Source organism: Lethenteron reissneri, chromosome 30, assembly GCF_015708825.2.
Source record: "Lethenteron reissneri isolate LAM-NWPU_2019-01 chromosome 30, ASM1570882v1, whole genome shotgun sequence".
NCBI lineage: Eukaryota > Metazoa > Chordata > Hyperoartia > Petromyzontiformes > Petromyzontidae > Lethenteron > Lethenteron reissneri.
Genome location: NC_083808.1, coordinates 1,844,875 through 2,115,079, shown reverse-complemented (window position 1 = coordinate 2,115,079; position 270,205 = coordinate 1,844,875). Strand labels below are relative to the sequence as shown.

General features: G+C 49.8%; 7 protein-coding genes across 16 annotated transcripts; 3 read left to right on the top strand and 4 right to left on the bottom strand.

Moving 5' to 3' along the window:
- Positions 1-54,467: 54,467 nt before the first annotated feature.
- Positions 54,468-67,371, bottom strand: LOC133349384 (POC1 centriolar protein homolog A-like). Of its 4 annotated transcripts, none has more exons than XR_009755940.1 (12): positions 66,448-67,371; positions 64,459-65,513; positions 64,032-64,211; positions 63,428-63,535; positions 62,433-62,548; positions 61,754-61,887; positions 60,953-61,021; positions 59,297-59,449; positions 58,803-58,889; positions 58,261-58,475; positions 57,192-57,344; positions 54,468-56,005 (listed from the first exon to the last, which is right to left on the bottom strand). XR_009755940.1 is itself a non-coding variant. In XM_061562768.1 (12 exons), exons 2-12 carry the CDS (start codon positions 64,647-64,649, stop codon positions 55,913-55,915), a joined length of 1,488 nt encoding a protein of 495 aa, XP_061418752.1. In that variant the 5' UTR covers positions 64,650-65,513; positions 66,448-67,371; the 3' UTR covers positions 54,468-55,912. The 4 variants fall into 4 exon arrangements, 3 of the variants coding, with proteins under 3 accessions (XP_061418752.1, XP_061418753.1, XP_061418754.1); XM_061562768.1 differs by having other exon boundaries at positions 58,272-58,475; XM_061562769.1 differs by having other exon boundaries at positions 58,326-58,475; positions 66,448-67,367.
- Positions 67,372-74,401: 7,030 nt separating this feature from the next.
- On the bottom strand, positions 74,402-168,795 carry LOC133349383 (plasma membrane calcium-transporting ATPase 2-like). 6 transcript variants are annotated; one of them, XM_061562764.1, is made up of 24 exons: positions 149,329-149,400; positions 134,943-135,155; positions 130,062-130,873; positions 127,881-128,078; positions 126,569-126,829; positions 123,692-123,817; positions 118,649-118,783; positions 117,854-117,916; positions 115,477-115,515; positions 112,012-112,185; positions 110,488-110,702; positions 104,091-104,213; positions 103,563-103,682; positions 102,661-102,902; positions 101,095-101,329; positions 100,384-100,563; positions 97,615-97,702; positions 96,639-96,745; positions 93,381-93,572; positions 92,454-92,667; positions 89,949-90,160; positions 88,889-88,996; positions 87,962-88,150; positions 74,402-81,300 (listed from the first exon to the last, which is right to left on the bottom strand). In XM_061562764.1, exons 3-24 carry the CDS (start codon positions 130,252-130,254, stop codon positions 81,103-81,105), a joined length of 3,612 nt encoding a protein of 1,203 aa, XP_061418748.1. In that variant the 5' UTR covers positions 130,255-130,873; positions 134,943-135,155; positions 149,329-149,400; the 3' UTR covers positions 74,402-81,102. The 6 variants fall into 6 exon arrangements, with proteins under 6 accessions (XP_061418748.1, XP_061418749.1, XP_061418747.1 ...); XM_061562765.1 differs by lacking the exon at positions 134,943-135,155 and adding an exon at positions 146,132-146,269 and having other exon boundaries at positions 149,329-149,384; XM_061562767.1 differs by lacking the exon at positions 134,943-135,155 and adding an exon at positions 85,877-86,012 and having other exon boundaries at positions 81,094-81,300; positions 149,329-149,456.
- Positions 168,796-184,265: 15,470 nt separating this feature from the next.
- LOC133349579 (lumican-like) lies at positions 184,266-193,557 on the top strand. The gene is made up of 3 exons (XM_061563148.1): positions 184,266-184,595; positions 188,120-189,076; positions 193,148-193,557. The coding sequence occupies exons 2-3, from the start codon at positions 188,125-188,127 to the stop codon at positions 193,297-193,299; spliced, it is 1,104 nt and encodes a 367-aa protein (XP_061419132.1). The 5' UTR covers positions 184,266-184,595; positions 188,120-188,124; the 3' UTR covers positions 193,300-193,557.
- Positions 193,558-198,102: 4,545 nt separating this feature from the next.
- On the top strand, positions 198,103-204,220 carry LOC133349382 (keratocan-like). Its single transcript, XM_061562760.1, has 3 exons — positions 198,103-198,310; positions 200,077-201,033; positions 203,518-204,220. The coding sequence occupies exons 2-3, from the start codon at positions 200,097-200,099 to the stop codon at positions 203,664-203,666; spliced, it is 1,086 nt and encodes a 361-aa protein (XP_061418744.1). The 5' UTR covers positions 198,103-198,310; positions 200,077-200,096; the 3' UTR covers positions 203,667-204,220.
- A 6,565-nt stretch (positions 204,221-210,785) lies between these two features.
- LOC133349381 (troponin C, slow skeletal and cardiac muscles-like) lies at positions 210,786-221,572 on the bottom strand. The gene is made up of 6 exons (XM_061562759.1): positions 221,426-221,572; positions 216,969-216,999; positions 215,484-215,630; positions 213,735-213,849; positions 212,590-212,726; positions 210,786-211,639 (listed from the first exon to the last, which is right to left on the bottom strand). Exons 1-6 carry the CDS (start codon positions 221,450-221,452, stop codon positions 211,608-211,610), a joined length of 489 nt encoding a protein of 162 aa, XP_061418743.1. The 5' UTR covers positions 221,453-221,572; the 3' UTR covers positions 210,786-211,607.
- Positions 221,573-239,690: 18,118 nt separating this feature from the next.
- Positions 239,691-250,111, bottom strand: LOC133349380 (glycosyltransferase 8 domain-containing protein 2-like). Of its 2 annotated transcripts, none has more exons than XM_061562757.1 (9): positions 248,519-250,111; positions 246,971-247,072; positions 245,428-245,614; positions 244,748-244,865; positions 244,027-244,111; positions 242,671-242,789; positions 241,756-241,922; positions 240,769-240,881; positions 239,691-240,032 (listed from the first exon to the last, which is right to left on the bottom strand). In XM_061562757.1, exons 1-9 carry the CDS (start codon positions 248,535-248,537, stop codon positions 239,851-239,853), a joined length of 1,092 nt encoding a protein of 363 aa, XP_061418741.1. In that variant the 5' UTR covers positions 248,538-250,111; the 3' UTR covers positions 239,691-239,850. The 2 variants fall into 2 exon arrangements, with proteins under 2 accessions (XP_061418741.1, XP_061418742.1); XM_061562758.1 differs by having other exon boundaries at positions 245,428-245,611.
- Positions 250,112-250,831: 720 nt separating this feature from the next.
- On the top strand, positions 250,832-268,233 carry RPAP3 (RNA polymerase II associated protein 3). Its single transcript, XM_061562756.1, has 12 exons — positions 250,832-251,045; positions 253,610-253,768; positions 254,060-254,197; positions 255,863-255,990; positions 257,430-257,551; positions 258,663-258,733; positions 259,109-259,288; positions 261,679-262,001; positions 262,834-263,020; positions 263,331-263,428; positions 265,170-265,270; positions 267,840-268,233. Exons 1-12 carry the CDS (start codon positions 250,878-250,880, stop codon positions 267,926-267,928), a joined length of 1,764 nt encoding a protein of 587 aa, XP_061418740.1. The 5' UTR covers positions 250,832-250,877; the 3' UTR covers positions 267,929-268,233.
- The last annotated feature ends 1,972 nt before the right edge of the window (positions 268,234-270,205 follow it).

Sequence of the window (270,205 nt, the reverse complement as noted above, 5' to 3'; positions counted from 1 at the left end):
TCTTTTTTTTGTAACGCTGGGCTTGCGAAGTGTAATTATGACAGGCGAAGAAGACGCAATGCGAATGGCTGCAAGGCGGGAGGACTAGACGGAGGTCGAAGGGGGAGCTGAGCGCATGTGGCCGAACGAGATTCGAGGAGGGTGGATGTGACGAGAGGAGAGGAACCGAGTCCGGAACTCGTGGAGATAGCAAATCCGAGCAGCTGCACGACATGTAAGAAAAAAAACGACCTTTGTCTTAATTACTTTGATTTATTTATCCAGAAAAGTCACGCTGAGTCGCGGGTCTATTTTGTTCGGAGGTTCGTGCATTGGGTTGTTATTTAAAGATGTTTTCAGCCAATGAATAATGAGTTTTATTTTACATCTTGGAGGAAACCGGAGCACCCGGAGAAAACCAATGCGAGAGAGGGGGGGGGGGCAATACTCTATCCCCGTACAGATGGAAATAGATGGCCATCAGTCCACTTCATGTACTGCCTTCTCCTGGCGAGCCAGGGTATGTGGAACTTCCTCGCCGCCCGCGGGAAATTAGTTTCACAACATTTGCCTGGTGACCCACCAACCCTGACTGCTGCCTTCACAGCGCTGGGCTACAGGCAGCCACGTGCAGCGTAGCCACCACCACCACCACCGCCACCTCCACCACCACCTCCACGACCACCGCAACCACCACCACCACCGTCGCCACCACCACCACCACCTCCACCCCACCACCGCTGCCACCACCGCAATTACCACCGCCACCACCGCGACCACCACCAAAATCGCCACCACCACCGCTGCCACCACCACCAACACCACCGCCAACACCGCAACCACCGCCACCACCACAATCGCCACCACCACCACCGCCAACACCGCAACCACCACCGCAACTGCCACCACCACCACCACCGCCACCACCACCACCGCCACCGCCACCACCCGGCTACGAAGAATAAGAGGACGACATAAAGCACAGACGTTGATGTGCAGCCAGGCTGCGACATCGAAAGACGCTGGCTTCTTTGTGTTAAAAGTCAACGCCCGTATACGTGCATGCGCGTGTGTGTGTGCGTGTGCACGTGTGCTTGTGTGTGTGTGTGTGTGACTCAATCGACGTCACAGTGGCGGACAGGGATGATCCAGCGAGGGCAAATGTCATCGTGAGGGAGCTTTTGTCTCGGAGTCAGGGGCGAGATGCGGGAGACATTTTCAACAGACGCAGCCACAAAAGGAAATAAAGGTTACTGCTGACGGAGTCCGGGGCAGCGGTGATATCCATTCGCGTTTGATATCGTTGGTTTGTTTTGTTTCCATCACTTGTTTTGTCTTTCGACGTGACGTTGAAAGAATGCACTGGAAGGTTGGGGAATTGCGTTGAGGAGGCAGCAGGAGGGGAAAACGCGAACGCGAGAGGTTTTAACGACATCATTGAAACTGCTGAGCAAAGGACGCGGCCTTGGGCAGGACGCGTCCCATGGAAGGACGACGGCCGAGTAATAAATAAAAAAAGAACGATGGAGAGTGAGAGCCAAGGGGGTGGAACGCGTCATCCCAGATTCCATCCTCGGTGAGAGATGGAACGATGAAACCACTTCGTGTGTGCGCTAAACGATCACATTGCAGGATTATAGGCAGATACCGGCGGCTTGGGGAGGCTTTCATCCAGCAGCGAATTGACCATGTGATGATATCATTGTGCTGATGATCACGGGCCGTGTGAACTCACGAGGACTGGGGGAGAGAATCACCGCCCGAGTGAGGGACCGCGATCATCCCGGCCGGGGATTTGAAATTGACCCCTTCAAGTCGCACGCCGCGTGCTCGACTCAATGTGCCAAGCAGCCAGACGAGTTAATTATATATATGTGTGTATATTAAAACCAAAACTATTTATAACATCGCGGAGGCACATGGTACGCGCAAGTGCGCGCCCGACTAAAACAGAAGTGATATCACGAAGCAAAAGTGGAAGAACAAAAAGAATGCGATGAGGTACGCAGAGTGAAACAGTCTTGAAAAAAAGGGGAAGTTAGGGGGGAGGGAGGCGAGGGGAGGGAGGCGAGGGAGGGAGGGTGTTCGTCTCTCTGTGCTGTGGCGACGCTCAGGGTCTGGCTGGCCCAGCGCACACTTCTCAGGAACACCGCCGCCATGTATCGTGCAAGGAGAACGCCTTCACGAATGTTGGGGACTCGTCACGCAGCCTCTTGGCACCGTGAACGTGGCAACGGACCCACGAAACAGCAATGTACGGCGATTGAACAGCAAGCACTTGTGTACATATCTCATCAGCATCATCATCATCTTCATCATCATCTATTCTCAATCTCTTCTCCTATGGCCTGAGTTTGTTTTCACCATATCCACTCACTCTTGAACTACAACTCCTCAGCCAACTCAACGTCGTAAATTAGCCACGTGCAGCACTCTGGAGAGTGGGGGTGGGGGGGGATTTAACAAAAATGTTTTTACACCACCACATGAATCAAACCGCGGCGGCCCTTTCTCTGCCCGACAAAAATGCTTCGCCTGACATGATGCACACCCCATCCAAACCCCCCAATTGCCTCTGCCGTTGAACGTTGACGCGAGGTCACGCGGTTGGCGTTCGCTCGCGTCAAGTCCACGAGTCGTCTACCCCCGCCGCTTCAAATCTCACGGGGACGACGCGTGTGGAGCGCGGTGGAGTAGTGGGAGAGCTCTGGGCTCGGAGCCACCCTGAGCGAGTCCAGGATGGCTCGGAGCCACCCTGAGCCACCCTGAGCGAGTCCAGGATGGCTTGGAGCCACCCTGAGCCACCCTGAGCGAGTCTAGGATGGCTCGGAGCCACCCGGAGCCACCCTGAGCGAGTCCAGGATGGCTTGGAGCCACCCTGAGCCACCCTGAGCGAGTCCAGGAATGCTCAGAGCCACCCTGAGCTATCCTGAGCGAGTCCAGGATGACTCGGAGCCACCCTGAGCCATCCTGAGCTATCCTGAGCGAGTCCAGGATGACTCGGAGCCACCCTGAGCCACCCTGAGCCATCCTGAGCGAGTTCAGGATGGCTCGGAGCCACCCTGAGCCACCCTGAGCCATCCTGAGCGAGTCCAGGATGGCTCGGAGCCACCCTGAGCCACCCTGAGCGAGTCCAGGATGACTCGGAGCCACCCTGAGCCACCCTGAGCGAGTCCAGGATGGCTTGGAGCCACCCTGAGCCACCCTGAGCGAGTCCAGGAATGCTCAGAGCCACCCTGAGCTATCCTGAGCGAGTCCAGGATGACTCGGAGCCACCCTGAGCCATCCTGAGCTATCCTGAGCGAGTCCAGGATGACTCGGAGCCACCCTGAGCCATCCTGAGCGAGTCCAGGATGGCTCGGAGCCACCCTGAGCCACCCTGAGCGAGTCCAGTAATGCTCGGAGCCACCCTGAGCCATCCTGAGCGAGTCCAGGATGGCTCGGAGCCACCCTGAGCCACCCTGAGCGAGTCTAGGATGACTCGGAGCCACCCTGAGCAATCCTGAGCGAGTCCAGGATGGCTCGGAGCCACCCTGAGCTATCCTGAGCGAGTCCAGGATGACTCGGAGTCACCCTGAGCCATCCTGAGCGAGTCCAGGATGACTCGGAGCCACCCTGAGCCATCCTGAGCGAGCCCGCTCTGTGCCGATGGTCTCTCGCGCGTTGCTGCGTGAGCGCGTCACTCGAAGGGCGAAACTGCGAGCGGATTTGTCCGGTCAGGGTCACATTAATTGTGGTCATAAACCGTGTGTCGTTACGACTCTCAGCGTGAAGCCACTTTGTGGGATTTACAACGGGCCGAAAAAGGGGGCATAAAATCTCATTTCACTCGCTGCCGTGAAGGTCTCGCGAAATTACAACCGCAAGGGTTTTTTTTTACTTTCATTGCACCTTGTCCCGTTGGCAAAGAGACCAAAATGCGGTTGGTAAATGTAGGAAGGGAGCAAGATAAAGGCGCAGCCCTGCAATGTCACACTCACGCCACTGCTGGCGGAAGGGCTTCCAATATAGGGGGGTCTCAAGAGTCCCTCCCGCCGGTATTTGGCCTACTTTTCCACGCTGGCTTGACGCTTTGGACAGAGGTGGGAATTCCAACACTTTGCCTCACCACGCTGGGACCTGCCGATTGGCTAACCCATGTGTACTGCTCGACGGACAGAGGCGAGGGAGCTTTTGGAGAGTTGGTCCACCCATCGTTGCAACCGCCACGCCAGAAGATCCGAGTCGGAACGGCGACGTTTGCGTTGCAAGTCCAGTGCGTCCCTGGTGCTTAGTATTCGCCCGTAAAGGAAATCTAATCGCCATCTAATTGTTTTTAATTTGGTCTGACAAAAAAGGCGCTTTGGCTGCATCTGAGAGTCGAATAATAAATAAAATAAAATAAAAATTCCCAGAGCATTATTTCGTCACGGCCTCCACAACCAAGAAGCTTCTGCTGCTGCTGCTGCCAAGAAAAGTTATAAAATGCTTGTTCAGGGGCCAAAGATGCAGTCGATTTCTCAGCGCCCAGGCCAGTTCCAACAAAGATCCCAGATCTCGCTCCTAGGAGCGCCTCGGGTCGTTCACACGATTCCGAGCAGACAAATGGGGCATCGTCGCAATGACACATCTTGCCGGGGGCTCAAGCCGGGTTATATTTAATGATTCGCCTTTGGCATCTTACAAAGGGTTAAACAAAAATTAAAAATACTTTTCACGTGAACGCCAAAAACAATAATAATAGTTGGCGTTCTATGTGATCTCATGCACACACTCCACACACCACTCCACACCACATACCCCACACACACTACACAGACACCGCACCTCCGATTAGCACGGTCGGCTACGTACGGTGCGAAAGAAGTTCAACATACGTACACCACAGACACACGAACCACACACACCACACAACATACGCGATGGCGTAAGAGGGTGGATCTGGTTCGGGGGAAAACATGGTCTTTTTTTAGGCCTTATTCCTGTCTCTCTGTAAATTCCGGTAATTTCCAGACGAGATGCACGTGCAGGGCTGCAGCAGCCTCCAGGAAACGAGTGGAGGCAGGCGAAGCGACACGCCGAGCAATGTTCAACAACAGCAACAATAACACCCCCTCCCCCCCCACACACTGAAACGGGGTATTTTTGGAGGGCGCGTGCCTTGGACCCCTCCAGAACGCCTCGCCACCTCTCTCGTTTTGGGTCGATTGATTCTGTCCATCGCCATAAGTGGGGCAACGCGGTGGCCAAATGTTAACTCCCTCGCCTGGTGTACAGGAGGTCGTGGGTTCGATCCCCACCCTGACGCCTGCTGCTGTATATTTGGAGTTTGCATGTTTCTCTCTCCGCGGTCGCGTGGATTTTCTCCGGGTCCTCCGGGTTTCTCGCGACATTTAGAATCAACACGCGTTTAGAGTATGTGGCTGCTATAAATTTCACGTGTTAAGCCACTTCGTTGAGCTATCGTTTATGGCCTGGTCGCTCCTGAAAAAGAGCCGTATAGCTCAGTGGACCTTACCTGGTAAAATAAAAAGTTTGGTATAGTGTGCATAAACATTTAATTGACTACGTTTTTTTGGTGTGGCCAATTTACTGGGGTCTTTAAAGAAACAATGGGTCCACCCATGACATTGTGTGTCGCGCAAGTGGGAAATTCCCGGCAAGCCATACCCAGCGCGATGCGGCTCGTGACACCGGTAAAGTCACCGAGCTTGCCCATAAACATTCCATCCCGCAGGACGATGTGGTAACTCATTAAGTTACGCCATTCCCGCCCCCACCCCCGCTATCTATTGTCATGGTATCCATTTAGTCGAAGCATGGAACCGACAATCGGTTAACGAGTTGATAATTATCAAACAATTTGGTGATGATGCTGCTGCTGTTGCTGCGTTGGCAGCGGTGCACAAACAACAAAAATCAACAACAACAACAACAACAACACATTCGTATGTATGTATGATGATCTTCTTTCGCACCGTACGTAGCCAGTCCTGCTAATCGATAATGCTTGCCCGCACGCGTCCTCCGTGCGTCGCATCCGAGTCCCGCTGTGTTCACTCCCCGGGGTAAAATTCCGCGCGCAATTTTGTTTTTTGGCGCACGACTTTACGCGCCACGTTGTGACCTCGTGTCGCACCACGCGTGGGACTTGTAGTCGCTGCAGTAGCCGCAGTAGCAGCAGCAGCAGGGAGTAAGCAAAGTTATTTCAGAAACTCTCAAATATTGCAACGTTTTCCCGAGAGGACTTGTCCGCTTTCACATTTTTATTTTTCTAGGATTTACAAAAACACGTTGCGTGCCAGACGCCGCCAATCGAGGTAACAATTGAAGAGGCGTTTCAACCGCCCATGAAACCGAATCCCAAGGTGTTCGTGGCCTCTACAACCACCCCCCCTCCACTATCCATGCCTCCTACGGGGGTTGGGTAGTCGGAGGAGCTGCTGCTGCGAGGCGAATCCCACCAGCAGGATCCAGGCCCATTGCCGAGGAGCCGCGATGTGTTTTAGCCACTGTGCAACGTGTCCACGAATACCCTACGGCGCGTGCATCGACGCGCACGGAAAATGTTACAGCATGTATGTTGAATCTTCTTGGTTCTTTCGGTAAAGTCACGTAGAATGGAAATAATAAAATAATAAAAATAAACATTAAATAATTATCACGACGTTTCGGCCACAACGCAAGCAGCCGTCCTCAGGTGGAGAGCAGGTCTGTCGAGAAGACAGAGTCTGATTGAAGTCTTAAATCGAAATGTATGTTGAACTTCTTTCGCACCACCGTACGTAGCCAACCGAGCTAATCGGAGGGTGCTGGGGAAGGACAACAATGACACCCAATGCATTTTTTTCTTGTCGTGACTATTAATAATGCGACTCACGCGCGCACATCGTGATGCAGGGGACACTCTAAAGCTGGCGCCACGTGGTGGCGAGATGTTAACAACTTCGCCTGGTGTGCAGGAGGTCGTGGCTTCGATCCCGATCCTCATGCCTGTTGTATATTTGCAGTTTGCGTATCTCTCTCCCTGTGGTCGCGTGGAGTTTTCTCCGGGTCCTCTGGGTTTCCCCTCCACATGTTTTAACATAGCTTTAGAGTGCATTTCCACATGACAAGCCACTTCATTGAAATATCATTTGTGGCCAGGTCGCTTCTGAAAAAGAGCGAAATAGCTCAGTGGGCCTTACCTGGTAAAATAAAAATGTTAGTTTAGTTTCGTAATACTCGGAAAAAGGTAATTATACCCCATTTTTTACTGAAAATGTCTTCCTTGTTTCTGAGAAGCAGAGAAATCTGGGCTCAATTAAATGCCAAGAAAAACATGTCAGAGAAACCACGGGGAGTGGGGGGGGGGCTGATATTTAAACAGGAATGTCGTACCGGCTATTTCTGTGAGTCACATGTGCTTACCATCTAAACGTGCGTTTTCAGTGGCAAACATTTTATTTTAAAGTCTTTCCTCTTTGAACCTTCAGGTGGTATTTATTGTTCTCTCGGAATCATGTTACCATCCTATCCGTGGCTATTACGAAACACGTCTTATTTCAGGCCGTGCTCACAAGCAGAGTTGGAATGTTGATGATTTTGGGACAATTTTAACTCGTGAATTATGAGAAAGTGGATAATCGACGAATTAAATGGGACCACAATTTGTAAAGGGCACAACACGAGTGTGGAGAGCACATGCTCGGAATTACATAAAGAGAAACCCGTGGATTATAGAACGCGTGCAAGATAGAGACGTCATATTGACTACAATAGAAGGTTTTTTTTTGGTTAGATTGCGAAAATATGTAAATGTTTGCGCATGCTTAATGTACGTTGACTCATCAATCCCCCCCCCCCCCCACTATGCGCAAGAGCGCACAAGCGTGTTCACCACATCTACGCCTCTCTATAAGGAACGAAACAGGTGGACTTCTCCACAAATCTGGCTGTCGCCTGATGAAGCTAGTTGTAATTACTGGCGAAACGTCGTACTCAGATTGTAAACGTTGTGGCTTGGCTCTGCAACACACCGGCGTGCTGTACTCGTGACGAATTGGCCACGTTCTGTTTACGTGACAACCTTTAATTGTTGGCTGTGTCGGGTGGTGGCGGGGTTTAACGACACATTTATATATTTACGCGATCTAACCCAAACAAAAACCTCTGTCATGGATGATATTGGTCGCGAAAGACGACGTGTTAAACTGATCATATTGACTGTTAATAAAGTGGGCTTCGGCAGGACACGTTGTCTGTTGAACTTCTTTCACACCGTACTCGTTCAAATCGAAGGGATGGCGGCCAGTGGTGGTGAGCAAAAGAAGTAACCTGCCCGATAAGATATCCAGGTTGGAGATGGAGTAATGCAATTAGTTTTTTTTTATTTCAGAAGCTAAAAGGAAAGTTGCGTGGAGGAAGCCCTCCTGACAAACCGTCCATCTGTCGTGAGGGTTGCGTGACCACTGGCGTTAGCTCTGGCCGTCGAGCTTTGTGTGCGTTCACGGTTCCTTTATTTCACGCCCACGCCGCCGCGTGTGGCCCTGCAAGAGGAGGGCTTGAGCTGGGCGGAGATGAGCTCAGTGGAGCGCAAAACAGATCTCTGGGCGAGAGCTGTGGGGGCGTGGAGCTGGGTGAGTAGTGGGGGGCACCTCGTTATCTCGGCAAACTCCGCTCACCTTGCCACATCAAATCCAACCACAAAAGGGCGGGGGATGGGGGGCACGCGTCACTTGCACCTCCGGCTCATCCGCTCGCTTCCCGGCTCATCTGCGTGGCGCGCGCCCGTTGTTGTGTCCATCTCTAATTTCCATATCAGGAACCTCGCTCGAGTGCGCGGCCCCGCGAGGGTTTTCGCTGCCGTGCCGAGCGCCTCTCCGATTCATTTTCTGATCGCGTCGCGCGTTTGTTCGGCACGATGTCCTCCCGCATTCGGCGAGGAATGGATTTCTTGCAAGAAGCTCCCAGCGCGTGGAGCGAAACGTCGGACACGGCGCCGATCAGTGTCGCGGTGATAAACCCCGGACGTAACTCGGTTGGGGTGGATCGGTGGCAAAGTGGTCAGCGAATTGCATTGCGATGACCTTACTCGTCTGAGTGTGACTCCTGTTGACACGGCTGACGTGAGTGGCGAATGATTTATCAACTGGTTCTAGGCATCCGCCTTCACCAACGCGCGCTGACCGCACCTTGGTTAAGAACAGTCAAATAACCCTTGCTGCCAATGGGGGCGGGCGGGGTCAGGTGTATTCCACCAGCAGTGTTTTGATAAAGGGCGTCTGCACGTTACGTTGCGTAACTCGGTCGCGAATGTTATCGCAGCGGGCTGGTGAAATCAACGCCGGCGAATGTTGCTCTGACGAGGCTCACGTTTGGGCAATGACGTTCTTGAGTTGGGAGTGGCTGAGAGTCGCCCCCGTCGCGTGCGGGGGGGTGTCTCTGGGTCCTCCGGTTACTCTCCCACGCAAAAAAAAGCCAAGCCCTCGTGAATTGAATTGACCAAAGAAATCTGATTGCACAGGGACCCTTTTCAGAAAGTAACTTGAGATTCAGTGAGGCTTATCTGTGGAAATTACGGGCATTTTTTTGTGTTAGAATGGGGAATTTTTATTTTTTACTGCTGCGATTTTCAGAAAATGCTCGACAATTATATTATTCACGAATTGCTTTGCACATTTGATCGCGATTCCTCGCTGTGAGGATGGAAGAGTAGGCCAAATAACCATCTAGAGGGGCTCTCGGGAGCTCCCTCTAGTGGAGGCCCGTGCGCCAGCAGCGACGTGAGTGGGAAATTGCAGGGCTGCGCCTTTAGCGTCTACCGTGGCGATTGGAGAAGTGGATGTATTTGGAGGCACGTGTTGTCTGAAATCAATTCGAGTGCTGCTTGTCAATGGCAGTACAACAAGTAGGTGGTTGGCCTGTCTGTTCCCCGCGGAGATGGAGCCCTAAAATAATCTCGTGCGCTGGCCCGAGGACTTTTGTTTGCACGAATTGGCGAGCACCTTCATCCAGCAGTGGATTGATTGTGGCTGATGACGACGACGATGATGAACATGACAAACCAGGTCACCCATCCAAAATTGGTCATGTTTGTGTGGCTCCGTTGGGGTTTGTTTAACTCGTTTGTTAAAATAAATAAATGCTGCTGATGATTTATTCTTAGCATAACCGGAATAGTCAGCATTCCACTGAACGCGTTCACCATTCTTATTTGTCTACGTGAATATTAAACGAGGGGGAAACAGGCTCGGGGCGATTGTGTTCTAAGACACAATTAGGAGCCGTACAAAAAAATCAAGGACAGTATTTCGCAAACACGGGAGAGTAAAATAGCCTTTTCGAGAGCTAATTTTAAACCGCGGTTGCCAAATCTGGGACCTCCCAGAATATTCATTGTTGTTACCCTCGTGTTGAGAATGGTGGCAATGTTTGTGGTGACCTTTAGCAGCGTTCGCTTATCAGGGGGTGTGAACAGTCGCGGAATCTGGTAAACACAGTCCGAGTCGCGACTGTGATGAGCCCACTAACCTACACAGCGCGGTGAAGCAAGGGGTAGCTCCGTACGTCGTCACAGTAAGTTGAAATAGGTCAGATATTACGCGTGTCAACAGCACCTGAGGTGGAAAAAAGCGAATGACATGTGTTTAAAAACATAAAACTGATCATCTACTCGTTTGAAAAGGTTATCACAAATTGCCTCTTGTTTTATGGGCAATGCGTGCGTTGCGGTGCAGCCCTTTCGCCAGTCAGCTGCGGGGTGAGGGCCGCCCCACGGCGTACGGGTCGTGGGGGGGAGGGGGTTGTTCGATGCTCTATAACCCACACACGACGCTCGGTGCGGGGACTGGTGAATGCGCGGCAGCGGAGACGTGGGAGCATAGAAGTGCAGAACAACAGCAGATGTGCTGCACCGTGCACTGCGGCCCACGACGTAGCACCACGGTCGACAGAGGATACTCCAAACAACCTGATTGCGAGGCAATTGCGTCTATTCTTTCACACAGCGAAATATAAAAGCGTGTATTTTTTGACACATTACATCAGCCACACGACATTTCTGGGAATGCATAATTTCAGCAGCGTTGGTTGAACACAACGTCTCATCAGAGGAATCAGGCTCGCTCGAATCAATACTGGTGAACTGCCAGATAGGTATAGGCAAGGACCCCCTTTGTTAGAGATATGGGTCCCGGTTCGATGCAAACTATATAATACAAACACAACGTAATCAAGAGCATCATTGTGTGCATCATAATTTACAAAATAATTCAGCAGAACACGCCTCTTTTCCCCATATCTGTGCTGCCACATTGAAATAAATAATGTTTTACACATCCCATCAGTCACCACAGCCTTCTATATTTCTTTTTTGTCAAGGGACAGATTTGTGAAACTATTTTATTTTAAACTATTTTTGTATTTTACCAGGTAAGGCCCACTGAGCTATCTAGCTCTTTTTTCAAAAGCGTCCTGGCCACAAATTATATCTCAACGAAGTGGCTTATCATGTGAAAATGTATAGAAGCCAAATAATCTAAACCCATGATTCTAAATGTGGAGGGGAAAACCCGGAAGACGCGGTGAAAAATCCATGTGACCACGAGGAGTACACGCAAACTATAAATATACAGCAGGCATCAGTCGGAGTCAAACCAAGACCACCCGCGTACCCGGCGAGGTAGTTAACATCGTGACGAGGGACTCGTATTGCCTGCTTATTCACATTTTCAATGATATTCTCCACAACGGTACGAATAATTATTTGTTCTGTGTATTATCGGTTAATAACAAGCTGACAATACATGGCAGTGACCGATTGTAGCACTTTCCAGACTCAGCACAGCTTAGCATCTGAAATGTGGTGACATTGTGTTCATTCCGAGTGATTATGTCACGGGCCACGCTGGCCATTAAAGTAGTCAGAGTAGTAACAAAAGTAATATGACATGGATTGGGCTGACCAGCCATCGACGGTCCCAGACATACCAGTCAGACAAACCGGGCAGCAAAGATGGAGCAGTCATCATCCACTCAGACGACCAGCTATCACGAATACCATGAATTTGCGATGCACGCTTCTATCTATATTTAATATTATTAAATTTCGATTTAAAGCTTTCGTGACTGCAGGGATTCATATTCTTGGTTCTTTCGGTAAAGTCACGTGGAAAGGAAATATTAAATAATAAAAATAAAACATGTTTTATTTTTTTTTATTTTAATATTATTGTTTGTCGATGTCAACACTCATAAGTACGACAAAATATATTCACAAACGCCACGGTGGCGAGATGTTCACTACCTCGCCTGGTATACAGGAGGTTGTGGGTTCGGTTCTAACCCTAACGCCTGCTCTATATTTGGAGTTTGCGTGTTCTCCGCTTGATCGCGTGGATTTTTTCCAGGCCCTCCTGTTTTTCCCACCACATTGAGAAATAGAAGTTTAGATCATTTGGCTGTTATAAATGTCCACGTACTAAGCCACTTCGTTGAGCTATCATTTGTGACCAGGTCGCTTCTGAAAAAGAGTTTCTAGCTCAGTGGGCCTTACCTGGTTTAAAACTAAATAAATAATTGCGTTTAGTTTTAGAATGCTGATTTTAAAAACAAAAATGCCTGCGTACAATTGCGCAGAGTGCGGTGATTATTTTTTACCGCACTGCCCACGGCCATCGTTGGCTGCGTTGGACTGAGCAGACAGCGGAACGCCGTCGCTGCGGTCAGCAGCAGGAGGAGGAGACCAGACAGCGAGGAGACCAGACAAAGGGTTTTACGCAGCTCCGCGCGTTCGCAGGCGGTGAGTGTGCAAGATGCCGGAGAAACTCCGAGTCGTGGGCCGCCTCCAGACGAGGCAGCGCGATATTTTTTCTTTCGCAGCTCTGCGGCTTTGCCGTCCGTTTGTTCTCCTGACGTCAGCCCGCCACCCGCCACCAGCAACCCGCCAACGTTGGCGAGACATTCGCCGGGTTCGGAGGCGCAACAGAACGTGCCGGGGTTGAAGGTCCGCGCAAATATGGCGAAATGCAGAAGCATGTTAAGCCATGAGCTTGTTTGCCCGTCCTAGGACTGAAGCTGTAATATTTGCGAAAAAAATTGAGTAGAGTATAATGATTTAAAGCTTTCGTGACTGCAGGGATTCATCTTCTTGGTTCTTTCGGTAAAGTCACGTAGTACTAAGTAGTACTAATCGCATATCTGCATTTCCCATAAATATGCTAAATTCCCCTTGATATGCAAATTATTTTGTCAAGGCGCTCTCCCCCCCCCCTCCAACCCAGCTTAAATAGACGCTCCAAGCCTGGGGTTGTCATTCAGACTCTGTCCTCTCGACAAACCTGTTCTTCACCTGAGGACGGCTGCTTGCGTTGTGGCCGAAACGTCGTGAGAATTATTTTATTATGTTTAATTTTTATTATTTTATTATTTCCATTCTACGTGACTTTACCGAAAGAACCAAGAAGACAGAGTATAATGGTATCTCGTGTTCATTTTATGGCAGTGAATCTTGCGCAAAAGTACGTCATCAAACACTTCACTGCAGTTCACGGTAGCACTGTTTTAATGGCAGTGAATCTGCCACAAAACGAAGTCATAAAACCCCTCGCTTCATGTCACTGTAGCACTGTATATAACTGACCTTCAATTTGTTCAAATTCACTGCTCTGATACTTTATTCTCTTCTGCTTTCGGTCGCTGGGGTTGGGTTGAAGTAAATTGGAATTCGATACAATATCTGGAAAATCACCGAGAAATTTATATTTTACCGTAATGTATAAGCATAAATGAAACTTACATTTTGTCTCAAGTGCTGAAGAAATAAAGACACTAAATACACTTTTTTGCTGCGTATAATTATTTATTAGATTAACTTTTTTATTTGTCTCTATCTCTAGATTTTACATCTGGCAGAATGCCTACGGGCACGTGTGTGTCTGTCTGTGTGCCTTCCCGGCCTTCATAGGTTCTCGGTAACAGCACTTTCCCCATATCTCCATTGAGGCTATACGGGCGGGGGGGGGTCTTTGTCGTTGCCGTTTCAACACGAGGCATATGCCAAAGGTGATCAATTTCTGCTGAGCAACGAGCAATACGGGGAATGCAATTGGCACGGTCATTTAGAAAACAATCCTCAAAGCGGTTCGTTAATGAGTTACTCGCACCAGCAATCCACAGCACTCTAAATTAGACACACGTGGACCTTTCGTCGATGCGCCAATCGTGGGTTTTCCCGCAGGTGCTCCGATAAGAGACGCACGGGCGCACCTGGTGCATAATTTCAGCTCTGGCACCGCGGGTGCGGAAACGGGCGCCAGGTTTTTCGTTTCTGCGTGCTCAGGCGAATGCCACACTTACACACACGTGGCGTGGACACGGATTCCCCTCTTCCTACAGGGGTGATCCGATTCGCACGGTTGGTTACGTACGGCGCGAACGAAGTTCAACGTGCACACATAGATGCCCGGACAAAATAATCGGGAGAAATTATGCAGAAAAATAAGATATTGTTTCAAAGCCCCTAATTGCCGACCACCGATCTCAAGCTCACTCATTCAAAATGTCAACGCACTCCCCTGTAATGTGTGGAGATGTCGCTTTCTCAATATTCACTCAGCTGTTGAGAAGCTGTTTGTTGTCCCTTCCCCCGCACTCTCCGATGAGCACGGTTGGCTACGTACGGTGCGAACGAAGTTCAACATGCTTACAGAAGAGAGCAATAGGGTATAAAAGAGCGGGTTATCTATTGATTAATCATCCTGTACGCTGAGAGATGCAAATTGAACGTTATTACAATTTATCATTTGTGATAGAGACATCTAAAAAAAAATTCTGCCAAAATGTATTCATTAAATTGCCCAAACATCCCAATCCAGGACCCTAAAACACACAAACACACACATTTGAAACCAATAAATGGTTTCCCAGACATATTAAGGATACTTGTAATTTTTTAAAACTCGTCTGATGTGTTGTTGGTCCACCCTGAGATTTCTGGAGACCCAGTGGCAGAAGTCCACGTGGGGGCCCCTTTCTTCATTAATTAAAAATGAAGCCGGGCCCATTGCTGGGCCCTCTCTCGTGTGAAGCCCAGAGAAAGTTTCCCTCTTTGCCCTCCCCCACAACCCCTCAGTAACACATTTCTCCGGGTATCACACCGTTATCAGCAAAAGAAGACATGGGAGTCTGAGTGGGGGTTTTCCCAAAATCCCCCTCTCATGAGACAACGAATTCAAACGTGGCACAAGGTGCGGTTACAGATCTTGGCGATTGTCAAACTTGTCTCGAAGCCAGTCGGTATCAGGACCCAAATGTTCGTTTCCGTCATCTGCTGCTCACGAAACACTGGGGCGGCACTGCCAATGAAGCGATGACTGCTGAGAATCAGACCTTGAAGATCATGCAACGTGATTGTTGAAGGGGCGGCTCGCTTGTTTGCCAGTGTTGTGGTTCTCGCCGGCGGTGGCGGCTGGGTCTGTAATGGGCCGTTGGAGGCGGTGTGCAGACTGAAAATACACTTTAACAAAATGTATATGCAGTACTTTCAAATGAATACAAATATGTGGATACGTTGTTTTTTACATTTTAAAAGAGCAACCAGTTGCATTCTGAAGCCGGGCATATTTAAGTATACAAGTTGATATTCTCATATATGCAAACCCATTTGCAAATACATGCGAGATGAAACGCAGGCCAGAACGTACGTAAGAAGATTGTGCGCAAATTGCTTTACATCATAAACACGACGCGTGTTTACGATTCACCACCGCTGCCTTCCCATAGAAATCTTCCAATTTGCCAAGATTGAGGTCTGCGATTCAGTTGACGTGACCCCAGAACACACGCATCAAAACACGCGGTTCGATGCATCATGTATCGTTTAGTGGCGAACTAACCCATGATCTGATGCATCTCACGACGCTACAGTGGTGGTTGATTCTTAGCCTTGCACCCGTTTGGTTCTCGATCATAAAAAAAACTAATGTATAATGTCAATAAACACAGATGTTTGATGACACGAAGTAGTTGTAGTTACGTGCCCGTGTCTAATTTGTGTTTTTATCATTATTATTTACCTTCTAAAACAATCTGGCCATGTCCCGCACCCCCAGAAAGGGCATCTGGCACCCACAGAGGCGGTGCAGCGTGCACCCTGAGGCTAAGAACCACTGCTCTCAAGGACCCTGCTGTACTCACCCTCTGCAATGTTGACGACTTCGTCTGTAGTTTTGCTGCTGATGCTGCTGCTTCTGCCGTGTTCACGCACCACGGATCTCCAGCAAACTGGCTAAACGGGATCATCCGTGAAACGAATCAAAATAAACGAAACTTAAACTGATGCAACCTCATGCTGGTGATTGCTTGGCTGAGCAAGGGGCGCCCTCTGTTGTAAAAAACAGAAGCACGTGCGATCTGGACATATACGGCGATCCATTTATAGATACCCCGCTGTTAAGCGTTTCAGCATGGCATCCTGCACACACAAAACGTTGTCCTAATTTCTTACAGCTTTTCGTCCGCTTTCATTTTCGTTCTAAACCGAACTTGTGTTGCAAAACTTTCGATGCAATTCGTAAAAAATGTTTTGGTCCTACGGTATTCAATCATCTGTTGGGAAGAAAATAAGAGAGTCATTAGAAATCAGTGGGGTGTCTATAAATGAATCGCCACGCACTATTAACATATGTTCCACTGCTTCTTTCCAGGTAAAACATTAAATACGTTTTTTTTAATTAATAACCGCCGATTGGACTTCCACACCGATGTTATCCTGGAATTATGTTTTTAAGCGAGCAAACTTTGGTCCGGTTTTGACATTTCTTGGTCTCATCAGCAGTCGCACATTATTAATTATTAAACAAATACTACTTTCGTGACAACATCCTAATTCTACAAATGAACTTTTTTTTAAACAAACTTCCTTTCTTCACTCAACAGAGTCCCATTATGAAGGAGGCCTGCTTCCTGATGAGACCAAGAAGGTTGAACCCAGTCCCAGAGTCTGCTTGCTTAAACAATGCTGTTTGTAAAGCATTTGAGGGCCAATAATCTGGTGAAGCAAGACTCATCGTATTGTTATGGGGAGAGGCACACGGCCAATATTGTTCATAATAAAGGTTTTTTTAAATATATGATTCAATTAACCCCCCTCTGATCTTCCTCGATTTCAGACCGGAAACAGGAGAACTTCTTCACAATTCTGACAAATCTCCCGATGAAGCCGGTTGTTCTAATCACCAGCGAAACGTCGTGCTCACAATTGCCAATGTTGTTTACTCTCTAACACACCGGTGTGCTGAAGTAGTAACTAATTGGCACGTTTTGTTTCCGTGACAAATCTTACTAATTGGCTGTGTCGAGTGGTGGCGGGTTAATGCAATATTTATATTCGTGATCTCAACCCAACAAAAAAACCTTATTGTGGAAATCTATTTTATTTTTACCCACAATGCTCGATACGAAGACTGCATTAATGTTAACGGCCGGTGGCCACAGTGGTCGAGACTAACGATGCGGAGTGACAGCAGCTAAAGAAGCGAACACTCCCACTGCAGTGCGCCCACTGCCACTGTTATTGCTGCCACCGCTGCAGCGCGTCCACTGCAGTGATGCAGCAATGGCAGTGGCTCGTGGTCAGGTCCCAGTTGGATTTACCGCCGTGCATCATTCATCCGGATAGATAGACCGTGCATGATGACAACAATACGTGAGCTACTCTTACATCGTGGCCATATCGATGTGGTGATTACAGGTTACCTTCTTAGATTTTTTTTTCGGTAAAAACCAAAGAGTATGCATCCTTGTAGTCACGAAAACTTCAAATCTAGAAGAAGGACGCTTGTGTTGCGCCCGAAACGTCGTGATTTAATTTATTTTTATTTTTTACCTACGTGACTTTACCGAAAAACCCAAAGAGTATGAATCCTTGCAGTCACGAAAACTTCAAATCTAGAATTACCTTCTTAGAGTTGAAGTTTATTTTATCCGTTACGTGGATGATGGTCCGGTTTCGTCAGTTGCCCTGCTATTTTACACGGGAGATCCGTGGTGCAGTGCGTGCGCACAGCAGCAGCAACAACAACATCAACATTGCAGTGAACGAGTACAGGGGTGCTGAAGGAATATTGCACAACTAGATTTAATTTGAAAGAAGAAGAAAAAAACACTCAAAACAAACATCGCCATGCATGGTTGAAGGAGTCACGGCAACACACACACAAACAGAGCGGAGATGGATGAACAACTAATTCCGTGTGCCACGACGCTCAGGGGTAGCACATCCTTGGAAACGTTCTAAAGTATCTCCATCACGGGATCCGCTCGCTCACACCCCCACCACTGCTCGCTTTTATGTCACAAAGCACACACATCACCTGCACCCCCGTTATCCCACCCACCCACCCTGGTCGAGGCGAGAGGGGATGAGTCACTGGCCAGGAATGCAGCCGCTTGTTTAGCGTCGGGGCTCTGAACACACGAGGGCCCTCGGGCCCAAAGCAACAAAAACAACTCTGAACGCGTTGAGCAAACTCGGAGGGCTTTAGCGGCTCGGCGCGGTGACGTCACCGGGTCACGGTTGGCAGACGGAGGACAAAGAGAGATCTGTGGGCCATGCTCACGCCCGGGCATCAGAGTCCGTGACGAAATGAGCTGGTGATAGGCGCTGGATTGACCGTTAATCGATGGGTTTGCTTGTTCAGTACGTGTGCTGTTGCTACTGCTGCTGCTGTTGCATGCGTGCACGCGATGAACGAGACGCAGTGAGTGTGATGATGCGTGTGTGAGTGAGTGTGGACGCAGCGGCCAGAGCCGGTCCTGGGCCTCCCCTAGGTCGACTCGGCCTCAAACGCGTACCTGGTGCGGTGTGTCATCACCAGCACTTGGCAGATAAATGCGGCCGGGCGTGGTGCTGGCCACCAACCCCCACGCGTGCCGCGCCGGCCTTCGTAAACGCTACTCGCTTACAACATTTGCCCCAAAAGTCTGTCAAGGCTACATGGGTGACCTTTGTGCGTGAGCGTGTGCTTTTGTTTGATTTTGTAGTTGTGCATTGAAAATACAAAAACCTCAACACGTGTGTCAGTAATACTGCGCGTGTGTGGCCACATTAAGAAATAAATATATATGTAGCCGGTGACGTTTCGGGCAATGCACCTTCTTTATAGCGCGCAGTGCATCATATCTCCATAGCAGGTAACACGCACCTGCAGTAAACGCTCGCGTGCCTTTACAGCCCAGTATGAGTCATTCGTCTTTCACTTGAGTAATTTGTGTTGCTGCTGCTGCTGCTATCGTAACGACAGCGGTCTCTGTTTGTTGACATCTCTCGGTGTGGCCGTGCGTCTACGCGTGCGAGTGAGCGCGCTGCTCAACTAGCACCGAGGGAGTCGAGGTGGCATCACTAACCGCGCTCTTTAAAAATTTTTTTTTAAAACGTTGACACCCACTTAATGAATCGATGACTCATCCGAGGTTCTCAGACAACGCCTTCTAACATACTGCACGCGGTCTTCGAAGTTGTGATAATTTATCATTGGACCTTTTTGTTGTTGTTGTTGCCAGTATCAAAGTATGAAAATAACGACAGGTTTTACCATTTCTGGCAATAAAGCAGGAGATGTTAAGATATTGAAACACCAAATACGTACTTGTGGTGAGCATGCAGTTTTGAATGCCACGATAGTGCATTGTCTTTGTTCTGACACTGGTGAGACGAGACCATGAAGAAGGCTCTCTCTGGTGTCCTCCATTCGGGTTCAAAGACAATGCATCAGATATTATCAGAGCGTGATTCTGTTTGCATGTTCACCACACGTGCTGTGTGTGGTGAATGCAGTAACTTGATTCTCTGCTAAATGTTTCTATTTGGTGTTTGAACATCTTAACACAACTCCTGTTTTAAATCTTGACTTGAAGCTTTCGTGACTGCAGGAATTCATATTCATTGGGTCTTTCGGTAAAGTCACGTAGATAGGTTCAAATTTTTTTTTATAAGAAACAAAAACTACGAAGTTTCGATCGCAACACAAGTGGTCATCTTCAGGCGGTCGTCTTTTCATGCAGATGACCTCTTGTGTTTAGTGATCTAAACGTCGTAGTTTTTTATATTCTTGATTCTTTCAGGTAAAGTCACGTAGAAGGGAAATAATAAAATAATAAAAATATAAAACAATAAAAATTCTCACGACGTTTCGACTGCAACACAAGCAATCATCATCCGGTGTGAAATCCACAGCAGTCGAAACGTCGTGAGAATTTTTATTGTTTTATATTTTTATTATTTTCTTATTTCCCTTCTACGTGACTTTACCGAAAGAACCAAGAATATTAATCCCTGCAGTCACGAAAGCTTTAAATCGAAATTTAGTCGTAGTTTTTGTTTTTCGTAATTTTCTTTGAACCTATCTACGTGACTTTACCGAAAGACCCAACGAATATGACCTCCTGTTTTATTACCAGAAAGGCTAAAACACCCATTCGAGTATTTCATACATTCCCGTCCCTTGCCAAGTGTCGACTGCTGGGTGAAGGCCGTCGCAATGCACACGGGGCCCGTGGGACTTTGTGGACCGTTCTCCAACACGCACGCTGGCTCCTGCGTGTTGGTGAGAGCGGGGGGGGGGGGGGCGCATGGCCGCTGACGCGTCGTGCAGTGCGAATGTGATTTGTAACTTCTATCCAGTGTTAATGTGTGCATCTGTCTTGCGGGGCGGTGTCGTTGTCTTGGTGTGCTCTGTGATTGTTGTTTTGTTGTTGTTGTCGTTTTGCGGCCTCGCCCAAGCTTGCATTGAGTGTTGACAAATGGACAATATTTGATGCACTTGTGCAATTTGCACTTCTATACTTTATACATTGTTATTTAAGTTTAGTGACTTGCTTGCCTACTGTCGTCTCTATGTTGCACTCATGTCGGTTTGTTGTCGCTGCAACTCGCTGACCAGCCCCAACTGGACTTCTGCGGGAAAAAATTGCTTCATAGCTCATCGGATTTCTCCCGGATAAATAAGGATTCTGATTCAATTCGATGTCACTGCCTTGCATTTGTTCTCTCGTGCACGTGGTCCTCTCTCGGCTGCAACTCCGAGGGGGCATCTCGCCACGCTTCTTCAGTTCGAGTTACAATTGTCTCTGCCCATGTCACCGTTTCTGGTCCACTTCTCAGGTGTTATTATTAAATTCCCAAACACCGAGTTTGTACTTGGCACCATGAAGACTTTCATCTTGGCGTTGGTCCTGTCTAAATTGCAGTTCACATCCCTGAACAAGGCTATGGGGCGCTCGGATCTGTGATTAAATGTTTTACGCGTGCATGGGGAGCGGTGGTGCAGCGGTTAGCGCGCTGCGCTATGAACCCGGCGACCCGAGTTCGATTGCCGCTCACGCCCAACACCAGTGACGATTGTCTGATCCGGTTCTGAGCCTCCACTAGGTCGATTCAGCCTCAAAATTAGTACCTGTTTGGTGTGTAAAACGTCATCACTAGGGAGACAAAGGCGGCCGGGCGTGGTGTTGGCCTCTTGTGCCCTATCAGCCTTCGAAATACACTTGCCCCGAAAGTCTGTTAAAGCTATACGGGGGATCTTTGTCCTTGTGTAAGTGAGCGAGCAGGGGCAAGTTTTTTCTCCCGAACATTGATTGTATGAGGTCGACAGCCCAACATCTGGCAGTGTGCCCTCTGGGTGCAGCACCTATAACGTGTGGGCTGACCTCACCACCACCACCTCACCACCACCACCTCACCACCACCACCTCACCACCACCACCTCACCACCACCACCTCACCACCACCACCTCACCACCACCACCTCACCACCACCACCTCACCACCACCACAGCAACAGCAGCATCCTGGGATTAGCGGCGTGAACAGCTCCGCGTGGCTGACTTCACGCCATCATCATCACCACCATGATGATGATGCCCCCGCTACCGCCACCCACGGCGGTTGCCTTTCCGTCATCCTCGCCGCACCGGATCGGGCACCACGCCCCCTCGTTCATTCCTCGTGGTCGCGACCGCACCGCGCACCGCTCCCGGGGGGCCGGGGGGGGGGTCGAGTTACAACCGTGGGGTCGCCCCCCCGCGTCTTCCTCGCAGCTCCCTCCGTCTTTAATCTTTGGAAGTGCGCGGAATGGGGAGGACTTCCCCTTTGTTTTTCGGCTCAATTCCCCGTGACTGACGTCCTTCGATTACCTTCGCTTCCTTTCCAATCGGCGTGTACGTAACGTCCGTCGAACTTCTTTCGCACCCTACGCAGCCAACCGTGCTAATCGGAGGTGCGGGAGGAAGTCGACAAACTAAACACAAACAGCAGTACTGTAAATGTGTTTTGTTATAAAAAAAAGTATTCCGTCTTTTTCCAATGATTATTCCAATTGCGCTCATCGGCGTTTTCCATTCGAAGTGTCTGAAGCTAGCAGTGCACCTCCCTGTGCCAGAGAAGGGCTCTTGGAAGACAATCTTCTCACGGGTGTACAGCGCTTCTGATGACATTTCAATCGGCTTCATTATCCAACTCGGGCCACACCCCAGACAGTAGACGCAATTGAGTTTGTTTTTCTCACGTCAATCAAACCAAATTGTGGCACCCCCCAAAATGAACTCGTGCGCGCACCTCGTAAAGCCACAAATTCACTCGCAGTAAGTGCGACGGCGTGATACGTGCAGCGATTCCGATATTTGGAGGATTGAGGCTCTCCCACACACAAAAAAGCCCAGGCCTTTGTGTGCCGTGTCAGTATGCGCCGTACAGTACGGTACTTGCATGGGCCCGTGATTGAAAGCGTCTCTGTAGTGCACGCGCACCACTGAGCACTCCTTGAGAAGTGAGAGAGGCGTGAAGGGGCCAAGGGCTCATAACGCGTGCACACGCGAGTGAATCAATCCTCTAAATCCTCGTTCACAGCGCAAGCCCGGTGACTCAGAGGTCAGGGCACTGATCCGACACTGCTGACAGCCCAGGTTCAAATCCAGGTTTCAGCCTCCTGTAATTAAATGAAATTTTCACGTCTAGTGAGCTGATAATCTCAGCGTGTTTAGTCCATGTCTGTACGTTGAACTTCTATCGCACCGTACGAAGCAAACCGTGCTAATCGTGGGTGTGGGGGGAAGGATAACAAACTAAACACAGGAAGTGGTTCTACAGAAATTCGTTTTCAATTTAGCTCCAGTGGCTTTCTAATATCGGAAGGAAGAGGCGTTCAAAGACGGCCATGGGTTCAAAGCAACTATTTTACTTGTTGGTACAACATGGCCAAACCCAAGTGAATTATACAAATAACTGTATTTTAGCATGTTATGAAATAATACACTCGTTATTTGCCATGAATGGCATCACTAAATATTTACCACCACCCTTGGTGCGAAAAATCTCCTCTGGTCCATGGATTTGGTCACCAAATGACTGCACAAAAAATATAAACCATCACGTTACATTTGTTTTTGCACTTAATTTGGATGCAATTCCAGCTCTTGAGCATTATAAATGTCGAATTGACTGTCACACGATGAACACGACTCGCAGTGGCCGAGTGGGCGGGAAAGTGCTGCCCCCTATTGTGCAGGTCAGAGGTCACTCAGGGATTTCAGAGTCAGCTCTGCGATATCCGCTTTCTCCAACACGATGGCAGGCACTGCTCTGTGAGAGATCGGAATGTATCCTTCGTCTCACAACACGCTACTAATAGCAACTCGAATCATAGTGGGGATGGGAAAAAGACGTCAACACATTTTTTAACAAAATCTTCAATCACCATCCATAACGTGTTTGCATTCAAGAAAATGAAAATATACATCTTGCCCCGAAGGGCGTCTCCCGCATACTTAGGCACATATTTTTCAGTTGCTGACCTGCCCCGAGCTAGTGCCCGCCCGCGTGTGCGAGAGCGTGTTTAGTGTTTATCGTTGCCAAGTGAGAGACATCTGTTCGGATAATTAGGGAGCCCGCGCCATTTCTCTGATGATGCCTCGAGCCCAGTACACGTGTTCATCACAAACGAGCAGAACGCAATCAACGGACGATGCCCGTCCGTTGGCATTTCCAGAAAAGGGCCTCTAACCATCTCCGGCCCCTTTACTCGACAGCCGGGCTGCAAACAATCAATGGACGGATGTGAAATTCCTCGGCAAAAACGGATAAAAAAATATATATTTTCAGAAATTTACGCCCAAAAGGAAAGGTAGTTTTTTTGGGTTCTGTTTAACGTCTGCACCTGTTAAAGCAAAGCCGCGGCTCGACACCTCTCTTGGGATAAACAAAAACAAAATTCATAGGTTGGTTTAAATGTATGTATTCATCACGTGTACCTGCCGTGGTGGCATTGTGGAATGGTGAGCACATTGGACTCTGGACTTGCGATCCAGAGGTTGCTGGTTCAATCTCCCGGTGTCTGCAAGTTTCCTAACTGCCCACCCTAACCCTCGCTTCTGTCCACCCACTGGTATGGATATATATAGCACAAAAACACACCTGCAATGTATAAACTGGTATTGGCCAAACGTCTCAATGCTGAACAAAACAAGATCATAATCTTGATTTAGGCTTGAGGAATCCGGTAAGCTATTAAGCTTTTTTCACAGATGTCAACAGTGACCTACAAATTACTCAATTGGGATAACACAACGGCAGCATTGCCCCCTACTGCGGACATTTGGCAACACCAAGTATTGAGACTCAGCGAGTTAAATAACCGTAAATACATTTTATTTTTTACGTGAACGTGTGCTTTTAGAACAAACACTGCTAACTCTTCAGACGGACCAAATCGCCTACAGCGCATTCCATCACCACCAGACCAGGTGCCGTGATATACAGCCGGGCTGTCAATCACACGGAACAAAGACAAAAATCGCTGTTGGGGCAAATATAGTTAGCAAGCACCTATTAAGGCCTGGGTGGTGTGGTCATGTGCCATGCCTGGCCACAATATGTCTCCCGAATGGTGAAATTTACACAACACCATGTACTCATTTAAGGCTGAGCCGACCTCGGGGAGTCCCAGGGCCAATTCAGATATCACCCTCCACTTGACACCCATGGCAGACGAAAGGTAAAAAGTTGCCACGTTCGTAGCGGACTGCGCTAACCACTGCACCACCGCTCCCCATTACCACACACACACACCTGCCAACAAAGACGTGTGGTGGTGTTGCCCAGGGAGTTTTGGATTTGATGCAAGAGACCGAAGGGCTAGACAAATGTATATATAATCATTATACGATGCAGTGTTAGCAGAACAGTTTCGCTGAGTCTCAACGCTCATTCTCAAGAGGGTCCTGCTCCACTGAAATGTTTAGCGAGCACGCAACGCCGTCTTTGAGAGCGCGGTGGTCGAGATGCCGCCGTTCATTTCGGCGGTGGCGTCAATTCCTGCACAGAGACAGCTATTGTTTTTAAACGGCGGGGCGCTTGTGATGATAGCGTGCAAATAAACATCGTGTTGTCAAGCCATAAAACACACATTTTCAAAGTTTACTTATGTTAGGAATGCGATGCTGCCATGGTCCAATGGTTAGAAGGCCGCATTTGCTGAGGTCACCGGTGCCTCTGTCCGCCCAGCGGTATAAATGGCGACACGACGGTGAATTGACAGGTCGCGAGTGATGGGGTGAAAGGTGGATGCGTCTCCACCTCTTCCAAGACGTCTGCTCAGTGTGGAAGAGTAGGCCAAACACCCTCTAGAGAAACTCTATCGAGCTCCATCGACTGTGGGCTCCATCCACTAGCAGTGGCACAAGCATCCTCATCGTGATGTCTGGCCAATTCCACGAATTAGTATTTAGCAGTGATTATGGGATTTGCACTCGCTGGTTGAAGCTCACGTTTTAAATGTCCAATGTTAACCTATTAGGAAAGGATCCTTCAAGCACAGACCAAATCGATTCGCTCGACACTTTAGAGACCTCATTCTATCGAGTCCGCCTTGCTGCTTGCATTGTCGAGCTCGTGTGAATTTACGCTCGGACGTGAATTCCTGCGCAGCAAAAGACGGTTATTTCATGGGGCACTTGCGGTGATAGCCTGTAAACAAAGCATGCGGCTTTATTGCGCTATTCGGCCGTAAAACAAGCACACGCACACGAAAAAAAAGCATTCCGAAACATCACTTATTCCAGGGATAAAAGGACCGTACAAACAGGATGGGCGGTATGGCACGCCTCGCGCGCGCTTACGGGACGGGCCAGGTGCTCGTTCGGGAAATCTGCGGCACGGGACAACAAGACCCCCCCCCCACGCCTCCCCTGTATGCACATGGCCTTGTATTTATATTTGACTGCCTGTCAAACGTGATTCATGTCTTGGTTTTGAAACGCACGCACACCTTGGGTCGATTACAGACCTAAATGAAAGCGAGCGTATGTTATGCTCTTTCTCTCTTTCTCTCGTGCACGGCAACACTCGCACGCAGTGTCTTCATTTGTTCGACGCATTCTTAGTGAGTTAGTTAGTTGGTTAGTTAGTTCGTTCGTTAGTTAGTTAGTCAAGTTTTTGAGCCAGCTGGCCTGGATTGGGCAATAACTTTGACCACTTTTCACCCAGACAACTGCAGAGCACAGACTAAGTGTTTCTAAACCAACGTTAATACGAACAATAACATATTTAAGAATCACAGTGAAAAAACAAACAACATATATGCTATTTCAGAGACAAATAACAAATACAAAATGTTTAAAGCTTAAAATATAAATAGTTGCAGTACCCAAACAGGCACGTTTTCCCACCGAGGTCCGAAAGTGATGATGGGTCAGCTGTGTCGATCCGTTAATTTACAACGTGTGGTCACGATAACTATCGTACAGATGACCCACGAGAAATTAGACTTCAGTGTGAAGTTTCGTTGCTATTAGTTTGTTAACCCGAGAGAAAACCACAAAAAACGCAATATATGCGTCGATTACATTGCCTTGAAAGGAAAACGTATATAATGGGTGATAATCGCGCATTGGCTCGCTTATGCATGGTTGTTTATTCCTGGTTATTTTCTCACTGCGACACTCTTGATTTAAAAGCCAATACATTTCCAATTTAAAAGCCATTTAATTGTGACCCACCATTGCAAGACGACGCACAAACACGAGGAAGACTTGCACATCTGGAAAGTTTGAAGGCAAATGTTTGTGGAGTTTTTTTTATTTATTTTTGGTTGAGCACGGTCGATGACAACAAGGCTCTAAGCCAGAGGTGGCGGAGCTGATGAAGCCGGCTCATCGGGAGAGACAGTCTCCTCTATTATGCATCGTGGTCACCCACCCATCCGAGCACTATCCAGGCTCAGTTGGTTAATTGGTCATAGGCCCACACCGTCAACACACTTCATGAATCTGCATAGAATTGCGTCACGACCAGGGCGAATGTTCTCACTCGATATTTTCTGGAACGCTGCTACTCTGTCTGGCTTGGGAATCGAGATTTTATCGTAGCGTAAGGCACTACCGATAGAGTACAGGTTATGCCTACATCAATAATATTCCTTTACGATCGTACCCTACATTCCTGCGATCCTGTGCACAAGTATCATGAGGATAAAGAATAAAGGCGAGATGGATGTGGCGTGCTAAAATCATTCACGGAACAGTTCAAGTTGAAAATGAAGCCCTGTTCTTGCCACTGATTTGCGGCGTTAGTGGCAGCACGTGGTCGGAATGGTGGCGAGAGAACACGAGGGGGCATTCCGCACAGATTGGCCGAAATTTACTGGAATCGATTATTGCCGTGGAGACGAAGGGCCGTAATGACAGGGGGTGTCGCTGTTCAGAACAGGAGCTAAATTCCTGGGTAGAGCGGCCGGAAAGTTTGGGGCACATTCATGGACGCCAGACCGAAGAAATACATCCGAAGGCAAAGCAGCCGCTTTTAGAGAACCTCACACTCGTGTTTATTTGGCTTGGATTACGACATTTCTGTGGTGGCAGAGTGTTTTCTTTGTTGCGTCCTGTTTTAAAATACTCAAACGGTGTTGCTGTGGGAAAGAAAAAAAACCCAACAAAAATCTGGCAACTGTTTCTGTTCAATGTCATAGGCGTATATATTTTTGGTTTAATAAAAAACACGTTGAAAATATATTTACTGTATTCCAATGACATTTTTTTGGTCATGAATTATCATCAGCAACAACAACAGCAGCAGCTTAAGGCATCGCTGGGCCGCTGCCATTTCTTAAGGTCTTGCGACGGAACAATCCCAACAGCTCCCACACACGAGCTGGCTTCATCATGCCCACTGCCTTGACTGTCACTCCAGCATAATATGACTTTGAGACCCCCCCCCCCACCACCTACACATTCCACAAGTAGTGACTAATCCCATACCTGCATTTTCCATACATATGCTAAATTCCTCTGTTGATATGTAAATTCCTTTGTCAAGGCGCTCTCCTCCTCTAACCCCTGCTCAGATATACGCTGCCAAGCCTGGTGGTGTTCATTAGGACGCTGTCTTTCCGACAGCCCTGTTCTTCACCTGAGGACGGCTGCTTGCGTTGTGGCCGAAACGTTGTGAGAATTGTATTTTATTGTTTTATTTTTATTGTTTTATTAAGAAGATGTCACTCCACCGTCAAGTCTAAACCACTGGACAGCGGTGTCCACCCCAAAACCCATTTGGTTCACAGTCGCTGCACTAGAAGCGGCTTGTGCAGGACACGTTCACTCATCCGCGTGTTCTTCTTTGTGTCACGGCGTCATTTGCTCCGTTCCCCTTGTCATTGATTAAAGCCCCCTGCGACATCGATGCATATTCACAACTGGGAAGGGGCGGGAAGTGTAATTGGTGTTAGTCCTCTGGTCTAACAGTGTTTGAGTTGGGCTCTAAAGAAAGCTGTCGCTGGTGTGGACCAATCAGTTTCAAAGACAACGCATCATCATTTCCTACCAGAGCATGTTTTTTTTGTTTGCACGTTCACCACAAGTATGTGTGGTTAATGCAGACATCCTTGCAAAAGGTTTCAGTTTGGTGTTTAAACATCTTAACACAACTCCTGTTTTATTGCCAGAAAGGGTAAAACCTATTCTTATATTATATTTTGATACTGGCAAGGCAGGTCCCATGATGAGAATATTTGTTTGAACATTGCACTGCCGTACTTCTCGTGGCTGCAGGGCTCACGTGAACTAGCTACATACAACGTCTACGCGTCCAAGACAATCGCGCAACGATCCATTGCCGACATCACGAGCATGAGAATCAACTTTAATACAATTTCATCGATGAATTGTTACACCGCTAATGTTGATGAGCCTTTTTTTCCTCTCTCCAAAATACGCACATTGAGTATATGATAAATAAGGGTTAAAGGATACGCTGCACGTGTGTCATATATGTAATTAGCATGAGCGTCTGGGTTATCAATGAAGTAGCATGGGGCTCCTGGCAGCGAATCACACGAGGAGGAGGAAGAGGGGGGGGCACTCACTCGTTCCGGGTTCCTGTCTCGCGCACGAGCGAACACAACAACAACAACAACAAAATCCGACACCCACAGTGGAGCGATCGGATAAAACATTCAAAACCAAATCAAATTTTCGGTCATGAAAAATGTCAGAATCTGTATTTAAACTTGAGGAATCCGATGAGCTATGAAGCTGTTTTTCCACAGACGTCCAGTATGGGCGAGTCAGCAAGTTAGGGAAAAGTTAAAGCCAAACGGTGAAGGCGCAGCCCTGCAAGTGCTTGCTTACGCCACTGCAGGCGCCAGGGCCTCCACTAGAGGTCGCTCCAGCGAGCCCCTCGAGAGAGTAATTTGCCTCCTCTTGCAGGCTGGCGAGATGTTTTGGAAGAGGAGGGCGTGCCCACACTTGACCCCACCACACGTGAGCTGCCAAGCAACTAGCTGTGGTTGTACCCATCTATGTAGCACCGCTGGGTGGGCAGAGGCGGTAAAATTCAAGACCCGGACTGGCCATAGGGCAGCAGTCCATGGGGTAAATGCCCCGGTGAGGCGGTCCATTCCAAGGGCCGCCGGTATGTGTGGGGAAATTGCAACGTGATTAGTGTAATTTTTTTAAATATTCATTTATGCTATTTACACTCATTAAGTCCCATATTCGGGCCAATGAGATAGCACGGAAAAATGACGCTAATACGACACATCACAAATCTAGCTAGTAAACTATTTGTCGCAAAACCCACACAAAAATAATCACGGACAAAAAGGCGGCGAAAATACGAAAAGGTGGGAGATCAAAAATTAATGGAGATAAAATAAATAAATAAATGGTTGCCCATATCTCGAATTTGTGCCGGTGTGTTTAGAAATGCCTGGCTCGATTGTTAGACCCAGCCCGCCATTGGACTTGCCCCATTGTTTTAACTGCCACGCCAGGAAATCGAATCGAGCCGGACGGCCTCTGGATTGCAAGTCCAGTGTTGATAACCGTTACGCCCCCGTGGCGGCGTTCACAATAATCCGTGGGCAGGCTAAAAAAATTAACCCGTAAAAACAAAGTTTTTCACTCTAAATCCTTTATATGCGTGGCGGCTAGATTCCTCTCGTCCTCTGGCTTGAGATGGCTGCCACCTATGGGTCAGATGATTGTCTGCCAGCATTAAGCAATTGGTAATTAAATATTTGTAAAAAAATTCCCTAAACAGTGTAAAATTTTGGAAAAACATTTTCACGAAAATGAATTGTCACGCACAACGAGTCTGTGTGGAAAATGTCAGCTCGATTGGATCACTGGGAAGTGAGTTAAAAAACGACCGCAAGATTTGCACGGTCGTAAGCAAGCAAGCGAACTTAATATAAAGGATTTTAAAAGATTATCCACCCGATAGGAAGCCTGCCCCTTGAGACAACGTCATGTGTGGACCAAAGGCTTCAAAGAGACCCAAACTCCGGCCGCAAATTTTTGACGTGCGGGCACAATCTTTGACTAGCTGCACTTCTTAGAAGTCAGGACATGTCACGTTTGTCAAGTTTGTGAAGCTAAGCTGTGTGGGAAAATTCCGTGCTCTACAATGTTTGTGAGCATTTGATGGGGATACAAAAAACGAACTAATATCCCACTGAGAACATGATTAATACATAAATAAGCAGAGCGGGTTGTGAAAAACTGACTATAATGCAAAGCACGTCGGCCTCATTAACGTGTTTATATAATTTTAGATTTAATTATTTTTAAAGGCCTCCAAATTTGCTTCTAAATCGACCACGAGACGGCTGTTAACTGCCCACGTGTCGACCTTGGCTCATTCAGGCAAGAATTGAACATCACATTGCCAATTAGGGCCAGTCACCATTATTACAGTAATTTAAATTCTTCCGTGCAAAAAAAGTGTTGCTAAATGATTTGCCTCACTAACAATTAATACTTTTTTTTCATTAGGGTCCTGGGATGTTTGGGCAATTCCACAAATGAGCATTTGGCTTCGGTGTGAGCCAAACCTAGAAAACCCGGAGGAAAACCCCAGCACCGCGCCACTGCATACGAGGGAGGGAGGGGCAGAGGTGGGACAAAGTCATTGTTATGCAAGTCCAAGTCGAGTCTGAAGTCATCAAACTCATGACTCGAGTCTGACTCGAGTCCAAGTCACATGACTCGAGTCCACACCTCAGAGGTGGGACAAAGTCATTGTTATGCAAGTCCAAGTCGAGTCTGAAGTCATCAAATTCATGACTCGAGTCTGACTCGAGTCCAAGTCACATGACTCGAGTCCACACCTCAGAGGTGGGACAAAGTCATTGTTATGCAAGTCCAAGTCGAGTCTGAAGTCATCAAATTCATGACTCGAGTCTGACTCGAGTCCAAGTCACATGACTCGAGTCCACACCTCAGAGGTGGGACAAAGTCATTGTTATGCAAGTCCAAGTCGAGTCTGAAGTCATCAAATTCATGACTCGAGTCTGACTCGAGTCCAAGTCACATGACTCGAGTCCACACCTCAGAGGTGGGACAAAGTCATTGTTATGCAAGTCCAAGTCGAGTCTGAAGTCATCAAATTCATGACTCGAGTCTGACTCGAGTCCAAGTCACATGACTCGAGTCCACACCTCAGAGGTGGGACAAAGTCATTGTTATGCAAGTCCAAGTCGAGTCTGAAGTCATCAAATTCATGACTCGAGTCTGACTCGAGTCCAAGTCACATGACTCGAGTCCACACCTCAGAGGTGGGACAAAGTCATTGTTATGCAAGTCCAAGTCGAGTCTGAAGTCATCAAATTCATGACTCGAGTCTGACTCGAGTCCAAGTCACATGACTCGAGTCCACACCTCAGAGGTGGGACAAAGTCATTGTTATGCAAGTCCAAGTCGAGTCTGAAGTCATCAAATTCATGACTCGAGTCTGACTCGAGTCCAAGTCACATGACTCGAGTCCACACCTCAGAGGTGGGACAAAGTCATTGTTATGCAAGTCCAAGTCGAGTCTGAAGTTATCAAATTCATGACTCGAGTCTGACTCGAGTCCAAGTCACATGACTCGAGTCCACACCTCAGAGGTGGGACAAAGTCATTGTTATGCAAGTCCAAGTCGAGTCTGAAGTCATCAAATTCATGACTCGAGTCTGACTCGAGTCCAAGTCACATGACTCGAGTCCAAGTCACATGACTCGAGTCCAAGTCACATGACTCGAGTCCACACCTCTGGGGAGGGGGGTGGGTGACGATCGATCCGGCCATCTCCTGGCCACACCTCGCAGCCCCCACGCCGACAACACCTGGCAAGCCCTGGTGGTGGGGAGCCACCAATCCAAGTACCATGCAGGCCACAAACATATTCCTGCGGAGGGAGCTGGTAGGAACGTTGGGTTGCTCGGTCAATGGCCAGGGTCAACGGCGGCGTGGTGTATTCCGCAATTATATCCGACTGTGAGGGCGGGCACAAGCAGGCGTGAGTAGGTTAAACGTTGATAAGGGCACCACGGGGTGACCAGCCCCTCCCCACCAGCGCCATCCCTCCCACCCCCCACCCTCCCCACCCAGCCCTTCCCCACCCTCCCCACCCTGCCCCACCCTCCCCCACCCAGCCCCTCCCAACCCAGCCCCTCCCTGCACGACGGACGGACAGACAGAATAATCCCGTGTGGGCTGGTGGAACCGGTGGGTTCCTACCAGTAACAAACTCTGCTTCGCTTTGAGTCTCGGGCGCACGTTCAGATGGCTTGGTGGTAGGCGCCTCGGTACATCTCGGCGAGTCCCGAGTTGCGAATGCAGCACGTGGTTAAGTAAAACAAAAAAACACCGAATCGCATTTTGAAGGCCTCCGGTCTGCGGGTTTCTTTTTATTACGCGAGACGAAGGAAAGCTTTCATCTTCCCATGTCGTGAGAGGAAATGAGTATTCATAAGCAACAAACAAAGGGATGACATCGCCCGCCAGGCATTTCAACCTGACTCAATGCCCGGTCAGATTACCCTCACGGAGTTCTCAGAGGGAAGAAACATACCGAATATCTTAAGTCGTTTAAACCGCCGAAATGAAAGTCATACATTCTTTAGCGTTTCATTTTGATTACTCGTTTGTTATCAAGTCTTTGCAAGTCTTTTCAGTGCCATGTCATTTATTCGAATGTTTGACATGGATAATCCCTTGAGGTGGAGCATCCCAGTTAGCAAGGGTGTTCAGGGTGTAGCGTGTGTGTGTGTGTGATTACGCACGTGTCGTCAAGACTAGCGGTGGCATTTCTCTCAATCCGATGGGCGGACGCAACTTACGCTCGCAATTGAATCAAGAATCGATTCTGTTTTTTTTCCGGTTTTCACTGTGGTGAATACAACGGCCTCGAGTGGCTGTAGGAATAACACGAATCAATCTACACACTCAAAATCAAAAAGCGACGATTCTTGACACGGGCGATTTGACCTTTCGCGATAGATGCTCGTCGGACGCTCGTTTGATCGCTACGCGCCGAGTAGAAGAGAGAGAAGTCGAGGCGATAACACAGACACATTTAGTTTGTTTCTGGTGTCGACCGATCAGTTTCAAAGACAATACATATATCACCGGAGCATGTTTTTGTTTGCATGGTCACCACAACGAGTACCGTGTGTGGTTAATGCAGACATCATTCTGTTTGGTGGTTGAACATTCTAACACCTGTTTTCAGTGGCGGCTCCTGCAAAATCTCTCAGGGGGGGCAAATGTCTGGATGATTGATAAGGATAAGGTCCACCCATGCAAAGGATAAATTAACAGCTTAAGCATGTAAAGGCAACTTCACTTCTTTAATATTAATGAAAAATAAAGTGACTCTTACAATACATCTTGTTTGTTTCTATACTCACTATTAATACAATCCACTCATGTTTCTTTTATTAAAGATTCCACTAGGTGGCGACAAATAATTTTGTTGGATGAAACGTGCTTACGTATGATGACGTAAGCACGTTAGTGCGAGCCCTCCCGGAAGCCATAGAGAATGCATTGCAGCGCCCCCGTTCGAAAAAAAACATCTTTGAATGTAAGTCTATGGGACCACTCGGGGCGATTCTCAGGCGGAGGGAAATCGCCCAAAAAGAGGCGGTAATCCACAGAACGTAGCATGACGCTGATTGGACTATATCCAGAGGCACAGTGACGGCTAGCGTGACTCTGTGGTTGAATGACATTGGTGGTGCGTCGCCCAATCGCCCTAATGAAGAAACCGCCCCTGCCTGTTTTATTGCCAGAGAGGGTAACCCCTATTCTTTTACATTTAGTTTGTTTGTTTGCACAATATCAGGCTTGACAGAATGAAGCCAGGGCTCTCGCGCCCTCTGCGCAAGTGCTTGATTTGTGGCTGTCCAGAGTTCCCGAGTCGCCTTGACAGCACAAACCACTCTCGTTTGTCAATCACCGCCGTCAACGCCATCATCGCAAAGCCTCTCCCCGTCCACGATGACAACGCTGACCTGTGAGGCAGAGATTACCGCTGCTCGCATTAAAAACTTCCCTCCGTTTTGGAAACGGATTTTGACGTCGCCAATGAGTGACGACCCCCTTTGATGACGCTCGGGCGATTCCCCCTTTGTTCCCGGTTCCTATTAAAATTTCGGCTCCAGGGGCGATGTGGTCCCCCCCCCCCCCCCGCCACCTTGAGCAGGCTTAGAAGTGGCTTACGGAGCTGAGACGAAGGCCGCCTTGGCAGAGCCGCGCGTCCCCCCCCCCCACCCCCCCGCTTGCTGCTCGCCGAATCGGAGGACGAAAATCCACGATGGGGCAGCAGCGATGCCACCGCGTGGCGAGACGGGGGCCTCGCACGGGGCGACCGCCTCTCTCACTCCGGCTGGGAGGGACCCCACAGGGGATGGGATGGCGAGAGACAGAGAGACGCGGCTTTTAGGAATAAGGGAGGGTCAGACGGACGAATTGGCCACGTGTGTGTGTGTGCGGGAGAGGTGGATTGGGTTGCGATGTGGGAGCGGCAGTGTCGCGGTCAGCGCGCTGTGCTACGAAACCCGATTCCCGCTCACGGCCAACGCCGGTGACGATTATCTGAACCGGTGCTGGGCCTCACCTAGGTCGACTCAGCCTCAAATGAGTACCTGGCGCGGTGTGCAAACATCGCCATAGAGGAGACAAAGGCGGCCGGACGTGGTGTTGGCCTCCCACCCCTATTGTGTGCCGCGCCGGCCTTTATAGGTGCTCGCTAACAGCACTTGACCCCAAAGTATGTTAAGGCTACACGGGGGATCTTTCCCTTGTAACCAATACAAGGCTGTCGAACGGATGAGAATGAATTCTTGAAAACAAACCTTCCAGTCACCACCAGCACGCAAGGTGGAGTCTCACTCTCTGTGCTAATGGCCGTTTTACGAGTCGAGCAGATCAAACATTTACCGGGCTCTCTTTGGGGCGAGGTGGTCATCGATTGACGCTTTGAAGTCGCGTCGCACCACGAAATCGAGGCCGAGTGTCGGGAGCTCATTCCGCGTCTACGACCTTCGCGGGCGATGAGCGAATGCCCCCCCACCCCCCTCCCCGTGCGGGGGAATTAGAAAGGGGATTGAGATCTCTGCCATCTCCCCCCCCACCACCACCCCCTTGCGGCCTTTGCCGTCGCTTATTCTTTCACCGCTGATCCGCACCCTGAACACAATCCCTCTAAGCCCCCCCCCCCCTCCTGTGCTACTGCTGTGTCGGCGAAATGACTTGTGATGTAGTGGTAACAGAAAGCACATTCTGGGGCCCCGTGTCCCTGGGCGCGGGGAGGGTTGCGTGGATATATTAATGCAGTGAAATCATTTATTTATCCAGAACAAGAAAAAAAACCTCACTGCGTCTCTCGGATCCTTTCTTTCGAGAGAGTCCTGAATATAACTAAATGTGGGGAAAAGCAAAGCTAAAGGCTGAGGGACCCTATCAGTTCAAAGGGCAACACGGATTATTGCAAAAAAATATGGGTGCATAAAAAACCCAGCTCGAGTAAAAACTCTCCCAACATCACGAGGCGGTTGACTAAACATCCAATAAATCTCTCATCTCAACTGCATCGTACTTCCATCATCTCACTATATTTCTGCGTCTTTTGGCTCCGTCTCTCTCGCCTCGCTGCATCTCGCTCGTCTACATCTCTCTCTTTCCTCACCACATCCCTCTCTCTCTCTCTCTCACCGTGCCTACATCTCTTCTAGGATTTATGAAGTGAAAAAGAAGGGGGCCATGAATCGTTTCTGCCTCGGGCCTCCGAGAGGCCAGCACCGGCAGGGTTGCTCACCTTGACTGCGCAGTCCTCGTCACCATCACCGGCCATTGCGCTGGCGAAACGAAGCAACAGTTCAAAGGTCACCCTGGGGTCAATCGCTCGGCCCGGCAATCATAGCTAAAGTGTCACGCCGTCAAATCACGCTCAAGTTTCACAATCACACTAAAGTGTCACACAGCCACAATCACGCCAAAGTGTCACAATTACGCGCGTGTTTCCCGCACATCAAGACGACAAAGCCATGAACCATGGCGGTGCAGGTCACCTTGCAAGCCGGCATGTGGCATCACAACACGCGCGTGCGTATGTATATATATACATACGTACATACTAATATGTTGAACTTTTTTTGCACCGTACGTAGCCAACTGCGCTAATCGTATGTGCGGGGGGAAGGACAATAAGCTAAACACAAAAAATCATTTCTAAAGAAATTCACTTTCATTTACAGATTTAAAAGTGCATAACTCCAGTGGCTTCCGATACCGTACACACACGCTGGAGCTGCACCTAAAGTCTCTATTTGTTCAAAGTAAATTTTAAGTGCAGATGCTTATTATAAGCGAGTCGATTGGGCACTGCACATGTGTATTTACCGTAGTAATCCGCATCTAATCTAATTTATATTTACATAGAAGAGCACCTTCACTCAAGGCACTTGGCATAGCTCACACAACGACGCCAGAATGTCGTGATGGAGTTGGCAGGGACAGCGCGACAAGGGTTGAGGAATGAGTGATAGCAGCGATAAAGGGGTACTTGGGATCACGAAAGGGCTACTGGGGAGGGAGTGGAATGAGTGGAGGGGCGAGGGGAGGGAAGAGGATGGGCAATGGAGAAGAGGCGATGCTTTAAGAGAGGAATTGAAGGAGGTTACAGATCGGAACTGCTCAATGTACAGGGGTAGTGTTGGGTCTATTGACAGGACTCTTTGGTTTTTCCGGTAAAGTCACGTAAAAAATAAATGTGAAAAACAACTAAATTAAATCACAGTGATTTTGGCTGTAACGGTTCCACCTGAAGACGGAAGCTTGTGTTGCCTCCGAAAAGTCGTGATTTAATTTAGTTTTTTTTTACCTACGTGACTTTACCGAAAAAAACAGTATGAATCCTTGCAGTCACGAAAACTTCAAATCTCGAATCTATTAACAGTGTTTATTAATGGGTAGTGTTTAGTCTATGGGCAGTGTTTAGTCTATGGGCAGTGTTTCGTCTGTGGGCAGTGGTTAGTCTATGGGCAGTGTTTCGTCTATGGGCAGTGTTTCGTCTATGGACAGTGTTTTGTCTGTGGGCAGTGTTTAGTCTATGGGCAGTGTTTAGTCTATGGCCAGTGTTTAGTCTATGGGCAGTGTTTAGTCTATAGGCAGTGTTTAGTCTATAGGCAGTGTTTAGTCTGTGAGCAGTGTTGAGTCTTTGGGCAGTGTTTAGTCTCTGGGCAGTGTTAGTCTATGGACAGTGTTTAGCAGAGGTGGGACAAAGTCATTGTTATGCAAGTCCAAGTCGAGTCTGAAGTTATCAAATTCATGACTCGAGTCTGACTCGAGTCCAAGTCACATGACTCGAGTCCACACCTCAGAGGTGGGACAAAGTCATTGTTATGCAAGTCCAAGTCGAGTCTGAAGTCATCAAATTCATGACTCGAGTCTGACTCGAGTCCAAGTCACATGACTCGAGTCCACACCTCTGGTGTTTAGTCTATAGGCAGTGTTTAGTCTATGGGCAGTGTTTATGTCTATGGGCAGTGTTTAGTCTATGGGAAGTGTTGAGGGTATGGGCAGTGTTTAGTCTGTGGGCAGTGTTGAGTCTATGGACAGTGTTTAGTCTATAGGCAGTGTTGAGTCTATGGGCAGTGTTTAGTCTATGGGCAGTGTTTAGTCTCTGGGCAGTGTTAGTCTATGGGCAGTGTTTAGTCTATAAGCAGTGTTTAGTCTATGGGCAGTGTTTAGTCTATGGGCAGTGTTTAGTCCGTGGGCAGTGTTGAGTCTATGGGAAGTGTTGAGTCTATGGGCAGTGTTAGTCTATGGGAAGTGCTGCGTAATGTACAGAGGCAGTTTATAGCAGCGGAGAGGTGCAAGTAGGGAGAAGGACAAAACACGAGATTGGGCACGGGGAGAAGGGGGGACACAGAGAGAGAGAGAGAAGACTGGTGAAGGAATAGGACGAGAGGAGGGGACGTGGATGGAGATGAGAGAGACGAAATGAGGTGGGGGCATGGCCATCGATGTTGATGTTTGTTTGTCGGGCTCTCGATGCACGAGTAGATTTGCACATCACAACCTTTCTCAGATGTGTATGATTTAATGTTTATACGATTCTTAGAGTTGCATGACTTTCTATTTGTAGTGTTTTATATGTCCGTATCAAACAAACGATGAGCGTCAGAGCCTTCCCATGATGTGCGGGTCATGGGGGTTGAGGTTGGTGAAGCTGACGAGGGTAGACGTTGGAGTATGGTACAGACCAAAAGTGGATTTTGCTGCACTGCCCTCTGTTGGCAACGTAGCAGCAGCAGCAATAGCACCTGCTTCATGCAGTGCAGGTGAGTGAGTGGGTGGGCGAGTGAATGAATAAGTTAATGATTGACCGAGTTGCTGAATGAATGAGTGTGACTTGAGGAAATGAGTGGAAAATTAGTGAGTGGGTGAGTGAGTTAGTGAGATTTTGAGTGAGTGAGTGACTGAGGGAGTGACTGGGATAATGAGTGAGTAAGAGTCTGACTTCGTGGGTGAGTGGGTACGTGAGTGAGTGGTTGAGCAAGTGGATGACATAGCCCAAGCAGCAGCAGCAGCAGCCTATAACACAGGGGTCGGGAACCTTTTTGACTGGGAGAGCCATAAAAGTCAAATATTTCTTAATATATTTCATTGACAGCCATATAGTATTTTTAACGTATAATGAATTAAATATGTCTTACTTTTAATGCGACTTCTGGTCACGGTACCCGTGACCCGAGAAATTTTATAACACCTTGCTTTGTACACTCGGTGCTCGTCCATACAAGCGCTGTCCAGGCTCAAAGCTGCTTAGCTTTCGAGATCTGACGAAATCGCATGCATTGAAGGTGATTTGGTAAGAGGCACTGCTGTAATATACATTCCATGTTGTACGTGTTTCTGTCATAAGGCAGTGCACATGATGAGGCTCTATATGCGACACTTCATGTTCGAAGGTAGTGTTCATCATGGTCAGATTCGCCAGGTTTTGTTGATTTGTGTCATCTAAACGGTAAATATTTTTCCCGGACAGAGAGATCCGGCTCAACTCACGCTTCTTCGCATCGACATCACCCAGTGACTCTTGGCCAAATCTCTACAGCCCTCGTGCATTAACATAAATAATATATACACAGACCATCTTATGTACAACGTGTGGGTATGTGCGCTTGTGCGTGGCTGTGAACAGAGATCAACAGAGCCATGGGGGCTCGCTGAAGCTCGTAAGCCGAGGGGTTTGTAGCCGTCACGGCGCACTGACGATCAGCTCCGGGCCACAGCCGCCAGGCGAAGTTAGCGGAGTGCTCGACGCGGCTCAGCGCGCCTCCACCACAGTGCAGGCGTTGATCTCCTATAGCGATGAAGGCATTGGGGAATGCGTTTTTTTTAGATGACGCGGATGCGATTTGGATGCAACGCGATCGAGCGAAACGGAACTACGTCGCAGCGCGAGTAGGAATAAGCGGTTGTACGGCTGCCTCAGCGTAGCGTCATCGCACGAGGCATTGGGATGCTGCTGGATGCTTCTAGATGCTACCCCACGCGCCTCGGTTTTCGTCCGGCCTGCGTACGCGTCTCGCATTGTTATCGCCGACTGTGCTTTACCCTACATTATATAATGTGTATGATAACGCGGTTGTTCTTCAGGAACGCAACTACTTCGGCGTGATAAGAGAACAGACTGTACCGACGTATATGTTGAACTTCTTTCGCACCGTACGTAGCCAACCGCGCTAATTGGAGTTGCGCGGGGGGTGGGGGGGGAGGTCAACAAACGAACACACGAAGAGCAGCGGACGCCCTCTCGCTGAGCCCCGGGCCTGAGATCAACTTCGGTCTCGCGGCGTGGCCGGGTCGTAGCTTGTCCGTAGGGTTGATCGTGGCCTGGGGCCGACGAGGAATCAGCCACTTCGAAACCGATTTACCGGCTGGCGTTATTCAAACACAGCATGTACGGCACAAGCTCACGAAGCCGGACTCGCGGAGAGAGAGCGAGTGAGCGAGCGAGAGAGAGAGATCACAAAGTGAGCTCTGGCAAAGCACGTGGCAGACTGGTGCCACCATTGAACCGGTGATTTTGAGAATGTCCGCCCACGATGGTGGTGGCGGCAAGATTATTTTAGTAACAAAAATAATGAAAACACGTATTTAATCGACAAAAAAATGCATTTCAGCCGACCACAAATCACATTTTCGCCAGCCGTCTGTGTTCTTACCGGTTTAGTTCGAGGGTGGTTGTTGATCGGCACTTTGGCTGGAGCTACAGAGGTCACCTCAGGTCGCGTTGGCCAGGGGTTCTCAAACTCCATTCTTTTACACTGTCCTCAATGTCCACAGCTTTATGTCCACCAATAATTCAGAAGTTTGTGTGGTGGCACATGCTCGCGATCCAGCACTTCGGAGGCAAGGATTGGTGGATCGTGGAGAGATTTGTGAGCTTCCAAAACCGGTGGACTTTGAAGTTGCTCAGAGCTGGCCAGATATCCTAGGAGGTGGGAATTCAGCAAGTGGGTTAGCGGACCTGTATGTGTGGGCATTTGAATGTTATCCTCTACTGTGTGTGGTGGGGTTTCTCCAGGCACATCAGTAATCTCTCACATGTGAACCACTCATTCATATGAATGCCCAAACATCCCAATGTGGAAGGACTCTCATGCAAGAGAGTCTTGAGACTCCATGCGGACGTCTTGACCAGTTCCTTCTTAAAATGGTTTCACACGTGGGAGTAATTTGGTAGAAAAGTCACACTATGAGAGGTTGACAGGAGACATTCTGTCGCACAGACGGGTTCTCGATCCCGCTTGCTGCACTGCCACCTCCAATCCACCTCTCAAACCCAGTGGGTTTCGGGGCGTTTGACATATCAACGTGAACCACCAACCCTCGCCTCAAAAGCGCCGGTATGCAGGAGCGTACCGTACACCCACCGCTCATGAGTTTGAGAAGCCATGGCAGGACACACGAACGCGCCGTCACATCACGGACATGGCAATGAGGAGTGGCACTGCTGATGGGGTAGAGGAGCGGGTGGGGGGGGGGGGGTAGTGGGGTGGGGGCGAGGGAAGGGGGTCGATGGCCTCGATGAGTTCATCAGAAGCGCATCCAGGTAGGTGGAGGAGGTGTGTGGGGGGATCAAGGTTATTCGATTGCCCTTATATGTCTTCGATAATTTCCGTTTGATTTTTTTTCACGAATGTGGAACTGATTGCCACGTTGGACGCAGCGCGTGTGCGATTCAGTCGTGGGTGCTTCGTATGAAGTTTGTTGTACTTCCTCCGCACCTCCGATTAGCACGGTTGGCTACGTACGGTGCGAAAGAAGTCAAACATACGTACATCCAAGACGGAAAGAAAACGAAATAATTTGGCAAACTTGTGTCATTACGACATTACTCTTGGTAGAGGAAAACTATAGACACATTTTTTTTTATTAACCAGGTAAGGCCCAGTGAGCTGTATTGCTTTTTGTTTTCCCAGAAGCAACCTGACCACAAGTGACAGCTCAACGAAGTGGTTTCTCGTCTGGGCATTTATAGCAGACAAATCATCTAAACGCGTGACGTTGATTCTAAATGTGGAGAGAGACACGCAAACTCCACATATACAGCAGGCGTCAGGGTCGGGATTGATCCCAATACCTCCTATATACCAGGCGAGCGAGTTAACATCTCCTAGCCACCGTGGCGCCAAGCAATTTGCCCCCTCTGGAGAGTTTCCCCGGGTGCGTAGTTGGCTCCGGGTACGCACCGCCTCGTTACTCCGCTCATCTCCGCCGCAGCCGGCATCCAGCGAGGAGGAGGAGGCGCCTCCCACGTAGACTCCGCCGTAGTTCCTTCGCGCGATAGATCAATACATAGATAGATAACCATCACGCCGCCGAGTGCGTCTCCAGGCCGAATCGTCGTGAAGGAATGAGGTCTCATTCAACGTTGCGGTGTATTTTTGTTGTTGTCGCCAAAGCCATCGAAGATGCGCTGTGCCTCATGGCCCCCAATGGCAACTTTCGCGAAACGGCCGAACCCATCACCTCGGCCGTTTAATCTGCGCCGTTGTTGGTGACAAAAAATCAGATGTCGAGAGACGCTGGCCAACACGGGTATTGGGCTGCCTCGTTCCTTCTTTTGGTTTTCACCAGATAAATAGCAAAAGACATTCGCCATTTGTCTACTTTTCCCCCCTTTTCATCTGTATGTGTATCTGTCTCTCTCTGCCTGTATCCATATGTCTGTTCACAGGATCACCAAAAGGTGCTTGAAGGTCCAGGTGACGTTGCCAGCTGAGACCCCACTGCCCTTTCTGAGACCTCCTCCGACCTGAGGCCTAGGACAAATTTCCCTCCCCTGTGGCTCTGTCTATCCAAATCCCATCTGTCCATCCGTCAATCCACCTGCCTCTCCGTCTGTCTGCCTCTTCTATTTATCCAGCAGATGAAGCCTATAGATGTGTCCGCCTGATTTTGCGCGAAGAAACAATGCCTTCCCTACCTTCTCGTTTCTTCTCGCTGCTCTTCCGGTAGGGAGGTGCAGAGGTGGGATGACTGGGTGGGAGGTCTGGCGGAGGGTGTGTTGGGGTCAAGGGTTCACGGGTCACAGGGGTCACGGGGATTGCAAGGGACAAGAAGAAGTGGGCAGCTCAGAGGGGAGCAACTTCAGGGAAACTCACGTGGCTACGACTACTGGGACACGGTACCGGCAATTCTCGACCGTCACAGGGGCAGCAGCAGAGGCTACGTTTGGAGGAAAGTGTGAACTCGTTACCTTCCTTTCTCCTCGTCACAGATGGTCACATCCGTTCTGGGAGGTCGTGGCGAATGGAAAGTACACAGTTAAAACGAGTAACAGTTCTCAGAATTGAATGTCTAAGAATGTTCGTATATTAAAATCGAGATCAATGTAAATTCATATCATTCACATCGCCGAGCGGTTGAATTGCCCCGAGTTTACACCATTGGAACCTCCTTTGCCAGTAGCAAAATATGATAATTGTTTTTTTTTTACCCTTTTATCTGGCAACAAAACTGACACCCTTTTTTTTACAAGGAGCCATGTTTGCATTGACCACAATACCTGCGGTCGGAATGCAAACAAAAAACACAACTCTGATAATGTATGCACCTTCCTTCAAGGAAAAACACAACTCTGATAATGTATGCACCTTCCGGTGTGTTATATACACCTTCCTTCAAGGAAGGTGCATATATTCAAGGAAGGTGCATACATTATCAGAGTTGTGTTGTTTCTGTGGTCAATGCAAACATGGCTCCTTGTAAAAAAAAAGGGTGTCAGTTTTGTTGCCAGATAGAAGGGAAAAAACAATTATTTCCCCGAGTTGTTTGCTCGTTTAAATAATCTGTGGAATAATCTTGATTTTAAGCTTTCGTGAATGCAGGAATCCATACTCTTTGATTATTTCGGTAAAGTCACGTAGGTAGAAAAATATAAAATATATATACTAAAAATAATAATACCGAAAGAACCAAATAGCAATCTGTGGATTATTAATTGTGTTCGAGTGTAAATGTTAATGGACGTGTTATTTATGTCCAACTTTAACCCCGCCATGCATCGTGTCCACTGTGATGGACTGCTATGATTTATATTTATGCTACGAAACAATATATACATTTAAAAATGACAGTCTTAAATATTCAAGGGCACCAAACTGACGGGTAGAAATACAGTGGAAAGATAAATATTTTTTCTCGCGATGATGTCGACTTCATCTCGGTGCTGTTATTAACACGGCCTGTGTTTGTGTTTTTACCTTCCTCGCACGGCACTTACTTGGCATCGCTGTCCCAGCTGTGCAGTCGGGAATCAAGACAGACGAGACGGTCATAGGTGCCTCGACATGAACGCTTTTCAACTTAATCATCATTAAGCTGTCTCATCATTGCCAACATCAGCCTTGATCTACCCACTGCCAGATGACAGCCTCCCCATGCCATCGTCCTTCGTTGCGGCCTCGTCTCATCGCTCTATCATTCTCTCGGGCGTCTTCCCTCCTTTAGCTGTCACTCCATCCTTAGTCTTGACCACCGACCATCATCCCTTCTAGCAAAGATGTTCTGTTTAAACTTTTTATTTTTACCAAGATAAGGCCCACTGAGCTATATAGTTCAATCTTGATTTGAAGCTTTCGTGACTGCAGGAATCTAAATAGTTATTTTTCAGAAGCGACCTGGCCACAAATGATAGCTCAACGAAGTGGCTTAACAATTGGAAATGTATAGCAGCCAAATACTCTAAACGCGCGTTCATTCTAATTGTGGAGGGAGAAAAGCGGAGGACCCAGAGAAACATCCACGCGACCACGGGGAGAGAGAGAGAGACACGAAAACTCCAAAAATACAGGCGTCAGGGTCGGGACGGAACCCACGACCTCCTGCATACCAGGCGAGGTAGTTAACATCTCGCCATCGTGACGTGCCCTTGTCCATCACATCGGCTATTGATTATAATCAAACCCCGTTTCGCCATTGACAGTTCCCCGAGGACGTTTTATTCCAAGTTGTTCTGAAAGAAAGCGGCATCATCATCTTCGTGAAAATCGAGCGCGGGTTTTAGTATTCGCCGACATGCACAATTTGTAATTCCAATTTCAATTTACGTCACGGCCGGATTAAGGAACCGAATCTAACGGCCGAATTGCTCACAGAGACGGCGGGGTAAGAGCGCGTGCATTTATATGGCCTTTGAGCAGTGCGGAGCCCTCTGCAAAGTAAATGTATCATTTAGTCGTGCAAAGCAGCTACTTACCCCTCTCTGGCAACCGCAATTGGTGCATCTGGAGAACAAAACAGAGCGGGAAGAGAGACACACGCAGAAGTTCCCTATAATAACACGCAATAATGGGGGGGGGGGGGGGGGGTTCAAAGGGAGTGGGGGAGGAGTGGGGGAGGGGCACGTATTTCCAAACCCGACGAATAGTTCTCTCACGTGGAGTGGCATTCCACGAGCCCTCTTGACCCTGTCCACACGACACCTGGATGCATCCGACGGCTAATTGCGTTTTTTTCCCGTTGCGACAAACAAGGAGGACGAGACTCAGGCCGTGAGGCTTCAAGCCGCGAGCTTGGGGGGGTGGGGTCATGGGTCAGCTGCGATGGTCGGGAGTTGGAGCGTGCGGGGCCGGGAGAGCCGAGAGGTGCCGCTGCGTGGCCACGTGTCCGAAGAGCACGGTTGGCTGCGTACGGTGCAAAAGAAGTGAAACGTACGTGTGTCTGATAAACCCCAGCACTGGTAATAAAGTAAATGTATTTATTTTAATGTCACGTTGCAAATATGTCTCTAGATTGCAGGGTGTGCTGGAAGGTGCACCCACGAGTGCGTGGATAAAAACAAGGTCACTTGAAGAGATCTCAGAAGTAGTTCTATGACAAACGTTTCCACGGGTTGTTCTCTCGAACACAGGCTGATGCACATAATCGCTTGACGCGACGTTGAAAGCACAATTAACATTCGAAAAACAGTAAAATCAAACGTTAAAACGACGGGGGTGGTGGGGCAGGGGGGCGCAGGGGGGGGGGGGGCTGACATTGGCGAGCATCAAACTGCTTAGTGACAACGACGCTCGGGAAAATAAAAAAAACACAATCCGACGGGATGGTAGCGTGCAATGTTATTACGTTGTCTATTTTGCAATGAGAAAATTTCAGGCAATTTCGACTTCCATTCATAGCAGTCACTCTCCCAATCAGAGAGGCGCAATGGCTCAAGCACGCGCCGACTCACTCACGCTCGCTCGTTCGCTGGCTCGCTTCCCTCTCACTCCGTCCATCGTTCTCCACTCAGGGCTTTTAAAACAACCGCTGTGCTGCATGAGGACCCAGCAGAGTCATTAAAGAAAGAAAATTCCCTGCCCAGGTGTGGCCTAAAGAGAGAGAATCGTAAGGAGGCCGCCGTACCCTGTTGCATTGACATTTACGCAATTTGTCACGCACTTGGCGCGGTAAAATATTAGAATTATTCGAGCGCCATGGAGAGGTTCTCGGTGTAGTTGCGGTGTGGGAAATAAGCCGGCGGTTCCCAACCTGTGGTCCGTGCACCACCGGTGCTACGCAAGGCCATGATGGGAAGTGGTTACCCAGCTTTAGCAGATAACCATGATTTCTATTGCGAGTCACCAAAATATTGTTTTTAGCCCATTTGCACGCGGCAATTTTAGATTCGTCAATAAAAAAACGAGTAAAATGTTTTCTGGAATTGTATCAAAAAATGTTCAGTGCTTGTAGAATCGTTTCAGCTTTCTTGGTAACACGATGGGTCTGCACATGTTTTGTTCAGGGCTGACATCGGTGCGTGGTTTCCAGAGAGGTTGGAAACTCCTGGACCAGACGATGGTCGTCGTGTTTGGTGCCACAGTGGACATTGGTTCAACTTGCAGTGAGAAAACCTTTGGGGATTTTTTGTTTATGCAGCCAATAATAGCAAATAACGTGAGGACTTTTTTTGGTGGTTAAATCTGTGGGTGTAATTTACAGTTAATTACCTTTTAAAAGACACACAACTCAGCGGTGGTCAGGCATGTCTGAGGATCGAGCGGTTTGCCTGGCTGGGATATTGAGGTCACATCTGGGTTCAGCCACCCGTGATTGAACTGGGATCTCAGGTGTAGTGAGTTCATTGTCTCAACCCAGACGGTTAGTGTACAAAAAAAAGATACCATGCCATTAAACATGATTCGGAGAAATTCCAACTCTTAGAATTTAAAATCATTGTTCGACGAACATTTCTCTGCAGCAGGGCACGCGTGAAAGCGCAGGAATCTCGGAAGGAGTTCTGCAATATCCACTTCCACAGGATGTTGTCTCATACACTTGGTGACGTGCTACTCTGTAAGAGTTCTACATGGACAGTTTGACTCATGACACGATGGCGACATCACAATTGAAACAAAATTGGGAAGACCACAGACCACAAACGAAATCTAAAGAGAACCACAACCAAGTTTTAAAAAAACTTTTTCAAAGAGAAGGGAAATAATAAAAATGAAACAATAAAATTCTCACGACGTTTCGATTGCAACACAATCAATCATCATCTGGTGTGAAAACCACAGCAATAACATTTGTGGTTTTCACACCTGGTAATGATTGCTTGTGTTGCAATCGAACGTTGTTTTGTTTTATTTTTATTATTTTATTATTTCCCTTCTACGTGACGTTACCACAAGAAACAAGAATATGAATCCCTGCAGTGACGAAAGTTTTAAATGGAAAATTTTCAAAGAGCTTCAATTTTAAATGAAAACCCAGTCACAATTGTCGATGTGGTCGCGAAAGCAATGCTGAGACACTTACCAACATCTCTAAATGACAGCTACGCCCATCTATTATCTCATTAAACAACACGACAAATCGGCTTGCTTTTGGAGGTAATTGGGCACAGAATATAACTGGGTCTTTCACTGCTTCAGAATTCAGCACGAAACTGCCTTCTTGATTGAAAAATAAAATTGGCCGAGGGCAGAGGGGATTAGTGGCGGAACTGAAACGGAGCCAATGGGAATCCGAAGATGTTTGATGGACGGAGGAAGCGGTGTGACATTTACCGAAAAAGAAGAAGCTTTAATCTACGAACGCCTGAGTCTCAAGACTCTCCTTCAGGAGGTTCCTGCGACAACATTGGCATGTTTGGCCAAGACGTTTTTTTTTAAATGAACATTTCACGCACGGGTGAAAAGCGTCAGTTTCCGAATAAAAATAAACGTATGTACGAGTTTAACACTCAAAGGTCCACGGTATTATACATTATTATACAGACGGCCTGGAACCCACTTGCTGTACTGAATCCATTAGCTGTGCTGTCATCTTTCTTCTCCTGCCCATACGGTTTGGAGACTTGGAGCACAAGATGATCTCTGTGATCGGCCAATCTCACTGCCACGTTGCTCTACCCTTAATCCGTGCCCTCTCTCTGATTAAAGATTCGCCTTCAACAAAGACTAAATGTAGCATTCTGTAATAAGCTTTACGGCAAAGCAGCATCAATAAAATGAATTAAACATCGATTTTTTTAATAAATAAAAAATAGATCGTTTTAACTTGGCAACCGCTTCGCATTTTACCAATATAGTAGTTTGTATATTTCTTTATACAATGTGTAAACAAACTGTTTTAAACATTGATAACTGTTAACTTACAACGCTTTCGCAGTTTCCAGAACCCTCAAGGAAGAATGTGGTCAAATATCCAAGCGTCTTAATGCACTAGGCCCGGTCTCGGCAACAAAACATTGCAAGAAGAGGCATTTCTTTTCGAATTCGGTACAAAACTGCGACATTTCAAGAGCTACAACACACGTGAATACGAGACAGTCTGGTCCGTAATGGAAAGTATAGAAAGATATATCCATAAACGTAACGTAGCAGCCCTCAAAGAGCCGCATTCGGCTCCGGAGCAACGGGTTGCCAACCCTTTGCACGTCGGCCCCTTTTGGGTAAAGAGTCAAGTGACGCCGTGAGTCTTTTCAAGATAAATAAAGCACTCACAGGAGCCTGACAGTGACAGCATCTGTAGCCTCCCCAAACAAAACAACGAACACGCAACAACAACAGCCATTAGCCACTAAGTGGCGGTGACGTCACCACGACGCTTGTGCCAGGCTATGTGCACCTTGAGGCCACGTTAAGTGTCGAACGCCCGCTGGCAGGAGGTCACGGGGCAGACCCAGATTCCACAGGTCGACTGACTGAGACGACTGGCTGTTGCACCACCTGGGCCCCCTACTGTGCCAACTTGCTGTACTTTAGCCACTCGGCGCTCCGCTCGTTGTTGTGAGCGTCGCTCCTCTGCCCTCCGTTGTTGTTGAAGGGTGACTGCCTCCAACTGCCCAGTAGCGTCCTTCACGAGCCTCCTCCACAGAGGCCGATCTTGACACCGCTGGTACCAGTCATCGGCAAGTCCACTCAGATCCACGTCCTCCTGTACCACATGACTCCATCTCTTCTCTAGCCCGTGCCGCGCCCGTTTAGCCCCCTAGATCCGGCCGAACAAAAGCTGATTAGTCATGCGGTGGTTGGGCATGCGGGCTACATGGCCCAGCCAACGCAGCCTTGCCTGCCGGAGGCGCTCACCGATGGGGCTTTGTCCAGATATTTCAAGGATTTGTGAGCTCCTCACACAATCCAGCCTGGTTAAACCCAGGATGGATCGTAGGCAGGCCAGCCTATATATTTCTAACCGGCGAAGATGCTCCATTAGGGGGGTCCACGTTTCGCAAGCGTAGAGAAGGGAGGGAATGACTGTGGCCGAGAAGACTTGAAGCTTCGTGCGGAGCGACAGACCAGGTAGCTTCCACACAGCGTTACGCAACCGATGAAAAGATAATGCCGCTTGACTGATTCGGAGTGAGACCTCTGTTGTTAAACCGGAGCCGGTCATGAGCACATTGCCCAGGTATGGAAAACTCTCCACTCTCTCCACAACTGCCCTATCACAAAATACCCAGGCAGGTGCTTCGTTTTGGTGGGGCTGATGGTAAGGCCCCACCTCTTAGTGGCAACCTCCAGGTTCAGCAGCAGCATCTCCAACTCCTCCTCTGAGTGAGCAGCAATTACCAGAACATCGGCATACATAACATGGTTGAGCAAGAGGGAGCCATCCCTTGACCGCACCCGGGCATCGATCAGCCTCCCATTGTATTTGTACCAGATGCAAATTCCTCAGATACAGCTATTGAAGGCTTCACGAACTACATGGTCGAAATATATGTTAAATAATGTGGAGCCAGAGGACATCCCTGTCGCACCCCAAGGTGTACAGGGAATGGCTCCGACTCCCGGCCACGTAGTTTTACCCGGGCCCGCTCACCATCATGAAGGTCCTTAATGATTGTGAGCAGATGGTCAGGAACTCTGAAAGCATGAAGAACAACCCATAGTCCAGGCCTACTGATGGTATCATAGGCCTTGACCAGGTCAATAAAGCAGAGATGTAGGTCTTGTTGGAATTCCCTACACCTCTGCTGTAGCAGATGGACAGAAAATATGGCATCTGTGCAGGACCGCCCTTTCCTGAAACCGAACACGCATACATACACACACACACACATTCGGGCAAAATGATATCACTCACCCAGATTAACTGTAGAATTACTGCTGTAATGAGCCAAGAAGGTCTGTTTGTGTGTCCCGCACGTAACGTCACTCCACATACCACACCTCCCATCATTAATATTCATGACCGGGTGGATTTTTACACTCAGGCAGAAGGTTGAGCGGAAATATTTTTTCCCGCAAATTCGCTTTAAGTTTGACGTTTCTTTATTGAAAGTGAATATAATCAATAATTCTACGCAGCAAATAAGTGGATTTGGTGTCTTTATTTCTTCAGCACTTATTATTAAAAGTGTAACTAATGATTCGTTTATTACAAGAAAAATCGAATTACTCCTAAAAATGATACAAGCGCTGCTTTTGATGAAAGCGAAGTTGTCCCGCCCCCTGGTTTTGTATTTATCTTTTTCGTTTTGCGTACCAGAACAGAATAAAAATAAATCATATATCCGTCAATTTACACCGAATGTGATATAGAGAAAATTTTTATATTAAATAAATTCAATACAATCTTAACATTTTAGTATTTTAATGACATTTATTTTTTTAAGAACCCATCACATGACGGGCAATTACGCTAGTTGAGAATAATAATAATGATGATACAGTTTAACACGTAGGCTTTCGCGACCAATATCATCCATAATATAGTGTTTTGGGGTTCGATCGTGTAAATATAAATGTGTCATCAGGCGATGAAGCTAGTTGTAATTACTAGCGAAACGTCGTACTCAGATTGTGAATGTTGTGGATTTGCTCCCCAACACACCGGCGTGCTGTACTAGCAACGAATTGGCACGTTCTGTTAACGTGACAACCTTGACTAATTGGCTGTGTTGTGTGGTGGCGGGTTTAACGACACATTTATAAATAATTACGCGATCTAACCCCCCCCCCCCCCCCAAAAAAACCTCTCTATTATGCACAATAATAACAACAACGACAACAACAATGCAGCAGCAGCAGCAGCAACATCTGCGGTGCTCACCGGGCCCGCGCGCCGGGTTGACGGCCGCTGTGGATGTCCCGCACCCCATCGCGAGCAGCAGGAGCAGCAGGAGCAGCAGGAGGAGCAGCAGGAGGTGCAGGAGGAGCAGCAGGAGGAGGTGTCACGCGTCTCTCTCCGCGGGTGATGGAGAGAGGCGCGAGGCGGAGTGCGGCTCTTGCCCCCGAGTGCAGCGGCTCGCTCCGCAAAACGCGCCAGAGGGGGCCGGAGGGAGGGAGGGAGGGCGGGCAAGTCACGATGCCACCAAAAGACAACAACCACCACCACCACCACGGGCACCACCAACGGTGGTGGTTGGTGGTTGTTGTATTTTGGTAATGGTGATTGTGGTGGTGGCAGTGGCGGTGGTATTTGTAATTCGTTGGCATAGTACGGGACACAAGTGGTGCATCTGCTAGTCATCTCAGTCCGTTCAACACGGAGGCTTTCGCGAACAATATCATCCATAACATGGATTTCTTTCTTTGGGTTAGATCGCGTAAAAATAAATGTGTCATTAAACCCGCCACCAAACGATACAACCAACTAGTAAGGTTTGTCACGTAAACAGAACATGCCAATTCGTTACTAGTACAGCACACTGGTGTGTTGGACAGCAAATCCGCAATGTTTCCTCAAAGCTATCCCTCTATTTAAGGAACGAAACAGGAGGATTTCTCCACAAAACTGGCTGTCGCCTGATGAAGCTGGTTGTAATTACTGGCGAAACGTCGTACTCAGACTTTAAATGTTGTGGATTTGCTCTCCAACACACCGGTGTGCTGTGCTCGTAACGAATTGGCACGTTCTGTTTACGTGACAAACCTTACTAGTTGGCTGTGTCGGGTGGTGGCGGTTTTAACGACACACTTATATTTACGCGATCTAACTAAAAAAAACCTGTATTATGGCATTTCATTCAGTCAACTCATGGCACCTGCTGAGTCTGTCTGGTGACCTCCTGCCAGCAGCAAGCCTTCCGACACTTCACCTGGCCTTGAAGTGCACTTAGCCTGGCACAAGCGCCGTGGTGACGTCACCGCCACTTGGTGGCGAATGGCGACTTTTGTTTTTGGTGGTGGTGGTAGTAGTGGTGTTGATGGGAGCGATGTCAAAAACATTCTCACCTCGCATGTGGGGCATTGCCACGTGCCCAGGTAGGCACATGCGGTCGGACGTGCGATACCATTGTGTATGCTGTGTGTGTACTGTATTGTGTACTGTGTGTACGGTGTGTGTCCTGTATGTATGTACTGTGTGTGGGTACTGTGTGCGTACTGTGTGCGCGCTCCTCGGTACGCAGATGTCTCGTCCGGTTTCGCTTCGTGCGTCTTTTTTTGGAACGCATCTACTACCGCGTAAAGCGAGGGGCATCTGTATATTGTTTACGTGATACCCTTCAGTCCCCATGACGACACACAATGTGCAATATGCAGGATTATGTTGTACTTGAAAACGCCATTTTTCCAGAGGCACAATCCTACCCAATTATTTATTGAGAGTGGTGAGGACGACAATCGGCAACCGTTTAAACCTCCACGACCTCCTGACAACAGCCTCAACATCCACCGCACCTCGGCGCGACCACGCTTGCAACCCTTGGAAGGGCCAATTCTCAGCCGAGGACAAAAGCATGGGTCGTCGAGATTCGCGCGACCCTGGAGCACGGGCAGAGGGATCCCCAAAACTCAACCCTACCAATCAATCGGCCGCAGTCGAGCAAACTTCATGTGCCCATCCGCCCACTCAAGCTCCCCTCTGCCCACGCCAGCCTATTTATAGGCGAGTGGATGAGGTTGGCGGTTTCTTCCATTGTGTTGGACTATAACACCTTTGCGATGGAGAGACAAAAAAACCAACAGATGGTAATGGCAGGGTGTTGCTTCCGACGGTTGAGTCACTGGCACGTATAAAGTTGTTTTGTTCCATACTCCTTCGCCTTCATGCTGATCGAGGCAATCGAGAATTGCACTAGATTTTACGTTTAAAAAAAAAACAAATATTCTAAATTTGACCTTTTAATCCAAAATGTGTTATACTACTATACTGACCACGTTTTTAAATTAGCCAAAATGTTCAATTATGCTTGTGATATAAACTACATATATGCGTTTTGCCAGCATTAAATGCATTTTAAATTAAGGTATCTTCGGTAATTTTGCTGTTGAAATCTGTTTTTTTCCTAATTTGCATACTTTTTTTGCAAAAGCTATCAAAACATGTGGTCCTAATTCCAACAAACTAAGTTCAAGTTGCATTGTATTATAAAAATGTACACATTTTGTCACTTATATTTTCACCCAAAACGTAACTGGCTAACCTCTACAGCTTTTGTACAAACACAAGACCCAAATTATTCTTAGTCGAATGTTTGAATTCACACTTGACATACGCAATTTATATGTGATAGGAAACTACTTATTGAATAAATTGTAAATATATTCACATTAACGTTCAAGCAAAGACCGCATGCTAACCAATGTTTTCATAGTGCGCCCAATGTGGCTTCAGGAACTTTGACTAAATATGCAACTGACACTGGATATGAACGGTTCCGCTTATGAATTACACTCGGGACACTCAAGCAAGATTGAGATGAAACTCAGTCGCAAACCTGAAAACCCTAAATCCAAACAAAAGCATCGCAAATTGACAGGTTAAAGTTACGACAAATATTTTATTTATCAAAGATACTTTAGACAAATCTTCTAAATGCCACGAGGTGAAACGCATTAGCACAGCAAAATAAGAAAATCTTTACAAAAGACAAGGGTAAAACACGTTTTTTTAAAAGAAATAACTCCCAAAAGATTATTGTAAAATGTACACAGCACAAATATCATCTGTGCACACAAACCATTACGTTGCAAATATTTTGACAAATATATACAACTGATCATTGGTGAGCTTAGAGTTGTCCTTTGGGAAACAGTTCTGTGTGCTCAAAGATTTATTGGCCACTAATCTATGCAAACAGTCGAAGCACAGTTCAGCTTATAGGAGTGGACCGGGCCCTAACTTGTGAAATCATGAGTTTGAATCCCAGCTGGGATCAACCCATCAAGTCTCTGAAATGGTCACCAGAACTAGCTATGCATCACTTGGTGGGAAGCGATGGAGATGAAAACCACCGATCGCTCATATGAGCACAGGTACCCTGACATGTTTAACCAGGAGCTTCAAGACGAATATAAAGCCCTTATTCTTGAAAGGCCTAGTATGGCATAGGTGGTTGGTGAATGCACGAAACACAACGTGGACAACAATGTAATCTAAAACATAACTCCAGCCTTGTCACCGACCTCCTTGCCGCACAGCGGACCTTGGCTATGTTGATTTCTTGCCCGGGTGCAATGAAGAGCACAAAGCCATTTCAAACAATTTGTGTTCCTTGCTCAGTACAAGTGGACAGTCAAACCCAGAAGCATCCACTTCAATTTCCAAATAAGAGTCCACAATGTGACGTAGGCCAGGAAATTGTGCACGAGTGCCTCATCACTGTATCCAGTGCCAATTTAAACTAATAACCTAAAAGAATGCTTACTGGAAACATTTACTAAAAAATTACCCCCCCCCCACCTTTTATGCGTAAGCCTCACTGCTCGAAGTCATATCTGTATGGAGCTGGCGTTTTAAAGAAGATGTTACCGCCACAAATGATTGTCGGGAACAATTTCACACCACTGGCATGACGTGCACCAGCAAACTTGGGGCTGCACTAGCCCAGCAACCTCACTCTCTCCATGTGCAGGACACATGGCACCATATGGTTGCTCTTCATTCTGAGTGGTCGTATTAAAGGCCATTAAAAGTGCGTACGCATACTGCAAACCACAAAACTTTAAAACCATCGCAAGGAAACGTTACCACTGCTTAGGTGAATTTCCAGTGGTGTCCTTTTTGATAAAAAAAAAAGAAAACAATAAAATGGAACACGACGCTTACCCCTCCTTTGTTGCTACCTAACTTTTAAAAGTTGACAATTTGACGAATAAAACAAAACGAAAACTTCCTGACGTTTTCACAACCTGAAGGCGGACAACGCGACGCACGCCGCGAGAGAGACGGGGGGGAGGGGGCGAGCGTGGGGAGGCAGGGAGCTTCACTCGCGAGCGTGGCTGTGCTGCTGGGCCTCCAGACACTCCCTGAGCTTGTCTTCCGTCATCGTCAGCCTTTGCTCCAGGATGGACACCGTCTGCAAGTTGAGCGACACACGTTAAGTCTACGGGCCGGAAAATAAATTGGCACCGCATAAGGTAGCAAGACTCTGGTGATATAATTATATTTATGGGGCTATTACTGGTGTATGATTTGATAACCCAGTCACACTCATTTCAATTGGGTATCACATCAAGACATTGTACCACGAATGTGATGCCACCTCAGGTGGTACCGACAAGTGGATTAACTGGTCTGGGCTCATGGTCTAAAGTGGTGATATTGTTAGGTTAAAGAGCATTGCATTATTGCTCACACAATGAGATCAGGTATACTTTGTACGTAATGTTTTTGTATTATTATTTGGGTATGGCTCATTCCAAGGTTATGAAGTCAGGCTATAACACAATAAAATACTCTTGTTACCAATGTCAGAGCGCATTTGTTCTATGGCAGACATTGCATGACGATAATTGTCAGCAGAAATATATGGGCGGTGACAAGAAGCTAATCGCTGGTCACTGTACGATGTTGTTCAACCTGCAAAATGACACCTTGTTTTTTTAGGTTGCCAAGAGCAATATCGTGACTCAACCATTCGCCCGAGTGCGCAGCATGAGTTGCTCACTCGGGCGAATTTCAAGCTGTCACCTTTCGCAGGCCTGTTTGAATCAAAAGGCAAGCGCTCTAAAAGGTGGGGGGGCCTGTTCAACAGCTCCCGATTGTTACTCACTCCCACCCACTCTTGGATTCAAGGCCGGATCTCATGAGGACAAGGCTGGAAGCCACAAGGCCGAGGTTGAGGCCAGGAGCCACAAGGCCCAGCTGAGGCTAAGTTTGGAGAGCCTTGTAGGTTGAGGCCAGTGTCAAGGCCAGTCAAGGCCGGATCCTCTCGGCTGGCTGATGAGCTACAATGAGCAAAGCTCGTGTTGCAGTACGGGAACTGCCAAACACTTTGAAACAAAACTGATCGATACATCTTAATTTACCTCCACACAATGTAATCATTATTTTGCTTACGTTTTCTTAATTAAAACTAGCAGTCACCACCACTTAAGACATTTAACGAACATTATCATTATAAGAATTACACGTGACCCGTTTGCGAACTGAGGCCAGGGCCGAAGGATCGAAACTTAGAGTCCTCGGACCGGCCTGGAGGACGGGAAGACCCTCTTCCACCTCGCGCTGGGATCGAACCCCAGCTGGGGTACCGTCCTCACCTGCGTGAGGATGTCGAGCTGCGTGACGATGTGCTCGAACGTGTTGACGAGCGCCGCGGGGATCCCCGCTCTGTCCTCGAGCGGCCGACTCACGGGGCCGCTGCCGCTCCCCTCCGCGTGGAAGCCGTTGGTCCCGGCGGCACCAGCACCGTGCTGCCACCCGCAGAGAACGCACATCGCTCGCTGTTGTATGTATTATGTTTGTACGCTAACTTCTTTCCCACCGTACGTAGCCAACCATGCTAATCAGAGGTGTGGGGAAAGACAAACTAAAACACAAAAAGCAGTTCTAAAGAGATGAGTTTACAATCCAGAATTAAAAGTGCATAGCTCCAGTGCCTTCCTAATATCGGAAGGAAGAGCGTTCTAGACGGCCGCAGAAGCACATCTGAAAGCGCGCTAAGAGGTGATCGTCTTTGTTCGATGGCTAGGCAAAAGCCGCTGCGGGGATGACCGGAGTTCGCGTGTGGTGTTGCCGATTCCGGTAACACAAATAAGTTGAGGCAAGTATAATTGATGGATGTGTTTATGCATTTAGATTGTCTCTCAAATATACGCACTATTTAGGGGCGCAACAATTGTACAGAGGTTACTACACTGCAGTATGGAACTGGTGACCTGAGTTAGATTTTTTGCCCATGGCCAACATCAGTAGCAAGCGACATATGAACTGATCCTGGGCATTCACCAACCCACACAGACCAGTGTAGTGAATTATGGTCAAACAACACCTATGACCAAGGTGCCTAAGAAGCCTTCATCAAACAAGGACTTACAAAGGATTATATGTTGTAGATAATGAGTTGAAACAAACCGAATCGAAACTACAAGGTTGTCAAAGGCTCCACCTACACGTACCTCTATGAAAATCAGCTGCGTAACGCTTCATGAGGGATGTGCACATTACCCAAAGGACTTGCCATTTTCTAAATTAATATCCAATGTACCGATTTAACACGCAGTCATCTGTGTAATAATAACAATCAGCGACAAAGCGCACGGGGCTACCGCAGTTCTGGGGGGTGGTGGGGGGGGGGGGGAGTCACAACTCTCGCTTTCAACTCTCCACCTCCTCCCGACCGTGGATAGTCTGTGTTGCGACAGCCTCTGTCCACCACCGCTCGTGCTGCGTACATCCTGGTGCTGGCTGCTAGCGCCCGTGCCCAAGCCCGGCTGCTGGCGTGCGCCGCCCGCCGTCACGGGCCGGCGAGGCTGCTGCCCGCGGGGTCGGCCCGACGGCTCCGAGACCTCGGCTGCCGCGCCAGCGTACCCGGACTTGTTGCCCTAGAAGCAAATCAGAACCGTCAGCGCTCCTCACCGCTTAGGTCTGTGTCGCAGTCTCGTGGGATGAGCGATGCAAGTTCAAATGACTGAACAGTTTACGACTTTCCAATTCTGGAGAAAACAGCAATGTATTGGATGGGCCTAGTCAGATTTTGTTTATTGTTTGTTGCTGTTTGCACTCATTGTATTCCCTCACCTACTACTACTCCAGCTGTCTTTATATTTTTTGTTCAAGGTATGTAAGAATGGGCTCTTGAAGGGGTTAATTGATCAATTGATCTATAAATTATATGCAATGGTGTTTAAGTTTGTTTCTATGAATCATACCTTACAAAGAGAAAACACGGAGGGGCCCAGTTCAACTACTTCTGGATTCCCAGACACAGTGTCCACTGGCTCTAAGCTGGAATGGATCTACAGTGATCCAAGGCAGAAACGAAAACTATATCAGCGGACGGGAACACAATCCTCTAAAGACAAAAGCATTTTGGATGCTTTTTTTGCACAGGTGGACATACAGGCAAGTCGACGCTTCCGTGTGTGCACAGGTGTGAGGATGAGTTGACATGTGAGTGGGTGAATTGGCATGCGAGTAGGTGAGTTGGCAGGCGAGTGGGTGAGTTGGCAGGTGAGAGGATGATCATATGAGTGGTTGGATTGGCAGGTGAGTGAGCAAACTGGTATGTAAGTGGGTGAATTGGCATGTGGGTGACTGAGTTGGCAGATGAGTGGGCAAGTAGGCATATGAATAGGCATGTTGGCAGATGAGTGGCGAAGTTGGCAGGCGAGTAGGTGAGCGAGTGAGTGAGTGAGCAACGTGCCTGAATGCTGTTGGCGCTTTGGCTGTGGGGACGTGGGGAGCGAGGTGGGATGTCGTGGACGTAGGGTGGTGGGTCAGGGTTTGCCCTCTGCTTGTGGCTCCTCAGAACCTCCGAGTAATCCACGGAGTCAAAGTTTGTCTTCCACACCATCACCTAGAGCCAGAGAGCATTTGAAGACTCAAGGAAACCGAAGGCAGAGACGGATGCTTTCCTTGCGCTCATTAAGAGCTCAGCAGCAAAAGGCATTTCCAGAGAGAAAAAAATCAATGCAGTCACAATCACAGTATTGTAAAGATTCAGTCCTGCAATTGCCTGCTCATACAACTGTTGGCAGAAAAAAAAACTCCATGGGAAGGAGATCTAGAGCTAACCATCACACTACGGCTTTCAATACAATACCTTCAAGAGTGTTTTTTTTTAATAGTTTTCATGCATAACTATACACCATTTCATCAAGTACATTGGACTTGACATGATAACCAAGACGGACACGTGTGCATGCACAGCCCTTTGGTTAATCAATGGCTGAGGGCCTTCCAAGTACCATGCGGGTTGAGGAGGTTTTCACCATACTTCCCCACTCTGGTCACGGCAGGTTGGTGAAGGGGGCAACATACAAGTGGCAGCAGTGAAGCAAATAGATTCGTACAATAACAGACTTTGCTACACTGCCCTCTGCTGCCCACAATGCAGCACTGCAGGATCCTTCAGCATCGTGTATGGATTGGGTTAGATCGCGTTAATATATAAATGTGTCGTTAAACCCGCCACAACGCTGGCTGTCGCCTGATGAAGCTCTTTGTAATTACTTGCGAAACGTCGTACTCAGATTGTAAATGTCGTGGCTTGGCTCTCCAACACACTGTACTAGTAACGAATTGGCCACGTTCTGTTTACGTGACAAACCTTTCTCATTGGCTGTGTCGAGTGGTGGCGGGTTTATGGATATTGGTCGCGAAAGCCTACGTGTTAAACTGATCCTGTATGGATGTCTGTTGAACGTCTTTCGTACCGTACGTAGCCGCCCGTGCTAATCGGAGTTGCGGGGGAAAAGATAACAAACTAAACACAAAAGGCAATTGTTTATTCGTGGTAGTCGTTGATCATAGGAGTTACACAGCCTTAAGCCTCCTGAGCTTCCCAGATCTTATGAGACTGGGCGGATTCCAGGAGATTTGGCTGCAGGTGAAACAGGATAACGTGTTCTATTCTATCCTTGGCGTATGGCGATACGCTCAGGAGCTAAACGCCAACGTCGAGCTCTGCTTGCCACGAGAGCGCTTCAGCTTGCCACGAGAGCGCTTCAGCTTGCCACGAGAGCGCTTCAGCTTGCCACGAGAGCGCTTCAGCAGAGAGTTTGTGTAGTTTCTCCATTCCTCCCTTGAAGGAGTGCAGACCACTGGTTTACTACATGGTCCATAGTTTGTGTTAGCATGGCAACAGTCGCACTGTGCTTTGTCTTTAATTCTCCATTCATGAAGGAGATGCGCGCAGCAGCCTGTTGATGTTCCGATGCGGTTGATGGTGACGTCAATTTCACCTCGATGCCGGTATTAGTGGAGTGGTGCTTAAGGTAAGACAGAAACACGTCACAGGTGGGTCAGCAAAAGGCTTCCGTCTCCACGCCGAGGGTAATAAATGCCGTCGCAGACCCACCTGCTCGTCGGAGCCTCCCGATGCAAAGAAATCCCCAGCACGGGAGAAAGCCACTGCTGTGGCTGGGCCCTGAAGAGAAGAACAACGCCGAGATTGCATTTCAAATGTTTTACATTCAAAACTAAACTCTTTCATGAACGCATCTTAGCAAGCGACGAACAAACTCATGAGATTCGAGCGGACAGACAATAACGATCAATGTGGGCATGTGCCAGAACAAGAAAAATTGTAACCAACTTGCTTGCTTTTTCATAACTCATCATCATCATTAGCCATGATCAATCTGTTGCAGGGTAAAGGGCTCGCCGAGCAATCGCAGTCCCTCAGTCCCGTGTTGTATGTATGCATGTTAAATTATTTGCACCGCGCATAGCTAAACGTGCTAATTGTAGGTGTGGGGGAAGCACTGCAAACTATGCAACCATCCACCCAGCACTCGCACACAAGCCGATCTCATGGTTCCATCTCCACGGTGGACATCCTCGTGGGGATGTTCCCACCCCCGGTTGTGACTCAACCACTAATCTCGTCCACAGGCCACTATCCCCCTTCCTAGCGACGCGTCTCACCCCATGCCACTTACCCTTTGTAAAGTTTTGAATTCCCATTAACCTGTGTAAGTTCACCAAGCAACGTGCTCCTCTGTCTGTCTCTGAGTGTATTACAAAAAGCACGTATCTTTCTTTTTCCCATTTGTATCTCTGTATAAATGTGTTGGAACACCACCATCGAGTGTCAGCCTTGGCTACAATGAAACCGATTCCACCGTAGTAGACGACCTGGGTTTCGAGAGCAGCCCACCTGGTGGCCGTGCAGGGTGTAGAAGAGGCGCCCCTCCACCAGGTCCAGCACCTTGAGGGTTGAGTCATTGGAGGCGGTGATGAGGTAGTTGCCGGTCGGGTGGAAGGAGAGGGAATTCACCGCCGCACCATGGACTGCAAATAAAAATTAACCCGAAGGAGAAGAAAAAAACACGTCATGGCATTAAACCTCCTTTGCCAGTAGCAAAATATAATAATAGGGTTTTTCCCCTTTTTTTCTGGCAACAAAACTGAAACCTTTTTACAAGGATTCATGTCAGCATTAACCACAATACTTGCAGGAAAAATGCTCACAAAAAACACACTGATAATATATGCATTGTCCTTGAAACTGATTGGTCCACACCAGAGACAGTAAATGTTGAGGGTACACAGGTGCTTTTGTTTCACAACATTAATGGGTAACACCTCATCAATGTGTCTTTTATCTCACTGTGTAACGATTTATCACCGACGTGACTTTTCTTTGACGACAGAAACTTCCTATTACAATACCCTCAACATTTACTGTACACAGCTCAGCTATAGTTTATGGTGGGGGTATGTAACATTACACACACGTGTACAATATCAGAGCTGTATGCAGTAGAGAGTGTGATGTGTAATGTTATGAACAACCTCATCCCTTGGGTCCGGGTAACGCGGATGAGAGCTCTCACCCTGGTAGTGCTGCAGCAGCTTGTTCATGCGGATGTCCCACACCTTCACCGTGTTGTCCGTGCCCGCAGCAGCGATGCACGTCCCGCTCGGGTGAAAGTCCACCTGGTTCACGAAGCTGTGCATGGCAGGAAGGGTGGACGTTGCCACTCGGAAGGCAAGACCCTTGGCTTTGGTAACAACAGTTTAAGTTGCTCACGGAAGGCAGGTTACATAGAGGAAGATTAAACTTAATACAAAAATAGTTGATTATCGTGTAGATTTTGACTACTCAACGTGAGTATGAAGCTTCGTTCATGAGAAAACACTGTAACGTTACTTTCCAGCATGATATCGCAGGATGTCACCCCACTAATTTGTAATAAAATGTAAAGCAGTGATGGCACAGTTATATCACTATAGTGCAGTAATGGCTTGCCTGCTAGAACTTCAAGTGTCTCTTTTTCTATAAACTTACCCTTGAACTCAAGCCTGACAACCCGTGATTACACAGCCTAATCACTACATTTTTTGTGAGTTCAGTGGCGCATAAGCACAATGTTACATGCTATGAAGGTCTATGCAAGATGGTGCCTATCAATTTTTTTCTTTTCCTTTTAGCGTAAGGCTTTTGTGAATGTGGTTGAATCATAAGAGAACATTATTTTACAGTTGCATTGTACTTTGTTCGTAGACCCATAAGGTAAGTGGTTAACCCACGCCACTCTACAAATCCGACGTCGCGAGTTTGACTCCCGGCCACGGCTAACATCAGTGGCGTGTGACATCTCAACTTGTCCGCGGCTCCCTTGTGAGGTGTGCGAGACGTGAGGAGCTGTGTGCGTGGGCAGTAGCAGCTGTGTGTGTGTGTGTGGGCAGCAGGAGCTGTGTGTGTGGGTAGCAGGAGCTGTGTGTGTGTGGGCAGAAGGAGCTTTATGTGTGGGCAGCAGGAGATGTGTGTGTGTGTGTGGGCAGCAGCAGCTGTGTGTGTGTGGACAGCAGGGTGGCAGTGACGAACCCTCCGTGCTCGTAGAAGGTGTGCACGCACTCCCGGCTATTCGAGTCCCACACGCGCACCGTGCGGTCGTCGCTTCCCGACACGATGAGCCGCCCGTCGGGTGAGAATCTGCATCACCGAGGAGGTGGGACGACACGCGGAGATCGCAACATTGCCACCCGCCCGATATCTATAGCACCAATGATATTAACCAATTTGTAGTTGTATTAGCATAAAAAATATTAGTCCAGAGTTGACTCGGCACTTAATTTCTCTTTGGTTGATCAAGTGAGTACCACTTTGTTGTCCTACGGAAAAACCTGACCCAGCATAGGAATGCGGAGTTTATACAAATGGCTCAGGGCTGTAAAGAGGAGGTGACGGCCACCCCATGATCTTTGAGTCGAACATTACAATTGTGTTGTGTACAAATTGTGCATACAATAAAATTAAATCGAATCAATCTCAGTGACTTGAATGGATAAACTGCAATAAATTATATTCTATAACAACAAATGATTCTATTTCAAGGTAACCTGTGCTCAGCATGGCTTACAATAGATTAAACATTTTTTACAAATTGGTTACCAGTAAAACAAATACAAACCTCAGCATGAGAACTTACTTAGCACTTCGGACCCAGTTGGAGTGCTGGTTGAGGGAGTAGAGGAATTTCTGGCGGTGGACTGTCCACACTTTGATGGACTTGTCGTCCGAGGCGGTGACCAGAGACTGCCCGTCAGCCGAGAAGCTCACGCTGCGCACGGTGGCCGTGTGCGCCTTGAACACCGTCGACTCTCCTTTCCTGTCGCACGTGTGGCACGCGCGCCCGTCGTTACGCGCGACGTCATTGTTACCGCCAATTAAATACTGCCGAGGACAAACGCACACCGCAAAGCGTTACGGAATCCACGCGCGTGGTGCACGAATTGTTTTTTTTGCTGTGCCAGACAGACCGTTATGCGCATGGTCTCGCGTTTGTGTTTTTTGTCGTTGCGCCCTTCCTCGAAGGCTGACGAAGAGGGGGGCCCCCATGCGCGAGCGACACTCACACGCTGGGCACCCACAGTCGGACCGTCTTGTCGCGTGAGGCCGACACGACAAGGTGGCCGGACGGGGAGAACTGCACGCTCATCACAGCGTCCTTGTGGCCCACAAAGCGGTATGCGCGCGTCTGCGGCTTGAAGTTCCACACCATGAGACAGGCGTCCATGGAACCGCTCGCTGCAACGCACGCACGCATGCACACAGGCACGCTTAACAAAACAGAGAGGAAGGTGGCCAAATGTCTCTGAAGTCAGCGCCGCAAGCGGCTGTGTTTAATCCGGGGGGTAGCCACCCATTATTAAACCGGGTTTTCAAGTATTGGGTCAATGGTCTCAGGCTGGTCACCTTTTATTGCACACGATTCATTAAGTAAAATTAGTTTCGTGTTTAAATTGGCAGCTTCGATAATTAGTGTAACTGACATTTAACAATCTCATCAACCCCTACTGTCTAAAGGATAGAAAGACTACTTGAAGGATTTTTTTATCCTGTGAAAAATCTCCACCATAGCCATTTCTCAGACAATTGCGGTGCACTGCTTGAACAGCATTCATAATGCATTCTTAAAAAAAATTTACCGGCAGATCAGGACACACCGCCAGAAGGGTTAACGCCCGATGGTCGCGGCTAACAACAAAATGACAGACAGAGAATGGACATGTCCGAGAGGAGGTCTACCAGGGACACGGAGTGGTGAAATCTATTCGTGTTCACGCTAAAGATGGATTAGTCGGTTTAATATGTAGGCTTTTGCGACCAAAATTATCCATAACAGAAGTTTTCTGGTGGTGGCGGGTTTAATGACACATTTATATTCCCGCAATCTAACCCAAAAATCTCTGTTGTGGAAAGATGAATTGTCGCATCGCAAGACTGTGAGCGACGGTAACAGTTTGGGAAGGCCTGTATCCAGCAGTGGATAGATCCTGTTCGAAAGATTATCGATTAGGATTGGACACTGGGCACAACACTTGCCCAGTTGCTTCATGTTGGGGTTGAAGTCCACGCTGGTAATCGTGTCACGGTGGCCCTTGAAGTGCCTCTCCAGGCTTGGGTCCTCCTGCCATGACGACACGTGGAGGCATTTTAAAAGGCCAATTGTCTTGGCACAAGGCAGCATTTGTAAACGTAAAATGTCATCATGCAAACACTGCACTCGCATTAAAACACCACTACCATCTAGCAAGCCTACGGCACTGTAAATAAAGTACAAAAATTGTAATTACACGCACTCGAAAATCTAGTGCAATATATGCACACGCAAGAACATCTATGCACAACGTGAATAGGGAGTATCATTCTTTCATAACAGTAAAATAATACACAATATATTCGGTGCAACTGCGTGTTGTTGGAAGAATATCTTAATAAGATAGTGGTATATAGAATTGAAAAAACGAGTATATCTTATCGTACCAGTTACATAGGTTGTCGTCTTAGCATCCAGTCATTATTAATGGGGGGGGGGGGGTTCAATTAATCAAAGAACCGCAAATCCATGTTGGGGTTAAGTACAAATTAAAGATTTAGGAACGATATTAAAAATGCATTTGATTGAGCGAAGCTGTGTGTAAACATGTGGTTCTCATCTAAATGGTTTCTTATACGTAAGGCTGCTGTATACAAAAACACTGCATGGACCCTGAATCCGGTGGACAGTTGCATAAAAACTACAAGTGAATGCACCGTCAACATTCGTTAAACAAGTGACATTTATAACCAATCAATAGCCAATTAGAACAAGAAATATTGTTTTAAAAGGGATTCCATAATTAAACTGCACAGCCAGCAAGCAGATTTCAATATGTGTGATTTATTTTAATTTATACCTACGTGACTTTACCGAAAGAACCAAAGAGTATAAAACAGTCACGAAAGCTTCAAATATAGAATTATAAAACACAGTGTTTTATATTTGCCCACTAACCGTGCACGTAACTTTCATCGGGCCCCAAATGACCCCAAGCTCTGGCTCCTACAGGTAGACATCTCACCAGTACAGAAGTCATCCTCGTGTGTGAACTTGGCCCTTGGTCAACGAAGTCGCCAGGGGCCTGCCCAGTCTTCTTCACTTTCAGCGCCTCGAGGTCACGTTCGGGTCACGTTCGGTATCGGGCTCTGCCGACCTTAACCTTACCTGTGCGTCTACCTGTGAGGATGTTTGTTCTTGTGACTCTGTGTGCATTTGTCTATGTGCGTCTGTGCGTATTTGTCTATGTCTATCTTATGTTGGGTAAACGACTTGGTCTATGCGTGTCTTTGTCTTCACCTACGGTGTGTGTCTTTGCCCGTGTCTCTGAATTTATCTCCGTGTCTGCGTCTCTGTATTTACTATATGTCTCTCTACCTTTGCGACTCAATGTTTGTGTCTCTGTATGTGTGTTTGCCTGTGTATATAAATGTGTATCTGTGTCTCTATCTATGCTTATCTGTGAGTTTGTCTCTGTGTCTCTGTCTCTTTCCGCGTCTCTGTGTCTGTCTGTGTCTATGCGTGTCTCTGTGGCTGTTTCTCACTGTCTCCCTGTCTCTCTGTTTTTGTCGCTGTCTCTCTGTCGCTGTGTAGCTGTCTCTTGTGTCTCTCTGTCTTTGTCGCTGTGTATCTGTCTCTGCGTGTCTCTGAGTCTCTCTGTCTCTGTGTCTCTCTGTGTCTGTCTCTCTGTCTTTGTTGCTGTCTCTCTGTCTGTGTATCTGTCTCTCTGTGTCTCTGTCTGTCTCTGTGTGTGTCTCTCTGTGTCTGTCTTTGTGTATCTGTCTGTGTATGTCTCTGTGTATGTCTCTGTCTATCGCTGTCTGTCTGTGTCTCTCTGTCTCTGTCTGTGTCTCTCTCTCTGTCTCTGTCTGTGTCTCTCTCTCTGTCTCTGTCTGTGTCTCTCTCTCTGTCTCTGTCTGTGTCTCTCTCTCTGTCTCTGTCTGTGTCTCTCTCTCTCTGTCTGTGTCTCTCTCTCTGTCTCTGTCTGTGTCTCTCTCTCTTCTGTCTGTGTCTCTCTCTCTGTCTCTGTCTGTGTCTCTCTCTCTGTCTCTGTCTGTGTCTCTCTCTCTGTCTCTGTCTGTGTCTCTCTCTCTCTGTCTGTGTCTCTCTCTGTCTCTGTCTGTGTCTCTCTCTGTCTGTGTCTCTCTCTCTCTGTCTGTGTCTCTCTCTCTCTGTCTCTGTCTGTGTCTCTCTCTCTGTCTCTGTCTGTGTCTCTCTCTCTGTCTCTGTCTGTGTCTCTCTCTCTGTCTCTGTCTGTGTCTCTCTCTCTGTCTCTGTCTGTGTCTCTCTCTCTGTCTCTGTCTGTGTCTCTCTCTCTGTCTCTGTCTGTGTATCTCTCTGTCTCTGTCTGTGTCTCTCTCTCTGTCTCTGTCTGTGTATCTCTCTGTCTCTGTCTGTGTCTCTCTGTCTCTGTCTGTGTCTCTCTGTCTCTGTCTGTGTCTCTCTCTCTCTGTCTCTGTCTGTGTCTCTCTCTCTGTCTCTGTCTGTGTCCTCTTCTCTGTCTGTGTCTCTCTCTCTGTCTCTGTCTGTGTCTCTCTCTCTCTGTCTCTGTCTGTGTCTCTCTCTCTGTCTCTGTCTGTGTATCTCTCTGTCTCTGTCTGTGTCTCTCTGTCTCTGTCTGTGTCTCTCTGTCTCTGTCTGTGTCTCTCTCTCTCTGTCTCTGTCTGTGTCTCTCTCCTCTGTCTCTGTCTGTGTCTCTCTCTCTCTGTCTCTGTCTGTGTATCTCTCTCTGTCTCTGTCTGTGTCTCTCTCTCTGTCTCTGTCTGTGTCTCTCTCTCTGTCTCTGTCTGTGTCTCTCTCTCTCTGTCTCTGTCTGTGTATCTCTCTGTCTCTGTCTGTGTATCTCTCTCTCTCTCTGTCTGTGTCTCTCTCTCTGTCTCTGTCTGTGTCTCTCTCTCTGTCTCTGTCTGTGTCTCTCTCTCTGTCTCTGTCTGTGTCTCTCTCTCTCTGTCTCTGTCTGTGTATCTCTCTGTCTCTGTCTGTGTATCTCTCTCTGTTCTCTTGTCTGTGTCTCTCTCTCTGTCTCTGTCTGTGTCTCTCTCTCTGTCTCTGTCTGTGTCTCTCTCTCTCTGTCTCTGTCTGTGTATCTCTCTGTCTCTGTCTGTGTATCTCTCTCTCTCTCTGTCTGTGTCTCTCTCTCTGTCTCTGTCTGTGTCTCTCTCTCTCTGTCTCTGTCTGTGTATCTCTCTGTCTCTGTCTGTGTCTCTCTCTCTGTCTCTGTCTGTGTATCTCTCTCTCTGTCTCTGTCTGTGTATCTCTCTGTCTCTGTCTGTGTCTCTCTCTCTCTGTCTGTGTCTCTCTCTCTGTCTCTGTCTGTGTCTCTCTCTCTGTCTCTGTCTGTGTCTCTCTCTCTGTCTCTGTCTGTGTATCTCTCTGTCTCTGTCTGTGTCTCTCTGTCTCTGTCTGTGTCTCTCTGTCTCTGTCTGTGTCTCTCTCTCTGTGTCTCTGTCTGTCTATCTCTCTCTGTCTCTGTGTCTCTCTCTCTGTCTCTGTCTGTGTATCTCTCTGTCTCTGTCTGTGTCTCTCTCTCTGTCTCTGTCTGTGTCTCTCTCCTCTCTGGTCTCTGTCTGTGTATCTCTCTGTCTCTGTCTGTGTCTCTCTCTCTGTCGCTGTCTGTGTCTCTCTCTCTGTCTCTGTCTGTGTCCCTCTCTCTCTGTCTCTGTCTGTGTATCTCTCTGTCCTCTGTCTGGGTCTCTCTGTCTCTGTCTGTGTCTCTCTGTCTCTGTCTGTGTCTCTCTCGCTGTTCTCTGTCTGTGTCTCTCTGTCCTGTCTGTGTCTCTCTCTCTGTCTCTGTCTGTGTCTCTCTCTCTGTCTCTGTCTGTGTCTCTCTCTCTGTCTCTGTCTGTGTCTCTCTCTCTGTCTCTGTCTGTGTATCTCTCCTGTCTCTGTCTGTGTCTCTCCTCTGTCTGTGTCTGTGTCTCTCTCTCTGTCTCTGTCTGTCTCTCTCTCTCTGTCTCTGTCTGTGGTCTCTCTCTCTTCTCTGTCTGTGTATCTCTCTGTCTCTGTCTGTGTCTCGTCTTCTGTCTGGTTCTCTCTCTCTGTACTCTGTCGGTGTCTGTCTCCTCTCTGTCTCTGTCTGTGTCCTCTCTCTCTGTCTCTGTCTGTGTCTCTCTCTCTGTCTCTGTCTGTGTCTCTCTGTTCTGTCTGTGTCTCTCTCTCTGTCTCTGTCTGTGTCTCTCTCTCTCTGTCTCTGTCTGTGTCTCTCTCCTCTCGTCTCTGTCTGTCTCTCTCTCTCTGTCTCTGTCTGTGTCTCTCTCTCTGTCTCTGTCTGTGTCTCTCTCTCTGTCTCTGTCTGTGTCTCTCTCTCTCGTGTCTCTGTCTGTGTCTCTCTCCCTCGTCCTCTGTCTGTGTCTCTCTCTCTGTCTCTGTCTGTGTCTCTCTCTCTGTCTCTCGTCTGTGTCTCTCTCTCTGTCTCTGTCTGTGTATCTCTCTCTCTGTCTCTGTCTGTGTCTCTCTCTCTGTCTCTGTCTGTGTATCTCTCTGTCTCTGTCTGTGTCTCTCTCTCCTGTCTCTGTCTGTGTCTCTCTCTCTCTGTCTCTGTCTGTGTCTCTCTCTCTGTCTCTGTCTGTGTCTCTCTCTCTGTCTCTGTCTGTGTCTCTCTCTCTCTGTCTCTGTCTGTGTCTCTCTCTCTCTCTGTCTCTGTCTGTCTCTCTCTCTCTGTCTCTGTCTGTGTCTCTCTCTCTGTCTCTGTCTGTGTCTCTCTCTCTGTCTCTGTCTGTGTCTCTCTCTCTCTGTCTCTGTCTGTGTCTCTCTCTCTGTCTCTGTCTGTGTCTCTCTCTCTGTCTCTGTCTGTGTCTCTCTCTCTGTCTCTGTCTGTGTCTCTCTCTCTGTCTCTGTCTGTGTATCTCTCTCTCTGTCTCTGTCTGTGTCTCTCTCTCTGTCTCTGTCTGTGTATCTCTCTGTCTCTGTCTGTGTCTCTCTCTCTCTGTCTCTGTCTGTGTCTCTCTCTCTCTGTCTCTGTCTGTGTCTCTCTCTCTGTCTCTGTCTGTGTCTCTCTCTCTGTCTCTGTCTGTGTCTCTCTCTCTCTGTCTCTGTCTGTGTCTCTCTCTCTCTGTCTCTGTCTGTCTCTCTCTTCTCTGTCTCTGTCTGTGTCTCTCTCTCTGTCTCTGTCTGTGTCTCTCTCTCTGTCTCTGTCTGTGTCTCTCTCTCTCTGTCTCTGTCTGTGTCTCTCTCTCTGTCTCTGTCTGTGTCTCTCTCTCTGTCTCTGTCTGTGTCTCTCTCTCTGTCTCTGTCTGTGTCTCTCTCTCTGTCTCTGTCTGTGTATCTCTCTCTCTGTCTCTGTCTGTGTCCTCTCTCTCTGTCTCTGTCTGTGTATCTCTCTGTCTCTGTCTGTGTCTCTCTCTCTCTGTCTCTGTCTGTGTCTCTCTCTCTCTGTCTCTGTCTGTGTCTCTCTCTCTGTCTCTGTCTGTGTATCTCTCTGTCTCTGTCTGTGTCTCTCTCTCTCTGTCTCTGTCTGTGTCTCTCTCTCTGTCTCTGTCTGTGTATCTCTCTGTCTCTCTCTGTCTGTGTCGCTGTCTCCGTCTCCGCGTTCGCGTTTTGCCGCCGCAAGCGCGCGCCTCACCTCTGATTGGACAACGCTGCACGAGGTCGGAGGTCGCGGCAACGGCCACGGGAAGCGATTGCAGCCGAAACGCGATTTTAAAGTCAATACAAACAAGAATTAACCAAAATAAACTGTTCGCATTTGTGTTTATGTTGATAACGATTTAGCGTTACGTGTCAAATACAGCAGTTAGATTATTTGCTTCCTAAATGATCCAGTATAGCACTGAAAATGTACTTCAGTTCTTACACATAGCAGTTTATAGTTTCTAAGTTTAGAGGGAAGAAACTATGTGCGAGGCTTCCAGAGACAGGGGCGGGGCTACTCGAGCAGTGGGCGGGGCTAGCAGGCGAGTGGGCGGGGCCTGTGAGAAGTGGGCGGTGCCAGCAGGTGAGTGGGCGGGGCTTGTGAGAAGTGGACGATGCCAGCAGGCGAGTGGGCGGGGCTTGTGAGAAGTGGGCGGTGCCAGCAGGCGAGTGGGCGGGGCTTGTGAGAAGTGGGCGGTGCCAGCAGGCGAGTGGGCGGGACTTGTGAGAAGTGGGCGGGGCTAGCAGGTGAGTGGGCGGGGCTTGTGAGAAGTGGGCGGTGCCAGCAGGTGAGTGGGCGGGGCTTGTGAGAAGTGGGCGGTGCCAGCAGGCGAGTGGGCGGGGCTTGTGAGAAGTGGGCGGTGCCAGCAGGTGGGTGGGCGGGGCTTGTGAGAAGTGGGCGGTGCTAGCAGGTGAGTGGGCGGGGCTTGTGAGAAGTGGGCGATGCCAGCAGGCGAGTGGGCGGGGCCTGTGAGAAGTGGGCGGTGCCAGCAGGTGAGTGGGCGGGGCTTGTGAGAAGTGGGCGGTGCCAGCAGACGAGTGGGCGGGGCTTGTGAGAAGTGGGCGGTGCCAGCAGGTGAGTGGGCGGGGCTTGTGAGAAGTGGGCGGTGCCAGCAGGTGAGTGGGCGGGGCTTGTGAGAAGTGGGCGGTGCCAGCAGGTGAGTGGGCGGGGCTTGTGAGAAGTGGGCGGTGCCAGCAGGCGAGTGGGCGGGGCTTGTGAGAAGTGGGCGGTGCCAGCAGGCGAGTGGGCGGGGCTTGTGAGAAGTGGGCGGTGCCAGCAGGTGAGTGGGCGGGGCTTGTGAGAAGTGGGCGGTGCCAGCAGGCGAGTGGGCGGGGCTTGTGAGAAGTGGGCGGTGCCAGCAGGTGAGTGGGCGGGGCTTGTGAGAAGTGGGCGGTGCCAGCAGGCGAGTGGGCGGGGCTTGTGAGAAGTGGGCGGTGCCAGCAGGCGAGTGGGCGGGGCTTGTGAGAAGTGGGCGGTGCCAGCAGGTGAGTGGGCGGGGCTTGTGAGAAGTGGGCGGTGCCAGCAGGCGAGTGGGCGGGGCTTGTGAGAAGTGGGCGGTGCCAGCAGGTGAGTGGGCGGGGCTTGTGAGAAGTGGGCGGTGCCAGCACGCGCCACCTTTATCCGTTGAGCCAGAAATGTGGTAGTTTTACTGGTAGGGAACCTCCTGGTTACACCAGCCCACAGGGGATTGTTGTGTCCGTCCGTCGTGCAGGGAGGGGCTGGGTGGGGAGGGTGGGGAGGGGCTGGGTGGGGAGGGGAGGGTGGGGAGGGGCTGGTCATCCCGTGGTGCCCTTATAAAACTCAATGTTTAACCTACTCACGCCGGCTTGTGCCCGCCCTCAGTCGGGCATATTTGCGGAATACACCACGCCGCCGTTGACCGAGCAACCCAACGTTCCTACCAGCTCCCTGCGCAGGAATGTGTTAACTGTTCATCATACAGGTTGTTTGGGTTAGATCGCGTAACATTGAAAATGTCAACATTGAAAGTGTTGTGGCTTAGCTCTCCAACACATCATCGGTGTGCTGTACTCGTAACGAATTGGCACGTGCTGTTTACGTGACAAACCGTACTGATTGACTGTGTCGGGTGGTGGCGGGTTTAACGACACGTTTATATATTTAAGCGATCCAACCCAAAAAAACTGTATAATGCATGATATTGGTCGCGAAAGCCTCGGTGTTAAACAGTTTTAACTATTGTCTGGGGAGAATGGGCTCACGCTTAGCCGTGTGAATAAGACCCTATAGAAAACGGCATGGAATAGATACATCTATCGCTCCGTCGGTCGATAAATTAGTGCTACATAAAATAGAAAGTCAACATTTGTGGTCTTGTGGGAGTAACTGAGCCACTGCCATGGGTATGTGGCATTTATACAGCTTGGCTATCAAGAGGCGTGTGAGCCGTGCCACTGCTCGTCTGAGCAAAGAGGAACGCGATGTTCGGGGCCGTCCATAAATGACGTCACGCACCTGGTGGGGGGGGGGGGGGTCAGACATTTGTGACGATGTGTGACGAAGGGGGGGGGGGGAGTTTGAGAAATGTGACGTCACAGACAACACGTTCTACTTAAATATACTTTTTATATACTTTTTAATAAATTTTTTCTCCTACAACATCATAGTGCAGCGGCACATTAAATAAGCACTCTACAATGACAATAGTTTAAAGCGATTTGAAGCATGTTTTATTTTTTGTGGGGGGGGGGGGGGCAGAGCTTTGTGACGTCATATTTGAGGGGTGGTCTGACTTTTTGTGACGCCGTGTGACGATGGGGGGGGGGGGGTCAAAAATCGTCCAAAATCGCGTGACGTCATTTATGGACGGCCCCTTAGACTGCACGCTGGTGTCGCCCAAAAACACACGTGGAAGCGATAGCATCCCAACTTGTCCTTCGGTATCCATGACTCAAGAGGCCTAGTCACAGGCTCCGCGGCTGAAACACAACCCAGCAGGCCGTGTGGCTGGTGTGTAAGAAATACTATTACTTTTTAATGTACAGAGACGCATATGTGAAGAAGATGTATTGTCTGCTAATTTATGTTTAAACTCCCTCGCCTGGCATGCAGGAGGTCGTGGGTTCGATCCCAACCCTGACGCCTGCTGCTGTATATTTGGAGTTTGCGTGTTCTCTCTCATCATCATCACGGTGGCTAGGAGATGTTGACTACCTCGCCTGGTATACAGGAGGTCGTGGGTTCGATCCCAACCCTGACGCCTGCTGCATATTTGGAGTTTGCGTGTTCTCCCCGTGGTCACGTGGGTTTTGCTCCAGGTCTTTCCCTCCGCGTTTTGATTCACGCGTTTAGGGTATTTGGGCTGCTATATATTGCCACGCGATAAGCCACTTTGTTGAGCTATAATTTGTGGCCAGGTTACTTCTGAGTAAGAGCTACATAGCTCAGTGGGCCTTACCTGGGGGGAAAAAATATACTTTAGTTTTATAATATTATCCACAACACCTCTGATAATTTCCAGAACAGAGTGGTGATGCACGGTTAAACAGAGGCATCAGGAAAACCTTGGATGCAGGGAGTTTGACTCATGCACCTGCTGTTTGGCAAGATAACTTATAGGGATAACTAACCACTCTCACAAGTCTCGAAACTGGGAGAGAACAAAACGATTTGGAAACTCACACGTTCGTGATCATTAGGGCATTTATTTATTTAGTTTATTGGTAATCACAAAATAATGCATGCGATGTTCAAAAGTTGGTTGAAAAAAAATAATTTAAAAAAGGCACTATGAGCTAAATTTTACATCAGTTGGCAGAAACTGCATCGGTGTTTTCCCTCCAAAGCAGCTTTTCTGTGATGAAGTGCCTGGACCTCCCTCCAATGCGAAAATGCCTTCTCTGCCTAATTTGACCAATTTTAGTCAATAAACTACAAAACGTACTCCCCAATATATACCTCCAACCTCTCATATCCATCCCACCCTTGCAGCCTATTCCAGCTTGGACCCCGATCGTAATTGTAGTTTTATTTCTTTAGCCTATTCCCAAAACACTCACTACTGTTCACGTATTATAAGCATGTTATATTTTTTACAGTATGTTTAAAAACACAGGCTTACATAAACCTCACTACGTCATCCGTTTAAAATGCTGACAACATTTGTTTGCACATATGTTACATGTGAAACTGTTAAAGGGACAATTATATTTTTGGTGATAATGTGCCCAAAAAATATAGGCGTCATCACAACACATTTTCAATGTACGGTGTACAGGCAAAGCAATATATAATATACAAGATGCTGTTACATTTTACAAGGACATTTTTGAAAGCACACATCATGAACATTCACCTCTAGCAGCCAGTGAAGCATCAAAGGCCAGCACAGGTATTTTTTTTGGTTTTTGTTAAAAACACAATTTGCAGTACCTGTGCTCCATTTTTGTTCCACGTCTCGGAATGTTGGCGTCGCTGAACGTGAAATGGCTCGGAGAGACATTTATAATAAGCACACAGCATACTGCTCTCACCAAATGGACCGTGCCCCATATTCCCGACTGTTCAAATGCCTGTTGTTGATCTAGAGTTGAACTTTGACCCTCCGGCTAAATAAAAAAACAATCCCGAGTATTGGTGCATTTTTAGGATGATTTCTGGTCGTGTCGGCATGTCCACGCGCTCGCTCGCTCGCTCACACGCGCCACGTGTTAGCGATGGACAAATTGGACGGGGAAATAAATATCACCCAAAAACAGGGGAGTTGTACGGTGGCATGATGACTCATGGGGATGCACAATACCAGTTCATGCATACATAACCCTCGCACGATTGGAACGTGATCCAGTTAATTGGTAACACGTGAAATTCGTCCTTGGGTTGCACTATTAATGTACACAATTTAGAAGGGTACTGTTGTCTGACAGTATTCAGCTCATTTACAAAAGCTGTATTCCCACAGGCAATCAAACCAGGCTGCTTTTGGTTCCTGCATTCCACGAGTCTGAAAACCTGATTCAGATTTAACGACTTCAACGTCACACGTCGGTTTTCGCAGCCAATATGATTTTTGGAGTTAGGCCACGGAATGATAAGACGTTTAAAATGTATAATTGTCGCCGTAAGTAGTCGTTCACGACTGTGCAAGCTCAGCTGCAGGCGTCTTCATTCGTGTACCACTTTAACTTCCATCCGAGGCAGCACCGTGGCAATGGTGACGCGGTTGCTGCTGATGTTGCCCACATTTTCACACAATAAATGTAGGCAATTAATATATCAGCCGTATTTCTAACATCTAAAAAATAAAAAATAAACCTGTACAGTAACTTTCATGGGGAAAAAAAACACTTGTTCCGGTAATTTGTCATTATACAAACTCTTAACTGGCATTAAGATGTGGATTTAACCAGGGGAAGAGCATAACCGGCCACGTGGGCTCAAACCACCACTTTCTCTTTCATAAACAAACAAAAACTAAGTCATTTATAAGCCGTTAATATGTTTGCTTATTCTTGAGTACAATTGTTTACTCTACACTCTAGTTAAGATCTCTAAACTCTCGTCTGTGCTGCTGTCACCATGTGCCCGTGCAGAGTTCACAACTCTGCACGGGGGAGTCGGCGGGGGGGGGCATTCAATTACGGAGCCATCCCCACCACCGACATAAAAAAACAAAAAAACAATAAATGACTATACAACTCGATTTAAAACGACTATACACTCGCTTTAAAACGAACTTTTCTTTTTTACATGTCAGGGCAGATTGACAACGTGACACACTTGGCCTCAACACATTTTCATTGCCCCATTTGGAGGCAATGGAAACATCGACACGTTTTCACCAAATAAAAAATGAATGCGAAGGAATATTCACCGTGTAAAATTTGGTTAATAGAATATAAATATATATGTTAAGGTTAAAATTCGTTTGAATGAAATATTTACTTTATTAGCTTATGGAAAAGTAGGCACCAATTCCTCAGGAGGGCGGCTCTCTTGAGCTCCCCTCTCGTGGAGGCCTTTCCTCCAGCAGTGACGTAAGCGAGCACTTGCAGGGCTGCACTTTTAGCTCTTAGTAGCGGAATGCTTGGTAAAATATCTTCTGGAATTGTACTGAACAATCACAAGTCAAATATAGCATCGGTTGTTATGATGAGCCTCTGACGAAGCCACACGTAATACATCAGATTTCGTAAAAACTTGGGAAGATAAGCACGGTTGAGCCTGGATAATTCATTGGATGGGCGACCCCAATGCAACAAGTTGCGATGGAGCTGCGGAGCCACGTTTTGGGCATTGCAACACAATCCATGACCCCGCTGGAATCATATTTCTAAATGTGGAGGGAAAAACCGGAGGACCCGGAGAAAAATGCACGCGACCACGGGGAGAACACGCAAACTCCAAATATACAGGCGTTGGGGTCAGGATCGAACCCACGACATCCTCCATACCAAGCGAGGTAGTTAACATCTCGCCACCGCAGCGCCCCAAGCCACAGTGAGCAGCGTGGTGAAGTATGGTCAAACAGCCCCCACGACCCGCAACGCCTTGGGGAAGCCCCTCATCCAGTAGTGGATTGACACAATGGCTGGCTGCATATGCATCATGATGAACAGAGCATTCAGATACACACTGGGTGGATGAGCTAAATGTGGGCGCCAAGTGTCCAGATGCGTAGCTAGGGGGGGGGGGGGGGCAGGGGGGTACATATGTCCCCGGGCGCCAAGGTAAAGGGGCGCCAAAATGAGGCTTACAACGTGACATGATAACTTATTGCGGCGGGCGCGGCAGCCTGAAACTACTGCACAAATCTACACCTCAACCTAAAAGTTTATATATCCCGCCACACACAGCCGACATGTCATGTAATTACATTTTGGTATGTGATTAAACGGGGGGGAGCGCCAATTTTTATAGTTCGTCCCCGGGCGCAAATTATCCTAGCTACGCCACTGCAAGTGTCTGCATGTGAAATGGCTCATTGGTGAAGTGAATGATAACAGTTGACAGCTAACACGTGGCAGTGTTTCTACTCGTGCTTGTCTGCTCCCCTTCCCTACCTCTGAGCAACGCACAAAGCCGCAACACTTATTGGTTAAATAAAAAACAAGTAGTGACGCCATTACTTTGTAAAAAAAATAAACATGACAATTCAACGTTAAGTTATGAAATATTCCAGGATCCATTTAAGTCAAAACACCTTAAATCACAATGTTCTTATTTTTCTAGTCGCTTGCCATATTGGGCGTTGGGGCCACGACCGCTCACTCCACCAACATATCCTTGCCATGCTCTCTCCACTTCTCTCTGTCATTTTCAACGTCCGATCTTTTTTAAAGTTCGACGTCCGCTCAGATTGATGGTGCTGTATCTTCCCCGAGCGCAGCGGTTCCTAACCCCTTGCGTCTACAGACCACCGGTGGTCCGCCAAACTTTTGCAGACACTTTTTTTTGTTATAAAAAAAAATGCTATTGGGGTGGTCCGCAAATTTGTTTTGAGAGGTGATAGTGAGTTGGTTCACGAAAAAAGGTCTGGAACATCCCACCCGAGCACCTGCCTCAGTGTTCCCTCCACCAACATACTAAGCATGTATGCATGCGCAACTTCTTTCGCACCGTACGTAGCCAACCGTCTAAAAGTAGGTGCAATCTCTGGTCAGCTACTCTCAAGCGGAACCTAAGGGTGCTTCTACGCACCTGGAAGGTTTTATTAATGTAATAATGTCGTCGTTACAAAATGTAGTTACATTTTGAATAATAATTCAAGACCGCTTGTGTTGCGATTGAAACGTCGTGGGTTTTTTGCTTTTATTATTTTCAAATTTGTATTTACTTATTTTATCATTTTTGTTTGTTTTCTATCTACATCATTTTACCGAAAGAACCAATAATATAACAACTACACCCAGTTATGTGATAACAAACCTCAAGGGTTGCTCCCACTTCACGCGACTGCATTCAAAGAAAACTCCCACAAGGGGGCAGTGAATCTCTGCTTGAAACAAAAGTGGCGATGGTTATAAATTGACGCTTTCATTCCTGCTCAGATCAGTTCAAACCTCGCCGCACACACACACACGAGTAGTAGCAGCAGCAGATAAGTCACAGAAGACTCCACTTTCGAAAGTTGGATTATATTATCGAGGTCACCCCTTGTTCCGTCACAAGGTTTAGGCGTGGGGAGGGGGGGGGGTGGTACCTTTACACATTTGAGCATGCACCTCATACGGTCAAATGTACTCATAATTGACGGGTCATATCCCGGAGTTGCGAGTACAAAACAGCTGGACGTTCATTACAGTCTCTGCAAGACACCTACATCAAGAACGGTAGAAGCCATGCATTTACTGAAAACAATACACAACTCCAGAGCTCTGGGCAGTATACAAGCCCCTGAACCGAGAAACAGTATTTCCTCTGGACTGCACGTACCACCTGCTGCTGTAGAAGCCGCATGCATCCAGATGTATGATGATACGTGCAGTGTGTGTCCTGGAAAAAACCGTGGATGGATATACACCGTGGAGATTACAATGCACACAGACTCGCATTGGATGCACCGAAGCTGTCGGCCCATCAGCTCAAAAGAACCAAGTTGAGAAAATTGTGGTCATCCCAACATGATTTAGTTGTTTTCTCGCCTGCATTAATGTTTGTGTTGTACTGGGTTTCCGCGTTGTTTACAATTTTGGATTTCCCGTAGGGCCGCATATAACGGGATATTTTTTTTGACTGGGACCCATAAAAATGGGGGAAAGGGGGAGATTGAAACAAAAATTAAATGGCACTAATTACGCTTAAACAGAAAGTACTGACTTGCTAGCCACGTCTCCGCACTCGGCAGAATTGTCACACGCCAGGCAGTCCCAGTTTTTTTGTTGTTCCTCTGAAGTTACTTCAACTGCAGCATTCGATTGTGGGTTCCATCCATTAATGTCTCGTGATTTTCGGTGGCATCAATGTTTTTTTTGTTTCCATTTATTTTAGACTGTATTGTTTGTACATACGTTTTTATTGTGTACACGCAATATAACATCAGAGCTGCGTTGATGTAAAAGTTACCCTTTTAAAAAAATGTCAAATTAACATTACACATTGTAAAAATTGGATCGATTGGGCCTGCATTAAAATAACGGGATTAAAAAAAAACGGATATATGGGGGACAGTCATCCCCGATTAGAATGGTATTTCGAAGACGCACCATATACAGACCACTCCGCGTTATCTTACTGTCCACAACTGTTACACTCCAGGGCCTACGGCTACAGCGATGCAATATAAACAATGCACACGTCAAATCCCAACTCGCGTTCGCGGTGTCTTAATGATCGCCTGTAACGTTGTAGTGTGTGGTACACTCGTCAGTAATAACCCCCCCCCCCCCCCTGGCAAAGACACAACAGAGACCCTATTGCTCATTGAGGTGCAGTCATTTTTGCTCAGCGTACAGTGCATGTGGCTTCATAATGGCAGCTGTTGCTTCAAACGCGTGCGATGAATTATTAAGGAGCGAATCAATTGGGGGTGGATTTTTTTGCACGACAAGTACCCGGCCGTGTGACGCACAACTCCGTGACACCGACGGGCATGCACGGTCACAGAGCTGGGCCGCAAGTAGGGGGCCCTCTTTTTTGTACAAGGTGATTCATTTATAGATACCCCACTGATTTCTAACGACCCTGGATCTTTCTTCTCAACAGGTAGTAGAATACGGAACTGTGAAAGCCGACGGCTCTCATATCTTCTGACAGAGCAGAGTGTCACACGATTTACCGAGATTGGTGGAAGAAGTGTAGAGAATTACAAATAACGTAGCTTGTTTTTGTCTGATTCTTAATAATTCCCTATTACTTCGTGGGGTATTTATAAATAGTTAACCGTGTATCTACCGAGCCTGGAGACAGGGCCCAGAGACAGCGTTTAAAGATTCATAATTTCGTGTCGCTTGGACATTCTGGTGTTGACGAGTAACAGTGGAGTGTATTGAAGGGCTCTTCCATTCCGAACAGGCCTGGGAATCTCAATAACCAGTCTATGAGTTGCCACCGTCTGAGGTACAAAACAACTGCTTTGTACCTCAGAAGAGGGCAGAACTACAAGTAAATGCATTGCCTTGCGTTGTGTATCATTACCCAATTGACAAGAACCAGAAATGTTAACGTTCTGGGAAGACTTAAATATTTCATAGGACAGTAGCCTCACACAGAGGACAATCGTAGGGATGCCAGGACATGTGCCAACACTTGGCCCGAACCCCTCATTCAGCACAGACCTCCCTCTCACTCCCACCTGACCTGCAGCTTCCACGTGTAAAACAATCTCTATATCTCACTGCTAGAGGGTGCTTAGGGTTGACAGGTTCTGGCCTAGAGAGCAATCTCAAAGCTGTACGTGGGGGCGGCAGCAGTGGCGGCCTGGTCCTGCTCCACAGCCAGCGGTAGATCCGTGTAGGAGTCGGCCATATTGTAGGTTGGCATGGACATGAACTCGTGGATGGAGGCGCTGAGGTCGGGGCTTTGGAATCCCTCGAAGAGCGAGCTACGGAACGCTCTTACTACGTGGATCTGCAAGGCAACGAGAGAGGAAATAGTTTGCGATGGGAGTAAAAAAAACAACCGCCACAAATGTGTGCCATATGGCGCAGTGCAACTTTAGAGCATTATAACTCTCCAATGTATTCTAGTTTTTTTTGTAGCTGTACAACACAACGGCGAAAAGCTCGTTGTAGTGTCCATGGGAAAATTTACAGATGTTTTTTTTTTATAATCCTGGGTAATCGTTAGGTAAGCCAACTGGCTGAGGAGTTATTTTGTATCATCATTCTGCACAGAATGTTATTCTACAGTTTTTATATATTAGGATATACATATTCTAGTTGTTTTTAAACACTTTATTTCACTGTAAATAATAATGTACATTGACCGACCAATTTCCAAACAGGCAACAACTTTACTGGAGACAAGAGTTGTCCTCTCATCAGTCTGTGCCTTGTTTGTGTTGGGACCGATTTGGGAAGTTTAGAGATATGTATGAGTAATGATGGTAATGATAAGGAAAATGGTGAAAATGGTCACATGAAAGACTGACAATTCCATGACAAATTAAAACAAACGTTTCAACAACCATACACACATAACCGTACACACATAAACAGCATAATAATACATCACGGCAATTCAAATTAAACAGCCAAAGGCAAATGAAGATCAAGTTACGAGCATCGACAATAACGCAGTCTGCATACCAGTATAAAATAAATAGTAAAACAATGAAGAATAATCATGCGCATGTGTGGATTCTGTAACAATTTCCAACATGCGTTTGTCTTCAGAAATATTTAATTATCGATATGCCAAATGGGGAGAGCTGTCAGGGCAACACTAATTTATAAAATTGCAAATATGTAGTTCTGTTTGCTCTGGTTTGTCTGCATGCTTTTGGCAATCTCCCTTTGGCCAATCAATGTGTTCGGTATTCAATAGGGCAAGTGCCCAATAGCGACACAATTTAATACGAGCGGTTCGATCATATTGGATCATTATTTGCAAGTGTTATAGTGCCAGCCGCGTGACGGGCGGACGGAGATAATGCTTTGACGCTTTCGAATGTAGTGGTAGAGGGTTAAACATGAAATGCTTGACATTTAAAATATATATAATTGCAAAAAAGCCGCCCATACGCACGCAGGCACGGTGGGTAAGAGGTGGTCAGTATGTGGGAAATGGCATGTGACATATTCGTGAGAATAAATGGCACATGCAAAACCACTCCCAAGCATATCCTTGTGGAAAAAAAATAAACGCGGAGTGTTGATTGCAGCAGCACTCTCTAACTCAGTAGCGTGAATCCAACACCCAGACAAGAAATTGTTTACCATAACACACACATGTACACACCGAACCGAAATAAAGGACATTTATAAAATTATAGTTTAGTCACATTAGGTGGCAACTCCCGTGGTCAAAATTGCAAATTGAGCAGAACGAGCTCCGGGCATTGCCTTCGTTGACCGCATTGTAAGGCTGGCATGAGTCACCGTGCCATGTGGTGGCACATGGCCATTATTCAGAAAATTGTCGGCAAGGGTTGATGTATGACATAGAGGTTTGTGAAAATCCCAAACCCTCCAGGCTACGTGGTGGCCAGGACCTATTAGTACAAGAAATGGTTGCTCAAAGCCACCTGTGCAGAGCGTTGAGTGTTACTGCCTCTTATGCAAGCGCTGTCTCCGCGTTTCCAAATTAACTCTATACGAGTGGCTCTGAGAGCTAATCTGTGTCAGCGTTATCCCCTCGTGCGTGCCTTTTCTCTGGGTACACCAGTTTTCTCCCACATGCAAAACAATCACTAAGTACGGCAGAACTGTCCAAACATCCCAATGCAGCAACCCTCCTGGGACACTGTGTCTTGAAACTCAGTGAGGCTTCGATGGATTAAGAAAATTACATTATTGTTTTTTGTAAATACTAATTTAATCAAATAAATGTAAAATAAAGTTTACCCGATCATAGAAATGTAATTACATATTCCATGGAGCAGTATATCATTGTCGCATTTGTTTAGACTTTGGAAATGTTGGCCAGTTTTTCTGCTGGACATCTGTGAAAAAGAGCTTGATAGCTCATAAGATTCCTCCAATATAAATATAAATATTCAGATTCTGACTTCAGTGTGATTTGACAGCAGTTGGTGGCCTGCTAAACAAATTCAACTATGTGGCCAAACACACTGCTTGTTTAGAACTGATTACCCATAACTTGCCAAGGCAGCAAACTCACGTGGCATGTTTTTTAATCAGCAAATTTTTCGTGAATTTGGTTGTACGGTGCTTTTTGATGGTTAGTGACAGATGGTTTTACAAACAGATGATAAATTGAGTTGCAATGATTGTTTAAGGGCATGTCTGTTACTAAACAGCTATTATTTGTGCAACTATTCATATGCCAATTTAAAAACTGGTCATCAGGAAACGGTTTAAAAATGTTATTCTCATAAGGCCTCAAATTGTAGACAAGAGTAGTCTCCAACTCTTATCCACTCTATCTGGCCTCTCTATTTATGTGCCATTAAGAAGGGTCATTGACTGAAATGTTGCCTATTTAATATATATATATCGGTTTAAGGGTGCACAGTATTATTCACGAATGTGTCGAGTTTATTGCAATGTCAGGGGAGTCTGGGTCGCTAGACAAGTTAGGCAACATAGAATTTGCTGCCGTTCATAAGTGGTACAAATTTACCCGAATGGTGATTCAAATTTGATTCAAGAAGCAATTCTTTTATTTTTAAACAATGCAGTGAATGCAGCGGCCGTTAGTGGCTGCAGGAGTAATGTTAAGACCAATTGCACGTGACGTACCAATCGAAAAACGACAGTTTTTCCATGTGTGACTAACTTTATATCGTCTCCTTAATAATCAATATTAATCGATGACACGTATCATTACACCTCTATGGTAATTACTAATGAAAAAATTGCCTACCAGGCACGAAGAGTTCCACAACCAACACACAGGGGGTGTTCATAAAGGTATCATCTATTATTAGAAATGTATAATTCCTTTCGTTTGAACTTAGGTTGACGAAACTAAACACAAGCACAATTGGTACTGTTAGAGATGTAATCGTATGAGTTCCATCCTTAAAACGCTCTCAATATCGGCCGCGCCGTGGATGACAGGCATCATAATGGGATTTCAACATCTCCACTGTGAGTGTTTAGAATGCTTCCGTTGTGCGCTGTGGAATAGATATATCCTATGCTGCCACCATTTCAACCACGCAAGGTCAAATCCGCTGTCTGGTTCTAACATTCTTTAGTAACTTGACGATACCTTTACAGACGGCCACACGTTTTACGACGTGGATTACCATTGCCGCGGACAAAGGCACGTCACGTTACCGCGATTAAAATCACTCCGGCTTTTTATAGTTCTGTGAATGCGCCGTCACACCACGCAAAACCAAATGCATGAACAAGAACACTTGACGCGCCGCGGTAGGGGAGGGGGGGTTAGAGGCATTTAGTTTGGGACAAACCACTGCATTGGTGAAACAGGGGGATGGGAAGGGAGGGAGAGAAGAGAAATGAAGAAAGAAAATGGGGGGAGGGGATTGAGAAACATGCGGGAGAGAGAAAGCAACGGGGTTAGGAAGACAGAAGACTGACATGGAGCAAGATGCAATAACATCCCATATATCCAGCAATTCCCTTGTCTCTGGGAAATGACCTCATAAAAGAATGAATGGCATCTTCACTCTGTGTTTTTCCATGAGAATTGCCCGACTGGCGGTTGGCGTCGTTGCAAACCCAAAGCCGGAGGCTGCATTCTTCCAGGGGCCATTAAGCTTCAGATCATGAATCAATTGGCGCGTAACCGACGGATGTGGGGCCCGTCAATAAGGAGGGCTCAGCAAGGGGTCAAGATGTCTTGTAGAACCTGCCCTGTGTACATTGAATGGATTGCTTTTGCGAGAATGTGCAATTTTTTTAAATAGTTGGTGCTGGGTTAGGGGATGTTTGGCTTCATTTGGGTAAATTATATTTTCCGGGAAATAAAAGGGAGACACAACACAGAAACGGCAGTGTTTGCGATACGCTTGTGAGTGTCGTGTCCAGAGTAGAGCCAGGGAGAGGATCGGATGCCCAAACCACAGGGCCTTGTCCTTCTCCATCAGCAATTGCACCGTCAGTTAATGCCACAAAACTGACAATTTCTGAAGTTCTATTACGTCTCCCCTTGAAAATATTCCACCAGGGGCTGACGTGGCGGAGAGCCTGACGCAGGTCGTGACTTCATATCCCAATTGGAAGTCAACTCAGTCCATCATGTCTCCAGGGAAGATAAAATAAGCACCACCGACAGCAGTTTCCCAAAGCTGAGATAACACTCCCATTATAGGAATGTTTCAATTTCCACCACTGTCTTAGGACCGCCTTTGTATATGAGCAGAGGTGAGTCACTTTGATTTAGACTTCTAACGGTATGAAGAAAAATCAGACCATCTTTAACCGCTGCTCTATACCCCCTCCTCCTCCCCCATTGAATGAACGTCTGGACACGACACCGTGACACCGCGCGGAGCGAGAGAGAGAAGGTGCCGAGAGGTCGAGAAAGAAGGAAGAGTTCGAGGACTCACGGCCGTGCGCGAGGACAGCGTGAGAGCGGGGGTTAGTGTGGCCTGCCCCGCGAGGGTGAGAACAGGCTATGGTGGCCTGGCGTCTCAGGGAGCCCTGATAGAGGGAGCCGCCCTGGAAGGCGCTCATCACCCCCATCTGCAAACACACGCAGCAGCCGCTCAGACGAGGCAATGGTTGGCCACAGGTGGCCCGAGAGGAGAGGGGGGGTCAAAAAGTCGGGTGGGTTCACACACACACACACGAGGCAATTTCATTAAGAAACGGGAAGGATAGTAAAGCGATAGGGAGAAGGAGGAACGCTCAACTAAAACAACCGCAGAGCACGCAATGGTTACGGACGGTAAATACTTTGACAGCAAATACTCGGACGGTAAATACTAGGCACCATAGCACGTTTTTGAAACGGCCGTAAACCTTGTTATTAAATCACAGTTTCTGATAAAAAGGCTCAAAGGCCTAAAATGCCAAGCGGGTCAGCAACGGACAAACAGTGCTGCTGAAGTCGTAATCGCTAATCAGAGTGAGCGTTTCTTTAATTTAGCAAGGTAATTATACGAGCTTGGGGAAATAGAGACGATGGTAGGGTTGCTACGACGCTCGAACGCTCGGCTTGGTTTTTTTTTACAACCTTTACTTATGCGCGGTACAGCACGGCCGGTAAACGGCGGGCTCCCTCTTCACAACATTACGACATTCATAATTGTTGGCTGTGGAGGAAATGTGCCCGGCAATTGAGGGGAGCGGCAAACGGGCGAGTGAGAGTGGAGTTGGAAAGCGCGAAACAAACGGCTCCAGGAACACGCAGCCAAAAATTAGGAACCGAAATTTTGTCTTGGCGACGATCGTCTCTGGGCCGTCACTCGGGCCCGGGAGGGCCGAACGAGATAGGAGTTTTGTGTCCTCTGTGCTCCCAGTCGCTCACGAGTTGCTACAAGTGGTGGTCATGTTTACGACAATGCCACTCTAATTTTGCAAGATGTTATGGACTACCGGAATTGTACAAAATAACATTTTGAAAAAAAAATTGCTTTCATTAGCCCACACATGTGGACTATGTATGTATGATGAACTTCTTTTGCACCATACGTAGTCAACCGTGCTAATCCGATGTGCAGGGGAAGGACAACAAACAAACGTTACTGACAGCTCGATTGGTTTGAGCAAGCATCGGCCAGAACTTTGGATTGCATATTCTTCTCGAGCAGCCCTTATTCGATTATTGAATACAAACACGCACGTACGTATAAACTAATTAATTGGCTAAAAACACCTTGATATATAGAGGACATCAGAGCTTGGACAATTGCTGCCTTCCAACTCGGCTGTGGTTCCCCAGCGATTGTGAGATGCAATTTGCAAGAACGACGACGCTGCTATGTATACAACATAACGTTATTATTCGTAATTATCATCACGCAGATCAGAAGACACGAGCAATTTATCGAGTATAAGAAATAACACGCAGCCAAAGCAACGTTTTAAATGCATTCATCCTCGAAAAAACCCATTAACGTGCGAAGGATGGCTATTGATGGCGCTGCTTGACCATTAGGCCTTCTGAACAGCTCACAAGCTCTTCGCTCGTGCCATTAATTTTTGCCGGCCCCCCCAGGTCAACCATACGTCCCGTCTCACCGAGACAACTCGGGCCGAGCGTTGCCACCTCCGAGGTACAAAAAGCCGGGGTGCATCGTGGGAAGACGAATACCGCAATAACGCCGCAGGAAGATAGAACCGCACGTCAGGCGGTTCATTATCACGCAACTGACCAAAAACTGCGACTTTTAACGTCCCGGGAAGACTTACAGGTTTGCCAGGATGGCATCTTGCCTCAACAAGAGAACGGTTCCTGGGAAAACGCATTGGGATCCTAGGATGGAATGCGGATTATAAATTTGAATTATTATTGAATCATTATAAAACCAGGACAGGTGGAAACCCTAGCACTGATCCGTTCCAGCCACGCCATCACAAAGGCCCGACGTCTATTCCGCCGGCGGACGGCGGAAACTCGAGCACCGGGGAGGGGGCGGGCGGTTACGTCGGCGACGCCGTATCGGCGAGGCCGCGAGCGACGCACGCACCTGTGTCTTGATGCGGTTCGTGCTGCGGAACCACAGGATCTGGCCACGCCTCAGCTCCTGCTCGGCCTGGTCCATCTCCTCCTGCTCCTGCTCACGCGTCGGCCCGGCCCAGCCCGGCTCGTCCGGCTCGTCGCCCGTGGCCGCCCGCTTCAGCGACGGCAGCCGGCAGCTCGGGATGGTCGCGATGACCTGCGGGCGTTCGTACGTTTGTTACGTACGGCGCGGAAGTTGTACCCGGCAAGTGCCAATACACTAAGATACTGCTGTATCTTAGTTGGGGCGCCGCGGATGGCAAGATGTTAACTACCTCACCTGGTATGCCGGAGATCGTAGGTGCGATCCCGGCCCTGATGCCCGTATATTTGGAGTTTGCGTGTCTCTCTCTCTCTCCCCGTGGTCGCGTCGGTGTTTCTTCAGGTCCTCCGTTTTTTCTCTCCACAATTAGAATGAACGTGCATTTCGAGTATTTGGCTGCTATACATTTCCACATGTTAAGCCACTTCATTGATCTATCATTTGTGGCTAGGTTGCTATATAGCTCAGTGGGCCTTATCCTGGTAAAATAAAAAATAGTATAATTTTTCTTTTGTTTCAGCTGTCATATCTATTCCACGCCATTATGCTCTTGTCAATGTGCCGTGTTAAACAAATATCGTGATGTCATACCGTATTCTGATGTTGTACCGGTCCTGTGTCATCGTTTCATCATAGCTGTCCGTCTATATGCATGTTGAACTTCTTTTGCACCATACACAGCCAACCGTGCTAACCGTGCTCATCACGTGATGTCACGGCTGTCGGCGATGTTGCGCCTGTGATGTGACGCTAACCCTGTCGTGCGCCATCACAGGCGCCGCGTGCCGCGGGAGAGATCGCGTTCCGCCACAGCTGCCGCACGACGGCTACGACGGCGCACGGCCGTTATACCTGTCCCCACAGCAGCTCTCCGACTCCCAAGAAGATGCACCACAGCCACTGCTCCAGGCTGAGGCTGGCGCAGCTGAAGGGCTTCCCTCCGAACTGGATGATGAAGACCTTCGCCCGTTGAGGCCACACGGCACACACACATTGCAGGCGAGGGGTAAGAGGTGGTCACGCCAGGCAGAAGAAGCACAATCAGCAGAGAGGCTGCATACGCTCTGCTGCCCCCCCCCCCCCCCCCCATTGGCTGGAGCTCTCTCTGGGCACACAATAAAGTTAAACCTTCACTCTTTTCATCCACCGAATCTACCTGCTTTCAACAGTACCTACTTTCGAAGCAATAAGATTTTGTGGTTTATCAAGATTTTTTAAACATTGCCCCCAACAGGTGTGCACAAATGTTTACACTCCGCCAAACAATGTTTAACGATTTATTTGCATTTACCCGAGATAGTGTGTTGCAATAGAAACCGAAAAGCTCAATGGGCTCCCACCTGGTTACAAACGGAAACGCCTACCATGGCAAGGCTCTCGCGGTGGAAATAATAATATTAACCAGGGCCTAATATACCACTTGATATTTTCCAGGTTGCTAGAGGACTGAGTAGGTGGCACGTGACCAGTAGTCACCTCTATCGCGAGCGGTATACTGGATGCACGTATGTATGTTGAACTTCTTTCGCACCGTACGTAGCCAACCGGGAAAGGACAACAAACTTAAAACCAAAAGGAGGTTCTGAAGAAACGATTTTTCAATCTAGATTTAAAAGGAAGTGGGTTCCCGACGGCCGCAGACGTGCATCTGAATGCGCGCGATGCAGTGTGCCGGTGCGTGTACCGGATGCGGTGCGCGGTAATATTGTCGAAGTTGCTGGTGAACAACTGGAGTAGGTATCACGTGACTCATACTCACAGGCAAGGCAAAGCAAGAGGTGTGCTGCATGACGCGGGGTGCCGGGTGTGAACATTACCACTGTCCGGAAACAGGCTCTGGTGATAACAATGACCTGGAGCAAAGTCCCACAGCAACCTCGCACAGAGCCCGCTCACCCCGCCCGCCACTCACCTGCACGACGAAGGTACCCACGATGATAATGCAGAAGATGGGGTTGCGGAAGATGCCATCGAAGACGTTGCGCTCCCCGTGGATCTTGCGCGCGTTGATCTCGTTGAAGAGCTGCATCATGACGAAGGTGTTGAACACCACGGTGTAGTGCTCCGAGGGCGGCGCGTGCAGCGGAGCGTGCCGTCCACTGTCCACGTCCAGCACCATCTCGCCTGCGCGCGTGCAAGCGCCATCGTCACCACCGTCGTTACCATCGCCAATGTCACCACCGTTGTCATCATCGCGACAACCGTCATCGCCACCGTTACTATCATCGCAACTGACGTCATCGCCACCGTTACCGTCATCGCGACAACCGTCACCGCCACCGTCACCGCCGTCGCCAACATCGGCACCATTGTCATCACCACCATCACCACCACCACAATCTGTTTCCATCTGTGTTGCCCCCCCTCGTGTGCTTGGATTTTCTCCGGGTGCTCCGATTTCCTCCTACACGTATAGCAATTATAAACACTCATCGCTAATTGGGTGAATTTTTTTTTTTATTTGAACAAAACAAAACGAATGTAGCAGGAGCAGCACCCTCCTGAGAAAGAGCCCTGTGACCCGAGGTGTGGCGCTCCTGGAAAAATACAGGGTGCTTCAAAAACATGTTAACACTTACATGGCACTATCGTTTTTAATGTAAAAAGAATGGATAATACAATGTAACATGATAACGAATGTAATGTTAATCGCTTCAACGCGTGCCTGGAATCTTCTCCAGGTGGTCTCCAGTGCCTGGGGGCAGCGCATTTCTCGTGGTATTGTTGCAAATTCTCAAAAGTGTTAAAAAAAATTTAGAAGCACCCTGTATAATGAGAGTAAAAAAAATCAATGAATTCCACGGGCGTAGTTTCAGAGGCCACGCTGCTGACAGCAGTAAAAGACTTCACGGCCGTCGGGCGCTGACAAATAGCAGCTGCCACGCGAATCGTGAATGGTGGCGACACTCAAATGTCCTCCGGCGTCCGTCTCGAAGCAGCAGCAGCAGTGGCGAGATGTTAACGACCTCGCCTGGTCTACAGGAGGTCGTGTGTGCGATCCCGACCCTGACGCCTGCTGTACATTTGGAGTTTGCATGTTCGTTGAGCTTCTGAAAAAGAGCTATATAGCTCAGTGGGCCTTACCTGGTGAAATAAAATATAAATAAAAGAGAGAGTGAGGATGCGTGAGTGCATGAATCATAAGCACTGTCATGGGGATGGAGGGGGGGGGGTAGCTAAGGCCCCCTCCCACAACTTGGCAGTTAAATTTATCCCTCTCACTGAAAATACACAGGGGACAATTTGCCCTGAGGCTAATGGTCGTGAATGGACGTGTTCATGCTGAAATAAAAGCGATGGATAACGATCATTTACAGTCTTTTGTCAATCTGCTGTTCACTGAAGGCTGCGATGCCTCGGTCGGTGTGGCGAGCTGTTTGCTCCTTCTTCACCACGCCTTGGTGGAGCTGGTTTAGATGTTTGCTCTGACGGGTGATGTGTGGGGGGGAGGGAGCAGTTTGTCTGCGATGATTGATCGCCGCCGCTTGAGCTCTCTCTCGAGCACGAGCAAGACGAGCGATACGGACGGACACGCGGCCCCGCCAAAGAGATCCGCTCTCTCTGCCGATCCCCCCCACATCCCTCACGCTTTCTGCCTCCCTCCCCCCAGAAAATAAGTCGTTCATCCCCCCCACCACCACATTTTACAAGTGTCAACGCAGACGCTACCAACAGACGTGAAAATTAGCTCCGGTGTTAATTTAGTCAGCATCAAAGCCATTTTAGTCAAATCTTACTTTTAGTCAAATCTTACTTTTAGTCTGTGGATTTCACATCTTCGTTAATTTAAATGCAGGGTGCTTCAAAAACATGTTAACACTTCTGAGAATTTGCAGCAATACCACCTGGAGAAGATTCCAGGCACGTGTTGACAATGATGGCGAACAAGTGGAGACTCTTTTACTTTTTGAAGCCATTAACATACATTTGTTATCATGTTATAGTGTATTATACATTATTATTTCATGAAAAACGATCGTCCAAAAAAGTGTTAACATTTTTTTTTATGTACCCTGTAATGCCTCCAGTGTTAAATTAGCCAGCATTTGATGACTAAATCAAATTCCAGAGACTGAAGTTCCACTGGTTGCCGACAATCAGACTTAAGACTCAAAACTCTCAGATGCTGACCGACTGAACGGTGCGCGGAGCTAATTTTCGCGTCAAGTTTCTAACGGTCGGCAGAACCAGCGGTGTACAAGCTGGGAAGTCTGCAAAACAAAATAATAATAAATAAAAATTAACAGGAATTAATTTCGCAAATGGGCAAAGGTTCGTGTTTGTGTCGTGCGTGGAGAGCACCAGCAAGGTGGGTTCCACTCCATCAGCCGAGCCCAGGAGATGACCCGCGCGTGTTTTTAAAATTAAACTCTGCCGACCGGGTTACCGACGTTCCCACGCCCGGACGAGGAATCACCAGCGAAGAGCAGCGTGAAGATGACGGTGAGCTGGTAGACGGCGTGGCCCAGGATGTTCTTGGTCATGGTGCGCGACACGAGCGGCTTGTTGCGCCCGTACGGCCGGCGCAGCAGCAGCGCCTCGGTGGGCGGCTCCGTGGCGAGCGCCAGCGACGCCAGCGTGTCCATGATAAGGTTCACCCACAGCATCTGCACGGCCTTGAGCGGGGAGTCCTACGCACGCACGGGCGCAACGGCAGCGTCACTCGCTGGCCCGCCACGCGGACGCGGCCACAAGCTGCTCGTTATCCGAGTGTCGGCCCCGGGGTTAGGCCCCTCGTGGGGAAAGTTGTTCTCTCAAGCGCTTGCCACGCAACCGCTGCAGGCATCCTCAACCCACGAAGATGCCCGCGGTAGTTGTGGGTGGCGACAAAAGGGCTTTCCCATGTCTCTCTCCTTGTCGCCATGCCCGTCTCTGGGTCCTCTTCTCCGACACACTGCTGTGGGCATCTGCAATTTTTGAAGACGCCTACAGTGCTGTGTGTCGTTAGCTCGGGAGAAGAAATGCTCAACACGCGGCTTAGCCCAGACGACCACAATCTACATGCGGCACTGTGCGTACGGAGCTGGGGATGCGGGAGAGGGGATCTAGAGATGGATGTGAAGAGCGACGTGGGAGAGGCACCGAGAGACGTGGAGCAGGACAGAGAGGGACAGTCATAAAGATGCACGGAGAGAGACATCGGAATACACGGCGAGTGAAGTGTCCATTGAAAGTCGAAGCGACACGAATACAAATACGGACACAAAGAGTGAGACGCAGAGTCAGGCGTGCGCTGAGAGATACGTGGATGCTTACAGACACGCAGAGAGACACGGGAGAGAGACAGAGAGACACACGGAGACAAACCGGGAAGGAGAGAGAGGGACTCTCGCTGCTGCGGTACCTGCGTGATGCAGGCCCCCGTGAAGGCGACGATGACGGCCACCACGTTGACCGTGAGCTGGAACTGCAGGAACTTGGAGATGCTGTCGTAGACGTTGCGCCCCCACATCACCGCCTTCACGATGGAGCTGAAGTTGTCGTCCGTCAGGATGATGTCCGACGCCTCCTTGGCGACGTCGGTGCCCGCGATGCCCTGGTGGGCACAAACGGGGGAGCGTCAACCCCCCCCCCCCAAGTTTGTTTCTGCGTTCGGTGTTCGCTATCACGCGCAGGCTATCACAATTGCGCTATGCCTGACAGATTGCGTGTAGTGTGTGGCATTTACCCACTTAAGTAAGTGTGTATGCACGTTCAACTTCTTTCACACCGTACGTAGCCAACCGTGCTAATCGGAGGTGTGAGGACAACAAACTGAATTCTAAAAGCAGTTCGAAAGTTTTCAATCTAGATTGAAAAGTGCATTGCTCCAGTGGCTACCTAATATTGGAAGGAGGAGCGTTCCAGACGGCCGCAGAGTAATTTGAAGGTTAAGTTAAACGTTGCAGGTCTGAAAAATGTGAAACCGCGTGCGGCCATCTCTCTTTATTTTCGAATGATGTCACAGGATCCATAACGTCCTCTGGGAAGCAACGTACCCTGCACGCGCGTGTGTTCGGGTGACACCCCGGCAGTGAATACAACCCCGCTGGGGGTGAAACAGGCGGCAAAACACGCTACCACCCGGCTATCTTGCCACGGAAGCGAGATGTTAACTCCCGACCCTGACGCCTGCTGTATATGTGGAGTTTGCGTGTCTCCCTCCTTGTGGTCGCGTGGATTTTTGTCCGGATCCTCCGATTTTCCCCTAAACGTTTAGAATCAACATCACGCGTTTAGAGTCCCATAAGGTCTCAGAGTCCGCGGACCCGCTCATACGCAACCGATCCCGATTTGCACTTTGTGCGACTCGGTACTTTCGCTGCACGTACAGGGCGGGAAGCGAGGAGTCAAATCTCCCCCCTCGCCATCATGAGCACGTGGGTTAATCATATCGTGTTAATAATCATATCGTGCTCATAATATATAGTGTAAATAATATATCGTGTTAATAATATAGTGTTCATAATATAGTGTCAATAATATATCGTGTTCTATCTGACCTGGATGCTACCGATGATTAGTGAATCATTTACTGTACAATGCTGTACTTTCTTAAACATGCATGTACATTTAGATACATTTTATAAACACTCTTACAATGTATATTTACACTCGTAGAGATTAACCCTCCCAGCTCACGCGGCTGTACACAGAACCTAACCCCCGCGTACTCTGAGCCTTTGCTGTGTTTGGCTGCTATGAATGTCCACGTGACGAGCCACATTGCTGGGCTGTCATTTGTGGCCAGGTCGCTTCTGAAAAAGAGCCGCGCAGTTCAGCGGGGCCTTCCCCGGTAACAAAACAATCACGATAATCTCACCCGCCACGCCTCATAGGGCAGCCTATGAGTCAGCGGGCAGCGTGGGGCAGGGTATGGGGTGAGCAGGGCAGCACTTGGCCATAGCAGGGCAGGGCGAGGGCAGTGATACCATAATATTTATACCCCAGTCCAAGAGAACATGAATAACCAAGTCTGCATAAAACAATGTCTGGAGCAACTGGTAACAGGACAGCTGGCAGAACGAAGGGCAAACTGAGTCAGCTGTGTGTGTATATACAGTGTATATATACAGTGTATATACACACGTACAACTGGTTTATTTTGAGTCCCGTATGTGCTGCTTCTGTAGCTCCCGATGCCTTGTCTACAAATGTTTTCGTACACGTGTAGAATTTCTGAACAGTTTTCGGGCCCTCGCCAATCTACGCCGCAACGGCTACGGGGGTTGTTTGACCGTACTTCACCGCACCCCGCACGCCAGTGTGGGTTTGCAAAGGAGGGAGCGGGGGTGGGGGTAACCCAGGACCGGTCCAGACATCACTCGCCCTCCTGCCCACCCCCCTACGTTCGCTGGAGCGGGGAATCGAACCAAGGTCGTTGGGGTCACGGTGCGGTGCATGAACTGCCGTGCCACAGATCCTCCCGTGCCACAGATCCTCCCGTGCCACAGATCCTCCCGTGCCACAGATCCTCCCGTGCCACAGATCCTCCCGTGCCACAGATCCTCCCGTGCCACAGATCCTCCCGTGCCACAGATCCTCCCGTGTGAGCGTGTGGGTAGCGTCGCGGTCAGCGTCGCGGTCAGCGCGATGAACCCGATGACCCGGGTTCGATTCTCCGCTCACGGCCAACACCGGTGACGATTATCTGAACCGGTCCTGGGCCTCCTCTAGGTCGACTCAGCCTCACATTCGCTGTAACGTTATTTAAAAACAGGAGGGTCTCTCTACAAATCTGTCTGTCGCCTGATGATGTCGGCTGTAATTACTGGCGAAACGTCGTACTCGAATTGTAAATGTTGTGGGTTTGCTCTCCAACACACCGGTGCGCTGTACTAGTAGCGAATTGGCACGTTCTGTTTACGTGACAACCCTTACTAGTTGGCTGTATCGGGTGGTGGCGGGTTTAACGACACATTTATATTCACGCGATCTAACCCCAAAAATATTGGTCGCGAAACCGGACGTTGTTGAAGCAAAGAAATCCTCGCCGCGTTCACGGGACTTGTTCGGGAAGGACCTGCTCCATTGGGATGCGTGGCCAATTCCATTTTCAGGAGCGTCTTCCCCGTGGGTGTTTAGCATGGAAGAGTAGGCCAAGTATCCTCTGGAGGGGGCTGTCTCTTTCACTTGTCAGCAGTGGCGCGAGAGTAATTTCAGGGCTCTACCGTTACCCGTACATGTGGGAGGAGGTCGGATGGCTTAATCCTCAATTGTCCACGAAGGCACAGGTCCAGCAACCCACTTTTTGTTTTTCCATCACTTGGCCACCTCGCAGCCCAGCGGTGCTCGGAAATAACCACCGTATAATCCGTGACGGCTTCATTAGAACACTCTCTACAATCCACTTTTGATAGTTTGTGCATCCTCTCCCCATAGGTGGCTGCAGTATGAACTTAAGAGATGATTATTTTCATCCACTTAATCCGCCTACTCTCAACCAAAGCCGACTTTCTGCTTAATGAGATGTTGGCGGCTTACGGGCGGTGTCCAAGATAGATTATGTGCGAAGCCCTCTAACCTGCCAGCCTGCGAGATGGCCAGGATATGACAGCACAACAAGCGGGTTCCGTGAACCCGTCCCTGCCAAAGACTCTGAAACCCTTCGCTCATAGCCCACCATGGCGAATCCAACGTCGGCCTTCTTGAGGGCCGGCCCGTCGTTCGTCCCGTCCCCCGTCACGGCCACCACCTGCCGCTGCACCCCGAAGTTGCTGTCGATGATCCCTGCGGGGAGCCGGGGGGCGGCAGGGAAAGAATTGACGGGGGGGGGGGGGGGGAGGCGATACGAGGGTTGGGCGTTGAGAGACAAGCGGGCGCAGCGTGGCACGGCACACTGGCTGGGGGTGGGGGGGGGGTAGCTGAGAGTGGCGAGAGACGCGAGAAATGCTCGCCGAGTTGATAATTGGATGCTTGGAACGCTACCATCGTAGGCGGCGAGAGAGTGGAGGAATACCTCGCGTGTGCCGTACACTGACTCCACGTGCGCGTGTGTGCGGGGTGTGCGCTGTGATGCTATGTGCGGTGTGGGGTCTGCTATGCGGTGTGGGGTGCTGTGTGTGGTGTGCAGTGTGCGGTGTGTGATGTGGTGTCTGGTGTGTGGTGTGCGGTGTATGATGTGGGGTATGGTGTGTGGTGTGCGGTGTGTGATGTGGGGTATAGTGTGTGATGTGCGGTGTGTGATGTGGGGTCTGGTGTGTGGTGTGCGGGGTGTGATGTGGGGTATGGTGTGTGGTATGCGGTGTGTGATGTGCGAATTGCAGTGTGCAGTGTGTGATGTGGTGTCTGGTGTGTGGTGTGTGGTGTGCGGTGTGTGATGTGGGGTATGGTGTGTGGTGTGCGGTGTGTGATGTGGGGTATGGTGTGTGATGTGCGGTGTGTGATGTGGGGTCTGGTGTGTGGTGTGCAGTGTGTGATGTGGGGTATGATGTGTGGTGTGCGGTGTGTGATGTGGGGTATGGTGTGTGATGTGCGGTGTGTGATGTGGGGTCTGGTGTGTGGTGTGCAGTGTGTGATGTGGGGTATGGTGTGTGGTGTGCAGTGTGTGATGTGGGGTCTGGTGTGCGGTGTGGGGCGTGCGGGGTGCGATGCTGTACCCTTGACGAGCGTGTGTTTGTCCGTGGGCGAGGAGCGCGCCAGCACGCGCAGGTTGGGCCACACGCGGTCCAGACGCTCCTGCTCGATCTGGGGAGTGAGTGAACGGGCGGCACGGAGGTCAAGGTTCAACCACTGCCGTACGCCACTTTGGCTTTTTGGCATCTCACAGCCAGGGGTCGGGAATTCTTAACACGGTGGAGGCTTTTTGTGACCACAAATTACGATTCATAAACTTATTTTTTTATCAGATCGCTGTGTAGGTAAAGTTGTCACTTGCCTCAAACGTGCCAATGTATCGCTGCTCCAGAAATCTGATTTCTGGCAACTGTCTGATGACGCTGCCCGTAACGACCAACGCAATGTCGTTTAAAATTGTTAAAAGTCGTGAATTTCTCTCCAACAACAACAACGACGACATACCGGTGGTGCGCTGCTAAAGCAGGACTACAGTGGCACGTTGTGTTCATGTGACGACGTTGTTAATCGGCTGTTTTGGGTGCAGGAGTGGTGGGGTAACGACAGCGCATTGGTTTGCTACAGCCTCTGACGTCAATCCATACGGCCCGCGACCACGAGGACTGCCACCTGTCCAGATGATCCGTGGGTCATCCTGTTCTTGAGGTGGCTACCTGGGTTCGATCCCGACCTGATGCCTGCATATTTGGAGTTTGCGTGTCTCTCTCTCTGTGCTCACGTGGATTTTGCTCCGGATCATCCGGTTTTTCCTTCCACATTGAGAAACACGCTTTGAGAGTATTTGGCTGCTATAAATGTCCACACAATAAGTTACTTCTTTGGGCTGTAAATTTGTGGTCAGGTTGCTTCTGAAAAACAGCTAACCTGGTAAAATAAAATAAATAGTTTCTAGTTTAAATACTTTCCTAGTCCCGTTTTATTTTATCAGCTGTGTAATAACTCACCAATTAAGACAACGCATTTACTTGCGGTGCTCCCCCCTGAGATATTCTTATAACGACCCTACGTCCCGATTGTTTGTACCTCAGGTGGAAACCCGAGCGGCCCACCACTTGTTTAGGGCCCGCGAATCACGTTCATCCATCACTGCACTAATCGACCTGCCAGCAACACCACGTTTGCAATTCGAGCACGTGCAGTCACGAGTGTCACTGCAGTGTCCTCTTGCAGTGACGCACGTGATCGAGGTGTGCGCGTCCACGTGTGGCTGCCCGACAAAGACAATTTTGAGTGCTAATTGGCCCTTAACAAGGCAAAGGCTCCTCGCCCTTGTCGTTAACCAAGAGTCAAACCAAAAGGCAAACAGACTCGAGACCTTCATATCTCCCTCTGCCTATGACTGGCTGCCTCTCTTCATACAAACAACTAAAACAACACCCACTTGTTCTGTGCAGCGCATTGAGATGCGGTGGCATGAAGACGCTGTTTCAATCCGCAATGCGCTGCACTGAATTTCTTGAATCTTCCTTCAAGAGCCTCCTCCGAAGCCTTATTTCAGTTAATCATCCGAGAATCCGTGGGTTAAGGTGGAGAGGCAGCACTGCAGGGAGATGATCTTTACCACTTGGAAATGCCTCATTTACTGCTTGCAAGGCTGCCAGTTCGCGCATGCACACGCTCGAGCACACGCTCATTACGAGAGAAACAAGCAGCCTTATCCGCCGACCATCAATCAACTCGGTGGGCCGCACGCACGCACGCACGCACACGCGCGCGCCCACGCAAGCCACGTGCACGCCGACACGCGGCCACACAAGTGCAGGCGCTCGTCAACGCCGAGGTCTCCGCTTCGCTGTTTGGGCTGCTGGGGTGAGCGCTGTTAATCCGGCGCCTTTCATAGAGCGGCACATTCTAGTTCATTATCCAGCAGAGCCATGCTGAGTGGCAGGGCTCGTTTGCAGAAGGGTCCTGCTGCTGCTGCTGCAACATTGGATTTTTATTCTAAGATGCTTTCAGGCCAATTAATTGTTTATTATCCAAGTGCACATGCTTAGGGCTCCAAAAAGTTCTCTGTGCCATTGTGCGTGCCTCTGTTTGTCTCCGTTCGTGTCTCCGCATCTCTCCCTCTCTGCCCGTCCGGCATTATTTCTGCGTCCATGTCCATCTCTCTCTCCGTCTCTGTTTCTGTGCTTTTGTGTCTCTCTCCGCATCACTCCCTGTCCATTGTTAGGGGCCTCTCTTCCCCTAAAACTGTGCAGCTCTCCACCTAGCAGGATCCCAGACGGCTTCATCCATGCAGCACGGGTTAATGGTTTATCTCACGGTGGTGAGGTGCTATTGTCATGGTCCCTGGTGCGAGGAATGAACGGGGATCCTCCTGTTTAAAGCCCCCCCCCCCCCCTCCTTTTAGAGGATTTGTGCCTGAGGCCCTTCAGCCAATTACAATGTGTCATTGTAGTTGCCCTATGCCCTCTGCTACTCTATAGGTTAACATGTCAGTCTCTGCGTCTCTATGGAAGTCTATCAATCTCCATGTAGGTCTATGGGTTTCTAAGCAGGTCTGTGTTGCTCTATGTGAATCTAGGGGTCTGTATATTAGTCTGTGGGGTCTCTATATAAATCTAGGGTCTCTATGTTAGTGGGATTGTGGTGCAGCACACAAACCGCTGAGTCACCACTGACTACAGGTGCACGTGTGCACGCTTAGACTCTCACGGAACATATTCTCTGGGGTGGTGGAGGTGGCAGCGTGGGGGGGGGGGGGTGTGGGGAGCTGCAAAATATTTTCCAGAGCTCAGCAGAGGACAGCTCCGGCTGCGGTGGAGCCTGGCGCGTGCGACGCTCGCACGCACCTCGCCGTGCTCGTTGCGGATTCGCCGGTTGAACTCCTTCCCCTCCATGCACAGGAAGTCTCCGCCCGCGGGCAGGATGCCGCAGGCCGTGGCGATGGCGCGTGCCGTGTTGATGTTGTCGCCCGTCACCATGCGCACCGTGATGCCCGCTCGCTGGCACCTACGGATCGCCTCCGGGACCTGCGGGGACGGGGGAGAAGGGATTTTGAAGTCGAGACAAAGCGCACGTTCTATTAATCCCCTCCACTGCCTCCCGGTATCAGTCTTAGATAAACTACAATAGAGCCCTCGCCATTGTCAAGATCCTCCACACACTCTCCTGCCTCTCCACTCTCATCTCACTCTACTCCCCTCCACGCCCTCTCCTACCTCTCCCCTCTCATCTTACTCTACTCCCCTCCACGCACTCTCCTACCTCTCCCCTATCATCTCTAACCCGTGGACTGCTGGACCGCGCACATTTAAGTAGAGGGCGACTCTACAAAGCAAGGGTCACTCACGCCAATGCCAGCGACCGTTCCCTGGAAGAACCCAACTTGCGTCTCCCAATTCACCCAAACACCCTTCGCAACGTAAGACCTGTGAACATGAGCGACGTATGTATGCACGTTGAACTTTTTCCGCACCGTACGTAGCCAACCACGCTAATCGGAGACGTGGACATGAGGCGGCCCCTCCTCGTCCCCCGACCCCCCCAGAGGGGGCCCTCACCTCGGGCCGCACGGGGTCCTGGATGCCGCAGATGGCGACGCACGTGAGGTCGGCGACCACGTCGCCCTCGCTCTCCCAGTCCGGCGCACCGCCCGGCGGGAAGTCGCGGTACGCCAGGCAGATGGTGCGCAGGCCGTCGTTGGCCATCGGCTCGATGACGCTGCCGTTCACGTCCTCCCGGTCGCGCGCCCCGAACGGGGCCACGGTGCCGTCGCCTCCCAGCATGCGCTTGCACCTGCGTTGAGGGTTGTTGTTTTTTTTCGCTCCGTTAAAGTTTAGGCTTCTCGCGACCGGTGAAACACAGTGGCGGTGGTGGTGGTGGTGGTGGTGGAGGCGGTGGTGGCGGTGGTGCCGGTGGAGGTGGTGGAGGCGGTGGAGGTGGTGGAGGTGGTGAAGGTGGTGGAAGCATTGGCAGCCCCGGGGGGGGAGGGGGGGGGGGTGATGCGATGGTATTCTCGAGAGTCGCTATATTCCTTCATTCCATCGTTCCTTCGTTTGTTTGTTGGGTGGTAATCGCTCGCTGCGTGGGCAGAGCTGCGGGCTTTTTGTTTATGCGCGAGACCATTTGTCACGCGCTTTGAAGACGTAATGACCCGCGAAAGCTCGTTAAGAAAAATATTAAACGATTACAACGGTGAACCATCTGCCAGGGAGGGGAATGCAATTTGTGCTTATAAACTTGATATTATTTATAGTGATTTGTTTAACTTTTTTCTATTTTACGCTCCCATTGTTTATCGTACTCTTTGTTGCTGTCACTTGCTGACCCGGGCCCCACTGGACATCTGTGAAAAAGAGCTTCACAGCTCATTGGATTCCTCCAGTCTAAATGATAATTCTGATTCTGATGGGAGGGAGGGAGAATAACGATGGAACCTCAGAGTCTGTGTTCCAGAGGAGGGTTGGTGGACCACGAGATGGCGGTACAGTGAGTGGGTTTGTGAATCTGTCCGTACGGAGCTCCCCTCGTATGCACGATATATGGGAAGAAATTGTTATACATTTTGTTATTACCCATTATGATGATCATAAAGTATGGTGGCATCATACACATTGCCCTTGATGACCTTTTGATTTTGACCTCTACTGTATAATACTGTAGATCCATAGCAATCTGTACAGTCGACCCTAATGCAGTGAATAACAAAACCGGCCACACACGTACACAAGAACGCGCGTATATCATCGCAGAAGTGTTTAGTTATTCAAATATGTAAATGGCGAGATTTGGATTGCAGATTTTCATTATTGTTGCCTTTAGGCACATGCGAATAGCGCTTCCAATGTGTAAAGATACAAGTCCTCTCCATATGGTGCGACTCCCAGAGGCAATTGGCAGCAAGGTACTGTACCGATGAGTCCTAATGAGGGCCTGCTACGGCCACGTTCTCTCAACGCTTCGAGTCGGCGGTAACTAAACGACAACAATGGCCACGCACTCAGTTCTTTCGAACCGGTGGTCTGGGCAAGGCTGGGGAACTTCAGCACGCGCACTGCCGCAGCCCCCCCCCCCCCCCCCCCGGCGCGCTGACGACTCGCCGCGTGGTGTCGAGCAAATGCACCCACTTCTTGAGCAGGATCTCCGACGCGCCCTTGCTGTAGAGGCGGTATCCTCCCTCGGGCGTGCGGATGACGGTGCTCATGGACTTGCGCGTCGAGTTGAAGGTGTAGACCTTGAACAGCGCCTCCTCGGGCACCTCGTCGCGCACCGGCGCGTACTCCTGGCCCAGCTCCAGCACGAGCCCCAGCAGGGCGCACTCCGTCTTGTTGCCCACTTGCCGGGGCAGGCCGCCCTCCTTCTCCGGAGGCTGTGTGGTAGTGGCGGCAGCGGCGGCGGTGGCAGGGAGTTCGTTTCACGGTTCGTTTACATCGAGCATCGGCTCAGCACTGGGGTTAAGCGGACGCTGTCTCCGAGGTAGGGTACAGTCTGCAGATGTTTCACAGTTAGGAGGGGTGTGGGGGCCGATGTCGCTACGTGGCTCTACCCAATTAGGTAATTCGAGAGTGATTGACAAGTTTCAATTTGGAACGTGACGCCGGCGCAAATCCCCTCCTCTGTGTCGAATGACGTCACTATCTGCAAAGCAGGCTTTGCATCGTACGGTTTGGTTAATTTCACTCTCAGTATTTACCAGGGCGGCCGAACGGTTCGAACCGCAAACCTGTTGAACAAAAGGCCAACGCACTACTGCTCGGGCCTCACACGAGCCTGACACCATTAAACCCCCCCCCCTCCGAACCGCCCCCTTCGCCAACCACTGACCAGCGCGGTGAAGTATGATCAAACAATCCACATGGTCAACATCATTTCGCAAACTGTGAAAATTCCTGCTGCGTTATTATTAGGATTACGATTTATGTCTCAAATTATCAGTAGATCTAACAACGGGCCTCACTTGAGCCTGAACACCTCCCCCACCACCACCACCCATGTCCTCCCTTCCTCCAAGTGGCACGGGGTCACCCACCAGGATCTTGGTGGTGTAGGCCGAGTTGACGGAGATGCCGGTGACCAGGAGGTCCATGACAGGCTCGGGGATGACGTCGGGCCCCGGCACGCGGCGATGGTGCACGCCGCCCACGTACGCCTGCGCCACGGCCACGCGGTTCGGTGGTTGCGGTCAGTGGTTGGCGGTTGGTCGTCGGCGGTTGGCGATTGTGGTGAATTGTGGTTGGTAGCTAGTTGGTGGTGCTCGTGGTCTATTGGGTGGCGATTCACGGTTGGTGGTTTGTGATGAGCACCGTAGATGTGTCTGTATGTTAAATTTCTTTACCACCATACATAGCCAATCACGCTAATCGGAGGTGCGGGGGAAGGGCAACAAACTAACACAAGAAAAGCAGTTTTAAAGAAATTAGTTTTCAACCACTAGTACTAACATCGTGCTCGTGGTTGTAGTTCGTGGTTTTGGTCGGTGGATGGAGATTAGTCATTAGCGGTTGGCGGGCAGCGGTTGTCGTTGGGGGTTTGTGGTCGTTCGTGGCGAGCGGCTCACCTGCACCACCGTCATGCGGTTGGTGGTGAGGGTGCCCGTCTTGTCGGAGCAGATGGCCGTGGCGTTGCCCATTGTCTCGCAAGCGTCCAGGTGCCGCACCAGATTGTTGTCCTTCATCATTTTCTGCGCATGCCGATTTTGGGGTAGGGAAACGTAAAGTCAGCGCGGAGGTCAGAGACTCGGCTCGGAGGTTAGAGACACCGAGTTGGCAGCGAGCCGATCGATGGTCTGAGCTCAGTCACCAATGACTGCGCAAGAGAAACCTCCGTCGCGGTAAACGTGCTCGCGTATTCCACATCGGTTTGACTGACGAACGCAACGAGCGCTCTGTGCGGGGCAAATAAAAACGCGCGGTGCCCCTCGTGTGGATAACGAGGCCTGGCGAGGTGACTTCACAAGCCGTGAATGCGGTGTCGTGTGCTGGGACACAGAGTGGTGCAACAACGTAGGCCGCAGAGTTCCCAATGGAAATTCCTTCATTGCGTGATAATGCCGACAGCGCAACTGGGAGATAACAGCGAACGCAAAACAATGAAATAAAGAAAACAATGCCCCTGATATTAACATCAGGAGGGATTATGGAATTGAGTACTCGCTGTTACATCTCGTGACAGATGGAGACGTAAAATCTTCATCCTATTAATCACAACAGGAAATTGCGCAGTTCGCTAATCGATGTTGACTATGCAGTTTGGTTGATCATACTTCACCACGCTGGTCAGTGCGGGGCGGCTCTGACGTCACTCGCCAGTTACGTGAGCCGCGGCCAGAGTTTGAACAGCAATGGAGAGCCCTTCATCCAGCAGTGGATAGGCAAAGGGATGCCCATCTTAAACATCGATCGATGTAATAAAGCCGATCTCGCAAGGGCGGCTCAAGAACATGATAAGCGGGTGCCGAGAACCGTCAGCAGATGCGAACGAGGCGGCGCGAGATGTTTGTGTGAATCCATCTGCCTTCACCAGGGCCGTCTGCGAGACAGCGAGGGTGGGGGGAGTGGGGGGCCACTTCCCTCACCACTTTCACAGCGACCTCAGCGGTCGGGTGAACCGAGCAGAAGCCAATGGCAGTCAAACCGAACGCGCGAGGAAATAATAACGGCGACAAAAAGCGACAGCGGTAACGCGGCCGGCTCAGCACGCTCGGCACGCTCGCGCGCCCGCCCACTCGCGCGTTCATTCCGCGGCCGACAGCTCCTCTCTGCCCTGACGAGCCAGGGAGGTGATCATTTAAAACCCAACCTTTCTCTCCGTCGCTGTTGGGCAGTATATTTCAGCTCGGTTGTTCGTGGCACGTTGAGCTGAGATGAACGTGTTCCGACAATGTCATATATTCAGAAAAACTAACTTTTATCGAAGTTTTACAGTTTACCATGTGAGTCAAGTTTACCATGGGAGTTCAGTTCACCATGGGAGTCCAGTTTACCATGGGAGTCCAGTTTACCATGGGAGTCCAGTTTACCACAGGTTATAATGTGCACTGGTGCCTACTTTAATGAGGGTGATATTGGTATGTAAAATCAAGATTGCTTGATGTAACAAACAGTAAAATAAGGCCAAATAGTTTAAAGTGTTAGACCAATATGCACTCTTCGTGTTCATCCTGGGTAAACAAATACCACAATGGTATTATTACTGGTTTAAATAATTGATACGAAATAAAGGATACGTGAGAGATTATGGCAATGCATTTATGAATGGCCTCTGACTGGCGCCCATTAATTATTAACACAATAATAAATCATTAATACAAGAAAGCATTCTAGATTTGAAGCTTTCGTGACTGCAAGGATTCATACTCTTAGTTCTTTCGGTAAAGTCACGTAGGTAAAAAATGAAATTATTTTTATTATTTTATTTTTATTAATTTTAATTTCATTTTTTACCTACGTGGCTTTACCGAAAGAACTAAGAGTATACAAGAAAGCATCACCGAGTCTCAAGGCTGATTTCAAAACGTTCCTGCGTTGGGAATGATGTACGCAGGTCGAACTTCTTTTGCACCGTACGGAGCCAACCGTGCTCGTCAGAGATGCGGGGGGAAGAAAGCAAAGTAAGTCGCAGGACAAAACCCACATTTTGGCAGTCACCAATCCAAGCTCCCACCCCCTTAGATTCTAAATATCTGACGAGTTCCACCAACCCTCGCCTCCAAAGCGCTGGCACGTGGGCACGCACCCCACTGGAATGTCACGAGGATGGAGACGGCACCATCAAATCGTCGGTGGGGCCAGCGCGTGCACACGGGTCAGGCGATCAGAGCGCCGGCGTGACCTATATCCCGGCGTGTTTCACCCGCAGAGCCCTTGGAGTCCCCAATTCAACCCGCAAATGTCAGGCAAAACAATGGCACTTCAAACGCCGCTTTATTACAAAAAGCCTGGCTGCCTCTGAGCACGGGCGCGCATCATCGCGACGCACGCAATTACCGACACGGAGTCAACCCAACCAAGACGAACGTGACGCTTTTGAGTTCACCGTAGCGAGCAGCCGCGGAAAATGAACGTTTAGGCTGGAAACGCTGGAGGTGCAACGATTTGGGACCCACCGCCTCCAACCCAACCCCGCCACCCCCAGCGACGGCGACTTCATGATTTGCCAAGATCCATGCTTTTAGATTACTGTAGCTAGGAACTGAAGGTTGACATTGGTGCCGTGACGGTTGGCGATTGACGTTTTGAGAAACAGCCGATCAGTTGACCTGCAATGTAGAGGACACGTGTGGACACCTGGATTCAATAAATGATCGCAATCAAAGAGTCCAAATTAGATATTAAATATCATTTACTTATTTAAATTATGGTGAAGTGGCCCCTACAGCCTATAACGGCTGCAGGGGCCATGGGGACCCATCACATAAGACATGTTATATATTTTCTTAATCACAGCCTTTGTAAATCCACTGCTGGATGAAGGCCTCCCGCAAGCCATTTTTAGTCATGGGGGTTGTTTGACCATACTTCACCACGCTGGTCAGTACGGGTTTGTGAAAGGGAGGGCTAAACACGAATTGACAAACGTCGGATCTTACGCACGCGATTCTGTTTGTGTGCCGTGAGCTCAGCTCATCAAAATTAAATCTCTAATTCAACGCTCGTCGCCAAACCCCACATTGACACAGACGATGAACACATCAGCTGCAATAATAACAACAACGCAGTCGATTCACAAAGAAAACAATAATATTCTAGTTATGAAATATGTTTAGTTCGCTCTCGTTGACCCGCTGCTTTCTGCCGGCACGTGTCGATCGTAACGATAGCAGCGCAATTTTTCGCACTCTGCTTTCCCGCGGGTTCCTCGCTTGACCACGACGTCCCCACGGAAGGGGGGTTCCTCATCTCCGCGCCTACACGGGGACGCTCGGCGCTGTCCGCGCGAGCCGCCACTCAAAAACGAATCCGCGCAAAACTCAGAAACGCCGCGGTGATCGCGCAACCCCCGAAGCTCCCGAGATTGAGTCGAGACCTCCCGCGCACACCCGCCCACACCCCGGCGGACGACCCTGAAGAGCGAGAATCAAAGGGGCCGTGGCTCAATACACGGGAGATGTGTGTCAGACTTCACGAGGTGCTGGAAGCCGGGAGAGGCAAGGGGGGGGGGGGGTGATGGGGGGGGTTCCATTCATTGGCTACCACATTCAGATAAGCCCCCTCCCACCCACTCCTCCCCCTTAACTTGTATTTAGGAACTTGTATCTTGGAATCCCTGCCTCACTTGATACAGTAAATCTAGCTGTGACGGTCCCACCTGGTGACGGAGACTTGTGTTGCCTCCGAAACGTCGTAATTTTTTATTATTTTATTTCTATTATTACTTTTATTCATTTTAATTTTTACCTACGTGACTTTACCGAAAAAACCTAAGAGTATGAATCCTTGCAGTCACGAAAGCTTCAAATCTAGAAGTGATGGGGGGGGGGGGGTCTCCTAGGCCCCTCCGGGAGGCCAATCGATGACGTGGCGGCATCGTCAGCGCTCGGGCTCAGAAGGCAAAGTCAAAAGTTCGAGCCCCCAAGGAGCTCAGGAGGCCTCGGGTTTAATTAACAAAACAGTGCTGCGTGAAATATAAAATCGCATTAAAATCATATTAAACATAATTAGCTGAAAAAGCCAATTGCTATCTCTTTCTCATCTCTTAATTTTGTCTGCATCCCTCTGCGTTAATATTTATTTTCGTCGACAATTCTCTAATCTCACAACATGTATATATATATCGTTTCACAATGCTTCTGTTCCAACTGTCGACCTCTCCCGTCATCTCGCTAGGATATTATAAATTGGTAAAAGGGGGGTGGATGGGGAACTTGGACCCCCTCTCCCCCCAAAAAAATAACTCATCTCGACCGAGGGCCCCCAATAAGCGATCACAGAGGTCGCGACCTGCGGCTCCGAAGCTGCGTGCAGCTCTTTAAGGGCCGCCTAGTCACGTGATTTGTCAAGGGCTGCCGTCTCGTATTCACCACACGGTGCATTGCGACTCTTGGTGAATACTGAGGAGTTGTTTTTTTTTCCCCGAATTAAAAACAAAAGTCTCTCCTTGTTATTTTGGTTGCCGACCCCCACCGCATGAGGGGGAGAGGGGGGTAGCTGACTCCGTGACCCGGCGCTTATTGAGTCAATTTCAACTTCTTCCCGCAACGTGTTCCTTGAGAACACGCGGCAGGTAATTACATTCCTGCGCGAGGACGGTTGCATGGAATTCAGAAATTACGCGACAATTACACAACGCCACCTCGTCTTTTCCCTCTCATATTTTCTCGCGAAGAGGAATTAAGTAACGAACGTGGCGGTCGTCTGTGCAATTACTCGCTCCGAACGCGAATGTTTCGCAACATTGGTGTTCTTAATGTAATAACCGCAGGTCACAAAATGTTCTGATGAGGTAATAATGTCTGTTCGGTTACTAAGAATATCCACGAGCTGCGAAATAAATGAGAATTTTTTTAAAATATTCATCAGCCAGCCAATCATATTCTTGTGCCAAGCCTCCACAGCCCTATGGACATTCAACAGTAACTTGTGACCGAAAACACATTTCACATGAACATCTTAATTTTTTTATTACTTCTGGATTTTTTGTATTTTCTCGTAGAGAAGTCCAGAACGGCCCGCAGAAGCGGATATGACAAAACCACCTCAGAGATCGCTTCAAGTCACCTATCGTCCCACACGATGGCGGGCGGCACTCTCTCACTCGTTTTTGCCACTGAGCGTAATGTTCATGGCATGACAGTAAAACTGATCGTTTCTAAGTCTCAAGAGCCAGAATTTTTCGAAATAAATAGCAGAAATACATTGTTACTTAATTTTTTTTTATGCAGTCAATGGTAACCAGGCTGAGACCATAAACTCACTACACCTGAGAAGATGGTTTAATGACCAGCGGCTGCCTGGATTCGAACCCAGGTTCTAAGCAGTTTCAGACCAACGCCACCCAGCCACCTCATCACATTAATTGTTTTTTACTCGTTAGGGGCCATCCATTTAGTATGTACGCATGGAGGGGGGAGGGGGGGTCAACCCAAACGCGTACGCTTGCGTATGGGGGGGTCTGCTGACAATGTATGCATACGACACGGGGGGGGGGGGTGAAGCCTCGATAATAATTTGTCTACATTGGCCTTCAAATGAGTTAGATAGTCCGGCGGTGAACTATCTGTTTGCTTAAACACGTTCATATTATTAATCCTTGATCATTTCTGCGTGGATTACATATCGGTCGTTCTATAGAATTCAGGGGGGGGGGGGGGGTGCGTCAAGCAGACGTACGCAGGTGGGGAGGGGAGGTAAAAAGTCCGCGTGCGTAGAGGGAGGGGTCAAGTGTTGACGGTTGAAAGCGTTAATGCATCAGCTCTGTTCGTCGGTCTGTAACACGGGGTCAGGATAACGCTTCATGAAGATGATCCGATACTTTCTTCTTCACAGTTTTTTTTACTTGGGCTTTGCTCCAACAATCTCAGCATCTTTCCCCTCCCCCCCCCCCAACGCACGGCGTGAGCGCAAGCCCGTGGTCCCACGCTGGCGTACGCAGCGCCAGGCCGGGCGCCAGGCGTGGGTGCCGGGGTGTGCCCTGTACCGTCAAACGTGCCTTTGGCACAGCCAAGTTGAATCTCCAACACACATCTGGTGTGCTGGACCAGTAACTAATTGGCACGTTTTGCCTCCGTGATAAGCTTTACTAATTGGCCGTGTCGGGTGGTGGCGGGTTTAATGAGACGTTCACATTTACGGCATCTAACCCCAAAAATGGATAAGCTCATGCTTCTTAGCACGGTGAATGACCGTTACGGTAACCCTCCCCCACGTGACATCTCTACTGGCCGCCCCCTCCCCCCAATCGGAGAGGAGCCAGAACCGGTTCAGACACAGGGGGGGAGGGGGGGGACGCGATCGCACCTTGACGGAGTAGGCCAGCGCGATGGTGACGGCCAGGGGCAGCCCCTCGGGCACGGCGACGACGAGCACGGTGACGCCGATGATGAAGAACTTGACGAAGTACTGCACGTAGACGTGCGAGCACTCGGACTGCCACGGGCGGCCCTGCACCACGAACGTGTCGATCACGAAGTAGAGCACCAGGATGATGACCGTGATGGTCGACACCACCAGGCCTGACGAAGCGCACGCACGAGAACGACACACACACGGTGTGCGCCTTTAAGAGGCACATGCCACGCAAAAAACTCCCAGAGAGCAATGCGTTGAGCACCATCTAGCCTGGTAGTCGCCAGATTAAGTGATAATGTCTTTCGTTACAGACAGCGCTTTTTGTATCTACTGCTGGATGAAGGCCTGTCCATGCCATGTTGGTCGTGGAGGGGTTGTTTGACCGTACTTCACCACGCTGGCTAGTAGAGCGGGTTGGTGAAGGAGAGGCTCAGAGGACCGGCACTCGACACTGACGTTTGCAGTGGCTGGGAAATGAACTCGGATTATCGCTTTTATAAAACAGTGCGCTATGAGAATGAACTCTTGCCACGTTGAATGTGCAAGGGGCCGCGTCTGTCTATTGATAGACCCTGGAATATGGCTCACACAGCACGCTCGCCATCGCGTCCCACCAGAAAAATATAAATCACCAAGAGGGCAAGAGTAAGTAAACAAATACGACGTGACACGCCATAAAGACTGAGCTTCTGCATTCCGAAGACGCAGCACCATCCGAGGTCTTCACCCCTGTTAACATTTTCTCTCACGCTCCCTTGCGGGTGATGCAGCACAACGTTCCACCTGCTTCATTTCCAGCTTGGCAGAATGCGCGGAACCGGCACTAAGTGGCAGCCTTGGTGGCACGCGGCACTCACCGGCTTTGCCAATCTGCACGGCCAGTTTCGTGAGCTTTCCCTGAATTGGCACTCATCAGCTTTGCCAATCTGCACGGCCAGTTTCGTGAGCTTTCCCTGAATTGCCACTCATCAGCCTTGCCAATCTGCACGGCCAATTTCGTGAGCTTTCCCTGAATTGCCACTCATCAGCTTTGCCAATCTGAGTGGCCAGTTTCGTGAGCTTTCCCTGAATTTCCACTCAACGGCCTTGCCAATCTGCGCGGCCAGTTTCGTGAGCTTTCCCTGAATTGCCACTCGTCAGCTTTGCCAATCTCCACGGCCAGTTTTGTGAGCTTTCCCTGAATTGCCACTCGTCAATCTTGCCGATCTGCACGGCCAGTTTTGTGAGCTTTCCCTGAATTGCCACTCATCAGCTTTGCCAATCTCCACGGCCAGTTTTGTGAGCTTTCCCTGAATTGGCACTCATCAGCCTTGCCAATCTGCACGGCCAGTTTTGTGAGCTTTCCCTGAATTGCCACTCATCAGCTTTGCCAATCTCCACGGCCAGTTTCGTGAGCTTTCCCTGAATTGCCACTCATCAGCTTTGCCAATCTCCACGGCCAGTTTCGTGAGCTGTCCCTGAATTGCCACTCACCGGCCTTGCCAATCTGCACGGCCAGCTTCGTGAGTTTTCCCTGCAGCACAGATTTCTCCTTTTTGGGGGTAAAAGACTTCTTCTTGCGTGCACCACCGCTGCCATCCTCCACGGCGGCCTCAACGTCCCTCAGGGGTTCCAGCTCCATATCCACGTCATTGGTGGCTGGTTTCCCTTGGGGCCCGGAGACACGACAACGTGGAGAGAAGAGGAGAGAGGGGGAGAGAGGGAGCACGTGGAGGGAGGGGAGAGAGGAAGCACGTGGAGAGGGAGAGGGGGGAATGAGGATTTAGGAGCGTGTAAAAAATGGAGCATTTTTAAGCTGTTAAACATAAAACGGTCGCGTCGTTTAGTTTAAGACGCAACAAAGCTGTAAAGTTAACTTTAGAATGTTAATCAGCAAAAGACTGCTAAAATAACCGTTGTTTTATAAAAAAAAATATTGTTCCTTTTTGGATTCCTGTGCAGATGATTATGAATAAGTGTGTTGTGGTCTCAGATTGCCAACTTTCCCATGGTGCCTCTTTATTTTTGTTCAGTCTTTACGGGAAAAAAAAAATATCCACTTGGGAACAACGCAAAGCACACGCGCTCCAATAACGCGAGCGGCCTCGTGATGGTAGCGGAAATCCGCATTCAGACTCGGGTGTCCTTTAGCAGCACTGTAGAGTACATAACGTGGAACACATGCGCAGCCTTCACTGCAAACTCACTCCGGTCTGACCCAAGGTAGCGACGCATTTCGTTGTTGCTATTTCTCCGAAGCTTAACAAACGACGTTTGCCACGGGAGTGGGGTTCCTGCTCGGTTTTTTATTCATAACCACGATCCCGCTCAGGGTTCAGCAGCACCGCTGCATGCATATAAGAGACTCGGAATCGTTCGCTATATTTGAGTCTTGTCTTAACACCTCACCTCTGTAAAGTGGCCTTTGTCTCCCGCTAGTTCACCCTGCAGGCTCTCTTTATTTACTGATTTCCATACACGGCGCACATTGGGAACTGTGGGTGAATTGCGCGCCCTACGACACGTTAGTACCCCCATGGCATCAACACTTCGCTGCAATGGCACTTGGGGTGACAATGCGAATAGGAAAATGTTAACTGCGCTGGCGAAATTATGTTTAGAAAGAATAATAATAATGACGATGTTAATATTCTGCACGGAGCGACGATTGCATGATACAGGTTTGGATTAAACGGCGTCTAAAAGCGAATTCCATCTCAAGACGATGGCACGTGCAACAGGGACTTCATTTTTTCGCCTAACTTTTTCTGGGTCGCTGGTCGGAGCAAGCAAGTGAACAGCAGAGAGTCGTATACTGGACATAGTGTGCCGAGTGTGGAAAAGTACGTGTGCACGTACGTTCAACTTATCTCGCACCGTACGTAGCCAACCGTGCTAATCGGAGGTGCGGGAAATAGTGTATGGGTCGCTGAGCACAAAACGAACTTGGCTAAACCTGACCTCTGAAGCTGCATCATGGGGATATGGAGACATCGATAGAAGGCATTTACACATCGCTCAGAGAGAGTCACAGGCAGGGCGCAGAGGGGGGAAGGTTCTGAGCGGAGACTTCAATCTGGCAGCACAGGCGTCCCAGGAGGGGGGAGTGTTCCAGAATGCAAGAGCAGTAGCAGCAGCAGCAGTGGACAAGGAATTTATCAACGACGAACATTTGACTGACTGCTGAAATTGAGAATGCGGTCTTGGCAGTGACAATGTCTGAGCCTTCGGCCACGCCGTAATTGGCTGAAGTCTCTCACCTTGCCCCCTGAGTTCGGCTCAGAATGTGGAATGACACGTGGTGGGGGGGGGGGGGGGGCGGCACCAGCAGTGAATTGTGGTTTAACTGGCTCGATTATATTATCGGTTGACCCACCAAGGATCTCTCTGTTAGGACACGTGGTGCATGGAGGGGGTCGAGGGCACTGCCCCGCGATTCTTAGCTGCCGCAGATTGACTGCTGCTGTCAAAAGCGAGGATTGGGGGTGGAGGTCGTTTAGGGGTTGTGCCAGGGGAGGAGCGGGGTCGAAGCCTGGATTTTGCCGAGCGCTGCGTGGGTGTGAGCGCGTGGACACGTGGCTCACTGTCAACACCAGGGACGATTGTCTGGACCGGTACTGGGACTCCCCTAGGTCGACTCAGCCTCAAATGAGCACCTGGTGCGGTGTGTAAACATCGCCACTAGGGAGGCAAAGGCGGCCGGACGTAGTGCTGGCCATCCACCCCTCGTGTGCTTCATAGGTGCGACTCGCTAACAGCACTTGCCCCAACAGTGTTGAAGGCTATATGGGAGTTCCTCGTTTCTGTCTTTGTACCTGTGTGTGTACTTCCACAACTGTGCACCTAGCATGGCACATGCGCCGTGGCGACGTCACCACCACTTCAGTGGCAAACGGCGGTTGTTGATGCTGCTGCTACTGCTGCTGTTCCACATTTGCCTTGCTTCTGGCAAAAAATTGCACCCGAATTTAATTAACCACGGACATCAACGCAGAGACGAGAAGCAGAGGCGACGGGCGGCAGCCGCGCGCAGGAAAGTTGACGAGCGAGGCCAGGAGGGAGGCGACCGCGCCTGACACGCGGGGAGCGGTGGCGGGAGTCTCGAACGGCTGCCCATACGGCAGGAGGTGGACACCCGTTCTCCCTGGGACTCTCTTCTCGAATCGCCGCGATGCGATTCTAGAGTGGAACCGCTGCTCGCGACCCAACGAGCTGGTCGGACTGAATGACCCCCCCCCCCCGCCCGCCCGCCCTCTCGTGTGTGCGAGCCTTCGTACCTTCTTACTTTCTGAATCCGAAGCTAACGCGAAAGAGTATACTATACACGTATGCATTGCACCCATTGATTTAAGATAACCGATTCACTTTATGCCAAATCTGACGTTAAGTTGATCGTGCATTCAGACATTTTTTTTATTACGCGTAAAATCTTTTTTTTTATGTTTCGAGAAAGTCTGGAATTTGCTCGATGGAAGCAAACGGCAGCAATGTTTAATCTTTTGAGTCAGTTGTCTCAAGCAGACAAGTGTGGTGATATCACGTGATGCACGCACGGCACGAAACAAGGACCAATCAAACGATCACAATCTCACATTCTTGCTATCTAAAATCACCTTTTGCGTGCATTTCTATGACTGTTGCTACTCTTCTCTGTTTCCATCTCGCACGCATTTTTTTCTGTCGGTGAGTGTATCCTAATTTACAAGTGATACAATGGTACTAAGTGTATGTAGAACTTCTTTCGCACCGTACGTAGCCAACCGTGCTAATCGGAGCTGCGGGGGAAGGACAAGTGATAGAATGTTATAGTAAGTGATAGAATGGCAGTGAGTGATAGAATGGCTGTGATAAAATGGGATGAATCTGTGAAGTCTGCGTGGCCATAGTGCACGGGGCCCCTCCAGGTCGCCGTGCGCTGTGGAGTTCTCGTGAAGCGTGAGGCGTCCCTGCCGGCCGTACCTTGCTCCATGTCGCCCGTCTCTCCGGCTGGCTTCTTGCCTGAGCACACAACGCCACGGCATCACCATCCGCAGCTCCGACACGTCCGCCAACAGACAAACAACAACAACCACCTCCACCCCGCAGAGACATTACAAGCCTGTGGTGGCGAGATGTTAATTACCTCGCCTGGTATACAGGAGCTTGTGGGTTCGGTCCCGACCCTGACGTGTGCTGTATATTTGGAGTTTGCATGTTCTCCCCGTGGTTGCGTGGATTTTTCTCCAGGCCCATCGGTTTTTCTCTCCACATTCAGAATCAACGTCACGCATTCAGAGTATTTGGCTGCTATAAAAAGCCAACTTCGTTGCGCTGTCATTTGTGGCCAGGTCGCTCCTGAAAGAGAGCTACATAGTTCGGTGGGCCTTACCTGCTAAAATAAATAAAAAACATAATTTAGTTTGGTTTATAGTTGAGTAATTCTGTCGAGATTCAAGCGGTTGCTCGAAGACATTTTGACAAACAAGCGTTGGACGCTGAGTTCGGAGCACGCGACGCCACGGCTACGTGAGTGCGATGGCGCGCACCGAAGCAATTAGACGGTCACATTGGCAAATGTGATTTGCGACTTTGATCATTACCTGCTGTGTGTCGATAGTGACATTATAATGTGCGGTTTTATTGAGGGGCTCCTGCTGTGTTATCTTCGTGTGGTCTGGGGACTCTTTTGTTATTGTTTTTGCCGCCTTGCCCAATCATGATGAATCGGACCTATATAATTCATGTTTCTATTATTTACTTATTGAGTGACTCGCTTACCGTTTTCTCACATTGTGTACTGCTATCATGTTTTTGTATTGTCTGCTGTTGTAAATTGCTGACCTCGTCCCAACTGGACATCTGTGACAAAGAGCTTCATAGCTCATCGCATTCCTGCTGCACTCTAAATAAACATTCTGATAAAGATGCTGAGAAGGCATTCATCACGGTGGTCGGTATTTAGACGGAACACCGAAACGGTTTTTGGTAAAACGGCGCGAAGCAATGGCAGCGTTAAACATTATTCCTCACCGCGCCAGGGGAAGTCACCTCAACCGGAGCCGTGCACTTTTAAATCAACATTGAAGACTCATTTCTTGACAACTGCCTTTTGTGTGTTTCGTTTGTCGTCCTTCTCCCGCACCTCCAACGAGCACGGTTGGCTGGCAATGTACGGTGCGCAAGAAGTGCAACGTACATACATAAAACCACGGTGCCAGCACCCCCCAGTACGGAGCGCTGGGATCGTGGGGTGAAGAAGAGACACGAGCTAGAGGGAGCTCGAGCCACGGATCTGCCCTTGGGCGGAGAATTTGGGGCAGAAGAACTGCGGTGGGCCGAGGCCGTTCCGCATAGACCGGAGCCTGCATCCCTCCTCACGCGACGAACCAGACGTGAGATGATGGCGGCAAGTCTGGGGCGCAACGGCCGGTACTGTTAATGGACGAGACGTGTCGACTACAGTTGGGAGACTGTCGTCCTCATCAGCCTGGAGGTTCCGTCACGAGTGTTCATTTTCTCAACCGCCTCACTTGTGTCCACACCAAGGCTCTCGGATTGTACAATGACCGGAGTATATCGCGGTCGTGCTGCTCGCGGCTCTCCCACACGTCTTTGGGTTGCTCGGCACGATGTCCGACGTTACGTGGTGGGAGCTCCGTCGGGAACCGAATGGAGCGGGCTCACTTTCTCGCCTTGATCATCTCGCGTTATTTATGGCATTGTTATTTATCTCAAGATGATTACACTCATTTACCCAGGACGGCCTCACTGTGTCTCAAGACACTTTTTCAAGAGGGTCCTGTCAAGTTTTCGACGCAGGGGAACGGTGTCGCTATGTGTAATGCCTATTGAGTGATTTACAGGTGATTTTTCAACCATTAGATGTTGAGTGCAATACCAGCGACATTGTATTAATTTCTATGAGAAGAAACCAGAGAACCCAAAGCAAACCTATGCAGAACAGGGGGAGAACATACAAACCCCACACAGAAATGCAGGCGCCTGAGTGGGGAATCGCACCAAGGCCCCTCTTGTTGCGGAGCACGAGTGTTGACACTGTGCCAGAAAAAAATGTATAACAGCATCGCTCTATAATCAGCAGCAAGCAACAATGCTCGGCACAACCCACAAATCCCATCGGAGAGCTGCACAATCGCTCATTCCGCGGTGCAGCCCGCGGAGCGATGCGGGCGATTACTCTCTGGACAATCTCCGCCGACGATGCGGAGCCGCTCACGGAGAACCAATGTGAAGTTTAAAGGATTATCCACACCGCAGTGGCGCCTGCATCAGATATCGGGGATGAGTGGGCAGCGGTCAAAACCGCCGTTGGCGAGCGAGCGCGCGTGTGGGTTACCTGCGTGTGCCGAATGCCCCTTGCTGTCGGGGCGACCTCCACTCTTATTGGTCGCCTTGGCGGCTGAGCGACACACACACACACATGGCGCAGGGTGAGAGCGGTGCATGCGTCAAACGCTTTCAATGCACGGGACTTCAAGGACCTGTCTACTGATTGGGACTCGATAATTGGTTTTTTACCCTTCTATCTGGCAACAAAACTGACACCTTTTTACAAGGAGTCATGTTTGCAAAGACCACAATACCTGCAGTCATAATGAGGTTCCAATGGTGATTGGGACTCGTTGCACGGCGCTGGGTTCCAACCTTTGTTTTGGAGCTCTCCCTAATCCCTCCCAGCGTTAGGTGGTGTCACATTAGCAGGGATTTATGTGACTTCGCCCCCCTTGAAAACCAGAGCCCCCCTCTCTCCCCACCTACTTTCTACCTGCAGAGAAAATGGCTTGCAATCAGAAAGTTGCGATTTCAAATTCTGATTGAAGTTTGACTCAGACCATCATCCCTCCAGGGTCGATACAGTAATACATTCTCCACTGACGTCTACCATGAGTGGGAATCGAACAAGGATCCCTAAATACTCGTACGCTCGACGCACACACACACACAGACAAAGATCTCCGTATAGCCCAAACGGGTCACTGGGGCAAGTGCTGCTAAGCGAGTGCCGATGAGGGTCGTCGCGCACACACCTAAGCGAGTGCAATGTCACCACAGCACTCGTGCCAGGCTAGGTGTGCTTTGAGGGCGCGATGTCACACGCCGGCACACACGTACGGACACACGTGGGCCTCACCTTTCTTGTCCTTCTTGGGCGTCGCCTCCTCCTCCATGGCGCTCGCCCCCATGAGCGTGAGGATGATGCCCGTTTGAGAGTTCATGCCCACGGCGGCCACCACCATGCGGCCCGAGCCCTCCATCACGTGCGTGCCTGCCAGCGGGACACGGCGCCCACAGCCGGTGTTCAACTGTGGTCACACGCAGGTGCTTCCAGCTTTTACCCCGCCTCCACCCCCCCCCCCCCACCACCAAAGTGACCAGAGGTACCTGGAAGTATCTGCAAGTAACCCTCAAGTCCCAGATAGTGCGCGCAACTACTCGGAAGAACCACAAGTACCACGAGTAACTGCTTAGCACCTGAAATTGTTCACAAGTACCTGCCAAGTAACACCAAACACCCGCAAGGGCCTGCAAGTACCCGGACGTATCAGCAAGTACCCTGCATACCTGCAAATACCATTAAGCGCTCACGAGGACCTGCAAGCACCGAAGTGCCCGCAAGTACAAGCAGTATCTGCAAGTATGTGTAAGAACAAGCCGCAAGTGGCAGTTGCTGTTGTGGCTATCATGTAAGGTGCTGTGTATGTCCATCTCTTGGCGCCATGACCTGGTTAGGAAAAGTGCAATCCGCGTTGAGTTGCCCCCACGAGCTTCTCACGGGTTTTCAGGAACGTGTCAATATGCTGCGCCTCTTCATCATGGCGTGCCAAAATACGGTTGCGTCATTTAACAATTTGTTTCAAGTTTGCAACATTTTCCTGGTGTCTCAGGAGGATGGCTGCCTTTGTTGTTGGCAGTGCCAGGGGAGGGGGGGGGGGGCACTCTCAGTAGAAACGCTTTGAACGTCATTTTTGTAGCTCTCCCTGGCGGCGCTGGGCTGCACGGTGCGGGGCTGTGTGCGATCGGCGGCTCAGGGGACGAGACGAATTCAGAATAAAAAATCACGGTCGTGTCTACTGTATGTCCAGACAGCATGGTTGGCTACGTACGGTGCAAAAGAGGTTCAAGATGCATCCATACATGTGAAGTATTGGAAATGACGGCAGGAACTCCTTGACGGGTAACACACTTTTTATTAAATCTTGACGTGTCACGATACAACGTGTGGTCTCTATTCTTCTGACTATACACTTCACTTAACTCGTGTAGACTCTATGCCTCTGGCTACACACACTTCACTTGACTCGTGTAGACCCTATGCCTCTGGCTACACACACTTCACTTGACTCGTGTAGACTCTATGCCTCTGGCTACACACACTTCACTTGACTCGTGTAGACCCTATGCCTCTGGCTACACACACTTCACTTGACTCGTGTAGACCCTATGCCTCTGGCTACACACATTTCACTTGACTCGTGTAGACCCTATGCCTCTGGCTACACACACTGCATTCCGCCTCTGGGTTACACAGAGTCCCGGTCCCTTTAGGACAGCGGGACTAGGTACCGCAGGGCCCTATCTCTTCCTCCCCGTCTTCAGTCTTCGCTGGTTACACACTGCCCGTGCGCCTGTGTGCATCCCCTTATATAGCCCCCGCTCACGGGAGACGGAGCGGATGCGGACCTCGACGTGAGCATCACTCCTTAGTTAACCAATGACGACGCGCTGTTCCTACGATCCGTTTTCCCCAGCGCGTGTTACCACTACCCAACCAATCACACCGCGCTGCCACCCGATCACTCCCTCTCAAGCGCGTCACCGGCACACAGCCAATCAGCACCACATAACCCACGACCCCGCGCTGACCCCTGATCCTTCACCGTCAGCGCCCGTCACCACCCACACAGCCAATCACTACGCGCTGGCACACGATCCCTACCCCAGCGCGTATCACCACTACACATGCATGCATACAAAAGCCTCCGATTCAACGTCGAGCCATCCAGAGCTGGCGCTACCCCATCGGGGTGGGCCCTGAGCAGCATTGATGTTTGAGGCTCCACTCTTTCGTGGAATGAACTCCCGAGTGAGTTGACGGGACAGATGACGGACAAGGCATTGAGATGTAGCGCGGTGAGATCGCTGTGGACAAAAGATAGAGTTGGAGTGAGATGAGAGCAGAGGGACAGAGAGACGAGACAGTGACGTAGATAGATGAGACACGTCGGCAAGACACATCTGGGGTGAGATTCGAGAAGAGATGGAGATGAGACGTGAGAGAAGATGACAAAATATAGATGCGTGATTCGGATTTCAATTCAAGCTGAGATATTTGGTTCGGGGAATTTCTCCCCCCCCCCCCGCCATGAATCCGGGGATCTTTGAGCTTTTTTTGGGCCCTGTGTTCTTGCTTTGTTTTCTTGGGACTTGGACCATCACTGGAACCAAGGCCAGAATTATAAAACAAACCTAAACAGCAGTGGAACATAACACAACCAATTATCTTACTCAGATAACGCGACAACCGTTGTCGGGACATACAGTAGACAGACACAGTGGTGCACATTCATCCTATAAAAGAACATTAAAAACGCTTGCGGTATATATGGTTCAAAAACGCGTATCATTAAAGGGAGGAAATTACATTGTGAGCTCATACTTGGCATGGATATCAAACTACACTTCCACGCTGTCTGGACCCCAAATATTTTTTACGCAAAAACCACAGACCCCTTCCATTGCCGTCGCCGTGTTCAACCACCGGCAAGCGACACGCAGGCGACACGCAAAGCGGTTTTAGCGACCGACGGCGTCACCGCCACCGCCGCCACCACCACCGCTGTGGACGCACATAACAACAACAGCAACTAAAATGCAATTGAATTTGCTGCTTCACTGGGCAGTGACGTACGGGAAAGTCTCGGACATGTTTTTTCGATAACAGTGTTTTTTTTGTTGTTGTCAGAAAACCTCGCGGCTGTGAGAGATTTGCGAATTTTTTTTATTTTGGCACCGACGTTGAGTTCTGTGCCCGGTTTGTATGGTGGAAGTGGGGGGGGGTCGCCGGCCGACAGACGAGGAGCGGGCGCCAAGAGTCGGGACCCCGTGCCCTTTGCACCAAAGTGAAATCATCGCATGTTCTGCCCCCCCTCCACGCACCCCCCCCCTGCCCCACACTGCCCCCACCCCACGCACTACCCCCCCCTTGCACTCCCCCCACCCCACGCACTGCCCCCCCCCCACCTGCCCCAATCCCACGCACTGCCCCCCCACACCCAATGCCTGCCCCACCCCACGCACTGCCACCCCCCTGTCACCCCCCACCCCACCACTGCCCACCCCCTGCACCCCCCCACCCCACGCAATGCCCTCCCCCCACGGCACTGCCCCCCCCCCTGCAACCCCCCCAACCCCACGCACTGCCCCCACACACGCACTGCCCCATCCCACGCACTGCCCCCCCTGCACCCCCCCCACACACCCCCCACCACCACTGCTCCCCCCCCCGCACTGCCCCCCCTTCACTCCGCCCCACCCCACACACTGCCCCCCCCCCCACTGGCACTGCTCCCCCCCTGCACCCCCCACCCCCACGCACTCCCACCTGCACCCACCCACCCAAACACTGCCCCCCCCCCCTGCACCCCCCACCCCACAAACATGGCCCCCCCCCTGCAACCCCCCCACCCCACTCCCATGCCCCCACCCCACGCACTGCCCCCCCCTGCACCCCCCCACCCCCACACTGCCCCCCCCTGCACCCCCCCCCCACACACTGCCCCCCCTGCACCCCCCCACCCCACGCACTGCCCCCCCCCACCCACTGCCCCCCCCTGCACCCCCCACCCCACTGCCCCCCCACCCCCACCCACCCCACGCACTGCCCCCCCCTGCACCCCCCCCCCACCCCACTGCCCCCCCCTGCACCCCCCACCCCCCACTGCCCCCACCCCACCACTGCACTGCCCCCCCTGCACCCCCCCCCCCACACACTGCCCCCCCCTGCACCCCCCCCCCCACGCACTGCCCCCCCCTGCACCCCCCCCCCCACACACTGCCCCCCCCTGCACCCCCCCCCCACGCACTGCCCCCCCCGCACCCCCCCCCCCACGCACTGCCCCCCCCTGCACCCCCCCCCCCACACACTGCCCCCCCCCTGCACCCCCCCCCCCACGCACTGCCCCCCCCCCTGCACCCCCCCCCCACACACTGCCCCCCCCCTGCACCCCCCCCCCACGCACTGCCCCCCCCCTGCACCCCCCCCCCACGCACTGCCCCCCCCCTGCACCCCCCCCCCCACGCACTGCCCCCCCCCTGCACCCCCCCACCCCACACACTGCCCCCCCCCCCCCACACACTGCCCCCCCCCCTGCACCCCCCCCCCCCCACGCACTGCCCCCCCCCCCACGCACTGCCCCCCCCCCCACGCACTGCCCCCCCCCCGCCATCGGGGTTGCTAAATGCCGGCTGGGTCTGCGTGTCGCAGATGACTTCACTGCGCACGGAGATCAAAGGGGGTTGTAATTCGCCCCCTTTGATGTCAAAAAATGACCCCGCGTGATATTGAAAAAAGAATTCCAACTACCACGCTCGCAGTAATTTGTCTGCTGGTAAAGGTCTCAAATATAATGCTTGCGCTCTATGTACGAACGAGCTGGGTAGGCGGTACGTGTCTGTATGTGTGTTGATGGTTCGTCCAAGTCCTTGTAGGCAGCTTTAGGGTTCCTTGTGGCTTAAGACAATGAATATAATAACACGTGAATGTCAATTAGACCCAGCATTGAGATGTTTGGCTAATTGCTTTAATATATCTTAAAAGTATAAGGAAGTCAGAGCACCTATATATATGGTAGAATAACATCCAAAGGTTTACAAAGATGGGTTACTTATCTCAACAGCTCAACTGCTATCTCCTGGCCACCCTGGGGCCCAGATGCATGTATGCATGTTGACCTTATTTCGCACTGTACTTAGCCAACAGTGCTAATTGGAGGTGGAGGAAATCGGAGGTGCGGGATGTGTGCGTAATCCATCAACCCTGCCTCCTGAAGCATGGGGATTTCAAGGCGTGCGCCAGCACACGCGCCCGGCCCCTATCAGCTCCACCTGGAAAAATCCCCGCCGAGGCCACAGAGACACAGGAGGCCGCGAGAGTGGTCGGGGAGAGATTTCTCACCCGACAGCAGCATGGGGTCTCTGTCGGCCGACTTCTTCACGTGGTCGGACTCGCCGGTGAGCGAGCTCTCGTCGATCTTCAGATCGTTGCTCTGGATGAGGACGCCGTCCGCCGGCAGGAGGTCACCTGCGGCCCGGCGCGGGAGACGGCGAGGGACAGGGCGAGACGGACACGGACATCGTCGGAGAGGCGGTCGGGGCAGCGCGGGATGACACTCACGGGCCGGACGGCAGTCCGGACAACATGAATGCGAGATTAAGTCAACACAGACGAGGCGAGGTGGTGCGGAGTCAAATGCGGCGGACAGCGACTCCGGGACGATGCCAGGCTCATGGTGAAGGATGCTCAGCCTACACTCTGCTAGTTCTAGGATGTGTGGGAACAGGAGGAGGACGAGGCTGGCAATGATTCACCTTTGGACAATTCGTCATCTTCATTGCCGTGCGTTTAGTTTGTTGTAACACGGCGATAAATAGCGCTCCGTGCCACGGCGCAGATTTAGCTGGATGTGCTGCGTAGACACCCGATTGGTTGTCGGGAAGTACAACTCGTGGTGAACACCCAACCACAGTGGGAGAGCAATACCCTGCAGAATCTCACGCCTATTTCTTTTCCGAAGGGTTCTGCTTTGGGACGATTAGCCAATTCCATCGATGAGCGTTCGTGTACAATTTGCATGAGTGGCAAAAGGCTTGATTCCTTCACGCAAGACCTTACACACACACACGGTGGGTGTAAGAATCGGTTTGAATCGACGGTTAAATAAATCATAACATGCAGGCCGATCTCAACACCAATCGTTTCAATATGAAACAAAACCAGCACGCAAGCACTTTTGACCGAACCAGATATGAAATGTAAGATATCTCCTTCCTTAAAAGCACTCGCCACATTCATCAAGCGCCCGATCTGATAGCAGAAAAATACAGAGCAGGATAATGTGTCAGGCAATCGCTCTTCCCTCTACTCTGAAGAAGAGCCATTGCCTGGCATAACCCTGCTGATTTGGGCGCTTTGAGATTCATTGTAAATGGCGCCTGATAAATCTAAATGATTATTATTCTAACTTGATTATTCTAACTTGATTATTATTCTGATTATGGCTGCGCCTTTTTATGCTATAAAGGCAGTAATGGTAATGAATGTGGGTTTCATATTATATTTTATATATGCTCGCGTACAACTGCCAGGGTGGAGTGGTGGCATGGTGGTTCGCAAACAATGCTCTAAACCACGTGACCTGGCTTCAATTATAAATTAGGGGTCGCACTGTCAAATTATTTTTGTATAATTTTACCGTGCCATTTATATATTTTTTCTATTTCATTTCCTCCCTTGGTGTGAATATAAAAATGTAGTGGATATGTTATAAAGCCTTTCCATGGATTTTAAATCTTTATTCTCACGTGCGAATTCAAGTTGTGACTTTAATCGCTGAAGAGAAACACCGTGACATAGGTAGCAGGTGCTACTTACAGCTTGACGGAATCCCATCATGTATTTTAATCTTTAAATAAGTAGAAAAAGTGGGGGAGTAACGTAAACACGCCATGAATCATGCGGACAAAAAACAAAACAACAACAAACACCACACAGATGGGGACACAATAAAGCACCCCATAACTACATCATGGCCACACCATCGATCTCAAAGTCTTGCACGACTGCACTGCTCCGAATTGACAGGGCACCATTACGGCAGCGAGGCGAGCCGTTATTGGCGATGACAACCCTGACCGCTGCCAAAGGTGGAGTGCTTTCCAGAGGCCGGACGGAGGGAGGGGTCGGTGACGGGGGTGAGGGGGGTAGGGGGGTGCCCGTGCGGGAAGAGGGAGGGTTGTGGGGTGTCGGTTGTAGGTCGCGGATTTCGGGCTCACCGACGTCGTCCGTGCCAGTGCTTGACGCGTCGTTGGGAGGTGGGAGGATTCATAATTTCCGCGCTCGCGCGAACGTGCTTGGTGCCAAACACGATCGCCGGTTTCCTAAAGATCTTTCAGTGTTACACAGTCGCCAAGTTCCCACGAGCAGCGGGTTCATGTCTGTCATGTTTCTATTTTTTTTTTAAAGCTGTCTTTATTTTACCAGGTGAGCCCCACTGAGCTATACAGCTCTTTTTCAGACGCGATCTTGCCACAAATGATGGCTCAACGAAGTGGCTTATCACGTGAAAATGCATAGCAGAAAAATACTCTAAATGGCGGGGGGGGGGGGGGCGGGTAAAAACGAGGAGCCGGATAAAAATCCACGCGACCACGAGGAGAACATACAAACTCCAAATATAGAGGCATCAGGGTCGAACCCACGACCTCCTGTATCCCAGGCGAGGTAGTTAACATCTGGCCAGCATGGCGCCATGATCCACATGTCAGAGCGAGTGATGCGCAATGATTGAAAACTTTGTCCTCCGGCCACATCGGTTGGCTGCTGTGCTCATCAGTCTCAGGTTCCCAAAGGCGCGCCACCCTAATGTCGTTTACCTCACTATTTCGTCCATCAGATCACAATCCATCTTCAATAACTGCCACCAGTAGGGGCGGAGTGATGGCCAAGCTCGAAGCACGGCATTGCCATTAACCTGGGGAGCCAAGATTGATTCCCAGCCGTGGCTAACATCAGAGTTGAGCACCATCTGAACCGATCGCCAACCGGCGCTGATCGGCGTGGCGAAGCGCGTCCACGCAACGCCGATGAACGACACGGCGCGGAAGAGGAGGCCACCCTCCAGCAGTCGGTCAACATACAGCCGTCGTGCTCTCCCTGGTCGAGAGAATCCAGCAATATTGACGAAGGGATCGGAAAAAGCCCAACCACTGGGCAGTCGGTCGTGCGTCCGCCCCCCCCCAACAACCCCCCACTCCCCAGGGAGCCCCAACTCACCGTACTTGACCTGGGCCACGTCGCCGACGGAGATCTCGGCCACGGGGATCTGCACGACCTGTCCGTTGCGCACCACGGAGAACTTCTGCTCCTGCTCAATGCGGTTCTGGAGGCCGCGGAACTGGCGCTCCTTGCTCCAGTCGTTGAACGCCGTGACGAGCACCACGACGGCCACCGAGAAGAGGATGGCGACGCCCTCGATCCAGCCGGCCTCCGCCTCGCCGTCGTCGCCGCCGCCGCCGCCCGCCAGTGTGCCGCACTCTGCGGGGCGTGCGTGTGCGCGTGTCGGCCACGACGAGGAAAAACGATTGCACGCGCGCACGTCTGTCTGTCTGTCTGCGTAGTGGGGAGCGGTAGCAGTGGCGGTTTCCGTGCTGCGCTACGATCACCGGTGACCCGGGTTCGATTCCCGCTCACGGTTAACGCCAGTTACCTGAGCCGGTCCCGGGCCATCCACTAGGTCGACTCAGCCTCAATTGAGTATCTGGTGTGGTGTTTAAACATCGCCACTGGGAGGGAGACAAAGGCGGCCGGGCGTGGTGCTGGCCACCCACTCCCTCGTGTGCCGTGCAATACGACTCCCTACTAAAATGTTGTTTATATTGCATCGAGTTTACAGACAGACGGACGGAGCTAAACACGTTAACGCTTTAAAAACTCGGTCGGGGCGCGTAAAGAAATATCTGAATGCGTTGTGTACTTGGACGGCCCTCTTGTCACTCCACTGCTGGATGAGGGCCTCCCCAACCCGTGCAGGTCATGGGGATTATTTGAGCATACTTCACCACTTCGGTCAGTGCCGGTTGGAGATTCCTGCACCTCCCTCTGCCCCCTACAACATCGTCCCACGCAGCCGCTTGAGAACCTCTTCTACGACGCAACGGCTAATCCAGGCTCACACCTGCTTAGCTCACGAGACCCTGGCGCACTCTGGGTGACTGAACGCGCAAAGCTGGTGATGAGATACCCCAGGAGTGCCTACAGATGGCCGCACAGTGAACTTAAACGATTAACTTTTTCCGTTTAATCCGCCTGCTTTCACCAAACGCGTCGCGCTCTGCGCAGCAATGAGATGTCGTGCGAGTTATCAAAGTTTTGAGGTTTTTTTGCCTCCCTTCCAGGACGTCTCCTTAAACACCTGGCTGACCATCCGTGAAATTGAGCTTCGTAGCTCATCGGATTCCTCCAGGATAAATAAAGATTCTGGTGATTCTGAAATGGTTGGAGGCGACCGTCCGTTTGTTGACGAAGCGAGAGGCTCGGCGACGACGCGTCTACGGGCGCAGGGGCCGTGCGGACGCGGCGACGTTACCATCGCTGCTCTCCTCGGGCGGCCGGTAGAAGGAGAGGCCGAGGGAGACGATGGCGGCGATCTCCAGGATGATGAGCGTCACGTCCTGCAGGGCCTCCCACACGAGCTCCAGGAAGGACTTGGCCTTCTGCGGGGGGATGACGTTTCTGCCGAACGCCTGCCTCCTCCTCTCCAGGTCGCTCGCGCTGTCGCTCAGCCCTGGCCGCCGCAGCAGCAACGGCACCGGGGGGCGGAAGGAGGGGGGGGGTGGTCGTGATGAGACGGTGGCACGGGGAGGTGGCACGGAGTGATGGCAAGGGGAGGTAGAGTGTCGTGATGAGATGTTGGCACGGACGGGGTGATGGCACGGGGTGATGGCACGACGAGGTGGCACGGGGTGATGGCACTTCGTGATGAGACGATGTCACAGGGAGCTGTCACGAGGTGGTGGAGTGGGGTTATGGAATGGAGTGGTGGCATGGGGTGAGGCGGTGCGCACAGCCGAGACTCGTGGAAATAACCGCGTTCATATTGTTGCGCAACGTCGCTGTAAACACGACGGGCAGAGCCAATTCCGTCGATTCAAGCAAAACGCAAGTGCCCACTCACGCCATTGCTGGCGGAATGGGCCGCCACGACAGGGAGCCCCTCTAGTGGGTACTTGGCCTCCTCTTTCACGCTGGCCAGTACGTCTTGGAAGAGGTGGGGGTACCCACACTTTACCCCACCACACGGAGGGGAGATTCGAGAAACGTTCTCCGTTGTTTCAACTGCCACGCCGGGAGACACCTGGATTGCAAGTCCAGCGCGCTCAAGTTTTACACCACAGCGGTATCCTTGGCAGTTATTAGTAAAACTGCAATATTTATTGCCGTCACGAATTGCATTTTAAAAACCCATGACAGAAGCTCCAGGGGAGGCCCCACATTGAGACTCCGCATGAATGCAGAGACACAGAGGGCAGAATTAAATCGCCAAAAACCTGCTTCATAAAGAGATGCATCAGGCGCACAAAGTAATCCGGCGTTGCACACTAACATGGGATGAGCCGGGATGAAAGGAAAAATTAAGGGATAAGCACGACATATAGATATTTTTCATGAAATAGAGTGTGTGCTGCGGTCGTGGTTCAGAGGTCACAGCACTAAGCCCAACACCGCTGGGATCCAGGGGTCCAATTCAGGTTTCGGCCGCCCGCGATTAATCAGCAGCTCGGACCGGAGGCAGCTGCTTTGCGTGAACCATTCGGCCTCGACAGCTTGCCTTTCCCTCGTCCTTCTGAGGTGGAGAAGCCTAGAAACACTTGTCCTGTGGATAGACTCACCCCCACCGAAGGAATGTGGAATTTCCACCACCGGTTGATGGCTGCAAATAGGAGACGGGTGCTCTGCCAGGCTCAACTGAATGGCAAACTGCTTTGACCTTCGACTCCCGTTAAGGCGGTCCACTGCCAGAAATGACAGGTCTGCTCTACAATTTTCCAGTGAGGGCCTTCCTCTTTTCTCTGCTGCCCATTACTGTCTCTCTTCTGAAAGATGCCTCCTCTTATTTTCCCGTACGATGTGCAAATCTCAACGTTTTTGCCAGGGCGTTTTTGAGATGCAGTCGCATTTCAACGCTCTCCAAATCCTAATACACTGCATGGCGAGGCTTCCTCGGATAAACAAAGGACATTATTATAATCTTGACTATTACCGGAGGTATAAAATGCAACAATGGCTGGTCTATCTGGCCCCCTTTCCCGGGCGACAAGGAAGCGATGTGGCAGAAGAGAAACAACACTGTAGGCCATGGCTGATGTGTTTTTTATTAACGTTGCTCATATTCCCGATGTCATCCCCACTACGCTATCGGCGTCACGTTACGAATGAAAGCACCCATTAGGAGGTATCGTAGTGCAGTGCGAGACGTCGTGTTAGCGAGCGGCCCGCGGAATTGGATATCGCAGAGCTACCATAGAGATCCCTTCAAGTGACCTTTGATCCACGGAGAGTAATGTCCTTCGCACGGCACCGCACCAACGTGTCATTTTCAGAGATAGAATTCAGGCAAATCAAGCTCAGCACCGAAGTTGATGCGACGGAATTTGTTTTTGTTGTTGTTTGTCGGCGAGCGTGCCAGGACCACGAACCCCGCGGCGCTTGAGAACGGGCGGCCCCGTGAGCGCACGTACCGTCGGTGGGCACCATGAACAGCACGTACCGTCGGTGGGCGAGGTCTTGAGACGGCGGCACAGCCCCGGCACGTCCGTGTACTTCTGCTGGATGTCGTGGAGGGCGGTCTCACCGCGGAGCTCCATGAGGGAGCGCAGCTCCATGAGGGAGCAGCCGAATTGCCCGCCATCCGAGCCATCCGACCTCGGAGACAGGGCCTCCGAGCCGTTGTTGGCGGCCATCGGGGCTCGCTCGCTTGTCGCTCGTTAAAATAGCGCAGTCGGACTTTGGGTTCCCCGTGGCCTTCGTAGGAAGCGTGCGTGTGTGCGTTGTTGTTTTAATGTGAGATTTTGTAATGACGAATTACGATGATGATGTTTGTCTTTGATTCTTCAAAAAAATAAGCGGCAGCAATTTCATTTGGCGTTTGAAAGTTCTCTGATTTTCTTCATTCTCTTGATTTTCCCAACCAAAACACAACAAAGACGAATCCTCAGCGATTCAAATTGTCCACGGCTTCAACGAACGACAACGATAACACGACGACACCAGGACACGCGGGCGTGCCGCTCCCAAACCTCCAACGACGATCCCCTCGAACCCACGCCCGCCTCACGCCGCCCGCTCCAAGCCGCCACGGAGCAGGCAGAGCCCTCTCGACATTTCTCCCCGGATGCCTTCGAGGCACCCCGGCGAGCCGAGCAGCTACGCGAAGAGCTCCCGCGGAGGCCCCCGTACGTGGAGCCGCCCACTCCAGCAGGCAGCCGGCGTCGTCGGGAAACAATGCCGCTCGTGGAATCGAGCCCAAGTCCGCGGGGCGGCGTCTCGCGTGTGGCGGCGGCGGCTACGGCGAGCGGCCCCCTGGAAAACAAAGAGCATTGTGAGTTTGGCCACTTCACGCCCGAGGGGCGAACGCTCCGTGGTTATCGACGATCGGAACGCTTCCGAGCAGCGGCGGTGGCGGTGGCGGCTGGCGGGCAGCGGGCGATCGAATCTCGCCGACGCCGGAGGGGAGAGGGGGGAGGGGAGGGAGAGACTCCGCCGATCGAGACTCGCGTTTCGCGTCGGTCAACACCGACCCGGCTCCGATGGAAACGCACCGATCCGCCCGGGCCACTCGCTCAGCGGCACGGTCAATCGCCTCCCTATCACTCGTCTATCGCTGCCACGACTGCGACCACTAGCTCTGGTTAATAATGTGCCCCTGAAGTTCGCTCCTTGATTCCTCCACCGGTGTTGAGGACAGCGTCTATCAGGCACTGACTGTTTCGTCTCGTCCCATACTCCGTGCTGAACCACCAGCAACACCACAACGCATTCAGGCACGTAGGCACTCACCCACCCACTAATTCACACCCTCACCCACTCACTCACCGTGTTCCACCACCGCCACATTGCAGGTGACAATGATTCTCTTGCTGTGTGTGCCCTCACACAGCTCCACACAGGGATCCCTCCCATCGCCTCTTCTCCCCAAGATCTCGCCACAGCCGCTCTCAATTCAAGGAACGTGTCTGTCTACCCGTATCTATTGCACGTTCAACGGTGCTGTTTGTTGCTGGCCTCATTGCTCCTGCCTATTGCCAGCCCTGTCGTGTGCGGCTATTTAACGAGGTGGGGCTGGTGGTGGGGGGGGGGGCACGACACAGCGAACGTTCGCTCAACGTTAGACCACGTCAAACGGGCTGAACAGAACGAGTGACGATTCGCTCCGCTGTTCTCTGTCGTGCATTCTGCTCCGGCGCTCGCCCCGTGCGCGTGTCACGGGCAACGTTCGCATTCGCCGGAGTTGCCCCGATGATTGTGGGTCCGACCGTCGTGTGAGGACGCGGTGCCAATTCTGGGCGGTAACTCTCCGCCACCCGGCGACAGAGCCAGTCAAAGCGAGTTGTCACCCCCATGAGCAAATCTCGCCAGATTGTTTTTTTTTGTCAGCAAACCCGGTGGATGTTGAAAAGAGAACTACATTTTTGACCAAACCAATGGGCTGTTTGCCCCCACGTGAAAGCTGGATTCGATTGGCCCTCTCCCAGGTGGCAGAGGTATCGAGCTGAACATTGGCATTCTACCTCGTCGATGATCCAAGCCAGCAGCAACTAATCACGAAGCACGAGTCACGCGTGTATGTGGCTACAGGTGTGGTGCAGAGCTGGCAAACTTCGAATAGGAAACACCACCGGTTCAATATCGTAACAACATTTGTTTTACTCGACTGTAAGAATTTAAAAGGAGGGGGCTGAGTTTTCAGGGCTGCCGCAGCTGATGACAACCACGACGACTGGCGCTGGTGTTGCGAGTAGTTATTGTGTCTCGTAGGCAGGGAGATACCGGGGTAAAAAGTCACGCACTGCAATGGGTTTGCGAAGCCCGCTTCAATAATTGACGGTAGGGACGCGACTGGACAACGCACTAGCGGAGAGTTGTACCTCGGGCGATTACTGATGGCGCATGGGGATTCGAATGAACGGGTGGAGAGAGAGAGAGATCAAGAGAAGGGCTTGAGGGATTCCAGAAAGCCGACTTCAACGCTGACAAGCGGCATCTCAACTTGGCCAGGGAAGAGCGCTCACAGTCCGCGCGCGTCGCATCCCAAACATGGGCACTGGCAGACAAGGTGGAAGAAGACAGAAAGTCTCACAAGCACGCTTGGAAGCGTCGCCGAGAGACAGGTCGAGTGAGATGTTAATTAGGACGCGACACGAGGAGGAATGACGGCTGGATGCGGGAATCTGGCGACGGAACGGCAGCCAATGGATACAGCACGCTCGAGAGGACGTCCTCCGTGGAGACGGAGCGGCTAGATCCGCTCGTGCAGGAGTGAGATGGATCGTGGCATCGCAGGAATCACGATGGAGGGCTACGGATCGCAGTATATAGATCAAGGCGCATAACAATAACGAGACTAGGGGAGACCTTCGGCTAAGCTACGTACAATGCAAAGCTCCGATCACCCTCGGGGCACGGCCCACAGACGAGAATCGGGATTAAAGGCCGTCCGATTATTTGGGATTCTAACTCACAAATCGTGGAGTTAAAGTGCCCATCACCTCCGAACCCCTCGGGTCTCCAAACAGCTGCCTTGCGCCGGCTCCGAGCTATTCTATCCGAGGACATATGGGGCGGCTCGGTCGAGATGTCTGGGTGTGGGGATCAGGAGCTATTTGAAGTTGAGCTATTACCCCCCCTCCCCTCCCCAGAGAGGCGGTCCCCGTTGGCGCAGAGCGGCGTGTAATCTGGGTCTGCGAGAGATAGCGAGGCGCTGGGTCTGTGAGCAGCTCTCCTCTCGCGGCATCACCACACGCCCCCCCCCCCCACACACTCGCTCCACCCCTCCCTCTCTCCGACCCTAACGTGGCCACAATTCTGGTCATTTCACTTTTCAAATTTTCTTCCTTCAACGGTTGCTGGAAAGCGCAAACAAAATGTGTGTTTTTTTGTTGTGTTCACGCACCGGTCGGCATAGCGACGCAGCGTGGAGCGGTGGCGCAGAGGATAGCGCGCTGCGCTTTGAAGACAGATACCCGGCTTCTATTCCAGGCCACGGGTAACATCAGTGGCGAGTGATGTCTGAACCGGTCCCGGCTGCCGTAAGCGGCCTCACCGATCTAAACACCAGCGTGGTGAAGTATGGTCAGACAATCACCGCAACTCGCACAAGGTGCAAGAGGCCCTCATCCATCAGTGGATCGACACAGGGTTGTAAATAATTACACTATTATTATTATTCGCCAAAATTTAACTGCAATACATTTGAAAAACATGCGATTGGCATCAGCAGGCAAGCAACACCGCAGTGCTGCATGTAAGACGCCCTGCGTTACTAACGAGGAATACAAAAGAGGTTCACTCGAGATATTTTCTGGTGCCGCTGCGCCTGAGACGACCCGGCCCAGCCGGGAGTTCCAGACGAACACTCGTCCAGGCAGGGCCGGATTAAGATTGTGTAGGCCACTGGGTTACAGGTACTGTGAGGCCCCCAGTAATATTTCCAAAAGGAAAACAAAGTTAAAGAAAAATAAAATTTATTTGTACAATGCTAACAACAAATAAAATTCAGGATTAATAACCAAAACAACTTTTCACTTCAATCTCTGGAGGCGCTCCAGCTGGCGGAGGCCCCTGGGCTGCATCCACTAAAGCCCCCGTGGTGCCTTAATCCGACCCTGCGTCCAGGGCAGATGAGAACCACACTCACACACAAAACAAAGACAAAGATCCCCCCATATAACCTGACCAGACCGTTGGGGCAAGTGCTGTTAGCGAGCACCTACGAAGACCAGTACTACGGCAAACGAATAGGGTGGGTGGCCAACACCACGCCCGGTCGCCTTTGTCTCCCCAGTGGCGATGTTTTCACACACCCCACCGGGTACTCATTTGAGGCTGAGTCGACCTAGGGGGGGGGGGCCAGGACCGGTTCAGATAATCGTCACTGGTGTTGGCCGTGAGCGAGAATCTAACGCGCGTCGCCAGGTTCGCAGAGTAGCGCCCTAACCGCTACACTACCGCTCCACACGCGCACACACGCCGACACACACACAGGCGCACACACACGCGCACACACACACAGGCGCACACACACGCGCACACACGCCGACACACACACACACGCGCACACAGGCGCACACACACACGCGCACACACGCCGACACACACACGCGCACACACACACGCGCGCACACACACGCGGACACACACGTGGACACACACACGCACACACACACGCGCACGCGCACACACGCGGACACACGCACACACACGCCGACACACACACACGCGCACGCGCACACACGCGGACACACGCAGACACACGCACGTGGACACACACACACACGCACGCGCACACACGCCGACACACGCGCACACACACACGTGGACACACACGCACGCGCACACACGCAGACACACGCTGTCGTGCGCGTTCCGTCACCTTCGTCAAACTTGGCACGGCAGGCGCCGTTCTTATTTTTTTGGGGTTGGGTGGGAGGTGACTGCCGTTGGATGGTTGTCATCACGTCCTGCGGGGCCGGGAGCGTTTCCCTCTCCGCAGCGATAGCAGGGAGCGTGGAGGTGGGGAGAGGGAGGCGTTCGAGCCACTCGTGGGTTCAGTGACGACGACGGCGTTCTGCAGGATCGCCTTCGTCTGCGTAACGATTCGCAAACGACGCAAATCGGTGGACCGTCGTCAGTTTGGGGTTCGTATGTACGCATGTGTATTATGTTGAACCTCTTACGCGCCGTACGTAGCCAACCGTGCCAATCGGTTGGCTACATATGCTGTGGTTGAAGAATCACTTTTGTTGAACGTTGTCATCGGATGTAGTCTCTGGAGGGGTTCACGTCAATTCGTTGAAAAAATATCCAAATATGTAACAATGATCCTCACGCGTACAATCCGACGGATGCAATGTGAGCCCAATGACTCATATTCATCGTTGCGTCGTTACATCACGTGCCGATGTCGTACAAACCCAAGGAGACACATTTCCTGACGTAAACATTCAGAGATGACAACTCCTCCTCCACAGACGAGTTCCCCACCACCGTGAGGGTGGAGAAGGTCCCAACCTCTCGGCTCCCCACGGACACGGACTCACGCTGCCCGGCCATGACCTCACGGCTTTCATCCAGCAGTGGAACGATGAAGTCCCGCGTATGTACAACGGGGGTCCTCATTGACACGCACCAAAAATATGTCATTTCATCCGACCCACCGTCTAAAGCCCACTTCGCACCTTCATAATAAGCGAGCAAACTTCTACACCGATCGCTGAGCGACATGGTGCTCAGGTTGGTGTCGTCGTTTCAGCGATGAGACGCAACTCCTGCAAATCGCTCTCATTGTGCGGGCGTCCAGTGCTTTGTCGCGCACAAAGCGCCGAGCGCCCGCGGAGGCTCCCTTACTCCACCGGCTTGGCAGCTTGTTTTTAATAATTTATTTGCAAATAGATATTTTTTTTGGTTTTCTTTCTTTCAACATTCGATGCTTGGGGGGGGCTTTGAATCGGGCACACGGTGACCTACGCGCGTGTGATGCCAGGGGTCTCCAATATTCCATTTGACAGCGCGCACCCAACAATCGTTATGAGTCGCCGCAAAACACCTACACCCCCCCCCCCCCCCACCACGCGCCAGGAGGAATACGTAGCGGGGATCAAACCTTTGATTGAAAGAAGATTCGCTCAGCGGCAAGTGACCGCTTAGACTACCAAATCACATTGTGATCAGCATCGGTCCTCAGCAACACGATGCGTACAAAACGAGTCGCAGTCAATTGTCAACACCTCCGCTAAACTAAGCCACCCCGGTCGCGTCGGACATTGTTTGACCATACTTCACCACGCCGGTGGTGAGCGGGCATCAAAGTCGCGTCGCCGGGCGATGCTCACCCCCGCTTCGCCCCACATCTACAATCACGTACGGAGAGGTTACGTGAACGCACACCCATAACGTGCTATTCACCCGATATTGTTTACCTTATAAAGTACTCCCAGCAATTACAGAGACGCATTGAATGTTATTAATAACCATTACACCATCGCGCAGCCACTTGGCCAACTGAAACAATGTACACCACGGCCTGCAGCTATCGGTCTTTGTTCCAAAGCCATTCGGAACACAAAGGTGCACTTGCAAAGCACTGGATAATTAAATACTATGTCGCGTTTTATTTACATAAAGCGGTATTATATACGGTGTAACGTTTTTTTTTTTGGACCGAATTCTGGTTTTCGCTGGATGCAATTTCGTCAACGCAAACAGCGATCGTGTGCGGTCGGAAAATAAGCGAAGCATTGTGAGCGTGTGATTAACCGCCGTGGCTCTCCATATGTTAAGAAGGAATGTAGTTAATTGTTAACACGTGCAGCACTAGTTACGCTCTCCGTTGTGCATACACAGGAGGCATACAATAACAACGCGGCAAACAGCTACGGACGGGACAGAAATAAGAAAATGGGAAGAAAAAAAATGACAAAAGTAAATGGGTTTTGTATAGGTCACACACATCCATTTACATCCTTTCAAGTTTGCAAATATTTACCGTCAATTCACATCAAGGCATTCAGTGAACGGGAAAAAGGGCCCCATTATGGCGGCGATGCCCTGACGTGTTTGACCGCAACACGACGGGGTGGTCTTTCCGCGGTGGCCGCGCGCGGCCGTGCCACCCAAAGGCGCTGCGCCGTTCGCTTCTCCCGGGTTATGCCGCGCGGAGGTTCGGCGCGTGGACAGGGCGACGGACGCAGCAGAAGAAGATGAAGACAAACAAACCTCCCCCAAGCCGGACTCGGCGAAGAGAGTGGAAAAAGGTGGCCCACCCCCGAGCGAGTGAGCGAACAAACGAACGCACGCACGTGGTTCAGTGCCGCAACCGGTGAACCAACGCAGTTGAATTTCTTTGAACAACCGATGTCCAAAAATGAGAGAGAACGAGGGCGCAAGGTTAGCGGCTGAGCGGAGCCGCGTGGTCATCTCCGAGTATATGGCTGCTCTACATTTCCACGCGATGAGCCACTCCGTTGAGCGATCATTTGTGGCCAGGTCGCCTCTCAAAAAAGAGTTACATAGCTCAGTGGGGCTTACCTGATCAAATAAAAAAAACAATAGTTTAGTTTAGATCGGGTGGTGAATCCATGCTCTGCAAAAATAAGTGTTCCGCTTATTTGACAAAAATGTTTTTATTATTTGCACATTTTTCAGCACATCCCAAATGTAACTTCAGCTCCCCCCACCCCACCCAACAAATAATATTTGTAGACACTGTCCATGTCGACACCACTAAACTCTGAGATTAGACAAACATCGGTGGCTCACTCCTCAAACTGCCACGAGTTTCGCTGACCGCGCTCACAAAAGTTTAGGTTTTTTTTATTTGACCAGGTAAGACCCACTGAGCTATGTAGCTCTTTTTTAGAAGCAACACTGGACACAAATGACAGCTCAACGAGGTGGCTTATCGTGTGGAAATGTATAGCTGCCAAATCCTCGAAAACGCGTGTTTTTAAATGTGGAGGGGGAAATCGGAGGACCTGGTTGAAAAATCCACGCGACCACGGGGAGAGAGAGACACGCAAACTCCAAATATACAGCAGGCGTCAAGGTCGGGATCGAGCCCACAACCTCCTGTGTGCCAGGCGATGTAGTTAACATCTTGCCACCGCATCGTTCGGGGTCCTGCGGGGGGCCTCCATCCCTTACGCGTGGTGTGGAGTGGGTGGGGGGGTCGAGGAGGAGAATCCCGAGATTGAAATGTTTTGAGAAATACAACCACAATAGGGATGATCATTCCGCTTGTTTGTTTAGTGGAATGTTCCCTTCCTTCTCAGATAAACCGGGCAGCAGGGCAAGACAGACCGCTGAACACACAATGCGAGGAGTCTCGGGGAGGAACCGTTTGAAAGGCACATGATATTTGGGAGATTTACGCACGGCTGCTATCAGTGTAAACACGTGGAAAGGCTGTTGGCGCGCTCGTGAAAGGACATTATGTAACGGCCTTCCAAACAGCGAGCGAGCCGAAGTCGAGTCCATCTCGCAGGCCAAATGGAGCTGGAAAGAGCCGCGCAAAGCAGCAGGGAGAAGGCCACGCTTGGGATTGTGCACTGAGAGGAAAGAGAAGGCCAAGGACCAGCGAGTGGAACGCATCGGTCGGCTGGCAATAGAAGCGCGCTTGAACAGGACACGTCGCCAGGAGGGGGGTGGGTGGCCGCGGATCGAGACGAAGGATGGAGTGGCAGCCAAATCAGGGAACGCATTCCGAGAGCCCGGAATCCGCGGAGATGGAGCAATGAAATCACCGCGTGTGCAGAATCTGGATATGTTATTGTATCATGGCAGGATCGTGAGAATCAGAATATTTATTTTTCCTAGAGAAATCCGACGAGCTATGAAGCTCTTCTACGCAGACGTCCAGTAGAGGTGTGTGTCCGAACGTTACGACGACAAACAATATAAAACTAAAACGATTGGAGTGCAGAGCAGAGGATAGGTGAGCGCATTGCAGAGAAGGCGTCAGCTTGGGAATGGCTCCATCCAGCAGCGGATAGATCACGGCCGGTGATGATGATGACGACCGCACACTTTGCCCGTGCGCGCAGAGTCAACATCGACACCCTCCACCCCCCGCCCCGTGGCCGTTGCTGCAGGAGATCACGAAGCGTCTGTCCCGCTGTAAAGCCTTAATGACGCCGCAATGTCATTTGTACGGAAAAACAACAACAACAACAAAACCTCGCCAATAAACAATGCGTGTTCTCGTTAGCCGCTCCGCAATAGCTCCCAAGCGAGTCTTTGTCGCGAGTTGTTTCTTCGCTGCCGACGGCGCCCGCCGCGCTTCAAGAGTCGCGCGCCTCCTGCCCGAAACTTGTGGCCACACATCGCGGCGTCGGTTTAACGGGGAGCCGGGATTTTACCGATGAGATCCAGAGTTTGCCTACTTAAACAAAGAGAAGAGAAAAAAAACATCCACAAGTGGGAAAAGCTCCGTGGTGGGAAACTCCAACGCATCATGCCGGACAACACGCGGGCGTTGCCCAATGACACAACCGAGAGATGTGATGCAGCACGACCCGCCACAATCTGCGCAGCGGTATCAACTCACCGCACTCGAGAACGTGGTTGAATCACAGCCAGGAGCCACTTCTACATCTCTGGCCTCCTATTACCTCCGATTAGCACGGTAGTCTAAGTGCGGTGCGAAATAAGTTCAACATCCATACGTGGACTGTGAGCTCCGAGGAAGGGTCATTGCACAACAATGTTATTGACAAATGTGTTCATTTTTTTGTAAACGAGTCTGTGGGTCTCTATACAAGTTCCGTACTGCATATGGGTTTCTATTCACGTCTATGGGTCTCCGTATGACTCGAAGCCGCAGGGGATCTCGACGTAGCTCCGTTCCAGAAAGAAGGTCACAGCACCCGGAGCAAAACGCGGGGGCTTCATGCCGAACAACACGCGGCACGACCCCGGGGAACTCATCGCGGGGAGCGTAATTCGGCGCCTGCCGCGTAAATAAATAAAAGTCTGCCCCGCTTGGCTGGGGGAGGCTGGCGCTGCCCCGCGATGCCACCATGCGCCCCGAGCCTCGTGACAAGTCACGATGGAAACATTTTCGGTGCGTGTTAATAATGTCCTCGGGCGAAGAAAAAAAAACAACACAAACCTTCAAGCACGGAGCAATGATTTATTTTTTGATGGTGGCTGCCGCGCTCTTTACCAAACGCTCTTCAACAAAAGAAACTTTCCATGCCGACTTGGGGGCGGCGGCGGGGGGGGGGACAAAAAAGTCGCTGTCGAGCCACATGAAAGCGGAGGCCTAAATCATTCCACCAGTCAATGAATAAAAACCCCGTCGCCGCTGTTCCACCACGACCGTCTTTCTCTCTGTTAGAGCTGAGATCCAGTGACTCACCCCCCTCCAGCATCCCCCTCAACCCCCCCCAACCCCCCGTTTATAGCCAAAAGAACAAAATCGCTCCTGAATTTACCGCTGCCTCCCGCGGACGGAGCTTCGTCACCGAACCGCATCACTGCTGGGTGTAACTTTGCCGTGCAAAGATGTGCAGCATGACGAGCACGTGCATACCCATAGACCCGCCGTGTCGCATCCGCTGCCGGATGATGGGGCCTGTAATGCGACGAACATCACTCTCGAGCGGGTCAGCATGTGCTGCCTCCTACTGTGTGGACCAGAGATCACTTGAAGGGACCTTCAGAAGTAGTTCTCTGATATCCGCTTCCATGGACTGCCCTCACATGGCGGGGGCGGGGGTAAGATTGCACCGCTTTGCAACAGGCAACAGAATATCCGATTGGATTTTTTTTTTTTGTCTAGTGACAGGACATCGATCGGGACAAATTTGGGACAAAAAATTGGCGGGATATTTTTTGTTTCTTTTCAAGTCATCGATATATTATTCTCTTTTCTAAACGGCGAGCGACAACTCTAAACATGCTAACGATGCACGGAGTGGGAGAGAAGCAGGGTGGCCTCCGCTCTCAATGCGCGACATTAACGGACGCGACACACACGCCTCCGACGAAATCAGCTGCGCTGTGCCCAAATCTCGTCGGAAGCCAGAAGCTAACGCAGGGCTGTGGCCGGATGATGTAGCCAGCGGCGTATATACCAGGTCGCTACAGGCCACGGGCACACGCTGTGGGCAACAGATGGCAGTTCACACAAAAATCCATCGTTGTACTGCACCCAGATGTTCTCCGCCGTCACAAATTGGGACTAACTACAGTGGTAACGTGCGGTCAAATACCCCGATGACTCGCATAGCATGGAGTGACTCTAATCCAGCAGTGGATCGACCAAGCGCTCTGAATGTACGCACGTACGTGTATGAAATACTGGCGGAGTTGACTACAGCTGAGACCACTCGGTACAGGGCAGCACCTTCCCACCCGCCCGGCCACTGAGAGGAATGTCCAACACTTGACAATCACAACAATATTCGTAACTCTTAAGACCTGATAATTTAGTAGTTTCATATTCCGGGGTTTTTTTCGTCCACGTCACGAAAAGCTTTTGACATGGGCATCATTACCAAACTAGCATTGAAGATGGATTCGAATCAAAGCAATTAATTACCAGCCAATGTCTCCCATTTCAGCTTAACAAGATCATCGGCACTTTTCACCACAGGAAATTCCCATTCAAAGCCATTAATCTAGAATTACGGTTTTCTGCTCATTTTCACCAGAGCAGGAAACACAAAGCTTATTTGTGTATTCTCTGATATAATTACAAGCTAATTCATAATTACTTTATACTTAAGCATGAGCAGCATTATTGACCGAGAGCTAATTACCGCACGTCATTTTAATTAATGCATCTTGCCGTGCCTGATGAAGGTGACCCTCGTGTAGTGAGTGCTTACAAACAGAGTGCAGGCGACAGATGGCTCAGCGCACTTCCATGAAAGCACTTGGAGCGCGCTCTAAGCATCGACAGAATTCTGCAGGTGACTGCAACTCGTTTTTTTTACCCGTGGGACGCCACGGGAAGATGGAGAAACGGCAGCAGGAGAGACGAGGATGGGGAGGGAGGGGCTACATAAGGGCATCGACCCGTGCTGCTGTTGCCGCTGCTGCTGCTGCACGGGGAAGTGGAGTCTGTTTTCACAGTGGGCGGCGCCAGGGAGAAAGGAGGCGTTCAGAGTGGGGGTGGCCATGCAGATGTCACGTGGATTACGGGAGGCTTGAGCTGATTTAGATAGAGAGCAGAGGTAATTCACATTTGGGCAGCTTTCCCTGCTCTTCCATTAATCATACATTTTCCTAAACTCTCTGTCACCTCACCCAGTGGCATAGCGCCTCCGATTAGCATGGTTGGCTACGTACGGTGCGAAAAAAGTTCAACATACACATACATACATAGCGATCGAGTGTGTCGGCTCTGATGCAGAACTGGAGCTCATAAGCCAGAGAAGGCTCGGGTACTGGGCTATCGAGACAGCAGGGGCAGAGCAGGCAGACAAAGGACCTCATTTCATTCCTTGCACCAGGTCCACTGCCGACCCCCCCCCCCCCCCTCTCTCTTCACGCGCGCCCGACGTGAGGCTGTTGTGCGAGATTCTGCGTCGCTAAGAGCCCGAGGTTTGTCTTCGAGGCGCACAAACGCTAATGTCATCACTGTAAGCTAAACCAACATTGCACTGTCCGGGTATTTGCTGTGGTCAGCTACATTCCTGAATATCTGTCAATTGAATAATATGAATAACTTACAGCACTTTAATAATAACCATTTCAATATGGGACCTTTCCTGTCAGTATTAAAATATACCAATATAAGGTTTGACTCTTTCTGGCAATTAAACAGGTGTCGAGATGTTAAAACACCAAACAGAATCCCTTTTCAAGGAGTCCTGTCTGCATTGACCACACACAGAGTACTTGTGGTGAACGTGTAAACAAAAAAGATGCTCTGATTATAATATATGCATTGTCTTTGAAACTGATTGGTCCATAAACATTTCATACATTGGGTGCTTGAGCCATGCTTATCGCGCAATACGATCCCGATGACGCCACTTTGTCAAGTTATTGCTCGATTCGTAGGCCTCCCCCACACACCGTGTCAATGGTGGAGGGATGTTTGACCATACTTCTCCGTAATGGTCACAGCGGGTTCATGAAGGTGGAGGGCGGAAGGCCTCAACCAGCTCACATCACTCGCCCCCTGGCGTTAGCCGTGGGCAGGAATCAAACTCATGTCACCGGAGTCACAGTGCAGTGCGTGGACCGCTGTCACACAATCGCTCCACGCCATCCGCACAATTTCGTGGGAAGGAAATTGAAATTGCACGTGAGAATGAAAGTGGTCGCGACTGCTAATCGGCGCTCTATTTCATAACGCTGCCCTCAGATCCCGAAAGCGGCTGGGTAAGACAAAAATTGCCAAGAAACATTTTCCTGGGCAAACAAAATCAATTAAGCAAATAAATGTGTTACAGCTGGGCTTCGCTCCATTCATATCGCATGGAAGGTGATCACGCAGCTGCTACTGTATGCTTCACAGATGGCCAATAGTCTGCCACTAATGGGGCCGCGTTTCCCTGTGATCTTACCCAATAAAGACGTTTGCGGGGAAATTTTGGACCATTTTGCCGGCGCACGCGGTCTATTCTATTTTAATCACTTTCATGTCACGGGACCCTTTAACGTCCGACGTGAAGCAGACGGCGGCGTATTTGTTGGTTCACGCCGCAGCATTAACCAGCGCGGCCACTGGGTTCGAACCGCGAGCCAGTGCAGGAAGGGGGGCCAACGCCCAAAACTCGAGAAAGCACGCGTCTCTGATTGCACACCGCCTCTCGTTCTCAGTGCCCTCCAGGCGACGGCAGGGAAAGTGGACGGTGCGAGGCCCCGGTGGCCACAGCAAAGACAACGGTGACGCACGCGCACGCCCGGGCGAGGCACGACGCACTGTAAATACACCGGTGATAATGATGATGATGGGGCGACACTCAGCGCTGCCAGCTCCAGGCCTACCACACCAGGCAAGCCCTGGCGGTCACCCATCAGTGTATTAAGCAGGCACCATTCTGCTGAGCTTGCAAGAACTGACAAGGATGGGTACGTCTACGCGCAATTATGGTGATTTGGCGACATGAGTGTGATTCCCATCCACGGATAACATCAGCGGTAAGTGGGATCTAAACTTGTTCCGAGTCTCAACGAGGTCATCTATTATATGGAGGAGTGTTGGGTGGGCAGAAACGAGATGGTTAGACGCTAGTGTCCCACTGTACGTCAATCAGATCTCAATCCTGCGCTGTATGAAGGTCTCCCCCACACCCTGCCATTCACAGAGAGTTGTTTGTACCATACTTCACCACGCAAGTCAGTGCGAGTTGGTGAAGTGGAGGCCCAGGACCGGTTCAGATATGACTCGGCGGTGATGTTGGCCATGAACGGGAATTGAACTCAGGTGGTGAGGTTCATGGAACGGTGAGCAGGCCACTGGGTCAGCGCTTCACTAATGCACTGGACCTCAAAGAACGAACCGTAGAAACCTCCCCAAACGTAGCTATCACCTCTATGGGACCTTTTTTTGGCAGGATCAAATTATGAAAAAATAAGAATAGGTTTTACCCTTTATGGCCATAAAAACAGGACGTGTTAAGATGTTCAAACACCAAATAGATACCTTTTCAAGTCTGCATTAACCGCACGTACTTGTGGCAACAATGCAAACAAGCATGCTCTGATAATTATCTATGATGCATTGTATTTGAAACGCATTGGCCTACACCAGAGACAGCCTTCTTTATGACCTCGTCTCACTACCGGTGTTGGACCAGAGAACGCCAAAAGGCAAACAGTACAAGGACTTTGCAAGTGTCAGATCATTTGTAGCTCGGGTTGAGAGTTTTATATATATATCCATAGATATAAAACCTAGTATTATTATTTTCTTGGTTGTTTCGGTAAAGTCACGTAGAATGGAAATAATAAAATAATAAAAATAAAACATAATAAAATAATTCTCACGACGTTTCGGCCACAACGCAAGCAGCCGTCCTCAGGTGGAGAACAGGTCTGTCGAGAAGACAGAGTCTGAATGACAGTCTTCTCGACAGACCTGTTCTCCACCTGAGGACGGCTGCTTGCGTTGTGGCCGAAACGTCGTGAGAATTATTTTATTATGTTTTATTTTTATTATTTTATTATTTCCATTCTACGTGACTTTACCGAAACAACCAAGAAGATGAATCCCTGCAGTCACGAAAGCTTTAATTCGAAATCTATTATTATTACTTTTCAAACGTAGCCAGCGTCGTTGGCTTCAACACTGCAAGTCGCCCGGTTGGCTCCGGTGGTTGGTGCTCTATCAGAGCTCTGAAGCTTTTCCATGTTTTTGTGTTAAATGTTTAGCAAAATAAACGTTTGTTTAATTGTTCTTGGACACGTGCTTATTTCATTTTTTTTGGCTAGCATTTTCTGGCCTGCTTTTTTATGTTTGTTATTTATTTTCATAAGCATGGTGTTTGCTTTTACTGAAATTGTGTTTTGTGCTGTACATTGTTGTTTGCCATCCAGGTCTCCGTTGCAAGAGAAACACGAGTCTCATGGGCTAGCCGAGCTATAAACTCTAAACTCCAGAGTGTGTATGCGAGTCCGTGTACCTATGTGTAATTAGTACTCATTATTTACGCTTAATTATCCAGGATAGCCTCACTGAGTCTTCACGACTATTTTTTTCAGGAAGTTCCTGCCAAGTTTTCACAGGAGGGACCCACAATTGAGATGCGCTTCCCAATTAAGTTATTTGCGTCTACTTTTTATTTTTTTCAAATTTGGCAAAATTGGATCATCTTCACACAGCGGCCTGCTCTTTTCAAATTACGTAATGGGCCCTTTAGCATATACCGTGACACAGACGTTGCCTATTTAATGGTTTAATTCATCCGCAGTATTATTCGGGGCCGCATTTCGGATTCTACCGTGAACCTCTGTAACAATCGGCACGCTGCCCTACTAACTTGAGCACCATAATTGAATTCCCGGCCATGGGTAACGTCAGCATTGAGTGGCGTCTGGACTTGTCCTGGGCCAGTGTGTAAACATCAGCAATGGGGAGGCAAAGGCGTGGTGTTGGCCACCCACCTACTTGCGTGCCATGCCGGCCTTCGTAGGTGCTCGCTAACAGCACTTGCCCCAACAGTCTGTTAAGGCGACACGGGGGATCTTTCTCTTTGCTGTGCGTGATTTACAAATGGTCCAGCGCTGAGAACAACCACCCACCTGGAATGACAAGGTGTAGCAAACGTAGCACACTGGCTATCGATTGTGCTGCAAACGTTGGCCAAAATGGGCCCTGTAATTCCAGGATTTTAAAGCAACCGTGGTAAAACACATTTTGAGTCAACAGCGGCGTAGCGTGGTTGGCATGAGCCCTCATGCGAGGAATGAAATAGCCCCCCCCCCCCCGAACCCCCTCTGTCTGAATTCCCACCCCTCTTTCAGAGCCCGGCACCTGGGCCCCCATGGCCCATGGACCCCAGCGCGGTGGTGACGCGCACCTTACGCCTGCGCACTCAATAAGTATGCCACTGGTTTGTCAGCGGTTACATCTGGATAATGACCCGATGTGATTACCGTGCGGCCGCCCACACAACCTCACGGCGAACGGGCGCGTCTATCAGCGGAAGTCATTAACTCGTTCGTTTTGTGTTATCCGCGCTCTCTCTCTCTCTCTCTGTGCGTGTCAGTCACCCGGGCCCTTGCGACAATTGTTTTCACGACAGATATTTATGATATCCACCTGTCAGCATGCGGTGACCTCGTCCACACAGACGGATGTTGGGTCTCCAGAGCCCAGAATCTCATTGGACGTCTGGTTTCATGTCCCGTGAAAAATGCAGTCCTCCCGTTTTTCCTAGACTGTTATTTTTTATGAAGGTTAACCGACCTCATTGAAGTGACATGAACGCATTGTTCCAACAGTGGAGAAGACAGAGAAGAATGTTTCATGTTTAAGGCATTCTTCATCAGCCATCATCTACCCAATGCTAGATGAAGGCTTCCGCGAACCCGTCACCATCTCTCAAGGTCCAGCTATGCAACAACCCGTCTATTTCCTGCACGTGAGCCGATTTAATCGCTCCATTTCCGTGGGCGGAGGTCCTCTCCACCATATATTCCCACCGTTGGTTGCCATTCCATGATTAGTCTCGACCACTGACCATCGTCACACATCTAGAGACGTGTCCTACCCATGCACACTTAATTTCCTAGCAGCAAATTGTATGTCTGTGCCACGCATATGTTATCCAATCCACGTGATCCTCTTTCTGTCTCTCAGTGTGCAGCTCTCTCCCTACACACTTCTCTGCTCACTTTTCTTCAGACTGTGTGCATGGAGATGAAATCCCACGTGGAGATGGAGCGACACAATCAGCTCGCGTGTGGGCAAGACCGCGAGCAACGGCGACAGCCTGGGAAGTTCTTCATCCAGGAGTGGACGCATCATGGCAGTCGACGATCGGTGTGACAATGATGATGATAGATGATAATTGCATCGCTTAGAAATTGAAACTGTGGCGAGACTAGGGAGGCTCAACGTCGACTGCCACGGGGGTGAGAGCTCTAATGAAGGGCGTGCGTTGCCCCGGCATGCCGTGGTTTTTGTGCGATCCCTCGCTACCGCACAATAAATGATTGGCGTCGAATGACTGCGCGAGGATCGCGGGTAACACCAGGCCGAGAGCGACGCCAAACCCACGCGAAGTCCGGGACAACGCCCAGCACAACAATACCACATCTGCCGGTGCCAGCAAACAAAGGGGTGGGCGACGAGAGAGAGAGGAGGGGGCAATGTTATTTCGGTCCGGTGAAGAAACGCTGCCGTGGTGTGAAAACATTACCGCTCTGAACGTGAATACTGAATCTACACGGGTGTTCGCGTGGTTTCTTCTTAATGTAGCGGTGGAAATTAAAACGTTCACTCCACTTACGCAGTACGCTGGGGCGTTGCAACAAAACAAAAAACGGCACGCGCGCGAGTTCCTACAATGGAACAAAATCAGAGACGGCTCGTTGGAGTTTGCATGAAAGTCAAAGCGCGGCTTTGGGCTGGACGCGTCGGGAGGAGAAGGGGACGGCAACGAGACCGAGGACGGAACGGCAGCTGAAGGAGGGAGAGCGCACGCGAGCACGACCCACCACGGGCGTGTTGTGCGCGATGGGATGAGCTTAGCGTGCAGCGGTGAGACGCATCGTGGCATTGCAGTAACCACGGTGACATAACACGGGGAGGCTTTCGTCCAACAGAGGGTAGAACATGGTCACAAATGATAGCTCAACGAAGTGGCTTATCACGTGGACAGTTATAGCAGCCAAATACTCTGAAGAGTATGTTTCTGAACGTGGAGGGGAAAAAACCGGAGAAAACCCCACGCGACCACGGGGAGAGAAACATGCAAACTCTAAATATACAACAGGCATCAGGGTCGGGATCGAGCCCACGACCTCCTGTATGCCAGGCGAGGTAGTTAACATCTCACCACCGTGATGATAACTGAAGACGCATCACGTGCATTCTCGTCGCATCTGAGCGCGAATAAGGACAGGATTAAAAAAACGCACAACGTGAATTATCCCTCTTATGCTTGGAGCTGCCTCTCCCTGGTGGGAGGCTCCCGTCATCAAAGGTCACATTCGCATTTCGCGAGGTCTAATTGGGTCTGGATTAATGGAGCGATTCAAAAACCTGCAAGGCCACAACCTCGTTTAACGAACGAGAACACCCCTCCTCCCTCTCCGTAATAATAGGGACGCTCAATAAAAAAACGTCGAATTACAATCTTTGAGGCAGCTAAAACTTACAGCGGGCGGGCGGGCCTGTCAACGGTGCCACTTTAAGCGGACACGGGAAGCAACACGAGAGCGAATGTCCAACACGGGGACGCTGGGCATACGGGGACCGCGCGCGCGAGATTCAACGAGTCGGCTTCACAAGCAATGTGCATTCGGATGCCAAGCCGAGCCAAGGCGATCCTTACACTGTACAGGCGACTTTTAGACATCATCATCATCCTCCTCTCCACCCAGTAAACATGGAACGCAGGGGCCAAACGTCGGGGCAACGTTGGTGCAACGGTTCCAGCCACATGTCAACGTTGAACCAACGTTGACATTGTTTACTGAGTACTCACAACTAGAATGGAAACTGAAGGCGCACGGGATTCATCAGTGGACAAAGCATCAGCAGCAGGAGCAGCAGCAGGATAAACGCACGACCCATTTGTTGCTCAAAGAGCCGAACAAACAAGACGCGAAAAGCATCATCATCATCAACTCACCGTGCCCGCGAGTTCCTTACAGCCAACGGCGAGTGGCGCTATTGGCGGAGCCTCCCCGGTAAAGCCACGCTCCGCTCTGCGCCTCCCAATCTTCACTCCGCATTCTTTTGTCGAGTCAAATGGTGGCGCGTACCAACTCGGCAGGGAAACCAGGGACGGGGGGGGAGGGTGAGGATTTGTGTTTATTTTCAGCTTCCAAAAAAAAGAACGCCCACGCGCACCCAGAGGCATTTTCGCAGCGATCTGCGACCGCCACTCGACAGCGGCCGCGATTGAGCCGATGGATTTTAGTTGTTGTTGTTGTTAATGTAGTGGAGGGGGGGGGCGACACAACAGAGGCGTCAGTGTAAAAATTCGAGACGGTTTTATTTTTGGGAACGAAGCTTATGGTCACTCGCTCCCCACCGTTTGGTTGCGAGGGTTTTCTCAGGGAGACGTGCAAGTGACTGGGTGCTGTTATACAACGCGTTACTAATAGCAAACATAACTTTGAATATCCCCTATTTATGTTTTTTATATAAATGAGCGAGCCGCGTATTTACTGCGCGCGTGTGTGTGCAAGTTTCACACACAGAAATATTTGCCATTCCCGTAAACTCGTAAAGTATCGTGACATTTTAATAGTTCTCGAGTTACATTTACTCTGCGAAGATCGTTTTCAAAAGTGACAATGAATAATATCCATCGGCGATGTTGTCCGCTCGTGCCGCGTGCTGTTGCTCGGCACGATGTCCGACGTTTCGCTCCACGTGGCACACCATGTCGGCCGACACGCGCCACAACGCAAACACGCATCGGAGAGTCGTACAGCACTTCCGGGCAACACCTCCACGTTAATGGCTTCAGAGTGTCATACGGAAAAAAAATAGTCATCTCTACTTTACCTCGCATATCCTAGACAATAAGTAGGGTTTAAGTTTATTTCTAAATGGAATAATCTAAGCGGGCAGGTAGAACGTTCCAAATAAAGCTAAAACACTAAACTATTGTTTTATTTTACAACGTAAGGCACACTGAGCAGTAAAGATATTTTTTTCAGAAACGACCTGACCACATATGACAGCTCAACGAAGTGGATTATCATCATCACGTGGACCTTAACGGCAGCCGAATACTCTGAACGCACGTTTCTAAATGTGGAGATTAAAAGACCGGAGGACCCCGGAAAAAATCCACGCGTCCACGGGGAGATTGAACGCGCAAACTCCACATATACAACAGGAGTCATGCTCGGGATTGAACCCACGACCTCCTGCATACCAAGCGAAATAGTAAACATCTCGCCACCGTGGCACCCACATCTGAGGACAGAGGACCAAAAAACCCCGAGCTCCGAAACTTTTTTTTGCAGAAAGCGTGGCCGACAACCGTGCCAGCCTTGGGTTGTAATTTATCAAAAACAGACCTTTTTGCAAACACTCTCGAAGCGCCGGTTTACAGAATGGCGAGGATTTCCTCCGCGCCGCCCCTCCCTCACTTCCTGTCGCTCCCCCCCACCTCGCATCGTTTGTTGGTCACACAAAGCGAACTGCAGCAGCTATCTGAGCGCGTGTTGCATACACCGAGAACATTGACACGCAAGGCCAGGGCAGCATCCCCACACATCCATCGCAGCAACAGATAAGAAATGTCAGCTACGACCAGAAGTGGCTCCATGGGGTCAGAGATACGCACAAAGCTCGCATTGCTCCACTGGGAGCCTGGGTTGAAATCTGGGATTTGGGCCACACGTGTTCTGCAATGTTCTCAACAATTCCTGCGGAGGTTTTCGCCATTGGGCTGTACAGGCTCTCAGATGTGTTTTTTTTTTTCATCGGGATGTTCTGCGTATTGATGACGGATGTAGAGCGAAACGTCGGACATCGTGCCGAACAAAAGGTGGCACAAGGCTGTCGAGTGCGAGCGTGCTGATGATCTCAGCTCGGTCACAAAATAACCCTACACAATGCCATTGAGTTAAACTTCGCACCTCTGATTAGCGCGGGTGGCTACGTACGGTGTGAAAGAAGTTCAACATGCATGCGTACAAGTTTGCGTTTGCACTCAACGTTACTAAATCGCAGTTCTAGGAATTATATCAGTTTGGCTGTGACGTGACGTGCGCCACTATTTGTGTAGAGGTCAGTCCACAGGTGGTGGTGACGGTGGTGGTGGTGACGGTGGTGGTGGTGACGGTGGTGGTGGTGACAGTGGTGGTGGTGATGGTGGTGATGGTGGTGACGGTGGTGGTGGTGACGGTGGTGGTGGTGACAGTGGTGGTGGTGGTGGCGGTGGTGGTGGCTGTGCTGCTGCACGTGGCTGCATGTGGTCCAGCAAGCCGGAGGCAGCAGCAGCAGCCGCGAGGGTTGGTGGATCACGCTGTGAATCTCCCCGTGGGCGTCGAGGAGGTGCCCTGCATGGCTCGCCAGGAGAAGACGGTACAGCAAATGTGACCCAACATCATCTGTCCCATCTGTATGCCGTAGATCAGTGATCTTCACTCGTTTGCAGAGCGGGGTGGGGTGGGGCACTTTCGCTGATAAGACATCAGCAGTGTGAGGGCCGCCACACATTTGAAACCATCGGGGGTGTGACAGCAGCACGATGATGGTGATGATGATGGGGGATGTTTTCACCTTTTGCGTATTGTCGTGCGGCCGCACGTCAGTGGCCGCACTAAAATCCACCAGGAGGCCGCCAGCGGCCCACGGGCCTTGCGATGAAAGAACTCCGCGATAGGAGGGGGATGCCCCCTACGCCAAGCGTGGATTTCCTTCGGGCGCTCCGGGATCCATCCACACGTGTCAACACTCAGCAGCCATTGGTTGGGAACGCCTGAATCGATGCGCCTCTGTGTGTGCGTGTGGATTTCGCGGCGTTCGTTGGGTGCAGTCGCATACATGGATGGCAGTGCCATCTCAAGCGCTCACTTCTCTCGTTACGAGCAACGTTGTACCCGCGGCACACCACGGGTGGGGGGGTAGGAGTCAGGGGTGCGATGTGTGTGAAAATAATAAGGAAGAGGATAGGGGGGAGGGTCGAGAGGGAATGGGGAATAAGAGGAAAGGGATGGAGAGGGATCTGAGAAGAAGGACCAAGAGGTCAGGAGAGACGAGGAGAGGGAGGAAGTGGCTACACCAGGGCCTCGACGCTGATTCTGCGTTTATGGTGAGGTGGTAGGGAGAGGGGAGGGGGGGGATTCAGAGTGGGGGGTGGTAGGGAGAGAGGAAGGGAGGGATTCAGAGTTGGGGGTGGTGGGGACAGGGGAGAGATTCAAAGTGGGGAGGGTTTCAGAGTGGGGGGGGGGAGGGATTCAGAGTGGTGGGTCGCCCACAGACAAGTCGCCTGATTTTACGGGAGGCTTGAGCTCATTTAGATAAACAGATTCTTTGTCTACGAAATTTCTGTGCAAATTTCTTGGACACCCTGGGTTGCACTGCTCCGCAAGATTTCCGAACGGATTCACCGTCCCGTGATCTAATACCCATAGCGCGCCAGGGAGTACAATCACAGGGGGTATAACGTAACGAAAAAATATCGAAAATATATTTGGAAGAGATTAAAAATCCATCCTTCGCTCACCATCACCATCTGGATTTAGCCAAAGACACGGCCTTCACTCTGCCGTCACTCGGGGTCAGTGACCCGAATGGACGCTTGCAAAGCGGAGCCCCCCCCCCCCCCCCCCCCAGGCTGCTGCATTATTTAGAGGCGGTAATAGAGTCGCGGTAAATAACGGCGAAATAATGACCGACGTTTTAAAATGTTAAAGCTGCCACAGTTCAAGAGCCACCAAATCCATCTGACCCCGGGCGTGCCACGCACGGGGCACGCTTTTGCTATCTCCGCCGTAACACTCGCACATCATCGTCATCGTCGTCGTCGTCAGCCATGATCTATCCACCGCTCGATGAACGTCTCACTGCATCGTCTCCATCCCTGGTTTATTTAAACAATTTTAATATCTGTATTTATTCAAAATCGCGAGTGCAAGCTACCATTTTTCTACGGAGCCAAATTCACACCGTTGCGTGTTAACGTCGCCTAATCGAGTCTACTTTTGTTACCTTTTCTAAATATTGTATTCTTAAATTATGTGTGTAACCCAGAGGGACATCCTTGCGTCCCGATGGGGTTATCGCATTCCCGGCCTAAATAAAGGGCGACTCGCACCCACGCGAATGTTTCGTCGCTCCCCGCGTACGCGCTAACCCCGTCGCCGCTCCATCTCCCTGATGGCGGTGTCCCAGTGACGTGCGGTGAGGTCAATGGCTGGGGAGGCACTGGCTCGGGCCAGAGCCAGATTCACACACTGGGGGGGGCGTGGTCTCACTGAGGGGGCGTGTCCTCACTGAGGGGGGCGTGTCCTCACTGGAGGGGCGTCTTCACTGAGGGGGCGTGGCCTCACTGAGGGGGCGTGGTCTCACTGAGGGGGCGTGGCCTCACTGAGGGGGCGTGTTAGACACGTCCCCCTCAGTGAGGCAGATGTGATAGCTGCCTCCCCTGGTGCTTTTTCATTGCAATTTCATGACGAGACCAGCGAGCCTAAATGTCTTTATGCACATACGTGAAATAAGTTACCTGGAGTATGGAAGGGGTCTACAAACATTACATTTGGTGACATACTGAGAAAGTAACAGGCACGCGCTTATTGCCCACGCTCCATACAGTTACTGAGGGGTTGCGCAATCAGAGGGGAGGCTGAGCTCGTCACTGCCTCACCTAACGTCTCTTCCTGTATTTGCAGCGGAGCTCCGAAAATTTGGCGATTTTGACTATAAAAATGATTAGAATCGTACAGAAAAATGACATGTTTAACACAGATCAGTGGAAAAATCTTAATTTTTATTTGATTTTACTTTTTTAACTTTTCATAACAGCTATTTTCATTGGAGTATGACACTTGAGGCTCTGCCTGCCCTGCCTCCCCTGACCGCACGTCCCTGCAGTGTCCGCTCGGCGCCTCCGCTCCACGCAGCTGCGGTCACGTGGGGCGCCTGGCACGCCAAAGCGCGGCCCCCTCCATCATGGACCCCACTTCATTGTCCCACGTTGCGCTCGTCCATGTAGCCACCACTCAAAGATAAACCCCCTCCCCCGGGTAAACTTAGCAGGCTGTTGGGGCAAGTGCTGTTAGCGAGCACCTATTCAAGCCGGTACACGAAGGGGTGGCTGGCTAACACCACGCCCGGCCGCCTTTGTCTATTTAATGGCGATGTTTATACACCGCACCAGGTACTCATTTAAGGCTGAGTCGACCTACGGGAGGCCCAGGACTGGTTCAGATAATCGTCACTGATGTTGGCCGTGAATTGGAATCGAATCGCTCACACACACAAACACGTGTATGTACCGTACATAAAATCAGGGATGCATTTCACTCCGCTCTGTCTGGGTCAGCAACCTTGAAACAACGTTGTACGTGCCCGGTGCACCACCTCCGTTATACCTCGCGCGATCATCAAGAGCAACACGTTATCACGGCCACAGCTGCCGCTGCTGCTGCTGCTTGCCATCGTACTTCGCTCGACAAATGTGGCCACGGCTCCACGTCGCAATTCAAATTCACTGATATCGTCCCACCGAGCGCGCGACGCGTGTGAACCCAGTCGCGTTGACGACGACGACGACGCACGAAGTTCGATTTTAATTTGTGCGGCGACTTTTTTTCCTTCGTTTACAAGAGACGCGTCGTTGCACCCCCACCCATGGCAGTACACCCCCCCCCCTCACTACACCCCCCCCCCCACTACACCCCCCCCTCACTACACCCCCCCTCCCCACTGCACCCCCCCCCCCCCCACCATCGGCCACCCTAACCACGAGCGCGGCTGTAGGTTTTCGACGCAGCGCTGTCTTGACACAGCGGGTCGGCCCCTGACGTCGTCCTAAGCCATCGCCTTTCCGTTTGTAAATCCCAGAGACGCCGGCAGGAGACAGACTCCTCGACTGTCAGCAGAGCCTGCCAAGCCGCCAGTAAATCCACTTGCGATTGGCATTGTTTTTTTGTTGCAGGTATGGCTGGCCCCACGTTGCTCCCGATATGTACTTTGGCACAATTGGGTTTCCCTGCCCAATCGCGCCGGTAATGCTTTTTTAACCCACTTCATGACAACGCTAAACACGTTACGACAACCCACCCCCGGTGATGCATACGACTGCGATTTTCGATATTACACTCCTCGCCGTCGGGCTCGGCCACCCCGTGGCGTGCGAGCAGCCGCACCGGTGGCCGCGAGACGCCGATCTGCGTCCCATGTCCATAGCCGTCTTGTGAGCGAGCCACTCAGGGGTGGAGGGGCAGAACCTTCCAGAGAGACGCCCTCTTTATCCCGAGCGCAACTCGATTCGGGAGGGGTAGATTACAAAGACAAAGAGATTTTCCCCGCCCGCCCCCCCTCCAATTAGAGCATTTAACGGGACTGTAGGAGCAAGTGCTGTTGCCGAGTAGCACCTATGAAGGCCGGCACGGCACACGAGCGGGGGTGGGTGGGTGGCCAGCGCCACGCCCGGCCGCCTTTGTCTCCGTGGTGTCGATGTTTACACACCGCACCAGGTACTCATTTGAGGCCGAGTCGACCTCAGAGAGGCCGCGGACAGCTTCAGACAATCGTCACTGCTGTTAAACGTGAGCGGGAATCGAACCCCGGTCGTGCTGTTCGTAGCGCAGCGTGCTAACGCAGACAACTACGTATGTACCCGGTACACCACCTCCAGTATACCACGACTGAAGCTGCTGCTGCTGCGGCACAGCGCCGGTGCTCTCTAACCTCCACCAATCACATCAGCTGCTGCACAGTGGACACGCGACCTCCAAGGGCTGCCACCATCTGGCATCAGCTCTGTCCCCTTGGCCGCTCAACTCATGGGGGAGAGACAAATAATGGCAAAAAAAGACTGCACACAGCTCGGAGAGGTCATCATCAGGCAGTGGATCGAACATGGCTGGTAATGATGCCGATTATGGCTGGATTTTTGTATTTCCTTCGACAATTAAATGCTCTCAATTGGCCAAGCATTCTAATGGAGGACCATCCCGAAAAATATCATTTGGTGCTTGGTGAGGCCTTCGTATATATTTTACGTTATTCCCATGATCGTTTGAAAAATATATCAGTAGTTAGAGGGTCGAAATTTCACGGATATCTGTTGTGCGTATCCCAGTAGCGTGGGGCACACCTCATGGGTTCGTCGGTCCTTGAGGACCTAACAACAGCCCAGATGTCCATTCCCCCACACCTCGATTAACGCGGAAACGCTGCATCTATTAACTCAAGATGTATAATGTGTCGAGTGATCACACTGATTGGCAGTGGTGAAGTGAGAGAGAGATTGAGTGTCCTTAAGGAATGCAGCGTTGATAGTCGCGGTACTAATGGCTATAGGCGCGTGGGCCACATGAAAGACTTTCCACTGACTACTGCCGCCCTGTATGTTGCAACAAATCATGACATGCACTGACAGATTTCGCTAAGTACCTGTGTTTTGCCGTCAGCGCGGAATCCCCGAATGCACTTTAACAACAGGCCGGGCGAGTCGGCACTAGACTCGACAAAACGTTTGTTAAGACGAATGAAAGGTCAGTGAGCGTATTGGCAGCAAAACATTGTTAACGTCGTCATCATCATCGCTGCTGTGTCAAAGTTAAAGGTGCAGCCCTGCAATTGCTCGCTCACAGCACTGCTGGTGGAAGTGGCTCGAATGGAAGTAGCTCTCGAGCAGTTATTCTGTACCACGTTTGGCTATTGCACTACCCTTTGTTGAATTCCGTTTCAGCCGAGTAGCCCCTAGCCTGACCCAACGTGGTTCTGAGAAATAAACGTTTGAAAAATTAACATCAATATTCTAACCAATTGTCCATTTTGTGAGGTTTCCTCACTCGCTCGTAACTGCGTGACGTAATGTGTTCGCGCTTGCTGGTTACTCTTGTAAACCGACATTGTTTACGATTAGTGAGTTTAGAAATGTATTTTATATCGCTCTAGATTATCATATGGCTTTATATTTTATCGTTGTTATTTCATATTGGCAGATTGATACGAGATTATTCACCAATGACTCTCACGTACGATATAATTTCACACATTTAGAAATAACCTAATTGGTGATTTCGAAAACGTATGGTTTAGCCATGTTTGTTTGTTGGAGTACAGAATTAACCTGATTACTTTAATCTAAATTGTCTTATGGTTGTTATTGTTTGACTTGCATCCCACTGGGAATTTTGCACACAGCTTTGAAACGCGGTGCTTTTTTCTGGAAGACTTTGCAGTTTTTTTTCCTGGATTCTTCTGTTGCACGTAGTCACTCTAAGATGTTTCTTGTCCATGTTTTTGTTTTGTTGCGGTTGCACCCGAGTCAAGAGCCGCATGGCTCACAGGGCTATTCCTAATCAATTAAACTGAACTGAAACTGAACCTCACGTACCCCCTGGGACAATGCCACGTAGCCCCCTGTGTCCGCCTACCCCTGGCTGAGAGCCTCTGCTCAAGAGCTCCCCATCACACGTGGCCTGCCCGTCAACTCACCGTGGCGTTTCCACCTATATAACATTCCGGTCGGGACACACGGGGTTATTTCATTTGCTTTAAGGCTGGCATTGAAACGTTTCAATTGACTGAAGACGAGCGAGTTCAATTCGTTTTCATGTACGCTAAATAAGGCGGCTGTAATCTTTAACAAAAAAAGTCATAAATTCATTTCAAAAGTGAATTCCCGCATCGTGCTATCATGTAGATGGAAGTCAGTTTGAACATTTGTTACAATAACAGGAATAACCCGATGTGATTTGTGAAAATAAACCCCTTGTGCACTGACTTGTGGCCCACGCTGTATATACGCTGTGGCTGTACTGTTCTCTGTTTGACAGCCATGTAATCTCCTCTCAATCGAAAGCATTTTTTATTTAATTGCCAATTGACTTACAAGGTCATTTTAAACTCCCGTCCCCTTAATGACGGAGCGCCGCGTCAATGGTATTTCCCTACACATATTTGTGTTTAATGATTATCCACGGATACTTATCCGTTTTCCGACCCTCGCCTCAACTATCTCCGGCAGCAGACAAGTGGTAGGAGACAAGCCGGAGCCAGACTGGACCCTGGCAGCGTGAGCGCAGTGTCAGACGGAGCCATCGTCCTCCCAACGTCCTTCTCTCAACGTCCTTCTCTCATCGTCCTCCTCCCATCGTCCTCCTCCCATCGTCCTCCCATCGTCCTCCTCCCATCGTCCTTCTCTCATCGTCCTCCTCCCATCGTCCTCCCATCGTCCTCCTCCCATCGTCCTCCTCCCATCGTCCTTCTCCCATCGTCCTCCTCCCATCGTCCTCCTCCCATCGTCCTTCTCTCATCGTCCTCCTCCCATCGTCCTCCCATCGTCCTCCTCCCATCGTCCTCCTCCCATCGTCCTCCTCCCATCGTCCTCCCATCGTCCTTCTCCCATCGTCCTCCTCCCATCGTCCTTCTCCCATCGTCCTCCTCCCATCGTCCTCCTCCCATCGCCCTTCTCCCATCGTCCTCCCATCGTCCTCCTCCCATCGTCCTCCTCCCATCGTCCTCCTCCCATCGTCCTCCCATCGTCCTCCTCCCATCGTCCTCCTCCCATCGTCCTCCTCCCATCGCCCTTCTCCCATCGCCCTTCTCCCGTCGCCCTTCTTTCATCGTCCCTCTCTCATCGTCCTTCCCTCATCGTCCTCCTCCCATCGTCCTCCCCCCATCGCCCTTCCCCCATCGTCGTTTTCTCAACGATTTTTTCCCTATTCGAGTGCGCGACTCGTGTTGGTCGGAGCAACTTCTCAGGTGCCGACGATCGCGACGTCTCGCTGCCCGGTGTGGTGAAGAAGGTGCCGAACCAAACTGCAGCAGCGTGTTCACAATGTGGCCGCTAGGGCAGCCTTCTTTACTGCAGGGCCCGCGTTACACTGGCGGCCCCTCGTGGCCTTGAGTGCGTCCCCCGACAATACACAACACGTGACAACACCCCCATCATCATCATCATCGTGCTGCTGTCAACCCCCATGGTGTGAAATCTGTGGCGGCCCTCGCACTGATGATGTCTTATCGGCGAAAGTGGTCCCTCCCTGAAAATAAGTGAAGAACGCTGCGCTCGGGTGTTAATCACAACACCTTCGTAGCCTTCGCTGGTCTCCTTGCACTGGCTTCCAGCTTCACAGAGGATTCGGTTTCAAATCCTGCTGCTTACCTACGAAGCTCTGCACCACCTTGCTCCAGCCCACTTCATCAGAGGCACGTGGTCCACTTAAAGGTCTCTTAAGATCTGGGGGTGCAGATCTCCTCTGCGTTCCCAGCTCATGGAGGCTTCGGTCGATGGGCGACCGAGATTTTTCCTGTCCCGCCACCAGACTGTGAAACCTCTCTGCCACAAGATCTCAGGATCTCTCTCTCTCTCTCTCGAGTCTGTGGACGTTTTGAAAATACGTTCTGAACATTTATTTGATCGTTACTGTTATTATACGTTTTGGTTTCTTGAAATATTTACGTTTATTTTATTTTTATTTTATTATGTTGTATTTTTATTATTTTATTATTTCCCTTCTACGTGACTTCACCGAAAAAACTAAGAAGAAGAATATGTTTGTTTGCTGCGGCTTCTCGTACAGCGCTTTGACATCCTCGATGAAAGGCACTTCATGAACTTATTCGTTGTTGTTGTTGCTACAACTACGGGCTCAGTGCGTTCGGGACACCACGCGAGGAGGCCGACGCGACAAACAACGGCCTCGACGCTGGCCCCACCTTGGAACCCCCTGGCCCCCTACTTCGATGGACCTGTCACGCATGACGGTGGACCTGCTGTGGACCGAACATCGCCACGGCAGGGTGCGGCCGGCCATCTGCGACACCAGTGGGCGATGAAAAGCAGCACGGCACTGCGGCTGCGGCGATCCGAAGGCGAAAGCGTTCCCGGAGCTCGGCTCGTTCGCCCGGCACCATCTCGAGAGACGTTCACAAAGTCACTCCACTGGCTCTACAAACCTCCACATCAGCAGAGGCCGCCGCTAATCGCCGTGCCGTACAGAACAAGAAGTGCTTCCCCCCCCCCCTTTCCGCAAAACAGCTGAACCTTCTTACGAACCCACCTGGTCAAGTAGCGATGAAGCTCTCTTTCACCCCCTGCAGTTTATGCTGTCGACTCCATTGCCCCTGTTCAAGTCTGGGCACAAGACCTTTCTTTATGTTTGTATTTCCCTACAACTGACAGGGTGCTGCCGTTGTTTGATGGTTAGCACACGGAACCCAACATTTCTCTCCGCTCAGTATGCGACGAGTGTTTACCTTAGTTCTCATAATCCGAGTGACGCCGTGGAACGCGACTGAACGTTGGAATTTAGAAGGCCCCTTGGGCTCTCTAAGAGAACTTAAACACGAATAAAGGCAGATGAGATAGCAAACTAGTGCCCGGCCACCCACACACACACACCGCGTAGCACTGCCAGGTGGTAGCGAGGTGATGCGTGGTTTTAAATGGTGTGGTTAAATAGTTAAACATTGGATTTGCAATCCAGACGGCCGCCGATTCGATTCGATCACCCGGCGCGGCAGCTCAAACCATGGGCAGGTTCCTTTTATAACCCACCTCTGTCCGTCCAGTCATTTACATTTAGTAGTCGTCATGCCATGCGACGGACATTTCTGTGAAGTCGGGTGTTTCGGCAAAGCACCTTCCCCGAATGTGTGCGTGGGGGGGGGAGTGAATCACGGGCGTCTCAGAAGCAGGTGTGGGATGTTTGCTTTCACGGGCTGTTACCTTACACGGGCTGATGCGTTGCGCTCCACGGGAGATCCAGACGGATTCTTAGGCTCACGACCTGACACCGATAGCACAATCAAAATGCAACTCGAAACAAGGGACAGACATTTGATGAGCTCAAATTGCACTTAAACATTGGTTTGGTACCCGGAGGTGGAATTATGATGGCTCAAAGCTTGGCGCACTCTTCTCAAACCCCGGGGACCCGAGTTCAATTCCCAGGCTTCTCTTCACACGTCAGTGGCAAGTGGTGTCTGAGTCGGCCTTGCCAACGCGCACTGATCACCGTGGCGAGTAAGCCGGTGCCGGTGCGGAGCGGTCAAACAACCCTCACAGCCAGCAGGCTCAGGAGAGGTCTTTGCCAAGCAGTTCATTGCGAAAGAGCTGTACGTTGTTATCATCGCTGCGAGCATGTCATTTTACTGGTAACACGAGAACGTGGAACGTTGGTGGCTTCCAGTAGCTCCGTTCCGTTTGCATGCGCCGAGAGTGACTGAGAGAATTCTGCAAATCCTCGCCCCATGAATCACAGCTCCACTGTGTTTTCACGACTCAAAACACACACACAACAGTCTCCCCTTACAGGAGAGTATTATTCAAGCTTTGCCGCTTACACAGTCTTGTTTTGGATCTTGTGGTGTGATAATTCTATGCGTGGGGGGTTCACAATCCCCGATGCAGTTGTGCCTCCTCCCTGAACAATAACACTTTTCAGATCTCCGTCATACACTGTATGTTTTGCCGTACTTCGTCCCGCCGGTCAGTGCCGGTTGGTGAAGGGAGATGGACAGGGCCCAGTCCCGGTTCGGATTGGACTCGTCGCTCACTTCAGCCACGACCGGGAAGGAAACTCATGTCGCCGGGTTCACAGCGCGGAGTGCTAACCACTGCTTCACAGGTCCACCCGCACGCCTCCTCCCCACGCTGTCAGTCATGGTGACCATACTTCAACAGCTTTTAGAGTCTTGTTTTGGTTCGCCTGGCAAGGCCATTCCATGCAATGGTGATTTAATGGCAATTTACTTATTAGAGAACCACACTTAGCAATACGACTCTTTGTTTTGGCAGGGTCCTGCATTGAGTGTACATTTTAAGATGTTTTGGGCCAATGCTATATTTCTCCTGCCTCAGCAGTTCGCCTGCTGTATTTTTTTACCTGAAGACTATTGCTGGTGTTGCGATCGAAACGTCGTGATTTTAAAAATCACTTTTCTATCTACGTGGCTTTAACCAAAGACCCAAAGAGTACAATGAAAGAGAGTTTATTCAAAAGCGGGAAGAAATCGGGGCACCCGGAGAAAAACCTACGTGCAGAAGGAAACAGATGGCAATATAGCACGTGCTCTGTGCTGCCCAAATAAAAACGAAGTAGGGTATGGCAACCTCCTCTACTCCCACGGGAAGGGAGTTCCACAGCATATTAGCGATCCGCCAAATCTCACCTTAGAGACGTACATCGCCAACCAGCACCAGTCTGTTGAGAGTGTGCCCGAGTGCCCTCTCCTCCTCCTCCCCCTCCTACCTCCCCTCGAGATGGACAGCCCCAAAGTGAATAGCCACCTCCACCCACCCACACACACCGGTGGTGGCGTGAGTGCACGCACACCGCGCATTTTCCGTCGCTCGCCGCGGACTGAACCATTCGCGTGGGTGAAACGGAGGCTCTCTTGGGATGTGTCCGGCATTCTGGACCGGGCGGAAAAAGAAGCCCAAAAAACTCCACGCTCACCAGAAGGGCTGCGTTAAATGTGATGGAAGAGTTGTATGGGCACCAGGCTTTGTATTTATCACTGGTCAACAACAAAAAATTATGGCCTGGACTTATGCAGCTGTTTTAGACTAATTTCAGGGTGCTGATTCCAAATCTGATCTCAGATTTGCTCTATCACATCTCATTTTATGCTATCGGCATACCCCATTTTCATTGATTTTACCAGAAATTAACTCTGTCACTTATGATTGCAAGTTGTTGCGAGTCAATGACTGCTTTAGTGTTAAAATATGGTGCTGTATTTTTAGGATAGTGTGTTTATAATATCATTTTATGTAGATATCCACATTTATTTAATATTTTTCTTCTGCAGTTTTTATTGAAAATGCCATATTTGATATCTCAAAAACCTGATGTGATAGACAAAAACTGATGCCAGATTTGGAATCAGCACCCCAAAATTACCTTGAAACCGTTGGAATACCTCGTGCCAGAAAAAGTGTGTTGACCAGTGTATTCATTACCTGCCCTCCACTGTTTCACGACGGCCTCCACATTCACGGGGCCAAACGCTCCATTGGTTTTGACTTCGGTTATTTCAGTTCTGGCGCTTAAACGTGACGTACGAGTTGTGAAGGTAAGTCGAAGTTTTAAGTGAACACGACGATTAAAATGTGGCCCCATAACCTGCACAGTAAAAGCACATGACGAAGCTACGCCTTTAATTACTAAATTATATATAATCATAATAAGTTTCATTTGGGTTGGGTCGTGTAAAAAAAATGTGTGTCGTAAACTCTTCTTCCCTCCTCCACCCGACACAGCCAATTAATAAAAAGTGTCACGTGACTCAAACGTGGCCACATGTTTCACTGCTTCATGAGCGCATGGGTCAACTGACGTTTCGCTGGAGATCCACATCCCAGCATTATCGGATTGTTAACAGGAGCTCCGATCTCACTCGAGATCTCGCTCGAGGCCTGAACGGGTGCTCACGAAGCGTCGATGCCCATTTCAAGGTCGCGAGATTGCTCTCCAGCACACCAATGATTAATGACGCATAGGATCTATGATAGTGCTACAGTATAGCATTTCAAACCATCATCAAGCACTCTATCTATGTATCCTTTGCGGGGGGGGGCGTTGGAAGGAGGCACTAAAAACCCACGGCCCTGGGCTACAGGCCCTGGCACCCCCAGACAGAGACCGCTCTCTAAAGACGGCCTCCTTGGCAATGGGCAAGCACGGAGCTGCAGGACACACACAGCACGCGCGCCAACGCCCGGGACACGCAAACCAGAACAAATATTATTCCCCCTTTTTGCGGTGGAAGAACATTTGTCATTGGGGGGTTCATCTTTGTTTTGTCCATCACGTTATCTGGCCCTGGTGGCTCTCAGCGTTACACTTGGTGTGTTTTTTGACGAATGATACACGTTGTTTTCTGGTGGTGTTATTATGGATTATTATTGTAACTACAAAGTAACGATTTTCACTCATCAGCCAGTCCACTGTCACACGAAGGCCTCGCCACGTTGGTCAGTACAGGGTTGGTGCATTTAGGGTGATGTCCATGACAGGGTCAGATATCTCTGTTAGCCGTGGCTGGGAATCGAACTCAGGTTTCTGGGTTCATAGCGCACTTCGTAAACCACTGCGCCATCACCCTACCATACTAATATAGTATTTATGAATATTACCACTCCAATGTTATTGCTCTATGGTTATTGCTGATTTTGTGATGCTGCCTGAGGCTGTCTGCTTGTTGGCTTGGGACTTGCATTAAATTCTTTATTTCAGCAAATAAAACATAAACCCCGAAGAGACCCATCCCTCGCCATTACTCACTCGCCGAGTGCCGAAGCGGCTATTTCTGAGTGGCTTTGGGGAGCCGTCTCCCTGAGTATCAGACCCTGAGAGCACCCCAAGTGACCGTCCCAGAGCACGCGGCACCAGCTGTTGTGGCGGGTCGCGTTGCGGAAGAAAAAAAACCATGCCCTCGCATGGAGTCTGCATGCAGCGCATCCTCAAAGTGCGTTTGGAATTCAACTTTGTTCAATCGCCAGTGCGGCTGCCGACGGAGAGCTTTTGGGCAACCCTCTGTGTGTGTGATGTACCGTTGAACTTCTTTCGCACCGTAACGTAGCCGACCGTGCTAATCGGATGTGCGGGGGTAAGATAGCAATTTACACACAAAAAGCAGTTAAAAGGAAATTAGTTATCAGTCTAGATGTACATGATCAATTTGGCCAATTTTCAATAAGTCCCTAATAGCAACACAACTGTATACGTCAATTAAATTTACATTGCATCATATTTACGATAGTTATCATGAGCCCCCCCCACCTCCCCATTACCGACAAACGGCAGACAGACAGCTAATGCACACAAATGCTTTCAAGCTCAGTCTCCTTCTCTCGTGTTGTGTGCTCCAGAGATTAGCAATCAATGCTTGGAGCAGCAGTGATAACGTGTCATCAATTGATGCTCACGTTGCTCGTTAGCCATGCACCCTCGGCTGTAAATCGTGCGTGGGAGCGGTGTTTTCTACATCGCAGCCTGCAAACAGATAAGCGATGCTCGCGTCCTTATCGCGGACTTTCCGACGCCAATGCCCTTCGCAGCCCACTCGCCGGAACGAGAGAGAGCGAGCGAGCACGGCTGCTCCGTGACTCGGCTCGGATCACCGCCAGTGGCCTCAAAATGCCCCCGCGGCACCAACGATGATGTTAGCCGTCACTTCGCCGCCGCAGCGACCACGGACAGATGTGACCGATCAGGCCGTTGTTTGTTTAGCGAGTTCCTTAATTGCCCCGATTCGCTAGACACAGACATTCAATATTTACGCGAACTCCCCGACCTGGCATTTCATTATGAACCCGCGTATGCTTGAGATGTCTCCCCGGGTGATTAGCATCATAAATGCATAATCGCCACGCCTCTTCTCCGAAGACGTTTCCACTTTGCGAGCAGCTGAGTTCATTTGCGCAAAATCCCGGTGCAGTTACTCAACAGGACATGAAGCCACAGTTCGCAATTCACGATGAAGTGAGCAGACCGAGACTTGTCGTGCAGCGTACAGTAAGATTGCACAGCCTATGAAGAAATCGCCCAGATTGTTCCCGCAAACTAAGCAGTTCTGAGCCTGGATCGTGCTCGGTATGGGTGATCGGCATTGGATAACAGGTGCTATAGGCTGCTGCAGGCCGATATTGTGGGCAACAGAGTGCGGCGCGGCTAGATCCATTTGTTGTCTTGTACTACGCTTCCACGTCTATGCTCCCTGCCTTCCCCAACCTGTGGTCAAAGAACCACCAAGACCCCGCATGGCACAGGGAGGGAGGCCCTCATCTAGCAGTGGATGGACAAAGAGAGGGGGCGGTGTACGTAGCATTCCAATTTTAGGCGCTGTTAAATGTTTGTTGTTTAATCTCAAAATGTATTCACCAAGATTAGCAGGTGTTGCTCGTGACCAAGATGTCACTATTCCACCAGGCCCTCTCTGTCCTTTGTTGTACATACATTCGCTGATTGACGCATTGATGTATCGAGTGGTTATTGGCTGATGCACCACTCTCTGGGCTCGGGGGTAATGCCCATGATGAAAGCAATGGGATGGCGAGAGCATTTGCAGCGCCACAGTAAATGCGAGACCCAGAGAGACACGGACCCTGGCAGATTGCCTATCCCCATCACTTATTGTAAGAGCGTCATTTCAGCCGGAATAGTCCAAAACACTGTTCTGGGAATGATGTTGGCAACTCAACATCCACCTCAACTTACTTCGCTTTTTATTATATATAAAAAATATATAAACCTGTGCATGTGATTACAGGAATATAGGTTACATTATAGTATAGGATAATTATGGAGCGATCGAGAGGCACGTATGCATGTTGAACTACCAATGGCAAGGTGCAGGTTGTTAGTGGTAGTAACTTCCCCATACCGTGCAGCTCACAGGAGGTATTACTGGTTACACCAGCCCACAGGGGATTATTGTGTCCGTCCGTCGTTCATCCAAAAATGGGAGAGGTGGGGCTGGGTGGAGAGGGGATGGTGGGGAGGGGCTGGGTGGGGAGGGTGGGGAGGGGAGGGTGGGGAGGGGCTGGGTGGGGAGGTTGGGGCTGGGTGAGGGGTGGGAGGGGTGGGGCTGGGTGGGGAGGGGCTGGTCACCCCGTGGTGCCCTTATAAAACTCAACGTTTAACCTACTCACGCCGGCTTGTGCCCGCCCTCACAGTCGGGCATATTTGCGGAATACACCACGCTGCCGTTGAAACTGGCCATTGAACGAGCAACACAACGTTCCTACCAGCTCCCTCCGCAGGAATGTGTTTGACCACACTTCACCGCGCTCATCAGTGCGGGATCGGTGAAGGAGGGGAGCATATATTTGGGAGTATAGTAAAGTACAACAATAGATTTGTATGCACTGCCCTCTGCTGTCCACAGTACAGGCTACACTGCATGTAACGTGCCTTGATGACAGCACACACATATACAACCCATGAAATTGACATTTTATATATAAAAAACATAATTGTAATCTCTCTTTGATAATCCACTGCTGAATGACTACATCGTCAGACTGTGTCGGCTATTAGGGTTGTTTGACCATACTTCACCACGCTGGTCACAAGTTCAGATATCGCTCGCCACTGATGTTAGCCGTGTCCTGGAATCGAACTCAGATTTCGGGGGTTAACGGCGCAGTTCCATAACCACTGCGCCACCGCTCGTTCCCTTTGCAAGACAGCATCGCCTTGACATTGTCTCTGCGTAGCGCTGAACGCAGCATGCTCACGGCATACCAAGCAGCGCACACACAAACTCACCATCGCGCGACATCGCGAAAGGTCAGGGTACGACCCTGCAACTGCTTGCTCACGGAACTGTTGGCGGAAGACGTCGCCAGCGAGCCCCTATCGGCCCCTATCGGCCCCAGGAAACCCCCACCCACGGTCGCGAGTATTCGGCACGACACTTTCACGCCGGCCAGACAACTCGGGAGAGGAGGCAGTCCCCACACTTTACCCAACCACACGAGTCCTGCCAATAGAAGACTACCTGCACTGCGCCTACGGGTTGCAGACTGCTGGACAGACAGACGCGGAGCCGGGGAGGAAGGGGCAATGTTTTAGCTGCCGCGCCTGGAGATCAAAACGAACAAGCGACGTCTGTAATGCAAATCCAACGTTTGTACCGCATCACCACAGTGGCAGCAGCATGCCATTTAAAACCACACATCGCCTCGCTGCCACACACGAGCCTGGCAGTGCCAATGTGCGCGTGTGGCCGCCGGGGACTCGTTCGCTATCTCGTCCGCCTTCATTCGCGTTTGAAGTTCTCTTCGAAAGCCCAGAGAGAAGGGGGGGGGGGGTCTTGGAAATTCCAGCGTGCGCTCGCGCTCTCAGTCGCGTTGCACGGCATGACTGGGATTGTGCGGACTAACGTGAACACTTGTTGCATACTGAGAGGGGAGCGAGCGAGAGGGATCTTGAGAGACGGAGGGGGAGGGAGCGAGAGAGCCGGCCGGCGAGAAACGGGCAGAGTGCATTGCAATTCCACCACGCATCCAAACTATCCATCCATCCACCCACCCAATCATCCACCCACCCACCCAATCATCCACCCACCCACTCACCCATCTACCCCCCCACCCGCCATCCATTCACCCACCGACAAATGTACCCCACCACCCACAAATCCACCACCACCCACCACCACGAACATGACAATGGGTGCAATCACACCTGCGGACCTGTGCAGTAATCGTGGCACGTGGGGCTGTCTGCTGCCGCTGCCTGGCCTTGGGTTGTCTCCAACTGGCCGGGTGTCACTTAGAGCAAGAAGAAGCAGAAGAGGAAAAAAAAACCCAAAACAAGAGGCAGACTACGGCGGCTTGCTGCTGCTGCTGCTCGTTACTGCCCTGACAACCTTGGCCTGAAGGCACTCTGTCACGCTCGGAGCGGAGCTTGGTTTGCTCAGCCTGTTAGTTGTGGGGAGGGGGGGGAGGCTGGTGGCGAGAGGAGGGCCGGCTTGGGGCCGGTGTGTCACGACCAGCACGGACGACAGGGGCGGAGGGGGTGGGATTGGGTCGGGCACGTGGGGTGGCGCTGGGGAGTGGCAACGGTAATGGCGCTGCCCGTCGCTTAGCAATACGCTGCGGGATTCTCTCCACAGGGCCTGTGACGTCATGGAAAAAAAATCGGCATGAAGATGAAAAAAACAAAGTGCTCGGGGCAGACAGGAATTCCTTCTTCAAGGCCTCAGGGATCCCACAGCTTCATTTCCACGGTTGTCGGGTTTTTTTTTGGGTGATGGAAAAACAACAGGTCGCTGAGGCTCTGACAGAGAAAAAAATACATACAGTGTAAAGAAGTGCTTGCCTGCTGGTGGCATTTATTTTTAATATAGTGTGGGCCCATTTTTTTGGCGTGTTGCACAAAGAATGGCCTGTTGAGATATTTTAGAAGTTTGAAAAATCCACGAGTTTTTATGCGCTGGTACGCGCGCGCGCGTGCCCCAGCACCCACACGCACTCGACATTGTGAAGGATCTTCTAATGATGTGGATGGGTGCTGTTCAAATATAAGTGCGGTGGTGCGGTCCGAATGAAGATGGTCCTTTGATGAGTTCCAAATGTCTCCCGAATAGTAATTAAACATTGGTGAACCATTTATTTATTTATTCGCCGATGCTGGTGCACAATCACAAAAAAACACTCAGCACAATCTCCAGTATTGATTCACGCACTCTGAAAATGGGTTGTTGCCCGAAACGTCACCTGTTATATAACTTTCCTTTAAAGTAGTGTCATTGACGAAAGTAATCTTTTAAATTCACATTGATAATGTATGTTGTAAGCTCAGTAAAGTAGCATATCCATAATAGAGGTTTTTGGGTTAGATCGCGTCAATATATAAATGTGTCGTTAAAACCCACCACCACCAGACACAGCCAACTAGTAAGGGTTGTCACGTAAACAGAACGTGGCCAATTCGTCACTAGTACAGCACTAACCGGTGTGTTGGAGATCCAGGCCACAACATTTACAAACTGAGTATGACGTTTCGCTAATAATTACAATAAGCTTAGCTGTCCAACACACCGGTGTGCTGTACTAGTGACGGATTGGGACGTTCTGTTTACGTGACAACCCTTACTAGTTGGCTGTGTCGGGTGGTGGCGGGTTTTAACGACACATTTATACATTGACGCGATCTAACCCAAAACACCCTCTATTATGGATGATATTGGTCGCGAAAGCCTACTGCGTGTTAAACAGAGTAGCATACGTTGGTAAAATGTAAATGTCTCGATGCGAACTAACTCTGCTCTAACTCCATTAAGTAAATTCAGTGAAGTCGTTCTTAATTAACAGTTACATAAACAGGGCCAAACTTTGGCGTCACAGTCGTCTGTGCATTGCGCGGTGAACCCTGTGAACATAATTCAACTATCGGCCGTGGCAAATATCAGCGAGCTGTGAACCAGCCCATGGTCTCCCTTCACAAATCTGCACTGACCAGGGTGGTGAAGTATGGTGACACAACCGCCATCACCGAGACGGCCTGTAGAGGCCTTCATCTCTAAAGCACTTTGCTTATTAACTATTATAGATAAACACAAAGCAATATACAATAAGGCAATCACACCCTCAAAATCACTGAAATAGGTTTTCGTATTACTCAAGGGTAATACAAGTTTTAAATGTGTCTCGCGCATAAAAAAGCCAACACACACATCCCGTTTGTACGAGACACGATGAACTCGTTCAGCCAACACATTTATTGACCAAAACATTGAAGAATAATTAATCTGCCCCCTTGAGGTGGGTTAAACATTTTTTTTTCGTTTGAGAAATAAATCGTAATAAAAAAGCTGGTGCTCGACAAACAGTTTATTCAAAACCGCTGAACCAAACCCCCTGCTGGATTTCCTTCTTGTAAAATGCCGGGGTCTACAGTTTTCAAGAATAACAGTTTTATTTTTTAAATACATATCTAACAATGCCAGGCCCATCCGTGCCAACGCGGCACAAATAAAGTAATTACATCGCAGCTGAGACGCAGTGATAGCAGCACAGAGCGAGCAGCACAGATGTCGTAGGGCTCGTCTCTCTGTCCGCTCGCTCGCCGCGGCCTCCACGGAGAGGGTGGGAAGGGGAATCATTCTAGATTTGAAGCTTTCGTGACTGCAAGGATTCATATTCTTAGGGTTTTTTTCGGTCACGTAGGTAAAAAATTTAAATGAAAATTAATAAAAGTAAAATAAAAAATTACATTTTTTTTTTAATAAAAGTAAAATAATATTTTTTATTTTTTTACCTACGTGACTTTACCGAAAAAAACCTAAGAATAAGGGAATCATTGTCGGAGTCGAGGCGTGCGTGGTGCGTGCGCGTTGTACTTCGTTGGCACCTGGGTGCCGTCGACAGCCGCGCCCATCGGAGGTGCCGGGACTCGCAGTAAAATTACCAAAAAAAATCTGCTTAGAAGCCATGCGATTAGTAGAACCGCACGTATGCCGTCTTACAATCTTTAATTATCCCCCCCTCCTCCTCCCAGGATTAACTAGCAGTTGCGCGGGTACGTAATTAGCGCAGACAAAGCCTGGCTACCGCGAGCAGTGTCAATACGCAGCGTAATAAGCGGTGTCGTTGTCTCCAGGGCTGCACAGTCAGCGATCCGTGCAAGGTCTTCTGAATCGTTGATATAATCTGCTAATACCCACTTGTTTAATTGTGTACGGGGCGATCCGTTTATAGACACACCGCCGCTAAAAGAATAGGACAGGAATGCACAGGGAAAACAAGATTTTGATTTCAAAGCCGCTACGCACAAAAGATGCGACGTTCGGTCAACGTTGGTCCAACGATTCCAACCACATGTCAACGTCGCATATATATACACACATGTTAACTCTTTTAATACTCTCTTGTAAGATACAGAACCATCTCGTTCACAATACTCAATCAGCTGTTCAGAATCAGTGGGGTATCTATACATTGATCACCCTGTGTTTTCTCTTTTAAGAGTATGACGGCTGTGACCAGATATGGGAATTATCAGTCAAGAAGCAACAATTCCTTGATCACAAATATATTCTTATGATCACACTAAATGCTAAAATCATGCTGCTAATAACCAATTATATTCTATTGAAATCAATTGAGAATTTAATACGCTTTGTTAATCCACTCCTGGATGAAAGCCTCCCCTTGCTGTATCGATCATGGGGGTAGTTTGACCATACTTCACCACGCTGATCAGTGCTGGTTGGTGAAGGGGAGGTGGGTTGCCCAGGACTGGTTCTGGTATCACTGGTCACTGATGTTAGCCGTGGACAGGAAAATTAAACCAATTCACCGGGTTCATAGTGCAGTGTGCCAACCACTGCACCACCAAATCCCCATACTTTTCTCATTACGAGCGATAGTTGGTCAAGGTTCCTGTGATTGCGTCGATGCGTGCCACCAAAAAGGCATCTGTACTTCACGGGCGCATTCCAAATGCAAAGTTATTGTAGCCGTTGTTTATGCCCCCGATAGAGCTGAAAGGAATCCAATTGTAACGCTGATCCATGGGATTGTATCGAATCATGGAGGAGAAAAAATGGTGATCAACCCCAAAACGGGCACATTCTCGCTCAGACACACAGCTGCTTCAACACGCGAAGGTCCCCAGGACTCACTAACACGTGTCAACAGCGTCAACTTATTTAAGCGTGTAATTAAAACACACACTCGCGCGAAATTTACAACTGTTCCAGTTACAGGGCACATGCTATACGAACCAGTGGCGTGCACCGCTTAATGACTCGTGTTATTATTTACGCGTTTAACTGGGTGCAACATGCAATGAATAATTTGCACGCCGTAAAAAAATGTCTTTATGATAAAACTGTTTGTTTACAAGTCATTACGTGCTCGCTACGCGCGTGTGGCAATCGACACCCCGCGCACCCTTGCAAATCAGACGTTCTCCGTCGTCTCGGGGGGAATTTTCCCCCAGGTGAAGAAATATTTGCGATGCAGTGGAATGAATTTGAATGAAAATCGTCAGTGCCGGTGGTGAGCCTGAATTGGAGAGCCAGGACTTCGCGCTGCCAAGAGAAGGGGGGGGGGGGTGGGGAGAGGTGGTAGCTTTTGCTGGCCCCCGAAGCAAATTCTCTCAAGGAACCGAGTCCCCTCCCAAGAGACGGGACCCTTCCTCCCTGGACGCCTTTGTCTCTCTGGGCACACTTACACCCTTTGACTCGGGGAAACGATGGCGGGACCTCGCCAAGTGAAATAGATCTTTGGTTTCAATAAACATTCCACAAAGGAAAGGTCAGCCTCTGTTTTGCGTGAGAGAAAAAATGTACTATAATCTTCACACAAATAGCCATGTAGTTGTGCGGTCTTGAATCACGGCAAAAGAAAACTATAATGTCAGGCCTACCACAATTACCACCGAGCGTCACATTCGAGCGTTGCGCGATGGAGATTGAGGTCCTGGCTTGCTGCTGTTCTCCCTTCAACAAGACTCTGCTTCAGAGCACAGCTAATAATAATACATCACGACATCTATTAACGCGCACAATATTTCACGGACGTAGCCAAAGTTCAGAGTCGCTCAAAAAAGCCGGGCGAAGGAGGTGTGGAGGGTTTTTTATTTATTGAAAGAGAGGTTGTGGCCCTTAACTATGCCTTTGACGCTGCTGTTGATTGAATGCTGTGCAACTACAGTGGCATGGCGTTCCAGAGTTATCAATTGCGGACTTAAAATAATTACGGGAAGCTTTCACGCATAAGATGTGTATTATTACGCGAAAGAAGTTCGACAGAAATCCATCCGCTATAATTAACTTATTTAAATACATGTATATACTTGTGCGGTGATTATCCCACACGAACCCTGGGCCCTCGAGTAATCAAGAAGGCTGGGGCAAACACCCCACGCTCTGATTGGTTAGGGCACGGGGAGCATGAGGATTGGCCGGAACATTCAAAAATGGGAAATAGCTGGGGGGTTGGGTGAGCGTCAGGTGGGACGGTTAGGCCAGGTGAGGGTGAGAGATGATGATGATTGGTGGAGACGGAGTGCGACAAGGTGCGGAGCCAGGAACAGGTGAGAAGAGGGAGCGGGAGGAGGAGTTTGGGGCGTTGCGGGAGAGAGCAAGAACGAGGATGTGGACCCGTGGCGTATAGCAAAGACCTTGTTCCATCATAGAGGTTTTTTTGGTTAGATCGCATAAACATCCGAGTCAGATTTGGCACGGTACATAACATACATAAATTAATATCTGGTACAAAAGATGTATTACCGAAGCTTTCAACAGGTGTGTACAGGATTAACTGCACGTGTGGTAAATGTTATGTTGGGCAAACAGGACGAATGATCAGCACGAGACTAAAAGAATATCAGAGAAATATTAAATTCTCCCAAATACAACTGTCAGCAGTAGCAGAACATGCATGCCAACAAGGACACTCAATTGATTTTGATAATGTTGAAGTTCTGTGCAAAACTAGCTACAACTGGCCAAGACTAATTAGAAAATCTATCAAAATTGAAAGTAATAAAAATAACTTTAACTGTTCGGATAGCTACCGCCTTAGTGCTGCGTGGAAGCGAATCATCAAATAATACATTATTTAAATGCATGCCTACAAAGGGCAGCATACCTAAATAGGGATTACCGTTGGTACGATGATATTGGTCGCAAAAGCCTACGTGTTAAAAATACCTTGTTACATTTTGACTTAGAGCTTTCGTGTCTGCAGGAATTCATATTCTTTGGGTCTTTCGGTAAAGTCACGCACAGAGGTTCAAAAAATAATACATTCAACGAAAAACTACGACGTTTCGATCGCAACACAAGCGACAGTCATCAGGTGGAGAAAAGGGGGGGAAGCCACTAAAGGCGAGTTGTTTTAAAGGTTTAAAAATGGGCGTGGCCCAAGCGTCCTGGCATCAGAACGAAGTGGGTGGGGCACAAGTGTCCTAGGGCCAGTGACCTCAAGAGAAGGGTAGACGCATGAGCAGCAGAGGTCGCAATCGGGTACCCGATACCCGTACCCTACCCGATACCCGGCTACCCGTACCCGGCCGGGTACAGGTACGGGTATCCGTTTGCAACCCTGGTGCGGCCGGGTACGGGTACGGGTAGGCCATGAGTCACTGGTGAGTAACCGTTTGGCACTCATTTCCCAACGTCTTGTCTCTTCTCACAATTCAAGTTCCTAGAATCAACCCACCTGCGCCTGCAACATGGTTTCATCCTAGAGGTCGCAATCGGGTACCCGATTACCCGTACCCTACCCGATACCCGGCTACCTGTACCCGGCCGGGTACGGGTACGGGTACCCGTTTGCGACCCTGGTACGGCCGGGTACGAGTAAGGGATCAAAACCCGTTTGCGACCTCTGATGAGCAGTGAAGAAATTAACAACTTGTGGTACGCCCAATGCAGGGGCGACACCGCAGGAACTGGAATTGCTTGTCCCATCTTTAGTCATATAAAAATAAAACTGACACCGGAAGGTGACAAGATGGAAACATCACAGCCAGTTATGACTTAAACTGGTTGATGACGTCCTTCCAATGATTGCTGAGTTTGTACCCATCCCAGGGGCGGTTTCTTCATTAGGGCGATTGGGCGACGCACCACCAATGTCATTCAACCACAGAGTCACGCTAGCCGTCACTGTGCCTCTGGATATAGTCCAATCAGCGTCATGTCACGTTCTGTGGAGTACCGCCTCTTTTTGGGCGATTTCACTCTGGCTGAGAATCGCCCCGAGTGGCCCCATAGACTTACATTCAAAGATGTATTTTTTCGAACGGCGGGCGCTCCAATGCATTCTCTATGACTTCCGGGAGGGCTCGCCCTAACGTGCTTACGTCATCATACGTAAGCACGTTTCATCCAACAATATAATTTGTCGCCACCTAGTGGAATCTTTGATAAAAGAAACTTGAGTGGATTCTATTAATAGTGAGTATAGAAACAAACAAGGAGATGTATTGTAAGAGTCACTTTATTTTTCATTAATATTAAAGAAGTGAAGTTGCCTTTACATGCTTAAGCTGTTAATGTATCCATTGCATGGGTGGACCTTATCCTTATCAATCATCCAGACATTTGCCCCCCCTGAGAGATTTTGCAGGAGCCGCCACTGACCCATCCTCTCTGTTGAAATTGTCTGTGTTTGTATATACGGATGGCTTCATAAACGAATCTTTGTTAATAGCTAGCCAGTGGGCTTGCAAAGTGCCTTCGTCTTGGAGAAATCTATTTCGTGTGAGCCAACCGCATTAAAACAATGATCAGCCACGGCTAAAGTGTTGGTCCTTCCGTGTTTTTTCTTCCACCTGTGTTGCGATCGAAACGTAGTTTTTCGTTAATTTTTGTTTAACCTATCTACGTGACTTTACCTTGTGGAGAAATTAAAGGAGCAGAGTCTTCTTTCGCTTGTACAATGTAACACTCTTCTTTCGCTTGTACAATGTAACACTCTTCTTTCGCTTGTACAATGTAACACTCTTCTTTCACTTGTACAATGTAACACTCTTCTTTCGCTTGTACAATGTAACACTCTTCTTTTGCTTGTACAATGTAACACTCTTCTTTCGCTTGTACAATGTAACACTCTTCTTTCGCTTGTACAATGTAACACTCTTCTTTCGCTTGTACAATGTAACACTCTTCTTTCGCTTGTACAATGTAACACTCTTCTTTCGCTTGTACAATGTAACACTCTTCTTTCGCTTGTACAATGTAACACTCTTCTTTCGCTTGTACAATGTAACACTCTTCTTTCGCTTGTACAATGTAACACTCTTCTTTCGCTTGTACAATGTAACACTCTTCTTTCGCTTGTACAATGTAACACTCTTCTTTCGCTTGTACAATGTAACACTCTTCTTTCGCTTGTACAATGTAACACTCTTCTTCCGCCAGCGTTGTCTGCCGGCCAAGTTGCTCCTGGAAAAGAGCTGTAACATGTCACTAAATGGGCTCTACTCGGGAAATGAACTTCTGATTCGGCTATTGACGCAGTGGCTGCCAAACACTGCTCATTGGTGGCGTTCATGACATTGTGTTTCCTCAGCGGGTCGTCGTCTGCCAACGGTGATTTTCTTTGGCCGTTCCACCCAGTTCCGGTCTTTCAGAGTTTTCACGACACTCATCGGCGCGCTCTGAGTGTCATGGAAATATCCCGAGTAAAAATATTTTTTTTATAGTAAATGAAATAACAAACTCTGCCCCACTTTGGCACCCACGCCCAATGCCCAAAGCAGCGCCGTTGTCACTGCAGAGAACGAAAGTAAAAAAATAAACAAAATGCATGTCCCCTTCAAAGTGCCTCGTTTTATCTGTGATCACAAAAAAAGAGCAAACGGTGTTTAAAAATAATCTGCCTCTGTGTCACAAGGGCTGGGCTGCCACTGACAATGGCGGGTAGTGTTTGTGTGCGTGCAGTCACACTCTAGTCTTTGTTTCCAGCAAGACTTTGTTCAGAACATTAAATAAACCGCAACGAGATTCCGAGTCTTCCTCCTCAACAACATCATCATCTTCCTCCTCAACAACAACATCATCATCTTCCTCATCAACAACATCATCATCTTCCTCCTCAACAACATCATCATCTTCCTCCTCAACAACATCATCATCTTCCTCAACAACATCATCATCATCTTCCACTACGGTATCCTCAGGAGCAGTAATGGCACTATCGCCACCACTGCAGCCACCACCATCTACAGCAGCAGCAGCATATTTGGCGAGATCAAATTCAAGATGCGTGGCGGCAGGGTGGAACAGTGGTCACACTCGTGCCACGCCTCACAGTAAGAAGGGCCTGGGTTTGACCCACGACTCCGGACACCTTTCTGTGTGTAGTGCCAGACGTCGTTCTCCCCCTGTCCTGCATGGGTTTCCTCCTGGTGCTCCGGTGTCCTCTCAAAGCCTAAACAAAACACTAAGATACTGCTGATTTAAATATTTCGTGACTGCAGGGATTCATATTCTTGGTTCTTTCGGTAAAGTCACGTAGAAGGGAAATAATAAAATACAAATATAAAAGCAATTAATATTATTCATTATTGTTTAATATTTGTATTTTATTATTTCCCTTCTACGTAACTTTACCGAAAGAACCAAGAATATAAGCTACTGCTGTTGGCCGAAACAATCGATAGCTTTCCCGGGTAAATAAGGAATTAATATTATTCATAACTTCCGCCACCGACGCCCTCCAACACATCAGTGTTGGTCATGGCGTCAAGTGGTCGGTCTCAGCACCGACTGAGACGGAGCGTTCAGGGTCAGGTCGGAGCCGTGAGTGACGGACGTCAACCTGTCCCCTCGACAGCGCGAGATCCTCTCTGCCAGGGCCGTGCCTAGGCTGGTCGCCACGGCAACAATATCATCATCAACAACAACAACAACAAAAACCTGGCTCAGGCCCAAGCGATTACAAATGCAGTTGTGTAAAATATCCGGAGGATTGCGGAGTTGATCACAACGGGAACGCGCACCGTCGCGTTGCGGATTGGGGTGTTTAATTTCGGCGCGCTGTCAATTATCACGCCTGCTTCCCGGAAAGCCGATGCGTCTGTGGGGTGTGGGGGTGTGGGGGGAAGGGGATAGATAGATGAATAGAAGTATGACGAGGAGGGCTTAGGAGGAGAGGGGGTGAGATTTGCTTTACATTGTCGAGAATGAAACTAGAAAAATAGTAAAAATTCGGTAAAGAGGCTTTTAAAAAATGTGAGCCGCTTTTTAAATGTACAAGTCAGTCGGTTGGGAAATTAAACCGTGTAGAATTTGATTTATTTATTAAACCAACACATTGGCCTCTACATGTAAACACTTTTGCATTTATTGGCGAATTGGCCTTCCCGAGTCGTGGTTGCCAGCAAACACCTGCTAAAGCACGCGGATTCTGGACCGATGTCGCCCTTCTGGGTCTCATCAGCACCGCCAATCTTGATAATTATCAAACACTGCTGGTTTACCAGACGTTATTAGAAATACCGCTCAGTGGATGTTTAACTTTGCCACTTTATATCTAAGCGAGGGAGCAGTGGTGCAGTGGTTAGCGGAGTGCACTATGAACCTAAAGAATTTGAGTTCGATCCGTGGCTACGGTTGATATCAGTGGCGAGTGACATCTGGACCTGACCCCAGGTCGCTGTTTCACAAACCTGCAACTCACCAGTGAGGTCAAGTATGGTCAAACATGCATGTAGGGAAGCCCTCATACAGCAGTGGATGGACCAAGTGATGCACATTACAATATTATCATTACTAAGATTGTGTTACAAATCCCAAAATCTCCTAGAATCTCATCTGGCCTTGGAAGCTAAGTAGGGTTGAGCCTGGATAGTACTTGGAAGGACATCCACTATGCACAACTGGTTGTTATGCGCTGCTTTGGGGCTATGTGGTGGACACCAGAGGGCAGTACAGCAAACCCCATTGTTGTACCGAACTTCTATGCTGCCACATCTATGGCCCCTGTCTCCACCAACCCGGATCCGACACAGGATGTGGAGGCTCTGGTCCAGCAGCGGACCGACACGGGGCTCTACATGAACACGGGCACGTGACATATCAGCAGCTGTGAGCGTGTGTAACATTCGGGGAAGGATTATGTTTCAAAGACATTTTTTTTTAAACAAGCCCATTCGCACACACACACGCACCACTGTTTGCCCAAAACATGTTTTCCATCTTCTGCCATCCCATTAGAGAGAGAGAAAGAAAATATATATTTATATAATAAAAGTAAATAACAAAACGAAAAACACAACAATCAAACCTAAAAGGGAAATGGGATTTTCAATTATTAAACACGGGACAAAGCACTGTAGACCAGTGCAGCTGTGTTGGTTTGCTCAGTCTATCACGTGGTAAATATCAATTCAGAGCTCACGGTGAGCCGACTCCAAAATCAACAGCAATTCATTTCGAGCGCACAGTCGGTGAGATCGGCAATAAAGGTCCTTGCCGTCGCCTCCACGAAGGGGCAGGGCGTTCCCTAAGACGATAAATGGACCGCATAGCCGGGTGGCCGTAGGGTGGATAGGCATCGGCCCTTGTGAAATGAATGCGTTTTGGGTCCCCCTGTTTGTCATTCACCGCCTCTTCGTGGCTCGGCCCGTGGGGCCCTGTGCAGTTGCACCGCCTACACACTCACCAATGTTTATAACCGTGGCCACAGTTAAGCCAGCCTTTTTTTGCCTCCGTTTAACAGTCAGTAAATGTTTGCAGACAAAGTCCACGTGATTTAATCCAGACGATTTAGTCCTTCCTGAAATGTCTGTGTGTACTTTCAAAATCCCATCCCCATCAACAATGTTTAAGACCAACTCCTCGTTTTTGTGTCCAGCCGAATCCACAGTAGATTTATTATTTTATATATGCTGGTCTTGACAGAGAATGGTCATGTACATATGTGCAGGACCCTCCTGGAAAAAAAGTCGTGAGACACGGTGAAGCTTTCCCGAGGTATACAATTGCAATTGTTTTTGGTATTTAATAGACATGTACCGTACACTATTTTCTGTGTATGCATGGATCCTGTGAGCAGCATGCCTCCGATGTTTTGCCCACGCATGTCTGCTCCGAATTACAGTAATCAAGCATTACCCACAACAGCGTTACTCGCCATTTCCGCCCCCCCCCCCCCCCCAGAGACTTTTGGCATCTGAACAACTGCTGCCCCTAACCCCTGTCCACGCCACACGCCCCCAGTGCCTATCCTCAACTCTGTTTCAGCAGCCTCGTTATTGTCATCAGTAATGGTCGATCCTGGATGGCATCCTCCCCAAGTCGCCGCCACCTCTCAAGACCCTGCGACGTAAAATCCGAAAAAGTGCAACCAGCACCGGCGCATGAGCCGATGTCATCGGTGCGTTTGCCTCGGTGGAGATACTCCACTCGGATACGGTTTGCACGGTTGGCTACGTACGGTGCGAAAGAAGTTCAACATACATACATTCCATTTCTTGGCTGCTACTCTGTCATTATGCTTGACCATCGGCCGCCCTTCTAGCTCTGTATGAAAGGTAAAGGCGCATCCCTGCAATTGCCTGCTCACGCCACTGCTTGCAGAAGGGCCTCCTTGAAATGAGGTCACCTCGAGAAGGAGTTTTGACCGACTCTTTTACCCGCTGGTCATACATCTTGGAAGGGTACCCACGTTTTACCCCACCACGCACGATCTGCCAAACGACTATCTGTAGCGTGGTAATTTTATATCATTTATACAAATGTAAACTATACCAGACGAGGGAGTTAACATCTCATCACCGTGGCGCCCATTATTCACAGAGGTCGAGGAATGGATGGAGGGAATTTACGAAACTCCAATAATTTGACTGCCGCATCTGGAGATCGAAAAAGCGACCTCTGGATTTCAAGTCCAATGTGCTCACCGTTATTACGACCAGGCCAGCGTCCCTCCCTCTCTCTCTTTCTATGAATAGTTTTGAATTCCTACCAGAGCACCAATTCCGGTGTGAACGCGATCATACGGACGACAGAAAGAAGAAGAAAAAAAACCAGCACATGTTGCTGCAGTTCAACCAGAGGGAATTAACTACGTGCCATTAAGATTCTTCGCATTCCACTGAGGTTACATTTTCCACAAAGTTGACTCCCAGAACGCCTGGGACTTTATACTGCAACAAAAAGTTTTCTACTTCTTACCCAACATTGGTGCAACTCGTTCTTTCGTGCACACGCTTATTGGTGTGAGGCCGTGTCAAAGGTTCTCCTCTAAACTTGTCTCAGCATGGGGGGTTTTGTTGCGGATTTCATATTTCGCGTAAAGTTGGCGGTCCCAGTGGCTCGCGTGTACATTTACCGCCATCTCGCGGTCCGCAGGAGCGAATGACATCTCCAACGTCGGCTACATTTATTTGTTTGTACTGTGCCGCGTATCAACATTCATTTTAAACAAAACTATTAACAACCTTGAACACGTTTTTGAGTTTCCACGACGCAACGGGATTATCATTTAAACACGGCCACCGCAATGAAAACATAGCCACCAGTCGTACTAAACATACAACATCCCACTAAACATACACCCATGTTGTGTGTTTACGTATACGAGAAGCCAACATGATCTGAAGACGCACAGATGTATTATTTGGCCACACTGCTTCTGCAGTGATGTACACTAAAAACCTCAACACGTCTCGTCAATAAAACTGTGGCCTTACAGGACGCAAAAATATAATAGACACAAAAAGCCCTTCCAAAGTCAGCCAGTCAAAATGTCCATCGGTCCTTCCGCGACAGGAAATCACCCATGTTATTGATTTTAATTACAATGTTATTAATGCATTGTGAGCTTTCATGGATTGATCGGAAATCGAGCATAAATGCCATCTTGTCCCCACGAGAGGGAGTTCTTTACCCGACTTGGTTACGATTTCCTCCGCCCCCACTACCCCCTCGCTTGAACTAACGTCACATTTTCTAAAGTTTAACATTTTGAAGCAATGGTCAGTAGGGGACGGCTGTATGTTGACACAACTCGCGAGCCACACGCACGCAAGCTGAATGAACACAAAATGTAAAACAAAAAAATGTAATCCCATTTAAAACTTGTATTATGTTCTATGGTTCTCTCGGTAAAGTCACGTAGATATAAAAAAACAATAACAATAAAATAATTAAAATAATTGTTATTATTTTTTCTATCTACGTGACTTTACCGAAAGAACCATAGAATATGAATTCCTGCAGTCCCGAAAGTTTTAAGTCAAAATACTTGTATTATTATACGTGTTCTCCTCGGACACAAAACACCCATCTCTTTGAGACGCAGCTCCATATCAGATGGTCGTACAACATTCCAAATGGTGCGTTTCATAGATTGATCCATTTAAAAATACCGCAGAGAACCACACTTTACTTCAAAGCCTCGACAGGTCTCCCATTCTTCTCAATACCCCGATGAGGTCAATCAAGACTCTCCTCTGTAACATATGGAGCCATCTCCCACCTGTTGAGTAGGGGATCGTGAGAAATCAGTGGGGTGCCTATGTACGGATCGCCTTGTGTAACTCATGGCAATCAGTCGCATATTATGGATTCCTCAAGTAAAGGCGCCAGTTGAATCCCTGTCATTTGTAGATCAACTCCCCCCCTCCCACCACCATAAAATATTCAGCCAGAAAGTTTTCTGTGGTCAAACTTCGACTAACAATCAGAAAGTCGTAAATTCAAATGGCAGTCAAGGGTTGACTTTAGCCCCCGATATCTGCATGGCCGAAATAAAAGTGGCATTTTGTGGGATGACGATAGTGCTCTTCCTACGGATGGACAGGGCCATGTCAGGGGAATGTGGAATTTTCACCACTGTCTTAGGGCTGCTACGGGAGAAGTGCATCTCCCCTGCATAGTGAACCACACATTCACGAAGCGAAATCGAGACTTTGGTATTTGACCAAGAAACTGTGAGAGAAAAAGTCAGTGGGCTTGGACAAAACACGTGACATGGCAAGGAATGATGGCGAATGGTGAAGAATAGTCACAGTGGCGGCCAAGAACCAGAGCACATCGGAGAGCACCTCCGCCGCGGAGATGGAGTGACGAATTCAGCTCGTGGGTGCAGGTGCTCGGTGGATTGGCATAATTTCAGAAACGTGAAAGGCGGCGACGGCTTGGGGAGGCCTTCATCCAGCAGTGGATTGACCTTGGCTGCCGATGATGATGATGAAACATAGGAAGTAATTTAATTTGAGGATGGGGGGGGGGGGACATGTGGTTAGAAAAGTGACCGTGAACTGATTTCCACAATTCCCTTCCGAGCGAGAATCAGGTTCAGAGCGCTGGGGCCCCTGTCACCTCAACTCACCCCTTCCACTCCGTCCGATGCACCGGCGGCGACGAGCCGGCGATAACGGAGTCACCACCGACCCGCCAACGGCAATGGACTCATCTTCACACATGGGCGACACATTCACGACGAGGGCGAGCACCCCACCGCCGCCGCCATCATCATCGGCCGCCTGCCCCTGGCTGGAGCGCCGCGCTCCCCACGAGATGCCGCCACGAGACCCCGAGCGCCACGGTCCCAACACCGTGCTCTGGTGGACCTCAGCCTCGGCGGTGTACGGCATGGTGGGTGAACTTGCACCGACGATGCAGCCCCGCCCGCCCCCAAGCGCCCGCTCCGTGCGCCCGCTGCACCCAACGCGACGGGCATCACCGGGTTCCCTGTCGAAGAGCGCCCCCCTCGATTCGCGCGCTCTCAGACGGAGCCGGTGCGCTCCGGGGACGAACTGCCCCCCCCCCCCCCCGGCACGTCAGTCCTGGTGCTGTGCCAGAATTCAGGCAAATATATTTATTTATTTAAGTGATGCTTCAAAGAGTGAGAGAGGAAAAAGCCCCGTTTCTTCACGCAAGCAATATTTCCGCGGTGAAGCGCTGGCATTTTGGAGGGGGCCCCAAAGGGAGGCAGCCCAAAACTTGCAAACCTGTGGTGGTGGTTGCTTCACATTGGCTCTCTCCACCTCCCAGTCCAAGGGATTTCTCGAGCAAGACTGCAATAACCCCTCTAACGCCGTCTCTTTGTGTGCGCGCGCGCGTGTGCAGCAGAAGGATTTGATCCCCTTTAAATTAAATCTCGATTCATTTTATGTGTTGTTCTTATGCGCACGTGTGGCACACGTTGCAATGGCAAACAGACGAGAATAACTGAAGTCTAATCACCGTTGGTGGGGGGAGGGGGGGGTGCTGGACCTTCTGTGGCCTTGCCGATCCAGCTCACCTCGTGACTACAGCGCCGAGGTACGACACGTCCACACCGCCGTGCTTTAGCAGCCAGGTACTCGGCCGATTTGCACGGCCGATTTGCACGGCCGATTTGTAATCGCGCCATCAGTTTTTTTTTTGCATATCCACATTGCGCACCTCACATCAGCGGAGGCGTCTCAGAGCACTTTAGGTAAACATAGATTTTACATGAATGCCCAACACTTTAGTATAAAAAATTGCAAGACAGAGTTTTAGACTATTAACGCAGCAATGTACGATGGAACAAATGTTTCTACAGAATGTGAAAAGTCAAAGGGATTTCCTGATCAGATTCACGTGGAACCGGTGCTCATCTCCTACTCACAAGCCCAGTTGTGGACATTCCATGTGCCTATGGCGGGGGCAAACCGCTTTAAACTCCTGGACCCTGGATGAATAATGGGCTGAGTCAAACCCAAACCGCTCTACCGGCTGAGCTATCCGGCCGGTTTACAAAGTAATTATGTCATTAAGATCAAATAACTAAAATGAATATCACGGTAAAAGCAGCTACCCAGCTGCTTTACAGATGCACCGACGAAGAGGGAGAGGGGGGTGGTGGTTTAATGTGTAACGTTTACGTTTATCTCAAATAGATCCGCTCCTCTGATCTTCGTGGGGAGATCGCCCCGTAGTGGTGGCGCCAGACAGCCCAAAGTCACGCGCGGTCAATGCGATAACGCGCGCGGCACCGCAAGCGTGGGACGGGGAGTTGCGTCGCTGTTGATTGCCCGCGCCAGATGTGGCGAAAGGTTTACGGACTGCGAATCGTTTCAACGCGGAGGCATTTCGCGACCAAAATTCATCGTCGCAACGGGTTCTTTTTTGGGGGGGGGGGTCGCTCGCCTAAATATAAATGTGTCGGTAACCCACCACCACCCGACACAGCCGATTAGTGAGGCCAATCGCCTGATGAAGCTGGTTGTAATCACCTGCGAAATGTCGTCCTCGAATTGCAAACGCTGTGGGTTTACTCGCCATCACACCGATGTCCCGAAGTAATAGCTAATTGTGACGTTTTGTTTACGTGACAACCCTTACTAATGGGCTGTGTCGGGTGGTGGTGGGTTAACGACACATTTATATTTACGCGATCTAACCCAAAAAAAACCTTTATTATGAAAGTGACTGTACTGTGTTCGTAATGGGAACCACACACTGCACTGGCCACAGCTGATGTCAATCCGGTGGAAAATATGACATGATTCACCGAACACTTATATGGGTTTACAGTGTGTTCTTGACCCAGTTATATTTAACTGCATACGTGATAAATATGGGGAGGGGTGGCACAGAGGTTGGTGCACTGCGCTATGAACCCAGCGACCTGAGTTCGGTTCCCAGCCACGGCTAACATCAGTGGCGAATGCTATCTGAACCGGTGTTGTTCCTCTCCTAGGTTGACTGAGCTTTCAATGCGTGCCTCGCACGGTGCGTGTCTAGAGATCGCGTAGTCTCGGATCGTTGTGTCGTCTGTGTTCTCGAACGACTTGTTTACAGGTGTCAAGCGTAACAATCTGAACTTACATGTTGACATCATGATGCGATGTGTATTTTAATGGTACAAAGAGCGCATTGTTTTACCTGTGTCACCGCGACGATGTACTTCACAGCACTGTGACATATACAAATATACATAGAGTGCTGTATACTGTATGTTATATTCTAATACGGTTATTATTGTTTCCATAGTGCTGCTCAACTTTCCATGACTGCAGTCTTCCTGCAGTGGAAATGTTAATTTGATGATTGTTGGAACGCGATTTTTCTGTTATTAAAGTGCATTTGGTCAGCTCTGCTTCTACAAAACTTCTCCATTACGCATGCACAGCCAAATCAGCGTGGCATTAATGTGACAAATATAAACCACGTGCATATATCAGTGGATGGGGGGATGGGGGGATAGGTACGTGAGAGGGTGGGGAGGAAAGTAGGTCAGTGCGTGGGTTGGAAGGTGAGTGGGTGGGTCGGTATGTGAACTGGTGAGTAGGTTGTGTGGGTAGGTAGGTGGATAGGTGAGTGGGTTGGTAGTTGTAGGAAAGTGGGTATGTGGGTTAATGGGTGGGTGTGGGGGGGAGCGGTAGTGCACTACGGACTTGGTAACCCGGGTTCGATTCCCGCTCACGGCAAACACCAGTGACGATTATCTGAACCGGTCCTGGGCCTCCCCTAGGTCGACTCAGCCTCAAATGAGTACCTGGTGCGGTGTGTAAACATCGCCGCTAGGAAGACAAAGGCGGTCGGGCGTGGTGCTGGCCACCCACCCCCTCGTGTACCGTTCCGGCCTTCATAGGTGCTCGCTAACAGCACTTGCCCCTACAGTCTGTTAAGGCTATACGGGGGATCTTTGTGGGGAGCGGTAGCGTCGCGGTTTGCGTGCTGCGCTACGAACCCGCCAACCGGAGTTCGAATCCTGCTCACGACCAACATCAGTGACGATTATTTGAACCGATCCTGGGCCTCCCGTATGTCGGCTCAGCCTTAAATGAGTACCTGCTGCGATGTGTAAACAACGCCACTGGGGAGATAAAGGCGTTCGGGCGTGGTACTGGCCACCCACCCACTCGTGTACCATGCCGGCCTTTATAGGTGCTCGAGAACAGCACTTGCTGCTCCAGTCTGTTAAGGCTACAAGGGGTATCTTTGTCTTTAGTGGGTAGAAGAGTGTGTAGGTACGTGCGTAGATGGATTGGTAGGTAGGTGATGGGTTTGTGAGTTAGTCGGCAGATACGTGGATGGATGGGTAGGTTAGTAGGTATATAAGGTAGGTATGCATAGTGGTAGTTTTACAGCTGGGTGGATAGGTAGGTACATGATTATATGAGTTGATAGTTTACATACCTAGAGAGTAATTCAGGAGTATAACTCCGCACGAGGAGGTAGCGAAACTAAGTGCAGAATCACATTGCAACACGGTGGATCTTTTGACCAGGCAGAGACCATCAAGTCACGACACTTGAGAACCCCGTTTAACCGTCAGGCAGCAAGCCTCGATTCAAACCCCTCATCTCAGCGGAGCCGGCTCCGCGCTCTGACCTCTGAGCCACCTCAATAAACACGATCTCCGATCCCGACTCGATCCCGACTCATTCACACGCACGGAGCTGTCACTCAGTGTACAGCGTGGCCCAAAGGTCAGGACACACAAGGTTATTTTCATTGACAGGATTTTAACGCTGGAGTTAAACAAATGTAATTGTTTACTCTAGAAGTTAATATTGTATCTATGATTAAGTATGGATATATAAGTTTCTTGTTCCTGTGGGATCACCTCAAAATTTGTCGTTTACAAACTCGGCCAAGAACCCCCCTTAGTGAATTGAGACGAAATATAATTGACGAATGTTCAAAGTTGACACGTAATAAAAAAAAAGTCTTAAATGCATTTCAAAAAATTATTCACGCATCAATGTTAATGCAATTCAGTCTGAATATTTGTTAAAATAAATATAATCACCCAATGTGTCTTCCCCCCCCCCCCACCCCGTGTATAATAACCCGTGTCAACATCTGCACAGATTCCATGGCGCGCCTCGTGCAGTCCCCGCTACCGCAGCTGCTGCCCCTCTTGGTGCTGCTCACCGCTGGCCCGGCCGCCTCTCACGACTACGGGGGCATGCCCATCGAGCTCGACCTCGAGGCCGGCGAGCCGAGCCTCCTCACCCTGCAGGGCCGCCTCGACCGCGCCTACGTGCGCCGCGTGCTCGGCTCCCCGGACTGCCCTCCCGAATGCGAGTGCCCACACTTCTGGCCCACGTCCATGTTCTGCGACGCCCGCAATCTCACCCACGTGCCGCCGCCGCTGGCCAGGACGGCCTACCTCTACCTGCAGCGCGGCCTCATCGAGTCCGTGCCCGAGGGGGCCTTCGGGAACGCGACGGGGCTGCGCAAGATCATCCTGGACGTCAACCGCATCTCGAGCGGCAACGTCTCCGAGGGGGCCTTCTCGCAGCTCGCCCGGCTCCAGTACCTCTACATCAACTACAACCATCTGACCGAGGTCCCCAAAAACCTGCCGTCGAGCCTGAAGGAGCTCAGGCTGGCGCACAACAAGATCCGCGTCCTGGAGGGCCGAGTCTTCCACAACCTCGGCAACCTCACGCTGCTGCTGCTGCACGGCAACGAGATGGCGGTGGTGAAGTCGGAAGCCTTCGCCGGCTTGAAGTCCATCGTTCACATCAACCTGAGCAACAACAAACTCGACGACCTTCCCGGCGGCCTGCCGAGCCACGTGCTTCAGCTCTACCTGGAGTGGAACTCCATCAGCCAGGTGCCCGAGTTTTACTTTCAACAGTTCCCCAACCTGCAGTTTCTGCGCTTGGCCGGCAACTTCCTGAGCAGTCCGCGGGTGCCCGCGGAGGCCTTCAACGTGTCCACCCTCCTGGAGCTCGACCTCGCGTACAACAACCTCGACCGCATCCCCGCCGTGCACCGCAACCTGCAGTACCTCTACCTGCAGGCGAACAACGTCAGCGGTACGTTGGGCAGGTGACGGAATGACGAGCGAGTAACCAGATGTGTTTGCAGGGTGCTTCAAAATGTTTTTAACACTTCTGAGAATTTGCGAACAATGCCCCGAGATATGTGCCTCCTCCGAGCTCTGGAGACCACCGGGAGAAGATTTCAGGCACGCGTTGACAATGATGGCGAAAAGTGGAGATTCTTTGACTTTTCGAAGCTATTAACATACATTGTAATCATCAGTTTAACACGTAGGCTTTCGCAACCAATGTTATTAATAATACAGGGTTTTTGGGTTAGATCGCGTAAGTATAAATGTGTCGTAACTCACCACCACTCGACACAGACAATTAGTATGTTGTGGATTTACTCTCCAACACACCGGTGGGCTGAAGTAGTAACTATTTGGCGTTTTGTTTACGTGACAAATCCCTTACTAATTGGCTGTGTCGGGTGGTGGAGGCATACGACACATTTATACTTACGCGATCTAACCCACAAATCTTTATTATGAATTTGTTATCATGTTACAGTGTATTATCCGTTCTTTTTCCATTAAAAACGATAGTCCCATATAATTGTTAACATTTTCTTGAAGCACCCTGTATTTATTTTTAACACTCAAGATCTTTCGACATCGTAACAGCGCAGTGCTTGACCCACAGCGCCACCAATCCGCCCCGGCGCTCTTCATCAACGCCGCTCGCCTCATAAATATCATAAATCAGCATCGTAGCTTCCCCCCCACCACCCTTCCCATGTTCATATTCCACGTCCAAGATGTTCCCATTTTCCTCTTCATTTGCACTCATTGTCTCTCTGTAAATACAATACAAATCCACATTTACCCAGGCATGCCGATATCCCAAGTGTTTTGTACCAAGCGGTTTTGATATGCCGTTGCATGTGCAGTAGACGCTGAATAAAATCTAATTCTATTGAGTTCTATTAATTATTCATTTGGATTTATCAAATTGTACACGTGCGAACCGCATCTCAAAATATCTGTACAAACAGCGTCGCTTTCGCACGAGAGATCGTTTCAACCACCGCCACTGCAGCCCCTGTTTTTTTAATTTTCTAGATTTTCTTCTTTTGCCCCCTGCCGTTGTGCCCAAGGAAGGCTCCCCTACGGCCTCAGCTGTCTTCTCTTTCTCATCTTGTATTCATAGAGCGCTTTTATCCAAGGCGCTTTGCAAGGGTTTATGAGTGGTGCAATTATGGTGACTAAAAGCGATACGGTGAATAGGGATGGGGTATAGTGAGGGCGGTTTAGCGAGTACCGGAATGACGGTGGGTGCCTAGGGATGGAGCGGAAACTCGACAGGGAGGAGGGGAAGCTTGCTCCAGAGCAAGGGGACAAGTAGCGAAACGGTGATTGTGCACAATTAGAGCGGGGAACGTTTCGGAGTAAGAGAGGTTGAGAGCGCAGCGAGCGGGAGAGGACACAACACGAGACGAGGGAAGCGAGGTAAGGAGTGGCAAGGTGGTGATGGCAGCAGCAGCTGCAGCTGCTTCCTCTGCGAGATGTCTCCCCCACGTGGCCACACCTCTGAGGCGCGAACTCACGTCCAGATTTACCCATCGGCGTCTCAAATTCCAGAGAGGAGAAGTGGCAGAGCTGCTTGGAGGTCAGTCAGGCTGAGAGCATGGGTTCGAATCCAGGCTCTCAGCCGCCCGTGATCAAACTGGGTTCTGGGTTCTCAAGTGCAGCGAGTTGATCAACAGTTCAGTCACAAAAGGCGATACAAATAAATCACGTGAAGTTTGTTTCTGCAAAACTTGATCTTTAAGAATTCAAGTATCGGTTTGACTGTGATGCGACAACAACCCCTCTGTGGCACGGCGGGTGGGAAAGTGCTGCAGACACCGACAAAGGGGATGTCGGAGGTAGCTCTGCGAGATCCGCTTCTTCGGGTCGTTCTCTCACGCCGACGGGTCGGCACTGCCCTGCAAGAGATCCCAATAAATGCTTCATCTCACGTGACGTGGCAACAACAGCACAGTTGGGATCAAATTTGGAGAAAAATTACGCAAACATTATTTGTAGAAGCATCTCTTGAGGAGAACTGTGCTGCTGATTTTCCGAGATAGACTCAAAGGGGCACTCACATTCACCCACCTCACGCGGAATGAGAATTCCCAAGGAAAGATCAAAGCTGGGTGACCTGGCCGGGGTTAGTGGATGTCAGACACGGAGCTTACAAACTCCACATGTCCAGTGATCCGTCAACCTCATGTTACAGCCGCTCTCAACTCGATACGGCCTCTTGGTGCATATATGCATGAACCACTGTGCAAAAAAGATGTGTTAAAGGCTGCTGTATTCGCAATAGCACAATGCGTCTCACCAAATCACTCGGAATGTGACTTGGCCATAGGGTAAGCAGGCTTTGAGCCTGGATAGCGTGCTATGGGTGACCACGTGGTATGGGTGACCACGTGCAAGCGGTGTAGGTTGCTCCTGGGCCACGTCATCAGAGGGCATTTCAACAAAGTCCATTGTTATCCTGTACTATGTCCCCAACATCTACGCCCCCTGCTTTCACCAACGACCACTGACCAGCATAGTGAAATATGGTCAAACAACCCCCGTGAACCGCATTGCATGGGAAGGCCCTCATCCAGAAGCAGATTGACAAAATGACCATACACAAGCAACCAAGATAACGAGGGTTGCCACCTCTCCTGGTTTCCCCAGGAACATCCTCTTGTTGACCTACCTAGCTGTCCTGAGAAACATATAAAGAACTCCCTGTAACTATAAAAGTCCACGTTTTGTGTTATCAACGTTGCAATAACACACCTCTCAAGACAATGCATTGACATCTCATTCTCCCCTCAGCTGGCATCGTAATAAATTATTCCTCTTCCCATGGAATACATCCCAGTTTTTTTCCACTTCACATATGGAAACCATACATTGGACACGTTTAAAACGCCTTTCACTCGGAGGTCGTTGGAGAAGTGGCCGTGTATCCCCCAGGCAATGTCCACAGACTCAGGATCTATGAGTCTGTGGACATTTTAAAAATGCGCCTTCAAAAAAAACTACTTATACGCTTCCGCTTATTACATTTAAAGTTAATTTAGTAAACGTTTTTTTATGTATTTATAATATTCTTTAATTGCTGATTGTCTGCTGCTGTGTCTTGTACAGCGCTTCAAGATCCTTGATGAAAAGTGCTACATAAATTCATTTATTATTATTATTACTACACCGCTAAAACAACGATTGTTTTGTTTCAATAAAGAGAAAACCCAAAAAAAATACGAAACGCAAGGCACGGCCGCCCGGCGATAAGAACGCTCGTAAAAACCAAAGCACACGAATGCGCCTTCGAGTTGAGAGCGTTTCCGGCTCGTGGGAGGGGGGCACGCGCATGTGGCCGGCAGCCCGGATGGCATTTACGGAGAGGCTCCTGGCGTGAAGTCCATGAAAGTGACCGATAGGGCCTCTGGCCGCCGTTTGTAGAGAGCGGCGGGCGGGCGGGCGGGCGGGCGAGTGAGTGAGCGAGCTCCCCAGGTCAGCTGGGAGTAATCTCGCTGCAGCGGCCGCCTTGCTGGAGCCGTGCCAAATCCCGGGCCACTCAGGAATGTCTCCGCCAACTGAGACCTTAATTGTCAGCGATTCCACGATGATTTCATCTGTTTGTGTATAACTGTATACTTTAATTGGCGAGAAGTCATTTTCGTCTGGACAATGTTGAAACATCATCTTAGCTTTTTTATTATTATTATTTTTTACGGTAATTTATTCCACCCGGCCACGCATTTGAACCACTTCAGATGGCTACATTTAACTTGCAAAGTAATCGTTGTTATCAGAATCACGCTTTGTAAATAATATATATATCACGGACCCTTGTGGAATCGGCATTATGTAACTGTCGACATTTGTCCCCTTGTCTCCGTGTGTCCCCTTGTCCCTGCGTCCGTGTCTCCTTGTCTCCGTATGTCCCCTCGTCTCCGTGTGTCTCCGCGTGTCACCGCTTGTCACTTGGTACCACCATGTTCCCTCGCCTTCCTGTCCCCGTGTCCCCTCGTCCCCGTGTCCCCTCGTCCCCGTGTCCCCGCGGGAGCAGAGTTCTCCGTGGAGAGTTTCTGTCGGAGCACGGCGCCCCAGGACTACTCCCGTATCTCGCTGCTCCGTCTCGACGGGAACCGCCTCGCCTCGTGGAATATCCCCAGCGACGCCTACGCGTGCCTGCGGCGGTGCCGTCACTTCGTCATCTAGACGGCGCGACGGACACCACGGCGCAGTTGGCATGGCTCCAGCTGCAATGATAGCAAAGGGGGGCCACTCGCTGTCCAGCTTCCAACATGTTAATATTTTGGTATCATCTTGTGTAATCTACATTTTTTTTTCTTACAGGTTCATTGTATAACGCGTAGGCTTTCGCGACCAATATTATTCATAATCAACGTTTTTGGGTTTAGATCGCGTTATTTATAAACGTGTCGTAACCCTCCACCACCCGACACGGCCAATCAGTAAAAAAGTGTCACGTTGACAAAAGACAATTAGTTCACTGCTTTAGCCCACCGGTGTGTTGAAGCGTGAAACCACAACAATTTACAATTTGAGTACGACGTTTCTGGCGAATTGCCCGATGATGCTGGATGCAATTACCAGCGAAACGTCGTACTCAAATTGTAAATGTTGTGGTTTCACGCTTCAACACACCGGTGGGCTAAAGCAGTGAACTATTTGTCTTTTGTCAACGTGACACTTTTTTACTGATTGGCCGTGTCGGGTGGTGGAGGGTTACGACACATTTATAAATAACGCGATCTAAACCCAAAAACGTTGATTATGAGGTTCGTTGTATGTATGTATGTTGAACTTCATTCGCGCCGTACGTGGGCAACCGTGCTAAATCGGGGAGTGGGTACGTCACACGTGTCGTTCACGATGTATCTTGCCAACATTTATTTTTTATGTCACACCGAGACATCTTCCTCGTGTAGAATGCGCATCAGCAGGCATCATCCTACGCGTACGGCGCAACACGAATATTTACGACACGCGTGTACGTAGCACCGCAGTAAACGCGATTGGCAACATCCCAGACGCTTCGAAGAATTGTGAGTGGTGTTTGGACGCGGCACCGAAGGCGTTTGCACACTTCAGACACGGGGATCGCTGGGGCGGCCGTGGCTTCATCACGCTACACAAACGCGGCCCCCAGAGCATTCCCCTCCGTAATTCTTCCAAGATGTGGCTTACAGAGTCGCGGCAATTATCCGTCCCTCAGGTGACCTCCAGTTCTGCTCGCACGGGGGGGGGGGGGGCGAGGGGGGGTGTGTGCCGGGCGTTATTAACGTAGCGATGGTGGCGGTGGCCACGCGCACGCACACAGCACCCAGCCCACCAGACTCCCGGGTCGAAGGGGAGCCGGTGTGGTGACGCCGCCGCGATGAAACGGTGAGCGCGCACTGGGACTTCTAAACTCGGTGGTTCACCGGTTCGATCCCCTGACGTGGCAGTCGAAACAATGGGCAAGTCTGTAAGATCGTCGTTCACCCACCCACCCCGCAAGCCTCTGTGCCCCGGCAGTACAGTTATAAATAGAGGCTCTTTCCATGTGGAGGCCGATCCGCCAGCAGCGGTGTGAGCGGGCAATTGCAGGGCTGCACCTTGACCGCATTTTAATAGGGGGAGAGGACAAGGCCATGACAGTCTAAAACATACTCTTTGGTTCTTTCGGTAAAGTCACGTAGGTAGAAAAAATTATAGATCACGACGTTTAGATCGCAACAACAAGCGATCGTCTTCAGAAGACGGTCTATTATTATTTTATACCTACGTGACTTTACCGAAAGAACCAAAGAGTATGGATTCCTGCAGTCACGAAAGCTTCAAATCAAGTCTCAAATATGTTCCGTTCATAAAGCGTTTTGAAAGCCACGCGTTTGTAAGTTGCAAACGAACTTGGCACACCGGTTTCGCTTTTAGAACACGGACCACAAATGATGATTACACACCCCGGTTGCACGAACGCTCCCCCGCACCCCCCCCCCCCCTCCCCGTGTTTTTTGACGACTCGAATCGGCAGTCAATTCGTGGATTCTTTCGAACAATTTTGCATCTCAGGCTCCGGCCAGAATTCTGGGAAAGTCTTCCCAACTTGCCCGGCGGTAACTCAAAGCAACTCGGAAAAGCGTGAAGGTGTCACTGCTGTTGTTTTTTAAAATAAACTTTTGTCGTCCGTCACCTATGGGTTGATTGGTAGCTGCTCCTCAGTGACTCGGTGCCAACGCGAACGCAAACTCGTTGGCAGGTAAAACCGATTACTTCAAGAAGCAACAACAACAACAACAGGCGAGACGTCCCACGTCCTCACCCCCATTCTACGAAGGTGAACAATAAATACGTTTTAATAAATGACGTGAATTTTTTGGTTTTATCCCGGGGACACCGCTGCCACTCATTGGCCTGCCGGATAACATTGAGATTTCACCGAACGATCGCGATGCACTTGAACTCCAATTTCCCTGAAGCCAGCTGCTGCACGATCGAGATGCGTTATGAAAATGTTGCGATCCGAAAGGTGTCGTTAGAGTTCACAGGACGCGCCAATTACGATCCCATGTCTCCTCCCCCCATCCCACGCAACATACAAAAAAAAATCAACGTCCTCCACAAAAGCCAGAGAGAGCCCCGTGGTGCTGCGGTGCCTCGAGCAACGGAGAACGATGGGGATGGGTGGGGGGCAAAGGGTCCGAAAAATAAAATAAAAGCAACGTAATTTGCAGAATTGGCCGCACATGTCTGAAGGGTTGCTTGTGACGGCGGAGCGGTTTCCACCGCTCCTGGGGCTATCAAACTTGTGCCAAGTTCCACGGTAACTGCCGCAGCCGCTGCCGCCACCCCCCGTGCCGCAATGAAAGGCAGCGTTATGTGAGAGCGGACGCAGCACAAGAAGCTGCCTATAGGTGAATAGAGCCGCCACGGAACTGGAGTGCGTTGGTTTTATGTTTTATGCGAAAGCGATCGTTGAGAGGCGAAATTTTTTTTGACTGGGTCATTTGACATATTACACACCAGCACATTTATCAAGAATGCTCTTTTATTCTGGAATATATATATATTTTGTTAATACACCACCTTCAAAATGTCATCTGTGTGCTGTGAAGAAGAGGCTGTTTGACCATACTTCACCACGCTGGTCAGTGTGGGCCGGTGAAGGGGGCGCCCAGGATCAATTCAAATGATGACGCACCACCGACTTGAGCCATGACCGTGAATCGAATGTCGGTCACTCGGTTCACAACGCACAAACACCACGTGTGTGTGACAGCTGCACCGCCACTTCCAGCTATGTATCATTATCAACCAGGATCCATCCACTGCTCGATGAAAGCCTCCCCAAGCCGTCGCACACAAAGCAGAGTTTTGAAAATATTATATTACTTGTGTTCATTTGCTGGTTGGCTAATTGAGCAAGCCATCTGAGGATATGTTTTTATATGCAAACCCATATTCACATATATATATAACATATTCCCAGCGTAAACAAACATTGCAGTGAGGGAATGTAAACAACGAGCCTGTGAGCATCGCCTTTGGTCGCGAGATAAGGAGCGAGCCGAGACGTGGAGTCAAACCTCTCCCGATCCTCGCGCCACGGCGAGCAACATTCGTGCCGCATTCACATTTCCTTTCTCTCTCCGTGCAAAGCGCAGGACTCGGAAGAGGGGGGCGAGGTGGGGGCACGTGGGCGTGAGAGGGGTGAGGCGGAGAGAATTCCCACGGCAACATCACATTTCTCAGACGCTCGCTAAATGACATCACCTTTTCGGGCGTCTCTCAAGACGTTGATCCTGCGCAAAGGAGTCAATTATCAATGGCTTCATAAAAATATAAGGCTTAATAATCGCGTTCGTGCGACCAGCTGGATTTCGCGCCCGTGGGCGTCCTGGCCCGGCGACGTTCGCTCTCAAAACATAACGCGGCGAAAGACGAATTCAGAACGGATGCCGCAGTTGTGACGTCACGCGGGCGCGTGAACGGCCGCACATGTCGCGCGAGCAGCACGGATGGCGTCGCTCGGGAGAGAATTGGACGCATTGTCAATTCGAGTGTAAAGATAATGTTAGTTGCGTTGCGGTGAATGGTTTTGCCTCAATTGGCTGCGGTGGTTTCGCACCGATCCGTGTGCGTCGTGAACTCAAGAATCAATGGTTGCGTGCAATGTCCCACCCCCAGCAGAAACTTTATTTGCGCTGTGCCTACGATATCACAACGTCATCCATTGCAAACTCTCTAAAAGACGTTGGTCCACCTTTCTTGATGGGTGGGGAAACTGCTCATAAAATACCAGGGCTTCAGAGAAACCAAGGCCAACTGACCTTTTCATTCAATTTGGGGATGGCGATGATGATGCGTTCAGTTTTGCCACATTTTCTAAAACTATGACCTAGACTATTGGGGTGATGTTGATATGTTGACGGTGAGGTTCCCGATCACGTGGAACTGTCATATTCATCGCCAACATTTAACGAGAGTTCACAGTTTTGAAAAGAGAAAAAAACACAAGTTTAATATGTTTTCTAATCAAAAGCTAATGTGTATGTGTGTCGTAAACGTAAACGTAACATTAAAAGCATGTTGTGATATCACAACGCCTCTTTCTCTTGGCCACCATTGAGAGTGCAGGAGACAGAAAGTGGAGGGGGGAGGAAAAGGTCAAATAATTTGTGAATATATAAAGCGGTGGGAGAGCCGAGGGCGAGCTTTCGAAATATCTTATATCTCGATCGCATCTCGTAAATAATGTCCCGTGAACGTCGCGTAAAAACCAGCCAACCTGTTAGTAGGGGCCCACGTGGAAGCAGCTGCTTTTGTGGGTAACCAAACAAAGGATGAGCAGAGGGCTGCGGGGTAGCGAGGAAGGCGGTGGCGCAGGAGAGAGGTAGCGGAGGAGGGACCCACATCTCTCCAAACGTGGGGCACGGAGAGGCCAAAGGAGTGACGTCTGTGTGGGTTTGCAACGATACCACGGTGCGGGGTGCGGGGAGGAGTGGGTGGGGGGCGGGGGGGGCAGGGAGAGAACAAGGAGGAGGCGGCGCGGAACGAGCGTCGCGTGTTGGGCTCGATTCGGAGCGAGGTTCGTGCCGAGAGGGTGCAGACGCGCAGCGGCCGGGCTCAGGCTCCGGGAGGGACAGGAGGAAAGAGATTCCCTGACCGGCGTCTGGGTGGAACGACCGCACCGGGTCCGAGTGCCAGACCAGCTGAGCCCCAGGTGAGCCGATTGCGTGTGTAGATGTGCGAGCCTATTCGTCAACACCGTCACAATGATTGATGCTCGCGAACCAGGTATTTCCTGGCGGGCCAGGTGGCTCGAGCACGAAAGCCACCTGGCCTCCCGGCATCCAGGTGGAACAAGCACACGAGGGATGTTGTTGGTGCCCGACCTTCCTCATCCAGTCTCGGTGCAAGTGACAAGCAAACTAAGCATACGCTTAGGGACCCAAGTAGCTCAAGGGGCCATGGATTCGTGAACTTATATGTGCTTACCGTGTCGACCCATACGGTTTGCCCCGTATTCTTGTACAGGAAAACTGAGTTTTCAGGTGCATGTGGCGTACAGCCGTTTCAATACGGGCAAAACAAGTTTGTCTATTTGTTTGCGTTTCTCCCTTGTGATGGGACTTTGTCGGATGAAGGTTGAGATTTATAAGGGCACGGGGTGACCAATACGATCTGAATTGGTGTGTAATAAGGTAGGGACTGATAAGGGGTTGACAGGTATGTACTGTATGTGCTGAACCAAATACTGAACCAAATCAGCTGGAAATCAGCCCCTAACAAACATAAAAAAAGCTTGTGATCATTCTGATGACACGACTGAAAACAGTAAATCATTGTAACTCGTATGTTAACGAATGCCACGCAACTGAGATATCATTGAGTTTCATAGCTTGTACAGCATGTGTTTGCGGTCACGTAATGCACCCAAAATAATTTCACCAGCACCTGAAAGCCCCCCCCCCCCCCCACATACCTGTGAACCAGGTGAGCCCATTCATCCATCGTGTTTCTTACAGGTAAGATTTGGCACCTCCGATTAGGACGGTTGGTTACGTACGATGAGAAAGAAGATAAACGTACATAATACAATAATATTGTAATTTTAGTGCATTTCGTGTTCGAGCCATTCTTAAAGTGCAACGCTTTCGCTAAGGGAGGCGCCGCAGTGTTTCACGAACACGGGCTGCAGTAGTTTCACAGCAGGGCGCGATGCTGCTTGCTGCTGTCTAACCTCAATTTGCGGGGCATTTTTGAGAATTTGCCGAATTTGGACCAAGACGCTTGCAACACGATGACCGATCTACCCGTTCAAGAACGATGTCAGAGGATATTTAACGTCTGCGGTATTAACCAGGGCTGCCGCCGGGTTTGAACCTCCACCAAGCACCCTGGTGCGTGGAGCTGACAATGCAGCCTGTGAACCCGGTTCCCGTGAGAGATGTTCACGGGCCAAGGTTGCTTTTGCATTGGAACCTTAAGTGGTCCAAGTTAAAAACTGGCATTTGTAAATGTATAAATATATATATCTGTTAAGTTTCATCATCAAGTTCATGAAATACAAGCGAAGATTTGTTTGCCACTTTGGCCCTGCTGGAATTTGTCATCTCATAAATTCGCTAAAAGTACCCAACAGTAACCAACTTCCATCATTAGTAAACGCTGTTGTTGATTATTGCTGTTCACGTTTGATGATGACTATCACGATGAATATGATGGCGAAGATGATTCTAATGATGACGATGACGATAATGAAAATAACCATGATTATTATAATGCATATAATGATGATGCCACTGATGATGATGATGGAGATGATGACAATGTTGATGATTAAGACAACATTAATGATGTTGGTGTCAACTTTGACACTAATTACGCATGGCACTTCTGATAACGACTTCCGTGATGTTGATGACGACGATGATAACAACGATGCCGAGGAAAGTAAATTAACGGATCGAGCACCGTTATGTCCAGGCCACCGAGTCCCCGGCACCATGAGGCTCCCACTCCAGCTGACCTCGCCGCAGCTGCTGCTGCTGCTGCTCGTGACCTCCAGCGCGACCACCGCCGCCGCTCAAGAGAGCAGCTCCTCGGCTCCTCTCCCTCCGGGCGTCGCTAGCCCTCGACCAGAGGGGGACCCCATCCTGTACGAGGGTCCCCACTTCTACCGCGACTGCCCTCGCGAGTGCTACTGCCCGCCGAGCTTCTCGACAGCGCTCAACTGCGAAGGCCGCCGCCTGCGCTCCGTTCCAGAGGTGCCCTCGCGCGCGATGCACCTCTACCTGCAGCACAACTTCATCCGCACCCTGCGCGCCGGACCCTTCGCCAACGCCAGCGAGCTGCGCTGGGTGAACCTCAACGACAACAGGGTGGCCAGCGTCGAGGCCGACGCCTTGGGCGGCCTCAAGCACCTCCTGCACCTCTACCTGGAGCGCAACGCCCTCGCCGAGGTGCCCAGGGGCCTGCCGGACAGCCTGCAGCAGCTGCGGCTGGCCTACAACAAGATCGCGAGCGTCCCCGCGGAGGCGCTCTCCGGGCTCTCCCACCTCCTCCTGCTGGACCTGACCGGCAACAGCCTGGCCGACGGCGCTCTCACCGGCGACACGTTTAAGGGGCTGTCCAATCTGGTGCAGCTGAATCTGCATGGGAACCGGCTCACGAAGATGCCGGAGAAGCTGCCGGCCAGCCTCTACCAGCTGTTCTTGGAGGGAAACCTCATCTCGTCCGTCCCCAAGGGCTACTTTGGCGGCTTTGGGCGCCTGTTCTCCGTCCGCCTGTCCTTCAACAAGCTGACGGACGAGGGTCTGCCGGCCACCATATTTAACATCTCGACCCTGGTGGAGCTCGCGCTGGGGCACAACCAGCTGTCCAAGATCCCTGAGATCCCGCCACAGCTGGAGCACCTCTACCTCAACCACAACCGCATCAAGAGTACGCGCACACGCGCACGTGGCCACCAGTCCCTTCGCACTGCAGGGTGACTCCCATGTCATTACCTCCCGTGGCCACCAGTCCATTCGCACTGCAGGCTGACTCCCCTGTCATTACCTCCCGTGGCCACTAGTCCATTCGCACTGCAGCCTGACTTCAGAATGGGGCTTTAAATTTGAGTCCAGAGGGGGAAAAAACATTAACGGGAGATGATGAGAAGGATTCGTCAAGGGAGGTATTTTTTGGGTGGCTAGAATGGCAAAATCATAAATCATAATGTGAAAATATAATAATTACTTACAGCCGTTTGTAAATCCACTGCTGAGTGAAGGCCTCCACACGTGGAGTCAGTCGTGTGGGTTGCTTGAGCATACTTCACCACGCTGGTCTATGTGAATTAGTGAAGCTGGTTTCCCGGACCAGTTCGAATGTCGCTTGCCACTGATGTTGGCTGTGGCCGGGAATCGAACTCAGATAACCCCTGTTCAGAGTGCAGTGCGTGAGCCACCACTCACTCTGGCACCGTATTAACACGTAAATATGCTGACACGTTAACATGATACACAGAAAAAATAAACCTCTCTAACCTGATGTTTTAAAAAATAAAATTTCCAGCATGTCTCCTGCTAACTGATCATGCTCATGAAAAAAAAATAATTAGAGACGGGCTTTGTAGTGGAAATGATAAATAATTTCAGAACATAACTGAGTAAGATAATCTAACTGAAGGTTTAATGTGCATGGAATACTGTGCAGACACTGGCCTTCGGCACACATGGGCCAGGCTTGGCTTTGTCCAAGTGTTGGAATCCACACGGGTTCGCATAATAACCTCCACTATAGTTCTTGGACTTTTCATAAATGAAAACACACAGAGAGAGGCCTGGCTCTCCAAGCTCATTCAAATGCCGATGGCTCTTGGCACAAAGGAAACCACTTTGAAGATATTTTAATAAAAGTGGAAAAACGCAATATTCTAGAGAGAGAGAAAGAGATGCAAGTCACTTTGTGGCTTTTTTAAAACTTGACGCGGACGTTGCCACAGTTTTATTGTCACAAATTCCATTCAACTCCTCAATAAAAAAACACTCGGCGTATTGAAAAATAAAGAAGGATCAGGCTCGGCGGATGCGCCGAGGAGATTTAATTTCGGGCCCTTGATTCGTGAAACGCGGCCGCCTTGAACCCTAACGGGGAGCACATGCGCGTGAGGCGGGGAGAATGACGGATCGGGTGGCGGCCTTTGGAATTCGAAGGTCAGAAGCTGCAGAGTGAAAGCCCTGAAGGTGCAAGGAGACGAATGGGCAAGAAACTAAAAAGAGGCCCGCACCTCGGGCGGCTGTGGGTGCCGTGGGGCTTTGGGACCCCCCCCCCACCCCATTTGTCTTATTTGATACGGCTAAGAGAGACACCAACAACATCGTGGTAATTTGGAGTCTGCATTTTTCTCTCCCTTCACCAACAAGGTGTAAACAGAGATGCCGAGTATGCTCGCGACGGAAACGCTCCTCCGCACCTCCGATTAGCGCGGTTCGTCGCTACGTACGGTGCGAAAGAAGTTCAACATACGCGCACACCTACAATAGGGAGCAGTCGGCTCGCAACTGAGTCAATAGCGGCTGGCAGTGACGGGGATTCGGCATCGTTCGAGTGCAGTGGAGCTACCCAGCTTGCAGAGCGGCTGCATCCCAATTCAAGCGTATATCCCAACAAGCATCATCATCATCACCATCATCACCACCACGTAATGTTCACACCGCGCCTCCAACGTAGTGCATGCTGCTGCGTCCTGTGACAGCCACTACTCTCCACACCCCAGTGGCAGCTGTCCCTGTTGAGGCTCAGGGTGAATGCAGCATAGGCCAGTGGGCAGGCACGAGTCTGTTAGTATGCGATGTTGCAAGTATGCAATTTAAGTAATTTGCGAGTGATTTAAATCACATTTATCAAATATTGCCTGAAGAATGACCTCACAGAATCTTTAACTGTGAAGCGGACAGCCCGTAGTAGTTTTAGTTCGTGTAGCCGCAGTATTAACCAGGTCGACCACCGGGGCTGCAACCACAAACTCCTGCGGCAAGCGGGCAAGCACGCGTCTGCTGCTCCGCCTTGTCGCCACCCCAAGCCATGCCCCCCCACTCTCCCCCCACCCCCTCAAGACCCCCCCTCCCCCCCACATGGAGACTTAACAGACTGCTGCGGCAAGTGCTGTTAGCGAGCACCTATGAATGCCGGCACGTCACACGAGGGGGTGGGTGGCCAGCACCACGCCCGACCGCCTTTGTCTCCCCGGTGTCGACGTTTACACACCGCGCCAGGTACTCATTCGAGGCTGAGTCGACCTAGGGGAGGCCCGATGAGCGATGCAGATACTCCTCACTTGTCTCGGTGGCCGTGAGCGGGAATCGCACTCGGGTCGCCGGGTTCGTGAGCGCAGTGCGCTAACCGCTGCACCACCGCTCTCTCTCACTCCCCCCCCCCCAGGCCTGGACGTGGCGTCGCTGTGCCCGTCTCCCGCTCCGTCCGCCCCGCGTCGCCTGCGCTACCTCCGCCTGGACGAGAACGGGATCGAGCGAGCTCACCCGGCAGAGATCATGGTCTGCCTCCCGCTGCTCAACGCGCTCATCGTCTGATGCCACTGCTGGATGATGGAGGCCTCCCCCCCCATGCTGTCACTTTCACGCACACTCCCGCAATGTTACAACAACAACAACAGCAGCAGAAAAAGTCCACCCATCGCAATCTACAGAATATGTTGAGAATATCTAACGGCACACACAGAATATATATCGGCACACACACTCCCGCAATGTAACAACAATAACAAAAATAATCCGCCAATCGCAATCTACAGAATACGTAGATTGTGATGGGTTATGTACTAAACTAAACTTGAATATTTTTTACTTTTTTTTACGATTCGCTTGTTTTTTCCAATTGCATGTGAATTGCATGGTGAGTAGAATGTGGTCTGATGAATTTACACAATGCATATTCACTAAATATATATAGAAACAGGAGCAATACGTTTTTTACAGTAATTGTATTATTAATTAACTAATGATAAGCATGCCCACATATTTACCTATTAACACGTGCGGTTGTTAAAGACCCCTTCCCCTTACATGATTAAACTTCGACATATTTTATATTGTGGGAAGCGTTCAATAAAGATTAACCAATTATGCCCATGCCTGCCTATTCTCAATTAAGAACATGCGAACACTCCCGCATTGTGTCCATTTGATTAAAAGTAATGTTCAGACCTCTGTGCTAGTCCACTCGTGAATTAACGTCGCCAGATTTCAACGTTGGTTGAACGACTTTGTCTGACCATAACTTCATCACACCGGCTCGTGTGCGTTGGAGGGGCTGGGACTAGTTCAGCCATCGCTCGCCACTCACGGTAGCCGGGGCCAGGAATCAAACTCGGCTCGACGGGTTCACGTAGGTATGAAATAAAATAAATCACGACGTTTCGGGCTCAACACAAGCGTCCGTCATCAGGTCCATCAGGTGACGGACGCTTGTGTTGCGCCAGAAAGCGTTGACTGTTATCTTTTTCTGTTAAGGCCGCAGTGATATTGCAGAATGTGTTGAGTATGTTTTGTCAATTGTCCGTGTGCAGCAATGCCAACACAGCAGCATACCCAAGTAACTTCCTTCTTTGAAGCGGTACACTGTGAACAGCATATAGGCACTGTGGCTCTGTAAAACGGTGGGTAGGTGGTGCATTGGTTAGCGCACTCATCTATAAACCCAAACCTCACGTCAGCACCACGTTGGGTTTCCAAACCAGCCCTGAGCCCCCCCCCCCCCCCCACACACACGCCCTTCACCGTTGCACGCTGATCAGCCTGGTCTCACTCTCTCCGTACCCATCCGTCGAATGTCCTTCTGCATCCCAGCGCTTGAAGGTTGCCTGCTGCAAGATCTCGCGCAGTGCAGGGGGAGGTGGGGGGAGGAGGGGGGGGAGTGCTTCCTCGAGCAGTGGCCAGATCCAGAGGCATCGCACGGTTCGCCTCTCGCCACGGCAGCAGCAGCGGCAGCAGCGGCTCTCTGCTTTTGTGATGCGCTGCTATTTCGACAAGCTTGGATCTTGACCTGCCAACTCGGGGTGCAAGGTCGGTTCGCAGCTTTCCCATGTGGTCCACCAAATTGCAATTTTACCCGATGCCAAAACGATCTGCCAAGAAACCGGACCTGTACTGAGTCTGCAAAGATCAATAACCCCAATGCACAACGGCCCACGGGCGTAATTCCAAGAGGCGGCGAGACATCTGGTGAGGCTGAATGAGAGTGCCAGCTGGCCCTGAGTCAAGTCGATTGGTGGTCGCTGACCACTCGTTGAAGCCCCCACCAGGAGCCGGGGATGGAGCTGCCAGGACCCCAACGACCCAACAGGGGGCGCTGGCCACTAACGTTGGAGGACTTCCATTTAAAACCGACCACCACCCTCAGTCGCCTTCCACTGCCCCAGCAGGGCAGTGCGTCGTCACCAGGGGATGGACGCGGTGGGCGAACAGGGCAACAAATTTAATTCCTTGCACCCGTGGCCTATCCCAACCACGCAGATGCCACTGGGTGGGTGCCTGGCCGCTTCAAATGAGAATATTTCTCTCCACTACTTTTATTGCAACGTGGCATGGGGCAGTGTCCATTCGGGACTCTTGCAGAGTAGTGCATCGCCCCCCCCCTCCCCAACCCCTGTATCCCAATCCCATGTGTTTGACAACGGCCTGTGGATGTGGATATCATAGAACCACTTCTTAGATCTCTTGTTCGTCAAGGGCATGTGCAGTCACGTGCTCGGTGATTGAGATGTTCGTTGCATGGTAATCAAACCAACATTTTACTCCGTTGATTCTCAGAGCGAGCAAAGCTTTGTTTGACGAATAAAAATGTGCGCTGCCACTGCAACTCAATAAATTTGCGATGACATTGAGGCCAAGGACACCAAGCAGCTTAAGGGACTCCCAGATAAAGCAAATGGAAAGAATGGGTGCATCAAAATATCATCTCAAATGAATCTCCGTCTCATCTCTAACTCCCATCTCGCATAGCACCACCGCTCTATTTGCATCCACATTCCTCTCGCCTCACGTTGACGTCTCTCTATTGTCTACATCACTTCTGTCAACTCACGAGGATTATATAAAAAAGAGTAATTCCTGCTCATGGCTCCCAAGGGGCCGGCGCCGCCACTGCTTACAATTCACATCACAGCACAAAATCGACCGCCTGCACAATGAGGATTGATGCCATGGAGGAAATCGCAGCGAGCGGTGCCAGCGAGTTCCTAAATGCTCCGTGCCCGCTGAGATGGATGGCATAGCGCCCAAAATATGACCGAATCCGTCATGATCGCCGGACCCCAATCAATACCAAACGTGGTCTGCAAGCCGTGGCCCCAAGTCCCGCGCACGTGGCGTGCGACGCGGGGCAGTAACTCACTCGCTCCTCGCAGTCCGCGTTGTGCTCGACGCGTGCCGCGCCCTTCGCGGCAGCGGAAGGAATTTTGTTGCGGGTTCCATCGGCGGGCGCGGGCGCGAAAATCCAGGTTGGTAAGCCAAGGGGATGCATAGCTGGGCCCTTGATTTGTGACCTTGGCTTAAATGCCCTTTCCCAGACCTCCCCACAGTTTCTGATGAGACTTAGCGAGGCCTTCCTGGGTAAACACGAGTTGCAAGCGTCTAACAATCGCTCTCATCACCTTTAGCATTCCCTTTTTTAGGCCTGCGTTCAGCAGCCCATGAGTGGGCCTGGGTTCAGCAACAGCCAGTGGGCCTGGGTTCAGCAACCGCGAGTTAATAAGAAACAAAAGAGACATCACCCATGCCACCGGCTAACATGCCACGGGGCCACCGAGGCCAACCAGCCACCCAAAATGCCCTTACCAGAATATCCCCCCGCTGAAGTAGAATATCATCTCCTATTACTCCACACACGCACAGAAATAACAAAGCTAATGCGCAGCCATTGCGCCGACTCTATATTAATATATTCTTTTGTTCTCAGCTCAACCTTGGCCCTTGTATGTACACTGCGGAGCGATACGGGGGGGTGGGGCACGCGGCCCCGCCGTGCCTGGGCTCGCGTCGCGTTGCATTGCGGCCATCAATCACGAAAAGCCACCAGGCGCACCGCTTATACCGCGCGCCGCGGGATCCGTGGCCTCGCTGGATTCTTTTGATCGCGCGCGGGGTAGGGGGAGGGGGGAGGGGGGAGGGGGGAGGGGGGGCACCAGCAGCTGGTGAAGTATGGTCAAACAAGCCCCGACTTTCTATCAACGCCCCCTCCCCCGTGATCGCTGTGTCTGCAAGCGCAATAGGGTGGAACAGCGTTCTTCACTCATTGTCAGAGGTGGGTGGGTGGGGTGGGGCACTTTCGCCGATAAAATATCGTGAGTGTGAGGGCCGCCACACCATTTGAAACCTTTGGGGTTTTGACAGCAGCACGATGATGATGATGATGATGGGGTGGGGGTGTTTTCACTTTCGTGCATTGTCGGGGACCGCAGATATCAGTGGCCGCACGAAAGGCCACCAAGGGCGGCCCGTGGCCCCTGGTGGCCTTGCCATGAAAGAACTCTGGCGTGGACGGTTCCTCCACGGCTGAGGCCTTCGTCATGCGACAATGCAACTCAACACAATCGTCAAGAAAACATCACGGTGGCCTTAAAAGTATGTAGCAGCCAACGTTTCGGCCACCGTGCCGTCTCTTTGCAGCACGCAAAGATGTGTTTCTATGCTTGTGCATCACCGCCGAGGCAGTGGGCTGTCCAAGGAGCGTCATCTCTGGCTATAACCTTCACCTACCGCCCCATGCCCTACTGCCTCCATTTCCCCGTGACTTGACACGGGGTGGGGGGTGGGGGGTAACAAGGGCGGGTTCTCTTACCCAGGGATTACTTTCCGCCGGGTCTGTCCAGGTTAGCAACCCGGGAAGAAATATGTCCTCACCCGAGAGCATTCGCACTGCGCGGGTTGTGCGTGTGCACGCTTGTTGAACTTCTTTCGCACCGTGCGTGGCCAAGGGCGCCAATCGAAGGTGCGGTGTAATGTTCCGTCGTCAGCATACTCGGAATCTCTGTCACACCTTCTTGATGGAGGAGGGAGAGAAACGCAGACGTGCGCTGATGTGCAGATGCCCCTGCGTGAGTGTGTTCGGGCTGTTACCGCGCGATGCTCGACGATTCGCGACCCACCTGCTGGGAGCTTCGGCAGGGACTGAATTCCGTGGAGCGAAACGTCGGACACGGCGCCGACCAACCAGCAAACCCTGAAACTGTGGTTCCTCTTCTTGCCTGTATCATTTGAGAGTGAGCGATTACGGTGGCAATGCAACAGTTCCCTGCTCCTCGTCATCCCATCGCAACATCTATCATTTGATTAAGTCGCTTAATTGCAATGCGAGATCATTCATTTGACAGAAAATTCCCGTTTGGGATCTGAATGCGCCCTTTAGGCATCTCGGCGCGGTGCCATTTGATCTCTGAGACAATTTGCAATCTCGCGAAATACGGAGCAAGCCACTTGGTGTGTCATCATTGAGAAACACCCACCCCCCGCCTCTCCTTGTCCCCACTTTGCTTTAGAAATTAACCACAAGGGCGTCCGTCACCGTGACAATGGCTCTTGGACTTAACGAGCTTAATAAACGCTGCGATTATGGCTGGCGTGTGGACGGAACCACGTTCATTGCCTCCCCTTTGAGTGGCGCTAACCACACACCTGGGTCTATCCTGGCCTGCACGTGAGCGTTCACACAACAATATCACCACGTACTGAACCAATATCAATCTATTCATGGTTCCAGAGAACACAGGATGAGATGTTACTATCCTTTGTGCAAGCACTTCCAAGAGTTCATGAACAGTGAGCCTGGTGAAATTTGGGGAGCGCATCGTCAGTCGTATTCAACCTCGGGTGAAGCGGTGGTCACATTGGTTAGCACGCAGGAAATAATTCCCAGCTTTGAGAATGAAAATATTACTTTGAAGGCGAGATGTTGCAAACGTGCAGCGCCGCAACAGCAGTAGGTTAGAGGTCAACTTGAAGGGGTCTCAGACGTAGTTCTATGGTGTCACCATCTATAGGCCGCCCTGGAACGCAGGACTCCTGCACGCCTCTACCAGAACTCTACCTGAGCAGTGGGGTGGGGCTACCCGAGTAGTGGGTGGAGCTACCTCAGTAGGGGGTGGAGCTACCATAATAGTGGGTGGAGCTACCCGAGTAGTGGGTGGAGCTACCTCAGGAGGGGGTGGAGCTACCTCAGTAGGGGGTGGAGCTACTTGAACAGGGGGTGGAGCTACCTCAGGAGGGGGTGGAGCTACCTCAGGAGGGGGTGGAGCTACCTCAGGAGGGGGTGGAGCTACCTCAAGAGGGGGTGGAGCTACTTGAACAGGGGGTGGAGCTACCTCAGTAGGGGGTGGAGCTACCTCAGTAGGGGGTGGAGCTACCTCGGTAGTGGATGGAGTTACCGGAATAGTGGGCGGGGCCCTGTGAGCAGTGGGGCGGGTGCGAACGTGATTGCGAGCGAATCAGCTCGGGGGGCAGTGGGTTTAGAGGCGTGGTTTGAGTGCGTGTGGTTGTCCGATGTAGGCGGGGCTACAACGGAAGGAGGGGCTCTCGACTCTACTACTACTTTCTTTCCAGCTCAGACCCCGCTTGCTTGCCCATCGCCACATATATAGCCTCTTGTTGTAACAGCTCTCTCGCTGGTTCAGCAGTTACACTGCTGGATTATTTTTTCCGGCCGAGGACGACCGCTTGTGTGGCGATCGAAACGTTGTGATATTTTCTTTTTTCTTTTTTTCTTTTTCTACCTACGTGACTTTACCGAAAGAAGCAAAGAGTATGGGTTCCTGCAGTCAGGAAATCTTCAAATCAAGATAGAGGTTATTATTCTTAACGACTAGCCTTTTTAACACGTAGGCTTTCGCGACCAATATTATTCATAATCAACGTTTTTGGGTTAGATCGCGACACATTTATAAATAACGCGACTAGCCTTTTGCCCGTCCAAGGACAGGTGCATTTCAGTAAATCTGAAACTTGCAAGCGACAAGCAGAACGCGACGTGATATACTCATTGCATCAATGCGTGTGCAATTTGTAAGGCCGCGGTGACACAGACCTATTTAATTTTAAGGTTATAATCCCGTGTTCATCAGGACGTCCTTTTTACTTCGATGTCTCAAGAGCATTACGGAGATCACGTGACGTGAGGGTTCTGCCTATGTAGTGAGGGTTGTGAGTTGACGCTGAGGAGGGGGGAGGAGGTGCCTCGCCCCCTCCATGTGGAGTGACGTCACCCGCTAATTATTATTAATGAGGGGGGCTGATCGACGTGGAGTGACGTCACGCGCGGGACACACAGACATTCTTGGCTCATTATCGTAGTAAATTATTATTAATAAATTATTGGCGAAACGTCACAGTATTGGAATTGTAAATGTTGTAGAGGCTTTCACTCTCCAACATGCCGGTGTGCTGCACTAGTAAAGAATTAGCACGTTTTGTCTCCGTGACAAACCTTACTAAATGGCTGTGTCGGGTGGTGGCGGGTTTAACGGCACATGTATTTATTTATTTACGCGATCGAACCCAGAAACCTCTGTTGTGGATAATATTGGTGGCGAAAGCCCACGTGTTTAACTTACGACCACGTGTTCCATTTGAGCCTCCCAGAAATACGATGGCTTTAATTTGTATCGTACATAAATCATGACAACGAGAAACGCATGAAAGTCACGTACAATATATTTATTACACAGGCTTAGTTCTTGAAACGAGCAGTTATAAAATTGACCAATCTCATCTGTATAACATAATCGTACGCTGGTACCTACAGTGTAAAATTGTACATAACATTGTATTTCAACATAAACCAGAAACGCCATCAATTGGTTGTTATGAATGGAAGAATTCTGTTTCTGGATTTACCAGATTCTCTCGACTTCGCGTTGATGTCATCTGTATGTCCAACACCTTACACAGAGCGCTTACATCCTCACACGCGACCACATGAAAACCGGCAGCTCTTCTCTAGTAACTACAGAACCTCGGGATATTCACAGAATATTGACGCTTCGTTAACAATAATAACAATGAAAGAAAACGACTCTAAAATTATTTTCAGGACATCGTTAGCGCTCGAAAGCGGGCACGCCCGCGAAAGTAACTTCACAATGTTTCCTCTGCGTTTGTGTTTGTTAATCTCGTTCACAAAGTCATCAAGCTCGCGTGGAGCCAGCCACTAGATAAGAGCCGCATGCGTCCTTCTGGGTTGCGTTTTTTCACGAAAGCAAAGGTGCAAACGGAGGACCAACTCGATCCAAGCCATTGTTAACTTACTCAAGGGCCCTGTTGTAATGATTTACATATGTATGTGTAGGCGATATAGTTGTTGAAGAAGCCACACTATGCCATGGCTATGTTGTACGGCTCTTATCGTCGCCTAGGCATAGTTTTCGTTTCACTCGTGTATGAATGCACGTCGTATTTTGGGTTGTTTGTGGTTGTTGTTGTAGATGTTATCGTAATATCCGAGGGGGTATACGGAAGATTCCATTAATCCACTCCCTTCATGAATTCCATGAATTCTGCAAAACAACGCAAGAGCGAGACATTGAAACAGCGGCGGTGACGCGCATGTAAGGAACAACGCGATCGTTCTCAGATACCGTGTGCTGTGCAGCTGCTCGACCTCGGCATAGGGATGTCGCTACATGTCTGGGGCCGCCAGTATATTATATTAAATGTCCTTGACCATCATTACCGTCATCAATACCCTCATCAATATAATCGAGGCTCTGAATTAACGGCCATTGAGTGACGCTAGAACACCACCATCACGACCACCACCATCACCGTGACTCAGATTGCACAGCTCACTATTGCCACTACCACCAGCACTTGACCTCTACTTCGTTATTTCACGAATGCAAAGTCCCTAGGCCAAGAGGATCCTGCTGTGTTGAGCTCTGCAAAAGGGCCATTCACGAAACGTTAGCCTCCTTATATTCAGCGTATTCAGTATTGTGTCCGCTACGAAGCGGGTGTTAATAGTGATGCTGGTAAGTGTTTGAGCGTAACGTTAATAGTGTAACGTCATTGTCAAGGCGGTCCCCTTGAGTGTTCGGTACGAACGCGGTGGCCAGTGACTCGCGACTCCTGCTCGAGGTCGCATAAGTTCCCGTAACACCGAAGACTTGCAGCGTTGGGCCACCGTTAGCATGAGGATGAAACTACCACCGTCATCGTGACTCAGATTGAAACTGTTGGCCCCACGTCACCCCAACCTTGGCCCAACGTTGCACAATAGCTGGGCTATTGATGTATAATCTATATACATTGAAAGTGTCATTTCATATTTGCTATGGGCGCGCGCGTCAGTTAGCACACTGAACACCCTTGCGCACGAGACGTCCATCTCGCGGGTGAACTGCACCCCCGATTGGCGCGGTTGGCTACGTACGGTGCGAACGAGGTCCAGCACGTGCGTACGTGCCCAGTACTGAGCAGAGAGCGTGTTGGTGTCTCAAATGCTCACCGTCGTAATCGATAAATCCGTCGCCGTTTTTGTCTCCGTCCGCAAAGAGCTCCTCGATATCGTCGTCTGTGATGTCCTCCCCCGTGGCGTGCAGCATCACCTTGAGCTCCTCCAGATCGATGTAGCCGTCACCGTTTCTGTACACATCATCAGCAGCAGCATTATCATCAGCATCATCAGCAGCCACATCATCACCAGCAGCATTATTATCAGCAGCAGCGTTATCAGCAGCATCATTATCAGCAGCCTCATCATCATCAGCAGCATCATCATCAGCAGCCTAATCATCAGCAGCAGAATCATTATCAGCAGCAGCGTTATCAGCAGCAGCATCATTATCAGCAGCAGCGTTATCAGCAGCAACGTCATCATTAATAGCATCAGCATAATCATAAGCAGCAGAAATAAATTTGCCGCTACCATCAGCAGCAGCAGAACCACTTTCACAGTCGTCATCATCATCAGCAGCAGCAGTAGCAGAGGCATCGTAATCAGCATAGTTAGCAATTATTTCACCACCGCCATCGTCGTCATCTTCAACATCATAATGATCATGCATGTCAGCATCAGCGCCAATGTCACAAACGTATGTGATGATGTGATGATGATAATAATAATTTAAACTTTGAAACGCGCGGCTGCCGCACGGTGTCCGCTCATCGCTCTCGAAGAGAGAGAGAACGACTCGGAGAACGACTCGGAGAACGACTCGGAGAACGACTCAGAGGCGCGAGCACCAGGAGCCACGGACGAGCCGGAGAGGCGGCAGCCAGGCAGTGAGCCGCTTCCGACCCCCCCACCACCCCCGCAAGCTCTGCAGTCCTCTATATATGAAGGTGTTGTCAAATTCACGAGTGTTTTACATGTGGGAGGAAACCGGAGTGCACGGAGAAAACTCAGGCGTGCGTGCGAGGGGGCAACGCTGTATGACTCGTGTCTCTCAACACTGAGACCGCATACGAGGCGAGGTAGTTAACATCTCGCCGCTGCTGCGAGTGTGGGGGGGGGGGGCGGGGGACACGCTTCTTTATTTCGTACGGCACAAGCGATTAGCGGCATCCTCTGTGGAAGTGGAGGTTGTCTGAGCCAGAGGAGGCTACGGGAGTGACGTCGTGAACGCCGCGCCCGCTTGACGAGGCCCTCACTTGTCAAACATGCGGTAGAGTTCGCTCAGCTCCTCTTCTGACTTCCCCTTGCTCTCCTCTTTCATGCTGCGCACCATCATGATGAGGAACTCCTCGAAGTCCACGGTGCCGCTGCCTGCAAGCGGCGCCGTCCCGCGCGGACAACACACCGAACGGGCAGAGTTAAACTTCGCGGCGTCGAGGTCCCACCGCCCCTATCCGCCCGGAGAAGACGCTCACTTCGTCCTTCCATCGTAAAGATGCAAACCATCGTCGTGTCGCTGTGTATGAATGCACTTTGCACGGAGATATGGTCATTGGGAATTCTAGACTGTGGGAACAGCAGCAGAGGAGGGACCTTTTCAAGGCACTGACCCCACACACCAATCCACACGTTTCCATATTGGTGCATAACTATGCTGAATGATTGTGGACTATATATGTGTTTAACGGTGAGAGTGTGAAAAAATGTCGTTTTGATACTGACAATAAAAAGGCAAAGTCCATCCATGTAGCCAAACAGCTGTGGAGGGCAAGTGCTCCAATTAAGGAAGGCACAACACATCATGATGGCGGGTGGTGGGATGGGCAGACCAACACCAACCACCCCCGACCGTATTTGTCTCCCCAGTGCCAGGTAGGGTTTTCACCTGCAATAAACAAAGATCCCCCGTGTAGCCTGGAAAGACTGTTGGGGCAAGTGCTGTTATCGACCAACTATGAAGGCCAGCACGGCACACGAGGCGGCGAGTGGCCAGCACGACGCCCGGCCGCCTTTGTCTCCCAAGTGGCAATGTTTACATCCCGCACAAGGTACTTATTTTAAGCTGAGTCGACCTACGGGAGGCCCAGGACGGGTTCAGATAATCGAGGGACTATCGCTTCCCATTCAACAGATATTCATCCTCAAAGGTCAAACCGCACACGTGTATCAGGTCACGTGTGGTAGGCATAGGCCAGTGCCAACGTATTGTAGTGACTCATCATCATCATCATCATCACCGCGAATGTAATAACGAAAGGTCAGATATTAATAGCATTAACCCATTGTTGGCCGTGTGTCCGTGACTCCGTCTAGCGATCTAAAATCTGCTCCGCATGTCTGTCTGGCTCTCTGTGTCTCTGTGTCTGACCGTCTCCTTGGCACGGGTGTGAACTCCCGCATCCTCCATCCCCTGACATCGTCACCCCGTGGTTGTTCCCCAGCGCAGTTGCACGGCCTGCACCATCGCCACCCACGCCGCTGTCTGCCTCTCTCCGTCTCGCTCAGCCTACGCCTCTCTCCTCTCGTGCCGACGACTCTCTTTGTCACTTTCCTCGTGTTTCTCCATCACTGTGTCACTCCTGCGTCTGTCTCCGTGCCTCTCTGACCATTCTCCTCCCTTGACACCACCACCATCATCATCACCACCATCATCATCACCACCATCATCACCACCATCACCCCCATCATCATCACCACCATCATCATCACCACCACCACCATCATCACCACCATCACCACCATCATCATCACCACTATCATCACCATCATCACCACAATCACCATCACCACACTATGATCATCACCACCACACATCATCACCACCACATATCATCACCACATCACCATCATAACCACATCACCATCAACACAAATCATCATCACCACAGATCATCACCACACATTATCACCACACCGTCATCACCACACATCATCATCACCACACACCATCATCATCACCACCACACATCATCATCGCGCGCTCGTTGAGCCCTGTCCGCTCTCACCATCTTCGTCCACCTCGTCAATCATCTCCTGGAGCTCGTCTGGCGAGGGGTTCTGCCCCAACATTCGCAGCACCTTCCCCAGCTCCTTGGTGCTGATGCAGCCATCCTCGGCGTCTTGCACGAAGATGTCAAAGGCGGCCCGGAATTCTGCACCACACATCATCACCACCATTATCATCGTCAGCATGAGTCATGGTCAATCCACTGCTGGATCAAGAAGGCCTCCCCAAGATGTCGCTAAACCCCCGTGGCCCTGTGATGTGAAACTTCGCCCAGCGCCTGCAGCAGCCGAGCCGATGTCATCATTTCATCGCTACAGACATCGTCAGCAACATCGGCTTCTTCATCGTTATCATCATCATCATCATCAGCAGCAGCAGCGGAAATTTTGTGTCTATCGAGCGCTAATAATCCAGGGTGCGCGGCGGTCCGCGCGCTGCCCTGTGAACTTGGCGAAACCGAGTTCGATTCTCAGCCATGGCTAGTGGCGAGTGTTGTATCAGCCGCTGCTGATGCCCCAACGTCACCAACCCGCACCGAGCAGCGTGCTATGGAATGGGTGAAGCATCCCCTGTGAACTGCACGACGTGGTGAGGCTCTGACATCCAGCAGTCGATCCGCTGCTGGATGAACGAACAAAAGCGACGCAGACCGTTCCAGAAAATAAATCCCCACTAAAGAATCTGGTTTCTAATCAAATAATAATAATAATCCTGTTGAGTCAGGCATAACAATGAATCAGTGACAATTCATCACATAGCTGGCGTGGATGCGTGTCTGGTATTGTGTCGAGGGGGTGGGTAGTGGGTAGTGGGTGGTGGTGGTGGCGGCTGTATGAATGGACACGAATCTGGCTCGTGTCCCGCTTGGGGTGAAGTGGCCGCCCAGGGACAAAGCTGGCGTCGGATTCTGCTATTCGTGACGCGTCGCTCTCTCGCTCTCTCTCTCTCTCTCTCATGGGCGTACAAGGACAGAGAGCTCGAGGGTCTGGCCGTTTTGGGACAGGGAGGGGGGGGAACTACGGTCCCTGATGTACCCTGAGTGCCCCACGCTCATGTGCGTCTGTGTCAGTGTGTGCGCGTGCGTAAGTGAATGTGTACGCTCACGGCCACTATCAGCTCGAGCCGGTGGCATGCGGAGTGTGTGCTGATTTTAGCCCGAACAAAAACAAACGCAGATATGCGATTCGAGTTCGATAGACACGTGGTGAGGTATGGTCAGACATGCAGCAATGGATTGACAGCAGCGCTGACGTTTAATCTAAGGGTTGTCACTCACTGCATTAAACATCAAAGTCCAGCTCTGAGAATTAAATCAAAAATAACCTTTGGCTGATTCCCCGGGCGACAAGCACTCTTTGCAGGGCACGTGCAAGGGGCGCTCCTGACACGTGGTGGGTGACGTCACAATGCTTCCTACGACGAGTCCCACATGTGCAATGTCAAACATAATTGCGCGAGAGAGAGAGAGAGAGAGATACTTTACCTTTTTTTTGCTCTTCCGTCAGCTGCTCTACCTGTCGGACACACACACACACCCAGCCGCACACAGTCAAAGGTCAAATCGACATCCACACAACATTAAGCAGAATATATACGCAGGATGGACGGTAAGTCCATATACCCCGTTACTTATGTGGGCATGGTGACATCAGTTAAAATGGGGTATAGGTATTCTCGCCCAGCTTATCTAATACTATGCAAAGGCATACACATTGTATGTATGTTGTTTCTACATGTGTCTGTATCTCTAGACGCTGTACAACGCATGTGGCGGCTTGCGTGTACTGTATTGGAAGCAGGGAAAAGTGAGTAATTTGTTATTTATAACGGACAGCAAAAGCATGGCAAAGTAGCAATTGAAAGGAGGACTTTGAACATCATGGGGAGGGGACACATTTAGAAACTAAAGTACACATTCCGAAACGAGACTTAATTGACGGAGCAAAAGAAAGCGGACTGTCGGCTGGCCAGAATCATGGAACAAGGACTCTGGGATGACCGACGGGCGAGGTCAGCAAAGGGATCGTGAATGTATGTTGAGCTTCTTTGACAACATGACGCAGCCGACCGTGCTAATCGGAGGTGCCAACAAGAGCGAATGTGGAGAGAGGTGGACACAAGAAGCGGTGCTGGGATGCAATCCGAAGTCTCTTTTTTTTTGGAGCGAACTGGATGAAGGTGGCAAGAGATTGTGGATTCGTGGCAGACACCGGGGGAGGGGGAGTAAGTGTGTGGGGGGGTGCGATTATGAAGACCAAGGAGTCACCAAGAGAGAGGTGAATGAAGCTCCAGGGTGGGGAGGGAGACTGAGAACAATTGGGGTGGTAATCTTACGGAGGAGGAGGAGGAGGAGGAGGAGAAGAGGGGGTATTGGCGTGGACTTTAATTCGGGGCGAATGTGCTACCAGCAGCTGACGTTAGCGCGCTTCGAGAGAGCAGGTTGACTTGACATCACCGGCTACCGTGGGAGGCAGGAGGGTGCAGTGGAGGTCGCTGTTCGCCGGAACGGTGCGAATTTGTTCACGCGGATAATGTGTGTCTGTTGATGCATCGCATGTTCTCCACGGGAACCCACTCAACTCAAGCCCACGGTCTTTATATGTATACCGAGCGCATGCTTTGGTAGCCTGATTGTTCATTAAAGAAAAAGAACGCGAGGCGTTAGATATCCTCGGATGAAATCGTTTATACCGAGAATTACGATGCAGCGCCGGACGATTTTTGAATGGGATATTAATTTACCCAGCGCTCGCAGACTCGGCAATTGATCAACCGCTCATCTTCATGAAATATAATTCGGCTTGACAAATAGCGTTGCCGTGACCCAGCCGCTACGACGCCATGACCCAGCCTCTACGTTGTTGTCGGTTGATTTCCTCGCATCAACCAGCGCTTTTATTGTTTTATCTCCCACACACAAAACATCATTGTTTAAGCGCCTAATCTGTGCCTGTGCACAACTGTCAACTCAGCAGCAGCAGCAGCATCAAGATGGCTTATCACCTGGGTGGCACACCGCGCCACTTGCCCGCTTATCCTGAATCTGATTCCTGCCCACGGATATCGTAGGCGGTGATTGACGTCTGAACCAGGGCTGGGGTACTCCCCTTCAATTGCACCGACCAACGGGGTGAAGTATGGTCAAACAAGGCGCATGGATGACACAATATGGGGAAGACTTCAATCATCAGCGGATTGATAAGGGACTGTGCGTTATATTTAATGCCCCCGTGCTTTCAGGACTATGTTGGCACGGAGGCAAATTATGCTGCAATGCAAACGCTAAATATCTTAGCAACATATTGATTCCAGCTGGTGGCTCTTTATCCATGATTTATATTTGTCGTCTGTTTGTCAATCCACTGCTGGATGGAAGCCCCGCGCCCCCCTCCCCCCACACCGTGTAGGTCACGGGCATTGTTTGACCATACTTCACCACGCTGGTCTGGTTCGTCAAGTTGGCGTCTAGGACCAGTTCATGCATCACTCGCCACTGATGTGAACCGTGGCCAGAAATCGAACTCTGGCCACCGGGTTCACGGTCCGTGAATTACTCCTTGAACCTTGATCAACGTAAACACGTGGGAGAATGGTACAATATGTCCTCAAACTTTTTCGCAAGACTGTGGGTTGTGAATTGCACGGACAAGGAAAGGGGGTGATTGGCAATGTTAAAACATTACAGTGATAACAACAACAACAACAAACACGACGAGGCATTTGGTCAATGGAATGCTCGTGCAAACATTTAAACAAACAACAACAACGACGACGGCATTTGCTTATTTATTTATTTTCCAGGAAAATCTTCAGTGACGCTCGACGCTTTTTCGGGAGGGTTTCTGCGTCGAAGTGAGTGGCCAAGTGACACCGCTACACTCGGGCGCGTGAGCGCGCACACAGCAGCTGGGCCGGGCTGTACGAGGTCATTGTTCACTCGTGGGAGCAAAGCTTAGAGAGGGGGGGGGGTTATTTTCCTGCTCCCGTGCGAGTGTGGCGCGTTGCCTCCCTGTGCGATGTCCCTGTGGCTGCCGCCACTGCCGCCAGCCTTGGGCTGTGGCCGTCTGCCTAACAGAGCTGCTCATCTCAATGGATGCGGGGGAGATGAACGAGTCTGATTCAGAATATAATAACCGATTCAGACAATATATAAATGTGCCGTTAAGCCCGCCACCACCGACACAGTCAATTAGTAAGGTTTGTCACGTAAACAGAACGTGCCAATTCGTTACTCGTACAGCATGTGTTGGAGAGTAAAGCCACAACGTTTACACTATGAGTACGACGTTTCGAGAGTAATTATAACTAGCTTCATCAGGCGACAGCCAAACTTGTATTATGGATGATATTGGTGGCGAAAGCCTACGTGTTAAACTGATTGTCCTGCTATATTCACCTGCAGGGCTGCCTTGTAGCTGTCTTGTCATGTCTAACACGTGCAACTCTGACGTCACAAGCGCTACGTCATTCTCTTCAACGGTGCACCACGTTCGATGACAGCCATCGCTGCAACCCGTTCACTTGCCACGAGTCGCATCTTCTAAACAAGCCCTTTCGCCGCAATGGGCTCATGTCTGGCTAAAGTACAAATAATAATAAAATAATAAGAACGTGCTTTTGTTATTTAAGTATTATCACTTCATGCAAGCCTCGCCGAGTCGACACGAGGGTGCCTGCCACATCGGGGCGTGTGGCCAATCCGAATTGAGAGTTTTGCACGCGGGAGGAAGCCAGAGACAACCCACGACAGGTACTAGGTGATATCACTCAAAGCTCCGCACAGATGAATTCAAGAATACGCCTGCTGAACTGCCACGCCCTGACTACCTAGCAAGTGGTGGCGAGATGTTAGCTCCATCGCCTGGTAGGCAGGAAGTCGTCGGTTCGATCCCGGACCCTGACGATGCCTGCTGTATATCTGGAATTCGCGTGTTCTCTCTCTCCCCGGGGTCGTGTGGATTTTTTTAGGGTTCCTCACGTTTTTCCCTCCGCGTTAAGCATCGTCCATTTAGATGATTTGGCCACTACTATACATTTTCACGTGTGGTGATGATGATGATGATGATATAAGCCATGCTAAGTCGCCTCTAAAAATAGCTAATAGCTCAGTGGGCTTTACCTGCGAAATTAAATAGTTTCGTTAATTATATACACTCAATACCATTTATTACTCTGGGAAAGCCGCACTGAGTCTCAATAATTTATCAGCGGGGTCCTACATTTGTATGTTCAGCCAATTTTCATTTACGTATGAGTCTCTTGGTTGTATACAATAGTATATATGATACCACCTGTCCTAAGCATGTGCGTTATAGTGCGCCTGCATTAAACGTATGCTGACTCCATTGTGCAGCGGTATTTAGGGAGCCCCTTTGCATGGGTATTCTACGGCTCAATTCTCTCGAGAATTCTGTAGATTTCCCAGTCAGCGTGGCCGCTCAGCTGGGTCGTAGCTGCAGCGAAGTGAACTTTACACGCTGGTGCCACAGTCGAATACTGCCAGCTTGCAACACTTCACAAAATGCAACGCTACCAGTGTGGCGTTGCCACCTGTCCTGGTTTTCCCATAATTGTCCTCTTGTGGAGGAAGCTGTCTCGGGAAATCTGTAATTCGTCCCAGGACATTAAAAGTCCCGGTTTTTTTTTTGTCAGATGTGTATTAACACACCATTGAAGACACCGCGTGGACACCTGGCTCTACCCCTTCATGGAACATGAGATATTCTTCTATTACATGATACATCCTGGCTTTATTGTACCTGAGAGATGACTGCCCAGAGCCTGGAGCACCTTGTGCAACGGCGTTGCTCTTAAATCGTATTAACCCGTAGTCGAGCATCATCAATGAGAGACGTTGTTCTGAAATGCCCCCATCGCATCACATGCTCACCTATGATACCTGTGTTTGTGTGCGTGCGTGTGTGCGTGTGGGTCACTCACGGCCGCTCTATCCACGTCTTCCGCCATGGCTGCCCGGTCCGATTTGTTTCGTGGGCAGTACGGGAGCGGCGCGGGAGGTGCCCTGGCTTATATAGCGTCCTTCCCGCCCCTGCCCTTCGCTACCCTGCACTGCCCTCCCCTGCCCTGTCCCATCGCGCCCGTCCAATTACCCCACCCACCAACCAAACCCTTCCTCCCTCTCGGTGCCACAGACACCCCCTCCCCACCTCGCCCCCACCCTCCAAACGCTTCCCGGTAGAAATCAACCACGACAGAGACTGATATGGGCATAGGCTGGTGCACAGGAACGCGCGACACGCACGCGCCCGGCGTCGCCAGCCAACGCCACTGGGGTCTGTGCAGAGGAAGGGACCCGCGCGGTGTAGGGGTGGGGGTCTCGGCCACCCTAACGAATTTTGGGGGTCCCTGAAGGGACAGCATTGATAGGTATGAGCACCCCCACCCCCCCGTCTAAGCCATCCGGCCCAACACGCATTCGCACACGTATGTGCATGTGCTGTTATGTGTATGCGTGTCGTGACGACAGGTGGGGAGCGTGACGTTGATGATGGAGGTGCCGTTCGAGTTGCTACTGCTTTTGTGGGTTTCCTGTTTCTATTGCTGGTGGTGATGGTGGTGATGGTGGTGATGGTGCTGGTGGTGGTGATGGTGGTGATGGTGGTGATGGTGGTGCTGGTGATGGTGGTGATGGTGGTGCTGGTGGTGATGGTGGTGGTGATGGTGATGGTGGTGATGGTGGTGATGGTGGTGATGGTGATATTCGTGCTTCTACTGCTGATGGTGCATGGCCGTGGCAGGATGCGAGCGAACCCTACAAATGTAATCGGTCGAAATCAAATTCTCTTTTACCTCCACCGATTTGCAAAGCCACGGCTGACATCAGTGGCGAGTGGTGTCTGAACCGATGATGGGTACCCGAACAAAGCAGCGTGGTGCAGTATGGTCAAGCAGCGCCATGACTGATTCGGCATGGGAATGCCTTCATTCGGCAGTAGATTGACTCGTTATTATTATCGACATGTATCGAGACATCATAACATGTGTATTTGCTGGCACGTGATGCGTGTGGTGTGTGAATGTGTTGCGATGCAGCAACAACAACAACAACCCGTCTGGCTCCTGCGAGTCCACGGGTCGGGAACCTGCAGACCCGTGGACTCTCTAAGGGCCTCTTCGTCGCGTTCTTCACTTTGCATTGCGGCTCTTGAAATATTGAGTTGGTTTTTTTTGACCGAATGAGAACAAAAAAATATTTTCTTGTTATTTTAGGTGCCGACCCCTGAACTTAGATGGATCGTTGCATCTCAAGAACGTGAGAGATGGTAGCGAGCTCTGGGGGCTGGGAGGGAGGGTATGTCCATCCCACAGTGGATAGATCATGGCTAACGATGATTGATGGTGACAGCTATTGCACTGATACGCGTGGATATTAATGGGACTGTGACCATTCTTCGTCCAAAAGCGGCAGGCAATGCGGATCCCGACTGCTTTTGTTGAGATCCCGAATAGAAATGTCAGTCATTGGAAATAGATGTAGTTATTTATTTAATATCGGGTCTCCGTTGAAAAAAATACGGCTGGACCCTACGATCGCCTCTCACTTCTCCACTGCAGCAACGAAGACCCTCCGGTCAGAGCCCCCCACCCCCTCCCCATACAGCAGCGGCACACCCAGTGCCGGATTATCCGAGTAGCACAAGTAGCTACAAATGTAGCTACTACTACTACATGTGTAGTAGCTACTACTACATGTGTAGTAGCTACTACTACATATGTAGTAGCTACGGACCCCGCCCTTTCAAGGGCCCCTCGCTAAATGCGTTCAAGCTATCAATTCAGGTTCAGTGATTCTGCACTTGCTCTATTACTATAGTACTACACCGCCTTCAACTTTTACGAACGACTGGGTGTTTAAGGTTAGCGATTTGTCGTATTATCTGGCTGTATAGCAAATACATAAAAACAAATACTTTACTGTGCAAGTTTTTAAAAATTATGCGTTTTAATATTAATGTTTTTTTTTATTATTTGGGACCCCTTTATAACATCATGCTACAGGCCCCGCACTAGCTTAATCCGGCACTGGGCACCCCTGTCCCTTACTTAGCGACGAACAGTACTTTCAAATATCGTGTTGGTGGGTTAATCACACATTAGCACAAAGATTCCCACGTAGAGCCTAAACAGACTTTTGAAGGTCGGCACGGCACACGAAGGGAGTGTGGCCAGCACCACGCCCGGCCGCCTTTGTCTCCCTGGTGACGATGTTTACACACCGCACCAGGTACCGGTCCAGATAATCGTCACTGGTTCTGACCGGTGAGCTGGAATCGAACCCGGATCGCCCGGGTTAGCCGAGTCCGTAGTGCAGCGCGCTCACCACTGCACTACCGCTCCTTCCACATAAGCACACACGCACCTTATACGCACTTCTGTCAATACAAGAGGCCCTTTGCAGTGACGGGAGTGACTAAGCTCTAAACACCATACAATTAGAAACACGGCGTTGTTCTCAAGTAGAAAATGTCCCCCTCCCCTTCTAGTACCCGATTAGTGCGGCTAATATGCTTGCAGCGACGGATGATTATTGTTTGCGGGGCATTTAACAGTGGCAGTCCTCATTTGGCCGCGGTCCGCATGGAGGTAATTTACGGGATGTAGCTCCCCCAGCCCTGCTCCATGTCCATTTCCCACCTCTGACTGTCCGCAGCTGTATTCTTGGTTCTTTCGGTAAAGTCACGTAGAAGGGAAATAATAAAATAATACAAATATAAAACAATAAAAATTCTCACGACGTTTCGACTGAAACACAAGCAATCATCATCAGGTGTGAAATTATTATTTCCCTTCTACGTGACTTTACCGAAATAACCAATAATATGAATCCCTGCAGTCACGAAAGCTTTACATCAAAATTTTGTCCGCAGCTGCTTAAGCGATCATAGGTTTTCAAGTCCGCGCTAAAGGCCTTCCTCCCTCTTCTTCTCCTCTGCCTATTGCTGCCCTGGCCTCCACCGATTTCAATGTCTTTACCGGCACTGAGATGATATTCCCTAGCGCCCTGCATGCAATCCGTACAGGCACCACACTTCGCCTGAATGAAACGCCATCACTCATCTCTCTAAATGCCAGTCATACAACACGGCTGGAATGTTCAAACAACGCAGCTGCGAGCTCTTTGTCTCGGCGAGGGAATTCTAGATCTTAGCGACGGGGTAGTTCAATGGGGGGAGTTTGCTTAACTTCATTTTGAAATTAAATATCACGGGTCAAATGTTCAAAAGGTGCGCCGTTTCGGGATCGACCTGCGTTTGCGTTGCTCCTCCGCGGGCTACGCGGAGGAGCGTGGCGGGTCCCCGCGGCCGCTCCGGAGACCTCACTTGGAGAACCTCTGCTGTAGGCAAAGGTCGCCTAATCCGCCGCTCTATATTTGCATTGTTGACTTGATCTTACGTGGCAAAGAACTTAGCGTCGCACCACTCTTGGTGCGTCCGTCGCACGGTTCAGAACGGGAGCAGGGTTCACTGGAAACTGAGCTCAAAATAGACTCCCCCCATCTGTCCTTAGCTCTGCCTTTAATGATTCCCTCTGTTCTCCCCGTCCCGTGAGTCGTTATTCCTACACACACAGCCGTCACCGCGTAACAATACCTATGGTCTGCGTGATCAGGCGAGTGCGGCGAGGCGCTAATAAGGGCGTGAAACCGTTATTCGGGTTCGTCAATGAAATTGGTTTGTCGCGAGATTTGGGGGATGGTTTTTTTTTCTGTTTAGGCCGAATGATCGGAAAATCAGCATCGCGCTCGCGGGCCAGCTGCGTTGTCGCATCGCAGGATCGTGAGCGGTGACCTGGGGAGGAGGTCTTCATCCAGCGGTGGTGATGATGAAGACGACGACGACGACGTGGACGGATAGTGGCTGCTGATGGTGATAATGATAATGAATAATCCGCCCAAACACGATGGAACACAGGAAATTTAAATAAGAACAAAAATTCCCCCATCAAATCAGGAATAGTGCAAAAATACTAAAATCTCGTCTGTTCAGTCACAGGGCCTGTGACCAAACCGCCCGCCATATGCTGGATCTGAGGCGCTAGGAAGGGTCGATCTTGGATTGCGCTTTGGTGGAAGGCCACCACGCAGGTTGCCATAGAGCTGCGTGGCCACGTGGTGAGCGCCAGGGGGCAGTGCATCAAAATACATCGTTGTGCTGCACTTCCATACTCGCACCCTAAGCTCCCCAGCCTTCAGTCACGTGCAATGTCACGTGTGATTGTGTTTCGGGTGGCACGCGTGCCCAGATGGAAAGTGATTCGTTAGAGAACGCGAAGATATTTTAATTCTTGGAGATATTTACGGCTCATTCGATCTCGAGAGCCGTGTTGTCTCAGCGGCTTTGCGCGAGATTTACTTAAATAAACCGGAGTCAATTGTAAAATTAGTCGCGTGTCTGCAGTGGCTTTCACCAGGGGCCAGGAGATTATTGGCAGGCGAAATTAAATCGGCTCGCGTGCAGGAGCGAGACGACTTGTTTCATCGCAACATCATGAACGACAGTGAAGAGATTGGTGAGGGCCTTCAATCAGCAGTGGATAAGATCCTGGCTGACGAAGATGATGATGATTATTATTATTGAAAAGTAGTCCAAGTGTCCCCATGTTCAAACAAATGTTGACCGCCGCTCATCTCCATTGATGATCCTTAAGCAGTGAAGCAGTGGTGGTAATTCTACATTCCTATGGCTAGGGGCAGTCTCTCCACAGAGAAACCACTCTCTCGTCGGCTTAACACGAGGTTGTGGAGCCTCACCACACAGTGTTGATTTTACTGACCCCAGATGGATGATGTGCTGGATTGAACCCAAGCTGGGTGTTTAACTCATGCTCGAGATATCTGGCATTCTGGGGGTTTGAGGGGTTTTTTTTTATAAATGCGAGCTTAGCAGTGCAGAAGCAATAACAGATGTGGCTGAAGAGCGCTTTTAATCAATGTGAATCAGCTGCTGTGACATTGCTGGTTGATCGACAAAGAAACTCATCATTAAATACGTCAAGGAGCATGCTTGGAATTACACCGAGAAGCAGGAAGTTGGACACGTGGATTATAGAACATACTTCAGTATAATAATAATTATAATAATTATTAATTGTAACGCGCCCACGCTATTCGATCATCCTGGATTACAGGCGTGTGCCGCCACATATACGGGTTAAAGGAGTGAAGGAAATTGTGTTTTTGCCTGTAAGCGGGCATGGATAGCAACACATGACCGAGAGGAATGATGGCCAGCAGTCAAGACTGAGGGCGAAAGTCGCAGCCGAGGCAGGGATGGCATCCGAGAGTACCCACGGGCATGGATCAATGGAATCAGCTCGCGTGCAGGTTTGTAGATCCATCTGCAACGTCTAGAAATATAGGATCACGAGAAGGGGAGGCGTTCATCCAGCAGTGGATCGATCATGCCCGATGACCGAAGACGAATGAGCTACACTGCGTCCCACCTATCGATTCGCAACAATTGAAAACTAAAAACAAATCACACCGCAACGCCGCTGCAGCGAACACGTCTCGTCGCGCGCGACCTTACAAGGGTAGGAGAGAGAGCGAGAGCGAATTTCCCTCTCTTGTTCCACAAACAACGGATCGCGGGCATGAGCCCTCCCCACCCCACCCCACCCCCTCCACCACGTCACTCAAAAGATAATGTTTGGACAAAATCAACAACAGCTGTCACAAGCGCGGCGCGGCGCGATTCCTCGGTACCAGGGACCCGCGTTGGCTCCCCGGCGCGCGATGCCACTGGCGAGCGCGGCGCGTTCCGTTCGCCGGCGCATTAGACGCGCCGACCACTCGAGCCCCGCGCTTAAAATGCCTGGGACGAGAGAGAGAGAGGGAGAGACGGGGGGTGGGGTGGGTGGCGAAGGCACTTACAGAGGCCAACGGAGGGCTGCTCGGGCCCCTGGACGCGGGCGAGGCGGCCGTCGGGAATATTTGCTGCCGTTCGATCGCGCGGTTATTTTGAGGCGGGCCGCTGGTAGCCACGACTGAAGCGAGTTGAGCCGAGAATTGCGGCGTGATCGTCCGCGGAAATGTTCATTCATTCGTCCAGGTTCGTAGGTCTCTCACTCCGGGGGGCTCACAGTCGATGGGCCAGAGGAAATGTTGGTACCGCCTAAGATAGCATTAAATGAGTACCAATGTTTTTTTTCTCTTTCTGGGTAACCGGAATGGATTGTTTGATGACCCCAATAATTCCAAGTGGATGTAACGTAAAATGCACTGTTATTGGCCACGTAAAGAGGTTGTAACCACTCAAACTATACCAGCTCAGGTGGTACCGAAGAGTGAAATATCTGGACTGGGCTCGTGCACGATAACAAATCCCGCCTCTCTGGGTGGCTATTGGGTCCAGTCCGCCCATATTTCAATTCAATCAACTGACAAGGCTGATGAACTTTATCTACTCAGGTTTATTTTTTATGTTCCCGATATGCTCCACAACGACGTGGGTTATTATGTCCTGTGTGGTATAACTTTGCCTCAAACTAGGACTCAGGCAAGGACCCTCTCCTTGCCTATAACACCTGCCAGGACCATCAGCGTTGGTTCAAGCAAGCTGGCCTCTGCTGACGAGACACTGAATGTCGAAACTGGTCCAAAGTTTGCTTGTGTTGAATCAATGCCGCTGAAATGATGCACTCCCAGATGAACGTGTTGCTGAAGGGCTGTGTAATAAAATGTTTACGTGGTGGAACAGATATGCGTCGAGGCGTATTGCCTGCTTATGTAGTTTGTTGCTCAAGTTTGGCATCAGAGCTGTCCTTCAGACAACTTATTGGTCCATGGCACCTACATTTCATTTAATTCGGTGCAACCCAACGGGAGGGAGACCCCCTCTCGCCTGTCTGCCACCGAGGCGCCCCCCTACGCTACAGCAGAGCAGCAGCACGAGGCCTGTCAAAGTGCCCGCCGTTATTAACGACGCAGATCGCAGGAATTTGGCTCCTGGGGTAGCGGCCTGGCTCTTTGCATGACCGGCACAGGCCAGGCTGTCCGCCAGTAAGAGTAATTCTGTACCAGAAAGGTGATTTCTAGACAGCAAAAGGCACGGTTCTGAGCAGAGGATCCATCCTCCCATCAGGGGCGGCAGGGCGGTGCCGTGGTTAGACTTGTGCCCCACAGCGAGAAGGGCCTGGGTTTGGTTCCTGACTCGTGCATCGTGCTGCGTGGACTTTGTATTTACTGCACCAGCCCTGGTCTGCGTGGCTTTTCTCCGGGTTCTCCCATCTCCTCCTCCCATCGCTAAAAAAAACATATAATGCTGAACAAATACCCGAACATTTCTCAACTGGGGGAAAACTACGATTAAACCATCAAATATTAATAATATCTTTGTTCCCTAAGATTTGCAAGTAACATGTGGCAATTTAAAAATGTTTTTCATATTCACACTTTGTTCATGTTTACGTTAAACTTACATGAGGTCCGTGTCCATCAGACCAACTTAGTTCATTGACAACAGATTGTGGGGGGGCACAGCCCCCCCTCCCTCCCTCCTCTGCGCACATTCAACATTTGCTGCTAGAAGCATCAGCTGCGCACGGCTCATCCAGCAGACGTCGTCGGAGCAGATGAAGCGAGCGGGCATCGTCCTCTCTTTCTTCCCCCGCACCTCCGCTTAGCACCGGTGGCGACGCATGGTGCGAAATAAGTTCAACCTATCTACGTGAATATGAATATAAAAGTTCAACACGCGTACAACAAACGGAACACAAAAAGCCGTTCTAAAGAAGTGCGTTTTCAATCGAGATACAATCTAGATACAGTCTAGATTGTAAAGTTCATAGCTCCAGTGGCTTTCTAATATCTGAAGGAAGCGCGTTCCAGACGGCCACAGAATCGCATCTGACAGAGCAGCAGTCATCAGCAGCCGATCCCCGCGTGGCAGCGCTTCAAGCATCGCCTGCAGATCTGCCCGTGGATCTTGCGACATTATTAGCCCCGGCCTTTAATGTGTCTGCGTGCCTGCCTGCCTGCCTGTGTTCATGCACATTCATGTTGCACCGGTTATGCAACACAGTGCCGCTGGGATTGTTATAGCGACTGAAGGCAACCGCATCCTCAAAGTTGCATCGCCTAAACACTTGGCGTATTGATTTCATAGAGAGAGAGAGAAGGGGGGGGGGCAGTCAGTCATAGGCAGGGATCCATATGGAGTTCTTGTAAGCCTGGGATGTTGAGCAAGAGACCTTTCACTGTTCACGTCATTGGGGTACATTTCTGAGCGCTCACGATGGGGTCCTCCATGCAGCATCGAGGCAAATACACGGACAGAGAAACATGTTTTGTCAACAGCCCATTGCCTAATGAGGAAAGGTCATTGGGGCGATTTGACCATACTTCGCCACACTGGTCAGTGCTGGTTGTGAAGGTGGTGAGCATAGAGATTGGAGAGTAGTACGGTACAACAATGGATGCTGCTTCGGCGCCCTCTGCTGACAAGGCAGCGGCAGCAGCAGCAGCTGCAGCAGCTGCAGCACCTGTCATGAATGCGGCGCTCGCCCATCCAGGCACGATACAGTCTCAACTCTGCTTAGCTTTCGAGAGCTGACCAATAGTGGACGTATTGTGCCAATATCTTATATATATATATATTTCCCTCCATATTAGCAAAGTTATGTATGTATCTTGTATGTTGTTAAACTTCTTTTGCACCGTACGTAGCCAACCGTGCTAATCGGAGGTGCGAGGGAAAGACAACAAACTAAACACAAAAAATCAGTCCTAAAGAAATTAGATTTCAATGTAGATTTAAAATTGCATAGCTCCAGTGACTTCCTAATATCGAAAGGAAGAGCGTTCCAGACGGCCGCAGAAGCGCATCTGAAAGCGCGCTACGATGCGGCGAGCGGCGTCTCTGTTCGATGGTTAGCAGCCAAACGTCGCTGCTCCTGCTGCGAGGATAACGACCGGAGTTCGCTTCATGGTTTAAGCTCCTTGACGAGATCGGCGAGATAATTATGGTTCACTTGCGGCAAGCGCTTTGCGCGTGACGAGTGCGACCTTGTAACGTATGCGTTCAGCAGCCGGGAAGAAAAAAAAAACGATGATGATGATTCCGGCGATGATGACTGACTGACGACTAACGACGATCGGTTAAGGCGATCAGCTTAATTCGATAATCGATTCGCCATGGGACGAGGCGCGCGGAGCTCTCTGCCGCTGGCTCTGCGCCTCTCCCTCCGAACGAACCTCCGCGCTAATTCTGTCTCCGCTGAGTGACACGTGGCGCATGCAGCCCAAGCGGAATGGCTTGGCTGGGTGCCCTCGCTGTGTGGGTGGGCGGGCGGGTGCGTGTGGTGGGGGTGCGGGTAACAATAGCCAGAGCAATGCGTTCCCTGCCAGGCTTTTGTGTCCCGGCAAGCGCCAGCCGTGGTTATAATTGGAGTTTTCCTAGCGTGAGTGTTGCAACCCGCTATAAGCAGCTTCGTTCTGATGAAGGATGCACAATCTCCCTGTCCTTTTGCGACGCTGGCGGTGCTCGGGGGGGGGGGGGGGGGGATGTTAGCGGCACTCGCACCTATTGCAGGCACCCCGCACGCGGCGTTCAATGTTTTTTGGGAGTTTTATTTGCTCGGCATACTCGCGCGTTCCGGCCACCGGTAAAATGTCCTTAAATGTTAAAAGTTTGTTTGGGTGGCACCGTTTGTGGCGGCGGATCGCTACCTTTTTCCTGCAGTTGCCATGCGTTTTACCAAAATATTTAGACAATAATCGAAGACAAGGAACGACTCACAGAGGCACGAGGAGCGAAACACAGAGTGGGAAAGGCAACCACGCAATGAGCGGGCGCTACCAACAACTGCCCAAGCTCTGCGGTCCTCTATATATAAATATGTTTTCAGCCAATAATTGAGTGATTACATTTGAGGAGGAAACCGGAGCAACTGGCGAAAGCCCACGCGTGCGAGGGGGCAACGCTCTATCCCAAACAGATGGGGTTCTACATTTGCTGGCTTTCCAGACCAATGCTGTGCAGCAGCATTTGATAAAGCAAGCAAACTCTGGACCGGCTTCGGCCTTCTGGGTCTCGTCGACAGAGTCAATTTTGTGACTCGCAGATGGCAGTGAGGTGGTGAACTGTTGATTCTCTCTATTGAAAACGACTCCCTTGCCCTCCAGGTTCGGTCACGCTCCATCAAATGACAAACTTGCATTTTGTAAAAGGGGCGTTATTGTTACTGATTTTTCGAGAATTCCACATCCCTGCACTGCTTTTAATTTTATCAAAATATCAGCCATGTGATGGTTAAACGTTCACTATGAAGTCTGTGGTCGTAATAGTTGAGTAGTAACGGTGCAGCCCTGCAAGTGCTTGCTAACGCCACTCCCGGTGCTAGGGCCGAGAGGGTATTTTGGCCTTCTCCTCCACGTTGGCCAGGCATGTTGACAAATAAAAGTGCGGAACTAAACATGACCACCCCAGCACACGCGACTTGCCGGTCGACCGAGGTGCACCCATTTGTACTGCTGGGTGGGCAGAAGCGATCCCGACCCTGACGCCTGCGGCATATTTGGAGTTTGCGTGTCTCTCTCCCCGTGGTCGCGTGGATATTTTTCTCCGTGTCTTCCGGTTTTTCCCTCAACGTTTAGAATCAATGACATGCGTTCAAAGCCCTGTATTTTGCTGCTATACATTTGCACGTGATAAGCCACTTCGTTGAGCTATCATTTGTGATCGCCAGGTCACAAATGATAGGCTCAGTGGGCCTTTCCTGCTAAAATAAAAAATAGTAGCATAGTTAAGAAAACTTGTCCCCTTTGCTTCACCTGCCACGCCGGGAGATTGAACCGTCATAATGTGCAAGTCCCGTCTGCCAACCGTGACATAACGGCATCCCACAATAGCAGTATAGTTTGTACTGTTGCTATATTTTTTTACGTATGATCATGCCCGTAATAAGATATTGTTTATAATGCCGGATGAGTGAATCGTGTAGTCCAATTGCCCTTGGAGTGTGCACGCTCATTGTTAATGTTCTCACGTTGCTGCTGCTCAATGCCTTCTGAAGAGCATTCACGCGGTCACACACACGCACACGCAACATTGCATTTATAGTGGCGACAAGGGTCCAGAGATCAGAACAAAGAGGTTTGAGATTAGAGTATTACGACTACTGTTCTGTATTCGCAAGAGATGGCGAGCCGTGGCACGGTGGTTCTTACGCACTGCACTGTGTATCTCGGGGCCCAGAGTTTGACTCCCAGCCACGGCTAACATCAGTGGCGAATGATATCTGAAGTGGTCCGGGGACCCCCCCCCCCCCACCTTTACCAATCTGCATTGATCAATGTGGTGAAGTATGGTCCAATAACCCCCTCCCCGCCATCTGACTTCGCCTGGGGCAGGCCTTCATTCAGCAGTGGTTGACCAACGCCTGCAGAAACTAAAGTATACACGCACTAATAAATGTTAAATAAACAGCTTCCTTTGTAATGCCAAGTAATATATTAAAATATTATGCCACTTAATTAGTGCACAACAACAGCCGTCAACGGCCATCCGATGACGATACTGACTACTGTCATATGAATGTGGAATTTCCACCACTGGCTCAGGGAGGTGAGCGGCGCACCCATATTTGTTTGTTTGGGCTCAGGGAGGCAAATCTGACTTTGACGATTGCTCCAATTGACACGAGGGCTTTAAAGGGGGCGGGGGGGGGGGGGCATAACGCGAGGAGGCCCTTTCGTTTACATTTGAAACTCGTTCCAGCACGTGGCAGTCCGACCGAGCAACTCCCCGCACCACCACCGCGGGCTACCGACTCAACTTGTCTCGACGTTTCTATCCCGAACCGAGGAACCTCGCCGATGGCAACGGCGGATCCCGTAGGTTCGGAGTCGGCTCTCCGATTACATCTCATCCACAGGAGTCACGGTGACCGGGAGGTGGAAATAAAAACGCATTGCTGTGACTTACGGCTGGAATTGCGTTTGCACAACGCGTTGCGTTGCCTGCCGACCGCTGAAGCCGTATCCAACGTCGGCAGTCTATGAGCTATGTTAAGCTGTCGGCGTTATCGGCCAAACATTCCCAAATGGAAATGCATAGTGCCTGAGTTGACTGACCTTTTGCTGGGCAGGTCGAGGCTGTGGCTTTACAAAAAGAAAGGGGCCTGCGAAGGAGGGTGCTATTTGGAAGTGACTGCCGTGCCCACAGGTGCGGAGAAATAAACCGAATGACTGGCGACACGACGCTACTCTCCACGCCGATGGCGATCCAATCACAGAGCTGCATTGGGTTCCAGTTGATGAAATGTTAAGGGGTGCCACTTCTCTATATTTCGTGTCGCGGAATTTGGCGGTTATGTATTGGGACTCGGGTTTACCGCGAGGGTATGAGAGAGTATTCTTTGGTTTTTTCCGGTAAAGTCACGTATACCGAAAAAACCAAAGAATAATTCCTGCAGTCACGAAAGCTCCAAAATTAAGGTATGAGAGAGGTTATGGAAAGAGTGAGGGATTAGGGTGAGAGGCAGGTCCGGTGCTGTGGGGATTTCTCGAGTGGCCCCTGCACCCACAACTGTCCCTTTGCCGCAGCCAAGTTCACTCTCCTCCGTAGCGGCCAATAAGGGAGCTCACGAGACAAGAGCATTCTGATTTCCAAGAGGGACCTGGAACATCGAGCGGCTCGAGTGTGAAGTCAGTGTTCGGGTTCTGGCTCGTAGCAGCCACGACTCCGTTCTTCGTCCCAAATCTGCGGGGATGGCGGTCCTCATTTATTTATTTCTCTCTCCATGAACTACAGCTGGGCGCGATGCCGCAGCGCGCGTGGCCCGTGACATTTGAGCGGCACTCTCCCCGCAAAAGGAATCAGAAGTCAGGACAGCGAGCGACCACTCCCCCCTCCCCCCCGTGACCAGGCTGAACCGTGCGCGCGTACGGATGAACATTTGCCTGGCTCTGGCTCTGGCACTGACTTTCCTACGCTGGGGGCTTTGAGGGCCGCTGCGTCGCCCCCGCAGAAACCTACCCGGGGTTTTATGACGCGCCGCAAATGACTTTCCACGGGGGGTTATCGGCCAGACGAACCGACAGCTGCTTATGTAAAGCGGCAAGGCACGTTGGGAGTTAAAAATAATAAGGCTGGTGCTCGGATAGGGGGGCGGCAGGGGAGTGGGGCATTGTAAAGTCTTCGCCGTGCTATCGAGTGTCGGGTTAACAAAAGGCAGAACACCCCTCCCACCACCACCCCGCCCTCCCATGACCGCAAAGCAAACATTGCCGGCTTCCGCGCTCCGTTATGCGGCCATGAAAGTTAACCCTTTCAACGGCGTCTGCAGGACCGGGCAAAACGTTATTTTCTGCTGCGTCTTTGTCCAGGCTGTGCGCGTGTCTCCGTGCAGAGGCCAACAGGGTCAATCACTGGACCCGAGCGTCTTTTACTCTCGACCCCAACACAAAGAAAGCAACTTTGTCCGCATTAATAAAGGGCGCTGAGCTGAAACAACTGCATGCGTTTAACAACCATTTAACCCACCCTTGGCGATTGGATGAATTGTGATAATTCGGTGTCGCGATTAGACGCCGCTGAAAGGAATAAAAGGTTCTGGGTTTTTTGTCCGATTTGTATTTTGCCTCCTTTGCATTGCTATCAATTTGTCTCATCTGCGTTGTCCGTCCAATTTCTCACATTATAATAATTTACATACATATTAAATCATCGATTCTCATGCACACACACATTTTCCTTGAACTGAAGAATTAACTTCAATCGACGAATCACTCCGTGTATTCTGGTCAAGTGTCCCTTATTGCAGAAGTCATCATCACCATCATCCTCACCAGCCACGCTCAATTCACCTCTGAATAAAGGCTTCTCCAATCCGTAGCCCTCTCTTCCAGTGCTTTCCGCGTAGCAATCTGCGTGAGCTGATATCATTGCTCCGTCTCTGCGTGGGACACGTCCCGTCGGGCGTGTGGTTGGTTGCCTCCTTCTGACTGCCACTCTGCTGGGAGCGTCCAGGCACAGGTCGCCTGCACTCGAAACAGTCAATGCGGCGAGTACAATTCGTTCTTTCATCCGCGCGTTCCTCTCGCCGTTCTCTCGGTGTCATTCCGAGCATGCGCGAATCTGAGCTTCTTTATGCAAATTTGTGTCACGTGTTCCTCTTGCCATAATCAATGCCGATCCACAAGGTAAGGTGAAGCGCTCTCCTCTTTGTGCGAACCGCTTGTTGACTGTCATCGTCACGTGCAGTCTTCCAAAAGCTCTCCGCTTCTTTATTTGCCCGCTTTCATGCTGGACTGCCTTCGATAACTGCCCAATACTCTTAGGTCCCCCCCCCCCGGCTTTGCTGTCGGTGGAAGAGGAGGGGGAGTTGGGGGGGGGGTCCAGGTGATTGGGAGCTGGGTGGGGGGTAATTCAGAAAATGTTCCTTGGTAAATTGAGTCCCTGGCTTGAGGTGTACACCACCCTCTCGCCTGTTTTCCAGTTGTGTCCATCAACGGTTGTTTTCCATCTCTTGAGTGAACCCGTTGTGCTCGGATCTATCTTAAGCCCCACTTTCCAGCCCCCGTTGGTTATAAGTTATTCTTCCATTTCCTGCGATGCATTCCCATCGGACGTTATAATTACGATGTCATCTGTAGATGTGATATTGTCAATGTTATCTCCACATATTTACGCCCTTGTTTCTGCACTCCAATTCTCAGAAAGCGTCTCCCGATGTCACTTTGTATAGACAATCTCTGTGTACTGTTGTGGAGCATTATGAGTGACCGCGTATATAAGTGGAACTCCCTTTTGGGTCTACGCCTACAAATTAATCGTTAGTTGAGTCCATCAGCCTATTGTCTTCTTTCCAGACCAATATTATCCACCAGCATTGGCATCAGCCAGCCAACTCTAGAATGCTGTCCACCTTCCGGATCTCATCAGCAGAGCCAGGTTTGCTTGAGCAATCGCTGCTGGGATGTCCACGTGCTCATGGCAATAACGCTCCATCTAAACTATAACGCTCCGTTCAATCCAAAGAAAAGGCAGTTGTTGCATACACGCTCATTATCCACAAAGACTTTCCTGGACATGTTCAGAGGGCCTTTGTCCAGCTCTGTGCAGGAACCATCGGCAATCAGCGGCGTATTTAGTCACGAAAACAAACTCGCTGCCATCGCTGCGCACCCATCGGCGACAACAACGTCGCGAACTAGCCACGCAGCAAAGTGGCAGAACGTGGAAATGTTACCCGCCGCAGCAACAAAAGCAACAGTGGACAGACACACCACACGGGCGCACGCACAACAACAATCGCTCAGCACACAAGCCGTAACTATACACACACCGCGCGCACAACATCAGTCGAGGGCCCACAAAGGAAGGCGCGTGCTGACGCCACGCTCGTCTGCGTGCGTGTGATGTCAATGGCGTAGGGTTGAAATAGACGCGCGCACTCTTAAGTGTTTTTCAAATGACTTTGCTAATTGGGAATATTTTGCAACTGGACACCTCATCATTGACATCCTCTAGGACGGCGAAGTGTCGGAGTTAGGGGGGTCGCGATGTCGCGGCTATTTTAAGATGGAGTCTCAACCCCAGCAGACGCCTTTGAACTTGTTCAGCCCTTCTTAAAGACGCACATCCATTCACAGAGTTGGAAAAGTGAGTTTTTTTGTTTGTTATTAATTTACCTAATAGTAATCATAATGTACGGTGTAGCCCTTCTTCAATCCACTGCTGGATGAAGGCCTTCCCATACTGTCGTATTGTTTTGTTCGTATTTTGTTGTTTCTTCGAGTCACCAGGTTCCCGTCGATCACGAACATTTATTGCCCAACGGGTTTCACCTTTGCCACATTAATCCGTGCGCTTTGGTGAAGGGTCAGTTTGGAGTGGGACCCAGGATCTGTTCAGATATCACTTGCCACTGGGTGTTGTCATTTGCCACCCAGGTTATCACTTGCCGCTGGGGTTATCGCCTACCAGTGGGGTTATCCATGGCTGGAATTGAAGTCAGCAGGTCACGGGGATTTAGGTAGCGCAGAGTGTGGTAACCGCTGCGCCTCCACTCCACCCACGACGCCATCATTCACGGGGAGCGGTGGCGCAGCGCTTAGCCTCAATTCTAGCGGAGAATTTCACATCTTAGGACTGCCCTGGAATCTACGTCAGAACATTTTATTTCAGTGAACCAGTCAGTTGTGCATGCTGGGTAATGATCCTGCCCAACTCACACGTTCACGCAAATAACAAAACAAAAAAATATGGAACGCCTCTTTAACAAAATACATAAACCCAATCATACTGCAAGTCAAGTTCTAGCAGAAATCAGGTCGCCTCGAGTCGCGCCACGTGCGTCTTGCCCAAGACGCACGTGGCCGTCCCGCTAAATGTAATGGTGCCCCCTAGTGTCGCCAGCAATGCCTGCGCTCCGGTCCAGGGTGCGCCCGGGGACTCAATGAAATCTGGGACGGAGTGGCGGCCGCAGCCACGAGACGTGAATGTACTGCGGAGAGATTTACCGTGGCTCGTAACATCCGTGATGTCAACACTTTCTCTGTTCAGGCCACATGAGCCATGTCACACAGCATCTGGCGATCGGATCCGGGCCATATCTGGGCAGCTTCTTTGTCAAGCGGCTGCTTCAAATGGCAGTACGGGGATATTGCGTTTTAAAAATAAGCGGCTGCGTTGGCAGCGATGTACGCCCACAAACAAAATACACTCAGCACCTTCGTCATTAACACTGCCTTAAATAGAGACAAAGCATTTTAAGGTCTTGGGCAATGGCTCTGCTTCGGAGCAGAAATAAAGACCACTGGCCAAATTATTCATATTCAGTCTTTTTGGGGGGATGGGGGGCGGAGCGGGGGTATTTAAGGCAGAGTTAATGAAAACGTTGGTGAATTTACACTGTCATCTTTACACTTTTCAGAAATACGCGGGCTTGGGCAGGACAGGTCACGAGCCGGTAGATCCGTCCCTCGATGACGGCGAATCGGGGCGACCGCCCCGAGCCCCGTGCTTTGGGGGGATGGGGGTCGCTTCGCCGTCACGGTGTCAGCTGTAATGTTTCCTGTTTAGTTTGAAGGCGTCGCGCGGGGGGGGGGGGGGCACAGCGGTGGTTTGCCCCCCCCCCCGCCCCCTACAGCGCTGCTAGCCGGTGCATCAGACGAACAAGAGAGCGGCAGGTTGTTGCATCACGGAACTGTCAGAGGTGGCGACGGCTTGGGGACGTCTTCGTCCTGCAACGGAACACTGACGGCTGGTGACGATTATGACTGCGCTCGTGGTGTGCCCTATCTTCAGCGATCGACAAACTTTGCCGCCGACCTTCGTGCAGTGTATCCGTACGATGATGCTGGAGAATTCGAACCCCGTTTGGTGCTGGCTTTGTGAGACGAGCCGCAGCAGCCGCTGCCGCCTCCCCCTCCGCGTGGCCGCTTCAGCGTATATCCCGAACCAGCTGTCTGGGTGCCCCGTGTCCTCACTCACTCACACTCTCACACCTGACGGACGCCAGCGAGAGCCGCGGGGAGGGTGTCATGGAAGACGGTCGGGACACGGGGTGTGCGCAGTTAAACCTTAAACTAATTTTTTTGTTCACCGGGTTAAGGCCCACTGAACGATATAGCTCTTTTATCAGATGCGACCTGGCCACAAATCACGTGGCGATGTATTCTCTAAACGCATGTCGATTCTAAATGTGCGGGAGAGAAAACCGAAGTGCCCGGAGAAAAATCCACAGAGAGAAATACGCAAACTCCAAATGTACAGCAGGCATCAGGGTCGGAATCAAACCCACGACCTCCTGCATACCAGGCGATGTAGTTAACATCTCACCACCATGGCAGTTGGAGATGTCATTCGCATTCTTCGTCATTATAATTATCATCAACAGACACGATCCGTCCATTTCTGGATGAAGGCCTCTCCATCGAGCCCCGGCACGTCAGCTGATTTGATGGCTCCGCCTCCGTGGTGGATGTCCTCTGGTACGTGGAGCCTCCTTCTGGACTCGCGCAGCCACCTAAATTAACACTTCGTGATCTGCACTCGCCTCCCGAAGCGGTCGTACACTTTTAATGACACTTATCTTAGATCTAATTAGGGGAACAGACTTAATGTGTGTACGTTGAACTTCTTTCGCACCGTACGTAGCCAACCGTACCAATCGGAGGTGAGCACGGTTGGTGCGGGTGAGCCTCTGCGCAGGTACGAACATTACAACAATACAGCGGTTGGCGTTTCTGGAAACTTTATTTAAAAACAAGAGCAGCGAATGCTCCGGTCAGGTATAAACGGCTTACACACATTTTTTTGCTAAAATTTTCAATTGAACACGGCGTTAAAGAGAAGAACAGAATGTTTTTATTTTATTTCCTGCAGCAGAACACTGCGTCAGGCGTTCCTGAAGCTCGCGCTCAGCGGCCTGAACGTGCCGGTGGGGTCTGGGATGTACCACTCCTCCCAGAGCTCGGTGTAGGAGGACGTCCTGCCCCACGGCTTGAATGGTCCGTTCCAGTGCAGCAGCTTCGCCTCCCCCATCACGGCCGTGGAGAAGCGAATCGCCGCGCTGTATCCTGCGGGACACCAAGCCCGCACCCCGCGTCGCAGGCGGGAAAATTAAAAAAAAACTGCGGCGAGCCGCAAACCCTGGGGAAGCATCGTCGCTCAGACGAAACCGCGGCTTGCACGCGGGGCTCCCGAGGTTAATACCCCAGTAAATTTCTTCAGCTGATGCCGCAAGTTGCAAAAATAAATAGGTGTATGTACTTTCATAATGCCGGATGAGGGCCTCCGCGCGCCGTGCGGTTCGTAAAGAACATTCGACCACCGCACTTAACCGCGCAGGTCAGCGCGGCTTGGTGAAGGTGGGGGAACATAGGCGCAGACACACAGAAGTACAGTACAATAGTTGATTCTGCAATGCCCTCTGCCACTCGCCACGTATTTCCGCAGCCCTGCGACACAACCTGCGGTAGGATAAGTGGTTAGCGCGCCGCTACGAATCCGGAGACCCGAGTTCGATTCCTGCTCGCGGCCAACCCCAGTCTCGATTATCTTAACCGGTCCTGGGCCTCCCCTAGGTCGACTCAGCCTCAAATGAGTACCTGGTGGGGTGCGTAAACATCGCCACTGGGTCGAGAGTGGTGCTGGCCACCCACCTCCTGGTGTGCCGTGCCGGCCTTCATCGGTGCTAACTCGCTAACAGCACTTGCCCAAACAGTCTGTTGCAGGTTACACGGGGAATATTTGTCTTTGTTGTGGTTGAGTGTGTCGGGGTGATGGCGCGCAGTGCGAGCAGTGGTCGCTGACCGAGGTAGCGGATGTGCCAAGCGGGCGGCAGGCTGCTGTGCCGGCGATGGAAGACGATGAGCATCGGCGGAGTGGCCACGCCGTCCGCCACGGAGCTGCTGTACAGGTGCTCCCTGCCACGACAGGAGCATCGTCACCATCGTCACCATCGTCACCATCGTCAGCATCGTCACCATCGTCAGCATCGTCACCATCGTCAGCATCGTCAGCATCGTCACCATCGTCAGCATCGTCAGCATCGTCAGCATCGTCACCATCGTCAGCATAGTCACCATCGTCACCATCGTCACCATCGTCAGCATCGTCACCATCGTCACCATCGTCAGCATCGTCACCATCGTCACCATCGTCACCATCGTCAGCATCGTCATCATCGTCGTCGCCGTCACCCTCATTATTGTTTATACCGCGCCTGCCGTGCATTGCATCTCGAGGCACGGGAACAGAAGGGCCTTTGAGATAATTTCTCAGCAAGTGTGGGTACTCTGCCTCTTCCATGACGTCTGCGCACGCCGTGGAAGAGTAGGCCAAATACCAATAACCTCGAGAGTGGTTCTCTTCAGGTTATTGGTCTCGACAGCTCCCTCCCGTGGAGGCCCTCCCGCCAACAGGGGCGTGATTAGCGCTGTTGGCTACGTACGGTGCGAAAGAAGTTCAACACGCATACATATACTGACCGACCACCTCTCGTCTCTAGGTCTCTGATTTCTCTTGTTCGTCTCCCGCATCTCACTAATCTGCAGCTCTCATCTGCAGCTCTCTCGCCTTCATCTAGTGCCCGTCTCTCGTCTGGGATCTGTATCATCTCGCTATCTCTCAGCGGTGCCACTCCCGGGAGCCCTCTGCGTGGGACACCAGATGAAGAACCCTGCACTGAACGACGAATCTGTAGGTGAGCAGAGACCCCCCCCCCGCGCTCCCCCATCTTCCGGGGGCGACCGCCCTGGCTGGCAACGTGCGCACGCGGGCCGAGACGGCGGCACGCACTCCTGGTCCCTGGTCAGCCACTGCTCCAGCTGCTCGGAGATCCTCTGGCGCCGCCACTCGGTGAGGTTGGCCACGACGACGCCCGGGTTGAACGTGCAGCTGCTGCCACGGATGCCCAGCTTGCTCACGCTCTCCTTGTTGTAGTTCAGGTACGCCATGTACATGTTCTACGACACCGGAGCGGGGTGGTGGGGCGACATCAGGTCTGGAGGTCAGCACCGTGGGAAGCGTGGCGTAGGGGCCGGCAACATCGCCGCGGTCATCGTCACCATAATTATTGTCATCATCATCGTCGTAGTCGACACCAATCAACAGACGCCTGCAGCATACGCTGCCAAATTGACATACGTATCCATAGCTTTGCTAGCCTACCATTGAGGGCACACGCGGCGTATGCCGTTGACCGATTCACAAAGATACACCGCTGTCCGAGTCTACAAATCCGCAGTCGCCGGCAATATATATATTTATTTTAATGCAGAAAACGGCCAGCGCGCAGCTCGTGTGGGCGCTGGCGAGGACTGGCGCATTCCCCTGAGCACAGAGGTCACGCTTGCACACAAGACTACATCCTGGACTCTAACACTTACACTGTACATTGCTTTTTTACCTTACCAGGTAAGGCCCCACTGAGCTATGCAGCTCTTTTTTCAGAAGTGACCTGGCCACAAATGATCGCTCAGCCAAGTGGCTTATCGTGTGGAAATGTATCGCAGCCAAATACTCGCAATGGGTGATGTTGAACCTAAATGTGGAGGGAAAAACCGGAGGACCCGTAGAAAAATCCACGCGGCCACGGGGAGAGAGAGACACCGCAAACTCCAAATATACAACAGGCATCAGGGTCGGCGAGGTAGTCACCACCTGGTTAAACAAATACACTTGAAAACTGGAAGCACGCGACGGCACGGGCACCTGAACGACGATGCCCTGCAGGTTGGCGAGCAGGTGGGTGGAGATGGCGTCGCAGTCATCGGAGAACGCGGCGGCGTGCCCATCCTGCAGGGGACTCTCAAAGAGCTCCCTGATGTCCCCTGGCCATGGCACACAACGCTCACCCCCTTCAACCCCCTTCAGGGTACCGCCAGCGCCACTGACCTCGCCGTATTGGCCCGAGCCAACCAAGACGAAGCACGCTTGCCGCGTAGTTTCTCACGCTTTGCGCTGTAGAACTCAACCAAGATGTGTTTTCGGGTCAACTCGTAATGCTGCACCGCCACCGCCGCGCAGTGTTCGCTCGTCGCTCTCGAGGAGGAACTGCAGACGAGCAGGAAAGGCAGAAGCAGCCAGGCAGTGAGCCGGCGCCAGCAATCGCTCGAGCTCTGCGGTTATCTATATATGAAGGTGTTTTGGGCCAACTGATGAGTGTGTATGTTATGAGGAGACCGGAGCACCGGAGTAAACCCATGCGTGTGAGGGGGCAACGCTCTATCCCACACAACAGGTGGAGTCCACGTTGGATGTACCGCCTTCTGCTGGCGAGCCAGGGTATTGCACCTCGACATTTTTGTGATCCACCAACCCTTGGCTGGATAACACGCGTACGTAGCCACCACTGCCCGACTGTTGTGGCGCGTGTTGTTAAATACACACGCACACACAAGCCTAAATGTCTCCATTCCACGTTCCCATGACGAGGGCCATGCCCACGGCCGGATGAACATCGTCACCTTCTAAAAGGGCGGCGCTAATTTTAAAATCACGCTGGAGGATGATCGTTGAGTCGAGTACTCACTCCAACGACAGCGTCGCATCCACGTTGCCGGCGGTTGCTTTATTGACGGCATACATCGCACCTACCGTATGAATGTCATATGGACTTGCCGAGGGAACACAATTTTTGGCTCCGACGTCTTCATTCCTCTCTCGGCAAATATTGATTCGGCACTTTTGAAATCAAAGCGACGCAGAGGGAAACCTGCCACACAGTGCAAGCGCCCTACATCTCACATTTTGTAGGAACATGCTTTCATCGGGTGTCATTCAAATACAGAAGGGGACAAAATATAAGTTACAATCAGAATTAGATGTTTATGTATCTTTGCAGGCTGATAGCTCGTCATAATGTGCATTACCATAAACACTTGTTATTGGATGTTTTCACCAGCTCTATTTTAGAGTTGTACACATGTTGACGTAGAGATGGGTTATACTGTACGACTGCCTTACTTTAAAAAAATCTGTATTTACTTATTGGTGACTACTCCCGTTGTCTGGCAGGACAGAGCCAGCGACAACGTGGGAGATGTAGCAGTCACTGTCAGTACTCACCCAGCACGATGATGTCATCATCAAGGTAAACAGCTCGCTTGTGTTGAGGGATGAGATGGCCGAGATAGAACCTGGCAAAATTCAGCTGAAAAAAGCCCAGAAAAAATACAAAATAGGATGAATTAAAAGTTTAACATATCACTGGCTGGGTGGTTCAGCAGGTAAAAGCTCTGATATGACACAGCTGAGATCCTGGGTTCAAATTCAGGCATCCTATGTGATTGAACCACGTTCCCAAGTGCAATGAGTTGATAGTTTTGGCCAAGTCATCAATGAACGGCTGTACAAAAATAAGAGCCATTCCAGCTCTAAATTGCAGCTCGGAGAATTAAAACGCTCTTAAGTAGCGGAGCAATCCCTAAGGAGCTGGCCCCCTACTGTGTGGAAAAGAGATCACGTGAAGAAATCTCAGAATTATCTTCGTGATATCCACTGCCTGTAGGCCGTGGGGGTTTGCCTTGCCCCGGGAGAGTTTAGAATGGACCCTTCATCTCTTGACATGATGTCAGTAGCATAGTCGGGATAAAATTGAAGACAAAAAAAATATAAGAGAATGCGGCGGTATACGTCATTGCAATTAAAACACCGATGGGTTTAATTTGTGGAGATGATGTGAAACAGCCACTACTGACACTAATCACATGTTACTGTATTGTATGAAACTGCAATAACAAAGGATGGGTCATCATGAGAGAGCACACATATACTCGTTCACACTTACCGGGCTCAGTAACTCGGGCCTCTCAGCTATGACGGGGATTTTTCCACGCACGATCTCAGGGTTGAACTCAATAATAAAATAATTTATATTCTCCAGCACTGACTCCTTTATCCAAGTTCTGTTGGAGAACGCGGACACCAAATGGTCAGCAAGTGACGATTCACCAAGTCATGCATTCAAATCGGTTCTTAAGGTCATGGTACATGCAACATAACGTGTGCGCGATAATCAGTTGGTAACAATTCACGCGAATGAAGAGGCCATTTTCATAGTAACAGGATTACAATATAGCACACAGAGCCTGAAAATTACAACATTGAATATAACTATCATCTGGGCTTTTATATAGTTTCTAAATGCGACTGCGTAGGCTTTTGCAGCTGTTCTGTATGGCTCTCTGGTGTGTTTTCGGGTCGTACCCGCATTCTGTTCGCCTCGATGTCCGACGCTTCTCTGCACGTGCTCGGAGCTTCAATTCATTTCCTGAAGCAGCTCCAGGAAACACGTCGGAGAGTTTCCGAATGTTCTTTGTGCAAGACACTAAAAGCCAATTTCATCGCTGCGTCCGATAAGCCCGCATAGTTCTTGTAATTCCGTCACCACAACATTGCCCGCGCGCTAGCGTCGCGCGCGGTTGAGTGACACGTCCTGGCCAAGGCTGGCGGTGCGTCGGGACGTACGTGATATGCGGGATGGTGTGCCTCAGCGTGACGATGTAGAAGACGAGCCGGGCGTTGGTGTGGATGCGCACGCTGTTGATGGTGGCGATGGTGCCTCCCAGCCGCTCCTCCACCGCGCACACCACCACTGGGATCACGTCTGGGTCAAGGTTCACGGGCTGCCCCTCGTACTGCGCCCACTCGCCTTCTGCCCAACAGTAGAGTTGTGAAGATACAGAAGATTCGCGTTGTGTGTATGTATATATACAGAATATATGGGATGGAGCAGTGGTGCAGTGGTTAGCGCACTGCACTATTAAGCCAGTTACCTGAAATAAATTCCTGTCCACGGAGGTTCACTCAACATAAACCTACCATAATTATAACAATTGAGATTTTGAAATATATAACACTTAGCATTTACAATGCATACACACCCTGGGCAAATGAGAAGCTGCAACAATATCCAGTGACACAACTTATAATTTCATCATTAAATGAACTATTAGCATTATGTAATTTCACCACTGCTACCATCAATTACTCAGTAGAAATCTGTAACTATTAAGAACTTTAATGATGGCGGTTCTTATTTCGTGAAAACTTTGTCAGGAAATTAAATAATGTATTCGTACATAAATAAATCAGTAAGCATAATACGATTATCATGGTCCATAAAACGTCATATTTTATCATATTATTCAGCAATAATTGTCTACAACCCACTGGTGGCAGGGCTAGGAGGGGCCAGGGTGGTGGCCGGGCTAGGAGGGGTCAGGGTGGTGGCTGGGCTAGGAGGGGTCAGGGTGGTGGCAGGGCTAGGAGGGGTCAGGGTGGTGGCAGGGCTAGGAGGGGTCAGGGTGGTGGCAGGGCTAGGAGGGGCCAGGGTGGTGGCAGGGCTAGGAGGGGCCAGGGTGGTGGCTGGGCTAGGAGGGGCCAGGGTGGTGGCTGGGCTAGGAGGGGTCAGGGTGGTGGCAGGGCTAGGAGGGGCCAGGATGGTGGCAGGGCTAGGAGGGGTCAGGGTGGTGGCAGGGCTAGGAGGGGTCAGGGTGGTGGCTGGGCTAGGAGGGGTCAGGGTGGTGGCAGGGCTAGGAGGGGTCAGGGTGGTGGCAGGGCTAGGAGGGGCCAGGGTGGTGGCTGGGCTAGGAGGGGCCAGGGTGGTGGCAGGGCTAGGAGGGGTCAGGGTGGTGGCTGGGCTAGGAGGGGTCAGGGTGGTGGCAGGGCTAGGAGGGGTCAGGGTGGTGGCAGGGCTAGGAGGGGTCAGGGTGGTGGCTGGGCTAGGAGGGGTCAGGGTGGTGGCAGGGCTAGGAGGGGCCAGGGTGGTGGCAGGGCTAGGAGGGGTCAGGGTGGTGGCTGGGCTAGGAGGGGCCAGGGTGGTGGCAGGGCTAGGAGGGGCCAGGGTGGTGGCAGGGCTAGGAGGGGCCAGGGTGGTGGCAGGGCTAGGAGGGGTCAGGGTGGTGGCAGGGCTAGGAGGGGCCAGGGTGGTGGCAGGGCTAGGAGGGGCCAGGGTGGTGGCAGGGCTAGGAGGGGCCAGGCTTGAAGAGGTTTGAAGGGTCACGTTCACCTGAGGTCCTGGCTGGCTCGGCCTGGCCAGCCCTCTGGAGCAGACTGTGGTGAAGGATAATGAGCAGCACTGCCGACAGCGCCAGCAGCAATCCCACGTTCACTGGGGTACACAGATACACAACACGGAGAGGAACAGACTGGGTCGGGGCATCATGTTTGTACAACTTGGACATTATACCTTTAGTAATACATTACAATCCCCATGTTACATTACAAGCTGTCTTTGTGGATAAGGATCCATTGATATAAACAGAGCAGTACAGCAAACTTATACAACATCTATCAGTGCTGTCCTAGCTTTACCGAGCTGAACGGGCCCGATTGTGTTCGTGGATTTGCCCTTGCCTGTGACTCCAGATGACGTATTGTGAAGATGATGGCTCGTCACTGAAATGCAACGGGTCCGTGGCATGGCTGAAGACTACAAAGCAAACTGCAGTACGATTGTGTAATTTAGACCACTGGTTTAATTGCTGATGGGGATGATCACAGCCCTATTGCTCGCTTAATAAAGCAAATGCTGCCGTAAGAGTGAACAAAAACAGGCTTAACTGGAGGGAAAAGCTTTTGTTTATGCTCACGTGATGGAAGAAATTCCATATTCTATGTACACGTCACATGCATGCTGCACATGTTTGTTAATGTGGTACATTGTGAGCCCTTTTTGCCATTCCACGATTGGATGAAGGCCTCCCTCCCTACGCTGTGCAGGTCATGGGGACTTAATTCACCATACTTCATCACGATGGTCAGTGGGGGCTGGTAAAGGCGGAGGAGCGTAGACAAGGACGTATAGTGCAGTACAACAATGGATTGTGCTGCACTGCCCTCTACTGCCCACAGTTAACCCCCTAGCCCAGGGGTCGGCAACCTACGGCTCTGGAGCCGCATGCGGCTCTTTACAGGCTGCTTCTTGACGATATGTACGTATGTACAGTATGTACTCAGATGCATTGCGGCTCTTGAAATACTAAATTTTGTACCGAATTGGAAAGAAATGGCTCTTCTTGTTATTTTGGTTGCCGACCCCTGCCCTAGCCTATGCACGTGCATGTAAAGAAAGTGTGAAAACAAATGATGCTTTGTTGACGAATTATTTCTTCAATTATACATTACAGTTCACACATTATATGATATGCAACCACGAACATTTTTGTAATATCTATCCCTAAAGACAAAAATGTTTTAACCTACTAAGTTTTAAATAAAAGCCAACAACGTTTGCCGAGGATAAGCAGCAATGTTTATAACACAGTCAGATGCAGACATTGAAACATTGGCAGTCACAAAGACCGCCCCAAATTACGTCCAGATGTAGACATTGCTAAACTCTGCAATAGCCTACTAAACACAACGCTTGCATAACTATACGCCGCTTTAATACAAATTCTTTCGCTTCAAACCTGGAAAAACTTCGTCATGTTGTAGTACAGCACTTACCGATTGACGGGATATCACTTTACACAGCAAACGAGTGGCTTAATTAAGTCGGATGAGAAAGGAAAGTGGGTGTGATGGAGACGGAATGCCTGACACGCGCACTCACCAGTCCTGCGAGAGGGCATTTTTTTGCATCGCCTGGTTTTTCAATTCCAGCCCAAACCCATAGCCCTGATCCACCACTCCCCCTGCCGCTCCCTCGCAATGAGAGCTCATGCCACACTCCCAGCCCCTCCTACTCCTTCTTCATTCACTCCTCCCACTCCAGATTCTCAGCCACAATAACTCAAACGCAGCCTCCTCTTCTTCCACCCACCACAAGCTGAGCCACCACCATTCCAGCCTCCCTCCTCCTCCTCCTGCACACGCCACACAACATGCCCCTCGCCTTTTCTCCTCCTACTACTACGATTCTCCCCCTCCATTCAAACACTGTCTCCCTTCGCCTGAATTCATATCCCACACATATAGACACCAATAACCTCCTCTCAATCCAGACTCCAAGCCTCTCCGTTCAAAGCCTGGCTACTCCTACCCCATCCAGCCCCAAAATTACATTTCCTTCTCACTTTAAACCCACACCACATCTCCTACCGTTACTCCCACTCCAGACTGCCTGCGCTAATATCTATCATCTCCTCCACTACCAGCCTGCAAGACTTTTCCCACTCAGCCCCATCCATTCAAACCACGTGTCCGCCCACGACTCCAAATGTCAACACCCATACCGCAGTTTCTCCTCCTCCTCTCACTCAACAATCTGAGCCCCCTCCATGTAATACCAAAGCATCTCCACCTCCTCCTACTAGCACATCCAACATAGCCGGTGTCATTCACTCTCAAACACACCGGTGTGCTGAACTAGTAACGAATTGGCATGTTTTGTCTACGTGACAACCCTTACTAAATGGCTGTGCCGGGTGGTGGCGGGTTTAACGACACATTTATATTTACGCGATCTAATCTAAACACCTCGATTATGGATATTGGTCGCGAAAGCCTTCGTGTTAAACTGACCGGTTTTCTTCCTACACTCACTGACAATCCAAACATTGACATCCTCGCTCCAACTAATACCAACCTGGATAACGACAGATTTGGCTAGATCATGTGGACTAACCCACACATTTTATTGTGAATATTGGCCTAGAAAAACTACGTGCTAACTGTTAATTACTGTGCACATCCAGACCGCACTAATTCACGTAATATCACATTTTGTATTGTGAAAATAATTGACATTTCAAGCGGCAAGTCACGTGAGACACAAAGGTTGTTTACTATTGTAAAACAGTTTTCGTCTGTGAATCACAAGAGACGGCATTAGGAAATATTTATTCACAATATAAATGTTCATATCCTTTAAAAAAAAACTGAACACGGCACACGAGGGGGTGGGTGTCCAGCACCACGCACGGCCGCCTTTGTCTCCCTAGTGGCGACGTTCACACACCGCACCAGATACTCATTTGAGGCTGAGTCGACCCAGTCGACGTAATTTAAAACAGTGTACACACACACAAGCAAAGGAGAGCGACTCGGCTTCCTTTAGTACAACAAGGACGGAAATCATGCAGAATTAGTGACACAAAAAGGGAGTTGGTGACAATTTCGGAACGCAACCCTCTATTTCCCACGAGGTCTATGCTTCGACGAACGCGGTTTTTTTTATCGCCAAACAGGAACCCTCCAAGCACGTGACCCCGCGTTGGGCGTGGCCTGCCTCTGGTCTCAACGAGGAGCGCTACGGAAAGCGAGCGGTATCGGTCGCAGCAAAAACGCGTTTTGATTCTAGATTTGAAGCTTTCGTGACTTGCAAAGATTCATATTCTTAGGTTTTTTCGGTTAAGTCACGTAAGTAAAACATCAAAATAAAAATTAAATAAAAATTAAAAATAAAAATCACGACGTTTCGGAGGCACCGAAACGTCGTGATTTTTTATTTTTATTTTTATTTTGATGTTTTACTTACGTGACTTAACCTAAAAAACCTAAGAATACGCGTTTTGATGTTTGCGAACAGAAAATTTGCATCGGTAACGAGTTGTCCGCAAGAAATCCTTTGATCTGTTTGGCCGGTTTTATTTTCGGGGTAAATGCACCAGAGCGGCACGGCTTTATACTAAACGTTCACCCTCATTTCATATTTTTTACGAAAGTTGTAGTTCACCAACAGTTCATCCGTAAACGCACTCAACAATAAGCGGGATATCGATGGTTTGTTGAAATAAAAAATCGCGAATCCCATCCGCTATCCGTATCGGCTTCCGTCTGGGGGGGTGGTGGGGGGGGGCGCACAACTAATTTATATTTTCCAGTCTACTCAAGCATCTCGCGCGCTGCAAGACGTCATCAAGTGAACTGCCTCGACCAATCAGACGCGCGCGGGTTGCCTGTCCGGCGTGGGAATTGCAATGCGGGTTTCTTAGGCTTCGTCGGGGGTAGGGGGGAAGGAGGCGGTAACCATGGCGTCCGCGGCTCAGGCGAAGGCGGCCGAGCTGCAGTTGCAGATGCGGCACAACGCCGAGGAGCTGCACGACTTCCTGCGCGACATGGAGGCGTGGGAGGGCGACATCAAGAGCAAGGACGCGCAGCTGCGGGGCCAGCAGGCCGGTGGAGACGCCGCGAGCGCGGTGAGGGGAGCCCTTCACACCCCCCGAGCCCCTACCCACCACCTCCACTAGGCCGCGAAAGTTCGGGAAAGGCAGCGACGCTGAAGCATTGGGTCTCTGTGTGTCTCTCTGTGTCTCTCTCTGTGTGTCTCTGTGTGTATGTGTTGTCTCTCTCTGTGTGTCTGTCTGTGTGTATCTCTGTGTGTCTGTGTTGTCTCTCTCTGCCTGTGTCTCTCTCTGCCTGTCTGTCTGTGTGTGTCTGTGTTGTCTCTCTCTGCCTGTGTGTCTGTCTGTGTGCCCTCCGTGTCTGTGTTTTGTCTCTCAAATGTAGTTCAAACTTATGAAGGTTGCTTGTGTTGCAATCGAAACGTCGTCTTTTATTGTTTAATTTATTTTCTTTCTACGTGACTTTACCGAAAGAACCAAAGAGTATGGATTCCTCCAGTCACGAAAGCTTCAAATCAAGATTCCCCCCCGTCACACATCGTCACAAATGTCTGACCCCCCCTCCCCCCCTAGGTGCGTGGCGTCATTTATGGACGGCCCCTTTAACGTTCAGTGCTATTATGCCATCGTTTCACATTTCAAGTTCAGTGCTCGTTGGTATTGTGTCAGAATCGTTATTTAGACTGAGCTTGAAGCCTTTTTTCACAGATGTCCAAAGCGCGGAGGTCGCGATTTCATATCCCGACTGTCCATCGCTATTATGTGTCCATATAAAATACGCGGTACCCACTGACTAGCATGGTGAAGTATGTTCAAATATCTCCCACAAGCGGCAGCGGCGTAGGTAGGCCCTCATCCAGCAGTGTTTTAAGAAAGGGTTGTACGCTATATGTACACTCGCTTTGTCAGAAGTCAACATTGGTTGCCTTATGGATATCCTGGTCCCCGTCATAGGAACGTGACATTTTCACCACAAGATGAGACGCCCAATGGAGGTTTGACTGGCGATAACTGACTTTGTATGCGTCAATGCTTAACTCCACATGGAGTTGTAAACGCCCACAATCAATGTTGCCTTATATACAGTATAACACACGTGTGTACCAATAGACCCCCCCCGCCGCCCGCATTGCGTTTGGCTCTTGTGGGCCGCGTTTTGCCCTGACCCCACGCCGTTTTTGACCCAACGCCGTTTCTGACCCATTGCCGTTTTAGACCCAACGCCGTTTTAGACCCACGCCTCCACAACGTAATCTCGTTTGTTCGCCGCTTTACTCGGGAAATAAACTTCTGATTCGTGATGCCTTTTGCCACCGGGTTTCAGTTGTCATCATGAGCCATGGTCTATCCACCGTTGGACGAAGGCTTCCACAAGCCGTCGCCATCCCATGGTCTTACAATGAATGCCACAATCTACAGTACCTCGCTCACGCACACCAGCTGATGTTACCCCCCCCCCACCTCACCTTCGCCGGCGTTTGCTGTGATTTGGCTGCCACTCAGTTGTTAATCTCGACCACCCGCCAGCCCTTCGAGCAACGTGTCCTGCCCAAGCACATGTAATAGGCGGTGTGATGTTTCTGGACAATTGTGACGAACTTGTTGGAAACAAAGGCTGCAAATATAACAAACATTTATGGAGAGATGCATGCTTGCTTGGTATCACACTGAGAGACAGGAGAACACGTGGCCACACGTTTTATTCACCACATCCTAAATGCATTTATTACGCCTAAAATGCTATAGTGATTTTGAGAAGCGTGTTTTTGAAGGTGTAATTTGTCTTCGAAATTAGCTTTTTGGTTTTCTTGAATATTGAGCGACATCAATCGCGTAGAAAATAAGGATGGAAAAAATTACACCTGAAAAATAATTATCGCGAAACTAGAACGATATGCATTTTTTTGTCTTTTTATGCATGATATTAAAATATAATGAATGAGAAAATGTATGTTATTCTTTGGGTCTTTCGGTAAAGCCACGTAGATAGAGAAAAAATGAAAAAAAATATCACGACGTTTCGATCGCAACACAAGCAATCGTCATCAGGTGAAAAAATATAGCGGGAGAGCTGAGGCAGGAAAAAATATGTATACAAAAAATGTATGTTAATTTATGTGTGGTAAATTATGCTTGTAATTAGAATCCCACAGGGAGCCTACAGTAACAGGGTTTCTACAAAGCAGTTGTGGTTCTATTCTGGTGTTTGTGGAAATGTGATATGAATGAAAATAACATCTTTAGAACAGCATGTTTTTTACCTACTTTAAAATCGGAATACTGGAGAATGTTTGACAGGTTTAACAATATTCTTGGTTCTTTCGGTAAAGTCACGTTGAAGGGAAATAATAAAATAATAAAAATTAAACAATATAATTCTCACGACGTTTCGATTGCTTGTGTTGCAATCGAAACGTCGTAAGAATTGTATTGTTTTATTATTTCCCTTCTACGTTACTTTACCGAAAGAACCAAGAATATGAATCCCTGCAGTCACGAAAGCGTTCAATCGAGGTTTAACAATGTGATGTGAAAATGCATTTGCATTACATTTCTCGTGTTATCTTACAAATGATGTCTTATACCAAATTGAATATTTTATTCATGACAATGTTTTACTAATATTCGTCTTTTAACAGCTAAACTTGCCGCCAGTGAGAAATAAAGATCTAAGGAGGAAGAAGAGAAAGAAGATAGATAATACCGCTTCAGACTGCATAGAGAACGGAGTGAAGCATGGGAAATCGGAGGCCCGCATCAAATCTTATGACTACAGTGCATGGGACAAGTTTGATGTGGTGAGGAGAAGTTAACGATTATGATGATAGCATTCATATACATGCTGCTGAACAATCGTTTAACATTCTCTGTTGTTATTGTCGAAGTCTCACACTCCAACTTCATCTTTATTCCTCTCCCCAGTGCCAGGTCTTTGGCACAAATTACCTCCATCTTCGATCGTGAGCCGTCTTCATTTCACTGTATAACCCCACCCCCACTCCCTTCACTTTCCTTCAAGTCCCAATTTATCAAGCAACATTTCCTCTTTTTGTCTGACATGCGTGAACTCTAATCCGTGCACGTTGCAGGAGAAGGCAGTGGCAGAGACGGACCGGGACAGCACGCCCGAGTGCGAGACTGAGGAGGACGAAGATGAGGAAGTAGCAGAGCGCAAGAAGTACGAGGAGCTGCGGGCGAAGCAGCAAGCGCTGATAGAGAAAGACAAGGTGCGGAAGTGAGGGAGAGGCTGCCGTGTGGGTGCCTGTGACAAAACTACACCCTGGCTGCACACAACCTCGTCAGCTCTCGGAAGCTCGGAGGGTTGACCTTGGCTAGTACTTTGATAGTAAGACTGCCTGGAAATACCGGGGGGGGGGGGAGGTGTCGTAGGCTTGGGCTGTGAGGTGATCAGGAGATAACAATACTGCAATGCATTCCTGTTGATCCAAAATCATGAACAAACACAAGATCCAGGTTCGATTTAACACAGTACATAAAATTAGTGGTGATCCCTGACATGCAATACTCCGGCGTCTACAAACACAGCTGTGTCTGTGGCAGTAGTTACATTGGGGAAACTAAGCGACAAGTCTCGGACCGTGTTCATGAACATAAGGCAGATCTGAAACACGGTAGGACCAATACCTCAGCCATGGCTGATTATTGTTTTAATGCGGTGGGCTCACGAAATTGATTTCTCTAAAACGTAGGTACATTGCATACCCACTGGCTATCAACAAAGATTCGTTCATGAAGCCATCCATATATAAAGGCACAGACACAATTTCAACCAAGAAGATGGGTACAAACTGAGCAATCATTGGAAGGACGTTATTAACCAGTTGAAATCATAACTGGCTGTGATGTTCCCAGCCTACCACCTTCCGATATTTGTTATTTTCGGCTCTTGATTTTTTACATTAATAGATTAAATTTCTCACTAACACGGCTATCTCGCGCGGCATCCTCGAGGCTGCTGCTTCACAATCTCCCATTAACATGCTAATCTCTCACATTAACATAGTCACCATGGCGCACTTGATGGAATGATGCTTGGCGATATTGCATTGACATGCTAATTTTTGCCTGGCAGCCCTTTGATTGGTGGAAAACCCACCACCGCCACGGTCGCTGCCCACCATTGGCATTGGCTGCTGACATTTGGGCTACGCCCATTTGAAACCTTTATAAGCAGTTGTCTTTAGAAGCTAAACCCCCTTTTCCTGTTGACGACCGCTTGTGTTGCATTCGAAACTTTGTAGTTTTTTGTTATTTTTTTTACCTTATCTACGTGACTTTACCGAAAGACCCAAAGAAAAATTATGGAAGTGATGTGGAACATAGTTTTTGCTTTGTTTTAGTACTTACGTTTTTTCAAGTCTATCATCTGTCAAACACGTGTGCCTCGCAGCAAGAACGACCTGGGTTTGGTGTTCACCCCATGTTCTGCAGGGGTTTCCTCCATGCTCTCTGGTTTCCTCCCATCGGTAAAAACATCGAGTGGCAATAGTGTTGCAGGACCCTCCTGTAAAAGAACCTTCAGACTCAATGTTGCTTTTCTGGGAAAACACTTGTATTATTATTATTGCAGCTGTGCATAATGCTGAAACCTTAATGTTAACAAGTTTAACTTGGCAGAAACTGACTGATGTAGGATGATGAATTATGAATGGATCACAAGAACTGGAGATAAAGTTTACATCGGTGCATGTATAAATTTGCACTCAATTATGCTGATGACCATTGCTGAGGGCATATGTAGCATATAAGAAATATATATTTTGATGAACGTACTAAGTTTTTTCATCGCATAATAAACGCATTATCACCAATTTCTTGGAGGCCCTTGCACAATGGCATAATGGCTAATAGCTTGTGGTGTGTCATTTCAGGGTAATGAGTACTTTAAGACCGGGGATTATGACGCCGCCACCGATTGTTACACCCGCGGGATGGAAGCCGATCCTCACAATGCACTCTTGCCGGCCAACCGTGCGATGGCCTTCCTCAAGCTAAAGAAGTACGTCGCTCCACTTGCTGCTGTTTTATAGTTAAAATAATCTTAAATCATCTGTCTTATCAAAGCGTACCTCGTTTAGCTTCAGGATATTTATAAGAAACACCAGCTGTGTTTTGTCTGAGGATATTGACTAGAGACTGTAGAGATCTTAACAGTAAAATAATCAGAAATTAATACAAAGAAGACTCGCCCACAATAAGATATTTTTTAAAGGCCGTGAGAATAAAAGATCGAGAATAAAGCAAGAAGCAAATGTATTATAAATATACTTGTACAATGGGTGGATTGGTGGTGCAGTGTTTAGCACACCATGTTATGCAGTCGGATACCTGAGTTCTGTTCTTGACCACAGCTAATATCAGGAGAGAGTCATGTATGTATGCTAAGTTCATTCGTACGTGCGTAGCCAACCATGCTAATCGGAGGTGCGGGGGAAGGACAAACAAATACAAAAAGCTGTTTTCAAGAAATTCGTTTTCAATCTTGATTTAAAAGTGCACAGTTCCAGTGGCTTCCAAATATTGGAAGGAAGAGCGTTCCAGACGGCCGCAGAAGCGCATCCGAAAGCTCGCGATGCGATGACCTTCTTTGTTCGATGGCGAGTCAAAAGCCACTGCGAGGATGACCGGAGTTCACATGATCGTTTATGCTCCTTAACGAGATCAGGAAGGTACTGTGGTTCATTTGTGGAAAGCACTCTGTGTGTAATGAGTATTGTAGTTATAGACCTCTGAACCAGTTCTGGGCATCCTCTTTACGACCCCCCGCTGACTGGTATGAAGTATGGCCGGACTAACCCCATTACCTATAGACCAATGTGACACGAGGAGGCATTCGTCAATAGGTGGAGTGATAAAGGCCTCTATTCTTCTTTATAGATATACTCTCTTCAAACTGTGATTTTATCAATTGTAATAGGGTTATGATATGCTTCAAGAATTATTTTCAGTCTCGTTTCTTGTATCTTATTACTATGTACTGTAAATCTCATTTTTACTTTCTGTACAGTGGGACTCATTGATTTTTTTCCCGTCTCAATTGTGTTATGTCTTGTTGTGTTTCATTCATTCTGACCATTAATCCTGGATAAACACTTGAATTAAATTTGCACGAGTCAAACATAATGGTTTCTCACATGCATGTAGCGTGAGCGGAATTAAATTTTCAACCAATGAATTGTTCCTTGCCAAATGTACACTTGTAGTTTAACACCGGTGGGCTAAAGCAGTGAACTATTTGTCTTTGTCAACGTGACACATTTTTTACTGATTGGCCGTGTCGGGTGGTGGAGGGTTACGACACATTTATAAATAAACGCGATCTAAACCCAAAAATCGTTGATTATGAATGTACACTTGTAGTCGCGCGCATATAAACTATAGCAGAGATGGCTGCTCATGCTACTGTCAGCGTGAATCGCAGCCTAACCCCTGTGCTAGGTATGAACTGGCTGAGTCGGACTGCAACCTGGCCATCCAGCTGGATCCATCCTACCCGAAGGCCTTCGCACGCAGGGGAGCCGCACGGCTTGCGCTCAACAAACTGAAGGAAGCCAGAGAAGGTAGCACTGCAGACGGGTGTTTTTGCATTTGGTATTTTATTTATCAATCTTTTTTTTACATACTTTTTCCACAGTTGTATCCAAATTCTGCTATTGGCATCATGTCATTATAAAAAGTTAATTAATATCCTTTAATGCTCGAGAATGACCCACAGGAACAGATATCACTACCTCTGGGATTGCTTCGTATGATCTCTGGTCCACATAGTATGGGGCATCCTTTTCCCATCCACTCTGCCACGGAAGTATTGTTAATCACAGGACAGTGAAACCAATATATTTAACTCCCACTCGCTCTGTATTAAGGGAATGTTTGTTGCGTGTCAGTCAAATTGGTATTTTTATTCTCAGAGCTTTAATTTAGACAATTTACATGCAGTACCAAACGTAATGTGATTAGTTATGTTGTGCAGTCACTGGTGGCTGGGCTGAGATCATCATCTCACTGCACTTGAGAACCTAGTTGAATCTCGGGCAGCTGCCTGGATGTGAACCCAGGATCTCAGTCGTGCCGGTTCAGCACTCTGACCTCTGAGCCACCCAGCCCCTTATGCTCATGATGTTATTATGTAATGAACAGTTAATATCAGCACAAGTGGTGTATTTCTTGCACATTAATGTTTAAAGCTGAAAGCTCAATGATGTAGGACCACGAGGATTTTTTTATATTTAGTGTCCAGACTTAAGAACTACCTTTTTTAATTTGTCTATGAATGATTGGCTCTCTCCATAAAATACATATTCCCACTGTTTGCATGCAGCATCTCGAGATGCAGTATCGCTTAGATGCTATATAAATCCAGTATTGCTTTAATCATGTGATGGGTTATTTTCTTTTCAACAGATGGCAGGAGAGTGGAAATTGAATTAGCCACTTTCTTTGTTTGATGACAAAATTTGCCAATAACCAAATAAAAAACCAAGTAATTAACATTTCCCCCTGTTAACGTGAAAGCAGGCACAACAGGGTGTTAAACCCACTTGGAGCATCTGCTCGATTTGCATAAATATCCTGCTGGTGATATTTTAATTTCATGAAAATTGAAATAATTTTGGTGATTACACATTGAACGTGGTTTATTTTGCAAAATGTGATGCCATTGTTTTACAGACTTTGAAGCAGTGCTCACGTTTGATCCTGTAAACAAACAGGCCATTGCAGAACTTGAGAAAATCAAAGAGGTAAGTAACCCTGACATTCTCTCTAAATTACAAAAGCATTGGCAATATGCAGAAGCTACACTTTGTTATATTTATATACAAACAAAGCATTGCCATTTAATTGTTGAGCACATTAATGTAAGAATCTTCACATAATTCATTGCTAAATTTGGTGTCGCTTTCCGTGTGTTCATAAAATATTATGGGATTTTTGCCGATGTATATAAATTGAAGTTACCTGCAATAAATACCTCTGTGGTGAGAATTTTTCTCTCATGGCAATGCCATAACTAAGCAAGCTATCTCTCAACGTAATGCCTGCTACATTTTCATTGGTGGAAATACCTAATTTACCTTTGTTCCCGTGGGTTTGTTTTCATTTCAATACACGGGAAGATGATTGAGAAAACAGCCAAGTCTGGCGCAAGTCAGACATCAGTCACAACGCCAAGGCAAGACGCGGGGACGAGGGAATGTTCAAGTGTTTCAGTCACAACTCCAAAACCCGAAGCTGCTGAGACAGAACCCAGCAACGTCGTCCAACCGTTCACAAGGCAGCCGCATCTGAGGTCCAAGGTGAGACTTGCTGTTAACTTGAGATTATTTACAGAAATGTAGATCAGTATGTGGAACTGAACTGTGTCCACTGATTGACCTCAAAAGCTTTGATTAGCAAAGCAGCCTTCTTCACGCAAAGGTGGAACTAATGTTCTGACAAGTGGATACTCATTACCTCTTAATATCAGTCGCATGCTAAGCGGCAGCGATGAGCTTATGAATATAAAAATGTTGGTTCCATCTTTTAAAAACACGTAATTTGGTGTATGTAAACTGACTACATTGCCGTCGGATATATATGTAATGTTTTAATATATTTTATATTTGTTGTATTTTATTTGTGAGGCAAGGTATGCTTTCGATATATATATTTCACTACAATCCCAAAGCTCTGTTCTTGAAAACGCTCACAACAGTGGAACGAACTGATGTCGATATTTCCATCTGGTGGTGTGAATCACTGTTGTCCATCAAATACAAAATTGTTAGTGGAGTTAATTTATTTCCATTGAACGAATGAGGACGACTTGAGATTATAAATATATATATATATATATTAGTGGCAGACGCTAGCAGCCTCCGTAAGTGAGAGCAAATTGTTCCAGAGTCATACTTAAGTCTCGGCTGCATAAATAGCCCGTTTGCCCCAGTTCACCTACTCCCCACCCTCGCCCCCCTATGATGTGGACGGCATCTTCCCAGGTTGACTCAGGACCTGGCTGCGTATTTATAAATGTTGCAATCATTATCCACAGTGGGGGGGGGGGGGTGGGGAGGAGGGGTTGATTGGGTCGTTCTTCAGGCTGTTTCGCGCAAAGATTTGTTGTAAATCGTCCTTGCTGTATATCTAACATTGTTCAGCTCGTGATATGACAGCTGCATTGTACAAAAGGCATTTTTGTGTAGCCTTTGTTATCATAGCAGAAATAAATGTGTTGTATGAAGTATCACTGTTTTAAATTCATGAGTATAATCCGGATATGAGTATACCTTGTATAAGCACAGTTTTGATATAAGCAACACGTCTTTGAATTGTACTGGTGGGGGAAAGTCAAATGGAAAATTTGTATACAAGCACACTTGGGATATAGTGGACCTTGCTCCAAAGGGTTGTGCTTATAACCAGCTTATACTGTCAATCCTATAATACTTAATAAACCAATGTTTGTACCGTTAGATATTCTCGCCATGGGAGTACATCATAAAAATGTGCATGTGTTGCTGTCCTTGATTGAATGGGTCCCATGGTGTTTTTGAAATGCTGTAGTCTGCACCATCAGCCAACCCAGCAGCATCTGTTTAACTGGCAACACTGCTGATGAAACTTGGAAATGAATTTTTTTAAGTGTTTACCTACTTTAACAAACATCCATTCAGAATGTCCATAGGCTGATGGACTAAAATGTGATTATTTTTATATCATGAATCAGACCCATATCTGTTCATTTTTTTATATATATAATAATTGCTCTCACATTTACAGTACATCTTGTACTAAAGCAGCACATACGCCATTGTCTGGAACACAGGATCATCTCATCTTAGAGCTTAATTTGTGTTTTTCAGATCTTGCTAATAACTTAGTTGTGTGCTTTTAATAAAAACAAATTAGATTCTACTGAATTAGCCGACTGGCTTTTTGGCTGTGATGTATTCATTATAGATTATGTGCTGTCTGGAATGACCTGTCCAGCTGGGCTGCTTGGCACTTTAAATTTTTAAGAACATTTTATCCAACATTCCCCTGCACCTTAATGAAGCACATTTACATTCATTTCAGGAGATGAATGTAAATATTTGAGTAGGGCACACCATGTGAAAGGTATTCTGCAAAATAATACACCCTTTACTCTGAACCCATTGACCAAATGAATTAGCAGTATTTACTGATTGCCCCTTCCTCTTTACGTGATTCACTGCCTTTGCTGATGCCAAACAATTGTGCGTCATCCCTTGTGGCCCATGTTGGCTTATTTCCGATCCCTATAATTTAGGTGAACACAAAATGAGGCATTAGCAATGCGTGCAGTGGCTGGCAAGGTTTGTGAAATGGTGACTGCTGATGTGTTTCCTATAGCGTCATCTACTGCTGGATGAAGGCTTCCCCCAGCCATTGCCATCTCATGAATCTACGATGTAATACATAGGACAGTGCAGAAAAATGTATTGTACTCTGTTATGCTCTCGCATCTATGCTCCCCGCCTTCACCAACCCGTTCATACCAGCACAGCGAAGTATGGTCAAGTAATCTCAGTGACCCACACTGCTTAGGGAGGCCCCCATCCAGTGGTGGATTAACAATGTACAAACAAACAAAAAAGGTCTGTAAAATTCAACTTGGACTGATGTTTATTTGTATTTTATTTACACTGACGAGAAATGCCTTTACGCTCATACTTCTGCACAGAAACCACTGCGGAGGATGACGATCGAGGAAGTTGGGAGTGACATGCAGCCAAAATTGGTACAAAGCGTGGAGGGGACTGGCTTAAACGCAGAAGGCGTTCACACACCACCATCACCGCCGCAGCCGCCACCAGCTGCGCAGCCGCAGCCATCGTCGGCGGGTGTGCGAGACTGTGGGAAGGAGGAAAAAAAGGTTCAGGCGTCCGTGAAGGTGGCAGACGGGGAGGAAGCGGAGGTGACCGGTGGAGCTGTTGGAGATGAGGGGGACATGCGGCGTCATGGCGATCGGAGGGTGACGGGCAGCGAGCAGCCTGGTGTGATCTTGTAAGTGGAGGCACGTGTGTCCGGCCTAATCAGCTGCTCTGCGTGAGCGTTGTCACATAAAATAAACTAAACTACAACTAAACTATTTTTTATTTTACCAGGTAAGGCCCACTAAGCTACGTAGCTCTTTTGCAGAAGAGTAATACGCCACTTCGTTGACAGCTCAACGAAGTGGCTTATTACGTGGAAATGTATAGCAGCCAAATACAATAAGCACGTTTCTAAATGTGGAGGGGAAAACTGGAGGGTCCCGGAGATAAATCCACGTGACCATGGGGAGAACATGCAAACTCCAAATATACAGGCGTCGAGGTCGGGTCCGAACCCACGACTTTCTGCGTACCAGGCGAGGGAGATAACGTCTCGTCACCGCGACACGTGCTCGTGATACCAAGCAAATCTTGAACATCTTCCTCCACGTGTCTTAACCAAGATACGTGGAAAAGGATGGGTAATTGTACTTCGTTGTCATTTTATCCATGTTCATTTGGTGTTTTTAACCATCAGTTGCAGTTTTTACATGTGTGCAGAGCAGTGTTTTTTCTGATCCAAGAATACAAAACTATTTTAAGAAACATCCAAAAATGACATGGCATCCAAATGTATGTGAGAATGTACACTTTTCTTCTTTTTACTGTAATTTGCAGCCCGTGATACAATTATTTTACAAACTATGTGTGGAACAGCTTTTGTGTTTGTGTATATTCATGAAAGCACTAAAGTGTACAATATGTGCTAGTGCATTACCTTGTGTGTTGAAAGGGTTGCATATTAAGGACTTCATATTACCCTCCAGCACTTAGGAACCGACACTGCCATTGTCTGTTCACAGGTCGGTGGCAGCAAGAGACGAGGGGAGGACACAGCAGAGACTGCCAGATACACAGAAGAGCATCCCGATGACCTCTGACCTAGCCCAGACTGTGTCCGTGCCTCCGCCCCCGTCCAACTCCTTCCAGCTGGAGTCCGACCTGCGTCAACTTAAGGGACGTCCGAACCTCCTTTACCAATACGTCAAGGTGCAGTGCCCAAGCATGCGAATATACAACACAATTATCTGTTGGCTTCAGCCACCAAGCGACATATCAAGTGTGCCCCTCCAGCCTCCTTGTTCTTAGTGGTAAAGCGATGCGTTCAGGCTGAGTGAGCCGTGTTTGCGTATTTTCCTGGCAGTAAGACGCTGGCCTTTTATCTCAAACGTCGGTTACTTTCCTCTCCAAAAAATGTCAACGTCTACGACGTTGGTTCACCTTCTCTCATCTGTTACGAGACTATGGATGGTGCATTAACCGGTGCATGCCTTTCTTGTGTGTGCGCGCGTCCTTGCAGCAAATAGCGCCGATCGCATTTCCCCAAATAATGCAGCGACCTCTGGAGCCAGATATATTGTACAAGCTGCTCAACGTGCTCAAGGAGTCCTACATCCCGTGAGCATATTTACCTGTTTTCCTTCATACACCACGCAATCCCTCGGTTCAGTGGGTTCTTCGCATTGACCTGCCAGGTTCAGTTTGTGACCACATGTAATGCAAAATGATTTCTGTGTTTGGGCTTTCTCTGTTGTGCATGTGCAAGCTAATTCTTGCAGACCAAAGAGTGTCGATTACATGGCTGGATCCTGCAAATTACAGGCAGCAGCTTGGGAAGGCCTTCATCCAGCAGTAGATTCACCTTAGCTGATGATGACGATAGAGTGATATGTTAATTGGTCGTGGGCCTACCCACCCCGCCCCCCCCCAACCACGTTTGCCAACCCACATTGACCGGCACGGTGACGTATCTTCCAACAACCCCTGTGAGTGCCACGGCATGGGGGTGGGCAGACATTTCTGATTCTGCCATGCAGTCTTGGAAAATTTCACTTTTTATAAAGTTCACTCTTTCGCCTGGTGGCTGCACATAGTGTCTACGCAATGCTCGCAGCGATTATTGATTTGGGGAATTCTTGTCTGCAGGCACGTAATAACTATCGTTTACGGCTCACCTGCGTTCAGTATTATTTATTTGCTACCTGAGAGGCTAAATTGTGCTGTGTAATAACGCCGACAAAACCAGTCTTTGGCTCTGTTGTAGCGAAAGGATACGACATCAACTCATACCTGTCAACCCAGACGGGTTACCCATATCCTTGTACAGGTCCATACAGCGTACAGCCATTTCAATATGGGCAAAAAAATGTGTTTTTTTGTGTTTCTCCCTTGGGATTTATAAGGACAATAAGGTTGAATTGGTCTGTAATAAGGTAGGCACTGATAAGGGGTTGACAGATATGAGTAACTCGATCTGAATTGTTTGCCAAGCAAAATGATTTAGCACTCTCACCCATTGCTTGTTTGTGTCGACTGTTTTGGAAAATGTAAGTCATTTTCACTCATTAATGTTTATGAGGGAGGAAATGAGCATAGTATGAAATTAGTTTAGCATAGCCTGTGAAATTACCGTAAATGCCGTAATTTACATAGTGCATTCATTCTCATGACACTACCGGAGGCTGGGATCGGTTGTCAAGGGAGGATTTGAGAGGCACGTGAATACCCTGGCACATCTTAATTCAATTCCTAGAACCAGAGTGCTGAATTATAAGTCTTTTCTTAGAGACGGCAGTGCACAATCTAAAGTTGCATAATTCTAGATTTGAAGTTTTCGTGACTGCAAGGATCCATACGCTTTGTTTTTTTCGGTAAAGTCACGTAGGTAAAAAAACAAACGTCGTGATTTGTTTGAATTTTAATTTATTTTATTTTGTTTTTTACCTACGTAAAGTTGAATCGTTTTACCACAAAGCGCTATACCAGCGCTGTGTATAAAAAATAGAGAAATGCGCATAATTTAATCGTTGTGTGATACGTATTCATTGCCTCCTGATATTTTCGCAGAGAAACGCATCATTGCAGATATTTTAAAGGGCGTTAAATGTTTTACTTTTAAAAATCTTCTTACAGTCATGTTGCTCTCGATGCGTTCGCGCATTGCAGTTAAAATATTTCCTGGTAGAATTGATTGCAGACATATGGGATGGATAAGGTATATTTTCACAAAGGACAGTGCAATTTTTGCCACATGTACGGCTAGCCGCCTCTCAGGAGGATAGGACTCCGCTTTGGTGTTGCCGTGTTGAGTGTGGCGCTGGCGGGAGCCTGGTTTTGCGTTGTTCACGTGCTCTCGCAGACACGAAGACAAGTCGCTCATCTTCGCGGTGCTGCACAACCTGTCGCTCGTGCGCCGCTTTGACATGGCCGTCATGTTCATGTCCACAACGGAGAAGGCCGGTGAGTGATGTCCCTGGCACGCATCGCTTGTTCATCCCCCACTGCCTTGCCCTGCGAGCGGCCACACGGCCGTTTCTCTCCCTCTCTTTAATGCCTTGCTCATCGCTGACCTTTTCTCCTCCACTTATTATTGATCGCCGATGTTTTTGAGGCTTGGAGGTATGACTAAGTCTTTGTTTTTTTCCTGCTCGGCATGGTGCTGGTGGCTGAACCTTGATTCAAAGGAACTGTCGTTTTATGTTTTGGGATGATAAGTGCAGGCCGATGTTTATGAATCAATTACATTTAATAATTTATTAAATGTGCACTATTTGGATAGGCGTAGGCCGTTGTGTGTTCGTCATCGGCGGCCATGGTCTATCCGCTGCTGGATGAAGGCCTCTCCAAGCCGTTGCCTCTCCTCATGCCGCTCCTGCGCATCAGCTGATTTCGTTGCCCTATCTCTGGTGGATGTCCTCCCAGACGTGTTCCCTCCTTGGGCTGCTACTCCAACTCGAGATTTGAAGCTTTCGTGACTGCAAGGATTCATACTCTTAGGTTTTTTAGGTAAAGTCACGTAGGTAAAAAATAAATAATAATAATTAATAATGCAAATAAGTGAAAATTATAATAGTAGAAATTATTTTATTTCTATTATTTTTCTATTATTTTTATGAGGATAAAGTTTGGGGGTCGGGGTGGGTGGGTGACTGGGGGGGGAAATAGAAAACATTTTTCCACTCTGCATGGGCTTGAGGCGCTGTGTCACACATTACTTTAATCCTCACTTAATCCTCACCGACAGCCAGAGGGTCGAGCGATTTTTGCCTGGAAAGTTGAATCAAGCGGTGCAGCCCGTGAGGATTAAGCGCAAAGTAGAGGGCGAAACAGTGGCTGCGAGCAAAGTGGTCGGTGCGACAAGCGTGCCTTGGCACTCGTCGTCGTAACACCGGCAGCGTCGCGCGGCGTGCCCTCGCGAGCGCCGCTCCACTGAGAGCCGCGTGCGCTCTACGTGCAGAGTGTTCGGTCTTCTCAACGGGGCGCTGCTCGGCGTGCCCTCGCTGCACTGAGAGCCGCGTCCGTCTGTCTGTGTCGAGTGTTTGGTCTTCTAAATGTGGCCCCGGGGAGGAGACGAGGCGTCAGCAACCCTCTCAAGATAAGGGAGTGATGTCGCTGTAATTTGCCGTAGGCTCTGCACGAGCCGTCGTACCTCTCCGCCGCTGCGTACAGGGGTGAACTGAAAGAAATTGCGCCGATGCCGTTTGCGGCTGTACTTTGTATACAACTCCCAATTGTGGTTGGTAAAAGGGTTGCCGGCTTATGAGCTGGAAACACTGCGGATGAATGTTCCACAAATGCTGGGCTGGATACTGCGTAAATGTATCTTGCTTATCACAATTAGGAACAGGGAAAAAAGTTTCCCTTGTATATGTTTTGTTTATTGTGATAATATACTTTGTTTTTCGCAGCAAAGACTCTTGTGGAATGTTTAGCAAGGTGTAATAAACGCTGGTTTATTTTTTACGTGTTAAAATATTTTGAGTGAATAATCCCCTGCGATGTAACATCTCTTCTTCGTTTTCCAGGGTGTCAAGTGAGAGCGAAATAGCACACTCGTAGGGACACTTGCACACATTTTTTTCCCAACAGTGTATAAAGACATCATTGCAAACTTTTAACATCTCTATAACGTGGCGGCTGTACAAAATGTTTGGTAAGAGTGAGACTCAAACACTTGGTGGGCTTGTTATTTGGAATGGCCCAGTAATTCATAATTTTATTGTCATTGTCAAATGTCAATTGCTACGTTTCCATGGACACAAGTACACGGGGAATATTTGAACATAAAAATACACAAGCACAGAACTAAATGGTTGTCTGACGCTCGGCAAATTATTTATTGTGTTTTGGGAGTTTAGTTGTTCCGACGGAATACGACAAAGCCGCTCTCACGTGGGGGGAAGCTCGCCGCTTGCCAGCGCACGCTTGCGCTACTTTCGCGTTCACATCACCGGCATTTTAACGGAATGCAAGGCTCGGTTCTTGGCCTCGCTTCACCTCCCGCAAAGGGCATTCGTTTATGTTTGTACAAAAGCCGTTCGCGATATGGTATAACAGTTGCTACACCTCAAAGTGCAGTCCCGTGCTGGTGCCAGTCCAGAGTGCTTCACGGAGCTTCGTGCGAATTAGAGATTAGCGAATTTTGCACGCCAGATGCCCACTGAGCTAATTGAGGAATTTGTCCCGCTACCGTTATTTGTCAAGTGTGACAATGCGGTAACATCATTAACATTGCACACACGCAGACACACACAGTTTAATTTATTAGCTATGCCAGGCATACTAACACTCGATAATTAATGCATTATTTGCCTAATAATGCATTGTTATATTTTCCTCACAAATGTGACTCAAAGTAACGAGACATTTATAGGAATTATCAGCAAATGGGATTTAAGAGGGCAGTATCCTGATGTCCTAAGCAGCAAGGCAGTCAATGACCACTTCTTTTAACGGTTTTGTGTGTGTGTGCATTTCAGTTGTTTTATTAATACCAACGATCTAATTCTTTTTTGTTTCCTCTCTTCAGTCGCCCGAGCGTTATTTGATCACATTGCGTCAGCGGAGGACATCAGTGGCGCAAGTGTGACTGCTTTGAAGACAAAATACAGCCTCTGAACTGGCCCCGTGGCTCCCAGTTTGCATGGCCAGTGGAAAACCAGAGCCAATTCACGCTGGAACGTCCCTATCACTGTGAAGTCTGCTCCTCTGGTCTGTGACTTCGCTTGGACGCGCCGTTTGAGCTCCACCCAAAAAGAAAAAAGTGACTTGTGTGTAAAAAAAAAATGTATGCACTGTAAATTGGAATAGTGGCCAGGCAACCACTCAAGCTGATGGTTGAATTCATTGGTAACATCTTTCATGACCGTATGTGTTGTGTGGTTTTTATTTTATTTTAATAAATGATTCCCAAGTTACCCATCGCAAGCCTTTAAATGTATGCGTTTTGTTGGTTTGCGTGTAAGATGATAATAATAACTAGAGAGCCGGAACAGTTGCTCGGGAGCGGTTTTTCCCCCATTATCCGGAATGATACAGGGCACACTTGGCAGCTTCCGTGTCTCATTAAAGTTGGCGCGTGGCTGTAAGTGGTGCTCACGGTGGATGGCACGAATCGTGATTGATTTTGATCCAAACCTTTTCAGCCAAGGATGTCCTGTAAATGTGGGAGAACAGGCAGTTCCCCCCTCCCCCCCGCCCCTACATTTAACTACAGCATCTGGCCCGAGTGTTACCATCAGGTTAACCCCCCAGGTGCTTGCATCAAAGGGTTGAATGTGAGGTCTCTTTAAAGCGCAGTTTTTTAAAGATTTTGTAACATCTATACACTGTTGCTTGGGAGGGGAGGGTCATTAGCACAGCACATGTATCCTGGGAGGCTTGGAGTGGTTGGTTGCATTTTGTGTAACTGAGTAGTCGTGTGCTAAATGTGGCCTGGTCTGGTAGTGATACAACGGATAGAGTTCACAAACCCCCTGGTGGGGTTTGAATCATCCCTTTAGGGGGTCAATATAATAAAAAATGTGTACCATATTTGTGTGAATGCCCGCGGTGCTCTTAGGGAAGTAGTTCGCCCTAAACATTGGAATGTCGACTTCACACAACTGGCTCTGGGGCTTGTCAACAGGCGATGGATGATCTTCTGAAGACTCCTCCACTGCCCCTTCAGAACGTGTCAATGGCCACTGAATTGTCGTGGCACTGCAAACCAGCCGGACCGCGCGGTGTGCTACAGGCCCGTTTGCTCCGTACCCCCTTTAAGTGCGTCTCGCACGTGTGCGGTCGAGAGGGAAGGTCAATTCTCGCGGAAAGCGGGCACCGTTTGCGGTGATGCCACCTGACGAACCTGCCCGCACGGGGCGGCTGTGATAAGTGGCCTTGGCCAGTTGGATGCTGGCCGTGATGATCATACTTCATACCGAACCGTGCAACTCAAATCGCTGCGAGCCAGATGGCCCCCACCGTAAGGGGCAATGCGTTCGCTGGCCATCACAACACTGCACCTACATCTGAAGATGCACTAACCCTGGTATAACTCCTAATCCCGCTTTATTTTGGTCCGTTTTTATGTTTTTTTGCGGTCAGGATATAACGATAATATCTCATTTTCTACATGCATCGAATCTCTTAAGAATGACTTTCGACTCGTGTGTCACATTGGGAGTTCACGTGACTCCTCCAGCCACGATCGACCGCTGCACGACCCGCAGAGTTACCTGCAATTGTGGCAACTGCTGGTTCTACTCCTAGGCGGCAGTCTGCCCACTGCCGGCCATATCCCCATGTGCTGGATACTACATAAACATCATAATCGTGGTGGCAGGACACGAGTAGTAGAAGGTCGTGACAGCTCTTTGAATCGTGAAAGCCCTGCTGAGCGACGGTGTTACCTTCCCATCACAGTGTCGTGGTTGTATGTGGGGGGCGAGGGCGGAGTGGTTAGCGCTACGCTGTGCTACGAATCTGGCGACCTGAGTTCGATTCCCGCTCACGGCAATCACCAGTGACGATTATATGAACTGGTTCTGGGCTTCCTCTAGGTCGACTCGGCCTCAAACGAGTACGTGGTGCGATCTTGGCCACCCACCCCCTCATGTACCGTGCCCGGCCTTCATACTCGCTGAACAGCACTTGCCCCAACAACAGTGTTAAGGCTACACGGGGGGTCTTTGTATGAGATCCAGCACAGCGAATTGTTCCTTACCACGCACTGCCGAGTCCTCTGGCCACGTTAATGATTTCCTGGCCGAGGGAGTGTTCATGACACCCCCCTCGTACCCCCTCTCGTACCACGGTACGCGTTGTGCCACCTTGCCGTGCTCAACCCAAGCAATTATTTCCGTCCCTCTGATGCCGAGCGGCTTCCAGTTCCCAGTGGCTCTACATCGGAGAAAT

Bases quoted from the DNA above. Each gene is read 5' to 3' on its own strand.
- LOC133349384 (XM_061562768.1), bottom strand. From the start codon at position 64,649: ATGCGTGCGTGCGTTGCAGCGAGCGGTTCCATGGACGCCTGTCTCATG. The intron at 62,549-63,427 runs GTTCGTCACTGC...TGCCATGCACAG, and splicing joins ACCTTCTACGAGCACGGAGG to CTTCGTGAACCAGGTGGACT. The intron at 56,006-57,191 runs GTGAGGACGGTA...CTCAACTTGCAG, and splicing joins AGCTCGACATCCTCACGCAG to ACGGTGTCCATCCTGGAGCA.
- LOC133349383 (XM_061562763.1), bottom strand. From the start codon at position 130,254: ATGGCCGCCAACAACGGCTCGGAGGCCCTGTCTCCGAGGTCGGATGGC. The intron at 128,079-130,061 runs GTACGTGCTGTT...TGCGGCGGCCAG, and splicing joins CAAGACCTCGCCCACCGACG to GGCTGAGCGACAGCGCGAGC. The intron at 104,214-110,487 runs GTGCGATCGCGT...CGGCATGCGCAG, and splicing joins CGCTGGCCTACTCCGTCAAG to AAAATGATGAAGGACAACAA.
- LOC133349579 (XM_061563148.1), top strand. From the start codon at position 188,125: ATGGCGCGCCTCGTGCAGTCCCCGCTACCGCAGCTGCTGCCCCTCTTG. The intron at 189,077-193,147 runs GTACGTTGGGCA...CCGCGGGAGCAG, and splicing joins GCAGGCGAACAACGTCAGCG to AGTTCTCCGTGGAGAGTTTC.
- LOC133349382 (XM_061562760.1), top strand. From the start codon at position 200,097: ATGAGGCTCCCACTCCAGCTGACCTCGCCGCAGCTGCTGCTGCTGCTG. The intron at 201,034-203,517 runs GTACGCGCACAC...CCCCCCCCCCAG, and splicing joins CAACCACAACCGCATCAAGA to GCCTGGACGTGGCGTCGCTG.
- LOC133349381 (XM_061562759.1), bottom strand. From the start codon at position 221,452: ATGGCGGAAGACGTGGATAGAGCGGCC. The intron at 217,000-221,425 runs GTGAGTGACCCA...TGTGTCCGACAG, and splicing joins AAGACGTGGATAGAGCGGCC to GTAGAGCAGCTGACGGAAGA. The intron at 211,640-212,589 runs GTGAGCATTTGA...GTTGTTTTGCAG, and splicing joins CGGATTTATCGATTACGACG to AATTCATGGAATTCATGAAG.
- LOC133349380 (XM_061562757.1), bottom strand. The intron at 245,615-246,970 runs GTGAACGTGACC...ACTGTTGGGCAG, and splicing joins CGAGCCAGCCAGGACCTCAG to AAGGCGAGTGGGCGCAGTAC. The intron at 240,033-240,768 runs GTCAGCGACCAC...GGTGTCCCGCAG, and splicing joins TTGGCACATCCGCTACCTCG to GATACAGCGCGGCGATTCGC.
- RPAP3 (XM_061562756.1), top strand. From the start codon at position 250,878: ATGGCGTCCGCGGCTCAGGCGAAGGCGGCCGAGCTGCAGTTGCAGATG. The intron at 258,734-259,108 runs GTAAGTAACCCT...ATACACGGGAAG, and splicing joins AACTTGAGAAAATCAAAGAG to ATGATTGAGAAAACAGCCAA. The intron at 263,021-263,330 runs GTGCAGTGCCCA...GCGTCCTTGCAG, and splicing joins TCCTTTACCAATACGTCAAG to CAAATAGCGCCGATCGCATT.